Genomic DNA, 261,946 nt, shown 5'->3' with positions numbered 1-261,946 from the left:
CACACACACACGCATTAAACCTCTCATATTGCTCCTTAAGGAGGTACAGCTTTGGGTATGCCCACAGTCACCCAGGGATGACTTTGCTCTCTTCCTCTCTTTTCCCTGACCATACCTAGCAGTTAAACTAATTGCTGGCTAATTGCCCTATTTTTTTCACCAATATCCTGGGGCACAAAGTGCTCTACAAACTAATCCAATCAAATTGTGCCTTTTTGAAAGGAATAGTTTCTGAAGTCGGTGTTTGCTATTTTTTCTGACTCCAAGAGGACTCCTCCCTGCTGTCCCATTCCTCAGTCCTCTCTCACAAACTAGCCAGCCTTCAGTGTGGTCTGTCTCTTCATTAAATCCATGAATCTCTTTCCAATTGCGTTTCACCACCACCTCCAGTGTTCAGGCCCTTAGGCTTGAACTTCTACACGCTCTGTTACAAATGAAGTCAGCTCCTTGGGGAAGAGATTAGGAGCTATCTGTTTAATGCCTGCTTCTCTCCCTAGGCAAAATTTCTGAGCCAGAGTTCTGGAGCTGGGGCTGGGAACAATGGCAAGCTTCTCTCTGAGCGACACCCCTGCTATAGGAGCTGAGTACGCAGTGAAGTGGAGGGGAGGCAGCAGCCTGAGATCCTCTCATCTTGCCTTTCCTGGCATGGAGCCCTCACTTCGAAGCTGTGGCAAGGACTACTGGGCCCCAGTCTTCTCAGCGTGCTGTGCCTAAGGCCCTGGATTGCTCTTAATTCACATAATAGCCCCTGCTTCCCAAGTTAGCATTACGTCATTAATACATCATTGACACAGCGGTACCATAGACAGCCACACATGTTCCTTTATTAACAGAATATCTCAGTTCATTCTTTTTCTGCCTATTGATGAGGGCTCGGTGAGTCAAGGAGTTGAAAGAAAGATTTCTTGGACTCTCAAGGTCTGGCAGTAGTGCTCCTTTATTCAGAGAATAGCATGGAATAGCCTGGGGACAGGACCCATGGGCAGTAAGAGCTGCTATGTGTTGAGGGTTAGAGTTAAACTTATAGGGCATAGGCATGTGAGTTATTTCTTTACAAGACAAAGGAAAGATCATGGAAAAAATCATTAAAATGATATCAGTGCAGGTGGGGTCTGGTTATCGAGGGGTCCTGTAACTTTAGGTAAGAATCAGATCGGATTAAGTCAGGATGTCCTATGCTTCCTGGAGGATGGTATAGATCAGTATGCAGGACAGGACGCCTTGGACTTCTCTCCCTGGGCAGTCTTGATCCTCATCACCTACTGCCATCAGGATGTCCACATTTATAAATTTTTCCCTCCTAACAATCAAAAATTCTTCAGTTAAGTTGGGAGAAGTTGGCCTTCCTGCCTCTTTCCTTTGGAAAGTATGAAATAATCGTAACTTCACTGACATGCAGGACTCTTTCTTACCAGAATGAAGGATCACCTTCCTCCAAGGCTGTATTTTGCTTATCCATTCTTGGAAGGCAGGACTTTCTGAGATTTAGTATAATCAAAACAATTTAACATTTTGAAGGGTAGCAGAATATGCCACCCCAAAATATGCCTCTTTGGCATAGGGATTATTTTGAACTGATCATTTTTAAGAAACTGCAGACACAGGAGAAGCTCTGAAAACAGAAGAGAAATTACCCTTTTGTAAGAGAAATCTACATTTATAAAGGAAATTTACATTAGAAAGAGTCCCGTGCCAGGAAGAGAGCTTTTACTAGACATCACTTTTTCACGTGGGAGACTTATCTGCATGGCAGGCAAGCTTTGCTTTCCAAACATGTCCTTTTCTCCACTTCCCTTGAGTTGCCTCCCTGTCTTTGAAGCCCCAGACTCCTAGGCCTTTCCTTAGCCCGGAATGGTACATAAGCCTCAATCCCCTGCCTGCCTTTTGAGTCTCACATCTTTGAGGGGCTCCTGTAAGTAAATAATTAAAATTAATGGGTTTTTTCCTGTTAATCTATCTCCTTTCTCCAGGCGACTAAACTTAGGCTCACCCTCAGCCTGAGCCAGTATTCAGCCCCTCATAAGAACAAACTGGCCTCAGGGTAAATAAAATATTCTCTGATCTTCTACTTGAACGTGCCACCCACTCACCCCATTTCCCCACGCCAGGTTCTTTCTAGCTTTGTTTACTCTTCTCTTTTTGCCTAACTCTCAAGTTGCTTGCAGACCTTGTGGTCAAAGTCTTCTCCCTATTGTGACAATCTCCCTTCCCCATTTGCAATAGTCCCTTTCCCTCCCTTGCAATAATCCTTTTGAATACAGTCTCTCCTTCACTAAATCCAGATTTGATTTTTATTCCTGTCTCATGGGTAATCTCTCTTGGTAGTGCCTACCTTGTGACATCCTGAACCTAAGGGTTTTATATTTTATGGTTAGCCTTGTGTTAATGCTCAGGATAAAGTAATGAAATACCACATGGAGCACAGGCTTGCTGTCCCATTTGAGGTCGTCATAGACTAGCTGGCCTCCAGCCAACCCATCAGACACACGAGAGAGTCCAAGTGAGACCTGAAGAACTTCCCAGTGGAGCTCACTGGAAACTGCCAAACTTAGAGTCGTGAGCTCAATAAGTAGCGTTGTTTTAAGCCTCTAAGTTTATGAGTATTTGTTATGCAACAGTAGGTTGATGATACAGCAACTGAACACATGAACGAAAGAATGAACACAAGTGAATGAACAAATGAATAAATAATGCCCATCTGGAGATTGTGTTCCTTCTCAGGCAGAAAGAAGGTAAACAAGGATTTTCAAGTAAGATTGCTACTGGGGCTTCTGGTCTAAGATGATATATAGTATACGAGCTGACAAGGATGAAAATAGGAATTTTTGAAACTTCAGTGGCTATGGGGGTGTTTGGATGTGTATCAACTGTATCACTCACCAAAACTGTGGAGTCACGATACTAAGAGGGTATTAGTGAGTTTTCTGTGAGTCACGCATTCACCCTAGACTAGCAAATATCTTCATGATGTCGTGAAAAGTCAAAATCACATGGCAAGTTGGATTAGTCTTTAAAGTATCTATATGGGCACAGATGTTAGCTCAGGGTCAGTCTTCATCATAAAAAAAGAGGAGGATTGGCAGCAGTTAGCTCAGGGCTAATCTTCCTCAAAAAAATTAAAAAACAAAAAATAAAGTATCTTTAAAATATGAGAGCATCTTAAGGAAACATTCATTTAGTAAAAATTTATGAAACTTACCCTCTATATTCTAGGCTCTTTTCTAGATGCTGGGAATAGACCAGAAAAGATGTAGTCATTGCAATCAGGAATCTGACAGTCTAGTTGAAAGATACCAACAATCATAACGCTAAGTGCAATGACAGCAGTAAGGAATTTATTGCCTATGTAACTAAGTATTTGGGGTTAGTGCTGATATCAGGTATGACTAGAATCAGGGTTGAAATGATGTGGCCAGAAGTTCATTTCTCTCCATTTATTAACTCTGCTTTCCTCTATGTTGGTTTCATTCTCAGATTCCACCTAGTAGCAAGATGGTACCAACATGGTGGCAACGGTTTCAGTCCCATCACCTCTTTGGCTTTAGATCCAAAGAAGAAAAAACAAGCCTTCCTCCCAGATCTCCCAGTAAAAGCTCCTCTTTCTTGAGTAATCTGTCTATTCCTGAACCAATCATTTTGGTTGGAGGGGTGGGGAAGACACTAAGAACGTGACTCATTGATTAGTTTAAATCTGGATTATTTGTTAAACTGGCTGGAGTTTTGGAGTTTGGGCTCTCTCCAGAACCACATGGACTGAAAATGAGAAAGGGCACAGATCCCCACATATCACCAGAAGTCGGGCAAATAGACGGTGGTATTCAAAACACAATCATTGAGAGGAGGATTGGCAGCAGATGTTAGCTCAGGGATAATCTTCCTAAAAAAAAAAAAAAACCACAATCACTGTGGATTATAGAGGGCCTAGGATTTGTCATTCGTATTCACTGCAGAAATTTACCCAGTTTTTGGTTTGACTTTTTATGTTGGCGTTTGTCTTTTGACATGTGGGAGTTAAATTTTTGTTGTTCTTGTTAAATATATCCATTTTTTTCTCATTGATTATTTCAGGACTTTTAGCCAAATTCCCCATAATTCTTACCATACCTTTGATTATGCTTTTTTTTTCTCATGAGAAAAAATGGAAATGAACAGTGAGTCTTCATATTATTCTCCAGAAAATCCCACCAAGTACCCCATTAAAACAAAGGGAAAGTATAATTTTGCACAGTTTCTATGAATAAAATCTCTATTGTAACAGCCTCGTTTTAAAGGTTTACTGTTACAAATGGCTCCTGGCCACCTGTATCAGTCTGCCAAGGCTGCTGTAACAAAATGCCACAGACTGGGGGGTTTAAACAACAGAAATTTACTTTCTCACAGTTCTGGAGGCTGGAAATCTGAGACCAAGGTGCCGGCAGGGTTGATTTCTCCTGCGACCTCTCTCCCTGTCTTGCAGATGGCCACCTCCTTGCTGTGTCCACACACAGCCTCTCCCTGTGCATGCCCCTGGTGTCTCTCTGTGTTCGAATTTCCTCCTCCTATAAGGACACCGTCAGATTGGATTAGAGCCCACCCTAAAGGCTCACTTTAGCTTAATCAACTCTTTAAAGACCCTATCTCCACATGAAGTCACGTTCTGAGGGTCTAGGACTTAGGGTTTCAACATATGAATTTGAGGGGATATAATTTAGCCCATAACACTACTTTTCTGACCCCATTTCTTCTCTCTCTCTCCCTCCTGACGTGCTGCTCCCTGCTTCCCCCTGACACTGGCTTTCTGGCTTCAAATACTGTGCATTCCCCCTACTCAGGGCCTTTGCACATGCCATGACAATCTCTGCCTAGAATTTATACTCTTTTGCTGTTCCCTTGGCCCACTTCCTCTCTTCATTTAAGTCTCTGCTCAAATATTAGTCTCAGAGATGGTTTTGACCAACTTAATCAAAATGGAATTTCCATCAGTCAACTTTGTTTCATAGAACTTATCTACTGACTTAAATGTTAATTAATTTATTTCTGAGCACATAAAGCACATAAAGAAGACAGCTTAACTACCATATCTCCAGAACTCAAGACAGTGGTTGACATATGGCAAGTGTCCAAAAAATGTTTGTTGAATGAATGAATGTTAATCCTGAGGAATAGAGAGAGACTCGCCCACTGCACCTTCTACAAATGAGTAAGCAATTCATGATTGGATATTAACTGCTAATCATATCTGTCTCAGGAACTAAAATTTACTAAAAAAGAACCAAGTGGAAATATTCGGTAGGAAAAGTATAATAATTGATAGGATAATAGCAGACGGATGCAGCCATAAAACAAATTAGTGAGATAAGACAGAGGAACTCTAGAGCCAGCCCTGATGGTCTAATGGTTAAAATTCGGTGCTCTCACCTCTTTGGCAGCTCAGGTTCATTTCCTGGTCATGGAACCACATCACCCATCTGTCAGTAGCCATGCTGTGGTGGCAGCTCACATAGAAGAACTAGAAGGACTTACAACTGGGATATACAACCATGCACTGGTGCTTTGGGGAGGAAAAAGAGATAGAGGAACTCTATTAGAAGAAGAAGAATATAGATATAAAAATTATATATATAATAAATAAATATATAAAATAAATATAAAAGGGAAGCTAGAAGTAGGGAGGATAGAAATAAAAATGCCAAATCCAATGAATTGAAATCTCAGAAGGAAAGAAAAAAGAAGAGATATATGATGAAATATATGATGATTAATTTCCCAGAATTAAAGAAAGATAAAATAACTCAGATTGAAAAGGCCCAGAGGCTGGCCCCGTGGCCGAGTGGTTAAGTTCGTGTGCTCTGCTGCAGGTGGCCCAGTGTTTCGTTGGTTCGAATCCTGGGCACGGACATGGCACTGCTCATTAAACCACGCTGAGGAAGCGTCCCACATGCCACAACTAGAAGGACCCACAACGAAGAATATACAACTATGTACCGGGGGGCTTTGGGGAGAAAAAGGAAAAAATAAAATCACAAAAAAAAAAAAGAAAAGAAAAGGCCCAGGGGCTGGCCTCCTGGCATAGTGGTTAAGTTCATGCACTCTGCCTCAGCAGCCCAGGGTTTGTGGGTTTGGATGCTGGGCGCAGATCTACACACCACTCATCAAGCCATGTCGTGGTGGTGACCCACATATAAAGTGGAGGAAGACTGGCACAGATGTTAGCTCAGGGCTAATCTTCCTCAGTAAAAAAAAAAAAGAAAGAAAGAAAAGAAAAGTCCCGTAGAGTGGTAAGTAAAAGAGACAAGAAAACAGGATCTGATCTCAAGTTTAAATACTAAAAGAGGGTGAGGGATAGAGGCGGGGAATGACACACACACAAGCAGTTTTACCCCCAAATCTGCATCCTTATTCACTATGACCTAAAGGCAACAACATACTTAGAATGTCGTGAAAAATGTTACATTAGGCTCAATATGAAAGCTCAAAAATATGAGCTGTTATTTGATAATTACTATTTTATATTGAAAACTTCAATTTACCTGAAATGTATTTTTTGCATGGTGTGAAGTAGGAATTTAGTTTATAATCTTTCTAAGTGGACAATTTTCCTAGCACTATTTGTTGAATAATGATAATAACATCCCTTTGTCTAATATTTATACATCTTACTTTTATTTTTCAGTGTTTGCTAGGAATTTGAAGAGTGTGTTGAAATTCTTGTGAATTAGCTAGAGTAATTTGCTCTAATTGCTGCAACACACCCTCACATTTCAGCACCCCTTCCCAGCTCTGTGTGGGCTTTGGGAGTGATTCCCTAGCTCCTTTGGTGGTTCTTTCCCCAGCCTCAGGCAGGTTCCTCACACGCGTGCACTCAGCTGAATTAGGACTCAGCTGAAGAATTGAGGAAGGTGCTCTTCAGATCGCTAGAGCTCTCTCTCTGTACAGCTCTTCCCTCTCTGCAACTCTGCCCTGAAAACTCTCACCACTGGATTCTCCACCACTTCTCAGACTCCCACTTCTCTTTCCTCAACGGAGAGAGACCACCTGGCACTGCCTTGGTCTCCCCTCCCTGCAGTGCGACTGGCAGAGGTTCTTCAGGCAGTAAGCTGGGGCAATTATAGGGCTCTCCTCGTTTCTTTCCCCTTTCTCAGGGGTCACTGATCCATGCTACCTGATATCCAATATCTAAAAGCATTGTTTCATATAGAGTGTCTGTTTTTTCAGTTGTTTCATGTGGGAGGATAAATTTGGTCCATGCTACTCCATAGTGGATCAGAAGCGGAAGTCCTCTGGATTCCTTTTGTTAGGTTGTAAGTTGGAGTTTATTCTTAAGCAATCTTCTTTTCAGAATTTGTAGAGTATTAAATTGGGCTCCCTAGAAGTAGAGGCTGAGGTGGGAATTCTTATGAAACTGATTTAATGAGAGTTTGCTCTTAGGAGATGGAGAGCGAAGGAAGCAGGATAGGGCAGGGCAAGAAAACCAGGCAGGGATGAGGTCTCAGCTGGAGACTAATTTCAGTTTAGTCCTTCAGGGAGCCCAGGAGCACCAACTACACTGCAATCCTCCAGAGAAGAAGGCAGCTGCAGGCCATTAGCAGCCAAGAGACAGGCTGGGCGCCCTGCTGGTGGGAGGAGTCTGGGTTAGGCACCCTCAGTATCTACTACAGGAAGTAATGCATTTCAAGTACTTTTTTTTTTTTGAGGGAGATTAGCCCTGAGCTAACTACTGACAATCCTCCTCTTTTTGCTGAGGAAGACTGGCCCTGAGCTAACAACCGTGCCCATCTTCATCTACTTTACACATGGGATACCTACCACAGCATGGCTTTTGCCAAGCAGTGCCATGTCTGCACCCAGGATCTGAACCAGCAAACCCCGGGCCACTGAGAAGCAAAACGTGGGAACTTAACTGCTGTGCCACGGGGCCGGCACCTCAAATACTTTTTTTTGGTTGTTTTTTTTTTGTTTTTTTTTTTTCCTTCTTGAGGAAGATTAGCCCTGAGCTAACTACTGCCAATCATCCTCTTTTTGCTGAGGAAGACTGGCCCTGAGCTAACATCCATGCCCATCTTCCTCTACTTTATATGTGGGACGCCTACCACGCATGGCGTGCCAAGCAGTGCCATGTCCACACCTGAGATCCGAATCGGTGAACCCTGGGCTGTGGAAGCAGAATATGTGCACTTTACTGCTGTGCCACCAGGCCGGCCCCTCAAATACTTTAATGTATAAAAAAATCTTTATTGTCCCCTCACACGTGACTGCTAATTTGACTGGTTTTAAAACTTTAGGCTCAAAATAGTTTTCCCTCAAAACTTTGAAGGCATTTTTTTCTATTAGCATTTAGTGCTGCTTATAAATACATCTGTCTTAGCTTGGGCCACCATAACAAATTTCCGTAAACTGAGTGGCTTAAACAGCAAACATTTATTTCTCACTGGGCTGGGAAGTCCAAGATCCAGGTGCTGGCAGATTTGGTGTCTGGTAAGAGCCTGCTTCCTGCTTTGTAGATGGCTGTCTTCTCCTTGTCTCCTTACATGGCAGAGAGCAAAGAGAGAGGCAGTGAGTGAGGTCTTGTGTCTCTTCTTATAAGGGCACTGATGCCATTTTTATGACGGCTCCACCCTCATGACCTAATCAACTCCCAAAGGTCTACCTCCTAATACCATCACATGGCGGGGTAGGATTTAACGCGTAAATTTGGGTGGGTGGGGGGACACAGAAGCATTGGTCCATAACAACATCCAATGCTAATCTGATTCTCATTATTTTTTTCTTTCTTTTTCAAAGTTTGGCACCTGAGCTAACATCTTTGCCAATCTTTTTTTTTTCTTCTTCTTCCCAAAGCCCCTCAGTATAGTTGTGCATTCTAGTTATTGGTCCTTCTGGTTGTACTATATGGGATGCTGCCTCAGCTTGGCCCAATGAGTGGTGCCACATCCACGCCCAGGATTGAACCGGTGAAACCCTAGGCTGCAGAAGCAGAGAGTGCAAACACTCTGAGTGGTTAACCACTCAGACACCAGGCCAGCCCTCATGATTCTCATTATTTTTAAGTAGTAGTATTTTTCCTCTAAATTGGGAATGATTTAATATTTTCTTTTTATCCCTGATGATTTGAAATTTCACTGGCAAAATATTTTTTCATATTCCTGCTTGGCACTTATTGAGTTGTCTGAACTTACCAGCAAGTTTTTATTCTGGTCTGGAAATTTTTCTTCTAACATTTCTTTGTCTATTTTTTCCTTTAAATTATCCTGAATCTATTCCTCAAACCTCTGAAAATATATTTCATTTTTTTATTTCCATGTAATGTTTAAAATTAATAGGCTTTATTATTTAGAGCAGTTTTAGGTTTACCGAAATATTGATTGCGGAGTACATAGAACTTCCATATCTCCCTTTCCTGCCAACAGTTTTCCCGTTTATAAACATACTGCATTAGTGTGGTACATTTATTAAAAGTGATGAATGGAATATTGATACATTATTATAAACTAAAGCCTGTAGTTTACATTAGGGCTCAATCTTACTGTTGTACATTTTTATGGGTTTTGATATAGGTATAATGTCATGTATCTACCATTACAGTATCATTCATAATAGTTTCACTGCCCTAAAAATCCCCTATGCTTTACCTCTTTATCCCTCCTTCCCTCTTCCCTGAATCCCTGGAAATCACTGATATGCTTATTGTCTCCATATTTTGTCTTTTCCAAAATTTCTTGTAGTTGGAATTATACACTATGTAAACTTTTCAGACTTGCTTCTTTCACATAGCTAAAATGCTATCCTTTTAGGATGCATGAATGTGGGAGCAAGCATATAAGCTGGGCACTCCCATAAATGCCAAAGGAAGGAGGGTTTCATTTTAGTAGTAATTTTCTTTTGAGTATTTCAGTGCTGGGTGAAGATTGAATTTCCGTCTTCCTCTCTCTCTCCAATACTCCCAAGTCCATTATGTGAGTTCAGTGTTATCTCAGGATTTGTCTGGCTTCTTTCTCTCCATATCCTCTACCCATATCAGGATCTCTACTTATCTAGATGATTCACTTTCTTTAGGGAGCTCTTCAGTCTTTAGCCTAGGGCAAATACTATTACTGCTAGCCTTCTTAGGTATAGCTGAAAGGGGAAGGGCTTAATCACAGAGCCCTTGGTTTTGATCTGATAAAGGTGGGTCAGTGTCCATCATCGTTGGCATGTATTAGCTCTAGAATTATGCAAGTAGGAGAGGAGTGAGGGACCAAAGGAACCATAACTGATTTAAGGAGCCATTTGTAGTTTCGCTGTACTAGCCTTGGTACTCAGACCAACTGTTCCACAGGTAGTCTTTGAATTAATTAGCATAATTAATGCTTGAAGGCCTCATCATGCTTCGGGCTCTTTTAGGAAAAAAGGCTTGTTGCTCTCCAGTAACTTTTCTTCTTAATATGCTTTGGGCTATGGTCTTGTCTGCTCCAGATTCTTCATTAGTCTGTTACAATCTACTATATATAGTATACCATATTATATATACTATTATATATATACTAGCTTACTAATATATATACTATTATATATCTAGCATACCAATATATTATATATATATACTATATCCTGTTACTGTTATATAATATATATATTAGTCTATGACTATGCTATACATAGTTTACACACACATATTCATATAGATAGAAATATACATATATGTGTATATTTGAGAAACTCCCACACTTTTCTTGTTCACTGTTGGTCTTCCATCATGTTTGGACTTATTCTTTTAAAGATGTTATTTCTTTACTTTTCAAGGTATTTTCAGAAAGTGAAGAGGTGAAATATGTGATCTCAGTCTGCCATCTTGAACCAGGAATCACAAGGAGTTTTGTTTTTGTTTTTCTCCCCAAAGCCCCAGTACATAGTTGTATATCCTAGTTGTAAGTCATTCTACTTCTTCTATGTGGGACGCCACCACAGCATGGCTTGATGAGTGGTGCATAGGTTCGTGCCCAGGATCAGAACTGGTGAACCCTGGGATGCTGAAGCAGAGCACATGATCTTAACCACTTGGCCACGGGGCCAGCCCTTGTTTTTTCTGTGAGGAAGATTCACTCTGAGGTGACATCCATTGCCAAACTTCCTCTTTTTTTTTTTTTTTTGGCTTGAGGAAGATTAGCTCTGAGCTAACATCTCTGCCAGTCTTCCTTATTTTGTATGTGGGGTGTGCTTGGTAAGTGGTGTAGGTTTGTGCTCAGGATCTGAACCTGTGATCCCCGGCCACTGAAATGGAGTGTGCCAGACTTAACCACCATGCCATGATGGGGTGGCCCCATCATAAGGAGTTTTTCACTTCTGTCATGAGTTCTAGTTCTGGATTCATTTACAGAGTAGAATAGGAGGGATAAATGACATGCTGGCTCAACAAACCAGAATTTCAAAGTTCCCCAGACTTTTTTGTCTCAGGTGAAAGAATCTCTTACAACATAAAAATACACTAAGCATAAAAAAAAAATGGGAAGAAAATTTCCAACAAGGAAACAGAACCATTGTTCTCCCATGATATACAGAGAAATGCTCAGTAATGATGCCCAGAGATGCAGACCTAAATTTAGCTGTCAATGTAAATCTACACGGATATGTTATCAATTTATTCAATATTTGATAAGTGTACTGAAAGAAGGGCAATTGATCTACCTTAATGTCAGAGGGTGAGAGGATCCATACAAAAGGAACACATTTTGTCAGTATTTTGTTTCTCTAAAAGGACCATCTAGAGCCAGCCCTGATGGTCTAGTGGTTCAAGTTTGGTGCTCTCACCACTTGGGCGGCTGGGCTTGTTCCTCAGTTGTGGAACCTCTGCACCCATCTGTCAGTTGCCATGCTGTGGCAGCGGCTCATGTAGAAGAACTAGATGGATTTACAACTAGGACATACAACCATGAACTGGGGCTTTGGGGAGAAAAAAAAAGAGGAAGATTGGCAACAGATGTTAGCTCAGGGGGAATCCCTCCCTGCAGAAACAAACAAACAAACAAACCATCCAAGGGCATCATTATCTTATTAAGTGGGTCTTTGGAAGAGGCAAATTCTTACTGGTGTGGATAGGCCAGGAAGTACTTCATATTATTCATATCACCTAATCAACCAACTAGGATTCACTGAGAATATGTGCTCTATAACTGCACATGGTAGGTAGATTCAAGCCCTGTCAAAGAGGTCCATCCGCTAATCCCTGGAACCTGTCAATAGGTTAATGTTACCAGGCAAAAGAGATTCCACAGATGGAATTTGTTGACTTTAAAATAGGTAGACCAGCCTGGATTATTTGGATGGGTCCAAGGTAATCATACAGGCCCTTAAAAAGGAGGAGGAAGGCAGAAGAGTCAGTCAGAGAGATGCAATGTGAGGACTTGATCACTGTTGCTGGCGATGGAGAGAAGGGGCCATGAGCCAAGGAATGTAGGTGGCTTCTGGGAGCCGAGACTAGCCTGAGCTGACAGCCAGTAAGGACGCAGAACAGCAGCCCCACGACCACATGGAGTTCAATTCTGCCAACAACCTGAACCAGCCTGGCGGCAGTGTGTCCCCCAGAGCCTCCAGGATATACAGCAGCCCTGCTGACACCTTGACTTCAGTCTTGTGAGACTCAGCCAGGGAAACCAGTGAGCCTAAGTCCTGTTGTTTCAAGCTGCTAAATTTATGTTAATTTGTTATGGCAAAAATAGAAGAGTAATACACGCTATTGAAACTGCAGTGGATACCACTTCTGAATTCGATTTCCAGTATGGAATTCAGCTTGTGGTTTCTTTGGAGGTGTTATTAACCTCAATTATATCTTGGTACAAACGAAGTGTTTGAGAGTGATGTGGTATTGTCCAGTAAAGCAAGAATGAAGAATGGTGTATGACACTCAATGTTTATTTGTGACTTGGGTTTAACTGACTCAATATTTGCTCTTGTATCAGTTGAACTATTGTCAAACAGAGATCACCCAGATTTGGCAACCCTCAGTTGTTGACTGTAGGGTGGAGTGCCAGGATTTTGGCTAGCAGCTTTACTGCGTTGACCTAATTTTTCCAAACTGTAGATGAGATAATACCAGTTTCTATTATCTCACAATAAATTGATACATGCAAATGTGGCTGATGAACTGGTTTAATGGTAGATGCCCAGGGTTCTGTGTGGGAGGACTCGATGGGGTGAGTAAAGTAAATTAAGAATAAAATGGGGCCAGCCTGGTGGCGCAACGGTTAAGTTCCCACATTCCACTTCTCGGTGGCCCGTGGTTTGCTGGTTCAGATTCCAGGTGTGGACATGGCACCGCTTGGCAAAAGCCATGCTGTGGTAGGTGTCCCACATACAAAGCAGAGGAAGATGGGCATGGATGTTAGCTCAGGGCCAATCTTCCTCAGCAAAAAGAGGAGGATTGGCAGTAGTTAGCTCAGGGCTAATCTTCCTCAAAAAAAAAAAACAAACAAAAAAACAGAAGAATTACTATACGTCTCAGAGAATAAGAGGAAACATATTGTCAGAAGGAATACTTATTTTACTTGACATCATCTTCAAAGGTTAAGAATAGGCTCCCAAACTAACTTCTCTTCCAATCTGATATATATCTAATTATAATGATTATATCCAAATACTCCTCATCCTTCATTCTAGATAGTTTATAAAAGCTCACAATTTAGTCCTGCTTTAGCACTCTCAGTTTCTTACTGAATTCAGTGGGTGATAGGGGTGGGTATTGGAGGAGATATCATAGCATGATTTGCCAGCAACTACATCTGAATACCCAGGGTCCTGGGCAGAAAGAAATATCACTCACAACATAGGAAGGAATCTGGATGCAAATTACTGTGTACTGTGTTGGGGCCCAGGGGCAGGCCACCCCAAAATATCCCACAATGGCATATTGATTATTTTGAATTAAAGTTACTTCAGAAGCAAAAAAGACATTCTGAGCCTCCTGTCTCTGTTCCCCTGAAAGTAGGAAGTAAATCTCCCATGTGAGGGATGCTCTCCCTGCATCCTTATCACCAGAGCTGGGGATTCAGGGCAGAGAAGTCTGCAGAAACAACCCTGCTAATTTACTACCTAAACTATGCTTCAATTCCCCACTAATTATGTACCCTAAACCTGAGTTTCTTTGTCCTGTCATTCCTGGCAAATTTATTGTTTTTTGGTGTAAAAGATGTGTATACTGCCTGCTTTGTTCACTCGTCGAGCATCTTTTCATGATTCTCCCATGTGCACACGTAAGTAAAATGGGTTTTTCTCCTATTAATCTGGTCTCGTGTCAATTTTATTATTAGTCCAGGCATCAGAACACAAGAAGGGTAGAAGGGGGATTTCCCCCTCCCCAACAACTGTTTTCAACATTTCTTGATTCTAGCTAGAAACACTTTCCAAAATCACTTAGTTAGGCCACATTACATGCACGGGTGGTCAAATCCGCAGAGAGAAAGACTTGCAACGTTATCTGCCTCAGTTTCCATGTGAGGCGTTTTTTTTTTCTTTTGCCCTTTAACATTACCTGGTCTCCACCTCATGATGACACCAATTATTCTGATTTTGGAGAATTCATTAGACTTCATTTTGTTTTGGTTTACGATCTTCAAGTGGATCTAAACCTATTCATCTATTCATAAAATAGGTACACATTCACCATATATAAAATGAGTAAATGCTGTTTTTTCCCAATGTTGCTCTTTTTGTTTTAAGCTGACTGACCCTATTCAGTAACTTGCATTCACATTCACACAGCTCTACACATAATCCTTCATTGTTACACTTCTCATTGGCCTAGGCCGTATTTTACAACTACCTACACCCAAAGTGCCAGCAGTAGCTTGCAAAAGTGCTTTGAGAAAGGAAATTAACTTCTTTTAATATGATGACCGACTTATCAAGGTATTAGGTGCTATTAGTTTACCTTTCCTCAAAAACGCTTGTAATTTTATATAGGAAGACTCGGAGAGGAATGAAAGCTCATGACGCAATTCTAGCAATGAAAACAGTGTGCTAGGCACTTTCAGAAAAGAGACTGCCCTCAGATAATAACTCTAAGAAATTATAGTTGTCTATAGGTAACTGTCTACCTCTGGTTTTAACATATAAATTGGAGCTTTTCATTTTACCAGTAGATTATGGATTATTTTCTGCTAGGTACATTATGATGCTATTGGGTTACAGAAACTTTCCTATATCTTTTCTGTCCTCTCACACTGACATAAAAATTTTCCTTTTTTCTTCTCAATTTAGCTTTTTAATACCATGTTTATTTCACCTCTCATTTTTTTTAAAGGGCAATCATATTAAATTAAAAAAAAATTAACAGGAAGCTATTATTCACTCGGAGATGTGGTTAGACAGCAGACAGGGCTAACAGGTAGCAAACCTTCAGGTGAGCTGGGCAGAGAAAGCTTTTTTGGGAGGATCTCTTTGGGAGATTGGTTACCAAAGGACAAGGCTAGCTGGAGATGGAAGCCAGCAGTCTTATTTCCCTAAAATAGTATATTTGGATAAGACAACTTAGACATGTCTGGGAAACTCAATCCTCTTGGTAATTCCATTCCAGCTTAACTCCATTAGACTTGACTTTAGTAGCAGTGTTTTGTAGACGACTTTGGGTTTTGTCTTGTCATTGTTGTCATTCACAGGATTAATATACTTAACAACACGATGGGATTCTTTTAATTATTAGGGCTTAGTGTTCATTTTACATTTACTTTCATTTTTCATTAACGTTTTCTTCTGTTCTATTTGCTACTTCTCCTGAGCTGTCTGACTTCCTTTGTGTGCATTTTGTCATGCTTCCTCTTTTCTCTTCTGCTTTCCCAGAGAATCTTGCCAGTAGATACTGAGAAGTCTAGTTGCCATCCATCACCCTACACATGTGCCCCTTTAGCCCTTTCACCCTCCCTCTCCCCCCTTCCCCTCTGGTAATCATCAATCCTTCTTTGTATCTATGTGTTTCTAAGCTCAGGGTTCCTCTCCTAGAGGGAAATCTGAGCATCTGGCCCTCGTGGCCCCATGGGAATTGGGGCTTGGTGAACTGGCCCATGAAAATGATGATACTCCAGCCAATACTATTGCTATGAATAATAAAGTCCTTTGTTTCTGGAAAAAAAAACAAAAGCAAAAAACTAATAAGGATCGTGTACTTTCAGAATAGTCTTTATACATTTATCTGGTATAAAAGGGCAATTCCATCGTATCACACCCGCTCAGTTTCCTTTTGTGAATTTAGATTTCACTGAAGATAGGTTCCAAAGAGGTAATACTAAACTCTGATGATTTTTTTCTTAGGAGACTTCTCAGCTGGGGTCATATCACTTTCTGTCTCCTGAATAAGCTACTTGGAAGGAAGAGACTATTTTACATATTTCTCTTACACTCCCTACACTGTCCATCACAGTGTTTCTCAAATGTTAGTCACCTGCATCGAATTCACCTAGGTGCTGGTAAGAATGCATATTCATAGGCCCTAGCCCAGGCCCAGAGTCAGAATCTCTGGAGGAAGAGCTCAGAAACATGCAGTTCTATTTCTCTCATGTGTTGAACTTTCTCCTGTGCTGGATATGCTTACTCGAATGTATTTTCATCCCACACTCACTCAACCCTTCCAAAACTAAACCATCCACTGGCCGTCTCCAATTCTGTCATCATGCTATTATTCCTGGAGTTATCTTTGGAGTCATTTCTCTTTGTGTTTCATCATTTTTACTTAATTAACAAATTGGCCTTTGTGCTAAGCACTGGGAAAGATGGTGATGAACAAGACAGACATGGGTCATGCCCTCAAGGACTATAAAGATTCTTGTACCAAGAGTAGTTTAATCTTGGTATTTCAAATAGCAGCAGGGTCACCCATGGTTGACAGGTTTCATTGGAGTTTCCAGACTAGACAGAGTAGGAAGAACCTGGCCACCCACTTCCCAAAAAATTGGCCCTGAAAACTATGAATAGCAGCAGAGCATTGTCTGATACAGTGCTAGAAGGTGAGAGGATGGTGCAAAAAGACGGGGCAGGGTTCCACTCTGCTGTACACAGGGTCGCTAGGAGTTGGAATCCACTCAACAGCACTAATAACAAAAGTTAATCCTATAGATTCTTTTGCATTTTTCTCACAATACTCCCTTACTTTCCTTGTCAGCACCCTAATCTAGAATCTCATCACTTACGCCTGGACTGCTATAATTTTTTCCTAATTAGTCTCTTTGCTCCTAATCTCCCACCTCTTCTGAAAGATTAATGTGCTGAAAACTTAATCTTTAAAACAACACTTTGAATATATTTTACCTCCACATAATGCCTTCATTGTTTCCAACTGCATATACGCTATCTCCCAAAGTGGATTCAAGGCTCTTTACAATCTGGCCCCCAAATGAATTCTGACTGAATAAACTCTTTTACCCCTATCAAACAGGTATCTGAACTTGATGCAAGCATTTTTACCTACTTGTTTTCTGGGCTCATGACTTTAATTACACTTTCTGATTGATCAAGCCATACTTTTCACTTAAGGCCTTTTTCTGCACCAACAAGGCTGGCCCTCAGCACTTGCTCTTGCTTCAGTTCCTATGGTGACTCTCCGCTTTACTCATTAAGCATTCAGCATGTCCTCCTTGGTAACATCACTTACCTTTTTATGTATTTTTCTACTTCTTCCATTATTCCGTAAGCTTCCTGAATGTGGGAGCAACGTTTTCTAAACTTCCTTACCTCTTCCTTGTCTAGTCCAAGTCTATGTGTAGTAAATGTTCAATAAATATTATTTATGCATTCTTTCATCAAAAAATTATTGAATGCCCACTGAGAACCAATACATGGAGCTTACAACTTACTTGGAAAGATAGACTTTAAGCAAATAATTAAAATAAAAATGCACTCAACTGCTTTATTTGTCAGTCAAGAGATATTTAATAAGCACCTATCACAGGTCAGGTACTGTTACATGCTGGGACTACAAAGCGGGAGCTGAAAGACTAGTAGAGGAGAATCACATATAAATTCCTAAAATACAGTGTTATAAGTGCAAATAAAACATCCTAGGGGCACAAATGAGGGTGCAACTATCTCTGCCAACGAGTCAGTAAGGCTTCACATTTCAGTGTGGTCTTGAAAATGAATGTGAACAAGGGGTTGGACAACGTAACATTCACACAAGGAGGGAGGTTCTGGGAAATCTGAGAAGCCCATTCCTGTGTCATTATTCTGAGCAGAAACCTGAGCTGGGAATACAAGGGTGAGCAGCCGAGGCGGAAGTGAGGAAGAAGGCAGCCTTATGGCCTTTCACTGCCCAGGTGAGCGGCTAGGTCTTGGCCCTGGGCTGGCCCCGGCCCCTCATGGCTAGCCCTTCCTAGGGAGAGGCCCTAGTTGCCCCTACAGTCTTCAATACTCAGGCCAGAATTAAATCTGGGATTCTTCCTTCTAAGAATCATAGAAATGACATAGTTGGAAAGGATACCGAAAATCACCCAGTTCGGTTGTTTCTAATTTACACGCCCCAGAATCCTAGGGATTCTCACAATGGCTAATGAAAATAAATCTGTAATCAATTTTCAATATTCCAAAGAGCCTACCAGAAATTGCACATTTTGCAGCGGTATTAACTGCCAAGTTTCCTTGTTTTGTGCTAGAACTATATCAGATCCATATTAAACCGAGGTTCTGACGGAGCCTTGTTCTACATTAACTTTTCTCATTATTGTTATACTTAACTTGGTAAGTAAATTTTCAAAATACAAGAGTGAGATCAAGGTAGAACCCATAAATCGGTAACATTTGCTACAATGTCTGCAATTCACAAAGAACTGTTCACTGACTTCATTTATTCCTCACAAGAACGTGCAATGTCTTAAAAAGCAGTGCGCGACTCCTTGACTCTCAGCCCAGTGCTCTTTTCAACTGCTCGCAGCTTCCAGGTTCTTCCTGTGTGTCCCAGTTTACCGAGCCTTCAATTCCCGAGTCGCAAGCACCTGTCGCGCCGCGCCGCGCCCTCTCCACTGGTCACACTGCCGGTCCCTCTGGTGACAGCGACCGCTCCCTCTCCACGTTCAGGAATGCGGCTCGCCCCCGCGCATGCCTGGTGCAGCCACTCCGCGCCGCGGCCGCTCCTCTCCGCCTGAAGGGGGACACTGGGTAACCTGCGAGGGTCGACGCCAGGGCGCGCGTGCGCAGTCGCTTTCTGGGCGCTCCCCAACCTCCGCCTCCTTCGTCCAAACCGTTCCGCCACCTCTACCATTCATCCGTCTTCCGCAGCCCTTTCACCCATTAAGGCGGCCTGCCCCCTGGTACGTCACGAACGAAAACAGGTCCCGGCGAGGGCGGCCGTCGTTGCTAGGCCGCCGCCGCCGCCGAGGGCGCGTCGTGCGTGGCCGAGCGCCGCCCGGGCCGCGGCTGAAGTTGTATCCCGCGCCGCTCCCGCCCCTTCCGCCGCTCGCGCGCGCGCACGGCCGGCCCACGGCGCGCTCGGGTTGGCTGCGGCAGGGGCCGCGGCGGCGGCGGCGGCGTCGGAGCGGTAGTGGTTTCTACTCCGCTTTATTAGTTTCCTCCGCCCCCTCCCGTCGGACGCTGTTGTGTGGTTGCCTTGAAAAAAAAATCAACTTTATTGTTCCTCAGCCCCACCTCCCGGCGGCGCGCCTCCTCAGGATGCATTGAGGCTGTGGCGGGGGAGGCGGCGGCGGCTGGCGGTCGCGGTCCCTCTCCTCCGAGCGCCCGGCCGGAGGGGAGGGAGTCACGATGTCTGGGAGCCGCCAGGCCGGGTCGGGCTCCGCCGGGACCAGCCCTGGCTCCTCGGCGGCCTCCTCGGTGACTTCCGCCTCCTCGTCCTTATCCTCCTCCCCGTCGCCGCCTTCCGTGGCGGCCTCGGCGGCGGCGCTGGGGTCCGGCGGGGCGGCGCAGGCCGCGGGCTCGGGCGGCCTCGGGGGCCCGGCGCGGCCTGTGTTGGTGGCGGCCGCCGTTTCTGGCAGCGGCAGCGGCGGCGGCGGCGGCGGCGGGGCGGTGTCGGCGGGCCTGTCCCGGCTCAGCTGCGCGGCCAGGCCCAGCGCCGGCGTCGGAGGGAGCAGCTCCAGCCTGGGCAGCGGCAGCAGGAAGCGCCCTCTGCTCGCCCCGCTCTGCAACGGGCTCATCAACTCCTACGAGGACAAAAGCAACGACTTCGTCTGGTGGGTTGAGGGCACCCCCTCCCCCTTGCGGAATTCTGAGCTGCTGCGGGGCGGGCTGCGGGGCGCGGCGGAGGGTGGTCTGGGGGTGCCTGGGCGGCGTCCGCAGGGTTCGAGCGTTCGCGGAGACCTGCGGGCGGGGGTCGATGGGGTGAGACGCGGGGATGTTGGAGTCCCGAGGCAGGGTGGGGGTACCTAAGAGGTAAGTGCTAGCGAGGAGGGCATGAAGGCAACAATATTAGATGAGTGAGGCGAGATGGAGGGTCAAGTAAATGTGCATAGAAGAAAGTTGGGCAAGGAGATTGGGCCTTGAATCTTCTGGCGAATTAGGCACCTATCGGTCCGGATTGCTTGTTGAAGTGAATTAAACTTGTAAAGGGAGAGAATTAAGCTTCCTGGGATGTTGAGCGACGGAGTGGTCGGTCAGAATTTGCTTCTTGAAAGTATGGTAGCTGGTGCTCTAAGCATGGGTATAGGTGTTTTAAGGAGAAGTAGTATTTAATGTAAGTAGCCGTCGTGTGTATGTATAAATACCTCCTCCCACTTCAAAGGGTGGGCCACTTTGAAGACTGCTGCTGAGGCTACTGCAGTCAAGAAAATCTGTTCACAAAAAATTCCACTTCTCAAGTGGATGTCTTGAAAGAGGGAACCACATTTGTTATTATCCATGTGTCGGCTGTAGCTACTACACTTGTATGACACATGAGCGTATACTGGAACTTCTGAGAAACTAGGTATTAGGCATTTTGTCATCATATTTGGCATCTTGAATGACACACACTAATATTCAGTGATGATATTTGGTGTGGAGGGGTTATCCGTAGTATGTGAAAGACGGAGTTGATTGTCTGCTGAGAGTGTTTGCGGATTCTCATTGTGTTTTGTATCCAAAACCCAGTCCAAGTAGTAGAATTCTGAGAAAGGAATTGCTTTTAGCTGAGTGAGAACTGGTAGGGTTTTGTGCTTTTCCTCTGGAGGAAATTGTTGATAGACTTAGAATATTAGTGATGTAGGAAGTTGGCTTGCACTGTCATAGGGGAAGTTGATTCACTTCAGGGTTGAAGATCGGAGTTGGTGTCATTAACTATGATAGGGCCAGAAGTTGGAGCTATAGGAAGGTTATTCATTAGACTTAGAGTGTCTGGTTCTTGCTGTAAAAATGTCTTTGTTTATATTTTTACTTTTATCTTAAATTATTTTGGATTCAAAATTAATTCATTTTTTAGTGAAACTGCATTATAATGGTGATTGTTGTTTGTAAATAATTTAAGCAGCTTTTGGTTGGGTCTAAGAGGTTTTGTGCTCATGTTCAGTAGAGAGTGCCTTATGGTAAAGTAGAAGCTAATGAAACAGTGAGGGTTTGAAGAATTTGTCATTTTAGCCGCCGTTTGCTTTTCAATTTTTAGTGGGCTAAAAGAAAATAAATATGCCAGCATCCATCTAGGTAAAGTAAAATAGTGTGAAAGATGTAAGAAATAAGGGAATCAGTCATTCGTTCAACAGATATTTATTTGATGCTCACTGTCTGCCAGGCATCACATGAGTTTTGTCGTGTTTACTGTAGGCCATACTATAGGGAATTGGAGAGGGACATTGAAGTATAAGCAGCTGACACATTTTTTTTTTAAGGGTAAGATTATTAAAATTTTTATTTGTTTGTCACCTAATTTTAAAAAATTTCAATCTAGTTTCTGAGTCCTAATCATGTTGTTTAGATTATTTTGTTTTCCTTTATATTCTAATGTGGAACTGTCCAATGAGAGTCTTCAGTTAAAAATTCTGAATATTTCACTTTTTTAAGAGTCTTCTTAGACCATTATTTCTTTTTCTGGTTAGGTTGAACATTCAGAAGAATTCATGAGTAGGTATCTATTTTCCCGACTCTCAAGCTGGATTTGATTTGGCCAAGTTTTGGGGTAGGAAGATGTGGATTAGGCAAGGCCCAAGGGATCCTTTTCATTTCTAATTGGCTCTGGGTGGTTGGTCTGGTCTTGTATGCTTCAAGGTCAAACTGTGAACCAATCCAAATTACTCTGTGTGTTTACATCTAAATGAGGCTGAAGTTTGAATAATGATAATGGCCTTATTCATCACATTTTAAAGATATGTTTATACTTCACATTTTATTTTATCCTTAGAGTAATTCTGTGTGAGGTTGTATAGAACTTCACTTTTCATATAGTACTAATATAATTGTATTCCCATTAAGGTAGAGAGAAGTTAAATAATTCTGTTTCAGATTGCATAGTTAAGTGGCAAAATGAGAACTCAAGATCTCCAGTTCTCAACTTAGTTCTCTCTTTGTATGGAATTCGAAAATTTCAGATCTGTAAGTTCAAGTACATGTATTTAGCCTAGTGGTTCTTAAATGTGGTAGATTTGAGGGGCACAGCAGTTTCATAATTACGTGAGATGTGTTATCCCTAACCACTCCCTCCCCCTGCCTGTCTGCCTACCCAGGTTCCCAAGAGGACAGATCAGACTTGGAGGCTGGAGGGGGCAGTGTAGTTTGCGAAAGCTCCCCTGGTGATAAGGATGTGTCGTCCTCTTCTCCTCTTTGAGAACAGTTGACTTAAAGTCAGATTCCTAACTTTCAGTCACACACATTGGCTTCTCTTGACTTATATCGTATTTGAAAGTAAGTTTATATTTAATTGCAGGATCGATTGACATTTTAGGGATTTGTAGTTTCCCTTTAATATTTCTTTCATACAAAGGATTGAAAGTATTGGCAAGTTGTAGGTAATTCTAACAGTTTTATGGATAGGGAATCTATAGTACAGGAGGAGTAGTATTTAGCTTGAAATTGGATAAATCTTTGACATTCAGAGGAAGTCTTTGTTACTTTGGTTTTTCAGATTTTTCTTACATGATCCATTTAACTAAACTATGAGTCTAGCCTGTATTTGGAGGATGACTTCTTTCATTTATTCTACCACATCACTACTGCCTCTGTGTTAGCTTTTCCAACTACCTTTTCCTTTTACAGACCTTTTCTGGTAATAAACCAGCATTACTTAGTTGATCATATTCCATCTAAGAATTGTTATTGATTAAAGTAACTTACAACCTTGAACCTTGTTGCTCACTTTTTCTCCTTGCATATGTATGTTGTTCTTGATGGTGATTTCTTTCTGTTTTAAATAATTATTTTAGCCTGCAACTCTTTTCCTCAAAGCTTCTGTAGCTTGGGAGGAAAGGCTTTGACAGTGGAATTAGTCTTCTCTTTCCTGTTAAAATTTGTATTATACAAAATAAAATGCTTCTTAAATTCTTGATTTGTTTTACATGTGATGTCTCCTCATCTTTGCCCTCCACCTTGCTTGTTCTTTGCCCTCTGTCTTTCTTCATATATATATATATATATATATATGTATTTATATATATATATATATGTATTTATATATATATATATATATTTATATGTACCAGCTTCTATTTGTATAGGTCCCTACCATCTCAAATAATATTTTCATTGAGAGTAACATATTTTCTCTTCATATCCTCATATATAAGTTAATTGTCCTTTTGTTTTTTTATAATTAAGTTTCATGAACTGATTTTGTCTCTGTTTCTAATAGGTGGTCTGATTTCTGTTCATTGTATTTCTGGCATTACCTTTAGGAATCCACCCTTCTCTCTTCCTAGTCTGTGTGGTTTAGGGTGGATATTCTTCTTCCCCACATTCAGAGCTGGAACACATGATACAGGCCCAGGTAATCTAGTGCATTGGAATTCTCTGGCCTGAGTATTAGTTCAAGGATTGACATTTGGCTCAAGTAGAGATAATGAGGCAAAGTGGGTTTAGTAAAAATTTTGTTGTTAGTGCTCTTGAATCGATTCTGACTCCTAGCGACCCTGTGTACCACAGAGTGGAACCCTGCCTGGTCTCACCTTCTGGCACTGTGTCAGACAATGCTTCGCTGCTATTCATAGGGTTTTCATGGCCAGTTTTTTTGGAAGTGTATGACCAGGTCTTCTTCCTAGTCTGTCTGAGTCTGGAAGCTCCACTGAAACCTGCCCACCATAGGTGACCCTGCTGGTATTTGAAATACTAGTGGCATATCTTTCAGCATCACAGCAACATGCAGCCACCACAGTATGACAGTTAACAGACTGGGTGGTGTGATTCCCTGATCGCAAAACAAACTTGTGCTGCAGCAGTGAGAGTGCTGAATCTTAACCACTAGACTGCTGGGGCTGGCTTTAGTAAAAATTATAATTATTTTGGGGGCTTTTTTAGATACTTGAAACTCAAAGTTCATAAATGACAAGTTCACTCTAAAGTGAAGATTGAATATGCTGTATTAACAATGGGTTTGGCACACATACTCATAATAATATGTGCTCCAATATAAGCTGTTATTTTTTGCCAGGCATTGTTCTAAGAGTTTAGCATTACTTATTCAGTCTTCACAACAACTTTGATACAGATACTTTTATAATTCCCATTTTATAGATGAGGAAATGAGGGTCAGAGAGGTCATGTAACTTGTCTCAGTTCATACAGTTAATGATGATCCTATCAGTGTTTATATCCAGAGATTCTGAATCAGAGCTCAAGTTATTAACCTTTATATTACCTTGACTTTATTCAGAGGCTGGAAATTTTGTTTAAAATCAGCTTTATTATTATTCTTTCTTTTTGCTGGGGAAGATTTGCCTTGAGCTACCATCTGTGCCTGTCTTCCTCTTATTTTTTTTAGTATGTGGGCCAGCCGCACAGCATGGCTGCTAACAGAGCAGTGGGTCCACACCCACGAACTGAACCTGGGCCACCAAAATGGAGTGAGATGAACTTAACCACTAGGCCACTGGGGCTGGTCCTAAAATTGACTTTATTAAGAAATACTTTGGGGCCGGCCCGGTGGCACCGCGGTTAAGTGGGAATGTTCTGCTTTGGTGGCCCAGCGTTCGCCGGTTTGGATCCCAACTGCGGACATGGCACTGCTTGGCAAGCCATGCTGTGGTAGGTATCCCATGTATAAAGTAGAGGAAGATGGGCATGAATGTTAGCTCAGGGCCAGTCTTCCTCAGCAAAAAGAGGAGAATTGGTGGCAGATGTTAGCTAAGGACTAATCTTCTTCAAAAAAAGAAGTTACCAGTTTTAAGTGTATATAGTTCAATGAGTTATGACAAATGAATACATCTGTGTAACCACCACCCTAATCAAGATATAGAACATTTCCATCACCTTAGAATGTTTACTTGGGGCAACACTGCGTTCTGTCTTCTACCCTCACACCTGACACCTGGCAACCACTGATGGTTTTCTATCACTATAGTTTTCCCTTTTCTAGGATTTTGTATTAATAGTATTCAGTATGTAGTGTTTTGTGTCTGCTTGCTTTCTTTTGGCATAATGTTTTTGAGATTCAGTAATGTTGAATGTATCATTAATGTTTTCTTTTAATCACTGGGTCGTATTCCATTATATGGATATAACATGACTTGTTTATATCTTTGTGGGTTAAAGATATTTTAGTTTCTTTGTTTCTAGTTTTTGGCACTTGTGGAGAAAGCTGTTGTAAACATTCACATTCAGGTTTCTGTGTGGACATGTCTTCACATCTCTTGGGTAAATATCTAGGATTGTATTGCTGGATTGTATGCCAAGTATATGTTTAACTTTATAAGAAACTGCAAAACTGTTTCCTAAAGTGGCTGTATCATTTTGTAGTTCTACCAGTGATGTTTAAGAGTTCCAGTTCTACATCCTTGACAATGTGTGGTGTTTTCAGTCTTTCAAATTTTAGTCATTCTAGTGGATGTGTTGTAGTATCTCATTGTTATAACTTGCATTACCTAAATGACTGATGATGTTGGGTGTATTTTCATGTGCTTATTTTCCATTTGTGTATCTTTTATAAGGTGTCTGTTCTATCTTTCTGCCCATTTTTCTCTTTTTTGTCTTGAGTGGGAAGGGTTCTTTATATATTCTAGGTATAAGTCTTTGGTCATTCCTATGTATTGTGATATTTTCTCCAAGTCTGTTGCTTATCTTTTTTTTTCTTTTGTTTTCTGAGGAAGATTAGCCCTGAACTAACATCTGCTGCCAATCCTCCTCTTCTTGCTGAGGAAGACTGGCCCTGAGCTAACATCCATGCCCATCTTCCTCTACTTTATATGTGGGACGCCTACCACAGCATGGTGTGCCAAGCGGTGCTGTGTCCGCACCTGGGATCCAAACCAGTGAACCCCGGGCCGCCGAGAAGCAGAACGTGTGCACTTAACCACTGTGCCACCAGGCCGGCACCTTATTTTCTTAACAGTATCTTTTGAAGTGCAAAATTTTAAAGTTTAAGTTGAGTTTATTGATTGTTTCTTTTATGGTTTATAGCTTTTATATTCTATATAAGAAATTGTTGTCTAACATGAAGTCACAAAAGATTTTCTTGTATATTTTCTTCTAGAAGCTTTATAGTTGTCTTGTGGTTAGGTATATGATCATTTCATGTTGGTTTTTATGTGCTGTGTGTGGTAAGGGTTGAAGATTTTCCCTTCCACTATGGATACCCAGTTATTGTAGCACCCATTTGTTGAAAGACCATCTTTGTTGATTGAATTTTCTTGAACTTTTCTCAAAAATTAGCCATTTATATGAGTTTATTTCTGTAGTCTTTATTCTGTTCCATTGATCTATATGTTTATCCTTATGCCAATACCACACTGTCTTGATTACTGTATCATTATAGTAAGTCTTGAAATCAGATAGTGTAATTTTGTTCCTCTATTTCAAAGTCATTTTGATTATTTAGATCCTTTGTATTTCCACATAGATTTTAGACTTAGCTTACCAATTGCTTCAAAAAAGCATGCTAGGATTTTCATTTGGCTTACTTTGAATCTATGACTCAACTTGGGAAGATTTGACATCTTAACAATATTGAATCTTTGAATCATGAACATGGTATATTTGTCCAATTATTTAGGTCTTAAATTTTTTTTTTTTAAATAGCTTTGCTGAGATATAATTTACATCCATACAATTCAGTCATTTATTTATTTACTTTATTTTTTTTAAGATTTTATTTTTTTCCTTTTTCTCCCCAAAGCCCCCCAGTACATAGTTGTATATTCTTCGTTGTGGGTCCTTCTAGTTGTGGCATGTGGGACGCTGCCTCAGCGTGGTTTGATGAGCAGTGCCATGTCTGTGCCCAGGGTTCGAACCAACGAAACTCTGGGCTGCCTGCAGTGGAGCACGCGAACTTAACCACTCGGCCACGGGACCAGCCCCAGGTCTTTAATTTCTCTTAGCAATGTTTTATAGTTTTCAGTGTTTGGATCTTGCACAAATTTTGTTAAACTTATCTTTAAGTATTTTATGTTTTTGATGCTGTTATTAAAGTTATTTTAATTTCAGTTTTTACTTGTTGCTAATATATAGAAATAAAATTTATTTTTGTATATTAACTTTGTATTCTGTGAATAGTTAAATTCACTTTTTAGTTCTACTAGTTTTTTGGTAGAACCAGTGGGACTTTCTTTCTTTTTTTTTTTTTTGAGGAAGATTAGCCCTGAGCTAACATCTGCCGCCAGTCTTCCTCTTTTTGCTGAGGAAGATTGGCCCTGAGCTAACATCTGTGCCCATCTTCTTCTACTTTATATGTAGGATGGCTGCCACAGCATGGCTTGACAAGCGGTGCGTAGGTCCTCACCTGGGATCCGAACCAGCGAACCTCAGGCCGCCGAAGCAGAGAGTGCAAACTTAACTGCCGCGCTGCTGGGCTGGCCCCTCACTGGGACTTTCTGGGAAGATAATCATATCATCTGCAAATCAAGACAGTTTTACATCTTTCCTTACAATTTGTATGCCCTATTTGCTAATTTTTTTTAAAGTGATTTTTTGCATTTTTGTTTATGAGTGATACTGGGCTATGGTTGTCTTGTTTTATATATATATATCTATATATTATAGGTGTATATATAACATATATAATATATAAATATATTATATATATATATATATATTTGGTTTTGGTATCAGGGTATATGAGTTTGCTAGGGCTGCCATAACATAATAACAGACTGGGTACCTTAAACAACAGATTTATTTTCTCACAGTTTTGGAGGCTAGGAGTCCAAGATCAAGGTGTCAGCAGGTTTGGAATCCTCTGAGGCCTCTCTCCTTGGCTTATAGATGGCCACCTTCTTGATGTATCTTGACATGAGCACCCCTGGGTCTGTGTGTTGTCTGTGTCCTGCTGTCCTCTTCTAAGGACACCAGTCATATTGGATTAGGGCCTACCCATATGACCTCATTTTACCTTAATTACCTCTTTAAGGCCCAATCTTGAAATACAGTCACATTCTGAGGTACTGGGGCTTGGGATTTCAACGTTTGAATTTTGGGGGAACACAATTCAGCCAATCACAGAGTAATGCTGGACTTCTGAAAGGAGATGAGAAATCCTCTGTTCTCCCTTCTCTTCTCTTATGTTTTCTGAAAGAGTTTGTACAGAATTGGTATGTTTCTTAAGTCTTGGGTTGAATTTACCAGTGAAGCCACAGTTTTTGTGGGAAGGTTTTTATTTACTACGTCAGTATCTCTTTAATAGATAAAGGGTTATGTAGGTTCTTTATTTCTTGCATGAACTTTGAGAATTTGTGTGCTAAGGGATTTATCCATTTAACCGAAGTTATTGAACTTATTGGTATAAAGTTTATAATATTTCCTTATGCTTTTAATGTTTATGGTATTTGAAGGGATGTCCCTTCTTTCATTCCTGATACTGGTAATTTGTTTTTTGTCCTTTTTTTCCCCTTGAACAGTTTAGCTAGAGGATTACCAGATTTGTTAATCTTTTAAAGTAACTGGCTTTGGTATTGCTGATTTTCTATATAGATTGTCCATTTTCTGTTTCACTGATTTTTGGTTTTATTTTTTTTATTTTTTTATTTTTATTTTATTTTTCGAGGAAGATTAGCCCTGAGCTAACTACCGCCAGTCTTCCTCTTTTTTTTTTTTTTGCTCAGGATGCCTGGCCCTGACCTAACATCCGTGCCCATCTTCTTCTAATTTATATGTGGGACACCAACCACAGCACGGTGTGCCAAGCAGTGCCATGTCTGCACCCGGGATCTGAACTGGCACACCCCGGGCCGGTGAGAAGCAGAACATGCACACTTAACCACTGTGCCACCGGGCTGGCCCCTGGTTTTATTTTTTATTATTTCTTTCCTTCTGCTTTGTTTCCTCTTTTTTTGGTTTCTGAATATTGAAGCTTAGATTATTGATTTTTTGCCTTCTATCTAAGAAAAACATTTAATCCTATCAATTTCCCTTTCTCATCCTTGCATTAGTTGTATCTTTTAATTTTCATTCAGTTCAAAGTACTTTGTCACTTCCATTGTGATTTCTTATTCGAACCATGGGTTATTTAGAAATATATTGTTTAATTTTTAAATGAGAATTTTCTGGATATCATTCTGTTATTGATTTCTAATGTAATTCACCTTTGTTCAGAGAATATGATTTGTATGAATTTAGTTAAATTTATTGATAACTTGTTTCATGGTCCACTGTAAGCTTTATCATGGTTAATGTTCCATATGCACTTGAAAAAAATGAGTATTGTGCTCTGTGTAGGCTGATCTGTTCTATAAATCTCAAATAGTCAAGTTGGTCGATGTTTTGTTTAAGTTCTCTAGTACCCCTGTTGATTTTCTATATACTTGTCCTATCCATTACTGAAGGAGAAGTGTTAAATCTTTAACCATTCCAACTATAATTGTGGGTTTGGCTTTGTCTCCGTTTAATTCTGTCAGCCTTTGCTTCATGTATTTTGAAGCTATTTTAGTAGGGCACACACATTTATAGTTGGTGAATTGATCCCTTTATCATTTTGAAACGACTCTCTTTTTTTTTTTTTTGTTTCCCTGTGCTGAGGAACATTCTCCCTGAGCTAACATCTGTTCCAGTCTTCCTCTATTTTGTATGTGGGTCGCTGCCACAGCATGGCTGCAGATGAGTGGTGTAGGTTTGCGCCCAGGAACTGAACCCGGGCTGCTGAAGTGAAGCGTGCTGAGCTTAACCACTAGGCCATGGGGCTGGCCCTGAGACATCCTTCTTCATTCCTGGTAATACTTGTTCTGAAACCCATTTAGTCTGATGTTAATATAGCTCCCCAGCTTTCTTTTCATCAGTGTTTCCATGGCTTTTTTTTTGTCCTTCACTACTTCGATATCTGATTTAATATTTAAAGTAGATTTCTTGTGGATAGTATATGGTTGAGTCTTCCTTTTTTATTTAATGTGACAGCTTGCCTTTTAATTGGGTTAGATTGTTTACCTTTTAACATAATTATGATGTGCTTGGTTTTATGTGTATATTTTACTTGCTCTTTATTTTCTATTTGTCCCCTTAATTCCTTTTCTCCTTCTTTTCTTGCCTTCTTTTGGATTAGTTGGATACTTTTAGGATTTCCATTTTATTTCCACAATTGACTTAGTAGTCATAGTTGTGTGTGGGGTGTGCGTGGTGTGTGTGTGTGTTTGGGGGAGGTGCTTGCTCTAGAATTTACAGTATTCGTTTTTAACTTTTCACCTTCTACCTTCAAATAGTGTTACATCATTTCATATACAGTGTAAAAATTTTGCAGCAGTATGCTTCCATTCTGTAGGATTCATTCTGTTGCTCCCTCATGGCCTGAAGTGTAAGTTCTTTATTCCTTTTTTTAAAGAAAATTGAGATAAAATTCATACCATAAAATTCACCATTTTAACCACTTAAGGTGTACAATTCAGTGGTCTTTAGTACATTCGCAGTGTTTTGCAATCATCACAGCTGTCTAGTTCCAGAGCATTTTCATCACACCAAAAGGAAACCCTATATCTGTTAAGCAGTCACTCTCCTCTGCTTCCCTTGGCAACCACTAATTTGCTTTCTGTCTCTATTGATTTGCCTGTTCTGAACATATCATGTAAGTGGAATCATACAGTATGAGATCTTTTGTGTCTAGCTTCTTTTACTTAGCATAGTGCTTCTAAGGTTCATCCATCTTAGAGTGTGTATCATTTTTTATGGCTGAATAATATTCCATTATAGTGATAGACCACATTTCTTTTATCCATTTATCACTTGATGGACATTTGGGTTGCTTCCACTTTTTATTTATTATGAGTAATGTTCTTGTGATCATTAGTATAAAAGTTTTCTTGGAACCTGATGTTTTCCAGGCTCTGTGCTGTTTACCTAGGAGTGTAACTGCTAAAGTCATATGGTAATTCTGTGTAAAATGTTCTGAGGAACTGCCAAGCTGTTTTCCACAGAGGCTGCATCATTTTATATTCCCACCAGAACTGCAGGGATTTCAGTTTCTCCAGATCCTCACCAATATGTATCATTTTTCTTTTTTTTGATTGTACCCAATGTAGTGGGTGTCAAGTGGTATCTCATTGTGGTTTTGATTTGTACTCCCCTATTGTCTAGTGATGTTGAGCATCTTTTTATGGGCTTATTATTGGTCATTCTTTTATTACTTTTTAAAGGTTGTGCTTTGGTCTTCAATAATTAACTTGGGTCAGTCAACAGTATATTTCTTGGTAGTCAAAGTAAAGTAGAGAGAAAACTTGTGGTCTAGATTTTCACTGTTTGGTTGAATACATTTTCTGTAGAGGTATATGTTATGTATAGTGTTTGGGTTTTCAGTTCAAGAATAGGAGACTAATTTAATTGGTCTATATTTTAAATTCAGTACTGTATTTATAAAATGAGACTTTACTAAAACAATTTTTTAAAAAGTTACTGTAAAAAATCCAAATAAGGATACAAGAGACACATTTTGCATGTAGTTTGGGGATTTCTTTCACCCCTGGATAATGGGATGGGGATACTGTCTAATGGAACATGTTGGATATGGTACCTCCCCTGTCCATGCTTCCTTATATTAGAAATTTCTGTTTCTGTAACCCTTCCTGCGTAGGCAACTATGTCTTTCTTCTGTGTGAATTTGATGTCATCCACAAATGATTGGCCTGTGACGGGTGCTTTTCTGAAATGTGACTAAAATATAGCAATTACATCTTGTTGGAATTGACTTGAAAAGATATTTTGGGCCAATCATATTGTCTGTTAGGAATTTGAAATAAAAAAAGAAACACCTACATTGGCCTGTTTTATTTTATGTTTTTAAAGGTTGGCCCTGAGCTAACATCTGTTGCCAGTCTTTTTTTTCCTTCTTCTTCTCTCCAAAGTCCCCCAGTACTTAGTTGTATATTCTAGTTGTGGGTCCTTCTGCTTCTGCTGTGTGGGGCGCTGCCTCAGCATGGCTTGATGAGCTGTGCTAGGTCCGCGCCCAGGATCTGAACTGACGAAACCCTGGGCCGTCAAAGCAGAGTACATGAACTTAACCACTTGGCCATGGGGCTGGCCCCTAGAATTGGCCTGTTTTAATTAAAGTTCCTGATGTAGTGGTGGTGCTGCAAGGGCTATATAGTGCAAGCTGATATCCTTGAAAAGTGGAAAAAGAAGCTGTCAGTCACATTAATCGTAGATCACTTGTGAAGATCTGTGTTCTGTATTCCTGGGCTGAGTTCTCTGGATTCACCTTGAATCCAACACCCTAGGTCCTATGAGGCCTGGTCCTGGTGTTTGCTATGAGATAATTCTAAGTGCTCCATCTGTCTTAGAACTACACAAGCCTAATTAAAATTCTTCTCCAACTTGAAGCCTTTGCTGGTGGTTAGAACTGATGCTCTGTTTGAGTAAGAGCCTTGGAAGTGTGTGAATGGAATAAGGTCCAGGAAGAGACTGAGAGTGTATTGGGGTGATTTTCATGCTTAGAGGAACCAGTATTGACACTTGTTGGCTATATTTGGTTCCCTGATCCAATCTGTTTTTTGTTTGTGCATATCAGAGATTGACTCCCCTGCTTATCTTTTCATGTGTATTAGTTGTTCTATTAATCATGATGTCTTTTCTTTACTAGCCCATTGTTGTCTCATCTTTCTTAAAGCTCTGCCCTGAAGCTAGCATATAGCTATTTTGAATTCTCCCCCATTTTAAAGATTTCATTATTAAATTATAGAGTCTAAAAAGTTTGCCTTCTGTTCCTTTTCTTCATCTTTCCTGTCCTTACTCAGAGAACCTGTGACGTAAGACAGTGTTAAACATGGGTGCTAATGGAGATAGGTTAGGGAGGAATCTCTTTACAAAATACAAATAAATTTAATCTCTACCTTTGGAAAAAGAGAGGTTTAAGTTTTTCAGGGCTTTTTATCATACCAAATGAAACTAGGAAGGAGTCAAATGATGGGACAGAGGCTGGAACCTGACTGCTGCCTGTGAAAAAGTGTTCTGGGGATCTATAGTTATAGGTGTAGGTATAAAAAAGGATTTGAGGTTTATTTTTTCCTTTTTTATTCATTTCCTTGTCTTCCAGTCCTGAATCCAGTTGGGGCCAGTTGAGAATGGAGGATGGCTTGAGGATGGTTGTATTACCACTGGTGTAAGAGGAAGGAGGAAGCTAAAGAAATTTTAAGTTTTGGACATTTTGAGAGGAAGGAAGAAACATTCCTGTGACTACTGTCTTTCGTTGAGTGTCTTTAATTCTTGAAGGATGTATATAAATTTCAGCATATTCAAAATAATTTTTTCCAAGGTCTTCTATACATTGATAGTGATTTTAATTTTCACAGTCACAATGATGCGTATTATTTGTTTCCTTTATCTTCTGAGATCATAGCATGGGGGAAAGGACACTGAACTTGGAATTAAAAGCCCTGAGATTTAACTTTGGGCAAATGAATGATTGACTTGGAGTCTATTTCTTCACTTATAAATTGAAATATAGTAATATTCCATCGTAGGATTGTGAGGCTTAGACTATATAATACATGTATAAAGAAACTGTAAATTATGAAATCACTGAAAAGAATCAGGTGATAGTTGCTAGGGTTTGGCATTTGGCACCAAAAAAGAAAGTGGTTCTTTGGTTTTGTTTAGGTAAGATGTAAGCCCTCCTTGTTTTCCTAGGTGATTCTAGATTGTTCCTGGCTCTGATTATCTTGGTAATATTATGTTTTTTAGTACTTAACCTTTGAAAGATTGTGTACTTGGTTGGTTAGAACCACTACTGCTATGAGACAGTTGCCGCATTTTGTGAAAGCTTAATGGAGTTAGTGTCAGTACCAAAGTATACATTGATTGAACAATGTGTTTATTGTTTTTGTTAGAAAGTTCTGAGATTATACTTTGTATCATTTAATAAGTTTGGATGCTGCTTTTGAAGCAGGTGATGCATATAAAATTGAGGGAGATTACAAATAGGGCCCTGATTAAAAATGTAAACTGAGAGTCAAACTGATTATGATATGACCTTTGCTTAACTGAGATGATGTGCCTTATAAATACAAAATAGTAGAATTTTAAAAATAATTTTCTGTATCTGTTCTGCAATGTTGGCTTTTAAATGCACTTAAATGACATAGTTAACTCTTCGGCAAGCTTAAGGTTGTGAAGTATAATATCTGCCCTTAGTTTTGATGATTAGTATTGAAATGTCTTCTTAAAAGATTTAATTGAACAACATTATTTCATTTTGTTTATTTTTTTTAAGTTTTTTTTTTTTTCCTTTTTCTCCCAAAGCTCCCTGGTACATAGTTGTGTTTAGTTGTAGGTCCTTTCAGTTGTGGCATGTGGGACACCGCCTCAGTTTGGCCTCATAAGCAGTGCCATGTCTCTGCCCAGGATTTGAACCGGCGAAACCCTGGGCTGCCGAAGCGTAGGGCGCAAATTTAACCACTCAGCCACAGGGCTGGCCCTATGAAGAACATTATTTTAATAAAACAATGACAAGAGGCAAAAGTTCAAAATAATCACTACTGATAATGTTTTGAATAGTACCCGTGTGGTCAGTTTTGTGGTGTATTTGAAGTTCTTTGGTTGGGGTTGCAAAATCAGTTGCCTAAATTGGCCATCGTATTTTCTCTTAAATCAGTATCCATTATGTTTATTTGCTCTTGTGTTCTTTCTTTTTCTTCTATTTAGAATACTTTCCTGAGTTCTTTCACTTCTCTTTTCAGATAATTCTTTCTTCCTAACACCTGGTTTCTGAGGTTTTCTGGTGAAGAATTTTCTTTTTTTCCAAATGCTTTTATCATTTTCTTTATTCTTTTCAGTCCACTTTAAAATATTAGATTATAATTTCTATTAATTGCTGTTTTCCTGTCCTGTTTTCAGTGTTTCTAGGGACGGTATTATGCTCCTTATTCGAACGTGAACTTTTTCTGTTGCTAATGTTTTAGAATGATTAAGCATGGAAAATATATATTTTATATTTATGTTCATTGTTACCATTTTTAGAGCTCTTTATTTCTTTATGTAGATTTTCTGTCTGGTTTCATATTCCTTCTGTAAGCAGAACTTATATTAATATATCTTGTAGTGAAGGTCTGTGTGCAATGAATTTTCTCTGTTTATGTTTGTTTAAAAATGGAATTATTTTGCCTTCATTTTTGAAAGGTATTTTCTGGGGGTATAAATTTCTGAGTTGAAAGTTTTTCCTTTCAGTATTTTAAAGAAGTCACTCCATTGTCTTTTTGGCTGTCATCGTTTCTGATGAAAAGTCTGTTATAATTCTTATCTTTGTTCCTCTTTATGTGATGTCTTTTTGTCTACAACTGCCTTCAAGATTATCTCCTTATCTTTGGTTTTCTCTTTATCTTTGCAGTTTAAATGCAATGTATGTGTCAGGATTTAAAAATTACTTTTCCTCTGTGTGGGGTTTTCTGAGCTTCTTGGATCTGTGGTATTATGTCTTTAAAAAAAATGTTGGGGCTGGCCCAGTGACGTAGTGGTTAAGTGCGTATGTTCCGATTCTCGGCAGCCCGGGGTTTGCTGGTTTAGATCCCGGGTGCGGACATGGCACCGCTTGGCAAAAAGCCATGCTGTGGTAGGCGTCCCACATATAAAGTAGAGGAAGATGGACACGGATGTTAGCTAAGGGCCAGTCTTCCTCAGCAAAAAGAGGAGGATTGGCAGCAATTAGCTCAGGGCTAATGTTTCTCCAAAAAAAATAAAATGTCAGCCACTGTCTCTTCACATACTTCTTCTGATTTGTTCTCTCTGTCTTCTCTATGACTTTGATTACACATATGTTAGACCATTTGATATTGTCTCACAGTTCTTGGATGCTGTATTTTGTTTTTTCTTTTTCTCTTTGTGTTTTACTTTGGATAGTGTTGGTTGACCTATCTTCAGATTTGCTGGTTTTTTTTTGGGGGGGGGGGCGATTAGCCTTGAGCTAACATCTGCTACCAATCCTCCCCTTTTTTTTGCTGGGGAAGACTGGCCCTGAGCTAACATCCATGCCCATCTTCCTCTACTTTATATGTGGGATGCCTGCCACAGCATGGTTTGACAGTTGGTGCCATGTCTGCAGCCGGGATCTGAACTGGCGAATCCCGGGCCGCCGAAGCGGAACATGCGAACTTAACTGCTGCCCCACTGGGCTGGCCCCAGATTCACTGCTTCTTAATTTGTGTTTCATGTATTGATGAACCCATGAAAATAATGCTTTGTCTCTAATGTTGTTTTTTTTAAATTTCTAACAATTACATTTTACTTTCTGTAGAGTTCCAGTTGGTTCTTTGTAGATCTTCCATTTTCCTCCTCAGTATGTTCGTTTTCCTTTAAATCACTGAGCTTATTTGTAATATATGTTTTGAAGTCCTTTTCTTCTAATTCCATTATTTATGTCTTTGTTTCTATTAACTGGTTTTTATTCTATACATGGGTTACATTTTTCTGCTGTTTTACTTGTCTAGTAATTTTTTTATTGGATAATAGACATTGTAAACTTTCCATTATTGAGTTCTGGATTTTGTTTTTTTCTTTATAATGTGTTGGACTTTGTTCCGGCAGAAAGTTAAGTTTCTTACAGATTAGTTTTATCCTTTTGAGGATTTTTTAAAAAAAAATTTAAGTTAATTTTTTTTCGAGGGTGGATTATGAGGAGCCATTTTTCTAGAACTAGTTTAGTTTCACTACTAATGACTCTTTTGGGGGGTCTCTATATTGAATGCCCTGCATTTTATATCCCCCTTGACATTTTTTTTTAAACTGATCTTGTGGAGTTTTACCCTGAATGTGTGTGACTAGTATTCAGCAACAGGCTTGAGGAGAACACTGTGTAGCTTTCTAGAATTCTTTCTCCTTGTAGCTCTTTCTTCTCTGGTGTTCGAACCTTTGAATTCTTTTCGTTTTAGCCTTCCTGAATTAGTGAGATTGTGGTGCTGTGTTTGTATTCTTCCTCTTCGGGCCTGTGAACTTTTCTGTGAAGGCAGAAATCTGGGTCTGTCCAGTGTTCACTTCGTTTGTTTCACTCCTCTGAAAGATCTCAGTACTGTGCTGCCTAGTGTCCAGTGTCTGAAAGCAATTGTTTCATGTATTTTTCCTCCCAGTTTTCTAAGTGTATATGGTAAGAGGGTAAGTCTGATTGCAGTTAGATTTTTACCTTGAGTGCAGAGTGAGCTAATCATGTTTTGCATCATCCCTTGGCCTATCCAAGGCTCGTTTCTTACTTTGTTTTACTTTGTCATATTTCTTTGGTCCTAAATTGAACTTTTTTCTTTTGTGCTTTGACATATCTGAAAGTTGGGTTATATGTTATAGATGATGGAATTTTAATATATGTAAATGCATATATACATGTGTATGTATTTATGTATATATATGTGGCTGTGTATGCATGTGTGTGTGTGTGTGTGTAGCCAAGAAAAACATCCACATCTATCAAGAGGGATCATGTATGAGGATACTTGCAACAAGCCAGATACCCATTGTGATAGCAGGGAATTAGAGGCAGGCTTAATGCTCATAATTACAAGGACAGAGAAGTAAAATGTACTTGGATATATACTATAAAACACCATGCATGGGGGCCGGCCCTGTGGCCGAGTGGTTAAGGCTAGATGGCAGTTGGATGTAGCTGTCATTTCGTGCAGATGTATGAGCCTAGAAAATGCCCACCTCAAAACTTGATATAGGTTTCAGCAGATTGAAAGAAAGTTTCTGAGATAGTTGTGAATTACTCTTTTATTTCCTATGAACTTAATGTATGTATGTGGGAGGTAGGAGTGGAGGAGATTCTCGGATGTGGTGAATTGGACATGTTTAGCAACATTCCTAAAGTTAGACTCAGATGAAGGTTAACTGGCTAAATGTCAGCCTGGCCTAAGAATCTAGTACCAATAGCTTTTAGTTCTATTATTGATTCTCTTAATAAATGCTGCCTCACCAAAGTAATGGATAGTATTGTGTGGAAAAATCTGGATGTTAGTGATGAAGTAAAAAACAGATTCAGAAAAGTTAGATGGTGAAGAATGAAAATTTGTTGGAAAACTCTTATTTATGTGTGTGTGTATTTTTTTCACAAGAGTGATATAAAACTTGTCTAAAAGAACTTTTTAGAGAAGCATAAAGTAAAATTCCGAACTGATAAGAAAGTACTATCGTAATTTAATGAACAGAGTTGTTTGTTTTTTAGTAGTATATAATGGTACATCTTATTATTGATATTCTTTTTTTTTTTTGAGGAAGATTAGCCATGAGCTAACTGCTGCCAATCCTCCTCTTGTTGCTGAGGAAGACTGGCCCTGAGCTAACTTCTGTGCCCATCTTCCCCTACTTTATACGTGGTGTGCCTGCCACAGCACAGCATGCCAAGCAGTGCCATGTCCCCACCCGGGATCCGAACCAGCAAACGCAGGCCTCTAAAGTGGAACATGCACACTTAACCGCTGCGCCACCGGGCCAGCCCCTGTTGATGACATTCTTATTGAATAAGGGATTGTATTCCTTCCCCTACTTCATTTCTTATTGCCCTGACTTCTTCTCTTGGTTTTCTATTGTGATTATATATGTCTTTGAATATATGTATCCTTGTGAAATACATATTTTTCCATGTTTTAAGTTTATATGAATTGCATTGTGGCATACGTCTCATTTTCATGTCTGTTTTCACTTGATAAAACATCTAGCCATGTTGCTCCAGGTACCTTTGGTTCATTCCTTCTGACTGTTGCATGATGTTTTTTTCCTCTGCTTTTTTTTTTTTCCCTCCCCAAATCCCCTCAGTACATAGTTGTGTATTTTAATTGTGGGTCCTTCTAGTTGTGGCATGTGGGACGCCACCTCAGCATGGCCTGAGGAGCAGTGCCATGTCCGTGCCCAGGATCCTTAACCACTCGGCCCTGGGGCGGGCCCCCATGCATGGTGTTTTATAGTATATATCCAAGTACATTTTACTTCTCTGTCCTTGTAATTATGAGCATTAAGCCTGCCTCTAATTCCCTGCTGTCACAATGGGTATCTGGCTTGTTGCAAGTATCCTCATACATGATCTCTCTTTATAGATGTGGATGTTTTTCTTGGCTACACACACACGCGCACCCACGCATACACAGCCACATATATATACATAAATACATACACATGTATATATGCATTTACATATATGTATACAGACTTACTACACACATGTATACTCAGGAATATGTAGATGTATTTAGCTGTACCTATTTACATATAATCTCAAAAGTAAGATTACTGGGTCATAAGTATATGAATACTTAGTGTAGGTTGCTTGCTAGAATATCTCTGCATGGACATTCTTGTTTCTCTATATCCTCCCTAATATACTTGGAATTCCAATTTTCTAATAATTTAGTGAGGATAAAGTTATTTTATTGTCTTAATGTGCATTGTTTGATTACTAGTGATTTGGAACATGCGTATACTTGAAAGGCAGTGTGTTTTCCTCTTCTATGAATTAGGAATTGACATTCTCTCCCTTTTTTTCCTATTGGATTTTGTGTGTTGAATGTTGGTTTACAAGAAATGCTGGTATTATGGTGGTGCCAGAGACATGAACAGTACCAGGGGGTGACTTAATCCATACGTGATTTCTTCCCCCTTTTTGATGATGCCTCTGTATTGGGGGATCCATAAAAAGTTTTTGGGGTTTGTAAACATTTTGAGGGATTATATAAAATTTCAGGTATATATATAATGTTTGGCCTGGCTGCCAATTCATATACTTGCTATGCCTGTGCTTTTGGTTGGGTCTTCTAGCTCGTCTTCCTTGAATGCTGTTGATTGGCAGAGTGGACGGGGTTCTAAATGAATTGTTTGCAGTTTTTCCCAAAACTTGCTCTGGGTATGTGCTTGTTTATCAAAATTAGGGAGAGTTAGGGGTGTTTTGTTAGGACCTCCTCTGTATTTCCTATGATAATCTTCCCTTTTTTGGGAAGGGTAGTGGTCATGAGTCCTTATATTCCTCTATTCTGTTCTACCCATTTCTGATAGGAATTCCTTGAAGTTTTTAGCTTGGGTAGATACCACTCTTCCCAAGTTTCTGTCACTGATACAGTTTTTTTCATATTCTCTTTTTGTGTATTCTACCATTTATTGCATATTATAAACCAGGAATTGTACTGAGTACTTCATAGATATTTTGTTAATCAATACAGTGATCCTATGATATAAATACCATCTCAGTTAGACAAATGAGGAAGCAGGATAACTACTTGCCCAAAGTCAGAAAGCTGTAGGTGGCATAGCTAGGATAAATTTCAGTTGAATTCCATTTTTGCTGAAACTCTTGACCTTAACTCTGGTTAAAAAGCTAGCTTTTGGTGAAAAGAATGGCGATTCTCTTCTCTAATGCACGTGTTGCTCAGAAGTCATTATGTAAAAGCTGGTGGTTTAAACTGATCTGATAGTAATTTTTAGGTATTGCATGCAACTTTTAGTATTAGTGGAACATATTATATGACATATGTGGTAGTCTTGCTCGCTCTTTTTCCTTTTGTAATTTTATATTATTTTAAAATTTTATTTGTTTTTTATTGTGGTAATATTGGTTTATAATGTTATGTAAATTTCAGGTGTATGTCATTATATATTTCAGTTTCTGTGTTGATTACATCATATTCACCACCCAAATAATAATTACAATCCATCAGCATACACGTGTGCCCAATCACCCCTTTCACCTTCCTTCCTCCCCCCTTCCCCTCTGGTGATCACCAATTCAATCTCTATCATCTGTTTGTTTGTTGTTTTTTATCTTCTATTTATGAGTGAGATCATACGGTATTTGACTTTGTCCCTCGAATTTACTTTGCTTAGCATAATACCCTCAACATCCACCCATGTTGTCACAAACGGGCCAGATTTCATCCTTTTTTATGGCTGAGTAGTAGTCCATTGTGTATATATACCACATCTTCTTTATCCATTTGTGCCCTGGTGAACACCTAGGGTGCTTCCAAGTCTTGGATATTGTGAATAATGCTGCAGTGAACATAAGGGTGCATATATTTTTACACATTTGTGTTTTCATGTTCTTTGGAAAAATACCTAACAGTAGAATAGCTGGATCATATGGTAGTTCTATTCTTAATTTTTTGAAGAATCTCCATACTGTTTTCCATAGTGGCTACACTAGTTTACACTCCCACCAGCAGTGCAGAGAGTTCCCTTTTCTCCACATCCTCTCCAACACTTGTTATGTCCTGTCTTGTTAATTAGAGCCATTCTGACAGGTGTGAGGTGATACTGTAGTTTTGATTTGCATTTCCATGGTAATTATGATGTTGAATATCTTTTCACGTGCCTGTTGACCATCTGTATATCTTCTTTGGGGAAGTGTCTGTTCAGATCTTTTGCCCATGTTTTAATTGGGTTGTTAGTTTTTTTGTTGTTGAGATATATGAGTTCTTTATATATTTTGGATATTAAACCCTAATCAGTTATATGATTTGCAGATATCTTCTCCCAATTGTTAGGTTCTCTTTTTGTTTTGTTTTTGATTTCCCTTGCTATGCAGAAGCTTTTTAGTTTGATATAGTCCCATTTGTTTATTCTTTTCTGTTGTTTCCCTTTCCTGGTCAGACATGATACTTGAAAATATGCTGCTAAGACTAGTGTCAAAGAGCATACTGCCTATGTTTTCTTTTAGAAGTTTAGTGGTCTTACGTTTAAGTCTTTAGTCTGTTTTGAGTTACTTTTTGTGTATGGTGTAAGATAATGGGCTACTTTCATTCTTTTACATGTGGCTGTCCAGTTTTCCCAACACCATTTATTGAAGAGACTTTCCTTTCTCAATTGTATGTTCTTGACTCCCTTGTTGAAAATTAGCTGTCCATTGATGTATGGGTTTACTTCTGGGCTCTCAATTCTGTTCCATTGATCTGTGTGTCTGTTTTTGTGCCAGTACCATGCTGTTTTGGTTACTATAGCTTTGTAGTATATTTTGAAATCAAGGAGTATGATACCTCCAGCTTTGTTCTTTTTTCTCAGGATTCTTTTGGCTATTCGGGGTCTTTTGTTGTTTCATGTAAATTTTGGAATTCTTTGTTCTATTTCTGTGAAAAATGTTGTTGGAACTTTGGTAGGGATTGCATTGAATCTGTAGATTCCTTTAGTAAGTATGGATATTTCAACTATGTTAATTCTTCCAATCCAAGAGCATGGAATATCTTTCTGTTTCTTTGTGTCTCCTATTTCTTTGCACAATGTTTTATAGTTTTCAGTGTGCAGGTCCTTCACCTCTTTGGTTGAGTTTATTCCTAGGTATTTTATTCTTTTTGTTGCAATTGTAAATGGGATTGTATTCTTAATTTCTCTTTCTGCTACTTCGTTGTTAGTGTATAGAAACACAACTGGTTTTTGTATGTTGATTTTGTACCCTGCAACTTTACTATAGTTGTTGATTATTTCTATTAGTTGTCTGATGGATTCTTTAGTTTTCTATGTATAAAATTATGTTATCTGCAAACAGCAAGAGTCTCACTTCCTCATTTCCTATTTGGATTCCTTTTATTCCTTTTTCTTGCCTAATTGCTCTGGCCAAACCGTCCAGTACAATGTTGAATAAGAGTGGTGAGAATGGGCACCCTTGTCTTCTTTCTATTCTCAGAGGGATGGCATTCATTTTTTGCCCATTGAGTATGACGTTGGCTGTGGGTTTGTCATTTATGGCCTTTATTATGTTGAGGTACTGTCCTTCTATACCAATTTTTAAAAGAATTTTTATCATAAATGGATGTTGGATCCTGTCAAATGCTGTCTCTGCATTTATTGAGATGATCGTGTGATTTTTATTCCTCGTTTTGTTAAATGCTGTCTCTGCATTTATTGAGATGATCGTGTGATTTTTATTCCTCGTTTTGTTAATGTGGTGTATCGCATTGATTGATTTGTGGATGTTGAACCAACCCTGTGTCCCTGGTATATATCCCACTTGATCATGGAGTGTATGATCCTTTTGATATATTGCTGTATTCGGGTTGCCAATATTTTGTTGAGGAGTTTTGTATCTCTGTTCATCAGCGATTTTGGCCTATAGTTTTCCTTTTTGCATTGTCCTTCTCGGGCTTTGGTATCAGGGTGATATTGGTCTCGTAGAATGTGTTAGAAAAGTGTTCCATCTTCCCCAATTTTTTTGGAATAGTTTGAGAAGCATAGGTATTAAATCTTCTTTGAATGTTTGGCAGAATTCTCCAGGGAGGCCGTCTGGTCCTGGACTTTTATTTTTTGGGAGGTTTTTAATTACTGTCTCGATTTCTTTACTTGTTATCTATTTCTTCTTCATTCAGCTTTGGGAGTTTGTAAGTGTCTAAGAATTTATCCACTTCTTGTAGATAGTCCAGTTTGTTAACATATAGCTTTTCATAGTATTCTGTTAGAATCTTTTGTTTTTCTGTGGTAGCCATTGTAATTTCTCCTCTTTCATTTCTGATTTTATTTATTTGAACTTTTTCTCTTTCTTCATGAGTCTGGGTAAGGGTTTGTCAGTTTTGTTTATCTTCTCAAAGAAACAGCTGTTTGTTTCACTGATCCTTTTTACTGTCGTTTTTGTTTCAGTTTCATTGAAGCTGATTTTTATTATTTCACTCCTCCTGCTGACTTTGTTCTTCTTTTTCTCATTCTGTTAGGTGTAGTTTGAGAATGCTTATTTGGGATTTTCTTGTTTGTAGGCCTGCGTTGTGATGAAGTTCCCTCTTAGGACCACTTTTGCTGTTTCCCATATGAGTTGGTATGGTATGTTTTCATTTTCATTTGTCTCCAGATATTTTTTGGTTTCTCCTTTAATTTCTTCAATGATCTGTTGGTTGTTCCGTAGCATGTTTTTGTTTTTTTGAGGAAGATTAGTCCTGAGCTAACTGCTGCCAATCCTCCTCTTTTTGCTGAGGAAGACTGGCCCTGAGCTAACATCCATGCCCATGTTCCTCTACTTTATATGTGGGACGCCTACCACAGCATGGCTTTTGCCAAGCGGTGCCATGTCCACACCCAGGATCCGAACCAGTGAATCCTGGGCCGCCGAGAAGTGGAATGTGCAAATGTAGCCGCTGCGCTACCGGGCTTGCCCCTCAGTAGCATGTTTAGTCTCCACATCTTTGTCTCTTTCTTAGCTTTTTTCTTGTAGTTAATTTCTAGTTTCATAGCATTGTGGTCGGAAAAGATGCTTGTTATTATTTCAATCTTGTTAAATTTATTGAGGCTTACCTTGTTTCCCAGCATATCGTCTATCCTTGAGTATGTTTCATGCATACTTGAGAAGAATGTGTACTCTGTTTTTGGATGGAGTGTTCTGTATATATCTATTAAGTCCATCTGGTCTAGTTTTCATTTAATTCCGCTGTTTCCTTATTGGTTTTCTGTCTGGATGATCTGTCCATAGATGTAAGTGGTGTGTTGAGGTCCTGTACTATTATTGTATCATTGTTAATAATTGTAAATAACTCCTTTTAGGTTTGTTAATAGTTACTTTATGTACTTTGGTGCTTCTGTGTGGGGTGCATAGATATTTATATAAGTGTTATGTCTCCTTGGTGGAGTGTCCCTTTTATCATTATATACTGCTCTTTTTCTCTTTTTACCTGTTTTATCTTGAAGTCTACTTTGTCTGATATAAGTATGGCAACACCTGCTTTCTTTTGTTTGCCATTAGCTTGGAGTATTGTCTTCTATCCCTCCACTCTGTGCCTCTGTTTGTGTTTAGAGCTGAGGTGTGTTTCCTGGAGGCAACTTTCCTGGAGCTTTTCTCTCCATTTTGCTTCTCTTCTTCCTCTTGACTACCTATAATCCTTATGTTGCATTTCCTAACTGAATTGGATCTTTCTTGGAGAATTTCTTCATTTCTTTTTAGTCTTAGTTCATCCTCCTCATCTGTCTGAAGCATTTCTGTATTTCTGTCCTCAGTATTGCGGATGCATTCCTCCATAATATCAGCTTTATTGTTCAGGGAATCCATATTCTTGTTTATCTCTCATTGTGTTTTTCATCTCCACTATTTCTGATTGGCTCTTCTTTATAGTTTCAGTTGGTTTTGTGAAGCAGCTCCTGAAGTTTATTGAACTTCTATCTGTATGTTCTTGCAACTTGTTGAGTTTTTTTATGGTAGCTATTTTGAATTCTCTGTCACTTAGATTATAGATATCTGTGTCTTTAGGATTAATTTATGGGTAATTGTCATTTTCTTTCTCTTCTGGAGATTTAATATAGTTTTTCATTCTGCTAAACATCTTGGATTTGTGCTTCCACATTGTGGTAGTATTTGATTGCTGCTTCCACCTCCCGCCACTGGGTGGGGGTCAAGAGCTGCATATTCTGAACCTGCCACAATCCGTGGCACAGCTCCCAGCTGCAGAAATGGGTTACCAGGCTAGGGGGAGGGGCACTTTCTTTTCCCTGTCCAATCTTGGGGACTTTTTGCTCTGCCCTCACTATCTGCTCTCCTGGAGCATTAGCTTGATGAAGACTCCCTTGCAATAGCTAGTGACCTCTGTGTAGGGCTTTCTTTCCCCTGGGCTGTGAGGGACCTCAGAGGGCAGTGATGTTCCCACGGAGGGCTGTCCGCCTCCCTTCTTTCCTCTCGAAGCTATGTGCAGTCTCTTGGTTGCTGTCCTTCAGGAGGAAGAGAAGATTTCTCTTACCTCATTCCACATTCTCAGTTGGGGGGGTGCTCTTGGACCTCTGCCTTCTGATGTATGGCTGCATGGGTCTGTCAGACATCTTTTGTGTTGTGTGGATGTCCCCTGTTGGAATGTGAATGTCCTTTTTCTTGTATCTTATAGGGGAGAATTTATGGGGAGAGCTCACTCCTCTATGATGCTCACATTACTCTGTTCAGTAGCATCTTGTTTAATCTCCACATTTTAGTGGCCTTTCCCATTTTCTTCCTGAGGTCGATTTCTAGTTTCATACTGTTGTGGTCAGAAAAGATGCTTAGTATTATTTCATTCTTCTTAAATTTATTGAGACTTGTTTTGTGGCCTAATATGTGATCTGTCCTGGAGAATGTTCCATGTGAGTTTGAAAAAAAAGGCATATTCTGCAGTTTTTGGATGGAGTGTTTTGTATATATCTACGCAGTCTATCTGGTCTAATGTATCATTTAAGGCCAATGTTTCCTTATTGATCTTCTGTTTGGATGATCTATCCATTGGTGTAAGTAAGGTGTTAAAGTCTCCTACTATTATCATATGCTGTTTGTTTTTCCTTTTATGTCTGTTTATGATTGCTTTGTATATTTAGGTGCTCTAATGTTGGGTGCATAGATATTTACGAGTGTTATAGCCTCTTGTTGGACTGTTCCTTTTATCATTATGTAGTACCTTTCTTTCTCTCCTACTACAACTTTTGTTTCAAAAAATGTCATTTAGTCTGATATAAGTATTGCTACCCTCGCTTTGTTTTCTTTGCCGTTTGCATGGAATATCTTTTTCCATCACTTACTTTCAGTTTTTGAGCATCTTTAGGTCTGAAGTGTGTCTCTTGTGTCCAGCATATGGATGCGTTTTTGTTTCTTTTACACTCGTCCACCCTATGCCTTTTGACTGGAGATTTATTTCATTTTTTTCTGATAATTTTCTTATACCTATTTGTGGTCTGCTCCATTTTTTTTTTCTTTTGAGGATGACTAGCCCTGAGCTAACATCTGCTGCCAATCCTCCTCTTTTTGCTGAAGAAGACTGTCCCTGAGCTAACATCCGTGCCCATATTCCTCTATTTTTCGTGTGGGACACCAACTACAGCATGGCTTGCCAAGTGGTGCCGTGTCCACACCCGGGATCTGAACCGGTGAATCCAGATCCACTGAAGCAGAGTGTGCACACTTAACCACTGCACCACTGGGCTGGCCCCTATGGTGTTTTCTTTTCCACTTAAATACGTCCCTTTAGCATTTCTTGTGAGGCTGGTTTCTTGGTGATAAACTCCTTTAGTTTTTTCTGTTCTGGGAAACTTTTGATCTCTCCTTCCCTTCTGAGTGGTAGCCTTGCTGGGTAGAGTATTTTCGGCTGTAGATTTTTTTCCTTTCAGCACTTTAGATATATCATACCACTCCCTTCCAGCCTGTGAGGTTTCTACTGAGAAGTCAGCTGATAGCCTTACTGGGTTTCCTTTGTGTGTAACTTGTTGCCTTTCTCTTGTGGCTTTTAGGATTTTCTGTTTATCTTTAATTCTTGACATTTTAATTAAAATGTTTCTTGGTGTGAACTTCTGGGTTTATCTTGTTTGGTGCTCTCTTGCTTCCTGTACATGGATGATGTTCTCTTCCTTAAGTTAAGAACGTTTTCAGCTGTTATTTCTTCAAACAGATTCTCTGTCCCTTTGTTCTCTCTTTTCCTGAACACCAATAATATCAGTGTTAGCATGCTTGATGTTGTCCCAGAGGCCCTTAGACTGTACTTGTACTTTTTAATCCTTTTTTCTTCTATCTGTTCAGTTTTGGTGATTTTCTCTAGTTTTTCCTCCAGCTCACTGGTCTGTTCTTCTGTATCATCGGCTCTGCTATTGAGTTCCTCTAGTGAATTTTCCATTTCCAGTATTATATTCTTCACTTCTGATTTGTTCTTTCTTATGTTTGCCAATTCTTTTTTGATGTTCTCACAGAGTTCATCCATTCTTCTCCCAAGATCAGTGAGCACCCTCATGACTATTGGCTTATACTGTTTTTCAGGTAGATTGTTTATCTCTTTGTTTTGCTTATTTCTTTTTTCGTGTTTTGTCCTGTTCCTTTACTTGGAATGTATTCCTTTGCCTCCTCATTTTGCCTCTTTCTCTGTACTTATATCTATGTATTGGGTAGATCAGCTATGTATCCCAATCTTGGAGAGGTGGCCTTATGTAAGGGATGTCTTATGAGGCCCAGCAGTGTTCTTCCCTCTCGTCACCAGTTCCAAATGTTCCAGGAGTGTCCCTGTGTTGGCTGTGTGTATATTTCTGTTGTGGCAGGGTTGCTCTTGCTGCAGGTGCCTGGGGAGGCTAGGCTGTCCCCTTGGCTGGCTGTTTGTAATGCTCAGCTGCATGTGGCTGCTGTGAACCAGTTGCTTTATCGGGTATGGGAAGCCCCAGCACTTTTGGCCTCATTGCACATTTCTGTTGCATTTTTTCTGTTACGTAAGTAAGTCTTCAACGTGGCTGGTTGCTAGGCTCAGGGGCTTAGAGTTGGTGTAGGCCCCAGGCCTGTAAGGCTGTGGTTAGCTCTCTCAGGATTGCAGCTGTGTGGGGCTGGCGTCAGGCACAGGACCACCCAGTTGTTTCAGGCTTTGGGAGGTCAGGCCAATCCCCTGTGTGACTCTTTGAGTAGTACAAGTCTGCTGTAGCTGACAAGCCCCACTGCCCACAGCACCAGACACCCTGTCAACCTAGTCCTACCCCCTGCCTGCGCCCTGACCCAGACCCAGACGTTTCACTGCAGAAGCCCCACACACTCCACCAATGCAGGCCCTCTCCTTCCCCACAGAATCTTCTGCCCTGCAGAGGTTCCAGGTACCCCACCTCTTTGGGCACACAAGTTGCCCCTTCGCTTGCAGTTGGTTGGGGCTAGTCCCTAGGGTGGGCTCCCAGCCCTAGCTGAACTGGATTAAATCAGTGCTCTAGTAGGTGGGGTAGACCCTTGGGCTGACAGGTCAGGGGAAGAACTCCAATTGCATCTGCCAGTATCTGTGACAGCAAGCCCATACTAGGTCAGAGTGATTGCTGCTGCTAATGTCTCAGTCCCTTGAGAGGTCTCACCTCTTACCAAGATGCACCCAAAGCCTGTCAAGTGAGTCTCTGTTTACCAAAGGACTGTGTGTCTTTCTTTTTGGTGATTTTAGGTTACTTTCTGAAATTGCTGAATTTGCTTGTGGGCCCTTTAAGAGCAGGCTTTTCTTTCCTCTTATGTCTGATAGGTTTTCTGGGAGCATTCCCTGTTGTAGTTAATAACTAGCAAGGCCAGATATAATGACAGTCTTCTTTGTTGTGCTGAGTCCAGAAGCTGCTTATTGTGGTAATGCTCCCCAGCTCAGGTCCCGCACTCCTCCAGAGAGGGCTGTGTACCTTAAGATTGCTTCCAGCTGGCTGTGAAGCACCATGGCTTGAAGGTACCTTTTTTCTCTCCAGAAGGGAATTTTTGCCTCTTTCACCTCAGTCAGCACTGTCCTTTGTTGTCAGCGTTTTTATTAGCCAGTTTTCATTTCTCTTTCCAGGGGTAATTGTCCCAAGAATTGTTGTAAACTTCTCATGTCCGTGGGAGGAGGTGAGTTCAGAGTGTGCTTACACTGCCATCTTGAGACCGTCCTCCCTTTTTTAAAGAGAAACTAATAGTGATAGAGCTCTATTTGAAATAAACTTACTGTCAGTTCTACTTTTGAAGTCAAAATCCCTGATTCATTTTTGTCTCATAACCAACATCTGATTCATAGCAAACCAAAGCTGTACCTTCAAATCATATCTATAATCTGATGATTATCACCAACCCAACTGCTACCACCCTAATTTAATCCAACAACATTTCTCACCTGGGTTATTATATAATAGCTTCTATCTTTACCTTGTTTTTTGTTTCCTTTTAGTTTCTTCTTTTAGTCTCCTTTCAACATATAAGGTAGAATGATCTGGTTCACTACTTTATGAAATCATGTCACTTCTCTGTTCCAAATCCTTCAATGAGTGCCCGTTTTATTCACTGTAAAAGTCAAAGTCCTTAACATGATTTTAAAGGGTTTTTTTGATATGGCCCCTTAATATATCTGTGGCCTCGTCTTCTACTATTTTCCCACTTGCTTATCCTCCTTTATATTGACCACCTTGCTAATCTTTGAACACTGCAGATATACTCCTACCTCAGGACCTTTGTACTTGCTCTTACTGCTGAGTTGCTGTTCCCCCAGATTTCTGTGTAGAACATTTCCCTACTACCTTGAAGTAGTTACTCAACTGTCTTCTCATTGAGGCTTCTCTGACTTCCCTGTCTAACCCAATCCAACACTTCTTATCTCCCTTCCCTGCTTAATTTTTTCCCCTTCTCCTTTATCACTATCCAACCTTACTATATAATGTCTTTCTTATTTGTCTTGTATTGTCTGTCTTTTCACTAGATTCTAGAAGCATGAAGGGGTTTTTGTTTGTTTTATTCACTTTTCTGTCCTTGGTGTCTAGAACAGTGTCTTGTGTGTAGTCAGTACCTAGTATATGATTTGTTGAATGTATGAATGTTTAAAGAAATTTTCTGAGAGACTATTGATAAGTACTCACAGTTGATTCATTCTGGGTGCTAGGGTCAACCCTAAAATGTCATTGGTGGCTCTGAACTGAGAGATCAGTCAGTTTAGACATTTTGCATCTTGCTTCTAAGCTTCATTTAATGCAGCGTAAAACAGAGATGCGATGGTATTGTTATTAAACTGATAAACATATTTACTCTGGAAACAGAAAGATCTCTTTCCCCAAATCTTAAAAATGCTTTATTTGAGGTAGCGTTTAAAAGGTTGGTGTGTTGGGGCCAGTCCCGTGGCTGAGTGGTTGGGTTCGCGTGCTCCGCTTCGGCGGCCCAGGGTTTCACCAGTTCGGATCCTGGGCGCAGACATGGCACCGCTCAATGAGCCATGCTGGAGTGGTGTCCTGCACCCCACAACTGGAGGGACCTACAACTAAAGAAGTACAACTCGGTACTGGGGGGCTTTGGGGAGAAAAAGAAAAAGAAAATCTTTAAAAGGTTGTTGTGTTAACAGAAGACTTTTTGTGGAAGACAATTTGGATGTTTGCTGTTGTCCATGTAAAAATTAAGTTTCAGAAATTAATCAGTATTGGTACTTCAGAGTTTCGTCCAAGGAGTTTTTTTAAATCAAAATAATATATGTAGTAATTAAGATTGTGTGGTATTGGCAAAACAATAGACAGATCAGTATTACACAATAGAGAGCCCAGAAATAGACCTACATAGATATAGTCAACTGATCTTTGACAAAGGAGCAAAAGTGATGGAGAGAGGATAATCTTTTCAACAAATGGTGCTGGAACAATTGGACACCCCCATGCAACAAAATGAATCTAGACACAGACCTTATACTGTTCACCAAAATTAACTCAAAGTGTATCACATACCTAAATGTAAAATGCAAAACTATGCACACTCCTAGAAGATAACTTAGGGAAAATCTAGATAACCTTCAGTTTGGTAATGACTTTTTAGAAATTTACTCAAAATGTATCACACACCAAAATGTAAAATGCAAAACTATAAAACTCCTAGAAGGTAGCATAGGGGAAATCTAAATAACCTTGAGTTTGGTAATGACTTTTTACATATAACACTGCTGGCCTGATATTTGAAAGGATCAATAAACAGAACTTCTTTAAAATTAAAAATTTCTACTCTTCATGAGACACTGTCAAGAGAATAAGATAAGCCACAGATTTGGAGAAAATATTTGCAAAAGGTGTATCTCATAAAGGAATTTTATCTAAAACATACCAAGAACTCTTAAAACTCAACAATAAGAAAACAACCCAATTAAAAAAACGGACAAAATACCTCAACAGACACCTTACCAAAGAAAATATACAGATAGCAAATGTGCATGTGATAAGATGCTGCATATCATATGTCATCAGGGAAATGCACATCACTGTATACCTATTAGAAAGGCTAAAATCAAGATCACTGACAACACCAAATGCTAAGGAGGATGTGGAGCAACAGGAGCTCTCTTTTTGTTGGTTGGGATGAATAATGGTACAGCCACTTTGGAAGACAGTTTAGTGGTTTCTGTAAAAGTTAAACCTACTCTTACCATACCATTCAGTGATTGCACTCCTTGGTATTTACCCAAAGGAGTTGAAAACTTCTGTCCACACAAAAACCTGCACATGGATGTTCGTATCAGCTTTGTTCACACTTTACAAATACTGGAAGCACCCAAGTTGTCCTTTAGTAGATAAGTGGATACATAAACTGTGGTACATCCAGACAATGGAATACAATTCAATACTAAAAACAAATGAGCTATCAAGCCATGAAAAGACATGGAGGAACCTTAAATGCATATTACTAAGTGGAAGAAGCCAATCTGAAAAGCTTATGTATTATATGAGCCCAACTATATGACTTTTAGGAAAAGACAAAACTGTGGAAACCAGAAAAGATCAGTAGTTGTGAATAAGGGGAGAGAGATGAATAGGCAGAGCACATAGGATTCTTAGGGTAGTGAAAATAATCTGAATGATATTATAAAGATAGATGTGTGTCATTATACATTTCTTCAAACCCATAGAACGTACAACACCAAGAGTGAACCCTAAGGTAAACTACGGACTTTGGGTGATTATGATGTGTCAATGTGGGTTCATCCTTGGTTAAAAAAAGTGTACCATTCTGGTGAGTGATGTTGATAATAGGGGAGGCTGTGCACGTGTCGGGGCAGGGGATATATGGGAAATCTCTGTACTTTCTTTTCAATTTTGTTGTAACCCTAAAACTGCTCTAGATAAAGAGAGTGTTAAAAAAGGGGGAGTGCCTAATAAATGTTGCTCCACTCAGGGTTCTGAGCCTTAAGATATCTGCCTGGGCACCCAGTGTCCAACTGTGCTTGTGAAATAAAATCTGTCCATCCCAGATCTGCTCTTCGTCATCGTTCAGCCGCAGAGGAGCTTGCACAGCTCATCCACATGCAGGAGGCAGCCTGAGAGCTTCCTCCTTAACACCATCAAGCAGGAGCAAGATGGACTTTGTTTCAGAAGAAAAATTACTGAATCCCCACGTTTAGGAGACTTCTCTTCTCAGTCTAGCAGAGTGAAGGCTAGCAAAACCAACACAGTCTAAGCCTACACACTATACGTGGCGAAGCTGAGCTTGTGCTACGTTAAGCTTTTATAACTTTTTTTTTTGTTGTTTTTTTGTTTTTTTTGGAGGAAGATTAGCCCTGAGCTAACTACTGCCAGTCCTCCTCTTTTTGCTGAGGAAGCCTGGCTCTGAGCTAACATCCGTGCCCATCTTCCTCTAGTTTATACGTGGGACACCTACCACAGCATGGCTGCCAAGCAGTGCCATGTCCGCACCCGGGATCCGAACCAGCGAACCCCGGGCCGCCGAGAAGCGGAACGTGCGAACTTAACCGCTGCGCCACCGGGCCGGCCCCAGATTTTATAACTTTTTTATAGCCTCACATTCTAAGATGGTATTTATGCCCAGGAAGTTTTTCTTGAAGGAGTGGGTGAATTTTCATTTACAGTTTGTGTCGTGTATCGCCAATAAAGAGTTGATTTGTATGCCAGTAACAGAAAACTTGATAAATACTGACTTAAGCAAGTGAGGATTTACTTTTCTCATGTAATGTGAAGTCCAGAGATAGGCAGTCCATGGCTGATGCAACTGCTCAAAGGATGTCATCATCAAAAGCTATCTTCCTAGCTTATGGTTTTTGTCTTTATGGTCACAAGATGGCTGTTGTATCTCTGGAGACTTCAGTTTTTGGAAGGAAGAAGAGGGAAAGATAAAGGGAAGTCTCTTTTTACGAGGTTTTGCATTTTTCTGGTAGACAGTGCCCTCTCAGAGATTGCTCACTACATTTTGTTGGCCAGAACTGTCATAGTTGGTATGACTTGGTATTTAACTTACAGTATCTGGAAGTAGTATAGAGTAGTGGTTAAGAGCATGGACCTGAGGGACCAGCCCGGTGGCATAGCAGTTAAGTTCGTGTGTTCTGCTTTGGTCGCCCTGGGTTCACTGGTTCGGATCCCGGGCGCGGACCTATGCGCTGCTTATCAAGCCATGTGACAGGTGTCTCACATGTAACGTAGAGGTTGATGGGCACAGATGTCAGCTCAGGGCCAGTTTTCCTCAGCAAAACGAAAAGGATTGGCAGCAGATGTTAGCTGAGGGCTAATCTTCCTCAAAAACATGATAAACTCATTTTTTAAAAACAAGAATGTGGACCTGAGTTTGAAAATTGGCTGTGTTATTTCCTAGCGATGTAATTTTAATACCTCTTGTGCTTCAATTTCTCAACTATAAAATGGGTCTAGTAATAGGTACCTACCAACACTTTGTTGTTGAAAGGATTAAATGAGTTAATATTTGTTAGTGCTATTTTAAGTATTAGCTATTATTACCATTTTCATTATCTAGAACTATTGAAATTAGAATTGTAAATTTATCACACAAGAAATTAATTTTCTTTGATATAGGAAATAAAAGAAAGCATTTAGATTAGCAGATCTGGGCAGGTGCTTTTGAGTGCAAGGATGATTGAAGAAGATGGTAGAACTTTCTTAGGGACTCTCCTGATTGCCTTGTACTATTAAAAATTATGGGTGAGGGGGCCGGCCCAGTGGCACAGCAATTAAGTGTACACGTTCCTCTTCGGCGGCCCAGGGTTCCCTGGTTCGGATCCTGGGTGCAGACATGGCACCGCTTGGCAGGCCATGCTGTGGTAGGCGTCTCACATATAAAGTGGAGGAAGATGGGCATGGATGTTAACTCAGGGCCAGTCTTCCTCAGCAAAAAGAGGAGGATTGGCTGCAGTTAGCTCAGGGCTAATCTTCCTCAAAAAAAAAATTATGAGTGAGTTAAAGTATTAGGGCCATTTTAACTTATCCATTTAATTCATCTTAGAGCTTGATGGGCCTTACATCTTGAACAGATTGGCATTTTACTAGCAATCCTCTAATGTTCATTCAGCTCAATAGAAATTCCATCTCTCATTGATAGAATGTTTGAAGACTTAGCTATGTATTGAAACATAATTTTGTTGGTGGTGTTATTGGCCTTTTTCAGTTTGTAATTACTTTACTTAAAAAAAATGTATCAATTTTTTTCTATTTTCTTTTTAGCCCTATCTGCTTTGATATGATTGAGGAAGCATACATGACGAAATGTGGCCACAGCTTTTGGTAAGATGACTTTGTTTTAGCGAAATTGTCTTTTGGCAGTTTTTAACTTGTGTGTAAATGGAGCCTGTAAGAAGTTAGTTTTTTAAGTAATTTTGGTCATCTTTTAATCATATTATTTCTTTGACATATCCTTACAGGTTCAGCAGCTCAAGGCAGTTAGCACATGGTTGGTGCATAATTTCTGTGAAATACTTAGATTTACCATTGGCTTTACAGATGGATTTTAAAATTTTCGCGTTTGTTAATTGTTAAAGAGCTTTGACTGCTGTTTTAGAAAATTGAGGGGTTGCTGGGCCATCAGGACAAAGCACGTAGTCCCTGCGAAGCACTGTTAACTCACTTGTGGGGCTAGATGTGAGGCCCAGTAAAGCAGGCTAGAAAGTCATTGGGAAAGGATATAGAGGATTAAAGATTGTGTGTTCTCTTCTTTAACACATTCTCAGTTATATGTCACATTAATCTGTATATTATAAAGGTGTTTTAGTTGTGGTAAAATACACATAACGTAAAATTTACCATCTTAACCATTTTTACCATCTTAACCATTTTTAATTTAGGTAGTGTTAAGTATGTTCACATTGTTGTGCAATCAATCTCCAGAACTTTTTCATTTTACAAAACAAACTCTATATCCATTAGACAACAGCTCTCCATTTTCTCCTCCCCGAAGTCAGTCATCATTCTACTTTCTGTTTCTGTGAATTTGACTACTCTGGATAACCTCATATAGGTGGAATCAAATGGTGTATGTCATTTTGTGACTGGCTTATTTCACTTAACATAATGTCCTCCAGATTTATCCACGTTGTAGCATGTGTCAAAATCTCTTTCCTGGGGCCGGCCCCATGGCAGAGTGCTTAAGTTCGCGTGGCTCTGCTTCAGCAGCCCAGGGTTTCACAGGTTCAGATCCTGGGCGCTGACATGGCACCGCTCATCAGGCCATGCTGAGGTGGTGTCCCACATAGCACAACCAGAAGGACCTACAACTAAAAATATATACAACTATGTATTGGGGGGGCTCTGGGGAGAAGAAGGAAAAATAAAATCTTAAAAAAAATTTTCTTTCCTTTTTAAGGCTAAATAATATTCCCTTGCGTGTATGTATTTTGTCCATTCATCGGTTGATGGACACTTGTGTTGCTTTTACCTCTTAACTATTGTTAATGGTGCTGCTTTGAACATTGGTATATAAATAAATCTTCTTGAGACCTTGCTTTCAGTTCTTTTTTTTTTGAGGAAGATTAGCCCTGAGCTAACATCTGCTGCCAATCCTCCTCTTTTTTGCTGAGGAAGACTGGCCCTGAGCTAACATCCGTGCCCATCTTCCTCTACTTTATATGTGGGATGCTTTCCACAGCATGGCATGCAAGCGGTGCCATGTCCACAGCCGGGATCCGAACCGGGGAACCCCGGGCCGCTGAAGCAGGACGTGCACACTTAAGCACTGCGCCACCAGGCTGGCCCCGTTTTCAGTTCTTTTGGCTGTATATCCAGAAGCAGAATTGCTGGATCAAGTGGTAATTCTCTGTTTAACGTTTTGAGGAACCTCCATACTGTTTTCCATGGCTGCAGTTACTATCTTACATTCCCACCAACAGTGCACAAGGGTTCTTATTTTTCTAAATCCTCGCCAACACTTATTTTCTGTTTTATTTTTAATAGTAGCCATCCTAATGAGTAAGTAATCTGTCTATGTTTAATTCTTTTTGTTTGTTCATTTACTTATTTTTTGATTGAGATGGTATATTCTGCTTGCAATCAATCATCTTCATAAATTATTGTTGGTATATTATTTTAATCTTAGTATTTCTATTGTGTTCTAATAGTCCTTATATTCTAATTCTTGTTGGAGTAAGACCCATAATTTTATACAGAAGTTGAATAGTTGAAGATGCTGTCTAGTAGGTTGATATCCATTAATTAGGAAGAGTACTAGGTGTTAATCAGCAGTCTGTAAGTACTTTAGTTTGATTTGGAGCGTGATGCTTCATTGATAGGTATATCCAATCTGCTAGTCATTTAAAAAAGAAGTTTAGATTAAAAATAGCTTTCTTAGCTTGCATCATCTATGTTCTTTATTAAAATAAAAGTTATTAAAGTGATAAGAGCGGTATGTATACTCTTGGCTGCAAAAGCAACTTTTATTGTAACAGAAAGATGTAGTGTGAAATGTAAATGTCTTCCTTCCCTTAGCCTTTCTTGTCCACCTCCTCAAAGGTTCTTACTGGTGAGGAATGATTGTGTATTCCTTTAGAATCTTTCTGCTGGTGTTTTAAAAAAGGCCATCTTGCCTGGTATATCATTGCATTGAGATTATTACGGTTCATGAATCACTTTCTGCTGTGTATTGCTACTGAAACTTCGGTCATGTGGGTCTTTGTTTTAGGCTGTTGCGTGCATGCTCTTGTTCTTTTCAGGCTGATTGTTTAGCAGTAGTGTTCTCTTTGGTCCTTAATTGATCCAGCACCTTAGCATTCCGTAGGAAACCATGTACTTCTCTTAGACACTTTGGATTTTGATCACTCTGAAAAATTGAGTGATTTAGAGTAGGTTTTCTCAACCTTGGTGGTATTGACATATTAGACCACATAATTCTTTGTTGTAGGTGACTATCCTGGATGTTGTAGATTGTTTAGCAGTTTCTCTTGCCTCTACCCAGGAGCAACTCCTCTCCTCCCAATTGTGACAACCAAAAATTTCTCCAGGTATTGCCAGGTATCCCTTAGGGGACAAAATTGCCCTCAGTTGAGAACTACGATATAGATACAGAGCTAAAAGAGCAAGCTCTTGAAGTTGGTAGACTAGAATTCTAGTTCTGGTTCTAAAACTTTACCTTGTCTGGTCACTCAACCTCTCCTGCTGCTGCACTTTACCCTGTCCTCCCATCCTCTTCCTGCTGCTTCATCTCCTTTTCTTTCACAGATTCAGAGGTGTTGAAATGTGAAACATTATAAAGTGAGGTTTTAATTTTTCCTAACTGCCTCTAACTTATATATTCTAACATATATTCACTGTGGCATTTAAAAAAGGCACTGAAGAGTCTATGTTATGAAGTGTGATAAATTACTGATTGGCTTTACAACTAGACAGGCCTGGCCTTTTCAGTGAGTCCTATAATCTTAATGATATGTCTTCAGGTCATTGTTGGAAAGCCACATTGATTTCTTAAATACTTTTTTTTTCTTCAAATAAAAATAGTTTAAGCTTAGATCGTTGTTACAATTCATGTTATCATGTTACACCCGAGGTGAATTTGTTTTCAAATACCTACCAGAGAGCAGATTTTGGTAGGATAGGGACTGTAATGTTCGCAGGAGCTAATAAACCTGGAGGCTGGCAGTCCCATTGTCAGGCTTGCTAAACTGAGAAAGCATTTTTGCACTTTTATTTAAAGCAAAAGCTCATAATTATTTACCCTATCCTAACATGTGAAGCCTCTGGAATTTCATTCATTAACAATAGCCTGTTGAATCAACTCTTTGCTAATTTGTACCCTGGCTGATAATCTGGAGCCAAACAGTATACCACTTCGAAGCTCCATCCAAATTATCAACACAATCAAATTGGACCACATCAACTGTTTATCCTTTGTCCCACTTATAAATGGTGAGTCTTTTCTGATAACAAGTTAGAGACAATATAGCAGGAACTTCTTTTACTTTATTCATTCCCATTTGGCAGTCAGCCTGCTATTGGCTGTAGTCTAACTGAAACTTAATGAGATAGCAAAAAATCTAGCTTCTGTATCATATAGAGAGAAGGTTTGCTCTTTTCTTTTTGCCCCTTTGCTGCCTCCAGCTTGTCCCCTGCTCTTTGCTTCTCAGACCTCATGTTTACCAAGCCCTGATTTACTATTTAGCTTTAATTATAAATTAATTCTAATTAACAGGGTCCCTCAGCATTGTCGTCTCCCAGCATACCTGTGAGCATATGTGACACCCAGCATATCAGCCTGGGTGTCAGCTTGCTTTTTGGGACTTTTGGCTAAATCCATCATCTTGCACTTTGCTATTAGTCTTTATAGCTGTTTATTATATGTGACCACTGGTATTGATTTGTCCTTGCTGTTCTTATTATGATCCCTTCTTTTTTTGAGAATTTTCTGGTTATTTACAGTTTTCTGTCTATATATACTCATCCCTGTTTGCACAGACAGAAGAAGATATTTCTGTTTTGTAGGCGAGTATATACTTAATAGAAGAAACAGAGCAGCCATATACATCTGTAGAGAAATGTTCATATTTTCTTATAGTTATACACTTAGTAGAGGACACAGGCACACGTTTATGTCAGCACACTCTGGTACTGAATAATTTTTTTAAGATTTGCAGTGTGATTAGCTATTGAAAACTTCTCAAGTGGACCCAAGATATATATCCCTCTTAGCTCTTTATGCCCTCCTATTTTGGTCACTAGTGTAGGCGCTTATCCTTCTTTTGGAATCCAAAGCATGGTGTCTGGGCTGGTGTTGGTCACGTAGATTAGATGAATGAGAAGAGTTAATGCGGTAAGGAATGTCAAGATTTTCCAATAGCATTTTATATGACCCAGAGGGCAGCAGAAGTATGTTTCTTTTTTGCTTATATCTGTTTTTTTCCACGCATTCAGCATTTATTGAGTTCGAACACTGTAGCAGAATATTGTGTTGGACGTTGAGGGTACAGAGATGAGTAAAACAAATACATCTCTGCTTTTAGTGAGCAAGTAGAAGAGGGGCTGACAGTCATGTGTACAGAAAAGTACAAAATACGAGAGTTACTGTTTCTCAAACTGGGGTAGGTCCACCCTGGGGTGGTAGTGAGGTAGTAGATGCTTTAAGATAAACTTGATGCATCTTGTTGTCACTTTAGTTTTACTCAGCAGAGTGTAATTTGATAGGTTTTAATTTTATAGTATAGATTGATGGATATTATCAAGTGCATTGCAGAAAGTCACTCGAACTTTTGTTGCTGAGGGCAGTTCCTTTTGGCTACGTCCCAGAGTATTTTTTCTGCTAGGAAAGGATGATGTGGAAGTAGGCCTACTGACAAAGGATATGATTAGGATGCTGAAGAAAGGAGAGGATGATGTCCTACTAGATTCTGCGATAACTTCTTATATTGACCAACTTTTTCTCTGGCTGAACAACTTAGCTTGTTCTTATTGTCATATTATTTGCTCATTTTCCAACTACCATTTCTTTACAAAGTCAGTTGCTGAAATTTGAAATGTCCTTCTTCTGTTTATATGTCAACCTGTCTCCCATCTTTAATAACCTTTCCAAATTCTCTCCTTCATGACTTGCTTTAGTTGGACTTGCAGATTTTTTTAAGGGTTAAATCTTGTCATGTGGGAATATTTTCTGGTATTAACTCATTTCCTTTTTTTGTAAGCAGACTATAAATGTTTCCATGTTTGGGCTCTTAATCTGTTGTATTTGCATATCTACTTTATGCTTCTCCCTTGCAATAAAAATGAAAACAAAAACATTTAGTCTGTTATTTCCTCCATTGAAATTTTCGTGTAGGAAATTTCCTGTCAGATATGGAGCTTGTCTTCTGGTAATATCGTGATCCTAGCATTGTCGTAGTTGCAAGAGGTGATGATACTGTTTCTGGAACACTGTGCAAGTCATTTGTTCAATATATATTTGAGTATTATGTGCTAGGCATTTACTCTGATCTTTAGGCCCCTATGCTATGCTAAAGACCACTGCTACATTGATTCTCTATAATGTCCTCCTTTTTGCTTATCTTAAAAAGTGACAAATGTGAGATGAGATAGTAGTTGGTAACCAGAACAGAGAAACTTGGTGGACTTAGGTTTTGTTTTGATAAGGTGGAGGGAAGTGGGAAGATATAAAAATCAGCTTCAGTTTATAAAGCAAAGTAAATTTGTTATAATTTGGATACAGAATGAAAGAGGTGCCATCTTTTTAGAAATCATCTTTATAAATCCCCCTTGTAATTTCTTAGAAATAATTCTTTTTCTGATTGTTGGGGGCAATACATGTTTACTATAGAAACTTAACAGACATGTACAAAAAAATAGTTTCCCATAATTATGTGACTTAAAGACATATACTGTTAATATTATGGTGAATATCTTTTTTGTTTTATTTTAAATGTACACATACATAACTTTTTAAGGCAGAAATGGCAATATGCTGTATCCACTGTGTTAGAGATTGTCATTTTTATTCAGTAATAGTGATATAGTGATTTTTTTCGTAATGTCAATTTGATATTTCTCTGTGGTTTAGTTGAACAATGTTTAAAAAGTTTTTTATTGTAAGACACAATTGGAAAAAGTCAAACATTACAGAAATATATAAGAAAAATTTCTTGCAATCATATTTCTCCAGCTATAGCTATTAATAGTTATTACATTATTTTTTATGACAGATAGTGATGTTGTAATATGATTTTTTTTGGCTGTTTACATTGCATTGGATTGATGTTTATTTAGTCAATTTCCTAGTGTTTTGGTTGCTTCTAATTTATGTTGTATTTATAGATAACATTGAATTGAACACCTTTCTACATATGTATCTCTGCTTATTTCCTTAGGTTAAATTCCTAGAATTAAAATCACTGTGTAAAAGGGGATGCACAGACTTAAGGTTTTCTGTTTAACTTGCCTTCTAGAAAAGTTGTGGCAGTTAACGTTTCCTGCAGCAGTGCATCAGATTGTTCATATTCACACGTATGCTCCTGAACTCTGGCAGTGTTTTCTTTCCTTTTTCTATTCTGATTGGTAAAAACTAGTATATAGTTTTAAGTCAATTTTTCCTCTTAGTGAAAGTGATGATTTTCTCATGCTTATTGACTAATTTTTGTCCTGTTAATTTTTCTGTTTTTCTCTTAGTTTCTTTTTTTATTTGAATAAGCTCTTTTTTTCTGTTAAGGATATCAACACTCCAAGAACAAGAATAGTCTGTTTGCTTAACTAAATCATAGGCATTTACTTTTCTTGGTGCTATTATATACTATTTTAATTGCATAAACTTAAAAGTACTTTCAAAAAAATTTTAATTAATTAACTTTTTAGATTTTTAAAAAATTTTTTCCTTTTTCTCCCCAAAGCCGCCTGGTACATAGTTGTGTATTTTTAGTTGTGGGTCCTTCTAGTTGCGTCATGTGGGATGCCGCCTCAGCATGGCTTGATGAGTGGTGCCATGTCCACGCCCAGGATTTGAACCGGTGAAACCCTGGGCCCACGAAGCAGAGCTTGTGAACTTAACCACTCGGCCATGGGGCCAGCCCCTAAAAATTTTGTATTGAGTAGACTTGCTGTTCAAGTTTGTTTTTAAGTAACTTTTGTATACTATTATCTAATAAATGCCCGTTGTATCTTCTTTATGATGTAAAAATATTAAGCTAAAATAAATTTGATAATTGTTAGATTACTTATGTTTAAAATGAAGAATAGAAGACTAATAGGCATTATTTTGTGACCAGCTTATTAATCTTTCACTGATTTAATCAAACTTATTTTATTTTTTTCTCTGCTGATAGCTACAAGTGTATTCATCAGAGTTTGGAGGATAATAATAGATGTCCCAAGTGTAACTATGTTGTGGATAATATTGACCATCTGTATCCTAATTTCTTGGGTGAGTCTTTGGAATGATTTTTAATTTTTTTAAATATTCTATCCCCAAAAGTGTATGCTGTCACTAATTTTTTCAGAAAACATAGCTTTGAGGTAAGCAAGTCTCTTTCTCCTCCCCACCAGGGTGCTTTTCTTAATCGTCCTTGGGTTGTGACATAGATCTCATACCTTATGTTGTTAGTATCATATCATTATTTTTAAGGTGCATAAAAAAAGTTGACAACACAACTCTTAGATTCTTACACAGATGGCTGGACAGAATATGAGGCCGAAGGAGAGTGCTAGAGGTCTAGAATATTTCTTTATACAGTGTTGTACATTCCTGCTGTTTCTGCCTCTGGGTCAGAAGTGAGAAGCAATGGAGGAAAGAGTTAATGGAGAGGGAGAAGGGGGGAAAAACCTTGGGTATGAGGATTCCTGGAAAGGGGAAGGAGAGTCTGTGACCTAGGGATGCTATTGAAATGTTAGAACGAGGTAAGGAAGACATGGATATAGAACTATTCAGAGAGGATTGGTAACTGGAGAAGAGACACGCAAATGGGGAATCTTTAAGGTAAATGATTGGAAGTAATATGTAGTCAGAGACCAATTGTGAGTATCTAAAAGTTCTACAAGTTGAAAAGCCTAAGATACTGTGGGAAATTTTTAGTCTGATTTTTTAGGAATGAAGATTAATTTTCCAAAGATTAATTTTCAGATATGGGGGTAGTTGTGAAGTAGGGCAGTGTTGAATATGTATATCAAAAAAGTTAATTCCTCATTCTAAAGAATAACATACTCAGAGTTAGGGTGTGATGTCTATTTGTATATTAGATCTGACCTGCCAGAGCTTCTCTTGCAATTTGATTTTGCTTAGCTCAAATGGTGGTTTATAATAAATCATGAATTTGAAACTTTTCAGCTTTCCTTTTTACCTCTGCTCTAAAATTACATTAGCTACAATCCTTTTACCTCTTTCACTCTTCACTTCAATCCAGTATCTTTTCATGAAGGGAAATCAGATTGCCTAGCAGAAAGGAACTCTGAAGGAAACATTTTGAAGATTTTCTATTGGAATACCAAGTTCTTCTAGGTAGATAAAGTTTTATGGCCATCTTGGAGAGGGAACTTAGGAAAAGAAGAAATATTGAGTGATACGCTACTCTGCAGGATTGGACTTCATGGGCTGGGTTAGGTAAAAGGGAAGCCAAAGCCCTGCAAAGCAGAATCCTTTGTCAGTGTTTGTACCTGAACTTGCAAACCTGGATTCACTGATGCTGCTGTGTGGCCTCTGGAATTATTTTTCTGTCAGTTGTCGTAACTTTAGAAAACTGCTTCTTCTTTTGGAATAGTTAAATACAGAAAGCAACCTAATGTTTTGAAGATTTTGGTATTTACTAAATTTTTCAGGTGATATTCCTTAATGAGTCCATAAGTTAGAAATTCTACTATATGAATTTCTAATTAGTGAGAGAAGGAGAGCACTATAACTAGTATGGAAGGAATTTAAAAATATAGTACTATTTAAGTTGGAAAGTGATTTCATATATTATATATTCTGAAATATATATATCTAGTGAATAAGGAAGTCACAATTACTAATTTTCTAAGCTAGAAATTATCTTTTTGGTGATCTCGTCTTTAACCTTCTCTTTTCATGGATAAAAATTAATGTTTTGAGTAATTGGAGTGTAAGTATTTTATGCCGTTATTTGAAGCCTTTTAATTATAGTGCAGCTTCCAATATGATTATATATGTCAGCCCATGGAAATAACATTTCATCCTGATGTATCTATTTTTGTTTTTCTGCCTGTCACACATTCCAGTCTTTGCCTTTGTACAGTGATGGTCAAATCCTAGGTTTCCACAGTAGGAAGACAGGGATTATGTCTCCAGTGCACTCAGGATGCCACTGGGATCTCTTTCTTTCTTTCTTTTTAATAGATTGGTACCTGAGCTAAAATCTGTTGCCAATCTTATTTTTTTCCCTTCTTCTCCCCAAAACCCCCCAGTACATAGTTGTATATTCTAGTTGCAGGTGCTTCTAGTTGTGCTATGTGGGATGCCACCTCAGCATGGCCTGATGAGTGGTGCTAGATCCACACCCAGGATCCAAACCGACGAAACCCTGGACAGCTGAAGTGGAACATGTGAACTTAACCACTTGGCCAGGGGGCCTGCCCCAGCACCCTTCACTTTTAATGCTGTACATTTATCTGAGTCATGGGTAGAGGACTGGGCTACACATTTTCTATAGCAGTGGTCTTCAAATCTTTTTGCTTGGGTTACCCGTATAAAAATTCTGAAAAATGATGTACTTCCTTATACATTGATGCCACATTTTAAATTAGCATCCAGAATTTTTCCTTATAAGATTAAGTGATTGTAAAGGATGTAATTTTAGGAGTATTGTAAATATGGTTATTTAAAAATAAAACTTTTAGAGTCTGGCCCCATGGTCTGGTGCTTTAAGTTCTGCGTGCTCTGCTTTGATGGCCCTGATTTGTGACTTCAGATCTTGGTGCGGACCTACTCCACTCATCAGCCATACAGTGGAGGCATCCCACGTGCAAAACAGAGGAAGATTGACACAGCTGTTAGCTCAGGGCTAATCTTCCTCAAGCAAATAAAAGAGAGGAAGATTGGCAATGGATCTTAGCTCAGGGCAAATTTTCCTCACCAATAAAAATAAAATAAAAATAAAATAAAATAAAATAAAATGCATTTAAAGGGGCTGGCCCCGTGGCCAAGTGGTTTAAGTTTGCGTGCTCCACTGCAGGCGGCCCAGTGTTTCATTGGTTCGAATCCTGGGCGTGGACATGGCAGTGCTCATCAAGCCATGCTGAGGCAGCGTCCCACATGCTACAACTAGAAGGACCTACAGCGAAGAATATACAACTGTGTACTGGGAGGCTTTGGGGAGAAAAAGGAAAAAAATAAAATCTTTAAAAAATAAATGCATTTAAAAATAAAACTTTTTGGGGCCAACCTGTGGGCCGAGTGGCTAAGTTCGTGTGCTCTGCTTTGGCGGCCTAGGGTTTCACCTGTTTGAATCCTCGGTGCAGACCTATCACCACTCATCAGGCCATGCAGAGGCGGCATCCCACCGCCCTCATCCCCCTGCAGTTCTCTCCCCGACTCCTGCCAAGGCTTGCTCTCTAGCTCTCCCTATCCCTTTATGGCATGAGACCTCTCTCCAGCTGCCTCTGTCTCTCTCTAGGAGTCTCTTTTCTAGCTTTCTCTTTATATAATATTTGTAAATTGAAATAAAAATCTCCCTAATGAATGACCCTCTTACTCTTTAATGTAAAGGACAGCATGCATGCAGAGTCTAAAATCTGTGTTTTAAAAAAAGTACCTAATGCATGTAACATCCTTACTACTGCCAGGCATTGTCTTATGTGCTTGACATATGTTAAGTCATTTAATTCTCAGCCCTATGAGTTGAGTACTCTTGTTGTCATCCTCCTTCGTCAGGCGAAGAAACTAAGGCACAGAGAAGTTGAGTAATTTGCATAAAGTTATACAGCCAGTAAGTGGCGGAATTGGGATTAGGTCCTAAGCAGTCTAACTCAAGAGTATGTGTTTTTACTATACTATCCTGCATTTAAAAAGACAGTTACTAGAATGGAATCTTTAGCAGTAAAAATGCATTGTTTGTTCTTAGTACTATGGCTGTTATAAGGATCTAGAGAATTATAATTATGGATATGGAATATCTTTCAGATTCAGTGGTATAAGAGATTTCTCAGAATGCAGTGTGGTATACACATGTATAAAGTGTTACAATTATTTGTGACAATTTTTATGTAAATAGTTAATTCGGTGACTGAAACATTAAACTCTTATTCACATACTCCTCTTTATTCCCGCTATGTTATTTCAAGCTCTTTTCCTTTATCTTTCCCAGATTATAGTAATAACTTTGCTTATGAGATACGTACCAGGCTTTTCAGAATCAGGCTCTGTTTCCAGCCCTAGTTCTTAGCCCCTCTTAATCATTAACAAAATCACTGACCCTGTATTTCAGTCAGGTTGATTTTAAAACATCTTATCTCTTGCTGTTTTATGACTTAACGCCCCCCCCCCCCCGCCCCCCCATCTGAATTATTTTCCGCTTCTCTTTCTGTTTAGTGAATCTATATGCCTGTTATGGTCCAATTCTAATGTCACCTTCTATGCGAAGCTTGCTCGTTAACATTTTGATAACAACACAAAGGTCTTGTGTTTCTTGTAAATCTATTTCAGTGATGTTACTGATTATCATGTTACGTTACTACTGTATCATATGTATTTGTCTTCCTACTCTGAGTTGCTTGAGTCTTGGATTGAGCCTTTCTTAGTTTGAGTCTTGTCTTTGAAGCTTAGATCCCTAGTGTGGGCATGGTACCTCTCTGGTTTGTTTGCAAATATTTATGGTTGGATTGTGATATATAGTGGAAAATATTAAATAGTTGGGTTTGTCCCAACTCTGTCTTGTGTTATATGTCACCACAAGTAAGTTCCTTCATGTCTAAAGTGGGGAGAATAATCCGTACCATAATGTTTATAAACTAAAGTGCCTACCTACCCTAGTGCTCGTTTCCCTTTTCTTTATCAGGTTTTTTTTTTTTTTTTTTTTTTTGGTATCATTTGGCTATTAAAGACAAAAATCCAATTAAAAGTGGCTTAAACATTAAGGAAACTGTATTGAATCACACAAAAAGAATTTCTACAACTAGTTAATTCATTGGTTCAGTGATACTGAACAACTTCAGCAAGTTCTTTCCATCTTTCTGTTCCTCCATCCTCAGGATATGCATTGGTGCTTTGGCTAGCTACCCTCAAGCTTGCAAAGTGGCTCTAATCACTTCCAGATATCATCCGTTACTGAAGGCATAGAAGAAAGTTGTTTTCCTCCTATCCTCTTCTTTCTGAAAGACAGCACACCTCTCATTGATCAAAACTAGGTCACAGGGGCTAGCCCCGTGGTGCAGCTGTTAAGTACGCATGTTCTGCTTCGGCGGCCCGGGGTTCACCAGTTCGGGTCCTGGGTGCGGACATGGTACTGCTTGGCAAGCCATGCTGTGGTAGGCGTCCCATATATAAAGTAGAGGAAGATGGGCACGGATGTGAGCTCAGGGCCAGACTTCCTCAGCAAAAAGAGGAGGATTGGCGGCAGATGTTAGCTCAGGGCTGATCTTCCTCAAAAGAAAAAAAAAACTTAAACCCCATGTCAATCACTGGCAAAGGTATGAATGACAAGATTGGCTTAGGTTAGTCGAGAATTATACTGTGGGACTTGGGAGGGATCTAACCTCTCTGAAAGTATGTGGCAATCTGACACTTGGATGAAAAAAATCATATTGTTGTTAAAACAAAAGGGTAGGATGGTTTTTGAATAGCTAACTGACAGTGTCTGCCATGATACTTATAGAAAAGTCACAAGCAAAAAGAAGAACTAAAAATCTTTAGTGCCTACCTCATAGAATCTACCAGTTACCATGTAAAGCATGGAACAGTCTTACACAGTGAAGGATTCTCTCTCTCCAAGTGCCAGTAGTGTCGTCATCGAGACGTGTAAGAGAAAGTACAGATTCTGAAGAACTCTCCTCCTGTAGTAATGGTAGTAGTAATAATAGCAGTTGTAGTGGTAATAACTGTGGCAGAACTGTTTCTAATTTGAAATAAAAGAAAAACCTAGCATTTTCTGCTTAGCATCTTTTAACTTTTGGGCTTTTTAAAGTTAAAATAGAATCCATCGATATAGAACAGTTAGGTGATACATTTAACAAAAATTCAAATTATGTGTGCTTTTTGTTTTGTTTCTCTTTTCAGTGAATGAGCTCATTCTCAAACAGAAACAAAGATTTGAGGAAAAGAGGTTCAAATTGGACCACTCAGTGAGTAGCACCGTATGTTTCAACTCTTATTACTATTCTTAATAAATTTCAATTTATTGTTTTTATTGGTTTACTATTAGATATTAAAGTTTAGTATATTATTCATTTTTTAAAAAAGATTTGTTTAAGATTGTTCTGTTCAATAAAGAACTTTCTTAACTGCATTGTCTAAAATTTGCTCTGGTGATCATCTTCTGAAAGGTCTGCTGGGATCACACTGAGTCAGAGTTGGCTTGTAGTACATGACATTTGAAGGATTATATGGCAGGATAAAACCATGGGTGGTAATTTGGAGAAACTCTTGAAAGATTCTGGATTTAAGAGGATTAGCCCCAAATTATTGAGCAAGTGAGCTTAAATTAATACCTTAATTTATAATAAATAATAATAATAAATTCATAAATCCAGGCATTTATTTTCAAGGGAATTATACCTTCTGAGATGCTGACTTGACATTTGTCTTTCATGTCTGTTATCTAAATTCATTTAAGGGAGAAACGTTGTTCAAATTATAATTAGAAGGCAGTGGGCAGCCACTAGCTGGGAAGGAGTAGGTTGCAACATTATAGTATATTATTGATATCTGTGTAATAAACATTTTTGGAAATAGTTAAACATTTGGTTTAGACTTTCTAAAACAATCTTTTTAGGAAGTTGATTTCTTTTCTTCCTTTTTAGAATGGCCATAGGTGGCAAATACTTCAGGATTTGTTGGGAACTGACCAAGATAACCTTGATTTGGCCAATGTCAACCTCATGTTGGAGTTACTAGTGCAGAAGAAGAAACAACTGGAAGCAGTAAGTGGCTGCTGCACTTTAAAAAATTTTGTTTTAAGTGTTGCTCTTCGCTGCATTGGAAAATATCTAGAAATGTTTAAAAATTATAGGGTAGTGCTGCTCAATCCATGCAGTTTTATTCAGCAAGAAACATCTGCAAGGTATCACTTCTAACAGATTCCCCTTTTTCAAGTAAAAGAAAGAATAAATTCCTTATATTATAATATAACTTACTTGCAGTGGCCAGTTTGTATTAAAAGCTGAGTCTTAAGAAAGATCATGAGAAAGTACAGTTTCATTTTAATAGGAAGCAATTTTATTCGTCATTTTTCTTCTAATGAATATCTTCCTTGCCAAATCTTCCCTCTTCACATATGAAGTTTGGAGGAGAAAATAGAGATGATTGTTATCTATATAAAATCCTTCCAGCAGGTGTCCATTGGCAGCAGCAGTAGTCTATAGCTTAACTAAGGGCATTTAGAAAGATGGGAACTAGAACTAAATATATCCTTTTTCATGTGATGAAATGTAAATCTGCATTTATTCCATGTAAATAAATGTAAAAATGCAAAATGTAAATTTGCATGTATTAGTCAAGAATTGAATATGATTCATTATAAGCAGCACACACCCTAGCATAAGCAAATACCTACCCTGACCTAACTAAACAAAAAGGTAGTATTTATTGACAGGAGAAGGGAGTGAGTAGCTCACACTCATAAAAAGGAAGAGCTTAACAACCAGCTGTTGGGAAGATTGGAACCATGGCTTCTCTGGAGACTATAAGGAAATGAGATCAGGCACTTGAATGTTGTTGGGAGTCTTTCTTTTGTGCTTGTTGTATCAATTTCTTTAGGACAGGTCTGGTTTTCTTTTTGCAGATTTTTATCACATGGTGGATAGTGTGCTTATTTGCACTTCCTCATTTATTTTTATGTTTTTTGATAAAAGAAGAAAAGGAGTTTTTCTTTTCAAATTTAGTTTAACAAATTCTGTGGCTAGATTCTGGTTAACATAGCTTGCATCTGGATCTCACCTAATAGAATGGGAATCGTTTAGAAGGAGAAAGGAGTAGCTGAGGGTGAGCTGACCAAAATGAGTCTCCCATGCTGTGTCTTTTTGGGGGGCAGAGTTGAGGGAAATTCTCCTTTGTTTTTTTTTGGGGGGGGTTATCTTTTATTTTTTCTTTTAGTTTTGTTGAGATGTAATTGACATACAGCATATGTCAAGGTGTACAGGATAATGACTTGACATTCATATATTGGGAAATGATTACTGCAACAAGTTTAGTTAACATCCGTTATCTCATACAGATATAAAACGAAAAAGAAAAAATATGTTTTTTTCCTTGTCACGAGAACTTTTAGGATTTTTTAGCAGCTTTTAAATATATCATCCATAGTGTTAACTATAGTCATCATATTGTACATTACATCCTCAGTACTTATTTATAATTGGAAGTTTGTACCTTTTGACCACCTTCATCCAATTCCCTCATCCCCTGCTTTTGGTATCCACAAATCTGATCTCTTGTCTACGAGTTTGGTTTCTTTTTTAAAGTTTTTATTTCTCCTTTTTCTCCCTGAAGCCCCCCAGTACATAGTTGTATATTTTTAGTTTTGCGTCCTTCTAGTTGTGCTATGTGGGATGCCGCCTCAGCATGGCCTGATGAGCAGTGCCATGTCAGCGCCCAGGATCCGAACTGGTGAAACCCCATGCCGCCAAAGCGGAGTGCACGAACCTAACCACTCGGCCGTAGGGCTGGCTCCTGAGTTTGGTTTTTTTTGGTTATTTTTTAAGATTCCCTATATAGGTGAGATCATACAGCACTTTTCTTTCTTCGTCTGACTTATTTCACTTAGCATAATGCCCTCAAGGTCCATCCATATTGTTGCAAATGGCAAGATTTCCTTCTTTTTTGTGTCTGAATAGTATTCCATTGTATATATACCACATATTTATGCATTCATGCATTGATGGACACTTAGATTGTTTCCGTGTCTTAGCTATTATAAATAATGCTGTAGTGAACAAGGGAATGCAGATATCTCCTCAACATAGTGATTTGTTTTCCTTTGGAAATATACCCGGAAATGAGATTGCTGGATCATATGATTGTTCTATTTTTAATTTTTTGGGGAACCTCCATATTGTTTTCCGTAGTGGCTATACCAGTTTATATTTCCACCAAGAGTACACAAAGGTTCCCTTTTCTCTACCTCCTCACAAGCATTTATCATCTCTTGTTGTTTTGATAATAGCCATCCTAACAGGTGTGAGGGGATATCTCATGGTTTGAATACGCATTTCCCTAATGATTTGTGATGTTGAGCACCTTTTCATGTACCTGTTGGCCATCTGAATATCTTCTTTGGAAAAATGTTTATACAGGTCCTTTGCCCATTTTTAAATTGAATTTTTTTCTTTTTTGCTATTGAGTTATATGAATTCTTTATTTTTTTTGGATATTAACGTCCTATCAGATATATGATCTGATATTTTCTCCCATTCTGTAGGCTGCCTTTTTATTTTGTTGGTGGTTGCCTTTCCTGTGCAGAGCTTTTTAGTTTTATGTAATCCGACTTGTTTATTTTTTCTTTTGTTGCTTATGCTTTAGGTGTCATGTCCCAGAAGTCATTGCCAAGACTCTCCTATGGTTTTAAACATAGTTTTTTATTAGCATCTACCATGTGCTAGGTATTATGTTAAGGGCTGTAGAAAAGACAGACAGGGTTCTGCTTTGCGTGTGTGTTGGGGATGGGATGAGGAGATAAACTAAATCAATTAAGTAAATATTTTCACATAGTGATAAATGATATAAAGAAACTTCTCTCTGATGGATTGAACATATGCAGTTACCTTGTTCCTATAAAGCTATGAAAATGAGAGTGAAGAGATTTTAAGAAGGCAAAAGAATGGGACAAGAGACAATGGCAGCAGCATTTTGTAAGCTATAAAGCAGATGGATGAAAAGTAGTCGATTAGGAGATCTGAGAAGGCTGAATACTGAGCCAGCAGTGGGGGAATAGCTAAGAACCAATCCTGTTTGTATTGTGGAACAAAGGCCTTGGAATTGAGAGCATTAGGTACCTCATGTAGTAAGGGCTGAAAACATGTTGATTGATTGAGAATCAGATTAAGAAGCAATTGGAATCTCTGATCCTTTCCTATACAACTCACAGCAAATGATTCTCCGTTTTCTACCTTAGAACGCTAGAATTTTTTCCCCCTGGTGGTGGTAAAAGAGGTTCTCTGGACTATTGCACGACAGGCACACTTCAACATGGGGGTACCATACTGAAGATAGATAAGCTTACATGTCGAAGGTGAGAACTGTTAACTTTCTTCCCACCTTTTGATTTGCCAACATTAATTTTTGCTTGCTTTTTGGCTTTTTGTCTTAGATTGAAGAAATACACGTATCTTAGTTTTAGACCACAGATCCTTTTCTATTTTTTGAAGAGGAACCCAGTTCGGAATCAAAGTTCCTATCACAGGTTTTATAGCTTTCTTTCATTATTGTTTTCCTGTTTAACTTTGTATTATTATTTAACTTGAATATTTCCAACATACAGAAAAATACAGAAAATGAGACTCTTGAAATACCTCATCTCAGTTTTAATAAATATTTACAGTTTGCCATATATGTCTTAGATCTGATTTTTTGAGAATTAAATTTTTTTATACTTAAAGCCCTCTCATCTCATTCCATTCTCCCAGAATGACCAACATATGAAATTGGCAAGGATCCTTCTCAAGTGTCTATATGCTTTCTTCATATATTTGTATCTACAACTATATAAAATGTTGTATAGCAGTTGTATAATTTAGAAGTTTATATAAAGAGTTTCCTACTGTAGTTATCCTTTTGACATATGCCTCTTTACTTTTTGAGGTTCATCTTGATAAATATATAGCTAGTTTATTTATTTTAACTTCTCCATAGTAATCCATTGCATGAACATATCTAGTTCCCTTTTGATGGACATCTAGGTTCTTCCCAGTTCTTAGCTATTATTGTCAGTACTCCATTTAATATTGTTATACATGTCTCCTTGTGCTGAAATATATACACTTAGTGATTTAAGGAGTGGAATTGCTGTTCATAGGGTTTGCATGCACATTTTAACCTTACTAAATATTGCCAAATTGCTCATCTGTGGGTTTGTACTGTGTCAGTTCTTGGTATTTTTTCTTTTTTAGTTTCTGCCAATCTGATGGTTGTCAGATGCTTGTGTGTGTGTTTGTTTTGCATTTCTGTGTTTACTAGTGAAGTTGAGAATTTCATTTGTTTGGCTCTCTTGGTTTCTTATTGGTGAATTACCTATCCATATCCTAAACCTATTTCCTTACTAGATTATTTGTCTTTTTTCTTACTGATTTGTAAGACGGGGTATGTGTGTGTGTGTGTGTGTGTGTGTGTGTGTGTGTGTATTTTGGATATTGCTACTTTGCCAAATATATACTTCAGTAATTGAATTCTGGTTGAATTGCATTGTGGTTAGACAACATGATTTATGTGATTTTAGATTGAATACTTTTCATGATTCCATTTTATTTGCATTGTTGGCTTATCAAATAGAACTTTTTGTTCTGTTCTTTAGTGGTTTCTTTCAGGTTTTTAATACAATTGTTATTACATTGTACCTTCAAGTAATATTGTCCCACTTCATCTGTATTATAAGAACCTTACAACAATATGCTTCCATTTCCTCTCTCCTGACCTTTGTACCATTTTTTGGTCACATATTTTATTTCTAAATATCTTATTAACCCCAAAATAAATGTTACTAATTTTGGTTTAAACAGTAAATTATGTTTTATGGAGATTTTTTAAAAGTCTTATATGTACCCATATATGTACTATTTCTGGCGCGCTTGTTTTGTTTTCCATTCATTCTTTTGCATTGTGTCAGTAATTTTCCTTCTGCCTAAAATACTTTTCTTTGGGGCAAATCTGTTGGTGATGAGTTCTTTCAGCTTCTATGCCTAATAAAATCTTTATTTTGCTTTTGTGTTTGAAAGGTACTTCCAAATAAGTACAGAATTCTAGAATTACTTTTTTCCCCCAGTATTTTAAAAATGTCTCTCCATTGTCTTCTGTCTTGCATTGTTTCAGATGAGAAGACTGCTGTCATTCTTATCTCTTGTCCTTGGAATGAAATGTGTTTCTTCCAGTTTAAAATGTTCTTTTGATGTTTTTAAGCATTTTGATTTTGATGTGCCTTGCTATAGTTACCCCCGCTACCACTTATTTCTTGTTCTCGGGGTTCTTTGAGATTCTTGATCTGTGGGTTTGTAGTTTCCATCAGATTTGGAAAAGTTTTAGTCATTATTTCTTCAGATATTTTTCTGTCCCCTCTTCTACTTTGGCGATTCCAATTACACATCTGTTAGGCCAGCTGAAGTTATTCCACAGCTCGCTGATAAACATCTGTATTCATTTCTATTTTGTCTTTTTTCTTTATCTACTTCATTTTGGATAGTTTCTGTTTCTATTTTCATGTACACTAATCTTTTCTGTTGTTCATGTCTCTCCTTAACATGCTTATGCTTTTCTCTAACTTCTAGAGCATATATGTACTTATAATAACTCTTCATTGTTTTTGGTTACTAATTTTCTATCATTTTTATATCTATTTTCATTGATTGATTTTTCCCCTTATGGGATGTATTTCTTTCTTATTTGCATGCTTATTAATTTTTTGATTGGATGCTGGAAATTGTAAATTTTACCTTGTTTAGTGCTGGGTATTTTTGTATTCTTTTACACATTCTTGAGCTTTGTTCTGGCATGTAGTTAAGTTACTTGGAAAAAGTTTGATTCTTTCAAAACTTGTCTTTGAGTTTGTTAGATTGGGCTCAGAGCAGATTTTTGGCTAGGCTAATTTTGCTCCACTGCTGAGGCAACCTTTTTGAGTATTCTACTGATGCCTGTGTCTTTCAAGGTTTTTCCACTCTGGCTCCTGGGAAAATGTACTATTTCTGGTCTTTTTTCTCAAAACCATGGTTTCCTATAACTGGCCTCTTGTTTTGTTGTTTAAGGTAGGAGTGTGAATTCTTTCTTACTGCATTTTAGTGAGATTTGTAAGTTCAGTTTTTATACTTTTGGCCCTTTGAAATTCATTGTGATTTTCTTTATGGCTCAGTATATGGTGTATATTGTTGAATGCTCACTTGCATTTGAAAACTGCGTGTTATTTGTTGTGGTGCTTTATAAATGTTGATTATATAGAGTTTGTTATTATTATTCAGACCTTTTTTTTCCCTGCTTGTTCTACCAGTTACTGATAGGAGTGTGTTAAAAATATGGTTTTGATTGTCTGTTTTTCATTGTTTTCTGTGATTTTTGCTTCATGGATTTTAAAGTTCATTATTAGGTGTATACATGTTTAAGATTGTTATGTCTTCTGGATGAATCATCTCCTTTATCATTATGAAATGTATATGTTTATCACTGGAAATATTCCTTGTCCTGAAGTCTGCTTCTATATTTTCTGTTGTTAATATAGCGTCAGTAGCTTACTTAAGATTAGAGTTTCTATTGTATATCTTCCTTCATCCTTTTACTTTAATTCTTTCACTGTCCTCATGTTTTAAAAAAGTGTCTGAAGAGTATGTAGTTGGTTTTTTTAAAAAACACAATCTAATAAGCTCATTTAATTCAAATGCTTAAGTTTATTTAAATGTAATATAATTATTGATGTAGAATAGGGGATACCAGCATTCATTCCCCTTTCAAAAACAATTAGATAGCTATTTATGAATGAAGATAGCTCTAGGGAGCAAGATGTGAGTCCTGGTAAGACAGACAAACAGCAACACAGCAGAGCAAAAAAAAGGAGAATAACCACACTGAAGGGATTGCTGGAGAGACTGGTTTAGCAGAAACGTCTGAAGATGGCTAGGATCAGAAGGCAAGGGTGGGAGCTACTTCTGTCAGCCAGTGGACTTTTGCTGTCATGGTCTCTAGCGGCCTGCTCTGTGGAAGACCCTGGCAGTCTTTGTCGCTGAGGGCCTCAGGAGCACCTGCAACAGCTGTGGACTCCCCACAGTTTTCACATCAAATTTTAGATGCTTAGTGTATTTTTATTTGGTGTGTTCCACATTTAAAAAATGATACACCTCATAGTTCATGAGAAGGGAAAAGCAATATTGCAAGCACACCCTTTTATTTCACTTCTCATTTGGGTATGACTATTTTTGCTATTCTTTTTTTTCCTGTTTCTTCTTTTTTGTCTTCTGTGTGATGGGCGTTGAGGTATATCGCATCAGAGTTGAGGTCTACCACTTTGGTATTTGTTTCTATTTTTCCATATATTCTTTATTCCTTGTTCCTCATTTCTTGCCTTTTTTTAGACGTCATTGACTTTTCAGGATTCCATCTTAGTATTCCATTTTGTTTTCTCTGTTTTTGATGTACTTCTTTTTATTGTGTTTCTAGTGGTTTCTCTAAAGATTACAAAATGCCTCTCTTACTTTTCAGAGTCAACCTTGAGTTTGTAGTATGCCACTTCAAGGACAATGTATTCACAGTCAACATTGAATATATACCATTTTATGAAAATGTAAAACTTTAAAATAATTCTACTTAACCAAGCTGATGTGATTTGTGATCTAGACTGTTATAAACCCCACTAGACATAGTTATTTTTGCTTTGAACACTTAATAGTCTTTTGAAGATGTGATGCAAAAATGAAAACCCCTTTTTATACTCAAATATTTACCCTTTCAGGTATCTTCATCTTTTCTTTTAAATCCCTTTTGTCTGTATAACTGTCTGTACTATTTCTTGTAGTGCTGATAGAAGTCTAGTTTTTTTTTCTCTTAATACTTTAAATATATATTTTCATTGTCTTCTTGCTTCTTTGTTTCTGATGAAATTAGCAGTCATTCTTACTGTTCTTCCCCTAAGGATAGTATATCCTTTTTCTCTTTAGCAGCTTTTAAGATCCTCTTTTTGACGTTGGTTTTCAGTAGTTTGATTTTGATATTCTTCGGTTTCATTTTAAAAATATTTATCCTGCTTGTGTTTCACGGAACAAGAGGATCTATTCTTTGAAGATTGTGAGCTCTTATTTATTCAGCTCTGTGCTCTCTCTCCTTTCCTCTAGGATTCTAGTCATTTGTTATAATGTTTTATATTATCCCACATATTTCTGATGCTCTGTTCTTATTTTTAATTTTTTTCTCTCTGTAGATCGGTTTAAACAATTTATATTGAACTGTCTTTGAGTTCATTATTCCTTTCCTCCACTCTGTCCAGTCTGCTCCTAAAACCATCCAATGTCTTTTTATTTTTATTTTTTTACTTCTTCAGACTTTGTACTTCATTTCTGGGATTTACATTTTGTTCTTTCAGTTTCTTTTCTATAATTCTCCATTTTTTTCACTTGTTCTCTTTTCCTGTTAATTCTTTAATGCTTTATAGTAATATTTTAAAGTTCTTTTTGCTCATTCCAGCATGTGAGTCATCTGTGAATTTCATTCTTTTGCTTGTTTTTTCTCTTGAGTTTTCTACTTCTTTCCATGTTTTGTAATTTTTTAATTGTATCTTATACATTCTGTATTCAAGAGTGGTATAGAGACTAAAGTAGTTAATGCTTTCTTCCTAAAAGTTCTTGCCTTTTCCTTTGCCATGAGCAAGGTTAAGAGACTGATCTCTTTGGTCTAGTCAGGAATTTAGTTGAGTTGGAGCTCAGTTGTTGCTTGAGTTAGTTTCAGTTCATTGACTTTAAAGAATAGTATTTTTTTTTACTTTATCTGTATTTTTATTGTTAACTGTGGGAGCAGTGTTTTACATTTTAATCTGGAGAGGATTGGTCACTAATGTTTTTTAACTTAAATCTTTTGTACTATGAACATGTTGTCTCTATGATACCAGCTCATCCAAATTTTAGTCACTCATTCTGTGAACTATTTATAATGTCACTCTTTGTAAATATTCCTCTTGTGCTTTGAAGCACGTTTTCTGAAATTGTTTCATTTATTGTTCTTTTCATTTAATTTGTTAATTGGGTGTTTACATCTTCTATTTAAAACTTTTCTATTAAAAATTTTTCAAAGTAAAAACCTATTCAGTGTAGAGAGAGGTATATTAATTTACTAATATGATCATGGATTTTTAAATTTTCCTTCTAGAGCTGTCAGTTTTTGGTTCATAGCCTAAATTGTGTTCAATGCAAAGAATTGGCAACTACCTGAGTTATAAAAAAGATTTGTTATCTAGTTTTTATTTAGAGTAATTCGCTTTTTAAAACAGCAGTACAGTTTTGCGTCGCTTAACAATGGGAATATGTTCTGAGAAATGTGTTGTTAGGCCATTTTGTTGTTGTGTGAACCTTATAGAGTGTACTTAGACAAACCTAGATGGTATAGCCTACTACACACCTAGGCTATGTGATACTAATCTTAGGGGCCTGTCATTGACTGAAATGTCATTATGTGGTGCATGACTATTTTATGTTATGTTATTTTATTGTTCCAGAGACTTTCATACCCCAAGGCCATGTATCAAGGTAAATTTCTGGATGGGTAAAAGATATGCCTTTCCTTCCCCTCCTTTTTAAACCCCTTTAAAGAACGAAAAGAGAAATTTTGAAAGAACATATTGGAATTGAGAACTGGAGTGATGTCTGGTGAGCAGATCAATTTTAGAAAAGATAAATATTGAAGGTTGAGGATTTGTGAATTATTTCCCTTTAAATCTTGTGTCCATATATACTTTGGAAGATCTACTTGCATTCTCAGGTGTATTGGTACCCCGATTTGAATGCTTTGGTAGTCACTCATACTACCAGAAATAATATTCGTTAGAATTTTTTTGACAGTAGATTTAAGGAAAAAAAATATAGAGAAAAATAATCACCTAAATAACATTTGCAAAGGATATGACAAAATGATTCTTGTTTTTGACATGTCATCTGCTTATTTTATAGATAGGGAATCTGAAGGCAAGTAGGGGAAGCACTCATACAGTTTTACAGTGTTTTTGTGTTAGATTCCTAGAACTCTTCTACTTCCTGTCACATCTGGAAAGTACCCACCCCTTCTCCCCCTCTTGCTTTTCCTTTCCCTTAAAAAAAAATCCAAGTAATAAATACTCCTAATTTACAAAATCAAATGATACGACAAGATTCATAGAAAAAATCAGCAGTCCTCAGTTCCATTACTCCCTATCCCTTATCTTAACTCCCTAGGAGCAATCTGTTCAACTTTTAATTGTTTTTATTTACTTCTATACTGCTAAATAACATGTCTATTTTGTGCTACTTGGGAAGTCTTATGGAAGGAAACACTTCTTCCCTCAAAATGCCACTTGCCCTTGTGTTGAGCAACTACTATAGAGTTAACTGTACTTGGGAGGATGAACTGGTGGCAGGTAAACTCATAAGGGCCAACATTCATTTATAGTGAAGTTTATGAAGCTGAGTTAGAGTAGCTGTGTTTTGATAGGTCTGAGCAGTGCATTTTCAGCCAGTTGGAAAGTTCTCTCAAATGCCAAATATCAGAAGGATACTAAACCATGGAGTTGGAACAAGAAGATTTAATTTTACAATTCACATGTTTAATTGTTCTGGGCTCAAATCAAGCAGTTGATTCATTTTCATAGTAGGGATAATCTTATCTGATCTTTAGTATAAAAAATTAATTGCAGAAAAGAATAGGAAAATATAGGAAAAAACCAATGTGTTACTGAAGATTTGAAGCATATTCCATTTCAGAGGGCAGGCATGCTCCCTTTTAGGTAATAGACTGGGAACCAAAGGGGACAAATGTGACAGAACTTGCTGTATTAGAAAGAGCACTGAGAGTGGAGAATAAGATTCTAAATATTTTTTTTTTCTTTCCCCTAAATATGTTTCTTTTCACTCTTTCTCTTACTCCAGTTTCCTCATCTGAAAATGAGATAATTGGGATAAATGATCGTTATACTTTTGTGGAAGCTTTGACAATTGTAAGAAATGTTTAGAAAATCAACTTCTTGGACTTGTATTTTTTTTTTTTAAAGATTTTATTTTTTTCCTTTTTCTCCCCAAAGTTCCCCGGTACATAGTTGTATATTCTTCGTTGTGGGTCCTTCTAGCTGTGGCATGTGGGACGCCGCCTCAGTGTGGTTTGATGAGCAGTGCCATGTCCGCGCCCAGGATTCGAACCAACGAAACGCTGGGCCGCCTGCAGCGGAGAGTGCGAACTTAACCACTGGGCCACGGGGCCAGCCCCCTGGACTTGTATTTTTAGTAGTGGGTTAGATGACTTTAGGGGATTACCTTCATGTTCAGTTTCTGAGACAGTTCTAACAATTTTATATGGCTAGACTTATTTTGATACAATTGGCTATACTCTTCCCATTTTTAAGTGTTCTCTTTTTACTCCACTTTTTATTTTATATGATTTTTTCATATTTACATATGAAATGATAGTTTTATAAATTTGCCATCTATCTCCTTTCTTGAAGTTATTCCTTTAAAGATTTAAGTTGTAGAAGCAGGTGCCATTAATGAATTCCTCGTGTACTTAGTTGGTCCCAGTTTTCCTTTGACCTAGAGGCTTTGGGGAGCTTTTCCCCTTCCCTTCTGTAAATCTGTTGCATTCTCACCCTATTAACATATCCTAGTTGATAGACTGAAATGAAGTATTCAAACTTAACTATTTTGAAGGTAGTTTGCACAATTCCTTTGCAAATGAGCTGTTATTTATTAACAGTTTTGGCTGTACACGTTCCTCTTATATAAATATGTGGTCTTTGCTCTCTAACCAAATAATCTGTAGACAGTTATAGATAATCAGTGTAAAGAAGTCCTAAGAAAGATGCAGAGGATTCTGGGATACTTTGTTATCATTGTTGGGACTCAGGGCCCCTGTGAGTTTGTTCTTTGTGAAAGTTTAACTTCTCAGGAATGTGTCTGACCTCCAATCCAGTTTGTTATGCAGGAAAAAATTTCACTTTTAAAGCTTTATGATACTGTGTTTTACAAATTTTTTCAGTTGTGAAACATTAATTCAGTTGAGTTTGTTAATTGGAATATCCTAATGTGATTGTCACTTCATTTGTCCTCCCTTGTCTGTTTGTCTTGACTGAAACATTTCATTGATCTATTTTGCCTTTTATCCTTGAAAATGCAAAGATTCCCTCCCTCTCCCCAAAGAGGGTAGACTCTAGGAGTGTTGATTAAGCGGCCATACTTTTGTGTAGTATGTGTAATATCTTAGTGATTCTTCAAATGTTGATGGACTGATTCTTACCATCTGGGGACTTGTTAAACATATGGATTCCTGGAGTCTTCTCTAGAGTAAGAGAATCAGATAATATCTGTTCCAGTGTCATTTTAACAAATGCCTCAGATAATTCTGTTGCATAGCCTGGTAAATGAAAATTTTATTAATCTCATTTATTTTTGTTTGTTTTGGAAGTACTCCACTGGGCTTTTTTATTCATCCTTCTCAACTATATGTTAAAAAATAGAGTTATATTTATTCATAACCATCTCCTATTGTTATTCCATTTTTATGTTTGGTATTTTTTTACATGTATTTATCAGATTCATCTGGAATTTCTTGGTTCTTTTTGTAAAATTTAACAGTAAAAGATACATATTTGTAATTTTATTTTTTGATACCCAGAAAATGTCAAGTTTATAGTTATCATTTATCTCTTATCTCATTATTTCAGTTACCAATTTGGGTTATTTACCTCTCCCTCCACTTAATTATATTAAAATTTTTGTTTTTATATGTTTCTATATGACTGAAATCTTCTATAGAAATATATTAATTCTCACATCTGTGTAAGTAGGTAATAACTAGAAATAGTAAATTTGACTTCTGAAATGTGTGGATTTCTTCACTTTTATTATGCTTCTTATTCCCCTGCCAATGAAATTCTTGTGGGGAAAGTGATATTAGTCTCTAGGAACTATGTTAGTTTCACTATGATTTTTGGTTTTGATGTCTTACTAGTTTGATTGGAGAAGAGAAGGCTAGGACAGGTAACAGAATTGCCATTTCCCATAAATAGTTTATTCAGCATGGTAGATGAGGAATGTAATTTGAAACACTTGTTTCTTAAAATTAGTTTTAGTTAGTTTTGGGGAAAATGCCTTTTAAAAACGCCAATTTAGTAAATGGGAAAACTGATTAAATAGCAGTATAGACTGACTTAAATCGATGTATAACATTGCTTCATACTGGTTATACTGTGGTGTTAAAGAAAACTTTGAACTCGTAGTTATATTTTTAAAAGAACAATTATAATTTTCTATTATAGGAATCACATGCAGCCCAACTACAGATCCTTATGGAATTCCTCAAGGTTGCAAGAAGAAATAAGAGAGAGGTATATTATTTTGTGTCTTTTACATAATGTTTCATTTAATATTGTTGACTAGTCCCATTTCCCCCCTACTTTTGTAAAGGCATTTCATGCTAAAAAATTTATTTAAATATTTAAAAAGCATTTAAGTTTCCAGGAGTTTTTCTTAAGCTTTGTTATTTTAACCTCTTTTACCTTTACAACTTGATACTTTAAAAATCCACGTTTGGAGATGTGCTGAAAAGTTTTGTATAAGATTGAATACAATGGCTTACCTCAAAGCTGTGAAGAAGAAAACAGGATTATCAAATGACAGCTTACTCCTCGCCCTGAAAAGAAAAGTTAGGAAAATGTGCCTAATAAAGCCTTAAGTAGAGAGGGTTGCAGTCTTTCTCATGGTAAAAATGCACGCTGGGGGAGAAAACATGTGAAAACATAGCTACCTATTTAGAATCTGGAAAGTGTAAGCATGCAGGATAGCCAAAAGATAATTTTTATTAACAATTTTATAACCAGAATGTTCTAATTTTACATTTATAAAATTCGTCGGTCATTTCGCACTTGTACAAAATATGGGAAAATCAAAGGCAAAATTCTGTGCTCTGGGTAGCATCCTAAAATAGCTTTAAAAACTTTTATATTTAAATTCCTAATGTGTCGCTTCTCTTATATTTTTACTTTGAGTTGTCTAATTAGGATACTTTCCACTCATTAAAAAAAATATAAATAACCGTCTATTATGTGCTAGGTTCTAGGCTATCTTTATTAGTTGAGAAAATAAAACGAGTTTTTATTTTGATGAAATACTTTCAATGCATTGACAGATCCTTACGTTATCTTAGTTTGATATTTCCCTTTTTTCTGATTGTTCATGATGTCAATTTTTTTTCTTGATTCAGGTTTGGTTTTTCTGTTTTATGCTAGTGTTGATAATTAAATATTCTTTACATGGTTTATGACTGTATTTTTCCTATCCTTAACTTTTGCTTACAGTTGTGCTTTTAATATGTCTATTAAAAACGTTATCTTCATTATAAATTTAAGACTTATTCCTTTTTTTTCTTTTTGAGTGGGTGCTTCTTAAACTTCGGTGTGCATGAGAATCACTTGAGGGGCTTGTTAGAATCCAGGTTCTGATTAAGAAGTGTGTGTTGGAGCCTGATAATCTGCATTTCTAGCAAGTTCAAGGTGATGATGCTCTTGGTCCTTGGACCACACTTTGAGTAACAAAGTTGGAAATTTTATAATGTATGGAAATAAAATTATTAATTCAATATGTAGGCTCAACATTTTTTGCTGTAGAAAATTCTTTGGAAAAGTGGTAATTTTTTATATTCCATACATACTCCTCCCACCTTTTAAAACAGAGTGTAAAATTGTTTCGCAGTAGTTTTGCATGTTTCTTTCTGCTTTAGACTTTGAAAACATTGGGAGTGAGACTTAAAACATAGGAAATTACTTAATAGTGAATGAGTAAATGAATCAATTAAATGAACATTCCAAACATGAGGATATCCGAGGGTTAAATGTAATGCCTGGTCGTTATCTGTGTCCTGAATTATTTAAGATTTTCCTTAGCCCCTGAGGTTTTTCAGTGTTTCTTTAGGGGTCTATTAATGCTTGTAATAAATTGTTAGATTTGAAATTGTCTCAGGTAATAAGGATACAGCACATAACTGTAAAAAAACCCCAGAAAACTGTGAACGTTCTGAGAGTTTTACCCTACTAGCAAGTTAGCCTGCCACAGTTTCACAGATGCTGGAGATAAGGACTTTTATTACTCATGTCACATCTGGCAGCATCAGCTTCATATTTGCATCAGTTCCACCTGACCTCCAAGGGGCGATGTAGAGATGGGCCCAGGTGGATTCTGCACATACTGTAGATTTATGTTACAGCTGTGGAACCCTGAGCTTAGGAAATTCCAATCTTTTAAGAGAATCTGCTAGCAAACCTGTCCAGTCTTTGCCCTGCAGGGAGACACTATATATATTATACTGATCAGAAAGTAAATATGCCCTCTGTCCTGGAGGAAGTCAACACAAACATTCTTGAAAAGATAATTTGGAAGAAAAACTATCACAAGATGTGCAGAAATGGGAGAGATTAGTGGAAAATTGTTTCCCAACAAGATCCTTACCTTGTGATCCTAATTTGTCCTCTTTCTGATGTGGTGGCTGGTGGCCTTCAGTAACACCTTCTATCATATTTGCCTTTGATCACATAGCTCTTAATATGAGTGTTTCCATTTTTGTTATTAAACATTTGGGTTAATTATGCTGTAGAGTTTTTCAGTTTGACTCTAGTTTGAATCTAATATGATTCTTGTGAATGATTGATTTTTTCCCCCTTAGAGGTAGTTTATCCAAGAAATATACTAGTTCCAAGTATTCTGGATATTGGTGCCTCTTATGTGCACTAGTTATATTGTCATTAATACATTTTGGTTTTCTTGTTTTTAATGTATCCATGATTGAGTGATTTTGAGTATTTCAGATTTAATTACAGAAGGGACTTTGAGGAGCTAGGTTAATAAAGTTTTGAAAATTTGAAAATCTGAAGCTAAGTTAACAGATTTTTAAAAATTTACCTATTATTTTGATTAAATTTCATAAATTTCTCCATAATTGGAGTTGGGTACAGTAGTGATTTGTAATTGTAATAAACTTTAGTCTAGAAAGTATAGTTGACACATATCTCATGATTTAGTGCAGACAGAATGGAGTGGTTATATTTTCTTCTTGCATACATTATAAAGCATATTTGCATGTTTAATCCTCAAAATGAGTATAGTTGTTAAAGGTCTTATCTCCCGCAGTATAATTTGTACTTGAACTTATTCAAGCAAAATATAGACTGACCAGGAGGGAAACTACTACTTTGGAATTTATTTTCCTAAGATTAACATTCAGACTTTGAAAATTAACTTTATGATTTCATACGTAACTTTTAATTGGGATTGTGATGAGTCTTGGTTTAGACATTGATATATACCAATCAAAGAAGTTAAACTGCTTTTCAGATTTAACATACTACTTATTTACATCAGTGTCACATCTCACTGCTATTCAGGGCTATTAGAATCCTACATTTAATTTTCGTTTTTTATTTTTTTCCTACTGACTTTCTTTTGAATATTATGAACAGGAATGTGCAAGGCACATAGAAGATATTTGCATAAATTATTTATTGCTGTGTAGCAGATTTCCTCAAATTTAATGGCTTAAAACATCAAACATTTGCTATCTTGGGTCAGGAATATTGGTGCAGCACACCTGAGTGCCTTGGTTCAAGGTGTATCGCCAAGCTACACTTGAGGTGTTGGCTAGGGCAGCAGTTATCTCAAGGTTCAACTGGGATAGGAAGCCTTCCAAGTTCACTTGCGAGCTGTTGGAAAGGGACCAATTTCTTGCCTCATGGGCTTCTCCTTAAGATAACTTCCTATGTGGCACAATGGCTTCCCTTAGAGAGGGCAAGTGAGAAAGTAAGAGAGGGTTTTGAAGACAGCAATCACATACCTGTTGTAACTTAATTTTGGAAGTGACATCCCAACACATGTGCTGCTTTCTCTTTCTTAGAAATAAATCATTAGGTCCAGCCTGCACAAAGAGAGGGAATCACACAAGGATGTGAATACTAAGAGGTGAGGATCTTTGGAGGCTATCTTAAAGCCTGCCTACCACAGCATTTAATGAATGTGTATATTTAAATGAACACGTTATTCTTTCTTCCTGGTCAGATTAAACAAAAGGGCTTTGGATTCCATATAAAAACCAGTCTCATCTGTGTAAATTTGTACCAGTATTTGAATAATTACTTTATATTTCGTTTGATTTAATTTTAAAGTATACTCCTGGATATTTGTGGTACCTGTTTAATTTACTGTAATAGGGCAGTTTTGATGAGTCTTGGTTTCATTTGGAATTTTAATGAATTGAATTTTGCAATGTTTTTGTGTGAGATAAAACACAGAAAAGTCCATTGAACTAATTTACAGTTTAAAGAATCACAGTAGAGTGGCTGACCACGTAACCACCGTCCTTACTAAACAATAGATGATTGCTAGGACCCCCGCATCTCCCTGCTGACCCTTTCCAGATTATAGCCTTCTCCCTTGCCTATTAGGTAGTCAGTATTCTGGTATGTATGGTAATCACTTCCTTGTTTTTCTCTATTGTTTTAATGCCCAAGTATTTGTAAGTTTTTCTTTTTTTGAACCTATATAAATGCACTTCTGCAGTACGTAGTGGTGTTGTCTTCTTTGGCTCAGTGTTAAGATTCATTGATGTTGTATATGGCTGTAGTTGAATCATTGTTGTTGTTGTATGGTATTCTATGAAATAAGTATAACCCACTTTTGTTGTTGATGGACTTTTTAGATTTTTTCAGTTTTCGGCTTTTCGCAAACAATGCTACTATACATGTATCCAGGTATATATTAGTATATATATCTATATGGTATGTATGTAGAAGTGGAATTGATGAGTCATAGGATATGTATATCTTTAAATTTAATAGATAAAGCCACACTGTTTTCCGAAGTAGTTGTGTTAGTTACTCTTCCTACAGGCATTCTGTGAGTGCATGTTCCTCTTGCACTGTATTCTTGCTGGTACTTGGCATCGATAGACATTTTCTGGTTTAGCTGATCTTGGGGTGTATATGCTCTCTGTGGTTTTAATTTACATTTCCGTGATGACTAGTGAGATTGAGCACCTGCTACTATGTTTATTGGCCATTTGGATTCTTATGTATGTGTGAAGTACTTGCTTAAGACTTTTTGCATCTTTTCTATTTAGTTGATTTTCTTAATGGTTTGTTGTTTATATAATCTAGATAAAAATTCTTAGTTCTGTCTGTCTCTGTCTTTCTCTCTCTCTATTGCAAGTGTTTTCCCTCTCTAATTGGGCTGCTTTTTTCATTATCTTGATGTCACTTGATGAGTAGAAGTTTCTGTCTTTAATAGAATGAAATTTATTAATCTTTCCTGTTATGATTAGAGCCTTTTTGTGTCAGGTAAAGAATTCTCCACCAGAGGTCATGAAGACATTTTGCTATATTATCTGCTTGAAGCTTTATTCTTTTATCTTTCATATTCTATAATCTATTTGGTATTTTATTATTGTGTATAATGTGAGGGATAAGGAACTTTGATATCCAGTTGTTCAAGCATCCTTAATTTAAAAGTCCATCCTTTCCCCATTGCTCTGAAGTACCACTTTTGTCATCTATCATGTGAGCACATAGGTATGAGTCTGTTTCTTACGCTCTCTTTCTATTCCACTGGTCTATTTGTCTATCTTTTTGGCAGTACCACACTGTATTAAATATAGAACTTTAAGTTACTGTTCTTCCTTAGGAAAGTCTCAGCTATTCATGGCTTTTTGTATTTCAGTCTAAATTTTAGAACCAGCTGGTACATTTCCATGGTAAACCTGCTGTGATTTTTATTGGAATTACTTTGACTCAGTACATCAATTTGGGAGACTGTCTTTACAATATTGAGTCTTCTAACCCATGAACATGGTATTTCTCTCTCTATATTTAGGTTCTTAAGGATGTTCTTCAAAATTTTGGTATTTTTTAGTGTATTTGTTCTTATACATCTGTACTTCAGAGTTGTTCTTAAGTCTTCAATCATTTTTTGTGCTATTGTAAATGATGTCTATATCTTTAATTTCAGTTTGTTGCTGGTATATAGAAATACAGTTGATTTTTACATATACTTTTTTTTTCATATCCAGCAACCTTATTAAACTCTCTTTAATTCTAATAATTTGTAGATATTTTTTCCTGTGTACACATCATCATCTGCAAGTAATAACAGTTTAGTTTCTTTCTTTATGATCTTTATATCTTTTATTTATTTTTCTTGTCTTACTCTGCTGGCTAGGACATCCGGTACAATGATGAATAGAAGTGGTGATAGCGGGGCATCCTAGTCTTGGTGCTGATCTCAAAGCGAAAGCTTTCGGCGTGTCACCATTTAGGTATGATGTTTTTTGTAGGTTTTTTGTAGGTACTTTTTATTATTCAAGGAAATAAATTTCTATTCTCAGATTCCTAAGAGGACTTTTTTCTTTAGTCGGGAATGTGAGTTGAGTATTCTCCAAAATTTTTGTGCATCTGAGATGATACGAATTTTTCATTCTGTTAATGTGAATAATTACGTTTGTTTAACATTAAAAAGTCAGTCAACTTTGCACTTAGGGTGACCAACTGTTCTGATTTGCCCAGGAATAACCTAGTCTTATCACTGCACAGTCAGCATTCTAGGAAACCCCACTAGTACAGTTGCTTGCCCTACTTGCATGCCTTATGTAAACTAAACTTGGTCATCATGTATATCCTCTTCTATATTATTTGCTTTGCTGATACTCTGTTTAGAATTTTTGCATCTGTGTTCATTAGTGAAACTGTTTTATAATTTTTTTTCTTATCCCAACCTTGTTCAGTTTTGCTGTAAAGATTGTTTTATCAGATGAGTTGGGGAATGTCCCATCTTTTTCCCTTTTCTGGGAGCATTTGTGTTGTCTAGGAAGGATGTCTTTGGTGAATATTTAAATATCTTACTGGAGAAGCTATCTGTACCTGTTGTTTGTTTGCAGAAAGTTTTAAACTATTGATTCACTTACTTCAATAGTTATATCCTTATTCAGGTTTTTGTTTTAGATATCACTTTTGATATGTCTACTTCTTCTAGACATTGTCTGTTTCATCTAAATTTTCAAATTTATTGGTATAATATTTAATTTTTAATGCCCCCAGAATTTTTAGTGATATCTTTTATTCCTGACTCTTCTTATTGGTGCTGTGCCTTTTTTTCTTGATCAGTTCTTGCCAGGGATGTATCAATTTTATGAGTCTTATTTAAAAACCAACTTTTGGCTTTGTTTATGTTCTCTACTTTATTTTTGTTTTCTATTTTAATAATTTATACTCTGTATAATTTCTGTCCTTCACCTTTCTTTGGTTTTAATTTGTTAACTCGGATGTACATATTACTGTGCAAACTGTTTTTTCTAATATAGGCATTTAAGGCTGTAATTTTTCTTTTAGCTGCATCTAATGATTTTGGTACGGTATTTTGTTTGTTATTTATTAGTTCAAAATAGTTTCTAATTTTCCTTACAGTTTTTCTTAGGCCTGTGGGTTATTTAGAATTGAACTACTTGGACATGGGTATTTTCATGTCTTTATGTTATGGATTTCTGCTATGGTTGCATTATTATTAGAAAATACTTTTTGGTTTTATTCTTTTGAGTATGATATTTGTACTATCACCTGGTAGTTAGTTAAATTTTGAAATGTTCATGCTTGAAAAAGTGTTTTCTGCAGTGGTGTGGTGCAGTGTAAAGTTGGTTAAATGTACGGTGAGAATTTTCTGCATCCTTGGTGAGTCTTTGTTTCCTTGTTATATCAATTACTGAGTCATTATGTTTGAAGCATTGAAGGAAGTTGAGGGAAGTTTGCCTTCCTTCAAGGGGAAGGAAGGCAATATACATGGAGATGGAAATGCAAATGGGCCAGCTATAGACTATGTGACCTGAGAGATACATTTTACATTACATTACAGTTATCTTATGGTATTAGCTCCTTCCTGGAACAGGCCCTTCTATTTTAAATTCTTTTAGGCAGTTAGGGAGGAGGACAAGCTTTTTTCAGTCTTTTATTCTTGAAAATAATCAAGCCAAAGAGGCACATTTTGGGGTGGCCAATTGTGATCCCCCACATAGGACATTAGAGTTTAATATTTTTGGGATATCAGGTGGTATTAGAATTTTTTTCTGGCATTTCAAGTTCAAAAGTGGAATGAAAATTATTAATTTGATGTTAATTATGTATTATGTGTCACACAAGTGATATTGGCTATCTCTGGATGTTGATATTACAGATGATTACGTTTATCTTTCCCTTTTTTTTTGTTTTTGGTGAGGAAGATTTGTCTGAGCCAACATCCATTGCCAGTCTTTGTCGTCTTTTTCTTTTTGCTTGAGGAAGATTTGTCTGAGCCAACATCCATTGCCAGTCGTTGTCGTCTTTTTCTTTTTGCTTGAGGAAGATTAGCCCTGAGCTAACATCTGTGCCAGTCTTCCCCTATCTTTTGTATGTGGGACCCACCAAAGCATGGCCGACGAGTGCAGTACGTCTGCGCCCCAGATCTGAACTTACGAACCCAGGCCGCCAAAGCAGAACATGTGTAACTTTAACCACTTGGCCATGGGGCTGCCCCTCATCTTTCTTTTTAAGTGTATTTTTTTAAAGCAGTCATACTAAAGATCTGTCAGCATTTGTTTAAATAAGGATTTCAAGAGTGAAGATTTTATTTATTTATTTTTTTTTAAGGAAGATTAGCCCTGAGCTAACTGCTGCCAATCCTCCTCTTTTTGCTGAGGAAGACTGGCCCTGAGCTAACATCCATGCCCATCTTCCTCTACTTTATATGTGGGCCACCTACCACAGCATGGGGTGCCAAGCGGTGCCACGTCTGCACCCGGGATCTGAACTGGTGAACCCCGGTCTGCTGAAGTGGAACGTGCACACCTAAGCGCTGCGCCACCGGGCTGGCCCCCAAGAGTGAAGCATTGTTTTTTTTTTTTTAAAGATTTTGTTTTTTCCTTTTTCTCCCCAAAGCCCCCCAGTACATAGTTGTGTATTCTTCGTTGTGGGTTCTTCTAGTTGTGGCATGTGGGACGCTGCCTCAGCGTGGTCTGATGAGCAGTGCCATGTCCGCGCCCAGGATTCGAACTAACGAAACACTGGGCCGCCTGCTGCGGAGCGCGCGAACTTAACCACTCGGCCACGGGGCCAGCCCCCCAAGAGTGAAGCATTTTAAGTAATTAAATGAAAAAGGTTAAGGGATGACCATGGGATGCTTTGCTAAATTAGAGGTTGAGATTACTGGAGTTGAAAATGTGTGTGAACCAAAAGACAAAAGGCTTCAGTGTTGGTGGGAAGCAATTAGGATGTTTATCAATGGCTGAGATCAGTAAAGAGAGACGTGGCTGCTTGGATTGAGCCAGACCAGAGTGGTTCTTATGTGAGAGTGGAAGACTAATGATTAGAAATGGTCATGGAATACAGTACAAGTGGTCAGTTCCCACCTAGTCCTGAGAAGCCTGGTGCATGAGAGAATTTTGACCAGCTTTTATTTGAAAGCGTTCCAAGACAGACTGTCTTTGAGGAAGAGCAGGGTTTCAGTGTTAAGGTTAGGAGTACCGTGAAAAGTGTTCAGGTGTAGGAAAGATTTCTGTGATAGTGTGCTCTCCCCTTCTTGATAGTTAATGCAGGGCTTGCTCCATCTTCCTTTGCCAATCTCTTAAACATTGGCATTCCCTACTCTCCAGGTTTTTTTCCTTATCTCTTCTGACTATACTGGTTGGTATTGGGTATTTTCATTCATTATCATAGCTTCAAATTTGTTATTTCCCTTTCTCATAGCTGTTATGCCTTTGTACATATTATTATTTATCCTGCTTATTCTGTCTTTCCCTACTGTTTTCCACCTGGCACAATTCTATTAGTCCTTCAAGGCTCAACCTTTCATTTAGTTTCAGATCTAATTTCAGTTATCCAGTTGCCTCTGCTATCCTGCTGAGTTTTCCATCTAGGTTAGGAGCAATCTATGTTCCCTAAATTCTGTGTGCAGACCATCATCCTAATGCTTACTGTGATATTTCAACCGTTGGCTTACTTGTTTTGCGTTTCCCCTAAACTGAGTTCCTTGAGGGCAAGGGCTATAGTTTTCTAGATCCTATTTTCAGTATTTTGCAAAATGCTTAGGATTGCTAAGTATTTGAATTAGTAAATTATTAATTGTATTATCTACTTTGCATGTATTCCCACAGAAGAGAAGATGCTGATGTTAATAAATCTTAAAAGTCTATTATCCTTACCAGTCATTAAAGAAATGAAAGTTAAATAATGAGGTACTGCTTTCAAGAAGTAGTATAGCTTAGGTGGTTAACAGCATGACTTCTGGAGCAAGAAGGCTGCTTTGATTTGAACTCAAGTTCTGCCACTTACATGCTCAATGATCTTGGGCAAGTCATTTAATCTTTCTGTGCTTCATTTTCCTAATGTTTAATTGACCTGTTTCACATCTGATGATAAGTATTACATAAGTATTCATTATTGTTTTACATTTTAAAAATTGGTTCAATATATTTGGGTTAGATTAAGGTAGTCTTATGTATGCTGGTGATAGAAATTTAACTTTGTATAGTGTTTCTGAAAAGCAGTTTTGTTTTATATAGTGAAGAGTTTCTAACTCTATTTCTTTTGATCGAATAATTTCATTTTTAATAATCTCTTAATAAAATTTGAAGTACAGACTCATATGTTCCAGAATTACTTATAATAGTTTGCAAACAACTTAAATCTCTATTGAAAGGGGAATGGTTAAATATATTATTGAATATGATTCCACAATAAAAATGTTTGCATTTTAATGGCATGGGAAAAGGTTATGATGTAGCAGATATCAAAGAGAAAACATTATCTTAAATATGTTTTTAAAAATGCTTAAGAAGGAAGTGTTAAGATCCTAACCCGTGATTGCTTTTGAGTGGTGGGATTTAACGTCTGTGAGACTAATTTTTATTTTTAAAATGGGATGAACAACTGACATGCTGACATTAATTGCTGACAGTTAAATGAGGTAATTTGAAAGACAAGTTCTTTGGGTGTCTTGTATGTTTATTAGGTCACCTTGTAATTATTGTTCGTCTTTCATATGTTTATTGTGAAGTCGATCCTTGTATTAAAGAAGGACAATATTGTATTTTCTTAAATATTAAGTCTCTACATTTATATTTTAACATGGGGACTTCCAACTCTTTTTGTGTGCAGGTTTTCATCCCTACAATTTGTCAATAGTGCCCAGTTTCCTAGAAATCATTTTCCAAATGTAAAGTTATTTTATGATCCTGGTGATGCCAGTGTGGTTTGGTTTAAGCTTTTTCTTTTTCTTTTATCTACAGCAGCTGGAACAAATCCAGAAGGAGCTAAGTGTCTTGGAAGAGGATATTAAAAGAGTGGAAGTAAGATATCAGGAATTTCTCATCTGTACCAGTTTTTCAATTTCATGAAATTGTCACTTTTCCTTTAAATTGCTACATTATATTTATGGGATTGGTCTTTTTATGTAGAAAGTGACAGATGTTACTTTGGTTTTAATTGAGAGTACATTTTTGTAGAAAAAGCTATCCGAACAGTTTCTTAATGATAAAATGCATTCTAAATTTGTTTTCACAGTGTTTTATTGCCATAATTATTCTTAGGTAGATTGAAAAAAAAAATCATTCAGTTTTCTTGGTGTGCTTTCATATTAACTTAAATCAACTCCCACAAAACCCTCAATTATTACTATAAAAGTGATGTGTCACAATGTTGTTGTTTTATTAAGTAGATAAGTGTTTACATATCTTCTGTGCAGTCCTAGGTGCTAAGGTTAATTTAAAAGGAAATATGAGAATACATTACTAATTAGCTAGGAATTTATAATATAATATAGTTTACTTATAGAAATCCATTGGAGAATCTTTGAGAGGCTCATAGGCTACTGTGGTGGGAGGTTATTGTCTTCAGCTATATTTAATTTATGTTTTTTTTAAATTATTCACGTTATAATTTTCTTTTGCTGATAACATAGAACATGTTAAATGGTCCTGAGTTTAATATTCAGTGGAAATTCAGTATCCCATGTGGCATTCCTGACTTGTTACTGCCATGTTTATGCCCCTTACTGGGCTGTGTGATTGAGCTGAGCTTGGGTTAGTCAGAATCATTCTGCTTGATTATGTATCTTTAGTGACGTTTAAAATTTTGCTGTTTTTTCATTAATCAAAATGTAGAACATAAAAAAGAGGCCAGGTTGTTAGTATGATTCAGAGGCATAATTTATGCAATAATGGTTGATTAGGTGGCCTTTTTCTCTAGGTTAATGATCAAAAGTTAGAATTTAAGTCATTATTAAATAAAGCTAATATTTGAATCAAGATGAAATGTTACTTTTCTTACTATTTGCAGAGGGTGTTTTTTTTGTTCATTTGTTTGTTTGTTTTAAGATTTTATTTTTCTCCTTTTTTCTCCCCAAAGCCCCCCGGTACATAGTTGTGTATTTCGTTGTGGGTCCTTCTAGTTGTGGCATGTGGAATGCTGCCTCAGCGTGGTCTGATGAGCAGTGCCATGTCCGTGCCCAGGATTCGAACCAACGAAACACTGGGCCGCCTGCAGCGGAGCGCGTGAACTTAACCACTCGGCCACGGGGCCAGCCCCTGCAGAGGGTATTTTTAAAGCAGAGACTGGCCTATCCTGTTGTTCTGTACTTTAGAGAATTGAACCTAATGATTCAGTAACCATACTGTCATATTTATCTTAATATTTATTAGTAGGTTCTTACCTGGATTAGTGATTAGCTAGTTCACTGTTCTCATAGTGTACTGTACATCTCATTTAAAATACTTATGTTTGTCTTTTTCTGTGTTGGTGGCTTTATTAGTGATGAAAAAATTTATTAAAGAGTTTTTTCTTTTTTTTTTTTTGTTTTTTTAAAGATTTTATTTTTTTCCTTTTTCTCCCCAAAGCCCCCCCCCCGGTACATAGTTGTGTATTCTTCGTTGTGGGTTCTTCTAGTTCTGGCATGTGGGACGCTGCCTCAGCGTGGTCTGATGAGCAGTGCCATGTCCGCACCCAGGATTCGAACTAACGAAACACTGGGCCGCCTACAGCAGAGCGCACGAACTTAACCACTCGGCCATGGGGCCAGCCCCTAAAGAGTTTTTTCTTTTAAAGATTTTATTTTTCCTTTTTCTCCCTAAAGCCCCCTGGTACATAGTTGTATATTTTTAGCTGTGGGTCCTTCTAGTTGTGACATGTGGGATGCCGCCTCAGCATGGCCTGACGAGTGGTGCCATGTCTGCGCCCAGGATCCGAACCAGCAAAACCCTGGGCTGCCACAGCGGAGTGCGCGAACTTAACCACTCAGCCATGGGGCTGGCCCCATTAAAGAGTTTTTAGTTCTTTAAGAATATGTACCATAGAAAAGACTTATCTCTAAACTTTTTCGATATCCTTTTGTACTCTGGAGAAGAAGCCTTAAGGAATTTGGATGTTGAGACAAAAAAGGACTGATAAAAATCTGGGACTGGAAAGGAATATAATATCATATCTCATCTTGACTTATGTGTCTTCTGTTTGGAGTACCTACTATAACTCAAAAAATTGTGTTTTCAGGAAATGAGTGGCTTATACTCTCCTGTCAGTGAGGATAGCACAGTGCCTCAATTTGAAGCTCCTTCTCCATCACACAGGTACAAAGCTCCAAACTTGTAATTGCTTATGATTTGTGTTACAAAGTACACTTAAGGTACTAGTCCTTAGTACCTTAGTAGGGAGCCTTTTCCATGTAATGTACAAAACCCCTAAGAAATTACTTTTGATCATGATCTAGAAATAAGATTCACATAGCCCGTCTGTTTTCTTAATGCTTTAATTTTCATGCCAGAAACAGTCATTGAGTAGAATATTGTAATATTGTGAATTCACTGTTGGATTAAAAGTTTGTTGGATTTCTTGAAATAATGATAGCTTTAAATATCTCATGAATTAAAATCAGATGACATTAAAAATCTATACTTTGAGAACATGAAATGGTAATATTAGGGAAAAATTTGTTCAAGTAAAACCTTGGGTTTTTCCCATAATTTGTTGAATTTTCTTGGGCAGATTGCTTTCCCAGATTTAAAATGAGGGCATCAGATAGATCTGTTAGTTGAGATCTCCCTGGTGTCTTCTTGTGACTCCCTGTTAGTAATTTAATTAAGTCTTCCCTTCTCTCTGCTGTGTTAGAGCAGGGATTACATTTGTCTTGCTCACAACTGTTTGCTGAGGTTTTAGAGTAGTAGTAGTGACTGACCTCATTCAGTAAGTATTTGTGAAATAGAGTGAATGTCTGTGGTCTCTTCTAAAGTTCTATTTGATGAAATATGTACTACCTAAAATTTGAATTTGAACTTTTTTGCTTGAATTCTTCAAAGAAAGAGCAGTTTTGTTTTTAATTTGCTAATCTATTTAGGATAATGGTCCAGTGGAAACTTTTCAAACAAATAGTTTTAGGATAATGTGGATTATCAGGCTGTCTAATGCCAGTACAAGAGATTACAGCACCCTCAGAACCTGTGTCAGTTCAGAAAAGCAGCTGTGGATCTAGTTTGGTAGCATATGTGGGGAAAGGAGCGATGGGGGATGTTCTAGTTCAAGAGCAGTCTTGGGATGTTTGATATTTTTCCCATTAACCATTTTATGGAGAATTCTCGTGAGTTCTAGTGATTCTGGGGTCACGTTAGCTGTGTAATTCAGCTTGTTTTCCTCCATATTTTCTTTTAACACACTTGGGAATGACTCACTCTCAGGGATGTGGTTATCTCTGAGTTTAACATTTACTTCCTGATATACGTGGGATCTTTGTCACTGGAATATTTATTATGTGAATGCATGCAGGCAAGCGAAAGTTGTCATCTCACAAGATATTTGCTAATAAACTGATAATTCCCATTGTCATATCCCTCTCTGTTTAGTAGTAGCATTTCTATCTACTGTGTCCAAGTTTTTTTTTTTTTTTTTTTTTTTAGGTTGGCACCTGAGCTAACATCTGTTGCCAAACTTCTTTTTTTTTCCCCCTCCTCTTCTTCTCTCCAAAGCCCCCCAGTACATAGTCGTATATTCTAGTTGTGAGTGCCTGTGGTTGTGCTATGTGGGACACTGCCTCAGCATGGCTTGACGAGCAGTGCCATGTGCGCACCCAGGATCTCAGCACCTGAAATCCTGGGCCGCTGAAGCGGAGCACGTGACTGTAACCACTTCGGGGCCGGCCCCCTGTGTCCAAGTTTTTGTTATTCAGTTTCTCACTGATGGCTTGTGTTAACATGTGACAGTATAGTATTATATCCATTTAACTGGCTCTGTTTATTGAATGCCTCTGATGTGTTTGGCACTGTTGTAGCTGTTGAATCCAGCTGGCAAAGTCCATGACCTTAGAGAGTCCCTTTTCAGGGAGTGTATTTGTGGAGGTTGGGGGAGATATTAAATAAGTAAATATATAATATAGTAGTAGTACATAACATGAAAATAGTACCTTAGGAAGAAAAAATAGGCATACTAGGGGTTTAGTTTGGATAGTCAGGCATCTCCAAGGATGTGACATTTAAGCTGATATATGAACGAAGTGAAGTGTAAATATAACAGAAAGTCATGGGAGAGTTTTAAGCAGGGTCTGATTTAGATTTTAAAATGTTTACTGAGGTTCCCATGTGAAGGATAGAAGAGACTATCCATGTTCCTCCCAGTCCCCTGCTGTTGAAGCCAGGAGGAAAGTTGGGAAGCATTGCAACAGTCCAGAAGAGAGGAGATGATGGCTTGGATTAGGATTTTATTGGCGGAAGAGACCAGAAGTGGTTGTATTGTAAGATAAAGTAGCAGATCTTGTAAAAGATTTAGGATTTCATGAAGTGTATGAAAACGTTGTTGGAGAATTGTTGGAATTTTATGTAAAGCTATCATCCAGTGATTTTCTGGCAGATAGATTGGCTGACAGTTGAAGGGAAAATAGGCAAACATGGTATTTTTTTCAAAAGAGTGCTTTTGTGTTTTCTTAAATAATTTGAATGTCACTTGAGGTTTGAGAGATATACTTGGGAAAAATGACGTAGCCCTTAAATACTGCTGACAAATGACCCTTAAGATTAAGATGTGAAATTAAAGGTGCTAGGAAGAATGTTATGTTATACTGTCCGTATTTGATTTTTCTTTATTTTTAAGAAGTATGTGGTTGCAATTATAATAACTTTTCTCCCCCACAATTATTAGCTTCATTATTTAAATTTCAGACAGTTTGTTTGTATTCCTGACGGTAACATTTTGGTCTCTCGCTCTCTCTTTTTTTTTTTTTTTTTTTTTGAGGAAGATTAGCCCTGAGCTAACATCTGTTGCCAATCCTCCTCTTTTTGCTGAGAAAGACTGGCCCTGAGCTAACATCTGTCCCCATCTTCCTCTACTTTATCTGTGGGACACCTACCATAGCATGGCGTGCCAAGCAGTGCCATGTCCATACCCGGGATCTGAACTGGCGAACCCCGGGCCGCTGAAGCAGAACGCGCACACTTAACCGCTGCGCCACTGGGCCGGCCCTGGTCTCTCTTTTAAACAGGTTTACTTTAAAAAGCCTTTTTGTAGATTCATGTATTTTTTTCTGTAATGAGGACTTTCTTTATATGCCAGGTCATTGAATCCCTTACCCAGATTCTGGGTTTATGATTAGATTGTGTATTTAAATGAAAAGAAAAACAAAGGCAAGCAACGGTATTCTTGCCTTCCTCGACTTCGTCTTCCATCTACTTTGATGAGCTGTAATTATCATATCTTGTTTGTTCTCTTCCTGCTGCCTTGTTTAGACCCTCAATATCACATGCAGTCTAGCAGTGATTTTTTAGCTGTCCTACAGTGTGTTGCCAGAAGTCTGATCATGTTTCTTTCCTGCTTAAAATCTTTCCATGGCTTTCCATTGCTTGTTAATTGGTTTAGATCTGACTTTTTGCATGACCTTCCATATTCACCTGTACCTTGCCTACTATTTTTGTGCTTTAGAATTAAATTTAACTCCCAAAACAGGATGTTAGGGCACCTTTGCTTAAGCTGTTCCTTTTGCCTGGAAACTTCTGGATTCATCTCTGAAGTAGCTTCTCCCCAAGGTTAGGTGTTTACAACATATCTTAAGAAATCTCTGCTATTCCTGCATTGAGGACTGCTTTTTTCTTTTAAAGATTTTATTTTTCGTTTTTCTCCCAAAGCCCCCCAGGACATAGTTGTGTATTTTTAGTTGTGGGTCCTTCCAGTTGTGGCATGTGGGACGCTGCCTCAGCATGGCTTGACGAGCCGTGCCATGTCCGTGCCCAGGATCCGAACCGGTGAAACCCTGGGCCACCAAAGCAGAGCATGTGAACCCAACTACTCGGCCATGGGGCTGGCCCCGCATTGAGGACTTTTGAATATAAATGATGTTTTGCTGTACTTTAATGAAGTTTATCTATGGTGTGGGAGAAGTCATTAAACCAGTTGATTATTTTATTGTTGAGAGTACAAGGGTTATTTGCCTTAACTCTGACCCTGTGCAAAGGAGTTGATGCCATAGGTGATGGAGGATACTGAAGAGTCATGGAAGTCAACATAAACCAGACAAAAAGAAACACAAACACAGAAAACAAACTTCCTTGGCAATAATGTAGAGGGAACTTTCATACATCTGTAACTTCTCATTGAATTGATAAGTAATAGAAATATAGCAAGTTATGAAAACCATTTTTGAAACAGTACAATTTCCTTTATTTAGAATATTTGAATAATTTGTTCTTCAGCCACTCATCCAGTTTGTAGAGTGTGTCAGGCATGTGTAAAACACTCTTTTAGGCACTGCGGATACAGCTGTGACTATGACAGACCCTAGAGTCCTGCTGTCATGGCTACATAGCCTTAGGATGGAAAATAAGTTATGCTGATAAATTAATTATTCTGCTTAAAATATGGTATAAGTAGACTTTCTGATTCCAAGAATTAAAATCATCAAAATACGTTTAACTCTAAAACCTTTAGTAATTATATTTGATTAGTAGGCATTTCAGGATTTTTAAAAAAACACCTTCGGGTTCTTGTTACAAACTATAATTGTCACTGCTTGATGATGATATTAACATCTATTCCAATTCTGAGATCTGAGATGTGACTAGGCCAAATTTCAGTGCGCTTGAGTCTCAACCAAGACTTTTGTTTGAAATGCGAATTTTTGAACCCTATCCTCAAATCTGATCATTAGGATTGGAGGTGGTCTCGTGATTCAAATGCAGCCCTGGGGGATCATACTTTAAAAATATGTAAACACTGATTTGGTAGATAGTGCATATGCCTGTATTACTGACACTTTTTTTTCTTTTTTTTTTGTGAGGAAGATTGACCCTGAGCTAACATCTGTTGCCAATCTTCCTCTTTTTGCTTGAGGAAGATTGTTGCCAAGCTAACATCTATGGCAACCTCCTTCTATTTTATGTGAGATGCTGCCACAGTGTGGTTTGATGAGTGGTGCTAGGCCCGGGCCTGGGTCTGAACCTGCAAACCCAGTGCTGCTGCAGTGGAGTGTGCAAACTTAACCACTACACCACTGGGCCTGCCCCATACTGACATGTTTTTAAATAAATCTCTATATCAGATATCATCAGATATACTTATTTTCTTTCTCATAAGAGAAAGCTCAAATATTCAGCACTAGAGTTTTATAACTATCTTTAGCTTCTTTTATCTTTTGGGGAGAAAAGGGTAAAGATTTCTATTTATTTTACTCTACTCTGTAAAATAACATATCCTTCTGTAATGTCTGAAAAACACCTCAACTCAAGTTTCTTGGCTTGGGAGAGCCGGAAAAGTTAAAATTAAGTCTCTAGGAAGAAAGCAAATTATTGGTATTTAGCAGCCATTCTCTGTTGATTCCTTTCATCTACTGTGATTAGATTCTCTTGCTTACGGCTTTTTACCCCTTCAGGTTAGAGTCATATGGGAAACTTTTCACTCCTTTGGTTATTATAGGTGTACCTTGATTCTGGGAGGTCAGGGATGGGAGAGACTGGGAATCGCAAAGCTATTTAGATTAGTAACCCTGGCTGAGATAGAAGGATAACTGAATATGAGTGTAAAACTTCATGGCTGTTACCATTTTCCATTTCTGCTAATTACTGTCTCTTGCCTACCCAAGTCCCAGCATATTATGCCCATTCGCCAGACCTTCTACCTTTGAATCTTTTGGTATTGTTTTTGGAATATTTCGTCTATTTTCTTTGCTTTTAAAGCCTTTTCCTGAGGCTATTTCAGATAACTGGGTTTTTGTAACACTGAGATTTATAGCAACTATATCATCCGAAATTAAAAGCTTCTCCTCTGTGAATTATAACTAAATTGTAGTCTGTTCCCACTCCTTGGAAAGTGATAGTAGAATGTACAATAGTCAGATACAGCACTTTGCCTAACTAACTGGGACTGTGACTAGTTTTGTTGGAAGCAGATCAGTCTTGTCAGTCTTATTCTTTTGAGTTCATTCTTTTCTGTTTTTGAAATTCTGCCAAGCAAGTTATTCAATTCTAAAGGCAGTAAAGTGGTAGATTCAGACTTGTTCCATCTTTCAGAAATTTCCATATTTGCTTTTTACATCTGCCAACACTAAGTTTCTCCCTTAGGAAACTCTTCTTACAAAGAAAACTTTAAAATGAGTTGCCCTTTTGCTTTTTTTTTTTTTTTTCCTACTTTAGGTATATTATGGAATTGCAGACATTTTAAAAGGCAGAATAAATATTAAGTTCATACAGTCCCCCATGCACTTATGTAGTCACAACCGTTCCTAACCATGTACAATAAAAAGGGGACAAAAGATGTCGTGGAACATTTTTTTTGGAGTTCTGAAATACGCTGATATCTTCTGTTCTTTGAAGAATAAATTGAATCTCTGTCTTTTTCCTGGAGACCATAGATACGCCCTCTGGAGCCCAATATTTTTATTATTGGACTAATCTTGCATTCCTCAAGTAAATCCAAACTGGTATGATGTATAGATTCCCATAACTTTTTTGGAAATCTTTGGTGGCCGAAGTGTTTTAGAATGTGATGTTCTCTCTACCCTCCCGCTCCCATCCCCACTTTTAGAAAGGTAATGCAGTCCATATGCCATACATTATTTAATACTGATGAAGGAGTGACAGTTCCACATCATCAAGCACGTTGATAATTCAACTTTGAAGCGTGAATGTTCATAGTTAGTGAGATAAATGGTATCAGAGTTTTTCAGGTCAGGTTCTACCTTCTAATAGGTTACAAAAAAAGTATTTGATTGTCAGAGTTTTGGGTTTTAAGAATTGAGGTCTTATGTAATCTTTTTGAGCCCAATATTTTTAAAAGCCAAATTATATATTGCTGAAAAGGCCATTGTAATCACCAATGTTTATTTATACAAATTTTGTTGTATAAAATTTGTCGTGAAATATCTTACTGAAATTCTTTCAAATACGAGTAGTAGTACTGTTTGTTTCTAAAGAGTCTGACATTGTATAAGAAAAGATTCTGTTAATTTTCAATTGGATTTTGCATCAAAATCAGGAAATTATTACTGTTCTAGAGGAGAATTGTGTTCGTTTGCAGAAGTTGTAACTGTCAGAATAACACAGCATTTGTGCATTAGGTAATGTTTTGTAATTATACATATTATCTCACGTAACCCGCAGGACAAATGCCATGTACTAGGTTTTTTTATCCTTTTCATCTTAGAGATGAGGAAATTGAGTCATAGAGATGCGGTAATTTGCCCAGCATCACACAGTTAGTGGCATAACTGGTACTCTGACACAGACATCCTTACTCTGGAGCCTCTTAGGAAGTGAAAGAGTTTTGGAAATCATCACAGAGTTGAGAATAAAACCTTGAAAAGAAGATAAATAGAAACTTTCAGTTCCAAAATTACAGGGCAGTGCTTCTTCAAGAAGAGAAAACATGTCACTTTGGCAGTCTTACGTGAGGATTCTGGAATTATGCTGCCTGGGTTTAACTGTCACCTCCACAACTCATTAGCACTTTGACCTTAGGCGAGTTTACTAACTTCTGTGCACCTCAGTTTTCTCATTTATAAAATAAGGATAATAATACCTGTCTTGACTGATGAAATGTGATAGTACATTTAAAGAAATGAGAATAATGCCTGTCACATAGTAAGCACTCCGTAGACGTTAGCTGCTGCTGTTTTTGCTGTTGGTAGATAGAGTGATCACATTGATTTTGTATGATTTGTTTGAATAGTTGTGTCAAGTGTTGAAGGGTATGTAGAATTAGAAAGGAAAAAATGAACCCAAAGACTGATTTCTAGTATCTCTTGAGGTGTTTCCAAATTGAGACCACAAGAATTTTGGTTCTTTAGTAAATGGGATTTACCTTTAATTTGACACTGAGTGCTTCAATTCTTATATAAACAATAACACAATATATTCTGTAGCAGAGAAAAAGCTCTGTGTTAGGGAACTGATAGAAAAGCATTATTTTGAGAAAAGTCATTTAGCTCTGATCTGTTTGTAATACTCAGGATTATTGCCTTGGTGGAAAGGGAGTAAAATAGTGACAAACTTTACTATTTTAAAAAATTAAAACCATGTTTGGTTTTAATCATTATTAAAATTTATAAGCCAGATGATTTTCAGGTTACGTGTTGCTTAGTATGTTTTATTTTGGGAAACTGGTTAAATTTTATGTAGAATACATAAGAGAGGAACAGTTTTTGGCTAAAGCCCCATATAGTGTGTTAAAATTAGAAGTTTATTTTTTCTGTCTTAAGTTTATACTAATGAAAAACAAATCAATGACAGCCGTTAGTCTAATTTCATGTGTGTACACAGCATTTTTTTTTTTTTTTGGTTATTCACTTCACTTATTTATTTAAAAAAACCTTATATTTATTTTCTGTATGTTAAGCCTTAAATGATCTCAATATGCTTTATTTTGCTGATATATTAAAAATTTCTGTGTAATTTAGCTAATGTTGTGTCTATTTATAATTTAAATATGAATAATCCTTTTTCAAATAAAAGTCCAATATAAAACTAGTCACCTATTATTTTTACCAAGAATGAACCACTGTTTTCTCTCTTACCTACCTATTTATTATAGATATAGCTTATATGCACAATTGACTTAAGTCTGTCTTTTAATTACAAAGTATATCTTTGCTCTTGGAAGCAAATAATTTAAGTGAGAGTAGTTGTGTGACATCTAGTTGCTTAACTGTGAATTTCCTTTGCAACTTGGATTAACAGCTGTATAGTTTTCATTTATGTTTTAAGGTAAGCTTCTTGTCACCAGCAAGAACATTAAGAATTTTTTTGTCGTCTTATTTTTCCCCATCTTGATTAAAGTGTATTTTTCCTAACTCAGTTTTAGTTACTACCTTGAAATTTTCCTCTTGCACTGGCCATTTTTTTTTATGTCTTTATTCAGTTTCTATAACTTTGTTGACATTTATTTGAGATAATTGATGATTCTCTTTCATATTTATAGGTTGCTATTTTTTTACTTTTCTCCTTAAGTTATGTCTGTGGAATGAGTTGGACTAATCCAGGGTTTCCCCACTCATCAGTTAGACAACATGATGTGCCTAGTGTGGTGGTTCACTGTAGACTCCTGAACCTGACTACATGGGTTTGAATCCTAACTCTGCTGTTTGCTAACTTTGGCCAAATAGATAATCTCTCAGTGCTTGAGTTTCCTCACTTGAGAAATGGGAGTGATGATGGTATCTACTTTAGAGTTATGAGGTTTAAATTATTTCAGCCAGTGCCTAGTGCATAGTAAATGCTTAAATGGTATTACTGTTGTTATTGTTGTTGTTACCATCTGGTGATTGTGGCTAAATCATTGTTAAGAAGTAGTATAGCATCAGAATCAAGAGGACCCAGCCCAGTCAGTGCTTTCTACTATTCTCTTCTAAACCTGTTACGTTACACACACACATAAAAAAACAGAATTAAAGGGTTTATTTTTCATATTTCTGTGCATTAATAAATTTTTCTTAGTGAATAAGATTAAGATCTAATGTAAAATAAATTTCAAACTTTGTAGTCATTATCGATAAAATACCATTTAAAACCTGTAATTTCAGTATCTTCAACAAATTGATGAGTATTTTTTTTAACATATATTTGAAATGTAGTGTTATCTCGCTATACACACTGATATATTCATATCATTGTTCAGGCTTACAGCCAAAGAAATCTGAATTAGAACACCATAAAAAAATCCTATCTAGAAATGGCTGTGTTCTGTTGACCTCTATGTGCAGCTACATAATTTTATTAATGTTTATACAAATGGTAGGGGATTGGATTTCCTTAGTAAAAGGAACACAGATTCTGAATGCCTGGCATGTCTTCATTTTCTTCATTCCTATTACTCCCTGGGTGGAGTATACTGAAAATACCGTGTGATCTTGTCATACCAGTGCATGATTTTGTGCAGGGAAGGTGAGCATTGGTTATACTTCATTGGAAGAAACCCATTACAGGATTATGTTCATTCTTTAATTTGTAGTGTAGTGCTTTGAAGGCTCTTTTTTGTATAACTGAGTCTTAGTATAGGAACAGTTAAGAACACGAGTTGAGACCTATTAATAGGTGTTGCTTTTTCTTTTAAGACTACTGTGAGAACAGTTCCATTTGATTTATTGTATTTTTGAAAACAAGAAGTTGTATGTTATTGACTGATTTTATTAGTAGAGGGTAAAATTTATTGAATGTTTACTCTTATGTGGCATTGTACTGAGAACTTAATACTTTGATTAAAATCTCATACATCTCTGAAGTGTCTTTCTCATTTAATAAATGGAGAACCTAGAGGCTGACTAAGATTAATAACTTGCCCAGAGTTATTTAGCTGCTAAGGGATGAAATTCAGATGCGCTCTGTGCTCTTAAGAGTGCCTCTCATGTTACAACCTTCAAGGTTATTTGAGTACTAAACAGTGATTTTGTGTATTTGTGAAGAGAGAACCGTTTTAATCAGTACGCTCAATTGCTTAAATTTCATTAGGGTAGACAAGAATATAAACATTTTTATAGTAGAGATAGGGAAGAAGAATTTTAAAAATGTAAACTTAGTTTAGCATGGTTGATATATATATATATTATGCCGTTTTCCGGGATTAATAGACCTCATAGGGTAATTTATTTTGTTTAAAGATGGGAAGGAGATAGGTGTGATGAAGTGATAAGATAGAAATGGTAAGATAGAACTAATAGGAAGAAAAAGGTAGTCGGGAATTCTAGAGGTTTTTCTAGAGTTAGGTGGGAGAATGTATAGAGGATATAACCAAATAAAAAGAATCTGTGCAGAATGCAGATTATGTTTGATCAGGCCAGAGAGAACTAGTATGTAAGTTTTGGGTTATGAAAGAAAGATTATTGGTATTTTATCATTTATTCCATTCCTTTGATAGTTTTCTTTCATATGAAATGATTATCATACATTTTGGAGCTAGAAGGGACTTTAGATAATCTAGAGAAGGCTAGTCCCCACATATCTCACTTTGCAGAGAAGGAAATGGAATGATTATAAGGTACTTGTCCAAGGCACATAGCTCTTTAGTGGCAAAGCATGTTGTGTTAACCATAGCTTTTGATTGCATGATTGTGCTCTTTTCCCAATACTCTGTCTTCTTTTCCTTAAATAGAGTTTCAAACAACTTATTAAACTTTCTGAAAACAAAATTGAAGCAAATACATCTATGTATACACCTGTCTTGTGATTATTCTCTATTGACATTCTTTCATGGTGTAAATATTTAAATTGGGGGGGGTGAAGGGGTAAATTGTTTAAATATTTGCTGATTTTTTTGTTTATGAGTTGTGCATTTATTTGATGTCTGATGAAATTATTGGCAGTAAATATTTTCTCTGCTTAGAAATGAGAAATACTGGACTTATATGTGATATGTTTCAGATGTACTTTTTCTGTTGCTATTATAAAATGTAAATACTGAAATCACATTTTTCTCTCTTCATTTTACAGTAGTATTATTGACTCTACAGAATACAGCCAACCTCCAGGTTTCAGTGGCAGTTCTCAGGTAAATGATCTATTTAACAGTATGTTTTAGTGGTACCATGAATATAATCACCAGAGCTGTAAGGTCATAGATTCATGAACTGGAATGTCTTGTCTAAAGACAGCTGTTTGGAATGCTGTAGCATTGATTAGGACTCGAATAGCTCTGGTGCATGATCAGCTATTTATTTGCTCATCAGTGGTGAGTTAAAGTTTTGTTTAATAGACTGGTAACATCAGACCTCAAGAAGAAAGAAGTACTGTAAGAGGAAATTCTGAATAATCGACATTGTTTCTGTCAGGGATAAAGTTATAATCTATTGATGAACTACCCGTCATTATGTTGAAATGCTAAGCTTTTTTGTGGAAAGTAAACTATGGGCTTGAGTAAAATAGACTCTAGCTTCACGTCTCTTCTAATTAATTGTTTGATTATTTTGACTTTTACTTTCTTTATCTGTGACTTGGAGGTGCTGATGTTTGTCAAATCTAATTTTGATGCTGGACATTTTTTTTTAACGTTTCATATTGAAATAATTTCAAACTTAGAGAAAAATTACAAGAATGATAAAAAGAATTCCTTTAAATCCTTTATCCAGATTGTCAAATGTTAACATTTGACCACATTTGCTTTATCCTTCTCCTCTGTCTCTCTTTTACACATGTACACATAAAATTTTTTTTCTGGATTGTTTGAGTAAGGTACAGACATAATCTTCCTTTACTTCTAAATACTTCAGTGTGTATTTCCTTAAAAACAAGGATGTTGTCTTTATGTAATCATAATATAATTTTAAAATTCAATAAGTTAACATTGATACAGTACTGTTATCTAATTCCTATATCTCATTCAGATTTTATAAATTGTCCTAATACTATGTTTTATAATAAAAGAAAAAAAATGAAGCATTTTTAATGCATGTTCATTTGTATATTCACTTTATATGATAGTGCAGTTATTTTTATCAAAGTGAAAAGAGAATTCTTTTGTATCGTACAGCTTTTGTTTATGTTTTTCTTTTCCCACAACTTAGATGACAACCTCTATTAGTTTTGCGGTTAGTTTCGGTAACTACTGTGCATGTCCTGTGTTATCTTCATATCCAAGCATGTATTTGGCCTATTCTTTTTTTATAGTAAGTTCATAGATTGGTTTGTGTCTATTTCTGACCAGCCATGAAAACACCAGATTTGGGTGTCTTTATAAGACATGAGGGGACATATCAGGAGAAATTTTAAAGCATTAAATTGAAACATACCTTAAGAACTTGAGAGGGAAAAACAGTCTCTGAATCTGGAAACAGGCTTGACATTCACAGCTGGGCCTTGATGTTCTCCCTTTGAACGTAATCTGACAGATCATAAACATCAGACATGGCCACTCTGTGACTGTGATGAAGTGAAGCAGTAAACAGGATCACTTCATAAACTTGTCTAAACACATACAAAAATAAAGTCATTGTGCAAGCCACAAAAAATACCAAACACACCTTTATCCTGGGTGATATGAGCAATTACTGCTTCTTTACTAATTACAACTTTAGTCTCACTATGATCCTCTGTCCTTCTAGGTAAGATTTATTAGGATACTCAGTCACAGAATTATCCCCTCTTCTTGATGGTATTCAATCCAGAGCAAAGCCTTCCTTCATTGAACCCTCCCCCAGATCACTTCACATGAGCCAGAATCCTATAAATTGTTTCCAACTTCTCTTACTGAGACACCTCTCTCTCGCCTTAGTGTGCTGTGTTCTTCCTTGCAATGAGCAATAAATAAGACCTGTTCAACTACAGATGTGTTTCTATTGGTCTTTGGCTGCAGGGCATTGATAAACTCTACAAAGAGGAACGAGAAAAGGTTTTCTACTGTTGCCATTTATATAGCATTGATTTAGAATTTCTAGCAAATTTCATGAGCTAAAAAGAATAGGAGTTGAATCTAGTTGAAAAAGAAAAACAATCAGAATAGTGGGTTTTTAAAAAAATTTTTAATTTTTAGATCAGCACTTACTATTATCATGTAATAGAGGAGACTTCTGGTTTGAGGTAGTACTCTGAGCCATGTGTTAATCTCTCTCCAACCTCCAACCACAAGAAATCCCATTGACACATTGCTGTCCTCCCACTGAAAACTTAAAAGAATTTATAGAAGGTATAAAAATACTTAGGAAGGCATCCTAACATGTGCGTCACCGTATGCAGAGTAAAAGCTTGCATAACGGTTAAATAGTGTGGGGTCTCCCCGAAGACTCCAGGCGTAGCAGCTGCTGAAGGGCAGGGAGGTTGTTGAGGAGGAAATCCTACTAGTATTTCCAGGATAGAGCTGACATGACAGATTGCACTGAAGACCTTCCCCTTCATTTCTAGTTGTACTTTTTAGAAGAGACAGACTAAAAAGGATTGAAAATAGGGGCCGGCCTGGTGGCACAGTGGTTAAGTGCCCACGTTCCGATTTGGCGGCCCAGAGTTCGCCGGTTTGGATCCCGGGTACGGACATGGCACCGCTTGGCATGCCATGCTGTGGCAGGTGGCCCATATATAAAGTAGATGAAGATGGGCACAGATGTTAGCTCAGGGCCAGTTTTCCTCAGCAAAAAGAGGAGGATTGGCATCAGATGTTAGGTCACGGCTGATCTTCCTCAAAAAAAAAAAAAAAGAGGATTGAAAATAGAGGTATAGTTGAGGATAAGCCCAACAAATATATGAATGCTAAAGAATATAGGCAAAACTAAAACAAATAAACAACAACAACAAAAAGACAAGTGCAAACAAAAGTAAAACTCAAAAAAGCATGAGACAGATACAGTTTTTCACATAAATAAAAGGTATAGTCCCCTTAAAGAAGTAGTAATTTGTGTGACATTATATAAAGCATTAGAATTTATATAAAGAAAAAGTTGTTAGAAATTTGAAAAAATTGATTAAAACTCAAACATGGTGAGAGATTTTAAAGTATTGCTCAAGGAATTAAAGTAGTATTAATAGTAGTTATGTAACATTTATTTCGTACTTCCAATTCGTGGGCACTGCTCAAAGTATTTTACATGTATTAACTAATTTAATTCTCAGAATTTCCCTATAAGTACTATTACTATTATTTTCTATTTCATTGAGGAGGAAACTGGGGCACAGAGAAGTTAAGGAGGTTGCCCAAGGTATTATAAGTAGTAAGAAGAGGGAGCTGAGATTTTTAACCCAGGCGTTATGGCTTCAGAGCATATACTGTTGAAGACTTGTGTATTCAACCAACAGTTTTTTTTAAGTACCTACTATTTACCAGGTACTTTTACAGGCTCTGGGGATATATTATTGAACAAAAACAAAATAGGCCCAAATCCCTGCTGTAATCAAGCTTCTAGTCTAGTTGGAGAGATACTAACAGTAATAAAAATAGATTACATTTCAACAAAGAGGAAGTGAGAGAGCAAGCCATGTGAATATCTCTGGGAAGAAGTTCTAGGCAGAGAGATAACAAGTAAATAAGCCCTTAGGTAGGAGCATGCCTGACATAGTCCAGAAGTCCACTGTGGCTGGAGAGGAGTGAGCAAGGAGGAGAAAAGGAGAAATGAGGTAAAAAACATTACAGAGACCAATTAGTGCATGACTTTCTTAGGCCGTTATAAAGACTTTGGGTTTTTCTTTGAGTGAAATCAGTTAAACTTGGTTTAATAGGTAACTGTCTCACTTTAGACTGCATCAAAGGATACACATTATTGATAGCAGTCTTGGAATATTAAGAAAAAGGGATTGATTCTAAAACAGGATAAATTATATCGTCTACATTCTCTAAATCAGAACCCCGAATAAACAAGTATTTAGACAGAGATGGACAGACAGATAATGTAGGAGAGAGTAAACTAAAGACTCCTCTGAATACCTTTGTGTCACAGTAGTTCTAGATGCTGCTACAGACAATTCAAAAAATAATGCTAGTGAAAATATTACAGATCAAAATTTATGAAATGTCAGAATTGTCCTTAAAAATTTATAGCATTAAATGGTTTTACTTTTAGATATGAATGAAAATCAATGAACTAGGCATTTAACTCAGGAAGCTGGGAGAAACTTAAGATGGTAAATATAGAGAGATGGAAAAAGAGCCCATATAAAATGTTTCCGTATACAATTGAAATTGACTATTATAATACGGAGTAGATTAAAATAATTTAGACAGTGCTGATGTATACTACTAAAAATCATGGTCTTAATGAAATGTATAATTTTCAAGAAAAATAAAAAATATTAAAATAGATTAAAGCAGTTGTAGAATAATTCAAATAGACTAATAACTATAGCTGTTAATTTAATGTGATTCCAATAAAAAAATCTCAAGAGTATTTTTTAACAGTGTGCAGAGAAATGTGACCAACTGACTTTTTAAAGTTCATTGGTAGAGTGAATGATTCAGAGGTATAATAATACGAGGTCATTTAGCCAATAAGTTATTAAAGTGTATTCTAAGACTACTGTAAAAAAAAGAGTACAATGAAAATTTAAAAACCACTGAAAGGTAGTTAAGAGTTTATCCTGTGGTAAAGGTGGTCATGCAGATCAGTTGTGAAAGGGAAGATTAAGTAAATGGTGGTGTGATAGCGAGGAAACCATTTGCAGGAAATTTAGCTTTCTGTTTTATCTCTTACTGTAAGAGTCCAGATCAACTAGATAATGATTTAAATAAAAATAGAACTCTGGAAATTAAGAAAGAAGCCTATATATAAGAATGCACCATAAGCAAAATTTTAAACCCAATTTGGGAAAAGTCTAGTAAATATAGGTAAATAGCTTAATTGCTTCAAAATAAAAAAAACTTTATATCAATTTCATCTTTTTGATGAAAGCTCCAAATGGGGTAAAATAAAATGGATGAAGAACACTTTTAAAAAGGTGAAAATTCAAATGACCAGATCACATATGAAATAATACTCAACTTCCCAAATAATAAAAGCAAAACATGAAGTAATGTGAGCTACCAAAAAAATCACCTAGTAGATATAGCTAAAGATGTTTCAAAATGGGAAAGACTCTTACTTATTGTATGCGTGTGCATTTGATTGTACCTTTTGAGGGCAGGGTGAGGGAGTGGGTAGGAGGGAAAAGGAGGAGAGAGAGAAAGTTGATAGTCTTCCAGAAAGATACTTGGCAATATATATGTATGACAAATGCTAAAAATGTGTGATTTTGTCGTTATACACATAGGGATTTATTACAAGAATTGATTCAAAGTACTATGTCAAGATTATATGCCAGTATTATTTATATAAGCAAAACTTCTGGAAAAATAAATATGCCCAATCATAATAGAATAACTACAGAAACTGTGGTACAGCTATAGGTTGTATTATTTTACTATCCCTAAAAATAATGTTTAAAGTTGAAATTGAATTGAAAAAAATGGTAACAATATAATGTAAGTGAAGCCAGAAACAATTATTTTATATCTCTGCATTTTTATAATTGTTGATTTTGCTTTAGAATTTTTGTATAACCTTAGTACAATTAGCAATATACTAATATAATATTATTATGTGAGATAACTTGTTTAAATTTCAGCAGTTTTGCCACTAATGTTCTTTTATAGCAAAAGAAAAAAATTTCGTTGTCTGGTACTAAGGTATAATCACTTGTTGCATTTAGTTGTCATGTTTCTTTAATGTCGTCTAAATTGTTATAGGTCCTCAGTCTTGCATTTTTGAAGAGTATAAACTGTTTATTTTGTAGAATGTCCCTCAGTTTGAGTTTGATGTTTCCTCGGACTAGATTCAGATTATCCATTTTTTTTTCAAGAATACTACAGATGTGATACTGTGTCCTTCTTTGTTAGTCATTTCTGGACACATGCTATCTGCAATATCATATTGGTGATGTTAACTCTGATCACTTAAGGTGATGCCTGCCAGATTTCTCCACTGTAAAGTTACCATTTTCTTTCTTTTGAACATTTGTCAGTAAATCTTACTTGAAATAATTATTAATATGGTTGTTGCGCAAATGATTCTTATTTTTTTTTGAGGAAGATTAGCCCTGAGCTAACATCCACCCCCGGTCTTCCTCTCTTTGCTGAGGAAGATTGGCCCTGAGCTAATATCTGTGCATATCTTCCTCTGTTTTATATGTGGCATGCCTACCACAGCACAGCTTGATAAGTGGCGTGTAGCTCCGTGCCCAGTATCCAAACCAGGGAACCCTGGGCGACCAAACCATAGTGTGCCATCTTACTGCTATGCCACTGGACTGGCCCCGCAAATGATAATTTTTTAATTCCTTATTTCTTCCACATTTATTAGTTAGCATTTCTACTGTAAGGAAGACCTTTCCCTCCTCTTTGTTTGTTTATATCATTAGGGAATCATGGATTCTTAATTTATTCTGTTAGTCATTTTGAAAGTCAAATTGTCCCATATTTGACTATTCGGAACTCCTTCAAGCTGATTTCTATATGTTCTTTTGATATGTTCTATCATTCTTTAAGTACTTTCTTACATTCTTAGACAAGATATTCCAGCATCACCTTATACTTATCTTGCCTCAGTCCTGGAATCAGCCATGTATCCAAGAAGCCCTGTTTTCTTTTAATGGAGAATAGTATTTAAAAACCAAGATTTGGGTTTTAAGTGTGTGCTCATTGTTCCTAGTGTGTCATTGCCTGTAGCCCTATTCAGTGGACAGAGCTAGGAAACATACGTATAATATGCATATTTAAGATGCCTTAATTACATATTAATCACCTTAAGTGTTTGATTAATGAAAAGACTCACAGGAATCAAACAATTTACACTTCTGGAACAGCTTGATCACATTCAATGGATACAATACAGCCAAGCTGAAGAAGGATGCTTATTGAAAGGGGTATGGACAGTTCAAGAAACAGTCTTCTTTGTCCTTCTACCACCAGGTCACAGAGGAATTGTTTTGTCTCCAGGTTTAGAACCACTACTGGCTTGCATCTCAAACACCTCAGTAATAGGAAATCTAGAGTTGACTTGTGGTCAGGATCTCTTATTTTAAGCTAGTCACATAGGCATTGCATTCCACTTATGTGACAAGCCTTTACAGCCTCCACAGTAACCAGGTACAGTTTATAAATTCAACTATTATTACTAAACATTGCTGACAGACTGATAGGTTCTGCTTCAAAACAACTCGCTGACCTGTGGTTACACAATATCATTTACCTTTAGTTAATACATTCCATAGTGTAGGCAAGAGTCAATAGCTCTGGAGATAACCATGTGGGCAATCCGGACTAGCTGAGATTAGTCCATGCTGTTCAGTGTATCATACATAATATTTATATAATCACATATATTTATAACATGTCTATATATATTTCTGTATCTTCATAAAAGCTGTGAGTTCATACTGATGATCTCCAATTAAAGATCACCATCACAGGATTCATTCCAGCTTTTTTTTTTCTTTTTTTCCTTTTTCTCCCCAAAGCCCCCTGGTACATAGTTGTATATTTTTAGTTGTGGCATGTGGGATGCTGCCTCAGCATGGCTTGATGAATGGTGCCATGTCTGCGCCCAGGATCCGAACCGGTGAAAGCCTGGGCTGCCGCAGCGGAGTGCGCAAACGTAACCACTCTGACACGGGGCTGGCCCCTCATTCTAACTTTTCACCTTTCCATATTTGTTGTTTTCTTTTCTGACAGAAACTTAGCTTTTTTTTTTTTTTTTTGAGGAAGATTAGTCCTGAACTAATATCTGCTGCCAATCCTTCTCTTTTTGCTGAGGAAGACTGGCCCTGAGCTAACATCTGTGCCAGTCTTCCTGTACTTGATATGTGGGATGCCTACCACAGCATGGCCTGCCAAGCAATGCCATGTCCGCACCCAGGATCCGAACCCAAGAACCCTGGGGTGCCGAAGCGGAATGTGTGCACTTAACTGCTGTGCCACTGGGCTGGCCCACTAGCTTTCTTTATTAAAATGCATTTTATTTATCATCATAGTCTTAGAATATATATATGTAAAGTGGTATGGGAATTGCTAACAAAACAAATCTAACTGGAGGTGAATATTTATTTAAATTCTTTTTGTATTTAGCCTGAGAGACTATGTAGTGAAAATGTGTTGAGAGGTTACTTGGATTTGATTGATAATTTTCCTTTAGTATTAATTATGATATTTCTTTGAAATATAGTTAAGTTCATTTGCTTCTGTTTGTGTTCCACCCATCCGCATCCATATACATTGTTTTTTTGAATATAAAAATATTAACCTATTCTAAAGTTATACAAAAGTCATATTCAATAAATACCACCCATCCAGCCCTTTAACCAATTCCCGTACCCCCATCTTTTTCCACCACATTCCTACTTACTCCTGTAGGTAACCAGTTTCATTAGTTTAGGTTTACAGATATACATGCATCTTCGCTTATTTTTCCTTTTTTATATAAAGGGTAGCTTTTTAGTGATTCTCTTCTGCAATTTGCTTTTTTTGTTTGTTTGTTTAACAATTTATCGTGAAAACAAATCCATAGAGAAGTTATAGAAATCCTCCTCATTATTTTTTACAGTTGCCTAGGCGTCCTTTATGTGGTTGTGCTGTAATTTATTTAATCAGTTTGTTACATAAAGGCAGTTAGGTAGTTTCTGTTATTTTGAAATTACAAACAGTGCTGCAGTGATTAATTTGGGCATATATATTTTCATATTATTGGAGGTGTATTTTCAGTATAAATTCCTGGCAGTGGTATTGCTGAGTTAAAGGTATAGATGGATGGATAGATGGATGGATGGATGGACAGACAGACAGACATTGATATTCCCAAATCCTCTCCTTTTCCCAAGTGTTGTACCAATTGGTGTTTTCACCAGTATATGAATGTGCTTGTTTTCCTAGAGCCTTTCTCTTAGTCTCTCTAATAGAATGAGTTGCACTTAAAAATTTTTGTCAATCTGTTAGGTGAGAAAAGAATCTCAGAATGGTTTTGTGTTTCTGTAATTATGAGTGAGATTCAACATCTTTTCAAATGATTACTGGTGTATTAATATACTTATTAGTGAATTATATCTGCATATTTCTGGCTTTTTTTTATATGAGGTTTTTGATCTGTGTTGTTCAATTTTTAAGGTTTTTCTGTATATTAGGAATATTAGGCCTTTATTGGTCATCTCTGTTGCCTGTATCTTTTTCGAGTTCGGTTTTTTTTAATTATTCAAAAGTTTTTTATTTTTACTTAGTTAAAGTTTTACTACATCTGGGTTTTGAGTCTCAGTTCAAATGTCTGCTTATAAGTAGGATGTAGGGAAATTTACTATGCTTTCTTAAAATACTTGTATTTCATCTTTTACATTTGCATTCCTATTCTTTTTGGAGTTTATTGTTGTGAATGTTTTCAAGTGTGGATCTAATTTTACCTTCATCCAAATGGCTAGTCCCTCCTTAAAAAGTCTATCTTTGATTGAGTGCCTTGATGTAGGCTTTTCGTATCAAAAATTCTGTATATATATGAATTTATTTCTGGATTTTCTCTTCTATCTGCTGGTGTATTTGTCTCTTCGTGTATCATCACTATCACTTCTTTTTATTTATAGAGGCTTTGTGGTATGTTTTAATGTTTGATAAGGCTCATTCCCCAAGCCCCCAATTTTTCTTTTTCAGGGTTTTGCAGAACATCCCTTCCTGTCTACTTTTTTCACATGAGCTTTAGTATCAACTTATCTAGCTCCATAAAAAAGCTTCCTGGTGTTTTTATTGGGACTGCCTTTAACTTAAAAAGTACTTTGGGGGGAATTGATATATTTATGATACTGACTGAGTTTAGGTTTTGCTCATTTCTTCATAAGTTTATTCCTAGGTATCTTTTAGAGTTGTAAAAATTAATAAAAACTTTAAGACAGTTGAGTCACATGCAGTTATGAGAAATAATACAGAGAGATCCCATGTACCTTTTACCCGCTTACCCCAGTGGCAACATATTAACAATATTGAGCTTTCCAGGCTGTGAATATGGTATATCTTTCCATTTATTTTGCTCTTGTAAAAATTTCTCCTGTCAGCGTTTATAGTTTTTAATATAAAGGTCTTGCATGCCTTTTGGTAAATTAATTTCTAATTCTTTTTTGATGCTATTATTGATACAGTTTTTGTTTTCTACTTTGTCTGTTGCAAATATGTAAACAATTGATTTTTGTATATTAACCTTGTTTCTTGTCAGCTTGCTGAGTTTACTTATTCATTCTAGTAGTTTTGTAGATTTCTCAGGAATTTCTATGCAAAAATCATGTGATCTGCAAATAAACATTTTACCTATTTTTTTTCTAATTTCTATATATCCTCTTCTCCTTTCTCCCTTTTCTCCTCTTTTTCCCCATGCTCCCCCTTCCTCCTCCCTCCTTTCTCCCCTTCCCTTCCCCTTTCCTCCTTACTCTTCAACTAATACAATATCAGCTCTACATTTTGGTGGATGCCCTTTATCAGGTTGAGGACATTTCCTTCTAATCCTAATTTGTTGAGAATTTTTCACATGAATGGATGTTGAATTTTGTCAGATGTTTTTTCTACATCTTTTGAAGTTATTATATAGTTACTCTCCTTTACTCTGCCCATTTGGTGAATTCCATTAATTTTCTAATAAGAAAGCAACCTTCCATTCTTGGACTAATCTCCGTTTGGTCATGACGAGTTGTTCTTTTTATGTGTTGTTAGATTTTATTAACTAATATTTTCTTGTGGGTATTTGTGTTCATGAATGCTCTTATTCCCCACCCCAATTCCCCTAAAGTCTTTGTTTGGTTTGGGTATTAGGGTTATGCTGGTCTCATAAGCAAGTTGGGAAATGTTTTCTGTTTCCTAAAAGAGTTTCTGTAAGGTCGATGTTATTTATTCCTTGAAGGATTCCCAAGTAAAACTATATGGGTCTGGATTTTTCTTTGTGGGAAAGCATTATAGAAGGAATTTGTTTTCTGTATTAGGCAGATATTGACATTCTCAATTTCAACTGTTGGCAAATTTGTTAAGTTTTCTTTTTCAAGGAAGTTGTCCATCATCTTTGTTATAGAAATTTTGTTCATATTTTCTGTTTAATGTCTCTAGGATCTGTTAGTGATATCTCTTCTTCCATTCCTGATATTGATTTATTTTTCTTTTTTCTTCAGCATTCTAAGGGTTTATCAGTTCCTTTCTCTTTTTAATAAATTTTCTTTGAAAGTTTTTTGTTTTTTTGTTTTACATTTTGTTTTCCCTTTATTATTTCATTTTACTTAGACTTAGCATATATTGTGCTCTCTTTAGCTAGAACCTTAGGTTGTTTATTTCAGATCTTTTCTAATATAAGCACTTAAAGCTATAATGTTCTCTTCTAAGCACTGCTTTAGTTGTAGCCCATGAATTTTGGAGGTTTTCTTTTCATCCTCCTTGAATTAGAAATATTATCTAATTTTTCACATTTATTTGTTCTTTGACTCATGGATTCTTTATAAATGTGTTTTAAGATATCCAAATGTTTGGGTTTATCCTGGATATCTTAGTGATTTCCAATTAAATTGAGCCGTGGTCAGAAAACACACATTTTAATCTTGTTAAATTTATTGAAATTCGTTTAAATTGCTATGGTTTGTGTTTGTGAACATACTGTGTACATAGAAAAATAATGTTTAATTTTCAGTTGTTTGGTTTATTGTTACATACATATGTATGAATTAGGTCAGAGGGATAGGTAGTTTGTTCATCATCTGTTTACTGTAGTACTATTAATTTCTGACAGGACGTTAAAATTTATAATCACTGAAGTGTCTTTTTCTTTAATTTTATTACTTTTACTTCATGCATTTTAAAGCTCTGTTTTTAAAGTTAGACACATTTATAATTGTTTTTTGTTGTTGATAAGAGAAACTTTTATCAAATTACCCTCTTTATCTTTGAAAATACTCTGTGTGTTAAAGTCTCTTCTATCTGGTATTAATATAGCCACTCTAGCTTTCTTATTTTATCTGCACAGTATATCTTTTTTTCATCTTAACGTTTATTTTAATTGTGGTTTACACTTAAAGTGTATTTCATTATATATGATTTTTTTTAATCCTTCTGATAATCTCTGCCTTTTAATTGTAATGTTTAATCCATGGACATTTAGTGTACTTATTGATATATTTGTACTTGTCTCTTATTTTATTATTTGTTTTCTCTCTGTCCCTTTTGTTTCTTTGTTCTCATGATCTCCTTATTTGCCTTCTTTTGTATTATTTGAATATGTTTTATAATTAAAATTTAATTTTACCTATTGACTTTTTAGCTATACTTCTTTGCATTATTTTTCAAACTATTCTCTTGGTTACAATTTATGTCCTTAACTTGTCCCAGCCTACTTACAGTTCATTTGCATCTCTTCACGTAAAGTGTAGAATCCCTGAGGTTTGTACATCCAATTACTTCCCACCCCTCGTATCCTTTATGCTCCAGTTTTTATATGTATTATATCTATGTAAAATGTAAATCCTAGAAGATAAGATATTTACTTTAATCAGTCATATGTGTTTTAAAGAAATTAAGATAAAAAAATAGTTCTTTTTATTTATCCGAATACTTGCCATTTCCCCTTCTATTATTTCTTCCTGAAGATTCATAGTTTCCTCTGGCGTCCTATGAGGGAAGCAGCTAATTTAGCTTGTGAATTAAGCAATCACACAAGTACTCTTTCTTACATTCTACTTTGGTACGTAAGTAAAGTGCTTTATGCATACTTTCCATTTCATAACAGAATAGTAAAAAGGTGTATACATAAGGGTCAAGATTTAATAAAACTTATTTTAATGGCTTTATTAAGAGTATCTTTAATCATGAGAAATAGAAAATTTGAGGAGACTGATTACTAGTTAGGAGATTGAATCAGTAACCAAGTATCGCCCAAAAAACATAAGTTCAGGACCAGACAGCTTCACTGGTGAATTCTACCAGATATTTAAAGAACAATTAGTATGAATCCTTCTCGAATCAAGAGTACCAACTCTTCCAAAAAATAAAAGAGGAGGGAGCATTGTTCTAAATTCATTTTATGAGGCCAGTGTTACCCTGATAGCAAGACCAGACAAGGACACCAGAAGAAAAAAGTTAATAGGCCAATATCTGATGAATGTGGATGCAAAAATCCTCAACAAAATATTAGCAAGCTGAATTCAACAGTGCATTAAAAGGATCATACCTGATAATCAAGTGGCATTTATTCCAGGGAAGCAAGGATGGTTCAGCCTTCGCAAATCCATCAATATGATATATACCACATTAACACAATGAAGGATAAGAATCATATGATCATCTTAGTAGATGTAGAAAAAGTGTTTGACAAAATTCAACATCCACTTACGATAAAAATTTTCAGTGAAGTGGTTATAGAGGGAACATAGCTCAATATAATAAAGGCCATATGTGACAGGCCCACAGCTAACATTATACTCAACAATGAAAAGCTGAAAGCTTTTCCTCTAAGATAAGAAAAAAGACAAGGATGTCTGCTCTCTCCACTTTTATTCAACATAATATTGGAAGTCCTAGCCGGAGCAGTTAGGCAAGAAAGAAATAAAGGGCATCCAAATTGGAAAGAAAGACGTAAAACACTCACTATTTGCAGATGACATGATAATACATATAGAATACTCTAATGACTCCACCAGAAAATTGTTAGAACTAATAAACAAATTGAGGAAATTTGCAGGATACAAAATATAGAAAAATCTGTTGCATTTCTATAGCAGTAATAAGTATCAGAGAAATTAAGAAAATCTCATTTACAGTTGCATCAAAAAGAAGAAAATAACTAGGGATAAATTTAATCAAGGAGGTGAAAGATATACACTGAAAACTATGACATTGTTGAAAGAAATTGAAGATGACAGACAAATGGAAAGATATTCTGTGGTCATGAATTGGAAGAATTAATATTGTTAAAATGTTCATACTACTAAAAGCAATCCTACCAGAATTCCAGTGGTATTTCTCACAGAAATAGAACAATCCTAAAATTTGTATGGACCACAAAAGAGCCCAAATAGTCAAAGCAATCTTGAGAAAGAAGAACAAAGCTAGAGGCATCATGCTCCCTGATTTCAAACTATATTACGAAGTGATAGTAATCAAGACAGCATGGTATTAGCATAAAAACAGACACACAGATCAATGGAACAGAATAGATAGCCCAGATTTAAACCCACACACATATACCGTCAATTAAAAAGGAGCCAAGAATATACAACAGAGAAAGGATAGTCTATTCAGTAAGTAATGTTGGGAAAACTGGACAGCCACATGCAAAAGAATGAAAATAGACCCACTATCTTACATCGTACACAGAAACTAACTCAAAATGGATTAAAGAACTTAAGACCTGAAACCTTGCACATGCCACAACTAGAAGGACCTGCAACTAAGATATACAACTATGTACGGGGGGGTTTGGGGAGATAAAGCAGGAGAAAAAAAAAAAAAAGATCTGAAACCTTAAAACTCCTAGAAGAAAACAGAGGTGGTAAACTTCTCATCTGTCTTGGTGATGATTTTTTTAATTTGACACTAAAAGCAAAGGGTGTTTGACACTAAAAGCAAAAATAAACAAGTGGGGCTGCATCAAACTAAAAAGCTTCTGCAAAGCAAAGGACCATCAACAAAATGAAAAGGCAGCCTATTAAATGGGAGAAAATTTTTGCAAATCATGTATGTGATAAGGGGTTGATATCCAAAATACATGATAAACTCATGTAACTTAATAGCAAAAAAAAAAAATAATCAGTTCAGGGGCTGGGCTGGTGGTGCAGTGGTTAAATTCATGTGCTCTGCTTCAGCATCCCGGGGTTTGCCAGTTTGCATCCTGGGTGCGAACTGGTGCACCGCTTATCAAGCCATGCTGTGACAGACGTGCCACATATAGAATAGAGGAAGGTGGGCAGAGATGTTAGCTCGGGGCCACTTTTCCTCAGCAAAAAGAGGAGGATTGGTGGTGGATCTTAGCTCAGGGCTAATATTACTTCCTTAAAAGATAAAAAGTAACCAGTGCAATTAAAAAATGGGCAAAGGCTCTGAATAGACATTTTTCCAAAGAAGACATACAAGCGGCCTACAGTTACATGAAAAGAAACTCAACATTACTAATCATCAGGGAAATGCAAATCAAAACCAAAATGAGATATCACCTCATACCTGTCAGAATGGCTATTAACAAAAAGACAGGAGATAAGTGTTGGTGAGGATGTGGAAAAAAGAGAACCCTTGTGCACTGTTGGTGGGAATGTAAATTGGTATGGCCACTATGGAAAACGGTATGTAGGTTCCTCAAAAAATTTAAAATAGAACTGTATGATCCAGCAATTCTACTTCTGGTTATTTGTCCAAAGTGAACAAAAACATTTAACTCATAAAGATAATACGCACCCCATGTTCATTGCTTCATTATTTACAATAGCCAAGACAGAGGAACAACCTAAGCGTCCACCAATGGATGAATGGATAAAGAAAATGTGAGCTACACACACACATACACAGGAATATTGCTCAGCAGTAAAAAAAAGAAATAAATCTTGGCGTTTGTGGCAACATGGATGGACCATGAGGTCATGAAGCTAAATGAAATAAGTTGGACAGAGAGAGACACATGATCTCACTTATGTGGAATTAAAGAAAAATGAAAAACCAACTCATAGATACAGATTGGTGGTTGCCAGAGGTATGGTGAAGTGGGCAAAATGGATGAAGGCATCAAAATATAAAAACTTTCATTCATAAAATAAATGTCATGGGAATGTAGTATACAGCATAGTGCCTATAGTTAATAATACTTTATTGCACATATGAAAGTTACTAAGAGAGGAGATCTTAAAAGTCTCATCACAAGAAAAAAAATTCTAACTGTGTGGTGACAGATGTTAACTAGAGTTATTTTTGTCCTCATTTAGCAATATATACAAATGTTGAACCATTATGTTGTACACCTAAAACTAAAGTTATATGTCAATCATACCTTCAGTTTAAAAAAAAGTTAAAAAAAAGAGTATCCTTGAGGGAAACTGACTTTTATAAAATGTATGTATGTATTTTTTTATTGTTATTATGAGTCATGGTGAAGAATATAGTGTTTACCAGTGTTGCTGGTGCCATTGCCTTGATTTGTGATGAGGCTAGCAGTTTTATACCGACATTTGCTTTTGTATCACAAGTACGTACATAAACACATTGAAAATAGCGTATTTTGTATCACAAGTACGTACATAAACACATTGAAAATAGCGTATAATGTCTTACTATATTTATGAACAAAGGTTTGACCTCACAGATATCCTGAGGGAGCCCTCAGAGACCCCCAAGGGCCTAAAGACCACTCTTGGGGGACTGTGCTTTGAGAACCACTGTTCTAAATTGTGTAGCTTTCTCTTCTTAAGCCATTCTTTAAATCTGTTTGTTTGAAAATATGCGTGTTTAACAGTTAATTTGTTTTATTATTTTCCACTTGGTCCTTGATCTTATAAAGATTACTTACTGTGTAAATAATAATTAAGTTTTCATTCTTCATTGTTTCACTTACAAAATTAGTTTGAGTAGAAGAGGTGTTTATATGTTGAAAAATTAGCAAATTTTGGTTAACCATTCAGAACACATTCAGCTTCGTTTACAGTAGGGCTCTCTTCTTAGTGGAATTCATGGGGAACTTTGCTATGGTAATACTTATTTCTTTCATTGTACAAACATTGATTTCATTCATCTTCTGAAGATCTCATTGGTTTTGTATTCTTGCCCATTAGTTTATATGAAGTATGTGAAGTGGAATATTCACTTTTGAGTGCTTCTTTTCTATTTTCACTTTAATTCTGTTTATTGGGAATCGGATTTTTGTTAAAAAATAAAGATTTTTCATAATTTCCAGGCTGACACTAAATGATCTTTCTGGATAATCATCAAGTCTAATTTGCTCTATTGTAGTATGCCTATTAACTTTTTACCATTATGTGAGAAGTGTTTTACTTTCTCATTGAGCAAATAAGGTATTTATGTGCTTTTGTTTTTGCTGTGGTGAAATTTATCTTTGAGTTTGGTAAGTGCAGCCATTTTTCTTTAGAGCTTATATAGATAAACACAAGGGATGAGCATTTCCTTTTGATTTCTAACTATATTTATATCCTACTTACGGGTTATAGAGCTCATCCTGAGCTTATGTTCAATCTGCTGATTGACCTTGTGTATTATCTGCAACGAGTTTGTATTCTCAAAACATTTATCCCCTCACTGTTAGCATATTTCTGTTCATTGTATTAATGTTGTTTGCGAACTTAATAAACATATATGACAGTGAGGCAAGTGATGCGTGTTTACCAACAATTATGAGACAGCCTAGTTTTGGATGAATTAAAAAGGAACTGCAGTGAATAAATAAATCCAAGAAAAGCTAAGAATAAATATTAGCAAAATAGTTATGAAGGTGTGTTTGTTGTAAAAACTGGAAGCCAAATCAAATGATGTTTTTGACTACTTCTCATTTGCTTTATGTCATATTCCTGATTTTTATTGTAATCATTCTCTTGTTTGACACTATTATGTTTTTTCTGTTTTTCCATTGAGCAGATCACTTTTTAAAAAATCTAGACTCTTCTGCTTAGAATTTATAAAAAGTATGTTGGTACATAAAAAGAAACATATTTATGAATATGTAAATTAGAAGCATAATTATAAATTATATATAATAAAAGAAACTTTATGAACCCAGCTCCTATGTTAATTACTAGAACATTAACTGTACTATTCAAGTTACCCACGTGCTCCTAACAAATTCCATCAGCCTGCCTCGTGTCCAGAGGTAATCACTTTTCTAATATTTGTGTTTATCAATGTGTTGACTTTTTAAAATAGTTTTACTGTACATATATGTACCCCTATGTTATTTGGTTTGGCTGTATTTGGACTTGATAAAAATGGTATCATAGAACATAGCTTTCTGAGACTTGTTTTTTCAAAGATTCATTCCTGATATCTATGGCTGTAGTTGATTTGTCTTCACTAATTTGTAAAATATTTCATTTTGTTGGTATGCCTCAATTTATCAATTGTCCAATCTATGTCCATTTGATGTATTTCTAGGGTTTCTGTTTTTACTGTTAAGGGCATCTTTGTACATGTATCCTGATGCACAGGTGCAAGAGTTTCCCTAGATTTTGTACCTGGGAGAGGAAGTGAGGGTCATTTGGTATACACATCAATGTTTTTTGTGTTTGGAGATAAAATCTCAGTTCTAGTACTTCTTTTGTAGGTATTTGTGCCCAAATAAGTATTGTCCACTTTCTCTTTCCCCTCCTTTGCACCATTATATTTTGTTTAACATCACCTTTCTGAGTCCGGTTTCCTGTATGGTTGTTTGTCTGTTATGTCTTCGGACATAGTCTTACTTTCTGGTGATCCAAGCACTGCTTTAAAATATTATTCTTACCTACCATCTGGTTTTATTTATCTTCTCAGGAGTTCACTTTAGAGTGTTTCATTCATAGTAGTACTTTAATATTTCTTAGTACATTTGCAATTGTGGTATAGTTATTGGTGAATTGGTGTCGTCTCAGGGTCTCATTGTATGTCTTATCTCTGTTTCTGTTTCTCTGCCTAAAGCACAATAGGTAACCATTTGAGGGAGAACTGTCTTATCCTTTCAGTTAACATGGTATAGGTAAAATTATGTATTTAGGATCATAAACTTGTTTTTTATGGGATTTATATGCCAATATATTTCAGGTTTGTTGTCTTAGTCCATAAATATCTGGTTTAATTATTCTGATCTTCTAATGTATATATCAAACTATTTAACCTATATAAAACTGCCGCTTATTTTAATAACTTAAGTACATATTCTGTACAATCAAGCACTATTCCTGTTATACAAACGGTACAAGGCTGCTATATAGGGATGATGAAAAAGCAATTAGTTTTCTTTTGATAAGTGTTTTCTAACAATTCTGCATATTAAAATTCTCTAAATTTTAGGATGACAGTTATAATGCATTCTATCTTCACTTAATTTGGAGAGTTGAAAGAGACTTTTCATTTCATTCTTGCAAAATTGGCCTTTAGAGCCTATTTTTCACTTTAAAATAAAAATTGGAAAATATGATCTAAGAACTTTGGGTTTTTACCATTTGCAATTATTTTAATATGAAGAACTTTTGAAATTAAATATGCAAGCATTTGGATATTCTGTGCAGAAAAAGAGTATGGTTTATTCTGAGTTATAAGTGTCTTTTCTTGTTATCACCTTAGACAAAGAAACAGCCTTGGTATAACAGCACATTAGCATCAAGACGAAAACGACTCACTGCTCATTTTGAAGACTTAGAGCAATGTTACTTTTCTACAAGGATGTCTCGTATCTCAGGTGCGTATTCAGGACTTCCTAAAATATCTCAAACTCGTATTTCAGATCCATTTCTAGCTTCTTATGGTGGATTTATGGAAAATCCTGTTCTTAAAGCAAAAGTATATATACATGTTTTTTCTGTTTTTAAAAAGTGATCTTTATTTTTTCAGAGCAATTTTGAGGGGAAAAATTGAGGGAAGGTACAGAGCATTCTCCTCTACACACACACAACTTCCCCCACAATCAACATTCTGCACCACCATGGTGCATTTGTTACAATCGATGAAACTAATGAGTCAATTTACACATCATTATCACCTGAAGTCCACAGTTTACCTTAGGGTTCACTCTTGGTTTTATACATTATATGGGTTTTGACAAATGTATACTGACAAATATCCACCACTGTAGTGTTATAGAGAATAGTTCCACTGCCTTGAAAATCCTCTGTGCTCCACCTGTTCATTTTTTCCCCCACCCCCTAACCTCTGGCAACCTGATCTTTTTAACTGTCTCCATAGTTTTGCCTTTTCCAGAGTGTTGTATATTTGGAATTATGCAGTACATAGCCTCTTGGGATTGGCCTCTTTACTTAGTAATACACATTTAAGTTTCATCCATGTATTTTTTTTTTTTTATATTAAGGTTATGATAGTTTACAACCTTGTGAAATTTCAGTTGTACATTATTGTTAGTCATGTTGTAGGGTACACCACTTCACCCTATGTGTTTGTGCCCGCCTCCCACCCCATCTTTCCCCTGGTAATCACTGATCAGTTCTCCTTGTCTATATGTTAACTTCCACCTATGAGTGGAGTCATACAGAGTTCGTCTTTCTCTGTCTGGCTTATTTCACTTAACATAATACCCTCAAGGTCCATCCATGTTGTTGTGAATGGGAAGATTTTGTCCTTTTTTATGGCTGAGTAGTATTCTATTGTATATATATACCATACCTTCTTTATCCAGTCATCGGTTGCTGGGAGCTTAGGTTGGTTCCACGTCTTGGCTATTGTAAATAATGCTGCGATGAACATAGGGGTGCATGGGACTTTTGGAATTGCTGATTTCAGGTTCTTAGGATAGATACCCAGTAGTGGGATGGCTGGGTCATAAGGTATTTCTATTTTTAACTTTTTGAGAAATCTCCATACTCAAAAGTATGTATTTTTGATGTAGTTGACCAGAGCAGTATGGAGGTTTTTAGAGGTCTTGGAGAACATTCCTTTCCCATAGCTATTTTTGTTCTCTTTCTCTGTTTGGAAATTTTAATCTTCATATAGTGTGCTACGTAAAGTTAAAAAAAAAATCAGCCATGAATATATAGCTAGCAAAAATAAGTTCCATTGAGTTGCCTCCAATTACTCAACATTTAATAAGTTCTAAGCTCTGTCCTCTGTGCTACGAATAAAAAGATGCAAGTATCAGTTCTTATTGCCAAGGAGTATTGTAAATTTTGTGGGGACAAGCAACAGGCAGATAATTCAATGTGGTATTATATTTTACATAGATATTATGGGAAGGGAGAAAAATATCCACTAATATAGCTGGGAGTGAAAAAGTCAGACAAGTTGAAAATGGGGAAATGTAAGGGAATGATCACTGTAGGGATTTCAGAGGAGTTGTATTTAATCAAGGCTAGTATATATTAACTTAAAAAGGTAAGTAGAAACGCGTTCAAAGTAGAGGAATTAACTTAATGCAAAGATGTCGACGTGATAGCATAGGATATTTTTATTGCAATAGAAAAGTAACGTAGTTCTGCCCCTCTTTGTTAGCTCTCTGATCTTTAGCCTTTCTTACTGTCTTTGCTCACCAATGAAGTAGGGATATTAATACCAACCCTACAGGTTTTGTTTTTAATGTTTATAGGTGATAGATATAAAATAAAATGCCTGGTATAAGTCGGGTGCTCAGTTAATGGATGTCATTAGTAATACACTTGCTCAAAATGAGGGCCACCAGTGGAAAAAAAGTCTAATATTTTATTTGTTGTTAAAAATTTGGCCTTGGTTTTCTCTTGAAGAGGCATGTTTCTATTGTAATCTACACATTGCTTAGATCCTTTGGATGAATTTGCCTGGGGCTTGGTGGTGGATACAATAATAAAAATATATTGGATTTACATAGCATTTTTTCTGTGAAGACTAGGAGGAAGCCAAACTTTGTTTACAAGTGTGTTTGAAGTTAACAATCAACAGTTTTTATACAAATGGAAAGCTTTCATTTTATTGCCTGAGAATCAAGTCTTTTATTGAGCCTGTGTAATACTCTATAAACTGCCATAGGAAGCTTTTAAGTTGATTGTCTGAGGCCTACATTCTGACTGATAGAGGATTCATGTTAACTCTTTCAGATGTTGTGTTGGTATGATGTTGAAATACAACCACAGATGAGTGGCAAACATTAAACAAAAAGAGAGATTGGAATAGGTTATTGTTATTAATAATTTTTTTGTTTTGGCTTGAGAAAGATTTGCCCTGAGCTAACGTCTGTGCCAATCTTCCTCTACTTTGTATGTGGGATGCCTCCACAGCATGGCTGACGGATGGAGTTAGGTCCGCACACAGGATCTGAACTTGCAAACCCAGGCCACTGAAGTGGAACATGCTGAGCTTTAACCACTTGGCCATGGGACCAGGCCCCTTGTTATTAATAATTTTTAAGTGGCTAGCACCATAGGCATGCTGTGAGATAGTAAAGGTAATCACAAACCAATTTAATTTATTTTGGGGCTGTAGCTTTACAGAAAGGTAGAATAATAAGTTAAAAGCAGGAGGAAGATTAGATTTTAATTTTTGTAGGCATGGCTATATTGTGCTTAAAGCGTGTTGTCTTTAGTTGTTAGGAATCTCAAGTTTAACTTTTCAAATTTGCATATCGTCCACACTAATTATATTGCTGAATATGAAGTTTCTCCTACTATCCTTGACTGTGAAGAGGAAATTTTACCTTCTGTGTGATGGGGTACCTAAGAGTTTCATTGTCCTTTTGTAAGTTTTCAAGTGAGACTCCACCTCCCTAACATCCTCAACTTTTATTTTCAACTATGAAAATAAGAGATGAAGATCAAGAAATTAATGCCTTGGACTCTTAATTGTAATTGAAAGAGAAGGTAAATTATAAAACATTAGAAGAGAGAAGAGATACCGGACACACTTTTACAAACTTATCTGTAATTAGAATAGGAGAGGTGATATGTCAGCAGGTATGTATGGATGTTGATCATAAACCAACCAAGCAAATAAAATCCTACTTTTTCATAACCAGATAAGTGAAATCTAATGCCTATACTTTCAGATACTGAAATAACTCTTTTTAGTGTTTTCTTTATAACTTCTGTTGCAGGTAGGTGTTAACGAGTGAGTATGAAGGCCAGAAGTTCAGCTACTCTAGAAAAGGATTATGGTCTTGAACAAAATGCACATTCTTGAATGCTTGTGAATTTTATGTACTTAGGAATTGATGTAAACATGTGAAAGAATAGATTAACATTAAAACAATTTTTAAATGAATAATGAAGTTACTGTCTTTCCAGTAAGTATTTATTATATTGAATAGCTCACTGTAATAGGATTATATATTAAAAATCTCAACTGTTACATTCAAACCACTTTGTAATACACTTGTTGGTTTTGCAATAACTCATGTTTTATTTATAGTTTTTTGAATTTCCTGAGAATAATTTTTGTGGAGCAGGAGCTTTATCTCAATAACATTATGATACTGCATGCTAATTGGGTTTGTTCCTTTGCTGGTTTTAAAATGGAAATACTACAAAATTGGACTATTTTAATATAGTTTGTTAGGTGAATCTGCTAAATTAGTGTTTAAATCTTTAAAATGTAAAATATCAGGGACAGAAGCTTCTTTAGTTTCCTCCTGTAATTGTTTTCCTTTGTAATATTTGTTAGAGAAATTTCTTCACGTCAACAATTATCTTTAAGATAACCTAATATCTCTGGACAAAATAAATTCTTTACTATGCTTTATATACTATAGTAACTCTTTTGACTTAATGATTCTTATATCTTAATTTCATTATGCCTGCTATAATTTTCAGAGGATATTTAAGAAGAGAAATCATGAAAATTTGCCTTGAAAAGGTTGTGTGTGTGTGTGAGCTTAGAAGAGGGAAGAAGGTATGAAAACACGATGTTGTAATAGGCTTATTTCAAATTTCAATCTTGGAAGCTAACTAAAGTAATTGTGTATTTTACTTTTAATTCTTTGGAAAGAAAAATACAAGTCCAAACTTAAAGCAGTTTCATAAAAAGAATGACTTTTTAATTTATGCTTTTACTGCAGGCCTGTTTCTAGATTGGAGAATAGATTAGGTGTATTCTCAGGTACTTTGTAAACGGATTTTGTGATTTAAATTCTACATAATTTATAGTTTACTGAATAGTTTACTGAAATGGCCTTTACTTAGAATATTTGTACAGTGTTCTATTGGATGGAATTATTGTTTTCCATATTCCACCAAGACATTTGAGTGAAACGGTTTTGTTTTTGAGAATTAATAATTCATACATTGCAATTTTCTACTCCCTTCTCATAATTGGATTTGAAACACTTCAAAGTATTATGTGAACAAATACTTCACCTTCTTCTTACTTAAAAACCAGTTATCTTTTATCTAAATTATGTTATTATAAATTGTGTTTTAACAGTAAGTAAACATTGTCATGAGGACGTATCTCTGTAAATATGTTCCCTCAAACTAATAGATACCCTGTCCATATATATACTCCTCTTTCCATCCTCACTTTCTCCATTGAAAAGAGATTTTTGTTTTAATAAATGATTTAATTTCTCTTCATCTGAGGTACTTTTTTTGCCTTTCCAAGGAATTATTGCTTAAAAAAGAAAGAGGGTGCCGGCCCCATGGCCTAGTGGTTAAGTTCAGCGTGCTCCACTTTGGTGACCTGCGTTTGGTTCCCAGGCATGGACCTACACGACCTGTCAGCAGCCACGCAGTGGAGGCGACCCACATGTAAAATAGAGGAAGATTGGCACAGATGTTAGCTCAAGGCTAATCTTCTTCAGCAAAAAAAAAAAAAAAAAGAGAGAAAGAAAACAGTTCACACTATGTTCTTATTGGTGTTGAAAGAGAATATCTTTCAAAGAACTACTAAAAAATTTTTATTAAGGCTAAAAGATCAGCTAATTACTGTGTGCTAGTCTTCTCTAAATACCTTTTAAGAATTGTGGTTTGTATTTAGAATATAATTTATAATCTGTGGATATTGCTCTTTGGCTTATGTTGCAGTTCAATTAATTTATTTTGTTTTCTTCTTACAGATGACAGTCGAACTGCAAGCCAGTTGGATGAATTTCAGGAATGCTTGTCCAAGTTTACTCGATATAATTCAGTACGACCTTTGGCTACATTGTCATATGCTAGTGATCTCTATAATGGTTCCAGCATAGTCTCTAGGTAAGTATTGAGCAGCACTCTTTACTATTTTCTTTTGCAATAGTATCTGGAGTTTAATTGAATTTGGGAAGCTGTTATAGTGTTATGCTTAAGAGCCTGTGTTCTGAAGTCACTCTGCCTGCCAGTTTTTAGTTCTGTGGCCTTAGGCAAGTTTCTGAATCTCTTTAGTCCTCAATTTCTTCATCTCTAAAATGGAATGATTAATAGTAACCACCTCATAGCATTGCAGTTTGTTTTCTTGTGACGTCTCTGTGTGGTTTTGATGACAGGGTATCATGAGTGACATCCCTCTTAAGTCTCCCTCCTCTTCAGTTTTCTGGAATAGTTTGTAAAGAATTGGTATTATTTCTTCCTTACATATTTTGTTGAATTCTCCAGTGAAGCAGTGCTGGCCTTGAGGTTTCTTTGAGGGAAGATTTTTCAATATAAATTCAATTTTTAAAAGAGATGTGGAGCTAATCAGTTTATACGTTTCTTCTTGACTGAGCATTATTTTTAGTTTGTGTTTTTCAAGAAATTTGTCTGTTTTATCTAGGTTGTTGAATTTATTAGCATACAAGTGTTCATAATATTCCTTTTAATATCTTTAGGTTCTGTAATGATGTTCCCTTTCTCATCCTTGATATTAGAGATTTGTTTTCCTTTATTTTTTTCCTTAATAGCCTGGCCTACAAGTTTATCAGTTTTATTTATCTTCTCAAAGACTGAACTCTTGGTTTATTGATATTCTGTATCATTTTGTTCTTTGTTTCATTGATTTCTATCAACTTTATTATTTCCTTTCTTTAGGTTTAACTTGCTCTTATCTTGCTAGTTTCTTTTTTTTTTAAATGCAGTTTTGTTTTGTTTTATTTTTTTGAGGAAGATTAACCTGAGCTAACATCTACCACCAATCCTCCTCTTTTTGCTGAGGAAGACTGGCCCTGAGCTAACATCCATGCCCATCTGCCTGTACTTTATATGTGGGACGCCTGCCACAGCATGGCTTGACAAGTGGTGTGCAAGTCTGCACCTGGTATCCAAACCTGGTACCCACCGTGCTACTGGGCTGGCTCCTGTTTTGTTTTTTTTTAAAGATCAGCCCTGAGCTAACATCTGTTGCTAATTTTGTTTTTATTCTCCCCAAAGCCCCCCAGTACATAGTTGTATATTCTAGTTGCAGGTTCCTTCTAGTTCTTCTATGTGGGATGCTGCCTCAGCATGGCTTGATGAGTAGTGCTAGGTTGGCACCCAGGGTCGGAACCAACAAAACCCTGGGTTGCTGAAGTGAAGTGCTCGAACTTGACCACTCAGCCATGGGGCCGGCCCCTCTAGCTTCTTAAGACAGAAACTGAAGTGATTGAGTTGAAACTTTTCTTCTTCTCTTTAAATTAATATAGTTAATTTGTGCTATAAACTTCCCTCCAAACACTGTATTTGCTGCATCCCACAAATTTTGATGTGATATCTTTTCTTTTTCCAAATTTTTTTTCATTGTGGTAAAATATCTGTAACATAAAATTTACTATCTCAACAAGTGTACTGTTTAATGGTATTAAATACATTCATAGTATTGTGCAGTTATCATTACCATCTCCTTAATGCTTGACATGTTGTAAAACTGAAACTCAGTGCCCAGTAAACAACTCTTCTTTTCCACCTCCCCCCAGTTCTGGCAACCACCCTTCTATTTTCTGTCTCTATGATTTAGACTACTGTAAGTATCTCATGTAAGTGGAATCATGCAATTTTTGTTTTTTTGGACTGGCTTATTTCACTTAGCTTAATATTGTCAGTGTTCATCCTTGTGTTATAGCATATGTCAGAATTTCCTTTCTTTTTAAGTCTGAATAACATTCCATCGTATGTACTTAGCACATTTTGCTTGTCTCTTTGTCCCTTGGTGGATACTGGGTTGCTTCCATGTTTCGTTTTGTTTCTTAATTAATATTTTCATTGGGATCACAGTGGCTTTATAACATGATATAAATTTCAGGTATACATCATTATCTTTCAACTTCTGTATACTACATCATGTTTGCTACTAAAAGTCTCGTTGCCATCTGTCACCATACAAATGTGCCCTTTTACTACTTTTGCCCTCCCCCCTACCCCTCCTCTCTGGTAATCACTGATCTGCTCTCTGTATCTGTGTGTTTGTCTGTCATTGTTGTTTAATCTTCCACATGTGAGTGAAATCATATGGTATTTGGCTTTCTCTGTCTTACTTAGCTTAGCATAATACACTCAGGGTCCATCCGTGTTGTCACAAATGGCAAGATTTCATCTTTTTTATGGCTGAGTAGTATTCCATTGTATATGCACACACCACATCTTTATCCATTTATCTGTTGATGGGCACTTAAGGTATTTCTAAGTCTTGGCTATTATGAATAATGTTGCAGTGGACATAGGGGTACATATGTCTTTTTGAGTTAGTATTTTCATTTTCTTTGGATAAATACCCAGAAGTGGAATAGCTGATCATATGGTAGTTCTATTTTTAATTTTTGAGGAATCTCTGTACTATTTTCCATAGTGGCTGCACCAGCAGTGTATGAGGGTTCCCTTTTCTCCACATCCTCTCCAACACTTATTATTTCTTGTCTTTCTAATAATAGCCATTCTGTTGGGTGTGAGGTGATATATCATTGTGGTTTTGATTTGCATTTCTCTAATAATTAGTGATATTGAACATCTTTTCATGTGTCTGTTGGCCATCTGTATGTCTTCTTTGGAGAAATATCTGTTCAGATCTTTTGCCCATTTTTTAATCAGGTTGTTTGTTTTTTTGTTGTTGAGTTGTATGAGTTCTTTATATATTTTGGATATTAACCCCTTGTTGGATATATGATTTGCGCATGTCTTCTCTCAGTCAATAGGGTGTCTTTTTGTTTTGTTGATGGTTTCCTCTGCCATGCAGGAGCTTTTTAGTTTTATGTGGTCCCATTTGTTTATTTTTTGTTTGTTTGTTTCCCTTGCCTGGGGAGAAATGATATTCAAAAAGATACTGCTAAGACCCATGTCAAAGAGTGTACTGCCTATGTTTTCTTCTAGGAATTTTATGGTTTTAGGTCTTACATTCAAGTCTTTAATCCATTTTAAGTTAAATTTTTTTTAAACATTTATTTTTTAAATTTTTTTTTTTTTCCTTTTTCTCCCCAAAGCCTCCCAGTACATAGTTGTATATTCTTAGTTGTGGGTCCTTCTAGTTGTGGCATATGGGACGCCGCCTCAGCGTGGCTCAATGAGCGGTGCCATGTCCACGCCCAGGATTCGAACCGACAAAACACTGGGCTGCCTGCAGCGGAGTGTGAGAACTTAACCACTTGGCCATGGGGCCGACCCCTCATTTTGAGTTAATTTTTGTGTATGGTGTAAGTTAGTAGTCTACTTTCCTTCTTTTGCATGTAGCTGTCCAATTTTTCCAAGTCTCTGAAGAGACTTTCCTTTCTCCATTATATGTTTTTGATTCCTTTGTTGAAAACTGTCTATAGAGGTGTGATTTTATTTCTGGGCTCTCAGTTCTTTTCCATTGATCTGAGTGTCTGTTTTTCTGCCAGTACTATATTGTTTTGGTTACTATACCTTCGTAGTATATTTTGAAATCAGGGAGTGTGATACCTCTGGCTTTGTTTTTTCCCCTAAGGATTGCTTTGGCTGTTTGAAGTCTTTTGTTTTTCCATGTTTTAGCTATTGTGAATAATGCTACTACGAACAAGGGTGTAAGAATATCTCTTCAAGACCTTGCTTTGAATTCTTTTGAGTATATAGCCTGAAATGGAATTGTTGGATCATATAGTAATTCTTTTTCAAATTTTTTGAGAAATCGCCATACTGTTTTCTACAGTGGCTATACCTCAACATTCCCACTAACAGTTCACAAGGGTTCCAGTTTCTCCACATCCTTGTCAGCACTTATTTCTAGTTTTTGATAGTAGCCACCCTAATGGGTGTGAGGTGTTATCTCTTAGATTTGGTTTGCATTTCCCTAATGATTAGTGATGTTGAGCGTCTTTTCATTGCTTATTGGCCATTTGTGTATCTTCTTTGGAGAAATGTTTATTCAAGTCCTTTGCCCATTTTCGAATTGAGTTTTTTTGTTGTTGAGTTTCAGGAGTTCTTTATATGTTCTGAATATTAATCCTTTATCAGACTTGTAAATATTTTCTCTCATTCTGTGGGTTGCCTTTTACTTTGTTCATGTTGTCTATTGATGCACAAAATTTAAAAATTTTCATGAAGTCTAATTTGTCTATTTTTTCTTTTGTTGCCTGGGCCTTTGGTGTCATGTCCAAGAAACCAACGCCAGATCCAAAGTCATAAAAAGAGTTTTATAGTTTTAGGCTTTAGATTTATATTTTTTGATCCATTTTGAATTACTTTTGGGGGGATCTGCTTTTAGGGAAAGGCTCCACCTTCATTCTTTTGCATGTGGATATCTAGTTTTCTCAGCACCACTTGTTGAAAAACCTGTCCTATCCCCATTGAATGCTCTTGGCATTCTTGTCAGAAATCATTTCACCATGGGCTGGCCCCGTGGCGTAGTGGTTAAGTTTGGCATACCCCACTTTAGCAGCCCAGGTTTGACCCCAGTCTTCAGCCATGCTGTGGTGGTGACCCACATGTAAAATGCGGGAAAACTGGCACAGATGTTAACTCAGGGCTAATCTTCCTCGGCAAAAAAAATTAAAAAAAAAATCATTTGATGGTAAATGCAAGGGTTTATTTGTGGGATTTCTCTTTTATTCCATTGGTCTGTATGTCTGTTTTTATGCCACTACTGCACTATTTAGATTACTGTAGCCTTGTAATTAGTTTTGAAATCAGGAAGTGTGAGTCCTTGAGCTCTGTTCTTTTATTTCAAGATTGTTTTGGCTTTTTTGGGTCCTTTGAAATTCCATGTGAGTTTTAGGATGCGTTTTTCTATTTTTGCAAAAAATGTCATTGATGTATTGATAGGAATTGCACTGAATATGTAGACTGCTTTGGGTAGTGTCGACATTTTAACAATGTTCAGTCTTCCAGTCATGAACATGGGAGTGTTTCATTTATTTATGTGTTCTTTAATTTCTTTCAGCAGTGTTTGTAGTTTTCATCGTGCAAGTCTTTCACCTCCTTGGTTAAGTTAATTCCTAAATATTTCTTTGATGCTGCTGTAAATGGAATTGTTTTCATAATTTTCAGATTGTTTGTTGTTATTATATTGAAGATATGATATCTTTTCATTTTCATTTAGTTCAAGAACTTGTTAATTTCAGATTTTATTTTTTTTTTTTGACCCATGGATTATTGAGACATATCTTATTAGTTTTCAAATACTAGGATTTTCTAGTAGTCTTTCTGCTATTAATTTATATTATTTTTTCTTTATTGTTTTGATGGCCATTCTTTAAACATTTTTAATCAGAATTTAAATTACATAAAAATAGAATGGGATAATAATCCTTTGTACAACCACCAGCTTTTCCTATCCTTGCTTCATTTATACTTTTCATTCTTAGTTCCTTTGCTTAAGTATTTTGAAGCAAAACCAAGATACTCTGTCATTTCACCCTTACATCCTTAAGAATCTTTGTGTCTTAAAATATGGACATTGTAAAATCACAGGGCTATGTCACATCTAACACAATTAGCCGTAATCCTTTGGTATCATCAAATTGCTACTCCATGTTCAGATTTCCTAGATAGGATGAAAAGCCTTAAAAGGAAGTTTTTGATGCAGATCAGAAATTTGGCAAGTTTTAACTTGTCCAATATTACTAAAACTATGTATGCTTTTCCCTTTGCATGAGTAAGATTTTTATTTATGTATATGAATATTGATCTTGAAATTTAAGCCGTTAGCTAAAGAAGCTATTGCAGTAAACCTTTTATTGTGCTCTAGCTGGTGGTTTAACTCAGTAGTGAATAAGACAAAAATCATACATTAGTTTATTTTTTATATATTTCCCTTTTTATGCACTAGAGTGATTAAAATGTGAAAATGCAGTAGATTATGGGGCTCATTTAACTAATTAATTAAATGAGTAATTTATTTAGCAAAAATTCATTAATTTCCTATTGTGTGCTGGACTTAGAGCATAACTGTGAATGAGCCCAATATGATGCTTGGATTCAAGAGAGTTCTCAGTCTTATCTCAATGCCTTTATAGAAGAAATAGAAGTTTTTGAAACAATTTAGTGTAGAGCAATACTGTAACACTATTACTTAAATTCTTAACTAATATAAGGAGGTATAATATATGCTTTAAAGACTTCAGAAATATAGCTTGAATGAAATGGCAGAAATGACTATGGATATTATTTGTAATATCAATCCAATATGTATACATTTACCTATAATTATGTGGCTCTACTCACCTAAAATGTAATGCAGATTAGAACTCTCTTGTAATATTGATTAATGTCCCTGAGCATTGTGAATTCATCCTGTATTGTATTTCCTTCTCCATTAAAAAATGACCAAAAATCCAAAAACAAAATAATAATTTCCTTCTTAATCTCATATTACAAAAGCAGGATTTCTAGTTGGAAAATGTAGGAATGGTTATATATCTTAGGTATTCAAAAAAGAGTAAGAGCCATTCTTTTTTCATCATTTTTGAAAGTCATTTTATCTTGATTTAATATAATTCTGTTTCTGTTTTTTTTAATGCTAATAAACCTTGATCATACACAGACATTTATATCAGAATGCCATGTGTTCTGAGGCAGAAGTGTTCTGTTGTAGGAAGATTTAAGCAAGATTTGAGTTTGGGAATATCAGTATTATTGAAGTGAGATTGATTATATTAGGATATTTCAATTAAAATAAAAATTTTAAAAGATACCTTTACTTGTGTCATCTTGCCTGTTAACATCCATTCTTTTCTCTTATTTACATTGAATTAACATTTCTGAAATAAAAATTTCCAATTTTCAAAGTTTATTAGGCAGGACCAATGAAGACTAGTAGGTAGCAAGAAGGGAAAATAGTATCCAAAGAAGTAAAGGGACTTTGAAACTTTCACAGCCCTGGTGAGTTTTCGCTTTTCCTAGTTTCTCACATTCAAACATATCATTGATAATGAATTCATTTTAAAGACTTAATTCTTCTCAAAATAGGAAATTTGATATATTTCTTTTGGAAAGAGAGATAAAGACATGTTAGAGATGACAAATAATGTTGAATTTGGTGTATTTTTTCATTATATTGTAGAAGAAATTATTCTTCCTGCAAAATTGCATAAAGTGCATCTAGTGGTGGTCATTTATTGCATTGAGAATCTCACTGAGAGAAAAAGCTCAACTAGAAAGTTTGCTTTAAAAATTTTTCTTCCTTTGCTTATGGATCACTTTGGGTTATTTAATACCATACTCATAAGCCCACAAGGTGGCAGCGTTTGTTTACTGTGACAATATCTAATAGACAGTAGACAAGGTATGAAAATTAGTGCCTTATACTGAAGTGCATTCTCACGAATACGACAGGGTCTTAGCTTAAATGGCAAGTGATGGGGAGAATAGAGAACTCTTCTTACACATAGCAATAATGTCACATTTTGCGTTTTTTCTTAAATTAGGTATTTAGTGACCACCATAGAGGAATGGTTGGAAACTTATTGAATACTTAGTAGCAATGGCCTTTTGAATCCTTGGTTTGAATTTTACATACCTAGATTGTTACGGTTAAAATTGTTATAGACTCCATCTGTAGTTTAGAGATTATTTTGACATTTTTGCTTATGTTTTCTCAAATTTTTGAAATAGAATTACATCAGGCCTTATTTAATTCATAAGGAAATGGTTATATATTGTGGCATTCGTTGCTGCTAGATCAGTCACTACACTGGTAATGTAGTATTTACTTTTTTCAGACACCATAGTAAATATTTTACATGACATTGTATTTCACTAACTCATACCTCTTTATATCAACCCTATGGAGTAAGGCATTGCTATTAATCCCATTCTACAGATGAGGAATTGAGGTAGAGAGACATTTTCTAACTTGTCCGAGATCAACACAATGCCAGTAAATGACAGAACTAAGATGTGAACTAAGACATTTTGACTCCTGAGTTCTGTTGATCTATTAGTCTCTTCAGGATCTGTTGAAACCTTGGGAAAAGTTTCAGAAAATACTTTACTTTTGAGACACCCAAAAGAATAAAAAGGTTAAATTCTTTTGAGATTCTGATACTTTGTCTCTCTTTTACTGTCTTGTTTAACTTGGCCTTAATAATGAACATTTTTTTCAGTTTTAATTTAATATAGATATGTTAAGATGCCACTTTTTGCTATAGTTTGAAACTGTTCAGATTAAACACATTTTTAAGCCACTTATACGGATTGTTTTTACTAAACTTAAATTTATAATGACAGTGCTGATCCAGATTTAGGGTAACTTTTTTTTTTTTTTTTAAGATTTTTATCTTTCCCTTTTCTCCCCAAAGCCCGCCGGTACATAGTTGTATATTTTTAGTTGTGGGTCCTTCTAGTTGTGGCATGTGGGATGCCACCTCAGCATGGCCTGACAAGTGGTGCCATGTCTGCGCCCAGGATCTGAACCGGCGAAACCCTGGTCTGCTGAAGTGGAGTGCGAGAACTTAACCACTCGCCATGGGGCCGAGTAACTTTCAATACATTTTTTTATTAATGTGCAGAATGCTATGAGTTTTTAATTTGTACTTAAAATCAGATCTCCAGGTAATTATTGATTTGTTTTCTAAGGAATAAGTATGATTTTTAAGACTGCTAACGTGCTTTCTCTTTTTGTCAGAAGGCATTTCTGTTATTGTCTTAGGAGTTCTTCGACCATCTGGGGTTGGTGGGAAATGTGAGCAGTGAGAGTGCAAAGGAAAGGCTTTCCTTTCACAATTTTGCCCAGAACCAATCTTTTAAAGCAGTAATTTTAACAACTGTGTTCTAGGCTTGAAGCTCCATCGGGAAAGGGATCTTATCTGTCTTATTTCCTGCTGCATCCCCATGTCAGGCACGTGGTAGGTGCTCAACAGTAAATATCTGTTGAATGAATGCATGAATGAATGCAAAGCTCTTTTGCCTGCTCTGGGGGAGTCTGGACCCATTAGGGCTCTAGCAGTTGTCCATCTTAACCAGCTTTTACATATTTGCTTGCTGATAGTATTCCTTTAAGAAAGCATTCCTAGGCTATAAAAGAAGTTTGTAAATCACCAACGGCATGTGACAGAAAAATTAATGCTAACAACTTAAAATAGAGAAGTCCAAGATTGTCAGCATGTGTTGATGAGTTTCCTACATCTGTGACAATCCAAGATATAGGTTAAAGATGAAACTCAATCTGAGCTTAAGGTTTACAAATTCCTACATCCTCTCGCTCCCCCATAGCCTCTATTCTAAAATTTTCCTGTTCTCATCTCAAATCCTCTTGTTTTTCCTGTTTATTTTCCCTTACCCGTTCTTGGGCTCAGACTTGTCAGTAGTACAGAGTGAAACCATAAACTCAAATCATTTTATGCTTACACCACAAAGAAAGCATTAATTAGGTTAGGATTTGAGGTTTTAGTAGACTTATAGAGGTATGTCAGAACATAATCAGAACATAAAATAGATGCCTACAACAAAGGTTTGGAATTAGAATGTTGCCTTTTATTCATGGTAAAATTACTTGTCTGGAAAGGAGTAGAGTTTGTTAATCTAATGGCTCTCTTCAAATAATCAAAGCAGAAGAGGAATTAGAATGGTTCTGTTTGGTATCCAAGAGATGAAAGTAGGTCTCATGGCTGGAAGCCACATTTTAAGGTTAATATAAGGAAGGTCTTTGTAGTCATCAATGTGGAGAAGTGGAATAGGTTTCATCAGGAGGCAGTTAGTTGCCATATGCTCTTATAACTTTTTAAAACTAAACTTTAGTTTTTTTGCCTAGAAAACCTTTCTGCAATTCTGAGATCAGTGATACAGTCACCTGTATTTGTCTAGAATATTTATTTTTGTTTTGATTTTTTAAATTGTACCTATTCATACCAAAAACTCTAAGTGCTGAGAGTACAAATAAGAATGATGTACAGATTAGCAAAGAGACAAACCTATAAGCCAATAGCTACAATAAAGTGTTGTAAGTGCTATAAAAGTATCTACTGGGTCCAGTGTAGAGAATGGATTTGAGAAAAGCCAGAGTGGAAGTAGGGAGATCTGATATATAGGTGGTTGTTGAAATTGTCCTGGCAGTGCATGATGTTGGCCTGTGGCTCATACTAGGGTGAGGTCAGTGAGGCTTGGCTGAAGAAGTATTTAAGAAATATTTAGTGACTAGGGTAGTCAAAACTTGATGATTGATGGATGTTGTGTTTAAAGGAGAGGAAGATAACTTCCAAGTTTTTGGCTTGAGTAGCTGGGCAGAAAAATAAGAGTGTCATTTACACAGATGGAGATACCTGAGAAAGAGCAGGTTTAAAGGCGATGAGGCATGGGAGAGATAACCAACTAGAGATTTTGTATAGGCTCTCTGAATGTATAGGGAAGAGGTCTGTGCATTTGGGAATTTGTAGAGTTGGTAATTGACACCACAGTTGTAGATTCATGGAGCTCCAACATTTAAAGGTCGGGGAGATGAGGAGGAACCAGTGGAGCAGACTGAGAAGGTTCTTAGATGAGAATGAAAACTAGGAGAGTGTTTTGTCACGCCAACCAGTGAGGAAAGGGGAGAGGATCTGCAGTTTAGATCATGGGCAGGAAGGACAGGAGGGTTCAAAGCCAGGCATGTTTGTAGATTTAGTGACAGAGAGATAAAGGAGTTTTTCTTGGAGTTTATGCTTTTTCCATGTCATCTCAGAGTGATGGGTAGAAAGGGTGGTTAGCGTTTATGTCTGACTTTAAAAGAAAGAAATATTAGATGATTGATTAAATTTATGGACCATGGGATTTAAACTGAATTCTGAAGGAAATAAGATAGGATAAGGCTGAGAAAGAGACTCGAAGTGATAGGATCAGCTGTATGGAAGTCAGGAATGAAGGGTTGCGGGGATAGTGAGCAAGCAAGGTGGAGCATTGTGGAGACTGTGGTCAGAGGTATTTGCGTCCTTGTCAGAGAATGCTTTTTCATTTTCGTACCTGTAGCACTGCGTAGATGACTCGATATCTAATGGTTACTCCTGTTTGTTGACTCAATTGGAGAATAAAGTGCAAGGTAGAAAGTAAATAATAAATGCTTGTGGGGATCTGATAAAATGCTGAGGGAGTTGACTAAAGAGGGAGGTCACTTTAGGCTGTGACTCAGGATCCTGGAGGTATTTGAAGTGGTTCTTCTAAGTTTTTTCTTCTAAATTTCTACGGTTTATTCTTTCTGTACTTGATTTTTAAGATAGGTAGTGGCATCAATATAGTTTCCTCTCTTTCTTCATTATGTCCATAACCATGCCTAAGTTTGTGGTGAAAGTAGTAATTGTTGTTAAAGGCTAGGCTGTCATTGTACTTGCTTAAGTTTAAGGGGAAGATAGAGCTTATTTTGCGCCTTCTCTGGATAAAATTTGTGGAAGGGAAATAAGAGGATATAATCATTCACACATATCATGTTATATAGACTACCTGTGTGGGAGAAGGCCTTTGTAAATCTTTACAGTAAAACTACTGATTGGGAATAGGGGCAAAGCAAAGCACTCTGAGTAAGGTCCCGTGTAGTTTAAAAAATTTTTATTTCTTTCAGCTATCTAGCCTAATTAAAAATAGTTTCAATTAATCCTGTTTAAGTGAGATAAAATGAGAACTTATTTGAAATTATTCTAACATTTTGTGTAGCACATTATAACTACTAAGTAAATGTTAGGCAAGATTTTTGTTGTTTCAGATTTGCTTTCATGCCCTTGGACAGTGGTTCTCAAACTTTAGTAGGGCCTCAGATACAGCTGGAGGGCTTGTTAAAACACAGATTGCTGGGCACTACTCCCAGACTTTCTGATTCAGTAGCCTCTGCTGGGGCCAATAATTTGCATTTCAAACAAATTTCCCAGGTGGTACTGATGCTGCTGGTCTGAGACCACACTTTGAGAACACTGTCTTAGGTTAAGAACTTTAAAAAGAAGAAATTTACTTCTGCTAGGAAATAGTTACAATTTTAATTCTTTAGGTAAAGATCATGATTACTTATGTTTTTAGATTTTATGAATCAAAGAAAATAAGTAAAAAGCCATTTAGTTTATAGAGTTTCCTAACCAGTAAGCTGTCATGTGTGCAATGAATGGGTTGCATATGTACCAAGATCTTTATTCTTTCTGTTCTTGGGGCATTTGGGTGGGACCTGGGTTGGGGAACCAGCTCATAGTCAACTGTCCTAAGGACAGAGGGCGTTAATCACGTTTAGCTAATTTGCATTGACTGCTGCGCAGTGATAGAGAAACTCTCTAAACTTGTTAGAGAACCCAGTACAAATAAAGTTATCTTTGTTTCTCTCAAAGTTGTTGTAGTCATTTTTGGTCAGTGAATTTCATAGTGAAAATTAAGATTGAGCTCTTTAATAATATAAAATGTTGATATTCCATGCTGATAATTAGCCTGCAAAGCTGAGTTCTTAAAAGGAAGCCTACTCTTATTCTCACTTTGACATAGAGATGAGCCATTGGGATGCTGTTAAAAAGGGCACACATTTTCGGGTGCTAAGAAATAAGTTTTGAAGCTTTTAAAATTTGAAAAAAATACATCCTTAAATTTAATCTCTTTATTCATTTTTTTAATACTATTGACTTAATTAGGGTATGTAGCAGGAGGAAAATTGTTTTCCTTGTACCCTTCTAAGTTCTTGTCTGGGACCTCTAGCAAAAGACAGATTAACGGGAGAAAAACGGAAGGTTATTAATATGTATATTTCATATGTACGTGGGAGAAACCCAAGGAAATGAGTAACTCGAAGAGGTGGCTTAGAACGCGGGCTTGTATCACATCTTCAACACAGAACAATAAATCTGTAGAGAAATGACAGGATAAAGGAAAGCAGTTTTGGGCTTCCAAGGTTGGCAAGCTGTGGGAAGGTAAATACACAGGAGGAAACTGGTGGAGTAAGGTTTGTATGTGGATTCCTCTGGTACCATCTCAGGGCTGATGAGAGTCTGGAGTGTCCAGTAAAGCAGAAGAAGGGAGAGGGTAGAGAGAGCTTTTCCTGCTTTTGCTGCTTAATTGCCTTCAGTTCAAAATAATTTATAAGTCAAAGAGGCATGTTTTGGGGTGATGTATTCTGATTTCCTTCAGATAAAAGCAAAGTCTCTGTCCATTTTATCACTAGTATGCTAGGACTTCACTTTGCTGCAACTTAGAAATAACTGTGATAGTAGTTTTTTACTATTATGAATAAAGCTGCTATGACTGTTCTCACACACGTCATTTTATATATTCATAGTCATATTTATTTCTTTTGGGTAAATACTTGGAGTTGAAATTGCTGTGTTGTAGGATTAGTTTGTGCTTAATATTTTAAGAAACTGTCAAACTGTTTTCCAAAATGGTTGTGTTATGTAACATTCCAGTCAGCAATGTAAGAGAGTTCCAATTGTCCCAAATCCTCAATAACTCTTAGCATTGTCAGTCTTTTTATTAATGAGTATGTAGTGGTCTTTCCTTGTTGTTTCACTATTGATTTCCCTTATAACTAATGGTGTTTAATGTGCTTATTGGCCATTTGTGTATCTTTTGTGAAGCATCTATTCAAAACTTTTGCCCGTTAGAAAAAAATCAGGTCCTGTTATCATTGAATAGTGAGAATTTTTTATATATTCTGGATACAAGTCCTTAGTCAAATATTTGTACTGATGGTATATTCTCCCAGTCTGTGGCTTGCCTTTTTATTAAGTGTCTTTCAAATAACGCAAGTATTAATTTTGATGAATTCCAATTTATCAATTTTTTAAAATGATTTAAGCTCTTTCTATTCTATAGAAATATTTGCCTGCCCCAAATTTTGAGGATTTTTCTCTTTTGTTTTCTTCTATAATTTTAATACTTTTAGCTTTTATATAAGTCTGTAATCGATTTCAAGTTAATTTTTGGTTATATTGTGAAGTAAAGGTTGAGGTTCACCCCCCCACCCCCCGAGTATGGATAGCCACTTGTTCGAAGTACCGTTTGTTTAAAAGGATGAACTTTTCCCATTGACGTTTTTGTTTAAATCAGTTGAACATGTATGTATGAATCTATTTCTTGACTCTATGTTCTGTTATATTGATCTTTGTCTGCACTTAGGCCAGTACCACACTCTCTTAATTATCGTAGTTTTATACTAAGCCATGAAATCAGGTACTATAAGACCTCCGACTTCATTATTCTTTTCCAGAGTTGTTTCAGCTACTGTAAATCCTTTGCATTTCTGTAGAAATTTTAGAGCAAGAGCTCTTTTTTCCCTGCTGTGATAGTTTGAAAGGATTTATCTAGTAAAAGTCACATTTTCTCTTGTAGATTTTTTTCAGTGGTTTTGTCTACTTGATCCTATAGCAAACGTGACATGGATTCCTGATTTGTTAAGTCTATCTGGCTGATATTTGGGGGGACACACTTTAATATATTTATGATGAAAGTTTTCCTAGACTGTAAGTTTTTCCAGGTTAGTCCTCTGCAGCATGGAATAGTTACATTATATCATAGTTCTGTTGTTTTCTGATGAAGCGTCACAGGAGTGACATTAAGGATTTAATATTTTAATTTAACTGGTTGTTTTGTAAATAGTACCAGAGGACACAAAACTGAAAAATTAGATGTATTTTCTACTTCAATTTCAAAAGTAAAGAATTGAAACTTTTGCTTCCCTGTGGATCGTCCACTTTTACTAAATACAAACACATTCCAAAGAGCACAAAATGTCATTGTAGTCTTGGGGACAAAATATACTTTGTTTTTCAACTCTTGTTTTTTTCCTCTTGTCGATGTTTTTATTCAATCTTTCTGTTAATCTTTTACTTTACAAATTATTATCAGTTTGCCGAAGTTCTCTCATAAACACCATCTATCCATAAAATACTGTTGTACTGTGCATAGAATAGGTGTTTTAGGACAGATGAAGGATCTACAACTAAGTTAATTTAAATGAGTATAAACTATAACTTGCTATAAACTTAAACGAGAAAAATTTAATAATCAGTCTGTTGATCTTAAAGGGCCTCGAGACATCTTTAATTTTAAGTGACAAGAAAGACGTTTTATCACGGTCGTAAACACTTGACATTTACGTTAGTGTTTCAGATTATAGTTTGTCAGTAGTTTATTTGTTCTAGCTATTCAGTAATAGCCAGAGGGAACAGAAGAATAAAATTTTTTTAAGTAGTTGTTTTAAAGCACGATCTTTCGGCTTTATGGGATTAAAAACAAAACCAGCCAGCTAATAAAAATAATCAAACAAAAATATACATAGACTTTAAATGTGGCTTCATTTTAGTGCCTGTGGAATAAAATCCAGTGTATCCATTGATTCAAGACGGTCAGTAAATTAAGACCTGCGGGCCAGTCCCACCCATTGCTTAATTTTGTACAGTCCACAGGATAAGAATTGTTTTTACATTTTTAAAATTTTGAAAAAATATAAAGAATAATTTTTGTGATGTGAAAATATATGAAATTCAAATTTCAAGGTCCATAAATAAAGTTTTATGGGAACATTGACACTATTCTGAAACAAAATTAATAGATATTGCAACTTCCCTATGTACACATTAAAAAAAATTATAGTGCCCTAATTCTAGTATAAAGGAAAATAATTTAAAAAATAAGATACATATTTTAATATGTAAATACTTTGGATATGACTGCATTAGACAATATAATGGAGTAGTCAGACACTTGAACTTACTTATGAGTTTGGAATGTTCAGTGAATATTAGAAATGCAAGGCTAGTTTGTCTTTATATGTGTAATGGAATTCATTTCTATACTCATAATTATTACTAGGTTTTTCATTTGCACAAGGATGAGAAGTTTAAATATCTTTGAAGTAAATTCTAAGACAGTCAATAGGATTGGAAGAGGGAAGAGGGAGGGCAAAATAACTTTGTCCTTTGCTCAGAATAGAGACTTAAGAGAGACCTTGAATCCTTTGTTTCATTCTATAGTAATTCATAAAGTCATAAAAATAGCCACTAGACAGGGGCTGGCCCCGTGGCCGAGCAGTTAAGTTCGTGTGCTCTGCTGCAGGCGGCCCAGTGTTTCATTGGTTTGAATCCTGGGCGCGGACATGACACTGCTCATCAAACCACGCTGAGGCAGCATCCCACATGCCACAACTAGAAGGACCCACAACAAAGAATATACAACTATGTACCGGGGGGCTTTGGGGAGAAAAAGGAAAAAAATAAAATCTTTGAAAGAAAAGAGAAAAAAAAAAAAATAGCCACTAGACAGAAATACTACAATTCTGATTTACGAGAAAAACATACAGAAAGCAGAAAAAAAATCAAATGGTCAAAGATATTTTAATTAAAAATGCAATTAAACTCATGGATTGGTAGAAGGAGTAACAAGGAGCAGTACTGGGTGGTATAAGTTACCTGAGATTGATTTTGAGCTGAGAGGCTTTAGTGAGGAGTCGGGGGAATGGGTGGAAGAAGCTGTTTTGGAAGGAGGACACTGACTTCATCTCTAGGCCTGCTTGAACATGGAATGTGGGAGGACTTCAGGGGAAGTAACATTTTCAGGGAACAGCTGGCTTTCAGTTAGATTAAGAAGGCAAACAGAACATTTAGAGAAGAAACTGAGATTGTTAATGGTGTTATCTGGATGGAGAGATGTTTAACTTTACTTGAGTATATTAAAATGCACATGATTTTTGACCTAGCACTTCTAGGTATATTTAAAGATATTCTTGCATATGAGAAAAATGACACACATAGAAAGCTTTTTATTTTATTGCAGCATTGTTTAACAGTGAAAAACCAGAAAGTAAATGTTCCTCATTAATAGGCTGGTTAAATAATTTATGATACATCCACATGTGAAAACTCTGTGCAACCACTGGGAAAAAATGAGGTAGCCCTAGTATCTACTAATAAGAAATGCTTGTCAGGATCCTGTTAGGTGGGGATGAGGGGAAACAAGGTGCAAATCAATATGTATGTAATCATCCCACATGCTTAATTTAAAAAAAAAGACTATGAGTGCATACATGCTTGTTTATGCGCAGGGTAGCTCTAGTAGGATGCAGGAACTGAAATTATTGGTTGCCTTTAGGGAGGGCAGTTGGGTGCTTATTTGGCAAGATTGGGAGAGAGACTTGCTTTTCTCTGTATACTTTTTGAACCGTTGGCTATATACATATGTTTTAAAAATAAAATAAGTTTTAAGAAAAGAGTCAAGCCAGGTTGTGACGGATCCTTTGTGATACTTGGAGTTTGGATTTCACATATTAGTAAATGAGGAGAATTATGTGAACACAGCTATGTTTTTGGAAATTTACCCTAATTCAGTCCTTCAAATGGATTAGAAAAGAGGAAAGTCAGGAGTAGCAGAATTGGTAAGGCAGCTATTGCAGTAGCCCAGTTTAGCAGTAGTGCAGGCCTAATTCATGGTTCCATGAATTTCTCAAATGTTGTGTTCTGGTTTTTTAACATCCTGGTTTTCCATCAGCTAGGTCAGTATTTGGCCAGTGACAGCTACGTTGGATATTTGATGACTGAGAATATTCATGCATCATCCATTTTCTTCCAGCAGGCCTCAGTAATCATAGAATCCTGAATTTCCATAGCATATTTTGTTCTTATTATTTGGCATTTGCTTGTATTGTCGATAATATTTCCCACTAATTATAAACCCTGTGAGGCTACCTTACTCTCTATCTCCCTATGTTTAATTTACTACACAGGTTAAATTATTATATGTCATTACTATCATATATATGATGTAGTATATATCATTATTCTGTGTTGCTATTCTTGTTTATTTTGCCTTTGTATGTGTTCTTTTTTTTTTTTTTTTAAAGATTTTATTTTTTCCTTTTTCTCCCCAAAACCCCCGGTACATAGTTGTATATTCTTCGTTGTGGGTTCTTCTAGTTGTGGTATGTGGGACGCCGCCTCAGCGTGGCTCGATGAGCAGCGCCATGTCCGTGCCCAGGATTCGAACCAATGAAACACTGGGCCGCCTGCAGCGGAGCACGCGAACTTAACCGCTCGGCCACGGGGCCAGCCCCTGTATGTGTTCTTTGAGGAGCAGTTCTTCTGTTCTCATTAAAATGGGAATTTTGCATAGTGATTGAGAGCACAGACTCTGGAACCAGACTGGGTGAATTTGAATTATCTAGTGAACCTGGGTAAATTACTTAACATTGATATACTTCAGTTTCCTTATCTATACAATGGAGATTTGAAGATTAAATATGTTTTATGTGAAGTGCTTAAAACAATACTTGATACATAGTGAGTAGGTATGTTATGGAAGTTTTAGCTATTATTAATGATTGATTGGGGAGAAAGTCAGTTGAATAACATGAATTCTTATTTACTTTGCTATGTTTGTGTTCTTTAAAGATCTGCCCATTTCTTTTCATTAAAATGGCTGATTTCTAAGCTCTTAAAGTTATAGTAGCCTCTGTCTCTTGAGGCACACTAACATCATGATGAATTAGACCTTTAACAACTGTGTTCACACTACGTTTTGTCTTGATAAATTGGATTCTAGTGTTCAGGGATATTAATCCACCATGTTTGTTATTACCTGTTTTATAATTGCAAAAAATATGGCAGACAGAGAGAACCTTGACACTTCCCTTCTTAGGATATTGATGTCTTTGCATTGCTTTGTGCCACATTGTGCTAGAGGTACATGTTAATCAGCTGTCGTGTGGTCTGTTGCCTTGATACTTAATCACTTGACTGATGGCCCTTTTGACAAAGAATATAGCCAGTTTCTGCAGCTGAATTATGTTTTACAGCTGTTTAAATAAATCACTTTTTAAAAACAGTTGAAATATTCCAAATGTGAAATAAAAATGCAGTTTCTTTCCATGTTTAAAATAATTTAATATTATTTTTCAAAGAGAATATTTTTACTTTAAAATTTAAAAAATTCTATGAAACTGAATTTACCATTGAAATGAATTTTCATAACCACTTGTTTTAAGAATTACTGGTGATGGTGGATAACAGAAATGAATTTTGTATAATAAGCAAGACTTATTACAATTCTTTTTTGAATTTAATTGCACAAGCAGGTATATTTCAATTCATTTATTTACCTTTTGTTTTTGTTTCAACCTAATTAGTCACTATTTAATTAGTATTTTTGATTATGTTATCAGATTTTGTAATTAAAGCAGCTCAAATATTGTATTGTGAAATAAGAGGCCATCCATTTTAGATTAGCTCTGAAAAGCTCTCTGTACCTGAAAACTGTCTTGCTCATTTGAGTTATTCCATGATCTGTTTCTAGAGTCTAATTACATTTATGTTTGGGAACAGATAGTAACTTTGTCAGAGATTGGGAACAAATAATTCATTGTTTGGAAGTACTTAAATCCTGAGTCTTAGTGATGTGGAAGTTGCATTTTTTTTAAAAAAGGCAGCTGTTTATCTTCCTTTCCCTTTTAGCCAAAATTTACTAGAAATAATACTGTTCTTTATGCTTTTTGTTCAGTATTTCTGTTAAGATCCTCTTGTTGTTAAACTATAAAGGACCTCAGTATCCGAGAATATTAAAAAAAGGCTACTATACAAGTTCTTGATATCTCAGTATATTAAGAAAAAAACATAACCAGAATGTAAGAAAATAATAGCAGTGAAGTCAAAACAAAAAGTTAATTTTTTAACGTTAGAGTTCAGAATGAGCTAATATAGCTAATTACTTTTGTTGATAAAAGGGAATAACAAGGTAGCAACAGAAGAAATAATAGACTTATTTACATCATCAAATCAATTCTTTTGACAGATAGCATTTTTATTTACATGTCAGTTTTCTCCCTGCAGTGTCTTTGGACTATTATTTTAATAAGTTAGTGTTTAAACTTCTTTTTTTAAATTAAAAACTAATTCTTTGGAAATGACATACTAACTTTTACTGGTACAACATTCCAATGCTGTTGACTCATTAGCCATGTATGTTTGTAGGTGCAGGGAGAGTCTTTAGGTATAATAAAACTGGTTCTCTCTTGAAGTCTCAGGCCCAGACCTTGTAAGGATAGGATTTCAGTTCTGATAACTTGTCTTTTGCCAGACACAGTAATACTTCTGCTTCAAGAGCATCAGCCTGTGGGTATAACTTTGAGTCAGGATAAATGAGTAGTTGCCATCGATATAGTTATGATGCATTAGAATCCACAGGGCAGATAATAGTAACTGAGACAGCAGTTCAGTTGAAGTTGTTGTACAAATAATCTGTTGTAGGCATAGTTATATTTTATTGGAGGGAACATTTTCTGCATTGTGCTATAGTCAATGACATTTAATGATATTCCTTTAAAAATTTTTATGAAATTATCAAAGGATTTAAAGCTGTAGTGAAAAGTGAACATCTCAACATGTGTTTTTATGGGAAATATTCTTAAAGTGTACTTATTTTCCTAATTCATCATCATCAGCTCAGTAAGTTTCTTACTAAATTATTAACTAATCATTAACAGTTCTATAAAAGGATATCACGGGTAATCCATGAAGAAAAGTATGTCATGTAGCATGTGTATGCATTTAGTGAATGCTTAAAATATGCAGAATACTAGCATATCATTTTTGCCACTTAGAAGCCAGCTAACTTTCAGCTAATTACTTCACCACTAATCCTCGGTTTTCTCATGTGTAAAATGTGGATAAAAATAATACCTGGGGCTGGCCCTGTGGCCGAGTGGTTAAGTTCACGCACTCCGCTGCAGGCGGCCCAGTGTTTCATTGGTTCGAATCCTGGGCGCGGACATGGCACTGCTCATCAAGCCACGCTGAGGCAGCATCCCACATGCCACAACTAGAAGGACCCACAACGAAGAGTATACAACTATGTACTGGGGGGCTTTGGGGATAAAAAGGAAAAAATAATAATAATACCTGTCTTATAGGGTTATTATGAGAATTAAATGAGTTAATATGTGCAGTCGTTATAGTTAGTGGTCAGTGAACGTTAACTATTACTATTATTATGTAATTAATTGTAGATCATTCAGAATTCTCATGTATTCTCCAGTCTTATGGCTGAACTTCTAAATAATGTATGTGATGATTCGTTTCACTCTTAATTCTATTAGGTCACTTTATTTCTTGCTGATTATACAACTTTGTTGAGTCTCCAAGTTAAGCTCTATAAAGGTGGATAAGGTCTTGTGCTTTGCTTTGATGTAGGTTATTTTGGAACTTGTATAAAAAGTCAGTAAGAGAGGGATGAATTCCCTGAGTCACTCTAAAAAAAGGGAGATTTTTAGTTTTTGTCTTATTTGTGGTATAAGGAGTCTGTATTGGGGGTTCATAAGTCAGAAAGATCATATTTGATTAGCAAGTTAGAAATGGATTTGGGAAAACATAATGATAATTTAATGATTCCATTTTATGTGTATTTTATTCCTTTGTCATCACCCCTTCCTTAATTGCTTCAGTAATTCAGCTTGTATACTAATTTATTTATTAAAATAATATTAAATACTGTGAAATTCTCTTATCCTCACAAAATGGTGGGAAGGGAAATACTTAGAATTTTTGAAAAGGTAATTTGGTAATTCTCTTCTGATGTATTTTTAGTATACCAAACCATTAAATCTTTCCTCTCTACTTTTACATTATAACTTTTTAGCCTTCACAATTGGTAAGTTGAAATATGTTTACTAAAGCTAAATTGAAAAACATGTCAAGTTTCTAGGAACAAAAGAACCATCTATAAGCAGAATTGCGTAGCTGTGCACATTTCACTACCATTTGTAGTTTGGTATGTCTTGATAATGACTTAATCTGAACATAGATAAAGCCTGGTACAATTTGAAGCATTTCAAGTAGATCTCTTATCTTTACAGACAGAATCATTTTAGAAACAGAAAAAATCAAGTTCTGAAGTGTTGTCATTGTAAACATCACAAGGATAGGTAAATAGTCTTATTGACCAAGTATCTGCTTTTTTCCTTAGTATTGAATTTGATCGGGATTGTGACTATTTTGCAATTGCTGGGGTTACAAAGAAGATTAAAGTCTATGAATATGGCACAGTCATTCAAGATGCAGTGGATATTCATTACCCTGAAAATGAAATGACCTGCAATTCCAAAATCAGGTACTTACATTATTTTCTTGGCATAATGCAGTGTATATATCACAGTTAGTATCTATAATTAGAATGAGTTTGTTATTTTACCTTTCCATGAGACTCCGTACTCATTCATGGTGAACAATTATAGTGTTCACTATAATTGCTTAGAGAGGATACATCAGAATATCTTTGTTATAGATAACTTGTTGCTTTTCCCCTGTGTGTCTTAGTAGTTATTGTTTTTCTATTTGCCAAGTGAAAGTCTTCTTTCTTTCAACTTAATCAAATAAAGATCTTTGTTGTAGATAGCTTTTCATGGGCTGTTGAATAAAGGATTACTGTAGCTTATGAGTAGTGTCTGAAAGTCAGAATTTTTCCCCTAGCATGCACATGTCTCCAAATATTATAGTTATTTATAGTTCTAAGAGTTATTTTCTCAAGAACATTCTTTTCATTGAGAAGATAATATTTAAGTTTCATGTATTAGGGGTTAGAGTTCATAATGAGTGCTCTTCAAACCTGGAATACTGTTAAAAATGCAGGCACTGGACCCTGCCTCTGATCTGCCACCTAAACCTCAGAGGAATCCTAGAATCTGCATCATTTAAATAAGTTCCTAAGCTATTCTCAAGTTTTGAGCACTGGCTTAAAAGGGAATGATATAAGGAAATCATCTTAATAAGACATTTATTTAGAACTTTGAACATTTCCCGAGTATTCATCCTTGTGCCTTTTTTGTCTGTATGAATGACATATATTGTGTGTGTGTGTGTGTGTGTGCGCTCATTTTAATAATGTTAATAATATAGCAGGTATTACAGTCTTTATATAATTTGTTACAGCTTTCCTTTCTGTTTCCTAATTCATCCATACAAACGGCAGACTGATAATTTGTGAGCCTGCTCATTCATCAGTGGTGATCATCATTGGGAAGCCGTTATAGTTTTTGTCATAAGTGGAAAGAATGCAACATGAGTATGACATAACTTCATTGAATTCTTATGTGGCAGGCTTTGTCCTAAGTGCTTTGTCTTTAGTAGGCCTATGAGAGAGTTACCGCTATTTCCCCATTTATGCACAAGGAAGCTGAAGCACAGAAAGGTTAGCTAACTTGCTTAAGGTTACACAGCTAATCTCTGGAGGAGCCAGGATTCAAGCAGAAGTAGAGTCTGTCCTCTTAACCGTTTCATGTTCCTCATTTATGTCATGGAGGCCATAATAGTAATATGTGTTGCATAGGATTATACTTTAAATAAATCCATGTAATGCACTCAGCACAATACTTTTCCAGCTAGGCCCATATCAAGAATTCAGAGTAAACGTTACTGTAATGAAAATGTAGATTAGAAAGTTTACCTTTTCTGTCTTGACACATGTAAAAATATGGCAGTACTTTATGGCACCTTGGAGTAAACAGATGAAGCTATTCAAGACTGGAAGCTGTGGGCTTGGGACTGAAAAGATCAGTATGTAAGCATGCCTAAAACCAATTTGGAGCACACCAACTGTGAAAGTGAGCTAAATTACCCAAAGCCACAGCTAGTAAGTGGCAGATCTGGAATTTGAACTCAGGTCTATCTAAATCCAAGATTTAGCTCTTAACTCTTCTATATAATTTCTCCCAGAAATTCTATTAAGTATATTTAAACATGCAAATGACTCTTCCAATCCCTGAAATTTAGTATGAATGCAAGTAGTAGAGAGCAAAAGACTTTATTGTGTTCATAAGCTTGTAAGTCGTCTAGGTTAATTGCTTTCTAAGTGGCTTCTTCCTTAATTTACATTAGCTTTACTTATATGCATGATTTGCATATGTGTCTCACCAAAAGCACACATTTTTAGATGTTGCATTCTCAATTTTGGAGCACTTGAGAATAGCTGAAACCATAAATGTTAAAAGTTTGATTTAACTGTTAAATGCTTTTAATTGGAATTTCAGTCATAAGCTTATACTAGTTAAGAGTTTTTTTGGATGTAAATACAATTCAAATTAATTTATTGGCTTCTATGATTCAGCATAACTGGATCCAGGGGCCTGAACAACCTGATTAAGTCTCTGTCATTCTGCCATAGCATGCTTTGTGCCCCCTTCGCCTCTATTTTCTTCACTCGTAGACATGCTCTCCTCATGTATCACAGATGGCCAGTGGTGGCTTTAGGCTCAGATCCATTTTCCAGCTAGTATTCAGATGAAAAGTGGTAAGGGTCATTACTTGGTATTTTCAATAGGAAAATCTGGGAATTATTTGGTACATTTCTTCCCAGATGTATTGTGGGCGGAATAATGATTGTGAACTCATTAGACCATTTTGAAAGCATTCTGATCTTTCTGAACACGTGCAGATTCTTTGTATTTTTTATTTACTTTTACATAAATAAGTAAGGCTTAACTATATTTTCCTCTTTCAGCTGTATCAGTTGGAGTAGTTACCATAAGAACCTGTTAGCCAGCAGTGATTATGAAGGCACCGTCATCCTATGGGATGGATTCACAGGACAGAGGTCAAAGGTCTATCAGGTAAGTAAGCCCACTAGTTATTTGTTTTAAGAATCTCTTTTACTTTTTTCCCTTAATAATTCTAGAGCTTCATGTGCTTTAGAATTACAAATTTAAAGTCAGTAGCGGGGCCGGCCCCATGGCCGAGTGGTTGAGTTTGCGAGCTCTGCTTGGGCAGCCCAGGATTTCGCTGGTTCGGATCCTGGGCACGGACATGGCACCGCTCATAAAACGATGCTGAAGCGGCATCCCACATGCCACAACTAGAAGGACCCACAACTAAAAATATACAACTATGTACCAGGGGATTTGGGGAGAAAAAGGAAAAATAGAATCTTTAAAGTCACTAGCATTTGTTTTGTTCCTACATAATACCAAATAATACTTTCTGAAGCGTCTCCTCAGACTTTTGCATTTGTAGAATGTATCAAATGAATTTCCAAAAGCAGTAATTTTAGGAAATGTATATATAAAAAGTTTGGGAACTGCTTTGCATCTCATTTATTTTCATAGCCTGTTGTTTCTCCCTTCCACCATAGCAATAAATTGGTATCCAGGGTTTTTTTTTTTTTGCTTTATTTATTTTAAGATCTATGTTCTGTTTGAGAATACTTTGTCTTTCTTCTACATCCAGGAGCATGAGAAGAGGTGTTGGAGTGTTGACTTTAATTTGATGGATCCTAAACTCTTGGCTTCAGGTTCTGATGATGCAAAAGGTACTATTTGAACACCATCCCGCTCCCCTGCCCACAACCTTAATTCCTTTTACTGGCAGAGATGCAGATATTTATTGAAACTCATAGCAGTCTTTTGTGATTACTGAATATTCCAACTAAAATCTAAGCACAAAAATCTATACCTCTTTTGGAGTGAAAGAAAAATGAATTTACTGCATCTTCATTATAATGTTTTCTGGATTCATGCCACATGATGACATTTTTATAACCAATTCTATTACATGTACCATCAAATGAACTTTTTTTGCTGAAATACTTAGATATCTCAGTATTCTGAATTATATTAAATTTCCAGTGTATATTAAAAGTTTTTTAGTGAAGTTTATCATGTTTCGGGGAAAAAATTCTACACCTCTTTCTGCCAATTTAATTGACCTCTCTCTTCTTTTATTTCTTGTACATCCATCTTTATAATTCATTCTTTTCTGTTATCCTCACTGTCTTCGTTTGGCCTGGTTCTTCCCACTATTGAATTTATAGAGAAAAGAAAGTGAAAAATGATTCTTAAAACAAATAACTAGTATCCTATTTAAGTGATAGACCTTTGACCTCTGTCCTGTGAATCTATCCCGTAGGATGAAAGTGCCTTCATAATCATTGCTGGCTAACAAATTCTTATTGTAACTACTCCAACTGATACAGCTGAAAGAAAGACGTCTTTTATCTTAGAGTTAGTAGCTTTAATTTCTTTGCTCTTTCCTTCATTTCTCCATGTAACTTCCAGACTGGTGGTTAGATAGGCAAGGGATAGCTCTGTTGTTGAAAACTATATTTCACAATGATACAGGATGCCCTGTTTTCTAAAAGGGAAATGAACATGACTGGACTGCCCCCCCCCCCCCGAAAGTTTTGAATCAAAAATTAGTAGGTTTTTTACTCACAGTATATATAGATTAGAATATAATCTTGATTATTTTAAGAAATTATCCTTAAGTTTCTAAATTATTTAGAGCATCATGTTCCAATTGATATTTGAATACAGTGTTTTACTAATTAATGTTAAACGTCCTTTTTCTTCATAATATACTAGGGATAGCCTTTGTTGAGTTGAATACTTGTGTTTTTGTACTGAAGGTTAACATTTGTTCAAAGGTGGTAACTGGTCAGAGTCTTCATCAGGAAAATAAAAGCCATTCTAAGCACTTTAAGTAGGAAGGGATTTTTCAAAAAGTTATTCGTTTTAAATTGTATTAAAATACACATAACATAAAATTAACCATTTTTAAATGTACTGTTCAGTGGCATTAAGTACATTCATATTGTGCAACCATCACCACCATCAATCCATAGAACGGTTTTCATATCACACAACTGAAACTCTATACTCAGTGAACAATAACTGCCCAATCCCCTTCCACCCAGCCCGTGGCAATCGTCTTTCTACTTTTGTCTCTATGAAATTGACTGCTCTTAACTACCTCGTTTGAGTGGAATCATAGAATATTTGTCCTTTTGTGTGTGGCTTATTTCACTTAGCATAATGTCTTCAAGGTTCATCCATATTATAGCATGTGTCAGAATTGCCTTCTTTTATAAGGCTGAATAATAATCTATTGTATGAATATATCACATTTTGTTTATCCATTCATTTGTTGATAGATACTTGAGTTGCTTCCACCTTTTGGCTTTTGTGAATAATGCTGCTATGAACATGAGTGAACAAATATCTCTTTATGTTCCTGCTTTCATTTCTTCTAGGTATATGCTCAGAAGTAGAATTGCTGGATCATGTGGTACTTATACATTTAATTTTTTTGAGGAACTACCATTCTGTTTCCCATAGCAGCTACATGACTTACATTCCATACCAGCAGTGCCCAACTATTCCTATTTCTCCATATCATTGCCAACGCCTATTTTCTTTTCTTTTGTTTTCTTTTTACTTAGATAATAACAATCTTCATGGGTATGAAGTGGTATCTTATTGTGGCTTTGCTTTACATTTTCCTAATGATAGCACTTTGAGCGTCTTTTCATGTGTTTTATTGGCCATTTCAATATCTTTGGAGAAATGTTTATTCCAATCCTGTGCCTGTTTTTTAATTGGATTTTTTTGTTTGTTTTTGAATTGTAGGAGTTCTCTGTATATTCTGGATATTAATCCCTTATCAGATACTTGATTTGTGGATAGTGTGCTTTGATGCATAAAATTTTTTCATATTGATGAAGTCCAAATTGTCTCTGTTTTTCTTTTGTTGCCTGTATGTTTGGTGTCATATCCAAGAAGTCTCTGCCAAATCAGTGTAACGAAGCTTTTGCCCTATGTTTTCTTCTAAGAGTTTTATAGTTTTAGCTCCTACGTTTCTGTCTCTGATCCATTTTGAGTTAACTTTTGTATATGGTGTAAAGGAAGGATCTGACTTCATTCTTTTACATGTGGATATCCAGTTTTCCCAGCACCACTTGTTGAAAAGATTCTCCTTTCTCCATGAAACGTCTTAGCACACTTGTCAAAAATCATTTGATCATATATGTGAGGATTTATTTCTGGACTCTATTCTCCTTCATTGTTCTGTATGTCTGTCTTTATGCTATTACCATACTGTTTTGATTATTGTAGCTTTGTTTTAAAATCAGGAAATTTTTCCTTTTCCAAGATTGTTTTGTCTATTTGGGATCTGTTGAGATTCCATAGGAATTTTAGGGTGGATTTTATTCTATTTCTGCAAAACACTTCATTGGGATTTTGATAGGGATTGCATCAAGTCTCACTGATTTAATTGATCTTCTTGAAGAACTAGCTTTTGATTTCTCTATTGATTTCCTGATTTTAATTTACTGGTTTTTTTGCTCTAATTTGTATTATTTCTTTTCTTCTGCTTACTTTAGATTTAGTCTAATTTCCTAAATTGGAAGGTTAGATTATTGATTTTAGATCTTTTTTCTTTGCTAATATATGTATTCAGTGCTGTAAATTTTCCTCTGAGTGCTGCATCCCACAAATATTTGTTGTATTTTCATTTTCTTTTACTTCAAAATATTTTTAAATTTCTTTTGAGATTTCTTATTTGAATAGAAATAAGACTTTTTAATGTATTATTTAGAAATGTGTTGTTTAGTCTCCAAATATTTTGGAATTTTCCAGCTACTTTTTTAAATTGCTTAAGGTGTCTTTTATGGCCCAGAATATAGTCTGTCTTGATGAATGACATGTGAGCTTGATAAGAATGTGTATTCTATTGTTAGATAAAGTAGTCTGTAGATATCAATTATATCCAGTTGATTGATGGTTCTTTGAGTTCAACTGTGTTCTTAGTGATTTTCTGCCTGCTGGATCTGTCTATTTTGGTAAAGGGGTGTATTTTTTAGATTCCACTTTGATCTATGTATTTCTTCTTCTTCGTCTTTTTTTTTTTTTTCAGTGAGGAAGATTGTCCCTGAGCTAATATTTATGCCAGTCTTCCTCTGTTTTGTTTGTGGGATGCCAGCACAGTGGTGTGTAGGTCTGTGCTCAGGATCCAAACCTGCAAACCCTGGGCTGCCCAAGTGGAGCATGCCAACTTAACCACTACACCACTGGGCTGGCCCCAATCTATGTGTTTCTTCTTTTACTATACCAAATTATCTTGATTTGTAGCTTTATAGTAAGTCTTGAAATCAAGTAGTATGAGTCCATCTTGTTCTTGAAAATGATTTTAGCTCTTTACTTCCTCTTCTTTTCTATATGCATTTTAGAATCAAGTTGTCAGTTCCTACAGAAAATCCTGCTGGAATTTTGATTGATTTGGTGTTAAATCTGTAGATCAGTTTGGGAAGAATGGATATCTTAATATATTGAGACTTATGAACATGGTTTGTCTCTCCATATTTAGGCCTTTTTCGATTTCTTTTATCATAGTTTTATGGTTTTCAGCATAGAGATCTTGCCCATTATTACAACTAAATAGTTTATGTTTTTAGTGCTATTGAAATGGTATTTAAAACATATTAGTGTCCATTCATTTTTTTTACTAGTTTATAGAAAAAACTGATTTTTTAAATATATATCGTGTTTCAGCAACCTTGCTAACGCCACTCTTTGCTTTTAAGAGATTATGTTTGGAAATTCCTTGGGCCAATCGTGTTAGCAAACAGAGACATTAATACTTTTTTATTTCCAATGTATGAGCCTTTCATTTCTTTTTCTTGCTTTATTGCACTTGAAAGAACTTTCAGGATGATGATTTATGGGAGTGCTGACAGTGAATATCCTTGCATTGTTCCTGATCTTAGCGAGCAAAGCTTGTAGTCCTTCCCCATTAATACAATGTTAGTTTGGTTTCTTTTTTTGAGGACGATTAGCCCTGAGCTAACTACTGCCAATCCTCCTCTTTTTGCTGAGGAAGACTGGCCCTGAGCTAACATCCATGCCCATCTTCCTCTACTTTATATGTGGGACGCCTACCACAGCATGGCTTTTGCCAAGTGGTGCCATGTGAACCCCCGGCTGCCGAGAACTGGAATGTGTGAAGTTAACAGCTGCGCCACCAGGCCAGCCCCCTAGATTTAGGTTTTTATTGGGCATATTTTATCAAGTTATGGAAATTTTCTTCTATTCCTATTTTGCTGAGAATTTTTATCACGAATGGATGTTAAATTTTGTTGTGCCTTTTCTGTGTCTGTTGAGATGATCATGTTTTTCTTCTTTTGTTTGTTAATATCGTGAACTATAATGATCTATTCTTAAATCTTGAGATAGCCTTACACTCATTCCCAGGATAAAACTCATCTTGGTCATGAGGTTTATCTTTTTGGTATTGCTAGATTTAATTTGCTAATTTTTTGTTTTTGGAGGATTTTTGCATCTGTGTTCATGAGGGGTATTGGCCTTCATTTTTCTGTTCTTGTAATGTCTTTTTGTGTTTTTCATATCGGGATAATGCTAACTTCATAAAGTGATTTTCCTCTTCTGTGTCGTGTCATCCCCCTCCCCCCCCCCCCCCAGCCCCTTGGGCGGACATGGTGGGAAGTAATTGTGTAGAATGTTATCATTTTGTTCTTAGATGTTTGGTAGAATTTGTCATTGAAACTTTGTGAACCTGGAGTTTCTTTGTTTGAAGGTTTTAACTAAGAATTTAATTTTTTTAGTAGATTTAGGACTATTCAAATCATCTGTTTTTTCTTGAGTGAGCTTTGGTAGTTTGTATCTTTCAGGAATTGATATTTTATGTCCGCTCATTTATTATTTATGTATTTGGGTCAGTGTGGCATTACGTTTGTTTATCTTATTCATCTTTTCAAATATCTAACTTGTATTTCATTGATTTTTCTCTGTTTTTTCTATTTTCAGTTTCATTGATGTTGTTCATTGATTTTTTTCCTTCTTTTTTTAGGCTTAATTTCTTCCTTTTTTTCTGGTTTGTTAAGGTTGAAGTTTATGTCATTGCTTTGAGCCTTTTATTTTTTCTAATATAAATATTTTCTGTTATGTGTTTTCCTTTAAGAACTATTTTAGCTGATCCTGCACATTTTCATTCAATTTAAAACTACATCCAATTCCCCTTGTGTTCTCCTGTTCAGCTAAGAATTATTTAAAGATGTGTTTCAACATTTCCCAACTTTCCTTAAGATTTTCAGAAATCTTACTGTTATATATAGCTTAATCCTTTTATAGTTAGAGAATATGTTTTATATATTGTTATTTCTTTTAAATTTGTTATGATTTGTCTTATGGTCCAGAATATGATCTACCTTGGTAAATATTCCGAGTGCGTTGAAAAGAATCTGTGTTTTGCTCTTTTATGGAGTGTTCTATAGGTGTCAATTAGATCAAGCTTGTTGATAGTGATTTTCTTGTTTTCTGTATCTTTACTGATTTTTCTTTTTGTCTTGTTTTATTGGTTATGAAACAAGAGTATTGAAATCTGGTTTTATTTCTCCTTTCAGTTATCTGGGGGCAAGGTTGTTTGTGTTGCTCATTTATTTTGAAGCTGTATTGTTAGGATCATAAACATTTAGAATTGTTATGTATTCTTGGCAAATTGACCCTTTTACCAGTATATAATGTCACTCTTCATCCCTATTAATATTCTTTCCTTTGAACTGCATTTTTAGATATTCTTCAAACCAATAATCTCTTTGTCTTCTTCTGTGAGATTCCAGTTGCATGAATGTTAGACCTTTTCGTTTGTCTTATAGGTCCCTGAGACTCTCTGTCCTTATCTTGTCAATATTTTTCCTCTTCTTCAGATTAAGTAATTTCTGTTGTTCTGTCTTCTAGTTCATTGACTCTTTTATCTGTCCATTTCCATTTTGCTATTGATTCATTCCATTGAATCTTTTATGTGAATTACTGTATTTTTTCCCTAAAATTTCCATTTGGCTCTTTTTTTTATAGTTTTTCTGTCTCTGCTGAGTACCTTTATCCTTTCATTAGTTTTAAATGTGTTTACCTTTACCCCATGGAGCATAGTTACAATAATTACTTTAAAATTTGTTTCATACTTCCAATATCTAGAGTTTAGGGTTGATTGTGTCTTCCTTTGAAAATTCTTCACACTGTCCTGGAGTTTTGTATGTTGAGTAATTTTGGGGTTGTGTCTTAGGCATTTTGGATATTATTTTGTAGGACTCTGAGTCCTGTTGACATTTTCTGGAGAGTGTTTTTTGTTTTTTTAAGCAGGTGATCAGTTGGTTTAGATTTTGGCTGTAAATTCTGTCTTGCCTTCTGTGGGTGCTAGTTCCATTGTCAGGTCAATTTTCAAAGCCTTTGCTGTGCTGCATTGGTTTGTTCAATGCATTTGCCAGTCAGAGGTTAATCTGGAAATTGGATGATCTTTTCAAATTTAGTGCAATGCACAAAGCCTTTGCTATACTATACTTTGTATCCATCTTACACACAACAGAGCTCGGAAATGACTGCAAGGTCTTAGGCCTGTTCATACACAGAATTATGGGATCTCCTTCTCCAGTGCTTTCTTTTCTAGGTTTCTCCCACACTCTTTGTCTCCTAGAGTCTGTTTCACTGAGGCTTTGTCAACAAAGTTGGGGTTTCTCTACAGATGAGCTACTGCTTTTTATGATCACAGAGATGGAGTTTCTCTCTGGGTATTAGCTTCTCATACTGCTGCAGCTCTGTGACTGAGGCCCACCCATGGGGAAAAGTTTAGAGAGGAAAAGGGCAAAATGGAAAAAATGAAGATTACTCCCAACCCTGTGGCTTGCAGGGACCCTTTTTGTCAGTCTTATGGCCAGAAACACAGGGAATTTTCCCAGTTTTTGCTGATCAAGGTCCTGACTTTAGCTTGCCGTGGGATGAAAAAAATGGTATTTTCAGCCTCATATTTGTCACTTCTTTTAAGTTTTGAATTTTCTCCCCAAAATGACCCTTTTTTCTTACTTTTCAGGTTTCTCTGGGTTGCTTTTTGTTTTTTCGATATTGTCTGGAGTAAACTCATAATGAGAGAGGTTGGCTGTGGTGGGCTTACTCTGTCTTGGTTGGTACTAAAAGCCTCAAATGCATTTAAGGCCATCTCAAAAGCATTATTTACTGCTACTTAAATACTTTTATCATTCCTTCACTCTCTGGTGATTTTACTTATAAAATAGTACCTTTGTGATAATTTTATAGTAAGAGAATATTTTAAATTCCTTTTAATGTATTTTATAGAAATATATTAAACATTTTGTATATTTTATATTTAATAAATTTTTAATGGAGTCATTTATTAATGGAAGTTATTATTTCATTGCAAAGTTAAAAACTTGAGTTCTTATATTTTTCCTATTCATGCTGTGTATTTTAAAAATAGTTTACTTTCAAATATATATGCACATATTTGCATGTTAAAGAAACATCAATATGTAGCAAGCTAATTAGAAAAGAATTGCATGAGGCATTTTATAAGCTCTTTTGGAGAAATATATTTTCCTTTTTAAATAACCTAACAATTGCTTGCAATAAGTAATCTTGCTTTTGAATTAGAGTAAGCACATTCTTGAAAAGTTTTTTCCTCCAAATATGAGTTTTAAGAAGTTAGGTTTTAAGACAGCAGAAGTTACAGGTTCTTATTCATTCCAGCTTTTCATAGTTGTGTAAGTTAATGTAAGAGTGAAGCATTTGAAATCTTGGTAAATTTTAAAGATTAATTGTAGTTAACTCATTCTGAATGAAATGCTTCCACTTCTTTTTTCATCAGAGGACTAAAAAGTGAACTGCAACATAAATAGCATTATGACAGCAGTTACTTTTCCTGTAATTTATAACTTTAGGCAGTTACCTTTCCTATAAGTTATAACTTTACTAAGTGTAATATCCCCTGGATCTAAGTGAAATTGAAAGGCTTTTGTTGGCCATTGTCCCAGATGGCCCCCAGTGATCTTTGTCTCCTGGTATTCCCACACTTGTGTAGTTCCTCTCCCTTCCTAGTGCTTTAGTCTGCATGACTGGTAGAATACTGCAGAAGTGAAGGTATGTCACTTCTGAAATTAGGTTATAAAAAGCACCACAGCCTCAGTCTTCATCGTTCTTTTTCCAGTCGCTTGGTTTGGGAGACATTAGCCGTATTGTCACAACCCCAGATGGTGTAGAACTGAATCCTCATGCTATGAACAATGTTGAATGAGCTTTGAAGTGGATCCTCCAGCTCGGCTTAACTGTGTGAGACCTCTGAACCTTCAGACTCTGAGCCAAAAGCACCCAGCTAATCTGCTTGGGGATTCCTGACCCTCAGAAACTGTGTGACATAGTAAATTTTGTGTTAAGTTGCTAAGTTTTGCTGTGCAACATAGCTAACTAAGACAACAAGGCCTGTTTCCTCTATTTAATCAAGTTTAAAAGGAAACTTATGTTTGATAATCAGTATTGTCAAAGTGCACATTTTTGTGTTTAATCTTTTGTACTTAGAGATTTATAAAATAGTGCAGATATCCCTCAGGTTTACGGTAGTTTTTGGTGAAACAACACTGTCTCTTTTTATTCATTCTGTTTTCTATAACATCTAAAGAGTAGTTCAGAAGTGGGTCCAGGAGTATGAGCTATCAGTCATACTCGTACTTGCATGTCCTCACTAAAGACAGGTTTTCTTACTGTGTCGTACTCCTGTGCCTGTTTTCTTTTTCTTTTACAATGAATTCATCTTAAGAAGCTTTGGTGCAAATAGACATGTGGTAGGCTCTCCCTGAAAAGCTCAGAAACACGTAAATCCTGCATATTGGAATTGATGCTGTTGTTATGATAGATATGCAGTGTGTTCTGTTTTTGGAAAAAATAATTTTGAACAAAAGAACTTAAGGACCGTTTAAGCCAAATTTTACAGATTAGTAGATAATAAACTTCACTCATCCTCTAGGGTAGTTGGATTTTTAAAAATTTGGTATTTTTTAATGGGACTTAAGATTCAGGTGCCACTTAAAAAAATCTTTTCTTTAGCTTTTGACATTAAAGAAATCAAACTTGTATAAAACAGTTGCCTTTTTTTTTTTTAAAGATTGGCACCTGAGCTGACATCTGTTACCAATCTTCTCTTTTTTTCTTCTTTCTTCTTCTTCCCAAAGCCCCCAGTACATAGTTGTATATTCCAGTTCTAAGTCCCTCTGGTTGTGCTATGTGGGATGCTGCCTCAGCGTGGCCTGATGTGCGGTGCCGTGTCCGAGCCCAGGATCCGAACTGGTGAAATCCCGGGCCGTTGAAGCGGAGCTCACGAACTTCACTTGGCCCCGGGACCTGCCCTAAAACACTTAGTTTGAAGTAACATTCATTTCCTACAGCCTGCTTAATAGTATTTAGAACAGGTTTGTTTTTATCTTTAGCCTCCTACATTGCAACACGATTTTCCTAGCAATATAGAACTATTTTGATGTTTTACTGAGTATCAAAAGAGACTATATATAAATAAATGAATTTTGTTTGATTTAATTGTTTTAGCTCTTCACCTTGAGGATCGTGTTTTCTTTTAAATTCACTTTTACTTTTTCTTATAAAAGGGAGTTTTCACAATAAGTGTTGAAATTATAATTTTTGAAGTTCAATGAAATTCTTACTATCATCCTTTTAAAGAGAAAATAACAATGGGTCTGTTCGTATTGATTTACATACTGTCTCCTTATTTTGAGGACCATCTCATTTATTTTTGTCTTGGACATTTTCTTCCAACGCTTTTATTAATTTCTTCTACACTTTCTCCAAAAGATTATACTCTTTTTACCTTTTGATCTGTGATGCCATCTTAGGATATTGAGTTGATTTTAATGTTATTTCATCATATCTATTGTATTAATTTCCTAGGGCTGCCGTAACAGAGTACCCCAAACTGGCTGGCTTTCACAACAGAAATTTATTCTCTCACAGTACTGGAGGCTAGAAACCCAGAATCAAAGTGTTGGTAGGGCCATCCTCCCTCTGAAGGCTCTAGGGAAGAATCCTTCCCAGCTTCTCATGGTTAATAGCAATTCTTGGTGTGCCCTGACATGTAGCTACATCCAATTTCTGCCTCTCTCAACACATGGCCTTCTTTACTCTGTGCCTCTATATTGAAGTCTCCCACTGCTTATATCAGTCGTTGGATTTAGGGCCGATCCTAATCCAGTATGACCTCACCTTAATTAGATTACATCTGCAAAGATCCTATTTCCAAATAAGATGACATTCATAGGTACCTGGGGTGAGGACTTCAGCATATCTTTTGGGAAGATGGTTTAACCCACAGCACTTGTTTAATTACCAATACCTTAATAAAGTGTATTATATTCTTTATGCAGTTTCCTTTTCTGTGTTGTGTATATTCACTGTATCTTTATAGTATTTTAAACCTTAGTTATACTTATAGCTCATACAATTATATTGAATTGTAATATCTTAAATATTGAAAATTATAATCATGGTGGTTACTGTTGTGATTTGTTGTTAAAATGTTTACGATTACTTCATTGAGAAAATTACTGTGAAGTGAAAAAAAGACCTGACTCACTTCTAATTTAACTGTCATTATGTTAGGTTCATTTTTATGCTTACTGATACTGAATTGTCATAAGACACTGATATAGAACCGTTGTTTGTGAAGGTTCTTAGTGATTAGTAGTGGGGTTATGGGAACAGTAAGGTGCTCCATGAATATTTATCATAGATTAACTTTGGCCTGCTAGGCTGTTCGACTACAGCTCTACCACTTGATATTCAAATCTGTGAATGCTGTGTTTGACATGCAGGCTTTTCATTACAGCTAACCATCTCATCTCAGAATTGTATATCTTAATTGCCTGAACAATTATATATTGATTGAAATAACATATGACTTTTATGGGAAAATAACATGAGACAAATCAAATACTGCTGTTTAGAACTCTTATTTTTTTATTTTAATAATGAGCGTATTATTTTTCTGTGGGAAGGCTAATAGATTCATCAGATTGTAAATAACTTTTATTAATGATTAATTTTTATTCAGAGATTACATATATTTAAGGAAATTCTCTATTATGAAATCCCATTCATAGAAGGTAAATTATCCCATTCACACAGAGAAAGTCTCTATTCCTATGAAGTATCGTTTCATAGAAGTGGTAGTTGTTGGAACCGTTTTCATTCCTATTTACAGGTTACTGTTTTAGTATTTGTAAAAAGATTCTAAAATTTTGCTATGCCTGCATCCCTAATATTGGTTTTCAACCCCAAATACACATTAGAATCACCCAGAGAGCTTTTAAAAAACACTAGTACCTGGGAGGCTGGCCAGGTGGTTTAAGTTCACGCACTTTGCTTCTGTGGCAGCCTGGGGTTCACAGATTCAGGTCCCAGGTGCGGACCTCGCACTGCTTGTCATGCCACACTGTGGCAGCATCCCACATAAAGTAGAAGAAGATTGGCACAGATGTTAGCTCAGTGACAATCTTCCTCAAGCAAAAAGAGGAAGATTGGTAACATACGTTAGCTCAGGGCCATTCTTCCTCACTCACGCAAAAATAAACATAAAACCACACCAATACCTTGACCCCATGTGAGTATTGTCCTGGATAGGACATTGGGACTGATGGAAAGATGGAAGGAAAATTTTTGTTGTTATTATTGTTAATATTTATTATTAATTCTAATGTGTAACCAGAATTGTAACCTATATCCTGAAACTTTATTGTATGTGTGTATTCTAGTGTCTACTAAGACATTTTTGTTTAGAAATGATATGGTTGCTCTGGTACCTTATAAGACAGCAGCTCACCTTTCTACTTCTGCTTTCACATCTGACCTGCTCTGATCAGTCAGCTTTCCACACCCTAATCATTACAGATCTCAGTCGATACCACCAGAATGGACTGAATATCAAATATTAAAACAAAATTTTAAAGTTTAGCTAACCAATTCCATAATCTATTACTTTAGACATACTTAAATCATGTAACCAAGTTCCTATGTAAAATTTTAAAATCATGGAATTCTTAATTGAAAGATAAAATAAGAACGTATCCCAAGTCTTTTAAATAACATTTTTATTCTGATATATATCATACAAATGAAAGTGTGTGTGTGTTTCTTAAAAGTGTCGTGTGTTAAATCATATAATCACCCTACTCCTACAAACACACATACAGAATTTAAATAATACTAAAGCACATGCACATATATCTCCAGATTGCTCTTTTTACCCCTGTCTTTTATGCCTTAGTTATAGGATCATGTTACCTCTCAGTATATGTTGATTATCTGTGGTGTTTTCTGACTTTAAAACTAAGCTCTCTTGGTTTCAATACATTGTTCTGTTCTTCATTTGTTCAGTTTAAACATTTTTGGTCCTAGTAACCAAAATGCTTTAGATTAGACAGCTGTCGCAATAAGCAAACTTTCTGTTTTACAGAAGCATTTGCTAATGTATTGTTTATTTCTTTTTGTTTTTGTTGTCCTTTACTCTTAGTGAAGCTGTGGTCTACCAACTTAGACAACTCAGTGGCAAGCATTGAGGCGAAGGCTAACGTGTGCTGTGTTAAATTCAGCCCCTCTTCCAGGTACCATTTGGCTTTCGGCTGTGCAGGTAAGAAGTGAAAGCAGATTTTCTTCTTTTGATGTTGATTGAATATCATGGTTAGGATAAAAGAGCATTTTAAAATGAATAGCTTGCTTTGTAGGTTTAAATTTTGTTTTCATCATTAAACTCTAAATTAGAAGTATATGTAGTATACCGTCGTTATTCATTTATTGTTGTGCCTTAATTTCAGTATTCTTCACCCATGTTTAATAAAACATAGAGATGAATTTGTTGAGTTTTTTTTGTTGTTATTCCTCTAAGTCTTTGCATGCATGAACTAATGTTTACTTACTCACAAACTTAGGTCATAATGATGTTTAAACAATTAAGCTATAGTGTATAGACACAGGAGTCTTTTTTTTTTTTCTTCTGCATTGTGAAATCTCTTTGATTCTTTTTTAGTTGATAGTCTCAGATTTTTTTTAAAAAAAGGTAAGCCAGCACCGTAACATGAGGACAATATCGCTTTTTACAAAGGAAAAGCACAATTTAAATCTTAATTTATCACTACATCTTTTCCTTATTTCAACTTATTGTTTATTTCATTTAGGTATTGACATAATTTCATGGTTAAATTTGAGGAGACTATAGACTAACATGTATATGTGGGTAGAATTCTTTTTTTATTAGCATATAGAATATTTTTTCATGGTTAAATGCTCTTTTATTCCATTTGAACCAACTACTCCCTTATTTAAATCCCTGTTTTGTCACTGACTAGAAATGTGAGCTTGTGCAAGTTGAATAACTTATCTTCTCAAGTTTCTTATCCTTAAAATAGAGATAGCCCTTTGGGACTCTTATGAGGATTATAAAAGAAAGAGGCTATGTGTAAAACTCTTATAATAATATGGTGCTCAATATTGTTTAGTTATGTTCATTATTAATATTTTATCATGCATTTAATTATAAATAGTGTATTGAGTTTTAGTGTTCTGTTTTATAAACACACTCACTAACTATTGGCCATCATTTATGAATAGAAGTTATTCTCAATATTTAATATGTACAAATGCCAGATATGAGCATCTTCAAAATTTCTCCTTCTTGGAAAAGGGGAACCTACTTAAAAAATGCTTCAGCTCTCTGGCAGGCAGTTTTGTCCCGCTATTTTAAATTTTCATATTTTCTTAGTTAATTTTTGCATTTTCTTTTCCATGTAAGCTTAACATTTATATTTTTCCAATTCTGGAAACATTCTTTTGGGATTCTCATCTGAATTATGTTATATGTATTTGTTAGTTTTGGAACCACTGACATCATTAAGATAGTATGTCTTGCCACACGATTACATGGGGTATCTCTCTGTTTGGATTATTTTCTGTCTTTTAATGAGATTTTATGGTTTACTTCATTTAGGTTGTAGGCCTTTCTGGTTAATTTTTTTCTCTATATAAGTTTTGTTACTATCTTAAAGAAAGTATTTTTTTTTCATTCCTTATTTTAGGTACTATTTGCTAAGAGTAGATAAAAGCTGTTGATATTTGGATATTTGTATTCTATCTACGCATGTTATACATTTTTCTTATTAAATCTGGTAGCTTTTTAGTAGAGTCTTTTGGGTTATTTATTTATACTTCATAATAGGCAAAAGTGATGGCTGTATTGTTTCTTTCCCAGAGATTTATTTCATTGTCTTCTTACAAGGCAATGTTATATGATATAGTGATAGTTACTTCCCCCATCTGTTTCATTTAGTTGAAAGGGCTTTAGACTTTTTCTGTTTAGGATATCTACTTTTGGAAAAGTCTTTACTAAATTCAAATCATTTATTTTGCTGTTTCCTAGGAGCAACTTCAGTATTTTAACAAGTGCCTTTTCAGCATCAGTTGATATAATCATGTGGTTTAATTTGTTGACATAATGAATTATGCTTATACATTTTTTGATACTGAATTATATTTATGTTTCTAGAATAAACATTGCTTGAGCATAAGTGGAATTCTTTTGATAAATTGCTGCATTTCATTGCTGGTATTTTTACATCTATATTCATAAATTGGTGTATAATTTTCTTTGTCTCTTTTTTAACCGTTTCTTAACATCAGTGTTTCATAATTTTCATTTATATGAGTCTTGAACTTCTCTTGTTAAATTTATTCCTAAGTATTTTATTACTTTTAGTTATATTGTACATAGAATTTTCTTAATTTTATTTTTTGATTGTTTGTTGCTAGTATATGGATATACATACAATCAGTTTTTGTATATTGGTCTTGCATCTTTGAGTCTTGCTACTGTTGTGTATTTTTTTCTTGTAGTTTTATTGTGGATTTCTACTTTTTTTAGGATCATATCATCTGTGAATTAAAACAATTTTGTTTCTTTATGAGATTAATGCCTTTTTGCTTTATTGCATGAGCTTAAAGGTCGTGTGCAATGTTGATTTGAAGTGGCAGAATGGACTTCCTTATCTTAGAGGGAAAGTATTCAGTCCTGCACAGCTAAGTGTTTTTTGTGTCTTTTGAAAAGCTGTGAGTTTTTTTGTAGATATCCTTGATCAGGTTAAATTTTCTTCTGTTCCTAGTTTGCTAAGAGTATTTATTATGAGTTAATGTTGGATTTTGTCAAATGCTTTTTCTGCTTCTGTTGAGATGATCTTGTGGTTTATGTCCTTTATTGTTGTAAAATGGGATATGGTATTGGTGTTGTTTTGTTTTGTTAATGTTAAACCAACCTCCCGTTCCTGGGAAAAATCTCTCTTGGCCATTGTGTAAAATCCTTTTTATATGTTGCTGGATTCAGTTTGCTAATATTTTAAGTGTTTTTGTGGATAGTTGTCTGTAGCTTTCTTTTCTTATGATGATGTTTTTTAGCTTTGATAGTGAAACTATTGGCCTCATAGAATGAGTTGGGAAGTGTTTCTTCCTTTGTTTATTGAATGAGTTTGTAAAGGACTGATAATATTTCTTCTTTGATTATTTGATAGAATTTATCAGTGAAACCATCTGGACTTGGACTTTGTGGGAAGATTTTAAATTCCTAATTCAATTTCTTTATTTCTTTTAAGTCTATTCAGATTTTCTATTTCTTCTTGAGGTCAGTCTTGGTACTTAATTGTTTTCTAGGAATTTGTAAACTTAATTTTCTTATTTGTTGGCGTAAAGGTGCTCATAACATTCTCTTATAACCCTTTTAATAACTGTAGTCTCCTTCTTTCATTCCTGACTGGTCATTTGTGTCTTCTCTCTTTTGTCTTCTTGGTCACCCTACTTAAATATTTTTCAATTTCTTCAAGGTGTACGGTGTGTGTGTGTGTGTGTGTGTAGCGGGTATGTGTGGGTGGAAGGTGCTTCAGACCAGAACGTCACATATTTCCACTGTTCTCAATGTTCTTACCCAAACTTACTTGTTGGAAGGGTTGAAGATCTGTAGGCTGAACTTCCTGGAATGACTCTTAACTCACGATAAATATATATATAGGCCAAGAGAGCTGTTATTTCTTTCTCATCCATTGAAACTATTGAGATCAAGAACTGTCGAGATTAAGAACATGATGCCATTGCTGTAATCAAGTGATCAGAAATCTTTCACCATTACTGCCACAACTAGAGACTGGAGACTGGAACATGACAGCAGAGAACCACCACACCTTTACGACAGTGCTTGCAACAGAAATATCCAAAGCAGATTGAGCACAAAATTTCTACCTTTCAAGTCTTACATAAGTGCATCCCATTGGTAGCGTCCAATTCACATCTAGAAGCATAACTGCAAGGGGATCTGGGCAATATTGTTTTTAACTTTCCATCTTCCATAGGCTGTAAATACTTTAAGGTGGTGGGAATGGGTGCTGAATGTCATTGGCCCTATCCAGCAAATGCGGTTTGATATGAGTTAAGAACTTACTTTTCCTGGCTTTGAAATAGGGGTTGGTATCAGAGCAAGACGTTAATGAAGCCGGTAGTCCTTACTTTATTCACTAACTTTAATTGTACCAATGGCTGATGTTGAGTCATCTTTATTTAGAATTGAAATGTTTCTTAGAACATAGACTGTTATCTAAATATTTCTCTTTAAACTGTAAAACATCACTCTCTCTTTAGCTGTAATGTTTATTTCACCACTGAGAGCAGTACAGTCATATTCTTGAGGTTGCTTGTTAAATATTATTTGTGATGATGAACTTGGCATTAGGAATGGGCTGTACATTGCTTTGGGGTTCCAGGGAATAGATAATTAATATGTGAGCTACCCGCCATCTACAGTCAGGCTCCCAGTCGCAAGGGTGCTGTGGGTCCTACATGGGTAGTGATGCATTGTGCTCACTCTAGACTTCCCGCCTGCCTTCGTTTGATTCATTTCTCTCTTTGTGCTTTTACTTTGTTATTTTGCTCTTTCACCTTTCACCATAATGTAGAAAGATGTCTGGTTTTTGTTACTGGAGTTTATAGCATAAAAAGTTTCTTGAATTGAACTAAAAATTTGCAAGCATTTCTTTTAAAATATCAAATCCTAAGTCATGGACCCCTTGAAAATAGGAGGCTGGGAATTTTAAAATACCTTTTCGAGGTTAATATTGAGAAAAAGGCTTTACATTTTATTTTAAACCATTTAAAATCTATTCTTAAGCCCTGAGATTATCTGAAGCCTGCTTTTACCAGAAGAGAGGATGATATTTTTAACATAAAAGTAAAGGTATTGTTTATTAATTATCTGTTACTTGATTACTACATGAAATTTTCTTATTAGTAGGAAAACAATTTTTCTCCAATATATCTTCTTTAAAGCCCGTTTGGGAGAACATTGTAGGGCTAAAGTAAATAAAACTCCTAGCAATTTGTGATTTTAGTAGAATATTAGAATTACTTGCATACTTACTCGAAGCATCTTGCAGTTTTTTAAACTGTAATGATTATGACAGATAGGAAATATGGGTACTCTTAAGGTATTCTCTAAAGTAATAACAGTTTTGGGGCTGGCCCTGTGGTTTAGTGGTTAAGTTCGTGCTTTGCTTCGGCACCCCGGGGTTTGCGGGTTCAGACCCTGGACACAGACCTAGCACCACTTGTCAAGCCACCCTGTGGTGACATCCCACATAAAGTAGAGGAAGACTGGCACAGATGTTGGCTCAATGACAATCTTTCTCAAGCAAAAAGAGGAAGATTGGCAACAGATGTTAGCAATAACAGTTTTTCCCCCAGAAAATAGTGATATAAATCAAAGGTAAAATTAGTATTATCTTGATTCAGGAATGGCATTTATGCTAATAACGTATTCACTGAGAAGCAATACTGTTCTTCCAACAAAGAAACAGGAATTCTGGAATATTCTTTTTAACTGTGTTATCTTTTTCTTGGTGACTTTTAAGGTATTACCATGAAAACTTTTTAAAGTTGACTGATGTTTTGGCAGTTGTAAGTGGAAATGGTTTAAGTGAACAGACATGATAATCTCTCTCAAATCTTTATTTATAAGGATTGAGACTTCATCAAAACTATTTTTGTTGTTTCCATTTTCAGTAGGTCACTAAAGTTTCAGGTTAGCTATATCATTCATGTTCCTTTCGATAAGCACCTACTGCTAGGATGAGTTATGTTTAAGGGAATTATTAGAATAAGCCCAATGCCAAAGTAAAGCAAGATGGCCATTATTTATTCAGATATTCACTCAGTAGGAGAAGGTTTTTAAATCCTGATGTATGTGATTTACTGAAAGAAAATGTGTTTTTCCTCATTGAGGTTTTAAAAAATTGAGTTCTAAGTATGACTGACTTGTAGATTATTGTAAATCTGTCATTTGAAATACTTGATTTTTGAAAAACCCATGTTAGAAAATTGAAATAACTTTTCTGAATTTAAACACTGATTTGATGTTTTCGCATTCTGTTTGCAAGGTTGGATTCTTTTTTAAAATGTACTAAACACCGTAGAGTGATGAATCAGGTAACTTACAGATTATTTTTTTGGTGAGAAAATTAAAATGAAGATATTGAGAAGAGGCTATATTTAAAAGGACTGCTGCAGAAAATATAAAATTTAACCACTAGTATCTGAGTTACAGATACTCATTAGACAGAGACTGTGGTTAATATATTATCTTAAAGGGCTTAATTGAATTAAATAAAATGTGACTATTTTTTTTCCCTCAGAGATTCTAGTTTAAGAGAGAATATATAGATTGCCATGTCAGTGTTACAAGCTAAGACCTCGAAAGCCTATATAAGCCAGCTTTCTTTCCTTTTAGTGATTATTATCTCATCTTTTTGTGACCTTCTGATGTATAACTTGTGATGTATAACAAGTTACACTTGTTAATATTTTAAGAGTCACTTCCTCTGCTGGTGGTTCTGAATTAATCTTAAGCTATATAAACCACGTTTTAGACTCTGCTAATTTTATTTTAATAACAGAGCCAATTTCATTGGTCTGTATGATTCAATATTAAGCTATTGTTGTAAGATGCTGAAAGATGTGTTTTAGATTTTAATATTTATAGTAAGTTGCATTAATGGTCTCAATTCTTCACCCCTCCCTGTGTCTATGTGCTTTGCCATGAAGCAGTGCTTTCCTGCTGTGGGAAACAACTGCACCCTTTGACTCTGGGCTTAGCGATGTGACTTGCTTTGGCCCAAGTGATGTTAGGTGTTTAAAATGTGCTTGCGCAAGTGGGCTTGCTTGCCCTTGCCCCTCTGCCATCACCATGAGGAGACCATGCTCAGGCTAGCTGCTGGTCCCAGGGGGAGGGAAAAAGACCACACTTGGAGCAGCACCTACTCTCCCCAGCCAAATCATTCAACCTCCAGTCACTAAAACAATCCCTGTTGAAATCAGTCAACCCCAAGCTGTCCCTCACATCAGTGAGAGTAAATGAAGGTTTTAAGCCACTCAATTTTGGAATAATTTATTACATAGCAATTTTGTGGCAATGGCTGATTAATTCACTGTTCTGTGAAATTTTGTGATATTGAATGAATAAAGGCAACTTCTCTATGTAATTATCAAGGCTCTAACTAATTATCTTCTGTTTATAAAAAATCATTCCATTTGGATTAACAGTGTACTTACAGCCAATATATCACCTTCACTTGTTTCCACTTGTTTGAAAACATAGAAAAAAATCTACATAAAATTACACTACTGCCTCTATAGACATGCTTTAAAAAATCTTCGCATATTGAGGCTGGCCCTGTGGCATAGTGGTTAAATTCGCTTGCTCCACTTCCATGCATGGGGTTCATGGGTTCAGATCCTGGGTGTGGCCCTGCGTACCACTTATCAACCAACACTGTGGTGATGTTCCACGTACAAAAAAATAGAAGAAGATTGCTACAGATGTTAGCTCAGCAACAGTCTTCCTTAAGCAAAAAAGAGGAGGATTGGAAATGGATGTTAGCTTAGGGCTAGTCTTCCTCACACACAAAAAAACTTCACGTATGGAAAGACATACTTAAATACTTGACATGTAATCTAAAGCAAAGATCTTCAAACCAGAGTAAGAAAACCTTGATTGAACACTGAAAATATTCAAGGCGTGTGTAGAAACTTATGGAGTTAAGAAAAATAATTTTTAGATCCTCAAATTTCATATGTAAGTTGATATGCCTGATAATGAAGCTTAAAGTGTCATCCCAGTTCTCCTTTTCCACTTCAACTTTTATAATAACTTTTCTCCTGTTTTACAAAGGAAAACATAACTCTCATCATCATGAATCTTAGTATGGTACCTTATTCCAGGTTGTGCAGACCTTAGGACTATCAAACAAAGGGATGATTCTAAATGTTGTTACTAGAGTAACTTCTTGTCATTCTTTGTCTTATAGATATTTCTATTGAATGAAACATGCCATTAGAAAAAGTATGTATACCATTTATAGCGCTTTTACTTTAGATATTTATTGAGTGAAACAGTGGAAGTGGGTGAAGTTTTTTCTTTAGAGGACTTCTTCCTTCTGAGTAGTATCAAAAAAATATATGCATTGTTTCTTTTTCTCAAGTCCCATGGGAGCAAAACAGAGAGCCCGTTAGCACCAAATATTGAGCGTGGATCTTCTTGACTTCTTGGTCAATAAACTTTACACCCTATTTATTCATTAATCTATCATAGAATCAGAATTCAGAAGTGAGGTGTTTGCAGGGATGCATATTAACACTTTTTTTTCAATTGAAAAAGATAATATGACCTTAAATCTAGTCGTTCTTTATATATAAATCGATGAGCTAAATCTGCCTTGGGAAGGTTTTGATAAAAAATGTATTTAAAACATGAAACAATATTAAAGCAAAAAGTAAAATAGTGCCTCCAAAATACTTTGTTGGCTAAGTTATATTAGAATGACAGTATTTTGTTTTTTTGCAACCTCTTTTGAAAATATGTTCATACAAGTATAATTAATACTGGTCTGTGGTCCATTATCTACGTTTTGAAAATCCAGAAAGCCCTGAATACCAGAAATTCATTGCTCATTTGAGGACATGAGCAGATCTAGAGTGGAGCTACTTATCTTTGTATATCCCACTTAGTATAATTGTTCATTGGGGCCGGCCCCGCACCTGAGAGGTTAAGTTTGAGTGCTCTGCTTTGGCGGCCCAGGGCTTCGCCAGTTCAGATCCTGGACACCAACCTGGCACCACTCATTAAGCCATGCTGGGGCAGCGAGCGTCCCATGTGGCAGAGCCAGAAGGATCTACAGCTGGAATTTGCAGCTATGTGCTGGGTGGCTTTGGGGAGAAGAAGAAGAAGAAGGAGAAAAAAAGACTGGTAACAGATGTTAGCTGAGGTGCCAATCCTTAAAAAAAAAATTGTTAAGTTTTCCAGCAAAACTACTAATATTTTTGATTACAAGGTGCTAACAAGCCTTCTTGGGAATGTTGCCTAATATAAAGCCTATTTCCTTTCAAAATCTGAAAAATTCAGAAATATGGAACTCATCTGCCCCAGGTGCTTGGGATGAGGGATTGTGGTCCTGGTACATTTGATTTGACTTTGGCAAAACCATTTCAGTACTTTGCAAAAATTGTGATTTTAATTACTCTTAATTACTAGGTAACAGGAAAGATTGGTTCCAATTCTTTTCATTTAGTAAAATTGAAGGATGGTCTAATCAAGATGGCAGATCATTAAAAGTATTTTTTGGTAATAGCTTACTATGTGATTTTGGGGATAAACTTGGGATTTAAAAAATCGAGTGACATTACTGTGAGAAAATTTTCCGTTTCTATGACTGTATTTATATAAATATAAAAATGATCAATGGGAATATAATTAATGCTGAACAATAAGAATGGAATTCTAAGAGTATGTAATAATTCGTTTACAGTTACCAGAATGAAGCTGGGACAAAGGGCAGAGGGAGAGGGGATGCCACAACCATCTTACGAAGACTTTTTCAGTAAAATACTGCTTGCTTAATAATTATCAAAATTTGTTGTATTTTTTTATCAGTTGTATATTACTAGTAATTTTAATGGTAACTCAAATGGAAAAAAATGTCTTGGTCACAGGAAATGAAATTAATGTTTGTATGTGTATACATATCTTTTTTTCAGAGGAGAGAATGCTAAATCAGACTATGAAAAGCATAAAATCAATTGGATAAATTTTATTTGCAAGGGGAATGAAGATACGAATTTAAGGAAAAGATTATGTAGCGTTTTCCATTATGAAAGAATAGCTTGTTCATATTTTTTTTGATGGATGATGTTGAACATCAGATCACTATGGTGTTTAGCTTTCATTAGATATACTTAATTCGTATTTTAAAATGTCACTATTTAAATATGTTACAAATGACAACTCTAGCAAATACATTATGAAAATTTTAAGGCATTGATTTAAAATTTATGAGGGCAGAATTTTTCAGTATTGTTTTATGTGAGATGTTACAAGCCTCTGAATCTGCCTGAAGTAAATTTAGGGGCAGATGAAGGTGGATAGTTGTAGGTGGTAGAGAGTCAATGAATGGTTATTAGTAGTCAAAAAGTAACTGCTAAATGTTTTAACTGACGGATTAGTCTTTAAGATTTTTTTTTTCTAATTTTTCCTTTTTCTCCCCAAAGCCCCCCAGTACATAGTTGCATATTTTTAGTTGTGGGTCCTTCCAATTGTGTCATGGGGGATGCCACCTCAGCATGGCTTGATGAGCGGTGCCATGTCCGTGCCCAGGATCCAAACTGGTGAAACCCTGTGCCGCCGAAGCGGAGTGCGCGAAACCAACCACTCGGCCACGGGGCCAGCCCCTGGATTAGTCTTTAAATGAATTATTGCACAGTGTTAAATGAAAAGATAAAATATTCTTGATTGTAAAGAAGTGTGTATTTTTATGACATAAATGAGGGAGTTTCAGTAAGATGTGAAGTTTTTTCATAGAGTCATACGTGCGTCTGAAAACCTAGACTCTACTATTATAGAGCCATTGTGGTTATAGAAAGAAGTTCACAATCTCAGAAACTTCTTTCTTTTATGTGCACGTGTTCACTCACGTTCTCTTTCTCTCTCTCTCAACTCCACTTCCTTCCTTTCCTTTCTCCTCTGTTCCTCCCTTTCTTTTTCTTTTCTCCTTCTTCTTGTTTTTCCTCTTCCCTCTTTCCTTTTTCCCTACTGTCCTTTTCCCCTTCTCTTTCTCACTCCCATACTCTTCCTTTCCTCTCACCTTTCTTACCTTTCTCCTTCCCTTCTTGTATCAGTCTCCCTCTTTCTCTTTCTGCCTCCCTGTCTTCCTCTTCTTTTTCCTCTCTGTTTTTCTCTAGTTCTACCTGCCACTCTGCCCTTACCAATGGTTCTCAAACCTATGTTTGGGTCTCTTCCCCATGGTCTTACACATAGGTTTCCTGATTTCTTTTCCTTGCTACCAATTCAGTCTTCAGTTCTTGTCAACTCTGCCTGTACAGTTCTTCTGTCATGCCAGAAAATTGAATAAACCCCTTTTTCTGATTACTAATCAAGTAACAATATCTGAGATTTTGCTGACAAAATATTGTTATTCTAGCAGCTTAGAATTGACTGCCTTGTATTTGTTCTTTTCCCCAATCATTTTATCAGACTTTATTTCTAACTGAATATATAGTGATACTGATGTCAAGGAGACAGCTGAGTGTGAGACTAAGGTTGCCTATATATATTAAAATTTCCTAGCCAGGATACTTAAAAGATGCTACTACAAAGTGAACAAGGAAAGATTGAACTGTTACTGTCATAGACTCATGTGAATGAGAAGGAACACTGCACCAGGCAGGATCAGTGTAGTTTTCTTGTAAGTATGCGGGAATTTACAATGTGTGTTCTGTAGATGTGACAAGAAATACTGTTGAAAGATATGCACATTGGTATATAGAAGGCCACCAGAAAATGTTACTCCCATCTTAAAAACAGAAAAAGCTGTATGAACTACAAAATTATAACTTTTCTTGATCCGTCAGAGAGCTGAGGTCATAAGGCATGGGAAGGAATGACAAGCCCTTACAAGGAAAGATGGGACACATGAACTGTTTCACCATTTGCAGACGACAAGAAGTAGTAGTAGCTGCCACAGAGGCTGGTAAGAAGAAATGAGCTAAAATTTAAATGCATCCTTAAAGGCCAAGTGTGGGCTGGCATATCAGTGTAGAATAACTGGAAGCCCGAAACACAAGAGGAGGCACTTTACTTGTAAACTGTTCTCCACGGCCCACCACTGGCTGCTGACAAGAATGAATGGGGCAGGGCAATAGCTTCCATCATTGGCATGCAGGAGTTCACAAAGTGTGATCGGTTACAGCTGAAAGACCAGCATAAAACATCACTCTTTTCCCTGGACCCTCTTTTCATATGGAGCAGACCTTTAAGCTAGTAGAAGAGGAGCAAGAAAACTTCTTGGGCCCAGGATCCTGTGTCAGTACAAAGCGGAGATCAACTATGACTGATGGAGTGGCCTGAAACTTTCTCTTGCCTTAGACCTGCCTCAGATGCTACGTAGAATTTGGCTGCCATGATGGTGAAGGGCTGGAATGCTAAAAAGGGCCTGTCCTGGAAGCTCAGGCCTATAGGGCATGCCTAAGACTTAGGATGGGCCAGAAGAACTGAGAACCCCTACTCCAAGCAGAATCCCAGCATCAAAAAAAACTAAGCAAGAGGCATTTCCCTCTGAGGGAGGAAAAGTAGCATAGAGAAAGACCTTCTCTCAGGCTCAGACATGGCAAGAATGGCTAAAAAGTAAGGGTAGAAAGGAATACTGAGAGAAATTTCTGTGCTCCATAACTACACTAAGCACGACATGATGATGGCTCCTTGCTGGAAAAATTTGAAGCCTGTGGTATATTCAACAGTGAACTTAACCAAAACCAAAATGCAGCTCAACGACTGACTAGATTGATTGATCCCCTCACAGTAATGGCCTGACAGAAAGGGGTGTGTGCATTTCCAGGCAAAAATACCATTTACCTCAATGTCTACTATTCTCTTCATGATCACTTACATTTAATAAAAAAGTATGTGGCACGCAAATAAAAGTGAGCATCCCATTGCCTGTAAGGAATCAATATATTTATAGATGACCCAGAAGTTGGGGTATGAGACAGAAATTTTTAAAAAACTGATTATATGTTAAAGGATCTGGTGGGAAAGGTAGACAACATGCTTGAAAAGATGAAGAGTTTTGGTTGAGAGATGGAAAATATTTTGAAAAACTAAAATGGAAATACTAGAAATAGAAATCTTGATATCAAAAATGAATTATTTGATGTGCTTATCAGCAGATTAAATATAAACTAAGAAAAAACTAAGTGAACTTGAAGGTAGGTCAACAGAAATTATCCCAAATGAAACACAAAAGAAGAGAGTGGGAGGAAAAAGCAGAATACAGTAGCCAAGAGTTATTGGGCAATATTAAACAATGAAACACATTTGTAATTGAAGTTGTAGAATGAGAGAAAAAGAAGAAATATTTGAAGAGATAAAGACCAAGAATTTTCCAAGAATGATGAAAGATAACAAACCACAGATAAAGGAGTTCATAGAATTTCAAATAGGATAAAAACTAAAACAGGCCAAAAATACCTAGTCTTATAATAGTTAAAGTACTGAGGGGCCGGCCTGGTGGCACAGCGATCAAGTGCGCACGTTCCACTTCAGCGGCCTGGGGTTTGCCAGTTCGGATCCCGGGTGCGGACATAGCACCACGTAGCAAGCCATGCTGTGGCAGGCGTCCCACATATAAAGTAGAGGAAGATGGGCACCGATGTTAGCTCAGGGCCAGTCTTCCTCGGAAAAAAGAGGAGGATTGGCAGATGTTAGCTCAGGGCTAATCTTCCTCAAAAAAAAAAAAAAAGAAAAAGAGAAATCTTGAAGGCAGTCAGAGTAAAAGAAATATTATGTACAGTGAAAGATAGAAATTATAACAGACTTATCATAAACTATACAAGCCAGAAATCAGTGGAGCCCCCACACAAAGGGGTGAAAAAAAAGTTTTAACCCAAAATTCTATATCCACCCAAAAAATCTTTTACAAAAGAAGACAGATTTTTTTTGGACAACCAAAAGCTGCATTTTAGTTAACTCAGACACTGTGATGAGTCTAAGATGTTAACCCTACTGATAGATGGCTGGAGGGATGGACAGATGGTTTGGTGGATGATGGATGAATGGATATAGAAAGATTGATCTATACCAGATCTAAATTGCAGAAAATAAAAAGTAAACCACCCACTTGATTTTGTATAACTCTAGAATACTGGATTCTGAATAAAAACATATTAGAAGGTACATGGAAAGGGAATGGCAATATTAGGAAGCGTGGTCATTCTGTAAGACCAGCAGTTAAGTGATACGCAAGTGTGCTCTGGATCTACAAATAGAATGCCGTGATACTGATAAGCATAAGCACATATACTCAGGGCATTTTGTACTCTCCACTTTAACTGTAGATCTGCTTATACAATGTGGAATATATATTTAAAGTTTTCTCATAGTCCCTAGAAGGAAAGCAAATAATATTTACTTACGGGAGCTTGATCATGTACCACTCTAAAAGAAAAAGCAACTTTTTTTTTCTTCCGCTATCCCACTAATCAGGGTATCTGGAATTCTTTTTATCAGGATTATATGATTCAGTTATTAACTTTACAAACACTTAGTTTTTTAATAAAACTTTATACTTATTACTATACATACAAAAATAAAAAAAATAATTCTCTCCTTCAAGGATGTCACAGTTTGTTAGATAAGATAGATAAATAAATAAATTATAAGACTGTGAAAAATCACATAAGAACAGTGTTTCTTTAATCTGAGGCACATATCAATCTTTTTTGAGAAACTGAAAAATTGTTCATGTCTGGGCCGTATCTGAAACCTACTGAATTAGAATCTTTAGAGAGGAGATAAAGCATTTGTATGTTCAAATTGCTCCTCAGGTCTTTTTCATGTCTACTCCTCTCTCTTCCCCTGGGACAAGAATAGCTATGCTAAAAATAATTACAGCTTCCTGAATTGGTAGAGCAAGAATTTGGAAATGTAGATTGGTGCTAAATGATGAAGTCCTTTCTATGTCCTTGTAAGAAGGATTGGTTTGTCTAATGAATGTAATTGCGTTAAAATATTGTTTCTTTTCTAATGGCATTGAGCAAAATGTAAGGACCAAGTGTGTCCAGTAAAAGGAAAAAAGCATTATTTTTCCACATGAACTGGGAATCATTATGGCTCTTTAAAAAATGGCATAAAGAAAGTCATGAAATAGGCTAAGCCCCAAATCTACATTTTGCATGTAAATTCTCCATTTTAGATTAGTTTTTCAATCATATACTTGCATGGAGTCTACCTAATGTATTCCTACTAAAGACTCTTAATACTTCTGAAACACTGGGTAAAATTCAGATTTGTACCATGGGTTGGATGAAAGTGCCTCTGGAAATGGAGGGACAGTTGTGAAATTCACCAGAAAATTAGTTACTTGACGTGAGTTGGGGGTTAATCAGTCTTTTGTTTTGAAACTAGCTTCAGATAGTTACACCAATAAAAGTAATTAGATACGCAAAAGGACGTTCTGGTCTTAACAATATGATTGCCCAGATAAACTGAAAATTGTCTGTCAAAAAACATTTGTATTTTAGATAAACATTATTTTAGATAAAATACATAAAATATTATTTTAGATGCATAGCTTATAAAGTATTGAAATCACAAAGGATCAGAAACAAGCAGAATATAGAAACCAGAGAAGTAAACGTGAGCTGAAGTTATGCTGCCTGGCCTCAGTAATCCAGGGACTTAGATATTGAGGAGTTAGTGGGAGGGGAGAGGGTGGTGTGGACTAGCAAGTGTCTACCTTGGGTGCTGTAATTGTCTGCCTATCTACATGGGGAAATTTAGATACTGTCTTAACCTGGGTTCTGAGTGGTGGATAGGAGTTGTTCCTGTGAGAATTCCAACCACTCTTTGCATGGTATAGGATACTTTTTCCCACTGCCCCTAGCACAGAGAAATAAATGAAAGAAAAAACCCTTAAGAATTGAATAAAATATGAGGAAAGAAATCTTGTGAACAACAATAAAATGGAAAAAATCGACTAATTTTGGGGTTTTAAAAAAGATGGAAATAAAAATCTGGACAATAATAATGTAACCTGGGTTTTGGAGGAGTATTGATGAAATGTAAAGCAATCTAGGTTTTTATTATCTCTGTAACAGTATTAATTAATTTTGTCCTTAATATATGCATTCTAAAATTTTTTTTTTTTTTTAAAGATTTTAGTTTTTCCTTTTTCTCCCCAAAGCCCTCCGGTACATAGTTGTATCTTCTTCGTTGTGGGTCCTTCTAGTTGTGGCATGTGGGATGCTGCCTCAGCGTGGTTTGATGAGCAGTGCCATGTCCGCGCCCAGGATTCGAACCAACGAAACACTGGGCCGCCTGCAGCGGAGCGCGCGAACTTAACCACTCGGCCACGGGGCCAGCCCCTATGCATTCTAAAATTTTAAGCATAATCATTAAAGAATAGAAATAGAATCTATACTGTACTTCCAAATCTGCAGTTGGAAGGAAAACTCAATCTATAGAAAGCAGGAAAGAAGGAAATGAAGAGCCATGGAAAAAGCAGAGTAAACAGCAAAAAGTAAGATGACTGAGAGTAAATTCAAATATTTCATTGATCTGATTACAGTAAATTTAAAGAGATTAAATTTACCAGTTCAAAGACCAAATCTCTCTGATTATTTTATTAAAAATGTAAAAATTTTCAGCTAAATGCTGTATGAAAGAGAGACCAATATTTAAAAGGCACAATAGGACTGAATAAAGGGATGAATGAAAATATATTATGAAATAAGAGAATTATTGAAGCTATATTCAATGAGAACAATTAGACTTTTAAGTATTAAAAAAAAATAGGGTTGGAATTACATCAGCGTTATGGCGGTGAGCTCTTTCCATAGACTCTCCCATCTAAGTTACAATGAAAAAGACATTCATAAATCAACAGAGGACGTTCACACAACACAAAGGATATCTGAGAGAACCACAGAGTCATAAGTCTGAAGATGGAGGTGCTGGACCCCCAGGAGGAAGTGGAAGGCAGTAGGGATCTCTCCTCTCCCTCCCTGACAGCAAGTGAGGGCATGGGATTGTGCATGGCTTTGAGAAAAGAGGAGGAAGTGGCAGCTCTCCATAGTAGTGCCTTTGCTTTCCAAGTACCCTCATAGCCTATGGGAAAGCCCCCCATACAGAGGAGGGTAAGCTGTTGCAGGGGTGTCTTCATCAAGACAGCACCATAGGAGAGCAGGTAGTGAGGGCAGAGTGAGAATGCCCCCAGGATTGCACATGTGAAAGAAAGCGCCCCTCCCTTTGCCTGATGCTCTCATTCAGCCAGTCGGCCAGAATGCTCACATGTGCTTTAGAAAAGCAGCAGCTGGAAACAAGGGAGCTGACAATCACAACCAGGTCCTATCAGCATAGATTCCAAATGACAGGCACAGACACAAGGGATGGCGGCAGGCTCAGAATACACAGCTCCTGACTACTCCCCACCCCAGTGGCCGCAGGTGTAATCTGCTACCAGATACTATCATTATGTGAGGGCACAAGTCATGCCATCAAACAGTATGAAGAAATATATTAATACTCTAGACAAGAAGGAAAATGACTAGCACCCAGAAATCAATCCTGAAGCACAGAAATTTGTAATCTAGATGACAGAGAATTCAAACTAGCTATCATAAAAAAGCCTCCAGGAATCACAAGAAAATTCAGATAACACAGTTCAATAAAATCAGGAACAAAATTAATGAACAGAGGAAATTCTTCACAAAAGAGATTGAAACTGTAAAGAAAAAGCAATCAAATTTTGGAGATGAAAACACAATGGATGAGATAAGAAAAATCTAGACTCTCTGAATAAAAGAGCTGACACTATGTAGGACAGAATTAGCAATCTAGAGGACACAAATATGTAAATGCTTCAGGTGGAGAAGGAGAGAGAACTGTTCTAAGGCTAAAAAGAAATGAAGAAATTCTTAGGGAAATATCTGACTCAATTAGGAAATACAACGTAAGGATTAAATATATTCCAGAGGGAGAAGAGACAGAGAATGGAACAGAAAGCTTCTTCAAAAAAATAATAGCTGAGAACTTCCTAAACTTTTAGAAGGAGCTGGAAATACAAGTAAAAGATGCTAATACAACTCCTCATTACATCAATGTATAAAGACCTTCTCCAAGACATATAGTAGTAGAACCAGCAAAAGTCAGTGACAAAGGAAAAATATTAAGGGCAGCAAGACAGAAGAAAATAAGGAACCCCTATTAGGCTTTCAGCAGATTTCTCAGCAGAAACCTTACAGGCTAGCAGAGAGTGGAATAATATATTCAAAATTCTGAAAGACAAAAACTTTTAGCCAAGAATACTCTCTACAGCAACAGTATTCTTCAGATATGATGGAGAAATAAAAACTTTCCCAGATAATCAAAAGCTAAGGGAGTTCATCACCACAAGACCCCTCTACAAGAAATGATTAAGAAGGCCCTCATACCTGAAAAAAAAAAGCAACCTTGAGCAAGGAGATAAACAGACAAAATCAGAAAATTGCAGCTCTCTATCAGAACAGGTTAGAAAACACTTCACTATAACATTAAAGATAAAGGGAAGGAAAACATCAAAAATATCTATAATCTTGTCATTTTAACGACAAACTCACAAGGTGGAATAAGTTGTGACAACAAAAACTTAGAAGTGGAAGAGGAAAGGGATGGAACCTGCTTAGACTAAGGAAATAAGAGGCTATCAGAAAATAGACTGTCTCATCTATGAGATTTTTTATACAAACCTCATGGTAACAACTAAACAAATAATCAGAACAGAGACACAAATGATAAATAAAGAGAAAACTGAGAATGCAATCATAGAGAACTACCAGACTGAATTGGTATTCTGAAATACGTGGGATAAGAAACAAGGGAAATACAGAACAACCCGAAACAAGTGATAAAATGGCAGGAATAAGCCCTCAAATGTCAGTCATCACCTGAAATGCAAATGGATTGAATTCTCCATTCAAAAGACACAGAGTGGTGGGATGGATTAAAAAACAAGACCCAGGAATATGCTGCCTCCAGGAAATACATCTCAGCTCTAAAGGCAAACACAGGCTCAGAGTGAAGGGATGGAAGATAATACTGCAAGCTAATGGCAAACAAACGTAAGTGGATGTTGCCATACTTATGTCAGAGAAAGTAGACTTCAAGATAAAACAGGCAATGAGAGACAAAGAGGGGCAGGATATGATGATAAAAGGGACAATCCACCAAGGAGACGTAACACTTACAAATATCTATGCACCTAACACAGGAGCACCAAAGTATATGAAGAAACTATTAACAAGCCTAAAAGGAGATATTAACAACACAATAATAGTGGGGGATCTCAACACCCCACTTACATCAATGGATAGGTCATCCAGACAGAAAGTCAACAAGGAAATAGTGGAATTAAACAAAAAACTAGACCAGATGGACTTAATAGACACATGTAGAACATTCCATCCCAAAACAGCAGAATACACATTCTTCTCAAATGCACATGGAACATTCTCAAGGACAGACCATTGTTGGGAAACAAGGCAAGCCTCAATAGATTTAAGCTTGAAATCATATCTAGAATCTTTTCCAACCATAATGCTATGAAACTAGAAAACAACTACAAGAAACAAGCTGGGAAAGTGACGGATAACGTGGAGAGCAAAAAACATGCCACTGCACAACCAATGGATCATTGAAGAAATTAAAGGAGAAATTTGAACAACAAAGCTAACAAGTATATAGCAGACAAAAATCTGTCAAGTAGGCACATTCATATTCTTTTCAATCACACATAGATTATTTATGTAAAATTATTTTTTATTCTGTTCTTCTTTTCAAAGAAAATCAAGCATCGATTCCTATCCTTGTTTATCAGACTTGATTCCAAATGTTTTGCCAGTTTCCCAGAATAAATCTTTGCTTGAGGATATTCACAGAAAGCGTCCCTGCTGTGGCAGTGTTCCATTTACTCTTTTTCAGTTCTTTCCTGCCACCATCACTTTTGATAACCAGTTTCCAGGTTTTTAAAATAAATCTATAGACTTATAACTTTTACATGCCTTACATGGGTTTTTAAATTTTCACTTAATGCCTTTCTAGTAATGAAAATTAAATTTTAAGTATCTCTAATGTTCATTAGTCATTACTTAGCGTTATTTTCATTGACTCCTTAAAGCATAATTGTGTGAAGAGAGATTGAAGTAAAGCAGATGAGTAAACTTTGAAGGAAATTAATTCTCACAAAAGAAATGTTTACTATGTTCACAAACTGTTGCAGCTGCTTAGTTTGGTGATGTAAACTTAACAGCCAGGCCACAATGAGGAACTAATTTTGCGCTACGTTGTGACTATGTATTTCAGTGCTTTTATTTCTCTCTAGTGTGGGCATGCTAGGTTTTACATTTCTAAAAGCTACTAAGATTTGGAAGATATTGCCTCTAGATTTAGATTTGTTATGTTTGAACAATATTATAAAATTCCAATTCTAACCTTTTTTTAATATCACCTACTAAATAGAAGAGGAAAATAAATCCTTAAATTTCCCTGGTAACCAGCACATATTTTATTGTATAGAAAGTGATTCCTGAGCAGACAAAACTGTGAGACCAGGAATTTTTCCTCTCAGCTGGTGCTTATTTAATATCTTAAAAGCCACTGTGAATATTTTAGATAGTGTGGTTTATGTGTGTCTCTGATCTTTTTTTACAGTAATGTTATAACTGTGTTTACCACAAGTAATTTGTTGTGTATACTTTCAGATAAATTCATATAGCAAACAAATTTTAAAACGTTTTTCTACATTTGATATGTATTTTTCTGCATCTCCCAATGATGTCATTGTTTAGCCACTAATGTCTGTGTGTGGAATATTGTACTGGGTCCTATTAGTGAGTATGAAGATTTCAGCACTATTCTCCATGTTGGCAGTCTAATCGAAAGACAGCACTGGGGAAACTGTTTTAGGGCAACACATTTTCTTCCGTCAGAGATCATTGAGTCAAGAAATCATGAACATATATATACAGGTAGACGTTATTGGAAACAAATAGGTGTTATTGATGTGTTGAATTGGAATGTTTTTCATTTTGGTGGTAGTAGTGATTTGTAAAAGTTTTTATGTGCTCATGAGTTTTGGAATTAAACATTAAAAATTCATTAATATACTCTCTCTGCAAAGTAAGGCAAATAAAGAATAGTTTTTCATATTGATCAATACAATTATTTGTTTTCAAATTCGATTTCTTTAGATTCCTTAAGAGATGGCAGCTGGAAATAAAGACCAGGTGGATAGGAAAAGAAGAGGCGTAGTAAAAAGGGCTCCTGTTTGTTCTTGGGCTGTAACTGGAGCAGCTCTACTTTAGTGTGTTTTATATCCTGGTGTGGTTCCAAATAAGTCAGGCAAGGGAGGACTTTGTTATAAATGTTTCTGCTTTCTCTTCACTGAGATTTCATTTTTTAATTTTGGGAAAATGTACATGACCGAGATTTTTATCTTTCTTTTTTTAAGAAGGTTTACGGTAACATTCAGAAGAAAATAAAGAGATTTCCCATATACCTCCTGCCCCTACACATGCATAGCCTCCCTCCTTATCAACATCCCCCATCCAGAGTGGTACTTTTTTTAAAATTGATGAACCTGCATGGACACCATATCACCTGAAGTCCATAGTTTGCCTTAAGTTTCACTCTTGGTGTTGTCCATTCTGTGGATTTGAACAAATGTATAATGACATTTATCCATCATTATAGTACCTTACAGAGTATTTTCACGGCTCTAAAAATCTTCTGTGTTCCACTTTGAGAACCTGATCTAGCTCCTGGAAAGAAATCTGACAAAATTGTGGAGGACTCCTGTGACTGGGTCCCCCTGGTGTTTTTCACTCTCTGACTTGTCCACGCTGAGCCTCCAGTAATTCATCAGTTGCAGTTCAGATTTTTCCCATGGCAATTTTTCCTCATGAAAAATCCTCATGGATCTCTGCTCTGATAAGCTGTGGCTCCCTGTATTTGCCTGTCTTTCTCTCCAATCTTTGGACAGAGGTTTGATCTGGGCCCTCACCTCTCATTTGGATCCCAGAAGAGTTGTTGATTTTTTAGTCTGTTCACCTTTTAGTTGTTGTTAGGATAGAGTGTCACCTTACAAGCTCTTTACATGTGGAACTCGAGACTGTTTTCATTTGTTTTTGACTGGTGATGATTTGATGATTGCAGTTCCATCTAATGTACAGGTCAGTAACTGCTGCTTCTGTGACACTAGAGGACTATCACAATTGCTTTTATATCTTTTGCAGATTGGTAAGGATTAGAGGAGTGATTCATAAAGTAAAGAGTATACAGCAGTGCACTAAAGTTAGTACATCTTTCTAAGGTTTTAGTAGGCTGGAACCCAGGGCTCATTGTATACAGTAAAAATAAGCAGTGACAATCTCTGATTCTTTCTCAAAAGATGAACAAAGATTTAACAATGAAATTTAGAGCAGATGTTGAAAGGAAATGCTTACCAAGTATTCCATATGCACTTGTGTTATGTGACGTATACTTGCTTAATCTTTCTGTTCCCAAATAAGCTTTCTCTCAGATCTCTAAGGAGGTGTATTAGGATACCAACAAAGACTTAAAGGAAGTAAAAAATCATATAATTACTTTTAAATTAATAATGATAGTTATATGAAGTAAATATCAGTAACCAGTGGACCTGTGTGTTTTTAAATACTCAGAAGTTATTTTCCCTGGCTAAGGAAAACTTTATAAGGATTTCTCCAACTTACTTTCTTACCGCAAATCCATCATGGTGATATCCAAAAGCTAGGACGTTGAGAACTTTTATAAGCCTTCTGGGAAGCCTGAAAATAGAGTTCAGGATTTCTGAAATTCAGTTTGATCTCTGACTGGCCCTATTGTATATGGATTAAGACTACTTCTTTGTCTTCTTGCTTTTTAGAACATAGTCTAGAATGGCTGTGTCATAAATTCTACTTAAAAACTTTGACATATCGGTTACAGTTCTTTTAGTCTACTTTAATAAAGATAACAAACTCTTCATTAAACATTAACTTCAATAACTTACTCCTACATCTGTTCCATACATATTTTTTTTAGTGTCTCTACAGGAAAATTATTCATTGTGGAAATTGTTCTGTATTAGCATTCCTCTTAATGGTTGTGTTAAGTAGCATAGTTTGGCCCAAAGGTTGAAAGAAACAGATTCTCTTTACATTGACAAGGCCGTGGGGGCATTTAATTAAGCAGTCAAATTTAACATCATCTTTGGAACAAACGTTATATGCTTCCTGATGTGATACAAGAAGGACCATCACCTTTACAGTATTCTTGTCAAAAATATTTAACATGAACATAATAACGAGAAAATATTCAGACAAATTCAGACTTGCAGAACATTCTGCAAAATAACTATCTCATATACTTCAAGAATAACAGTATTATTAAATTGTTATATAAAACAACAGAGACATGGAAACTAAATACAGTGAGTGACCCTTGAGCAAAACTAAGTAAATAAATACCTAGTCAGGATATTTTTCAAACAATTGAGATATTTGAATATAGAATGCATATTAAATTATATTATTAAGCCAATATTAATTTCTGCTGTGTGATGTAATGGTGTTGTGGAGAGTCTTCTTGTTATTAGGAGATAGTTGCTGACATTTTTATGGGTAAAATGTTCTGGTGTTTGACACTTACTTACAAATGGTTCAGGGGGAAAAAAAGAGCGAGTCTGTCTGTAGACAGGGTGATAAAGCAAATATGGTAACATTTTTGCAATTTTTCTAGATTGAAAGGTGCAAAGATGTTCATTGTACTGTTCTTGCAACTTTTCTATAGGTTTAAAATTTTTCAAAGTAAAACAGAAGGGGGAAAAGAAAAGAAATGGAAATGAGATCGTATACCAAATCCTCAAATTATTAAGAATATTAAAAAAATGACGGTGGCATTTCAGAAAGACTTTCCATTTATAAAGGAAGGAAAATTATTGAAGACCTTCCCTTCCACTGACCTAAACTATTTTTATCGTAACGTTACTAAAATATATGTACAAATATAAAACTGTAGGTCACCTTTGTATGTTCATAGCTCTTAAGAGAATATCAAATCAAACTCTAATTAAAGAAAAAAATATAAAATCCCAAAAGATGAAAATAACAACATGATGACATAATAACAATAATATGATGGATTAGTATATATTTTGCTGAAAATGAAACACCACTTCACATAGTAAGCTGGTTCTGAGTTCTGCATTGCAATTTCTTTTGAGATTGCCATGTCTATAGAAACATCTGTGATTTGATACTCAGTCTCCACACTACTTTTCTCATTTCAGCTACTGTCAAATCTTTTTGTATTGCACAATGATATAATTCAACATTTACTTGTATCCCTACATCTTTTACATATTACATCCCCTTTTGTGTTTTTTTCAGACTGAGCATAAGGTAGTATATTATTATAGTGTACTATGCTATTTTTATAATATCAAATTATTTTCAGCTTAGAAAATAACTTGGGAAATTAAAGACTTATTTTGTGAAAATGTTTTTCAGCTGTGAATTATTACAGGAGAGAAGTTTAATCTTTGTAACTAATAAATTTAACATGACCACAGCAGTTGAAACAGGATTTTTTTTTCCATTTGTACCTCCACAGTATAGGCTGAGTGATGTCATTTGATGTGATCACTTAATACAATTGTAATAGTAAACATAAAATGAAATGTGGAAATACTCTTCTGTATAAGCAACAAAAATACTAACAAATTTATAAAAATGAACCAACTCTGTGATATGGAAGCCTTAAAAGCCAGCAGCCTTGTAGTCACCACTGGGAAAATACTGGTTTTGGAGTATCTCAAAAAGCCCCATTTCAGGGCCAGCCCTTGGCATAGTGGCTAAGTTCAGTGCTGTCTGCTTCAGTGGCCCAGGTTCACTGGTTCTGATCCCAGGCTTGGACCTACACCACTCATCAGCCATGCTGTGGTGGCAACCCACATACGAAATAGAGGAATACTGGTACAGATGTTAGCTTAGGGCTAATCTTCCCCAGCAAAAAAAGAAAAAAAGGCCCCATTTCCAAATCATTGTTGCTATTCGACCTGACTCACAGCTTGCTGGAAAAAGCCCCATTCACAGGATGTTATTTCTGTTTCATCTGCCTCAGAGTCTCCATAGGAAAAGACCTGTACCCCGGGTATTGTTGAAAACAATCAGATGCAGTATCACAGCTGTCTAAGGCTAGGATACCAGTTGGGGCAAACAAGAGCTCAGTCAGAAATTTAAAAGGAAGATCTGGGCAACAAACAACCATAGGGACTTTGAAAAAGATCTCACATGTTCCTGGGGTGTAGAATGCTTTGTGCATGCCCAAGCCAGTGTACCTATCCAGGAAAACTCCATTCGCTTAGGTCTGGCTGACCCTGAGGCTCTGTTAGCAAGAGGAAGGCGAAGTCAGGTTAATAATTTGTCCAAGCTTTGAATTCATGCCCTAACACACGCACATCCCCTTGGCAAAGGATAGAAGACATACTGGCTCAAAGCAGTTAAGTAAATCTTGTGACTAAGTGATACTAACCCAGGAGCAATGTTGACTCAGCTAGGTTAAAAAACTAAAAACAAAAATTAAAAAAAACTTATCAGAGACGTCAGTGGTTTTATACAGCAAGGATTATAGACTCTACAGAATTAATTCTGGAAAAGTCACTAAACAAATAAATGGCAACAGTGCCACCAACCACAAAAAGTCTGGCCACAACAAACCAGGGAGAGGAAGGTAGGAACTGATTCTGGAGTTACTACATTATATTATCTAAATGTCTAGTTTTTCACAAAATAATTATGACATACACAAAGAAGCAGGAAACATTCTGTCAATAGAAACTGCAGAATTTCTATTTTTTAATCTTTTTTTTTTTTTTTCCCCCACTGAGGAAGATTCACCCTCAGTTAACATCTGTGCCAGTCTCCCTCTATTTTTTAGTATGTGGGCACAGCATGGCCACTAACAGAATGGTGTAGCTCCTTGGCTGGAAACAGAACCCAGGCCACTAAAGCGTAGTGTGCTGAACTTAACCACTAGGCCACCAGGGGTGGCCCTCTAGTTTTTTTAAAATACTCTCTATGTGTTGAGACATATTTGTCATAGTTTTCTTTAATTCCTTAATTCTGTTTTAATTCATTGAATCTGATAGCTCTTGAGCAAATTTGAGCTGGCAGAAGATTCAGTGAACTTTGAGATAGATCAATAGTGATTATCCAGTCTAAGTAATAGAAAGAAAAATGAACAGAGCCTTAGAAAGCTGTGAGACACCATTAAGCATATCAACATATATAGACACCCAGAAGATAAGGGGAGAGAGAAAGGGATAGAAAAATATTTGAAGAAGTAATGGCCAAAGTTTTCTGAAATTGGATGGAAAACGTCAGTTTACGGTATCCAAGAAGCTTAAGGATCTCAGTGTAGGAGGAACTCAAAGTAGGATAACCTCAAAGAGGTGCACCCCTAGACACATCATATTTAAACTGTTTACAGCCAAAGGCAGGGACAGAACCTTGGAATACAGTGAGAGAAAAGCAACTCAGCACATAAAAGGGATCCTCAATAAAACTGGCAACTTAGGTCTTATTAGAAACCAGTAAGGCTAGAAGGCAGTGAGGTATGTTTAAAATGCTGAAAGCAAGATTCTCAAGGAAGATTTTCATATGTAGCAAAACTACCCATCAAAAATGAAGACATTCTCCGATAAATATAAACTGAGCAAGTTCTTTTCCAGCAGACCTGCCCTACAAGAAATACTAAAGGCAGTCATTCAGGCTGAGAAAGAAAGGATACTAGATAGTAATGCAAATCCACACAAAGTAAGAAAGAGCACTGGGTAAAGATAATTATATCGGTATAATAAAAGATAGTTTAAATGTATTTTTTAAATAACTCGTAACTGATTTAAAAGACAACTGAGTAAAACAGGAATTATAAAATTGTGTTCATAGGCCTATAACATAAAAAGATGCAATAAATGTGGCCATAATAGCACAAAGGATGGGGTGAGAAGGAAAGGAGAAGAACTATATTGGAGCAAAATTCCTACATAGTATTAAATTAGATAATCTGATGTGGATTATTTTAAAGTCCCATACTAATTATAATCCCCAGGAAAACTACTATGGAAATAACTTCTAAAAATATATAGTAAAAAGACAGCAAGAAAGGCACTAAAGTATTACCCTAGAGAATATCTAACACAAGGCAATATGAGGGACTAGCCTGGTGGTGTAGTGGTTAAGTTTGTGTGCTCCACTTCAGTGGCATGGGGTTCCTGAGTTCAGATCCCGGACACGGACCTCCATACCGCTCATCACGCCATGCTGTGGCAGCATCCCACATACAAAATGGAGGAAGTTTAGCACAGATTTTAGCTCAGCGACATTCTCCCTCAAGCAAAAAGAGGAAGATTGGCAATGGATGTTAGCTTAGGGCCAGACTTCCTCACCAAAAAAAACAGCAATAATATAAAAACAAAAAAGATGTAACAGAAGCAAATAGCACAATTGCAGGTGTAAATCCTATCATATAAATCATTATACTAAGTGTAAGTGGATTAAACACTCCAAAATGCAGAGATTGGCAGAATGGGTCAAAAAACAAGATGCAATTATATACTCACAATAAAAGATGCACTTTAGATTCAAAGACAGAGATAGATTGAAAGTAAAAGGATGGAGGAAGATATGCCATGCCAATAGTAACCAAGAAAAAGCTAGACTGACTGTATTTAAATCAAACAAAATAGACTTTAAGTAAAATTAGTGCTAGAAACAGAGAAAGTCCTTGTATAATGATAAAAAGCTCACTTTATCAGCAAGATATGATGACTGTAAATATATATACACTTAAAAACAAACTATTTTGAAATACATGAAACTATTATAGAATTGAAGGGAGAAATAGGCAATTTAAAAAGTAGTTGGAGACTTAAGTACTCTACTCTTAATAGATAGAACGACTAGACAGAAAATCAGCAAAGATATAGAAGACTTGAATAACATTATCAACTTGACCTAAGAGACGTCGCTCACTGCACCCGACAACAGCAGAATACACATTCAAGCAGACTTGGACTATTCTTTGGAATAGACCATGTTTCAGGTCATATAACAAGTCTTAACAAATTTAACAGGATTGAAATTATAAAGATCATTTTCTCTGACTAAAATGGAATTAAATTAGAAATCATCAACAATAGTTAATTTGGGACATCCACAAATATTTGGAAATAAAGCAGCACATTTCTAAAAAACCCATCCGTCAAAGAAGAAATTACAAGGGAAATTAGTAAGTATTTTGAAGTGAGTGAAAATGAAAACACATCATATTGAAATCTGTGCTAGCAGCTGAAGCAGTACTTGGAAGAAATGTGTAGTTTTAAATGCCTATATTAAAAAAGAAGAAAGATCTCAGTAATCCAAGTTCTCACCATAAAAATGTAGAGAAAGATATAGCAAACCAAAGATAAGCAGAATGAAGGAAATGTGAGTGATTAGAGTGGAAATGAAGGAAATAGCAAACAGAAAAATGATAGAGAAAATCAGTAAAAGCAAAAGTTGGCTCTTTGAAACGATCATCAAAATTGGAAAATCTTTAGGTAGACTTACCAAGAAAAAAGAGAGAAGACACAGATCGCTAAACTTAAGAATCAAAGAGGGGACCTTACCACTGACCTTTCAGATATTAAAAGGGTTAAAGGAAAATACTATGAAAAACTCTGCAAACTTATTCAGTAACATAGATGAAATAAAAAAATTCCTAGAAAATCACGAATTACCTAAACTGACTCAGAAGAAATAGAAAATTTGAATAGACCTATGAAAAGTAAAGAAATTGAGTTAGTAACTAATAATCTACTACAAAGAAAAGCTAAGGCCTAGATGGTTTCACTGGTGAATTTTATCAAATGTTTAAAGAAAAAGTAATTCCAGTATTTCACAAATTCTTCCCTGAAGGAGTTCTAAAACCAAAAGCCAAAGATGTCTCATGAATAGGAAAACACAGACCAGTATTCTTCAAGAATATAGCTACAGATGTTCTCAACAAAATAGTAGCAAACCAAATCCAATGGCATATTTAAAAGATTATACACTGTGACATTGTGGGATTTATCCAAGAAGTGCCAGATGTGTTTAACATCCCAAAATCAGTTAATGTAATTAATAGAATAAAGGACCAAAACCACATAGTTACCTCAATAAAAATAGAAAAGGCATTTAACTAAACCTACACCCATAAAAACTGTTAACAAACAAATAGCAGGAAACTTCCTCAACCTGAGAAAGGGTTTTTATGAAAAACTAGCAGTGAACATCCTACTTAGTAGTTAGTTAAAGGCTGAATGTTTTTTCCTTGCAATTAGGAACAAGAGAAGGATGTTCACTTTTGCCTCTTCAGTACAGCATAGTACCGGAGGTTCTAGCTAATGTAGTAGCTAGGGAAGGCAAGGAAATAAAAGACATCTAGATTTGAAAGGAAACATTAAACTCTTTGTTTGCAGGTAACATCATCTCATATGTAGAAAATTTTAAGGAATCTTAAAAGATAAAAATATTAGAACTAATAAAAGTATTCACCAGGGCAGTAGAATAAAACATCAATATAAAAAAAATCAGCTGTTTTTCTATACATGAACAATGAACAATCCAAAAATAAAAGAATATGATTCTATTCAGAATACCATCAAAAGGAATAAAATACTTAAGGAGTAAATTTAATAATATAATTACAAGACTTGTCCACTGAATATTACAAAAGTTTGCTGAGGGAAATTAAAAGAAGATGTAAGTAAATGCAGAGACATTCTGTGTTCATACATTGCCTGGTATTAACCAGCCAGTGTTTTTAAGATGGCAGTGTTCCTGAAATTGATCTAATGATTCAGCTCAATTCCTGTAAAAATTCCAGCAGACTTTTTGTAGGAAATGGTAAGCTGATCCTAAAATTTATGTGGAAATGCAAACAAACAGGAATTGCCAAAAACGGTTTTGAAAGGGAGCAAAGTTTGAGGACTTCCTCTTTGCAATTTGAAAATTATAAAGCCACTGTTATCAAGACATTTTTGTACGGGCAGAAGGGTAGACATGTGTAGATCAGTTGATTAGAATTAAGAATCCAGAAGTACATCCTTGCTTATAGTCAATTCATTTTTGACAAAGGTGCCGAAGCAGTTCATTAGGAAAAAGTAATCTGTTCTCAAATGATGCTGGGACAAGTGGATACATATCCATCTACATGCAAAAAGATGAACTAGACCTTATACTTCACATTGTACACAAAAATTAACGTCAAGTTTATCACAGACGTAAGTGTAAGAAATAACACTTTTGGAAAAAAATAGGAGAAAAATCTTTAAGCCCTTGGATTAGAAAGAGTTTTCTTATCTGTAACACTGAAAGCATGGCCTATGAAAGAAAAAAGAAGATAGATTGGACCTTATCAAAATTCAAAACTTCTCTGCTTCAAAATACACTGTTAAGAAAATAGAAGACAAGCAACAGAATGGTTGAAAATATTTGCAAAACATGCATCTGTATCAAATGTGTGTCCAAAATTTTCAAATATTCATGTAAGGAAACTGGAACCATCATGTATTGCTGGTGGAAATGTACAATGAGACAGTCAGCAGTTTGTCAGTTTCTTTAAAAGTTCAACACAAAATTATTACATGACCTAGAAATTACACTTGTTAGGTATCTACCTAAAACCTGAATACATGTTCACACAGAGGCTTGAGTGTGGTTGTTCCATAGCACCATTACTCATGATAATCAAAAAATGGAAACAAATATCCATCAACTGATGAGTGGTTAGACAAAATGGGGTATACCCATACAATGGATACTATTTAGTGATAAAAAGAAATGAACTGCTGACACGTTAAAACATAGGTGAACTTCAAAAAACATTATGCAAAGGGTAAGAAGCCATCCATAGAAACCTTGTATTGTATGATTCCGTTTATATTAAGTGTGCAGAAAAGGCAAATTTATAGAGAGAGAGAGATATAGTGGTTGCCCAGGACAGTTTGTGTAAATGGCGATGAGGGATCTTACTGGAATGAGAAAAATTTCTAAAACCAGTTTATTGTGATGGTTGCACCAGTGGGTAAATTTAGTAAAATTCATTGAATTGTATACTTACGGTGAGTGGCTTTTATTATATGTTATATGTGTCTCAAGAAAGTGTTTTTTAAAAAGCAAATGTGGGAAATAAAATTCTATAGCATTTTTAGCCAGAAGCCCAAAATATTTGTATTACCTTTTTTATAAAGCCGTCAAATGTAAGGATACTTTTTTAAATTTCCAGTTACTTTGAACCCTTACTACTCTGTTTCTAGAGCCAGGATCACAGGAAATATCAGTGGAACTCCCTTTCAGACTGACATTGACCTATGTGTATATACTTTTTTATGCAACTATGTCTTCCTGGATTCAAAACAGAAAACCCAGTGTATCTTCCTTATCTTTGAAAATGAGTCATAGCCCTTCGCTTTCTGGCTGTTATAGGTTTGACCTTGTCTGTGAAACATTTGATGAAAATCACCAGAACCAGTTAATATTAGCTTTGCTTTTCATTTCTTTGTTCACTACATTTTTCGTGTTTTGTTTTGTTTTAGATCACTGTGTCCACTACTATGATCTTCGTAACACTAAGCAGCCAATCATGGTGTTCAAAGGACACCGAAAAGCAGTCTCCTATGCAAAGTTTGTGAGTGGGGAGGAAATCGTCTCTGCGTGAGTATCACTCTCTTCAGAGGTTGAGCATAAGACAGATCTCTGTCATCATCAGTTACCGTTGGTAATGTCACCATGGATATACATCTAAAGAGTAACACTATGGTGTATGCACTTTTTCTTAGTAGATTTTTATAACTTGTCTAATTAAAATACATGTATATTCTGGTCTCTATTGCTCACTTTTGTATGTTATTTATGAAAAAATCCTGATGATACCAGTATTTAATGTAGCTCCCTTAAACATTTGAACTCCACATTGGATTTCAGCCCTGCTTCTCCTTAAGAAGAGAGAAACAACATAGTTGATGCAATATGAGAGTAGTGTGTTATTTATTAAAGTCTACTAGTGTGTTATTGTATATGTATCTGCATTGGAGTACAGTAGTAGTATTTTTGGTTATAAGTAATATTTGGTTGACTTTTTAAAAGTCCATGTTACTCGATTTCCCTGTGATTTCGTGGTGACTTTTAAATATGTTTTGAAGAGAACTTTCTAAGTATGGCTGCTAGTACCCAACAACTATCCTTTGAGAAGCCTTCTGAACTGGAGAATCATAGTATAGACTTTTAGTTGTCTTTTATTTTGTTTGAAAGTAATAAGATGTCAACTAGGTAATAAATCTCAATTGCCAAAATATTATTGACAAAGTTCTTCTACTAACAGAGGCAGTCCCTTCTTTCTTTTATCCATTTCATAGTTCTCTTTATTTTATATAACCGTAGTAAATACTCATTCTTAATTTCTCTCTTTTTTATATCTATTACTTCTTCTCAAGTTTAATGATACACTATTTTTTTTTTTCACTTAGTTTCTAATCTCTCTTAGGAGATTATTAATGCCACTGCCTTGTACTTGGTATCTCCTACCACATCCATACTGATTGCTCTAGATAAGAATTTGGTAACTTGAATTGAATTACGAAAAAAGGAAAAAAATAAAGTGGAAACTGAGCTTTCCAAGGGGAGGTAATATAGATAATTAATTCACAAATCTAAATTACGTGGTAACCAGTCAAAAGTATTCCATCTTTAGGAGTAATAATGGCCAGTAAATAATTAAAGTTTCATTCAGATTCAAATATGGATGATGGATTGTATGGCAAAAATATTTTTCTTCAATTTCAGATTTATAAATGTTGAATCAATTAGTTTGATTTCAACTAATTGTGGTATATGTATACTTAATTGTATAAATTGGAAATCTTAGTTGACCTTATTAATGTGGATATATTCTTTGTATTTTCACCAATCTTTTTTCCTTCTTAGTTTTTATGAATCATGATGGTTTTTCTCTTGGACATACTTGGAGTTTAGAAGTATTTAGAATCCACAAATATATTTGGAAATACTAAAAAGTAATATTAAAATATACACATATTGCTAAAACCCTGAACTGTTGGCCAGTAAAAAAATACATACATATATTTTACATACATATATACCATAAAATACATGTAATGGGATAGTCAATGTAATATTGTTGAGCAAAAAATAAATTTAAAACAACCTAAATGTCTAAGAAATGAGAAGAAATAGGGAAGTATTTAAAGAGTTTAGAGTTTGGCCTCTGAAATAAGACAGTTTCAGTTTTGGCTCTGCTATTTACTAGCTGTGGTATCTTAAAAATGTCCTTAACCTTCTGAATTTCAGTTTCCTCATTTCTAAAATGGAGCTAATTATAGTACTTATGTTGTGAATCTTTAAATAAAATAATGTATATAAAGCATTTATCATAGTGCCCTATTCTTTGAATGTAACAGTAAGAGAAAATATTTATTGCATAGTCATTAATGAAGATATAGAAACAAGGGTCGGCCCGGTGGCACAGTGGTTAAGTTTGCACGATCCGCTTTGGTGGCCCGGGGTTCACTGGTTCAAATCCTGGGTGCAGACGTGGTACCACTTGGCAAGCCATGCTGTGGTAGGTGTCCCACGTATAAAGTAGAGGAAGATGGGCATGGATGTTAGCTCAGGGCCAGTCTTCCTCAGCAAAAAAGAGGAGGATTGGCAGCAGATGTTAGCGCAGGGCTAATCTTCCTCAAAAAAAAGGAAAAAATATAGAACATTTATTTTACAGAAGAAAATGTAAAACAAATTGTCGAATGAGGGAGAAACAATTTACAAAATAATATGTATGGTATGATCCAATTTTTGTAACAAGAAGTCAGAAAAAACCAACAGCATGGTGTTTTATTCATGTCCTAAGACTGTCTCTGTATGATAGGATTACCAGTAATTTTTATATTCAATTATTTTTTGTTAAATAACTGCATTTGCTTATTATTTCAGTAAGATAAACTACTTCATATAGACCATTTACCATTCATAGTATTCCACCCCATAGGTTAAATAGTTTATGTTCAGAATACCAATACAATTCAGCAGTTGAAAAGTAAATGAAATCAAGTGGACCAATTGTATCCCTGAAATTAAGTACAGCTCCCATAGAGCTCTTTTGTTGTTTGATGATGGTGTTGATGACTGGTGTTTATAAGCACTTCCTACATGCCCAGGTACTATTGAAAGTGTTTTAAATGAATTAATTTAATTTTCACAATATTTTATAGGATTCATCTAATTCTATAAGGTAATTATTTTTCACATTTAACTCATGAAAAAACAGACCAGAGAGGTTGTATAACTTTCCCAAGGTCAAAAACAAATTAATGGCATATTGAACATTCTAACCCAGACAGTCTAGCTCTAGAGTCTGCATTCTTAATCCGCAACTGGATTACCTGTACTACTAGTACTGATGAGTTTCATGCCTCGAAATCTTAAATGCATTCTAACTTTTTGTGTTTGCCTCAGCTCAACAGACAGCCAACTAAAGCTGTGGAATGTAGGGAAACCATACTGTCTACGTTCCTTCAAGGGTCACATCAATGAAAAAAACTTTGTAGGCCTCGCTTCCAATGGAGATTATATAGCTTGTGGTAAGTGAAACCTGGAACTTTTTAGCTGGTGACTGTCACTGAAATTGCCTTCAATGGAAATAGAGTACACGCCAAGTCACGAAGTGGTTTGTACATTCAGAAGGTGGCGTATAGACTCAATGCCTCAGCACTTTGGATTTTTCTTAGGTTTTACTGGAAGAAGTGTCGCTCTTTCCCTTCTTTACTGAGCAACAAGCCCTGACAACAGGAAATAGCATAAAATTGTTAAATATGTTTTGTACTTTTTCTCCATTTTAACATAATTTCTATAGATATTAGGTAGAAGACAGACAATATTAATTTCTGCTAATATCCTAATTTTGGAGACATTGTTTGTCTTCTTCATTTCTTCTATTTCATATTTCTTAGGCTTGATATTCATTTTCCCCTATATAGTGTTCTTTTCATTAAGCAGTCTGTTTGCATAGTCTTGATATGTTATTCTAGGGCTTTTATTGTTGATAATTTATACAAATTTAAATCTGAAGTAGAAAAATTAAATTTGATACTGTTCAAATGCTCTAATATATCTAATGCTGAATATACGAACTGTCCTCAGTACTTTGAAGTGACTTAGTCTTTGGTCAATAAAGTTGACTCTCTCCACACGTGCATGAACCTAAACCCTGCCAAAGCAAATCTCTGTCACATTTATCCCAGTTTGATAGACTGCTCAAAAACACAGGTTTTTAGACCACTCATCTAGTAGAGTAATGCCTTTATTGAAAAATGGGAAATAAGTTTTGTAGCTTATTAAAATTTGCCTTTGTTAGTGGTATAACTTTCTTTTTCCTCTTTAGATAGAAATCTTTCTAAATGTATTTTAAGATTCATGATATAATAACAAATTCTAGACCCCTGCCATAAGTGATTTTTATATAGTAATTTCAGCCTTAGAGTTATCAATATTGTTATATCATTTAACAATGATTATTTCTTTAGATAAATAAAGTCTTTTTTCTGTGAATCCTTTTTTCACATGATTCCCAAGAAACCCTATGCTCTGGTCTTTCATATTTAACCATAAAAGATTATGTCTTTGAGCTTAAACACCAAATAATAATTACCTTATGAATGTGATTTCCTAATTCTGAGTTCTCTCATTCTAAAAACTTATGTTTTTCTTTAATTTTTTTTAGGAAGCGAGAACAACTCTCTTTACCTGTACTATAAAGGACTTTCTAAGACTTTGCTAACTTTTAAGTTTGATACGGTCAAAAGTGTTCTGGACAAAGACCGAAAAGAAGATGATACAAATGAATTTGTTAGTGCCGTGTGTTGGAGGGCACTGCCAGATGGGGTGAGTTTTTATATCAGTGTTTTCACTTTGGTGTCTCCTATAATGCTTATGTTTATATATACGGGTGAATTTTTTTAAGCTTAAAATATGAATTGATGTGTGCTTTCTCTTGTGCGTAGTATTGCATCACCCAAGGAAACAGGCGTTTTAGCTAGTAATTGAAACATCACTAATGAAACAATGTTGTGCTGACATGTCTCTCCCATATGCAACCATAGCATCTTGTACAAACCTCTGTTACACCATTATCACATTGTATCTTTATATTTTTCCTGTAAGACTGGAAATTTCTCCAGAGTACTCACTGTGTCTCATTTTCTTTAGTGATCAATTTATGCTCAGTAAACGTTCAGCTGAATTTGATACTGTATTAGGAATAAGAAAATTTGATGTAGGTAAAGGAGAGTGGCTTATAGGTACACCTAATTAAAGGCCATTTCAAGGCAGAATTGGTCTCGACAAAATATATTTATACAAGAATATTTAAACACATTTAATTTCTTAACAAGAAAGTTGCACTTCTAGGTAGCCAAAAAAAGTTTCCTCCAACTTGTCACTTACTCTTACATTTTTAAGTATAAGCTTTCTCATAATTGTTTTATTATCTTGATTTTTATAAACATCAGTCATTCATTAATGTCATATTTTTTTAAGTAGTTTTTTAAGTGCTAACTTGGGGTTAGTTTTAATTTTGACACAAAAAATTCTTACTTGATGCCTACTTTAAGATATCTGAGTTCTAAGTACAGTTTAACTTTAATTAGATATATTTCATTGCTATCTTGTTTAAAGTTCTGTTACTCAACTTTTAGTTTTGGTAATGGCAGAGTAGGTGATTTAGACCACCCCTCCCTCTAAGTGGAACTAAAAAACTTGGACCAAATGTATGTACTTTACAAAACCAAACCAAAACTGTCTGAAGGCATTGGAAAGTAAACAAGATAGGAAAGAATTACCAGCCCAGGAGTGTGACCCTGGCTTTTCCCCTGGGAGCATTTGCCAGTTTTGGTGGCATGGCTGAAAGCACTTACGGTGCCTCACAGGGGCACACGATTGCAGTCTAGTGCTCACTACTGTGTGAGGGAGCTCACTGTGGTTTAGGTTCCCAAAGAGCTATAGTCTAGGATCCACCAGTAGAAGATAAGCCCTCATAGCACTTGCAGCTCAACTTCAAATCACATCAGCCGTGACATTAAATTGAGGTAATCCAGGATTGCTAGTGTCCACAGGATACAAAATTAAATCCTCTCTGAAAGAAGATATTCTAAAAAAGATCATCTAAGGACTTCCTTTATTTTTTCAAAATTGTAAATACAGTAACTAGGGCACCATAAAAAATAAACAGGCATGGGAAAAGCCAAGCCAGCATGAATAGACCCAGCATAAGCAATGAACAATAGAAACAAAATCACAGTGAGTCTGGATATTAGAGTTATCAGACATAGCTTGAAGATAACCATGCTGGCAAGTGAAAGACAAGATGGAAAATTTCAACTGGGAACTAAGAACTATTTTAAAAATGAAAGTCCAAGAGCTGAAAAAATATCATTACCAAAATTAAGAACTTGGTGGATTGGTTGAATGGCAGATAAGACACAGTTGAAAAGAGAATTATTGAACTTGTAGGTAAGTTAGAAGAAAATATACAGAAGGAAGCATGGAGAGACAAAAATTATGAAAAAAATACAGAAAAGAGATAGAAGATGGGTTAAGAAAGTTAAACATATTCAATAGGAGGCCTAAAAGGGGAGAAGAAAAATAATGTAGCTGAAGCAAATGTTAGCATTATTGTTGAGAACTTTACAAAATTGATGAAAGACATCAAGGCAGAGATTCAGTAAGCTGTTGCACCCTAGAGAATAAATGACTTGAAATCTGCAATGTGAGTGAAGATTTAATATCCGACCTGGATTTAGGAGACTTAGAATTTTATGTGCCAGAGGAGACAAAAAACAAAATAAGTAATTATATGAGAAGCTGACAAGTGCTTTGGAGAAAAACAAAGCAGGAAGGTGGGATGGGGAGTGTTGGAGTAGGGGGTTGTAGTTCTCAGTTGGTGGTGACAAAATGCCTACCTGAGTAGCTAAATTAGAGGAAAGACTAGAAGGAGATGAAGCCGTAATCCATGTTTAAATGTAGGAGGAGAGTATTCCGGGTGGAATAAATAATTCAGAGGCCTTGTGATTAGTAAGACTGTGATTAGTGTTCAAGGAATGAAAAGGCGGCCAGTGCTGCAGCACTGGAGTGAGCTAGGTGGAGAGTAGTAGATGATTTTAGAGCAGTGAAGAAGAACCATGTCAGTAAAACATTGTTTACCATTATTAGGACTTTGGCTTTTATTGGGAGTGAGTTGAAAGCCATTGTGAGATTTTGAGCAAAGTAGTGATATAATCTGACTTAAATTTTTTTGAGAAGATCGGCTTGGCTGTTTTGTAGAATACAGACCAGGTAAGATAAAATAGTGGTACACCGGTGAGAAGTAGTCAGATCCTGTTCACGTTTTGAAAGAACCAGTAGAATTGCCGATACATTCCATGTGGAGAGTAAATGAGAAAAGTCTAGGATGACACCAAAGTTTTTTCCCCAAGCAACTTTAAGAGTGGAGTTGCCGTTAATTCAGATGAAGACCAGCAGAGGCAGCTGTCTTAGGGGAGAAGACCAAGAGTTGACTTTTAGACTGGCTAAGTTTGAGACTTACTAAAAATGCCACATGGAGATGTCAGGTTTGGAATTCATAGGAGACTTGTGAACTTCTAAAGTTTGAGATGTTTCCTGCCATCCATGTGGACATGCTAAGTTTGGCATTCACAGCAGATTGTAGGGCCAAAGATACAAATTTGGTAGCTGTTGGCATATGGTATTTAAGCCAAGAAACTGGATAGGATCTCTCCAAAGGAGTGTAATTAGAGATTACAAATATTATGAGTACCTTGCTTGAGGGCACTTCTTTGTTCAGTGATTGAGGCAGTGAGGAGGAATCAACAAAAAGACTGAGAAGGAGTGGTTATCAATAGTAGGAAAACTGGTGCCTGGGAAGCCAAGTGAAGAAAGGTTTTCAAGGAGGAGGAACTGTTCAGTTTTGTCAAATGCTACTAATACAAGTAATGAGCAAAAAAATGAAAGGAGTGATAAGACAAAAGCTTGATTCGAGTGGTTTTAAGAAAGAAAGGGAAGGGAGAAATTGGAGATGGTGAAGTATGGAGAACTGTTTTGGGGACTAATAAAATAGTACCGTGTTTACTCTCATCTAGATTACTTTTGTAAGATTTGAGATCAGTAACTGTCTCTAGAAAAGCCAAACATTTCATTGTCTTTCTGTTTTTTATTTCTATCCTATCTAATTTTAATCACAAGAACGAGATCAATTTAAGGACACTTACAAAATAGCTTAACTTTGAAAGTTTTTGGACAAATGTAAGTGGTATATCAATTTACTCTATGAATTAACAGAAAACATAAAACTCCTCAATTAATAATATAAAAAATTGCATATGCCTTTATGTTATCATTTATGGCAGTGATTTAGTCATAGAGGGAATGAAAAATTAACAATGAGTGGTAGAGGGAGAAACACAAATACAAATAGATTCTTTTAGGGCAGTATCTCAATGTTATAAAAATTTAGGCTATTTTCCTGCAGATTCACTTTTTGTCTAGCCTTGATTTTTCTTATAACTTAGATACGCATATTTCTTTTTGGCCACTTCTAGCTAAAAATGAACCAGTAATCTCAAGCCCTGTTTTGAACAATCACCCAGGATCATATGTAATTTCTAACTTTATTTCTACGATCTTAGTATAAACTGGAAGGAGTGTTATACACCGCCCTTTTTTAAGATGTTGCTCAATTTCACTGTAGCTTCCACCCTCCTACTTTGTTCCACAGTGCTGTGGAGGTTAACTGCACGCTGCTCTCCCACCTGCACATTTGCCATGTGGTCTACTTTTGCTTTAAGGTTTCCCATTTTTTTCTTTTATTTACTCCTGTTAAAGACAGAGAATATTTCTAATACTGTTTCTTTTAATCTGAGAGATAGTACTTTGTCTTTTGTCTCTTTCTTCCAAATATTTTCCCTCTGTCTAAAAACGCTTTTATTCAGTCACCTTAGGGTTTGGTGACAGATTCTTCTGTCCTTTGTTCCTTAGCTTTGTCTTGCCAAGGTCGTGGCTCTAGCATTTCTACACTAAAATGCTGCAACCTCTTGTACTTAATTTTCAAAGGAGTCGCCCGAGCAGAGCCTGTGGAACTTCAGCCACTCGGCCGTGTGAGAATTCTCTTTTTTAAAAGAAATTCTTGCTTGAAAGGGGAATACCATGCAACTGAGATATTATCTTATAAGCATAGTCCTCTGGCAATTTGATGTTAGTAATTTAAGTCTATTCTGCTGTCTCCCACATTCCACATCCACCTTGAGAGTAATACTACTAAGCTAAGGTAAATTTTGGACAATATTCTTTATTTCTGTTGTATCTTTTTTTTTTATTATTATCATTGCTTTATTCAGACACTGGAGTTAGGTAAAGATTATATATGTTCTGTATCTGTGCATCCTTCTGTGTTATGACTCTTATCTGAAACTGTTGGAATGAAATATAAACTAATTCAAGAATGCAAATGACTATTTCTGTTCTTAAGTGACCATGTGTGTGTAAAGGGACACTATATTTTTGTTGGATGCAGATCCTGAGTCCATAGTAACTCCCACTGAGGCTGCAGGTACCATCAACCTTATCTCTGAACCACATCATACATAATTATCTAGTCTTGGATCACCAATTCAAATGTGTTTTAATGGTAAAAGGCAATACTTGTAAAGGACACTTAAAACTCCCTTAACTCTTCACAAGTGACCGAAAAAAGGGTCTCTAGCCTCAGAAAAAAACTTTGGTTATTAAGGGTGGATATTTTCTCTTGTGGCTTGAAACACCAGGAAACATATTAAGTTTTTGTAGCTTTAGACTGAAGGATGTCAGGATAACGATTTCCTAATTTCTCTTCCGTGAAACCAGATCCAACAAAACTTGACTTGGGAATCCGTCAACTGTTATCACCCATACTATACAAAGTTATAACCATTTTAGGCGAGAGGGTCTTCTTCAATCATATAGTGAAATATGTTCTTTCTGTTCTTATTTCTAATGAATAAAACTTTATGTAATGAAATGCTTATTCTAAAGTGTTTTTTAACTAGATCTTTGTATTCTTAAGCAGATCTTCTTTTCTTTACCTAAATCTCTCATGATTCCTATCCATTAAAAATATTTGCTGAATGAGTTAATATACTGCCTTGTACTGTTATTTGTGTTTATGTCTCATATCTCCTGCTAACCTGCAAACTCCTTGAAAAAAAGGCATCATCATATATTGAGTAAGAGCACAGACTGTGGAGCCAGGTTCAAATCAGGTTCCTACTTATCAGCTCTGTGACCTTGCTCAAGTTCCTTAACCTGTACTGTGCTTCAGTTTCCTCCTCTATAAGGTGCTGATGATAATAGTAAGCTACTTCTTAGAGTTATTATAAAGTTAAAATAAGTTAATTTACGTAAAGCGTTACGATTAGTTTTTGGCAAATAGTAAGAGCTGTGTTTTCTATTAGCATTATTCATGTTTTAATTACCCTTAACACTAAGCAAAATATTTTCACATAATGTGTAATTAATATATAATTTTTGTAATGAATGATACAGTCCTTCACGCATGACTATTACCTTGTTTTTTGCATAATTAATTAAATATTAATTTTTGAAATGAAAGAAATATTGGAGTAGAGGTGGGAGATACTTCTAATATCTAATAGATGCACTTAAAACTCAGTGGTAGATCAAGATTACATTAATTTAAGAAAACTAGTTTTCCTGACATGAACATTCATGGCTACCTATATGATTATTTCTTAATTACCATTTGCCCCTTGGGATATAACCTCCAGGCTTTTGCCTATTTTCAAAAGCAACAGTTTTAAAGTGCGTGCAGCTATAGGGAAATTGATATTTATTGTTGGCTTAATATTTTTCTTAGATTTATAGCCTGTTCCTCCTTCCCTTTCTCCATTGCATTAGCACTATTTCACAGTTCAGTCTTCTCTCAAAAAGACTTATCTGTTTTTCCAGTGTATATATGTTTTTTTCTAAGAGATAAGCATCCCTCTCTGACTTACTAAACGCTGTGTATAAAGCATCAGGTTGTACCAAACTAGGAAAGTTAAAGCAATGTGAACAGCCAGTCTGCTTCTGTGAAAGTGCAGAAGGCATCCATACTACGATGTCTTTATACCAGTGGTTCTCAAACCTGACTGATCATCAGAATCACCTTGAGATCTTTCCAAAGAAAATAACAAACAGTTCTATTCTTAGACCCATGAATCCATCTTTTCAGGGAGAAAGGGAGAAAGGTAGAGATTTGTAATTTGAAAAGTTCCCTAGGTCTCCTTGGAAAATTATATAAACAATAAAGTTTGGAAACAGATGATTCAGTTACCGCTGGAAAGAGATTTGTTAAAAAATGTTTCTTTTGCATCTGCTAAAGAGGGAATAATTGTAATTATGAATACCTAATGTCTGTTAGATTTTGCTACCTTACCGCCCTCAGGAAGAAACGCAAACAAAAATATAAGATGTGGTCTTTTTTCCTTTAATTATATTAACTTTCCACGCTTATAAGCTATTTCTTATCCTGAATTCTTCAGTCAAGACTAGGAAGACAACATAGGACTTTCTTTTTCTTTTCTTCTCTCCTTTCTTCATTTCTGTTTCTCTTTTTCCTTTTATCTTTCCTTTCCTTTCTTCTTTCCTCTAGCCCGATGGTTTATAACACTTTAGAAAATTTTCCTGACTGGAAGAGGGCCAATCTGAATGAACTCTTGTCTATCTTGGGCGTGGAAGGAAAGAAGATTCTGAGCATGGACCCTGACTTCCAGGAAGACTGTGGCTCCCATCTCCTCCTAAGGGCCCCACTGTTCCCTTACTGTCCAGACTAGAGTGGGGTGGGAAGTAGAAGAGAGAGGAGACAAGAAGGTAGTGTGATACTGAAGCAAACCTATAATTTATTCTCCAAGGAAATTACATTGTGCAAATATTCTTTAACCTTAATATCCACTACTCTATGGACAGCGTCTGTGAAAACATTTGTTGCATTAGATATTTTGTGGTGAGTATTATAATGAAATCGACAAAATATGATTTAGTGGGTCTGCTAGTCGACATTTAAAATATTTTTTTATTGTCATTTTTATATGTACTGTAATGGAATTTGACCAATATTAAAATGGCTCTTATAATTTTTTTCTCATTAAATACTTTTTTGTTTGTTTTTCTTTTTTGAGGAAAATTAGCCCTCAGCTAACTACTGCCAGTCCTCCTCTTTTTGCTGAGGAAGCCTGGCTCTGAGCTAACATCCGTGCCCATCTTCCTCTAGTTTATACGTGGGACGCCTACCACAGCATGGCTGCCAAGCAGTGCCATGTCCGCACCCGGGATCCGAACCAGCGAACCCCGGGCCGCCGAGAAGCGGAACGTGCGAACTTAACCGCTGCACCACCGGGCCGGCCCCTAATTAAATACTTTTTTAAAAATAGTGTCTATCCGTCTGAAGTAAGCCAATTTTGAAGCATAGAATTGACACAAATCTTTAAGCTACTTGGTTTTTGGGTTTTTTTGTTTTGCATTTTGCAAGGGAAAAAAGAAATAATGTGGGAATGCATTCTGAAGTACGCTGTTAACCTGTAAATAATTTTAATTATTACGCCATCATGCTTAAACTTGTCCAAAATATTTTGAGATCGGAAGGTATTTAACTTTGGTTTCTAAATGTTTCTCTTTTGATAGTTCATACCAAATTACCATAATAGTAGTAGGAAGAAAGAGAATGAATATTAAATATCATTTCCTTAACTTAGAAGTTAATAACTTAAAAGTTTATTTCCTTAACTTAAAAGTTTCCTTAACTTCACGTTTACTTGAATTGGTTTCATATGCCAAATTGTATGTTTGGGAAAAAATGATTGTTCTTTTCTAATTGAATAGAAATATATTTAACAGTTACTTAAAGCAGAATTAGCCAAGGAGAGCAGCTGTTTAAGAGAAAAGTGTTTCCTCCTAATTCAAACTTGCATCCCATCTGGGGAAAAGAAATATCTTTTGGTCTTTTATTTCACAGTGCCGCATTAATCCCTCTTGTTCTCATGACACTCTCCTATATTGATGTGATCGTTATGGGAGTTTGTGCCTTTCATATCTCTTAACTCCATCAATTCTTAAATCCCATTAAATGCAGCATTTTTCCAAATAAAGCTATCAGAAATTGGCATTGACTGTTCTCAGGAGGTAGAAGAGTTATTACTGCTGAACATAGGAATAATTAGGTTAAAGAAAAGTCAGTCTGTTATAATTGCTGTAAAGAAGCCATTTAATTTTGTGCCTGTTTAAATTAGTCTTTTTTACTATAAGTAAGATTACCTTGGACGAAAATATAGATTATTTGTTATAACTGTGATAGCCAACCAAAAGATGAAGATGAAGGCAGAAAATAAATCATTTGGTTTAAATGACAAAGTGTTTACACATTGTTGAAATTAAATAGGCAGTTGGTCTTGCTTCTATTTGTCTTCAAGATCTTTGGCTCTCGAATGAAATTAGGAAGCTTTGGGGATAGATTGTGTAGAAAGTAAATATGAGTTCAAGATTCAGTTCCTTTTTGTTGATTTGTTGTTTTAAATTCTAAGTATCTAGAGTTGAGGCTTTATGAATCACCAAGCATAGTTTTGTGAGATGTTTTCCAGAGAATGGGATAAAATTGGAGGAGTTGGCTTTGTTTTTTGGGGTTTTTTTTGATGAGGAAGATTGTCCCTGAGCTAACATCTATTACCAGTCCTCCTCTTTTTGCTTGAGAAAGATTGTCTCTGAGCTAACATCTGTGCCAGTCTTCTATTTTGTATGTAGGATGCTGCCACAGCATGGCTTGATGAGCAATGTGTAGGTCCACACCTGGGATCAGAACCTGCAAACCCTGGGCTGCCAAAGCGGAGCATGCGAACTTAACCGCTACACCACTGGACTGGCCCCTGGCTTTGTTTTTAGCGTGTTTTTATTTCTTACAACATTCCAAATATTGGTTTATTTTAGGAGACCCAAGAGTTTATCTTTTTATTTTAAAATTGCTAAGAATGATTATATCTCTCAAAAAAAGTCCTCATAGCTCCCAAAGTAGTAAATAATAAATAAGAAATGAAACTAATAAATAAGGAATGAAATATTTCATTTCATGCTAGACATCTAAATACCTTTGTCTAGTTTGAAATATGGAACTGAGTGTATTTAATCCTTATTTTTAGCAGCCAAGAGTCATTTGTTTCCTAAGTCATACTCCCGTGCTCTTTCTTATCATCTTTTACTAACTAGCCAAATCTGTAATTCACATGATAATCCTTGATGTCTGTACTAATGGAAGATTATAGTGGTTCAGATTAATCCAAGGTGTCAACTAACAAGGATGGATAATTGATGTAGAGACTTATTTGAGTATTTACATTTCAATTTTATCTTATGTTCTGAAAAGAATAAAAGGAGGTTTCTGCCTCTCCCAATTAGTAAGTTAACCTTGCAACTTCAAAGTTCAGTAGGAGTCCCTGTTTGTAAGGAGTATTTTCATTTCCTTAAAGTTTTCTGTTTTATAAAGGGTTAAAGATCTTTTCATTCTAAAACTTTCACATTTTGCAGGCAGGATTTTTAAGATGTGACAACTTTGTTTTCCTTTACTAATAGAAAGGGTGAATTATTGATAGCAAAACAAATTCTGGGATCCCTCATGGGGATCTCACTGGTCTTATTGATAGAGAAAGCCCAGTCACCCTTGTAGACTTTACGTTCTCCATCGGACTACTCACTATTTTTAAAAACAAGTGTTCAGTCATCCTATAATGGAAGAGTAGAATGAAGAGAACCACTTAATTGTGACCAGTGTGTGATTGTTCTCTATACATTAAGTGCATGCTTTTACTTATTTCTCTTTTTTCCTTTTCATTCTGTCCTTTCCAAATCATTATGTTAGGGATATGGAGAAAAAGATCACTTCTCAAGGGTAACAACTGGTGGGTTTTTTTGTTTTTTGGCTTCTGGTTTTTTGTTAGTCTTTATTTAAATGTCTTATTAACTCTAAACTCATCCGTTTGATATGACTAATGTGGGGAAAAGGTTTTGTTTTCTTTCTGGTAATATTAGTAAATTGTTTGAAGGTATATTTTTTCTGTCGAATGAGATTTATGAAAAAAGTGTTACTTTTAAGCTTTTGTATATCTGTGTTTTTCAGGTATGAGAATTTGCATCAACCTGAATTGTTAAGGGTGAAACTATTGGCTATGAATAGGTGGGAATAAACCCTTAGGAAGAGATTTTCCCACCTGGTTTAGGTGCCATGTTTCTTACCAAGTGATAAGTGGCAATTACTTTTTTAAACAAGCATGAGGTTTTGCGTCTTTGTATGAATATTTGCATTTGAATTATTATGCAGTTTCCTCTTATGCTTGCTAACATATACAAGTTGCATATCAGAAGAGTCAAAACAAATAAAAATAACTACAAGCTTCCTTCTCAGTCTGTCCTAACATATAAAGTAATGCCTGACTAAGTAGAAACTTATTATCTTAGCATTTGGATCCTCTAAATCCAGTTATATCTTATTCAGGAAACCTAATGACCTTTTTTATCCCTTCGTCATCTGTGCTTCAGAGTGTTATAGTTTTCTCCACTAATAAAGAACTTTTAGAAAATAGAGCAGGGAAAATCGACCTGTAATTCTACTACCTCACCCAAAGCACAGTTAATGTTTTGGTGTTGCCCTTCCAGTCTTCAGCCAATATTTTTTAAATAGTTTTACGATATAGATATATTTTGTATCTAGCTTTTTACATCCATCACTACATCTAAGCATTTCTCACCTTATCATAATAGTAGTAGAAAGTGTCAATGCAAATAATCCATAAGCAATCTGTAAGTCAAAATTGGGGTGAGTTTATTATGAGCCAGATCTGAGGACTAGCCCAGGGTCTTCCTTCCCCAAGGAAGGAAGGGCACCAAAGAAGTGGAGTGTACAGAGTGGTTATATACGGTCTTGGAACAAAAAGTATACATCACATATGATAGGGAGTCTAGTCTAGGGAGAGTTGCTTATCCTTAAGGAAATACCAATGTGTGGGAAGTTTCATCTTTATGTTAAGGGCATTTATTTTTGTCTTTGGGACATAGCAAATGCTTAAAGCAGATATACAATGCATCCATGGTCAGGCCCTTTTAGAAAAACAAGGTCAGACCAAATTAGTTTTATACCAAATGGCTTCCTCATATACTCCACTATTTCCTGTTGCTGCCATTTGTTTATCAAAAGCATTTATATATATTATCAATTACTATTTGTTGTTACTAAACATTTAGGCTGCTGCTGCTTTTTTCTCAGTTCTAAATTTGTAATATTTTGGGGCCTATTTTTTTTCTCTCTTATCTTGCAATATTGTTTGGAATACAAAATCCCATAAGTGGGTGAAACAGCTGGATCAAAATATTCAGATTTTTTTAGCTTTTGATATCCATTATTATGTCGATTTCCCAAAACAGACATTTTTTAATTGCTTTTTCTCCCCAAATCCGCCCAGTACATAGTTGTATATTCTAGTTGTGGCTCAAAAGACATATTTTTTAAACTTCCGTTTCTCTTACCCATGCCAGCACTGGTTGTTGGAGAGAGGGAGATGAAGGTGAGATAAAGAGAGAATTTGTGGCAATCTATTTATATTTTCATGTAGCTCAGACTTTGAGAGCTGATCTCTGGGTATAAACCTCAGTTCTGTCACTCTGTGACACCTTGGGAAAATTCCTTATCTTCTCTGAGTCTACTTACTCATTTTCGAAGTGGATTAATAACTAGTCTTTAAATACCTCAAAGTGGTGTTTGGAAATAAGTGAGATTATGTATATGAAAAACTTGTGCATAGTAAGTTTTCAATAAATGGTAGCTGCTACTAATAATAAATTAATGTGTAAAAATCAGGAAATTAACATTGGAGCATCAATTTGCGTTCATTATCTTACTTAGTATTTTGCATAAGTTATCCTAATCTATTCCATGTATTTCTAGGCAGAAGGAACAGCATGTGCAAAAGCTTGAGACTATGAAAGTGTACCATGTGTTTGGAGGCTGCTAGGAGATGAAGCGGGAAGTGGTAGATTAGGAAAAGTGATTTTTAAGGAGCGTTCTAGACTGTTTTAAGGACCTTGAACTTTATCTGTGCAAAAATAAAGGCCTTTAAGAAGTGTGATTTACCTCAAGTTTTGATTCATGGTTTTAGTTTAATTTAAAAAAGAAAAAACAAAGATAGTGCTAGCTGAAGTGCCTATGGTAGGCTAAAACAGAAAGACACTGGTGATGGGGTTTTACTTTGGCCCAAGTATTTAGGAGATGTGTTTGAGGTTAAATTGACAGGATCCATTGTTTCATTAGAGGGATGACTCCTCTAGGTTTATAGCAGTTAGTTAGCGTTTTTCATTTTAGGTCAGTCACTTAACATGTCTGAGTTTCATTTCCCTCTTTAATTTGAAGGAGTTGTATACTTGATTTCTGTTGCCCAGTGGCCGTTTGTAAGACCAGCTATGCTTATAGTAAGATCATATTGTTTATAGGTAGATAGCTAACAAATCAAACCTCGTTTTACCCCATGCATGACAAACTCACCAAAACATTGACTGTCTGAGAAACTCTTAGGTTTGCTTTAGTTCTGTCTTGATTGAGCTCCTAAAACTCGCTTAAAAATGGAATAGCTGCTCCGAATTCTAGGATGTCGCTTAACCAAAGAAAAGAACTCTTCTGCCACTTGAACATAACCCACCTCAGGACAGAAACTTTCTTGATGTTGAGAAGATGGGGCAAAAAGTTTCCTAAAGACAACTTTCTAAGAAAAATTGAATTTTCTTTGACTAGTTTTAGAAATCCTTATTGAGCAAATTGCAACACCTTCCAAGGACTATTGCTCTACATATGAATATTTTACAAATAATAGTGGTAAGAAAAATAATTTGTTTTTAAAAATCTCTCTAAAATGTCGTGAACTTCCTTTGTTCCCATGTTCTTTACCAGTTCCCCTTTAATGTAATGTTTCTGTTACTGTAATTACTGCATTATTTTTTGTTTTAATTTTGGCATCTTCACGTTGTCGGTAAGTCTTTGGATAGACTCTTACTGCCACAGGTTAATAGAAAGTTATTGTCTTTGAGTTTATATCGCATCTTAATAACACCTGCATCTGTCCTGTTCCTCTGATGAAGAGCTTCTGTTCTAATCACTTAATATTTTAAAAGATTATTATGAGATGAAAAAACAATAGACTGACGCTCTTTTCCTTTCTAACATTGTTCTGAAGTTTTGATTGTACAGTTGAACCTAGTGTAAAATGAAAGCATTGATACAGAGGCAATCACGTTTTCTAACTATGTAACTGGTCTTTAAATATTCACATGAGTTAGCACCCTTCTCACTGCTCTGTTAATACTGAAATCGGGAAAGGAATAGAATGGATGGTAATGCTAACACTTCAGACTAGTGCTGAGTTAGTTGATGTGATTGACTAGTGTTCTAGAACTAAGCCTTTTTTTTAAAGCTCCTTATTAAATCAAATGTCTATATTAGTTAGATTACCAGTTACCAGTTATCATGTTTGATTACTCTATGGTCCTTTGGGGCTCTTCAGTTCCTCTAGTACAAAATTCTTAACTTAGAATTCATGGAACTTAGCTCAGAAGGATCTCCAGGGCATTCTTAGACCCACTAAAAGCATATGAAAAAGTTTGTCATGTCCACATCATTTTTCTAGAAAGACAGGTTATTGCTTTTATTAGATTCTTAAAGGGGATCAAAACATTGATAATTAAAAATCAGTGCTAAAAAATGTAATCTGGCAAGTTGACTTGACAGCTGTGAATTAAGTTGTACTAGCAATACCAATTACTAAAAATTATAATTGTTAGTTTTCTACCCTCGCTTTGAAATTTACATTAATTTTTGTATAGCTTGGCAGACTTAAAATGAAACAAAGAAAAAGTCACAGAATAATTGTATAGAAGCTCTTTATTTTAATTCTTTCATTCTTTTGCTCTACCTCTTGCAGTCTAAAAATAGATTTGTGTATCTATCATGCTATGAGAGAGAAAGAGAGAATGTATGTGTGTGTGTGTGTGTGTGTGTGTGTGTGTGTGACCTTAAGCAAATCACTTTGCCTCTGTTTGTTTCCTCATGTTTTATAAAAGGAAGTAACATCAGATTTACTGCCTCACAAAGTTGTTTTAAAACTCAAATGAGTTTTTGGCTGTGAACAAAACGTTTTAACACATATAACATCAGGTTAAGGCAGGATACATCTGTCACATGTAGAACAGACCAGTTGTAGTGAAGAATTTCACATTAATTTGTTAATACATTGTTAAGAAAAAATAACTCCATAAAAATTGCTAATAATTTTGTGCATAATCTCACAAATGAAAAGCAAGAACAGGTAAATAAGATTATAAAACATCTTTTTCCTCATCTAAGAGTATGAAATCTGTTTATGGAAAGAAGTTTTGGCTGGGCTTGTGTATCTCAGATAGCTGTATTTAAAGGTATATTTTCTGGGATTATGCCAAGAGTTATTAATATATCTTCGAATAAATATAAAACATGTCTAAATCTTAACATGAACTTTATAGGGAGAATTGTTTAGCGTAAAATATCCCAAATTTGAAATAAAAGGAGTGCATCCATAATTGTGTACTGTTTCAGTTTGTTGATTTATTAGTATGCCTCATGGTAGATTCTGAGAGTATTTATAGGGAATGTAAAAAAGAATGTGACAAAATTTTCATGTTGTATAGGTAAAAAATGACAAAAAAGGATGTTTATTATATATTTGTTACTCTTTTTTTTTATATTTACTAGTTTTATAAGTGAAAAATTGTTTATTGTACAAATATTTGTCTTACTACTCTGCATTATCACATGAGTTTTTGATGTAATAATCTTGAAAACAGATGATCCTTACTTGGGAAGCTTAATAGGTGAGTTGTTAAGAAAATACAGTAATTACACATTTTGCATGAGCAGTTATACAGTACACATCATTTTTCAGTAAGATTCTTTTTTCTGTTTTTAGTGCATAAGATTCAGTTTTTGTCCCTCTCAAAACAAGTAGGAAGACACAGTTTCACTTCACCGTTTGTTAATGATTTTTACCTCATTGTAAAAGCTACCTATAAAAATTTAAAAATCTTCATTCTAAATTGTTTTAAATTTGGAAGACATGTTTACTGTGTAGACTGTGAGTTAATAACTGGTACAACATCGTTTAGGATCTAGTGTTTTCTGCCTCATATCGTCCTAAAGTGATGGATACGTAGTATTTCAGAGTATCTAACAAACTTTGTATTTTTTATGCATTCCTCTGCCTATTGCCACCACTCCTAAAAAAGTGTGTTTAAAAGGAACATGTACATAAGACTTAAACTGACCATCTAATTTTTAACTTTCATTCAGTTCAAAATATTTTTAAAATTTCCCTTGACATTTTCTGTTTGACCTTTGGGTTATTTGGAAGTGTGTCGTTTAATATCCAGATTTTGGAATTCTTCAGATATCTTCATTTTATTAATTTCTGGTTTGATTTTGTCGTGGTCTGAGAAATATATTATATGGTTTCTATTCTTTTAAGTTTAAAGTTAGTTTCATGGTTCCAGGTGCGGTCTATCTTGGTCAGTGTTCCATGTGCACTTGAGAAGGATCTGTCTTATGCTTTTATTCAGTAGACTATTTTGTACATGTCAATTAGGTGAACTTAGTTGATAGTGTTTTGCAATTTTTCTATGTTCTTGCTAATTTTCTGTCTCGTTCTATCAGTTATTTAGTAGGGATATTAAAATCTCCATCTATTAATTGTTCAGTTCTCTATTTCTCCTTTTAATCCTGTCAGTTTTTGTTTTATGTATTTTTGTGCTCTGTTGCATATATAATTGTTATAGCTTCCTTATATGTGTTAACTCTTTTGTCATTGTGAAATGTTCCTTTTTGTCTATTATAACATTTTTGGTCACAAGGTTTATTTTGTCAGACATTAATATGGCGATTCCAGCGTTCTTATGGTTACTGTTTGTATGGTATAATGTCTTTATGCCTTTCAATTTCAACCTCTTAATATTTTTTAATGTAAGGTGTATCTCTAATGGATGGCATATACTTGAATGTTTCTTTTTTATCGAGTCTTACAATCTTTGCCTTTCGATTGGCGTGTTTTGACCATTCACTTTTAATGTAAATATTGATCTGATTTCATTTGCATTTGCCATTTTGGTCTTTATTTTCTAAATGTGCCCTTTTTGTTTCTCTGTTTATATTTGAGTGCTTTGTTGTATACTTTTCAATATGCCTTTCTTATTTCAGTGTTGTGTTTTTTTTTTTTTACTATTTATTTTTGTAATGGTTGCTCTAGGAATTACAGTGTGCATCTTAACTTATCATACTTTACTTCAGATTAATACTAATATAATCCCGTAAAATATAAAACTCTGATCCAATATAGCTACCTTCCCTTCTGCCACTTTTGTGCTGTAATTATCATATTCCCTTACAGGGATTTTCTCCCAACTTCCTGCATCAGTTATTGAGAGGGATATTGAAGACTCCATCTGTAATTGTGAATTTTCTATTTCTCCTTTTAGATCTATCAGTTTTTGCAAAAGTATTTCAATGCACTATTGTTAGGTGCGTACATTCAGGATTGCCATGCCTTCTTGGGGGAAATAACCCCTTTATCATAAGGTAACGTCCTTCTTTATCCCTGAAAATATTCCTGTTCTTAACTCTGCTTTCTCTGAAATTATTATAGCTACCAGCTTTCTTTTGTTTAGTATTTGCATGATACAACTTTCTCCATCCTTTTACTTTCAATTTATCTACATATTTATCTTTAAAGCAGATTTCTTAGGGCCAGCCCAGTGGCACAGCGGTTAGGTTCATGTGTTCTGCTTCGATGGCCCAGGGTTCACCGGTTCGGATCCGGGGCATGGACCTACACACTGCTTATCAAGCCATGCTGTAGCAGGTGTCCCACATATAAAGTAGTGCAAGATGGGCACAGATGTTAGCTCAGGGCCAATCTTCCTCAGCAAAAGAGGAGGATTGGCAGCAGATGTTAGCTCAGGGCTAAGCTTCCTCAAAAAAAATAAGTAAAGTGGATTTCATCTAGATAGGTATAGTTTGGGTCTTGCTCTTTTACCCAATTGATGATTTTTGCCTTTTAACTAGTGTATGATTATTGATATGTTTTTATTAAAATCTACCATTTTCCTGCCTCCTACCTATTTTTTTCATTTATTTAGTTTTTTTTTTCCACTTTTTCTTCCTTCTCTGGACCTAATTAAATATTCTTTGTGATAACTTTTTATTACTTTAGGAACTTATTAAATATACCTTTCTTTAAAATTTATTTTGGTGATGTCTTGAAGTTTACAGTATACATTTTAAAACAACCTGAGTCTGTCTTCAAATAATATTATACACTACTTCAAAGGTAGTATAAGACCTTATAACAGTGTATTTCCAATTCCTTCACATTATCCTTTGTGCTGTTCTTGTCATGTATTTTACTTTTACACATGTCGTAAACAGAATACGTTACTATTTTTTATAGTATCATTTCGTGCAATTAAAAATAAAAGAGTAAATGTTATTTTACCTTAATTTTATTTCCAGTTTTCATCATTTATTTGCATAAATCCAGATTTCTGGCCCACATCGTATTCACTTTATATGTGGGATGCCTACCACAGCATGGCATGCCATGCAGTGCCACGTCCGCACCCAGGATCCAAACTGGTGAACCCTGGGCCATTGAAGCAGAACGTGTGCACTTAACCACTGCACCACTGGGCCGGCCCCTGTTTTTTTTTTTTAAAGATTGGCAGCTAAGCTAACATCTGTTGTCAATCTTCCTTTTTTTTCCTTTTTCTTCTTCTCCCCAAAGTCCCCCAATACCTAGTTGTTTATTCTAGTTGTAGGTCCTTCTGGCTCTGCTATGTGGGACGCCACCTCAGCATGGCTTGATGAGTGGTGCTAGATCTGTGCCCAGGATCCAAACCAGTGAAACCCTGGGCTGCCAAAGCAGAGCGCACGAACTTAACTACTCGGCCACGGGACCGGCCCCTTGAAGTGTGGGTTTTAATGGTGCTTGTCCTGCTTGGTGTTCTAAGTCCCACTTGGACATGGGTTTTGTCTCTGTCATTAATTTTGGAAAATTCTTGGTTATTATTTCTTCTGCTTCATTCTCACTTCCAGAATTCCAATTATTATGTGTATGTTAGCCTGCTTAATATTGTCCCACAGCTCTTGGTTAATCTGTTCTGTTCTGTTTTGTTTTATTTTTTGTTTTTTACTCTTATTTCCCTTTGTGTTTTAGTTTGGGTGATTTCTATTGCCCTATCTTCAGGTTCACTTATTCTTTCCTCAGCTCTGTCAAGTCTACTGATCATATCATTAAAGGCATTGTTCACCCTGTTACTGTATTTTTTATTGTTAGCATTTCTATTTGATTCCTTCTCATAGTTTAAATCTTTCTGCTGAAATTACTTATCTGATAGTATATTTTTTCCTACCTTTTTCATTAGACTCTTTAACACATTAATCATAATTATTTTATTTCAAATAGTCCCATCATCTGTGTCATACCTGAGTCTGGTTTGATGATTGCTTTGACTTTTCAGACTGTTTTTTTCCCTGAATGCTTTGTAATCTTTGGTTGAAAACCAGACATATTGTATGGGACATTTGATAGTGAGGTAAATATTTTTCATGCTTGGAGATAAACATGCTTTTCGTTCTGCCAGACTTTCAATGTGGGGTTTGTGTTAATTTAGTCATGATTGTTGTTTTGGAGTTTGTTGTTGTTGTGATTATCCTCAGTACACTGCAAGTTTCCATTTTTCCTATTAATGCTTTGTGTCTAGAATGTGGCCTCCTTTGGTAGAGGAATGCTCTCGCTGTGCTCTGTCTGTTGGGTCTCAGTCCTCCCCTCACTGTCTCCCAGCAGGCGTCTGTCTCTCGCAGCAGGCCTTCCCGTATTCCTTTGGTTTCCTCAGTGCTTGTTAGGTGGTGAGGGCGGTTGTGGGAGGAGAGGTTCTCTGATGTTCTGATTAATCCTCAGGCTGAGTCAGATACTGTGAACCTATTTCTTGGGGGTGTGGGCTTCCCAATTATTTCTGCCCTTCTTCCAATTGTAATGCTGGATCTGGCATATGGTGCTGCTCCTTGACCAAGAGTAAAGCTTTTTTGTTTCCTGTTCCTCTCTCCCAGCTGCAGTAGGTTTCTACCAGTGCCCTCAGGCTATAATTTTTTGCCCCTCCCTGTCTCCTACAGACTAATCCTTTTGTTGCGTAGGGAACATAGTAGAGTGGCTCTGGGTGATGTTTAGGGAACGGTTGCTGTTTCCTTCCTCCAGCTAACACCACATGAGAAGTTTGCTCAAGATTCTCTCCAGTCTTTCTTGATGGGGTTCATGGAGGAACAGTTTGCAAAAGGGTGCTACTTCCCTACCCCCAATTTTTAGGACTGCAGGGGCCTCACAGTCTCATGCTAGCCATCCTGTAGCATTTTGTTAAACTTGAGCTTAATCTTTCTATTGGCTTATCCAGCTGTTTCTGTGTCAGGTAAGCAAATACTCTGGTATTGTCTCTCCCTACAGGTACCAGTTTCTCCTGATTTTATGTTGTTTTACCAGTGATTCAGTTCTTTAATACGTTCAAGAAATGTCATTAATTTATAGTTTTCCAGCTTTTTTCTTATTGTAAGCCTAGGAGCATTGTTCTTTCCAGCTTGTTCAGTTCTCTACTTTTTAACATTTGTATTACTTCTGCAGATATAAATATAAGGGTTTTTTAATAGTCACTTTTAATTATCTTAGACTTACTTTTTGCTGTTTAAATTTGTGTGTTGTTAGCATATTTCAGAACTGTGTTAATAGTAAATAATATTTCATTTCTTATAATATTTTTGGGATGATTAGCCTTTTTTGAAGTATGGCTTATAATATGTATCCATCTGTGACCAACGCCTCCCAGCCCCGCCGCTAGACTGAACATATATCATTCAGTATAGTGACAAAAGTAATCTCAATTACAAAAGATAATTAAGTCTCTGAATTGTTAGTAGCAATGAAATCATCTACTTGAAATTTGTTTTCTAGCCTTCATACAAATTTAGCCAAGGGCACGAATTTTTAAAATATGGAGGAAATATTTAGGCTATCCAGAAGTTTTGATATGACGTGATCTTAACCATTAAGAACTTTTTAATTTTTTAGTCTCAAATAAGGAATGTTTCTATAAAAATTTGCCAGACTTCTTATATGCAACTGACAGATATGAAGATATATTTATGCCAATTTGGCATTCTACTTATGAACCCAGAGGATTGCTGTAGAAATTCAAACAATATAGACTATTGCTGTGTTTTATTATAACTTGTAAAATGTTGAGGTAGTTTAGTTTTATTAAGCATAGCCCTATTCTTTAGCATTCTGTACATTTAAAATCAAATTTATTTAAGTACGAAGTTTTCACCATTAAAGACTGGAATCTTATCAATGTAAAATCAATTTTGGTATGTATCTAAGAATAAATCTGATCATTTTCTTTTTAATATGTCTTGAATTCATCATTTTTTCCTACCCCTGCTACTCTGCCACTTAGTACAAGTTTAGACTTTCATCATTCCCTGCCATTACTTCTTAATAGTGCTAGGCTCTTTTATCTGCACTTGCACTGTTAAAATCCTTCAGTGGTGTCTTGATGGCCACAGAATAAAATCTAAGCTTCTTTATGTGATATTTAATGCCCCCTCTCACGTCCCTTCTTCAGGCCGTCACCTACCTCTTCAGCATGATCACCTCCCACTTGCATAGGCCCTTTTTACACTCCAGCAACATTGAACTACTGATAGATCCTCAAACACCCTATGTTGGTTTCTCGTCGTTGTTGTTTAACCTTTGACCTTGCTGCTCACTGTGCCCAGATATCCTTTCCTGCACTTCTCTTTGTTACATATTGTAATTCCATTAGACTGGAAGCCCTTTAAGTACAGTGCTGAGTTTTGTAGCCACAAAAATAGTAAAGTGTTCATTGGGTAGATAACTACCGTTAGATTGATCTAGTCTTACCTTTTGCCCTTCATAGAAGTGATTTATGTATCTGATGGGGTATCCTTCACACTTTTTCAGTACTTCTGGTGATAGGGAGCTCCTGTTTCACCAGGAAGCCCATTCTATTTTTCTATAACTCTAAATCTTACAAAGTTGTCCCATAAAAACAGCTTTTATCTCTTCTTCCCATCACCTAATAAACAGTAAATGTTAAAAAAATGTGTAATGTTCAAGAACTTATGGCTCCACGTACAGTAAAAGTCAACATTTTCTGAATTAATTTTCATCGTGTTAACCGACTGTTTACCTCAGTTTTACTTTTATCCTTTGGGGGTATAATGTCACTTGAAAATGTAGGCGAAGAGTTCAAAACTGCATTTTGTGAGGTTGTACTGATTTCATGTATATGGACTAGTTTAAAATATGAGAAGGGGAGGATGAGAGTAAAGAGAAGAATAGGACATTTACTAGTGTATGTAAACTACACTAGTACAGTAACAGCCCAGTTCTCAGCTTCTCGTTCTATTTCATTTTAAATTCTCATAGATTTCCATTTGTGAAGTTAACTTTTATACTAAATTTCTGTGAACCGTTTGTGTAATTCAAGTTCCAGTATTAAATTTAATATCTTTTTTAACCAAATAAATTTATATAGATTTGTAAAAGCATTACAAATAAGCTTTACATGTATAATTATTCTCACTAAACTCAAAAACTTACTTAGGTTAAAAATTCCTATTTATCTTGGTATTCACTTTGCCTTGCATGAGACCTGGTAAATTGGCACACAATTTTTTTTAAAAAATGAATAAGTAAATCTTTCCTCTCCACTCCCTCTCACCAGCCCCATGACCAAAAGCAGAAAAACGCACATTTCTCCTTTCTCTGAGTTCAACATTTATAGACAGGTTCCAATATCTATACTAGTTTTTTTCAAAGTATGGTTTACTGATCATCTACTTTGAAGTTACTAATTCCCTGAGATATGTATTAAAAATGCAAATTTCTAAACCTCAGATTTAATAAGTTAGAGTTTTGAGGGTGGGACTCAGGAACCAACATTTTGTTATTGTTGTTTTTTCTTTATGGTATGCATAGTTCTCTTTTTTCATTTTACTAAATAGCCTATAATTACATGGGAGAAGCAAAGATTCTATCCCTGATACATCCTGTCTTGATCCCACCTGTGAGAATTTGTAGAGCTCCAACAGTGTTTCCATCTGGGACGAAAAAGAAGTATTTCCAAAGTGTTTCCAACAATAGCTGCTACAGACTTGTTCTTCCTTTCATGGGAGTAATTAGGTACCGTCTCAAGACCTTCTAAGAGCCACATAAGGAGGCTCTCCAAGATCTTTTTTGAAGTTCGTCACTTTGGAAGATGTAAAGACCAACTCCAAGGGAAAGATTGGATAATAGGCTGGAGCTTGTTGATCTCCTCAACAGCAAAAATAAAGGCTAGAACATTCTTGTAGTGCTTGTAGTACATCAGGATCTTAAAGCTGGAGTCAAAGATCTGTCTCCCAGAAGGCAGCACGTCCTGATGTTTCATCAGCCAAATTTGACCAAATGTTTACCAATTTATTATAAAGGATACAACTCAGGAATAAGCAAATAGAAAAGATGCATAAGGAAAGGTATTGGTGGGGATGGTGGTGTGGGGCTTCCATGCCCTCTCTGGGCAAGCCACCTTCCCATCACTTTAATGTGTTCGCCAACCCGAAAGCTCCAGAACCTCCATTTTTAACACCGTTCCCATGGGATTCCTGTGTAATAAAGTGCTATAAAATACCAGTTTTAGAAATTTCTTCTTCTATTTGTTTTCTAAGGATTTGTTGAATTAACAAAATAAATTTTATCTAACTAAATTTTCAAAGACCCTAAATGACCATAGAAAGAAGTGAGGTTAATTTAAATCAGACAGTGAGCTCTTTGGGAATTTATTGTGTACAACCAAAAGAAATTTATTATAACATGCTATTCCTTTGATTTTTTTTCTTTCAACCTTTGACATATTAACATCCTTGTTTTCTTTTGGCTTTGTCATTCTTCAAAGTCATTTAAGCCTAAAACTCCCACATTATTATTGTTGCATCTCTTTGTATCTTCCCTGTAATTATTCATCAAATAACAATAATAGTTTCTTTGAAATATCTCCTATATTTGTCTCTTTTCATTCATTTGTACTTTTCATCTCCTCATTCTTGTTCCTTCCTCCACCCCACCCTGCCGTAGGTTAAACACCTTTATATCCCCTTCAGTCTACCTTTGTACACTGCTACCACATGTCCTTAATCAGTACACAGAGAATTCAGATAGAGTCAGACCTTGCTTATTAAATTGACCCCTAGGTCATTCAGAAAAGTTTCTTTCAAACTCAGTATTTATATGTCACTACAACTTGTATATTTGACCATCATTAAAAATTAGGGGAAAATTTGATAAATATATTACTGAACTTGTCAATTATTTTATCTGTTTCACTTCAAATACCTTTATCTAATTTAAAAATTGTATTTTACTCTCACTGTTAAATATGATCCTTAAGAAAATCCAATTCCAAGTATAGAAAAAAATACAATAGTAGAAATGATCCAAAAGTAGCTCAGATTTCAAATTTTGTAGTAATTAATTAGGAAATCAGCCTTTAAAATAAATATAGATTAATCATAGTGTAATTTTTAAAGGTCACTCCTCTCTCTACTCCGTTAATTATTCCTCTTTCCTCATGTGTTTGATCTTAGGCATCATATCTAAACTATCACCTGTGTTCTAGATTTTCAAGAATCTGGCATAATGCTCCTTGTCCAACCTTCTTCCTATTTTCTGACACAAAACATCTATGAAGAAAGTTTCTGAATTGTTCTGTACTGTTCCTATTCTTAACTCTGAACTTGTGGTCCTGTTTGTTCCTCATATATTTCTATCTTATCCTTTCTCTCCTACTTATCTGAATCTGTCATCCTTTCTCAACCCAATCCCTACTTTTCTATTCCTCTCTTAACCATTTTATCTCCTTGATTTCTGGTTTCTCATGGCTACTGATGCATCTATAGAAAGTACTCTACCAGCTGCCATTAAAGTATATTCTTCTCTAATTGTACTTCTTTAGTGTTGCCCCAGTTGTATTCCTTGCTTCTACAATACTTTGAGAGTAGAAAATATCAAGAGCAGCTGCCATAATAAGATCTAATTAGTTTTCTAGAAAAGAATTAGAGATAAGTTAAAATTTAAGTCCACTTAACTTGGAGAGCCTACTTTACGTTTTTAATCTAGTTCGTAAGATCATAACTCTGGTGACTAGAATGATAGAATAGTATAGTCATACTTGAGACAACAACCCTTTAATTTTAAAGAAATTTAGGTTATAGTATTTTAATACGAATAACTGCCACTTATTTGTTTGCTGCCTGTAATATGTCAGTTCCTTTTTGGTTGGATACTTTACTGTGTTTTCCTTGAGTCTTCATAAAAATTCTATGAAGTACCTAAGATTATCTGTTTTATAGTTGAAGAAATTGAGTGTCTGAGAGGGTTAAAGAGTACTATGGCAGAACCAAAATTGCAGGGCTTCATGTTGTAAATTCATTGTTGTTTGTACCTTGTTACATGCTATCCCTAAAATAGTGCAGAACTCCTGAAACAGCTTTGCCAGAATATTCTGGAGGAATCTTGCAAATGGTGCCTTTGGAAATACACAGTGTCATGCTCAGAGGTCCACCTCAATATTAATCAGCAATACAGTCATTTTTCCCTGTCAGAGATGCCATTGCAAGCATCCAAGGTCTTAGAGGTATTGACATGGGAGGGAAGTTGTAGGTGTCTGGAGGATATATTTGAGTGCTGTGTGGCAAGGAAAATTACATTGACTAGGGCTGCTTGGTAAGAAGAGAGAAGACTTTGGAAAGCATTGAGAATGAAGGAAAGGTGGTGAATGTATGTGATATTTTTGAGTATCTCAATCCTTCCCTTGTACATGTTCATTACAACCTTTTCTCCCTGAAAAGATCACTTTGACCTTGTATTCTAAATGTGCCTTTTTAATGGTTCTTTTTCTGTTATCTGGATCCTGGGTTTTTTCTTTTAATAGTTTATTTGAATGCATTAAAGTGTATTTAAATGAGAATTTGATGCAGACAGGAAGTTGGGATAGAAAAGACTGGATAACAAAAGCCTTCTTAATAATGAAGCACAACAAAAATGGAACCTGCAGGAACTAACCATGTGGACAAATGAAAAAATGTCTTTTGTCTACAAATTGCAGTGATCCTACATAAACATGGAGGTCTCTGTCTGGCTTAGGACAGATGGCTAAGTCTGATCGTTCCCCTCCATACAACCTTTAAAACCAACGCTCAAAGTCCCGCTCTCCTTGCCATCTTGTTTAATATCTCTGCTGATTAAGTGTACTGGATTTATTAATAGACAAACAAGTGAGGTTACTTCTACATCCATCTTAACTGGTTTTTGAGGTTTCTTACGGTTTTTGAAAATAGGTTATTGTTTGTTTGTTTGATTAAAGGACCCACAGCCAGGAAGTGAAATGAATACAGAAATATTATTTTTCTGAGGGGCTACATTAGCTTAATTAATCCAGGGTTATGAGAAAGGTTAATCAATATTTTAGTTATAAAGAAGCTAATCAGAGGTACCTCCCATGAAATTTTTCTCATTAAGAATTGGTTTGTCATTAAGAAAGTGATTTTTCCAAAATACAGTTTATGTAATCTTATAAGTCTGTAACCAAATTTCAGAAATGATCATTTCCAGGGAAGAGCTGGCTACTAACTATTAACTTCTTGGTACTAAATTTGAAATCTTAGTTTTTCATGGTGTATGTTCTGCTGTAAGTTGAGGGAGTGGCACGGAGCAGGGGAGGGAGCTGCAGTGGCATTTCTAATGCACTGAGGTGTGGTAACAGCACCAGAGTGCCAAGAAATGTAGTATTTTCCTTGTGCTCTTAAATCCTTTATAGTGCGCCCATCTTTTTGAGTCTGTTGGCTGCCATGTTCTTCTGTTTCTTCTTCCGTGTAACTGCACGTGTGTCCTCACCCTTTGCTGCCATATCGTATGTGCCCCTTAAAACTATGTTCTCCACAAACTCTAGTCAATGTAGTAGATGAGGCTGGCTTCTACTCAGACCAGATGTGTGACTATAGGAATCCAGTGATCCTCATATATAACAAATCAAAGCTGATTATGTTAATTAAAGGTGAACTTAAATTTGAATTTAAATTTGAATATGAGTTATTTTGTACACTGCACCAATACCGTTAGTTGCACATCCTTCTTTGCTGTTTGAGCTTTTCTGGAAGGTCAGACTTTGATCCTCACAATATAAATTTTAAATCCCATTATAATATAAGAAGGATATTTACTATGTCTACCTATATTATTATACTTAAAAATTGGGTGGAACTATATTTTTATGGCCAAGGATATGCTAAAATCAGGGACAATCAGGTATGTAATGGTAGAGTTGTACTAGTTTTTTATGATAGGTTGATGCCTGTGCCTATTGTTAAATATTTTTAATATCCACCCCTGAGAACAGCTGGTATTGTGTGTGCTCTAATTGTGAACACAAGTTCCTTTGGATACCAAATCAAAAGATTAATTCTTTTTTTTTTTTTAAGATTTTATTTTTCCCTTTTCTCCCCAAAGCTCCTCGGTACACAGTTGTATATTTTTAGTTGTGGGTCCTTCTAGCTGTGGCATGTGGGACGCCACCTCAGCATGGCTTGATGAGTGGTGGCATGTCCGCACCCAGGATCCGAACCAGCAAAACCCTGGGCCGCCAAAGCGGAGGGCAAGAACTTAACCACTCGGCCACAGGGCCAGCCCCCAAAAAAGATTAATTCTTAACAGAAAAAAAAGTTTGGGGCAGGGAGAAAACATGAGGTTCTGGTGATTCTGGTGGAGGTGAATCTTCTTCCTTTTCCTTCCTCTGTGTGTGTGTATGTGTGTGTGTGTGTGTGTTGGTCTACACACATGTATCATTCTAAACTGATACTTAGACATGATTTCTGACTACTTTGAAGTCTGAGTTGTTGACGTATTAAGTTAGCCTTTAGAAATGGTAAAATTTCTTAGAAGAAGCTCTACAAAGAAAATTGTACTTGCTAGACCAATCTATATGTGTACATGGCTATTTTCCCAGAGAGAGAAGCAGTTTATACCAAAATATTTTTAACGAATGCTAATGTTCATATTTATTTGGTAGAGACAGATTCCAATGGTAAAATTATTGGGCTGATATATTTTGTTTATATTCATGATCATATTAAGCTCTTTTTTTAGATAACATTTGAATTTTATATGTGCTCGTGTCTTCTGTTCAGTTTATACTACCCCTTTTAAAATCTCGTCATAAGGTATAGGAAGTGTCCAACACTTAGAGCACCATGAGTTTGCCATAAAAAAATCTGGTCCACCTTGTCTTAGAATGATTATAAAAAATCTTCAGTATGGAATGTTTCCATTATTTATTCAGAAAAATCTATTTATAAAGCTTAAGAATTTTGGAATTGAAAATATGTCAAGCTACCAAATCTGGAAGTCCTTTTGATTAGTAGTATAGTTCATTTCCTTCTATTAGGTAAGTTAGTTAAGAGCTGGTATTTGTTTGAATGAATCAAAAAAATTGAAGTATATGAAGATAATATGATATTTTATTGAAATAATGACCCATTATTCTATTAATCATAGATTGTGACTATATCATTCTATTGATATTGATCTTTATAGTTTAGGATTAGAAAGGGATTTGGCATTCCTAAGCAAGGATACCAGTGGGGAGGAAAGAGAAGATTTGGGTTTAACTGGATGATCTTGAAACTGTTCCCTTGTGATAAAGAAACTCCTATCTCCCAGATCTTAGATTGGGATTTTGGGGGAAGGTAGTGGCCTGGCAAGCCTTATATACTGACTGTAGAACGTTCTCTCTCTCCTTGGTTCTGTGGCCCAGCCCTTTCCTCTAATGACATCCCTTGAAATCATACTTAAAGGGAAATATAATAGACAAAATTCTGCATGCAAGAAGGCTTTTAAGAATCTAGGTATGTAAGATTTGAAATGTAATATCTATATATAATGTATGAGAGCCAAGACTCCCCTGTCCATATCAAATGCTCACCTAAGACCCCTTCCTCCTTCTGTTCTGATTTTGAATATTCATGTCGGCGCAAGGCACGTGACAAGCTTACTGAATCGATATGCTGCAAATCAACGACTGGTGTATTGCATCAGTCTTCACAAGTGGATTTGTAGCTTTGCTGTTCCATAGGTGTGGCTTTGAACAAATTAAGTCTCTCTAAGACCATGTTTTCTCTTTGTAAATTGAGGATAAAAATAGTATTTTCCTCAATAGGTTACTGTGTGGATTTAGTGAAATAATTTGTATAAAGTCCTTAGCACAGTAACTAGCCATAGTGCTCAACAAATGGTTATGTGATGATGATAGAAGTTTGTTTTTTTTTTTTTTACTATCTCTGTAAGATAGTAAAATGAGACAATGGTAAAATGAGAATATTAGGTCACAAAGTTGTTTATTATCTGTCTTACAAGTACAGTTCAAACAACTAATTCGCTCAAGCTTAGATCCTTTGTAGAATGCAGGGAGAACTAATTGTAACATTTTAGTTTAAAGAGTAAGACCTCTTATTGATAGGTTGTGATTTTGTATTCATTCTTTCTTAGACATGTTTACCTATATTTTTACCAAGTCAGTTCTGAAAAACCACATGCTGAAAGAAAGGTCAAGGACAAAAACTGTTGGGTTTACAAACGGCATTTATTTAAAACCTTTAAAGATCATCTTGGGGGCTGACCCCGTGGCCGAGTGGTTAAGTTCATGCACTCCACTTTGGCGGCCCAGAGTTTCTCTGGTTTGGATCCTGGCACCGCTTATCAGGCCATGCTGAAGCCATGCTGAGGCAATATCCCACATAGCACAACCAGAGGCATTTACAATTAGAATATACAGCTGTGTACTGGGGGGCTTTGAGGAGAAGAAGAAGAAAAAAAAAGAACATTGGCAACAGATGTTAGCTCAACTGTCAATCTTAAAAAAAAAAAAGATCATCTTGGAACCTATGTTTGAATAGCTTTGTGTGGGCTCTCACATACTACCCACATCAGCATAGATTTGTGTCTATATTAAGGTAAATGAACACTCTGGTCAAATTGGGGGACTCTCCTGATGAATCAAATCCAGACAAAAATGAAATGCTTGTAACTCCAAGATCCAGAAAGAATAGAAGCTTGATCAAAGAAGAAAATCTATTATAAAGTGGTTTTAATAGAAGAATGATTATGCATATCAAGAAAGCCACTATGGCTCAATAAGTTAAACGACAAAAATGCCAGCACTTCAATTATTTTCTCTCTTTTATATTTAAATCAGAGGGTACTGTGGGGAAGTATATGAAGACTTTGGGATGGTTTGAAGGAAGTAAGAAGGAGTGGAGAAATTGGACAGTTGAATAGTATCGCTTAACAGAGCATTGATGGAAGAAAAACTGTTAAGAATCTCTGCATATTATATTTGCATCTCATCTCAAGGGAGAGGAAGAGGATGTTCATAAGGCAACTGTATATATATCATGCATAAACAGAAAAGCTGAAAGGGCAAATTCATTTGAAAGTGTTCTGAGGCTGCAGGATCCTGAGTGAAAATCAGATTTGACTGTACACAGAGTCTGTGAACTCCCACGTAAGGAAAAAAGCCATTGTGATTTTCAGTCGTTGTGTTGCATTTTGAATACAAGTATTACCACCCTTCCACCTCACCCCAAAGAGAGAAAACATGAGGCAAAAGCCCTACTTCTAGGTCTGTAATCTTGATATGAAAAGAGCCTAAAGTATTTGTGGTCTTTTATTTGCAGTGACACTCCAGTCATCACTCCAAATTAGCACTCTCTTCTGGCAATGAGAAAGCAAGATAAGTGTTCATAAAAAAGAGAATAACCAAATAAGACAAGAGACTCTATGGAGAGCATGTTAAGGAATAAACAGATATAATGTAGATCGTGAGCTGTTCTTGTTTGAAGCCTGGTTACCTCAAATTTTTATATACTTCTTCCTTTATATTTATTTGAGGAAGAATATTAAATTCAGCCATCTTCCTCACTGTTCTGTGTCCTCTGGGGGAGTTGTATTTACAAATACTATATGTTGTACTTAGTGATTTACCATTTTCATTGTCCCAAGTCCTTGTCTAAAGAGTTAAGAGGATATACAGTTTTAACTTGGCAGACACTTTAAGAAGAAAAGCAAGTGCTTATAGCACAAACTGTTGAAGACAGAGCACTTTTTTACCAGCTATCTCAACTGTAGCTCTTGCTTTTAGAGGACAAATGTGAATAGTATTTCAGTGTACTTTACATTTGCCATGTTACTAATAGAGTGTTCTACCACTTGAAGGGGCGATTTGATCTTCAAGATCATACGTGTAGGCTCACTCCACCTCCCATCCCCACATTAAAATTTTCAAGGCACTTAATTCCTTCCTTAGTTCTACAACACAGACCATAAGTTTGTTTTGGGAGAGGAAATGTTTCTGAATTTTCTGAGATCCTTCTTTGGCAAGGTTCTGCTTTTAAACATCTAAGTTTAGATGGGGGGCGGGGGAGGGATGTCGTTCATAGCTTCTGTCTTGAGTAGTGTTCTGATTAAGAGTACTGGAGTCAGGTTGCCAGGTTTGCTTCCTGTTGCCACTGAATATTAGCTCTGACGCTTTGGGCAAGTTACCAACTTTTCTGTGCCTCAATTTCTTCTATGAATTCAGAATACTAGTATGTTCTGCATAATATTGTGGAATAAAATTAGAAAATATATGGAAAGTATTGAGATAGGTGGGAAACTCAAGGTAAATGATCAATCAATAAATAATAAATGTTGCTGTCATCATCTTCTACATTTTATACACAAATCCACGTAGCTGGACAATTGGACTTGTTTTTAATTTGTCAGATATTAATTTTGCAATATGCAAAATATATTCTCTGCATTTAGGTGATTTACAACCTAGTAAACATAAGCATTTATAAACAAATAACTATGGTATAACCCTGAATGAAAGAAATCCTTATAAGAGAATTACCCCTGAAAGTATTGACCCTAGAGATCAGAGATTACTTCTAATTTGGAAAATTATGGAAGGCTTTTTGAAAATATCGGCTTTTGTGCTGAGTTTCATAAAGACATAAAGAGTTTCAGAAGGCTTAAGACAGAGGGAGAGGACATGTCTGGACAGAAGACCATAAACCAGCTTCTGTTTAGTACCAACCAGGCATTATATACTAAGTACTATCTTAATTCAATATCATCACCATAAATCTTTTAAGATAGGTACTCTTGACCTCTGTTTACGGGTGAAATTGAGGGTCAGAGAGGTTAACTGATTTACCCAAGATAGCACAAGTAAATAAGGAGTAGTAGAGATGGAATTTGAATCTAGGTCTAAATGGCTCTAAAACCCACATCCTTGGCTACACTGCCTTCAGCTAGAGAACAGTATGAACAAAGGTGTAGGTGAGGGAAACGGCAATAGATGTTTAGGAAACTTCTAAGAGAATAGTCTAAGAAGGTGGGGTAGAAATCTCTTGGGGAATGAGGCTGGAGAGGTACCACATTATATAGTCTTGAATGCCATACCAAAAAAAAGTGTGGGCTTTCTTTTGTATGCATTAGTAAGCTCCTAAAGCCCGCGGTACGGGGGATGAGACAATCACATGAGAACATTTTCTTTTTTTTTTATAAAGATTTTATTTTTTTCCTTTTTCTCCCCAAAGCCCCCCAGTACATAGTTGTATATTCTTAGTTGTGGGTCCTTCTAGTTGTGGCATGTGGGACGCTGCCTCAACGTGGCTTGCTGAGCGTTACCATGTCCCCGCCCAGGATTCGAACCAATGAAACACTGGACTGCCTGCAGTGGAGTATACAAACTTAACCACTTGGCCACGGGGCCGGCCCCAGAACATTTTCATAGCATCTGCAGAGTACATTGTAATGAGAGGAGATTGAAAGTAGAGTCCAGTTAGGTAGATTATTAAATAACTTAATCAGTATTTTTTCTGTATTCAGTTTCCTTTTAAAAATGTTAAAGTCAACCTCACATATTACAAATATGTTTAAAGGTATTTCAGTATAATCACTTCAAAAAAGCAACTTTTGCACCTTGTTTGAGGATACAGTTATTTTCTCCCCCCTATTAGCATACAACCTGAAAATCTTTTTTGCTTTCTCCAAGAATTTCACTTGCTTAACTTAATACATGTGAATTGAAGAGCTTTGTTAAGGGATAGGATTAAAGAAGATGACTCTAGGTGCTTGAGGGATGGGGATGAGGGGGTGAGACATCACTGAGGCAATAGAATACCAGTGGAAAAATTAGTTCTGTCTTTTCCTTGCCACTGACTCCTTGTTATCCATAAATAAAACCCTAACTCTGGTCTGGGAGAATTAGTTTGCATATTTGCCCCAACCTGTTGTTCTCATCTCATCAGCTGATACACAAGCTGATTAACAATTTCTCATCATCCCAAAACACCATTTTTTTCCAAACTCATTGCATTTTCATGACCTTGTGTCTTTGCCTAAAAGATCTTCCGTCCTTTCTCTTGAGGAATTTCCACTGTTATTCTTCCATGTTCCATTTGTGGCCTTGTCTATGAAGCCTTTCTTGTCTCTCCTAGGTAGAGGATCACTTCCCTTTTTGCTTCCGCAGTTCCCCCTTTGAACTTTCTATTTCTTATAATAATATAGTAGTTTTCTGTTTAAAAATCTGTTTCCCCTGCTAGTCTATAATCTCAAGACCAGACATCATATCTTACTCATCTTTAGAACTCCAGTACCCAGCACAGTGTCTGGCATATAATATCTACCCTAATGATGATAAATGGATGTATAATGACAAGTGAATAAAATGGCATGAAATTAATAAACTTTATGCTGAATCCACTATTGTATCATGAACGTGCTATGATAATGGACATTTATTCTCTCTGTGGAAGTAATTTGGAGAGTTACCTTATCACCTTGGAGATCAGGGAAAGATTTTTCCAGAAGCTTCCATCAAAGCCAAGTTCTAAAGGCTGAGTTAGCTTCAGGGACTTGTGGAAAGGCCCTTTACACTACAGATTTGACCATTAGGTAGAGTTGCTTTTGATGTCACCAATACCATTTAATTCCCAAATTCAGTAACCTGTTATTACTAGGCAATTTTTTCATCTTCTCATGATTTTTGACCATTTTGGCTACTTCCTCTTTCTTAAACTCTTCTTTTAGCCTCAGCTAGAATCAACTTTCCCTCATTTAAAAAGGATCACTTATAAAATACATACTGTATGCCTGATATTTCCATACGTATCTTGTTTGATCACAACAACAACAACTCTATTAACTCAGATTTCTTCCCTTCATTTCCCACTTTCCTTCCCTTCCCCTCCCATTAGCTCTATTAGCTCAGTTTTATGTTATGGTTGAGGAGACTGAGATTCAGAGAGGTTAAGTAACTTGTCCATGATGACATAGTTTGGGAATGTTAGAGCTTGGAACTCAAGTGTTTCTGACTCCAGTGACTGTTTATTCCACTACGCCACTCTGTCTATATTTTGTTACATGGTTTGTTAATTTGATTTTAGGGAGATAGATTGTCTGGTATAGTCTGGCCCATTTTATCCTGAAGGCCACTTGCTCACATGTGTGGGGAAACAGAATTGAACTCTCTCAAGTTGGTTTTTCTGTAAGAGAAGCCCAGAGCCTCTCTTAGGTGATCATGGGGCTTCAAATTGAGTATAAAATATGACTTGTCACTTTAACAAGGATGAGATCCCAAGTTGAAAGTGGGTTCCTTGTTGCCTGAAACTCAAGATAAGGAGAGAATAGAATCACCAGCTAAAAGTTCATGATTCTTTACATCTTGAGAAAGCCCTGAAGGTATGCTTGGTCTACCATACAATTGAAGTTCACAGTAATGATGCTAGTTTATCTGGGAAGATTTCGCATTTGATCATAGTCATTGCTTCAGGGACTCAGAACAGCCGGGTGACAGTTACTCACTTTTCCCCCCTTTTTGGTACTGTTTAAATTTTTACCACATGTATGTATTACATATTCATACGATATTTTTTTAATTGAGGTCATAATAGTTTATAACTGTGAAATTTAAGTTGTACATTATTATTTGTCAATCACCATATATATGTGCCCCTTAACCCCTTATGCCCACCCCCTGACCCCCTTCTCCTCTGGTAACCACTAATCTGTTCCGTTTGTCCGTGTGTTAGTTTACCTTCCACATATGAATGAAATCATATGTGTTTGTCTTTCTCTGTCTGGTTTATTTCGCTTAACATAATGCCCTCAAGATCCATCCATGTTGTTGCAAATGGGGCTATTTTGTCTTTTTTATAGCTGAGTAGTATTCCACAGGGGGCACTTGGGTAGCTTCCATGTCTGTCTTGGCTATTGTGAATAATGCTGCATTGAACACAGGGGTGTATAAGTCTCTTTGAATTGTTGATTTCAAGTTCTTTGGATAAATACCCGTTAGTGGAATAGCTGGGTTGTATAGTATTTCTATTTTTAATTTTTTGAAAACTCTCCATACTGTTTTCCATAGTGGCTACATCAGCTGGCACTCCCACCAGCAATGTATGAGGGTTCCCTTTTCTCCACATCGTCTCAACATTTGTTGTTTTTTTGTCTTGGTAATTATAGCCATTCTAACAGGTGTAAGGTGATATCTCACTGTAGTTTTGATTTGCATCTCCCTAATGGTTAGTGATGTTGAACATCTTTTCATATGTCTGTTGGCCATCTGTATATCTTCTTTGGAAAAATGTCTATTCAGATCCTCTGGCCATTGTTTGATTGGTTTGTCTTTTTGTTGTTGAGTTGTATGAGTTCTTTTTGTATTTTGGAGATAACCCCTTATCAGATATATGATTTGCAAATATTTTCTCCCAGTTGGTGGATTGTCTTTTCATTTTGTTCCTGGTTTCCTTTGTGTTGCAGAAGCTCTTAAGTCTGGTGAAGTCCCATTTGTTTATTTTTTCTTTTAGTTCTCTTGCTGAGTAGACATTGGATTCAAAAAGATCCTCCTAAGATTGATGTCCAAGAGTGTACTGCCTATATTTTCTTATAGGAGTTTTATCATTTCACATCTTACCCTCAAGTCTTTGATCCATTTTGAGTTAACTTTTTGTATATGGTGAAAGGGAATGGTCTACTTTCATTGTTTTGCATGTGGCTGTCCAGTTTCCCCAACACCGTTTGTTGAAGAGACTTCCCTTTCTCCATTGTATGTTCTTACATACAATGATTAGCTGATTAGCTGTTCATAGATGTGTGGTGTTATTTCTGGGCTTTCAGTTCTGTTCGGTTGATCTGTGTGCCTGTTTTTGTACCAGTACCATGCTGCTTTGATTACTATAGCTTTGTAGTATATTTTGAAGTCAGAGATTGTGATGCCTCCAGCTTTGTTCTTTTATTTCAGGATTGCTTTAGCTATTTGAGGTCTTTTGTTGCCCCATATGAATTTTAGATTCTTTGTTCTGTTTCCGTGAAGAACGTCATTGGGATTCTGATTGGGATGGCACTGAATCTGTAGATTGCTTTAGGTAGTATAGACATTTTTACCATGTTTATCATTCAATCCACGAGCGTGGAATATCATTCCATTTCTTTATGTCATCATCGATTTCTTTCAGTGATGTCTTAGAGTTTTCATTGTATAGGTCTTTCATCTCCTTACTTAAATTTATTCCAAGATATTTATTCTTTTTGTTGCAATTGTAAATGGAATTGTATTCTTGAGTTCTCTTTCTGTTAGTTCATTATTAGAGTATAGAGATGCAACTGATTTTTGTAAGTTGATTTTGTTCCCTGCAGCTTGGCTGTAGTTGTTGATTATTTCTAATAGTTTTCCAAAGAGTTCTTTCAGATTTTCTCTATATAAAATTATGTCTTCTGCAAATTCTGAGAGTTTCACTTCTTCATTGCCTTTTTGATACCTTTTATTTCTTTTTCTTGCCTAATCGCTCTGGCCGAAACCTCCAGTACTATGTTGAAATAAGAGTGGTGAGAGTGGGCACCCTTGACTTGTTCCTGCTCTTGGAGGGATGGCTTTCAGTTTTTCCCCATTGAGTATGATTTTGGCTGTAGGTTTGTCATATATGGCCTTTATTATGTTGAGGTACTTCTGTACCCATTTTATTGAGAGTTTTTATCATAAATGGATGTTGGACCTTGTCAAATGCTTTCTCTGCATCTATTGATATTATCATGTGGTTTTTATTCCTCATTTTGTTAATGTGATGTATCACGTTGGTTGCTTTGTGGATGTTGAACCATCCCTGCATGCCTAGTATAAATCCTACTTGATCATGGTATATGATCTTTTTAATGTATTGCTGTATTTGGGTTGCCAGTATTTGGTTGAGGATTTTTGCATCTGTGTTCATCAGTGATATTGACCTGTAATTTTCCTGCTTTGTCTTGTCCTTGTCTGGCTTTGGGATCAGGGTGACGTTGGCCTCATAGAATGTGTTAGGAAGTGTTCCATCTTTGTCAATTTTTTGGAAGAGTTTGAGAAGGATAGGTATTAAATCTTCTTTGAGTGTTTTGTAGAATTCTTCAGAGAAGCTATCTGGTCCTGGACTTTTATTTGTGGGAGTTTTTGGTTACTGTTTCAATCTCTTTCCTTGTGTTTGGTCTATTCAGATTCTCTATTTCTTCTTGTTTCAATTTTGGAAGGTAGTATGAGTCTAAGAATTCATCCATTTATTCTAGATTGTCCAATTTGTTGGCATATAGTTTTTCTTACTGTTCTCTTATAATACTTTGTATTTCTGTGGTATCCATTGTAATTTTTCATCTTTCATTTTTAACTTTATTTATTTGTACCTTTTCTCTTTTTCTTAGTGAGTCTGGCTAAGGGATTGTCAATTTTGTTTATCTTCTCAAAGAACCATCTCTTAGTTTCATTGACCCTTTTTACTGTACTTTTGGTTTCAATTTCATGTATTTCTGGTCTAGTTTTTATTTTCCTCCTTCTGCTGACTTTGGGCTTTGTTTGTTTTTCTAATTCTGTTAGGTGTGGTTTAAGATTGCTTATTTGAGATTTTTCTTGTTTGTTAAGGTGGGCAAGTATTGCTATGAATTTCCCTCTTAGGATTGCTTTTGCTGCATCCCATAGGAGTTTGTATGGTATATTTTCATTTCTATTTGTCTCCAGATATTATTTATTTCTCCTTTACTTTCTTCAATGATTCATTGGTTGTTCAGTGGCTTGTTATTTAGTCTCCACATACTTACGACTTTCCCAGCTTCTTTTTTGTAGTTGATTTCTAATTTCATAGCATTATGGTCAGAAAAGATGCTTGATATGATTTCACTCTTGTTAAATTTATTGAGGCTTGCCTTTTTTCCCCAACATATGGTCTGTCTTTGAGAATGTTCTGTATGTACTTGAGAAGAATGTGTATTCTTCTGACTTTTGATGGAATATTCTATGTATATCTATTAAGTCCATCTGGTCCAGTTTTTCATTTAATTCCACTGTTTCCTTGTTGACTTTCTGTCTGGATGATCTATCCATTGATGTAAGTGGGATGTTCAGATCCCCTACTATTATTGTGTTGCTGCTAATTTCTCCTTTTAGGTCTGTTAATAGTTGCTTTATGTACTTTGGTGCACCTGAGTTAGGTGCATATATATTTATAAGTGTTATATCCTCTTGGTGGAGTGTCCCTTTTATCATTATATACTGCCTTTCTTAGTCTCTCATTGCCTGTTTTATCTTGAAGTCTAGTTGGTCTAGTGTAAGTATGGCAACACCTGCTTTCTTTTGTTTGTCGTTGGCTTGGAGTACCATCTTTGATCCCTTCACTCTGAGCCTGTGTTTGTCTTTAGAGCTGAGATGTGTTTCCTGGAGGCAGTATGTTGTTGGGTCTTATATTTTAATCCATCTTGCCACTTTGTGTCTTTTGATTGGAGAATTCAGTCCATTTACATTTCAGGTAATTATTGATATATGAGGGCTTAATAGTGCCATTTTATCACTTGTTTTCCAGTTTTTCTGTATTTCCCTTGTTTCTTCTCCCAGGTATTTCTGATTGCCAATGCAGTTTGGTGGTTCTCTGTGATGGTATTCTCAGTTTTCTGTTTATTTATCATTTGTTGTCTGTGTTCTGATTTTTTTGGTTAGTAGTTACCATGAGATTTGTATAAAAGATATCATAAATGAGATAGTCCATTTTCTGATAGCCTCTCATTTCCTTAATCTAAGTAGGTTCTATCCCTCCCCTCTTCCCTGTCTAAGTTATACTTGTCACAACTTATTCCTTTTTGTGTTGTTAGTTGGTGGTTAAAATAAAGTAATTATAGTTATTTTTGATGTTTTCCTTCCCTTTCTCTTTAGTGTTGTAAGTAAATGTTTGCTAATTTGTTCTGATAGAGAGCTGCAATTTTCTGATTTTGTCTGTCTGTTTATCTCCTTGCTCAAGGCTTTGTAAACCCTTTCTCCTTTTTTTCAATATGAGGAAGGACCTTCTCGAGTCTTTCTTTTAGGGGGGGTCTTGTGGTGATGAACTCCCTCAGCTTTTGTTTATTTGGGAAAATTTTTATTTCTCCATCATATCTGATGAATATTTTTGCTAGACAGAGTGTTATTGGCTGAAAGTTTTTCTCTTTCAGAAATTTGAGTGTATTATTCCACTCTCTCCTAGCCTGTAAGGTTTCTTCTGAGAAATCCACTGAAAGGCTAACAGGGGTTCCTTTGTAAGTTATTTTCTTCTACCTTGCTGCCCTTAATATATTTTATTCATCATTGACTTTTCCAGTTTTACTAATATATGCCTTGGAGACGATCTTTTTACATTTATGTAATTAGGATTTCTCTTAGTTTCATTTACCTATAGTTCCAGCTTCTTCCCCAAATTTGGGAAGTTCTCAGCTATTATTTCTTTGAACAAGTCCTCATCTCCTTTCTCCCTGTCTTCTCCTTCTGCAATACCTATAATTCTTATGTTACATTTCCTAATTGAGTCGGATATTTCTCGGAGAATTTCTTCATTTCTTTTTAGTCTCATTTCCCTCTCCTCCTCCATCTGAAGCATTTGTATATTTTTGTCCTCCAGATTGCTTATTCTGTCCTCCATAATGTCAGCTCTGTTATTCAGGGAGTCCAGGTCTTTTTTTAATCTCATCCATTGTGTTTTCATCTCCAACATCTCTGATTCCTTTTTCTTTATAGTTTCAATCTCTTTTGTGAAGAATTCCCTTTATTCATTAATTTTGCTCCTGATTTTATTGAAGTGTCTGAGTTTTCTTGTAACTTGAGTTTTTTTTTTTATGATAGCTATTTTGAATTCTCTGCTGTTTAGATTTTAAGTTTTTGTGCCTTCAGGATTGATTTCTGGGTACTTCAGGATTTTCCTTCTGGTCTGGAGTGTTAATATACCTCTTTGTGCTATTTGCTATGGTGGACTTGTGCCATTGAGTAGTGGTAGTATCTGGTCTCAGATTGCGTCTGCTGCCATTCAGGGAGGGTGGCAGGAGCTATGTCTTCTGAGCCTGCTGCAATCCCTGGCAGCTGTGTCTGTCTTTCGAACCTGTGCTGATAGTGCCATCTGTGTTTGCCCACTGGCTGTTGTTGCCTCAGGCAGGAGGGGAGGGGTGCTTTCTTTTGTGTGTCTGTTCCTGGGCGTTCCTGCTCTGCATCTGCTGTCTGCTCTCCTGGGCTGCTCTGCTTGGTGAAGACATTCATGCAGAGGCTGCCCTTCCTCACCCTGCTCAGAGTCTTGTGCCGCCTGCCACTCTCAGTCCCATGCCCTAGATTGCTGCCATTTGGGGAGCAAGAGGAGATCCCCTTAGTTCCTTCCAGTGGGTCCAGTCCCTCCACCTTCAGATGTATGGCTTTGTGGGTCTCTCAGACGTTTATTTCATTGTGTGAATGTCCTCTGTTGGTTTATAAATGTTCTTTTCATTGTATTTTGGGTAGGGAGTCGCTGGGAAGAGCTCACTGTGCCATGATGCTTATAATTTTTTTTAAGAGAGAAAGAAAGGTGTGACAACAATCCCTAAGGAATGGTGCATTATTGTTCCCATTTTTTAATCCAGCAGTCTTGCTACACTCTCTTTTTAATTTTGATTATCCATTTCTACACTCTTTGATTTTTTATATATACAATAATATGATCAACAAACAATGAAAGCTTAATCTCTACCTTTCCAATTTTTATTTCTTTATATCTTTTATTTGTTTTGCCTTATTCCAATGGCCAGGACCTCTAGTATAAAGTTGAATAGACGTGATGGTATCTGTCATCCTTCTCTTGTTACATAGGGAAAACTTTCAAATATGTCACCCTTATGTGCAATGTCTGCTCTAGGATTTTTGTAGATACACTTATAAGATAGTTTCTTTCCATTTTCCGCTTGCTAAGAGTTCTTACCTTATTATTGCTTTCTTTTCTATTTATTGAGGATAATGTAATATTTCTCTTTTAAATATTGATGTGATAACATTTTTATATCTAGTATTAATCCAATCTTACATGATTGGAATAAGTGCAATTTGGTCAAGATATAATATCCTTATATATTGTTAAAATTTTGTTGTTACTATGTTTTGGGTAGGATTTTTAAATATATTTTCCTGAATAACATTGGCTTGTAGTCTTCCTTTTTTGCCTTGCCCTTGCCACATTTTGATTTCATAGTTATGTTAGCTTCATAAAACAAGTTAAGGCATGATCCTTTCTTTTATATGGAAAAATTTGTCTAAGATTAGAATTACTCCTTTCTTGAATATTTGGTTGAACTTGTAGGTAAAGTCGTGTAAGCCTGAGGTAGAAAAAATTTTTGACAGTTGATTCTTTTTTTCAATGCCTGTAGGATGATTCATGTTTCTTATGTCTTCTTGATCGATTTTGGTAAGTTTTTTATAGGAATTTTTCCACTTGGTTTAAATATTCAAATTCATTAACGTAAAATCTTTTTTTGTTTCCATTTTTTCTGTAAAATTATTCAATATTCTTATTCTGAGAGAAGTAGAAGTCAGTTTAATACAAACTTAACATTTGGAAAAAGAAACTAAGGAAAGGGGTATATTCTGAGTTTATTTAATAGGTTTATATTACTTCTGGTTAAGAAAAATGTTGTTTATCATCATGGGTACCAAGGCTTACACATAAAACCATCCTTATTTTATGGGAGCCTCTGGTCCATGAACTTGATATATCTGTCAATTTATTTAGATTTTATTTAATATCTCTCAGCATTGTTTTAGAATTTTCAGTGTGCAGGTCTTACTTATATTTTAGGTTTGTCTCTAATTGGTTCATGTTTTTGCTGCTATTATAAATGATTGTTTAAAAAATTCCGTTTGCTAATTATTCGTTCCTGACTTATAGAAATATATTGTCTTTGATATAGTGACTTTGTATCTGACAACCCTGCTAGCTCCATTTATTCTAGTAGCTTTTTTTAAGATTTGTTAAGATTTTCAACTTAAGCAATCATGTCATTTACAAATAAATACAATTTTACTTTTCATTTCTGATCTGTATGCTTTTTCTTTCTTTTCCTTGACTGTTGCACTGGGTACGACCTCTAATAACAGCCTTAAATAGAAGTGGTGAAAGCAAGCATCCTCCCCTTGCTCCTAGTCTGAGAAGAAAGAGTTCAACATTTCACTGTTAAGTATAACATTAGCTGGAAGTTTTTCATAGGTGTTCCTTATCACCTCGAGGAAATTTCTCTCTCTTCTTAGTTTGCTGAGAGTTTTTATTATGAATAGGTATTGAATTCTATCCGTTGCATTTTCTGTGTTGATTGTGATTACATGATTTTTCTCTTCTTTTCTGCTAAGGCGGTGAATTGCATTCATTATTTTTTCTTTAATCTGGATAAATTCCATTTGGGCATGATGCATTATTCTTTTTCAATATCACTGAAATCTGTTACTGGTATTTTGTTGAGTTTTGACATCTGTTTATGAAGGCAATTAGTCTGTAATTTTTTAAATAATGTCTTTCTCTAGCTTTGTTTGACTTATAAACTGCATTTGGAAGTGTTCCTTCTCTATTTTCTGACTTACTTTCTTCTGTCATCTTTAGGAATTTGCATCTTTCATACAATTTATTCATTATCTGTCAATTTTATTAGCATAAAGTTGTTTATATTAGTTCTCTATCTTTTTAATATCCGTTGATGTCTAGTGATATCCCCTCATTCATTCTGATATTGTTAATGTATACTTTCTCTCTGTTTTTGTGGAGATATATCAATTTTGTTTCAAGAATTAGTTTGGTTTTCGTGTTTTTATTTTTTTTATTTCTACTCTTTATTACTACCATGTTTATACTTATGCCGTGTGTACTTTGCTTTATTCCTAGCATCTTAAGCTGAAAGTTATTGCATCATTGATGTTAAACCTTTTTGCTTCACTAATATAAGCATTTAGAGATATAATTTTCTATCTAAACACTGTTATAGCTGCATTATACAAATTTTAATATGTTTTCACTATCTTTTAGTTCAGTATAGTTTCTCATTTCCCTGTGAGTTCTTATTTGAGCCCTGGGTTATTTAAGAGTGTGTTTTTTAGTTTCCAAATATTTGGGGATTTTTCCAGGTGTCTTGTTGTTGTTTTCTACTTTGCTTCTGTTTGGTCAGAAAACATACTTGTATAATTTCAGTCTTTAAATCTATTGAAGTTTGTTTAATGGTCTGGCACATGCTTCTCTTGCTGAATAGTTCAGATGTCCTTGAAAATAATGCATATTTTTGCCCCTTAAGTAATATGTTATGTAAATATTAATTTGCTTAATTTGTTTTTGATAGTATTATTCAAGTCTTTTATATCTTTATTGATTTTCTGTCTACTTAACTTTGGGACTTATCTGTTCCATTCAGTTCTGTCAGTATTTGCTTCGTGTATTTTGATGCTCTGATTTAGATAAATATGCATTTAGGATTTTTTTAAAAAATAAGTTGACCCTTATTTAATTATAAAATGTCTCTCTTTATCCCTGGTCATATTCCCTGTCCTGAAGTCTACTTTTTCTATATTAGTAGAGCCATCCCAGCTTTCTTAAGATTAATGTTTGCATGATATATTTTTCTTCTCCTTTTACGTCTTTTTTTTTCAGTGGGTATTTCGTGTGGATATCATAGAGTTGGTCTCGCTCTTTTAGGAAGTCTTATATCTCTGCCTTTCAATTATAGTATTTAGACCACTTACATTTACTTTTCAATATTGTTGGGTATTTGTGTGTCATCTTGCTATCTGTCCTGTCTGTTCTATGTCCCCATGTTCCTCATTCTATTTCTTTTTTTTTTTTGAGTATTTTTAGAATTCACTTTAATCTCCTTTACTAGCTTACTAGCTATACTATTTCTTTTACTTTTCTAGTAGTTTCTCTAAAGTTTATAATATTCATGTTTAACTTATCACAATCTGCCTTCAGATTACACCACTTTGTGTGTTATGGAAGAACCTTACAATAACAGACTTCTCTCTTCTCCTTTTATGCTGTGTACTTCTGCTATCATACATGTTACTTCTGTGTTAGAATAATCATAATACATTGTTATTATTTCTACTTTAAATAGAAAATTATTAAGAAAATAAAAACCAAGGAAGTAAATATCTTTTATATTTATACACATATTGATCATTTCCAGCACTCTTCATCCTTTTGTTTAGATCTGAGTTTTCATGTGGTATAAGAACTTCCTTTAACAATTTCTTACAGCACAGATCTGCTGCTATCTCAGCTTTAGTTTACCTGAAAATATCTTTATTTTTGAATAATATTTCTAGATTGACAATTTTCTTTTTTCTTCGTCTTAAAGATATCGTCTTACTGGCTTGCATTGCTTCTGATGACAAATTGGTAGTCTTGTTCCTCTCTATATAATGTGTGTCTTTGTCCTCTGGCAGTTTCAAGATTTTCTCTTTCTTACTCTTTTTTGTGCAGTTTATAATGTGCCTTGATGTGGTCTTTCATTTTTTTTTTTTCCTGCTTGGATATTAAGCTTCTTAGATTTGTGGGTTTATAGTTTTCATGTTTGGAAAACCTTTAGCCTTATATCATCATATAATTTTTCTGTGTCTTCTCCTCCATTTGGGATTCCAGTTACAAAGTTTTAGATTGCATGTTGTCCTGTTGGTCACTAAAATGCGAATCTTTTTCTTTTTCCTTCCCAGCTTTGTTCGCCTCTGCTTCAATTTGGATTCTTTTTGCCAGTGTTGGCAAATTTGTTGGTGCTTTATTTATTGGTGTCTCTTCTGTTGTTATGCCCATCCAGTAAATTTTTCATTTCAGATAGTATATATTTTTCATGTGGAAAAATTCCATTTGGTTTTTATAATGACGTCTTCCATTTCTTTTCTCATTAAGTTTATTGTTTCCTTTACGTACTTGAACATAATTATACTTGCTTTAAAAGTCCTCATTTGCTACTTCCATTGTCTCTTGTCATTTCTGGGTCTGTTTCTATTCATTGATTTTGTTTGTTTGTTTTCCTGGTTATAGGTCATGCTTTTTGCCTCTTGACTGCTGTATATTGTGAATGCTTCATTGTTGAATGTCTGGATTTTGTTGAATTTTTTAAAGAGTATTGAAGTTTGTTTTGGCGAAAAGTTAAGTTTTTGGAGATAAGCTTGATTCTTTTGACTCTTGTTTTTAAGCTTTATCAGGGTGACTCTGAAGTAGCAGTAAGCTTTTTCTTAAAGGACCACATTGCAAATATTTGAGGCTTTGTAGGCCATGATATCTCTGTTGCAGCTCCTCAGCTCTGCTACCGTAGTATAAGAGCAGCCTTAGACAATATGTAAACAAGTGACTGTGGCTGTGTTCCAGTAAGACTGAAATACGAAATACAAGCAGTGGGCTGGATTTGGTCCAGAGACTACAGTTTGCCCATCCATGGTCTACAGAAGCATTTACTTAAGGCTAGTTTAGCCCTACTAGTAAAGCATGGCCCTTCTGGGGACTCTGCTAAATGCCCTGAGTATTCATTGAGGTCTCTTGACTCTGGCTGGTCAAATTCAGACAACTCCTAACCCTGTGTGAACTCTGGCGTTGGTTAATGTTATAGATTCTCAATAGTTGTAGTTTCTCTGTTCATTGTCATTTTCCTGGCCTTCTGTAGTTTCACCGTATGCATGTGCAGTTTATTATTCTGACATGCAGTCAAGAGGACCTCTGTGCAGATTCCTGGAGCTCTACTTCACGTAGCTTTCTCCTCTATGGTGCTTTGCCCTACAGATTCCAGCTGCCCTACAGATACCCTGAACTTCCATCTCTGTCTCCGCAACTTAGTGAGTCCGCTGTGGTCTGCTTAGATTCCTGTGCTCTATTTGGATTCCCCTTCTTACTGTGGGGTCCAGAAATTCCCTTCAAGCAGAAAGCCAGGGTGATTATAGGACTCACCTCATTTGTTTCTCTTCTCCTAGGGATCACAGTTCTGCACTGCCCGTTGTCCAATGTTATCTTATATATTTTGTTCAGTTTTCTAGTCGTTTATAGTAAGAGAGCAAGCCATTCCATTTATTCTGTCATGGCAAGAACTGAAAGTTTGTTTTTTTACATATTTATATCTATAGTAAAACTAACTCACATTTGAAATCAATTATACCTATATCTAGGAATAAATACCCCAATTGCAAACTAAGTGAATAATTGTTATTTCTCAACTTGCTCAGGATTTTAATGTATTAGCTATATAGGCACTTTTATAAGCAAGCTAGCAAAGAGAAAACTGTTCCAGTGGGTGCTCGTTTTGTTTCAATATAAGTTAGTATTATTACTAGCTTTATAAGCAAGTTGGTGTATGTTTGTGTATGTATCTTCTATTTCTTTAAAAGACTTGCTGCTAGTTTTTCCATTGTCGTTACTTAATCTCTTTATATTAAGAAGATAATAACAGGTACATTATTACCTAAACCTTGAGAGAGTTTTGCAGCAAAACTGCCGGTCTCCAAGAAAGAGGGAGAAAATAATGAGAATTAGTGGCTGGGGTTTTTATTTTATTTATTCATTTGTTTATTTATCTTAAGGAAGATTAGCCCTGAGCTAACATCTGCCTCCAGTCCTCCTCTTTTTTGCTGAGGAAAACTGGCCCTGAGCTAGCATCCATGCCCATCTTCCTCTACTTTATATGTGGGATGCCTGCCACAGCATGGCTTGCCAAGCGCCACCATGTCCGCACCGGGGATCCGAACCAGTGAACCCCAGGCCACCAAAGTGGAATGTGCGAACTGAACTGCTGCGCCACTGGGCCGGTCCCTGGCATTTTTATTTTGTTTGGCAAGTACAAACAACCCATTGACAGGCCAGTCCAGTGGTATAGTGGTTAAGTGTGCACATTCCACTTGGTGGCCTGGGATTCACGGGTTTGGATGCCATGATGAGTAGACATACACACTATGCATCAAGCCATGCTGTGGCAGTGTCCCACATACAAAATAGTGGAGGATTAGCACAGATCTTACCGGAGGACCATTCTTCCTCAAAGAGGAAGCTTAACTACAGATGTTAGCTCAGGGCCAATCTTCCTCACCAAAAAACAAACAAACCAACAAAAACACCCCATTGAACCAGAACTTATTTACATTAGAGCTCTGGCAGACTGCAGTTACAGCTAAGAATTACCAGTTATTCAAAATGTAAACAAGAATCACTCAAAACCTGCAGTAATAATCTTATACTGTAACTTCTCTACCTCCATGCTGAAGTAAAATACCTGGTTTTATTTTTCTGCAAAAATTATTTTATCTTAAGCCAATATCTGGCTATCTGAAAGACAGTTTAATCCTAAATCTCTTTTTTATAAATAAGTTCATGGTCTTTGGAGGGAGGGGCATACTGAGATGTGAAGCTATTATTTTTATTTCGTTGTTTGTCAATTTGAATAGTTTTTGAGTGTTTCTAAGAATTCTTAGGAGAGTCTGTCCACCTGTATGTTAGTCCCAAAAGACAATTCCAACTGGGCAGTCACTTCCTCTGTTGGCTTATTAATAATGAGATATTTGTTTGTCTCCACAGGTAAAGGTCTTTAGAGTTAACCTTCCAGTAACATCTAATATGGCATCACCTATTAATGCCACAGTAGTCCTGAGGTCACAAAATGACATTGTTTGTTCACATTAGATAGTTATCAGATGTCTTCCTTCTTGGATTTAGTGTAGTAACTGCACAGGCTTCAAACCCCTCTTATGTAGTGATTTAACTAGATTAGGTTCTCTTATTTATATTGAGCCTAATCTTTGTTATTGTATGGTAGTATACCACACTTTTCCAAGCTTTCCTTCTGCCAAGAATTAGAATTTTGAATTATGTAATATGTGATCTCTCTAACAGGCAGAAGTGGATTCCCCCCACCCTAGTCTGAGTCCTCATCTCCACCAGGTTTCTCTGCCTTCCTCCTTTGTATTCAAAGGTAACTAGAACCAAAATGGCAGAAAGAGAGAGGTTTGGGCTATAAATTTTTCATCATCCTGACGTTGTATTCTCATAGCAGAAGGAGCAGTTTCTGGTGACTGCAGCATCTAATGATAGTGGCAGTAGCTTTCTTAGAGTCTGTAGTCTTTCCTCAAGCAGGAACTAGATTGATCCGTGCTATTTGTAGCTGCATTTCTGGATAGTGTTCACAGAAGAATCGTTTCTGGGTTCTCTGGTGGCAGTTGTGATATCACAGAGGTTGTTTAAAGTTCTTGCTAGAAAGAAATCCGTATTACACCACACAGTGCCTCATTCTGTTGTTTTCTGAGGCAGCATAGGAATTCTGCCTCTTGACCAGCCGAGTGACTTATTACCCTAAGGATACCCAAAACTCACTCCAACCACTTTCTGAACTCAGGTCACTCAAAGAGTAGATAAATCTCAAATTTATCTTTCTGCCCCGTCATCCCACCCAACCCTCCACCCCCCGTGGAATCATTAATTCTATGCACATTCAGTCCTAGAAGTAGCCCATAATTTCCTCAAAGTGAATTTTGAAACTAATTCTAATAGAGAATACTATATTACCCATGGTACTATTTTCAAGAATACGTGTGCCGATTTAAAGGAAAACCTCAGCTAGGAAAATAGTGTAGGGGAGGAAAAAATTTCCTAACCCTCTTGAGTTCCCTGGCTAGATCTGAAAATTAAACTGACAGAGACAAATTAACAGGAGAAAAGCATGCAAATTTATTTAATGTAAGTTTTACGTGACATGGGAGCCTTTAAGGAAATGACGACCCAAAGAAACAGACCTGTGTATTTTACGCTAGGTTTGATGAAGAGTGGACAGTCATGTAGAAATGTGACAGGGCAGGCAGTATGAGGTAATTGTTGTAAGCCAGGGGAGACCTAGCAAGGCCTGTTTGGATTCTTCTTGGATCCCTTTGTCTCTGGCAATAAGGATGCTCCTTTACTCTGCGTATAGGGAGGGCACCTCTCACAGGAGGGTTTTATAACCTGACTCAGGGGAAAATGGTGAGAGGGGTGGGAGGTCAGAGAGCCCTTCCTGCTTCTGCCATTTTCTCAAATTCCTTCTGCTTAAAATAGTATGCTAAGGTGCCATATTTTAGGATCGTGTGACCTGAACGCCGTCATCAGCATTTCCCATGCCCACCCTCAGAAAAACGTGTCTTTATTCCTTCTTGATACAACTATGTCCATTGATGCTGTCACTACTGACTACATCCAAGGAATATTCTGATCCGAAAAGTGGGGGGGGATGGTAGAAAAAGTTATTTATTTCCTCTTAGACCACTAGCAACAAGATGAACGTTTTTCAAAAGTACCCTTAACGGGAATCAAAGGGAAAGTTAAAAAATAGAAATTTATAAGTTTGCAGAGCACAGATTTCTTATATCAAAGAAACTGCAGTTTACCTCAGATTGACTGAAGTCGCTTTCCAAGCATACTCATTAAGAGTTTTCTTCATCACTTTGCCATGAAGCCTGTAGGATATTCGGGCAGGTCCTGTCCTTCGTTGAGGTTTGACCACTTCATCTGTTTCTCATAGCTATTATTTGGACTTAGTCTTTCCATCAGCCATGTGGCCCTGTGGCAGTTTTGAGTCCGTTTACCTCCTTTTAGCTGCCTACTCTGAAAAGCAAAAAGACTTCTGTCTACTTCCATGTATCAGAGCTCTATTGGACTCTGTTTCCTGCAGAAGGCATGTCCTAACTCTGCCTACTTAATGAGATTCTCTCTGGGAAACTCAGTCATGTCTGTTCCTTTTCCCACCCTTCCTACTTTCCAGAGAAATCGTTTTTTTCCTAAGGCTTAGCATATAAAAAATACATTACCGTGTGCATTCTATTTCAAGTAATCATCGAGGTTACTAATACTGAGTGATAGAATAATTAAAAAGAAAGATAGCCTTCCTTCTCCCAGATGAATATTTACATTTTTTTGTTTTCTTAATACCAAATAGCTATCCATAGAGATTTATGCCAAAGATGTTGGCAGCATTTACATCAATTACTGGTGTTTTATGGGAGAAAGTGAATGAAGGGGGAGGTTTGTGTGGAAAGGATTGTGCACTTTATTTTTCTCAAGTTATTCTTATTTATATTTTATTTCAGTCTTTGTTTCTCTTGACTTTCCTTCTCTTGGGAATCTGTTTATTTTTCTTTACATTTAAAAGTTTTCTACTCTGCTTCCAACTTTATTTTTTTGTTAAAATTTAATCATCAAAATATAGAATTTTGTGTTTAAAATTCACAGTTAAAAACATGCTGAAGTTGGTTCTCCACTTTAGATACTGTTGGTGTCTTAAAGTGAAGAAAGAAGAACAAAGCGGAAATCATTCTCTTATACTGCCCTCCAGGAAATCCTTCTCTGTACTTTAAAAGTTCTTGTTCTTTTCTAGGAGTCCAATGTGCTGATTGCTGCTAACAGTCAGGGTACAATTAAGGTAAGCTATTTTATCCATCTCTATTTTAAACTCAGATCCATTTTTAGACTATAACCATAACATGGAAATATAGAGTTATACTGGGCCTTAGTGGTCATTCCAGATCATGGGTCTCTGTCTGCTTGGAAATGGCTTTGATTGAAGGGAAAAGAATAGGTAGCTTGCAGCTCTGGAGAAGATGACAGTACTTGTTAGAGGTTATGTGAATGCTGAATGGATTGATAGGTGGTCAGAATGAAAATCAGAGGAAGACTCTTAAGCATTCACTGTGGGCCAAGCACCGTTTAGCTTCTCTTATGCCAGTGCAGCTGCCCCACAGGGCGTTCAGTGCACAAGGTCCAAGACGTAGCTGGAGATGCTTAGACGTTCACCAGATTTAAAAATCTCTCACTCTTCTTTTACTCTCCTCTTCCACATGTTTCTCTTCCTTCTCTTCCCTGACAAGTAAGTTTTTCCTCAGTTGCCAAGGGTAGAAAAGATATTTCGGTGATCAATTGAAAATTGATTTATCTTGTGATCATGCCATTTGTGTAATCTGCAAACTTACATGTCTCTTGGTACACAGTCTCAGTCACAAATTCATACATTGTTTTCCATATACGTTTTTTTCTAGTTAGGAGCTCCCAAGAGAGTAGAAATTTTGTTTAATTTGTACCATTGGATATTTATCACTTGGGCACGATACATTGGATAAATAAATCCAGAGCTAAGCAGTGAACTTTTTAAACAAAACACCATTTTGGAGGAGGTTTAGTACATGGGTTTGATAAGGACTTATTCTGTGACTACCAGTTCTTTCCACACATTCTCTGCTGATATAGGAATATCAGGACTTTTTTTTTTTTTTTTTTTTTTTAATATTTATCTATTTCCCCTGCCACTTAGCATTGATTTTGCCGTGGCTTCCCTTCCACTCATCCTGAGTAGAGAATGACCCAGCACCCAAGGGAGCAAATCCAAGCCTAACATATTGTCCATCAGAGATGAAATAAGCAAGCTCAAAGCAGAAGAACTGCACTGTTAGCCAGTCAAAGTAGTATACGTGGTGCACTGCTTTGTGTGCAGCTAGTTTCTCTATTTGGAAAGCCTGATTAGAGAGACATGGGCAACTTAAATGAGAGCCAGGCTTTTGAACTGTGATCAGCATTATGTTCTAGAAGACTCAGGCAAGATGGTAGAAGATCTTAGAATCTCTGTTTTAAGTGGCTCTCTACTGTCTCTAAAGTCTCTCTCTCTCTTACTCTCATGGCAAGGCATATATTGAAAAAGCTGCACCTTATTCTTCAACAAGTTTGGCCTTTGTGGCTATTGGGATTGCTAACATATCTGCAGAAGCTCAAAGCTACAGATGCACTTATAGAATCTCAGTGACAAATCTTACGATTTTGCTCAACAGCATTGACCTCTTATTTTGGTAGCCTGTTTGCCAAATATAAAGACAAAAAGCATTATGGAAACACAAGTGTAAGTCATGCCTTAGCAGAGGAGGAGGGGAGAAGTTCCTCCTTTAATTCCTTGCCACCTAGAATTGCAGTCTCCATGCAACATAGTCCTTTTTGACAGTGTCTCATAATTGTCTGCGTGTTCTATGTACATTCTTAGCCATTTCTTCTAATCTTTTTATAACTGATGATTGCTGCTTCTTATTTATAGTTTTAGCAATATCACAACTTTCTTGTGGGACAAGATACTACTTTAATAACTAACAAAATATCTTGACACCGGATGATTGACTAGAAAATGAATGAATCAATAGGAAAAGGCAAGATTTCAGATCCTGTAAACCTTGATCACTATAAACTGTTTATCAATGGAAGAAATAAATAGATTAAAATCCTAAACAGCAGTACTTAAAATTTTCTTAAGAACATGGAAAGATAACATATATCTCAAAAATGTTATTCCATGCTATGCATCAGCCAGTTCATTTATCCATTTGTTTTGTATAGTTTACTTTGAAGGCTCCCTAGTTAACTTGTAAATAACTAATCTGAAAGAGTTCGTGCGGCTGTTGAATTGGAAGTAAGAAAGGATTAATGTCTTATCCCTTCAAATTCTTTGGCATTTTAGCAGTTGAGAAAAGTTATTTGGTTCTCCGTTTATAGTATACTAAAGATTCATTAAACTCTTTCTATATTTTAAAACTATTTTATTGAACTGATCCTTTTTTTCTCCCATTAGGTGCTGGAGTTGGTATAAAGTGTTTACTCAAGTTAAATTGTACTTGATCCTGCTGAAATACATCTGCAGTTGACAATGAGAGAAGACAGAGACTGTCGTGTGATGTTTCTCCCCAAAGTCCTCATGGGTTTTGGATTTGTTTTGAGTATTTTTTCTTTTCCTTTTTTTTCCCCTCTGTGACCTTTGGGACATTGGGAATACCCAGTGAACTCTCCACCATCAATGTAACTCCACAGACTTTGCTGCTGTTGGTGGTGTGGTTATCTAATTTTTGTGATAGGGAAACAAATTCTTTTGAATAAAATAATAAAAAATAATAAAAGTTTATTGAGCCACGGTTGAGCTGGAAAAGTTTTGTCAAATGTGGCAAGAGAGAATTTTTTCAAGAAGTAGCACACATGAGCTATAGAATTAATGTATCAGTGAATAATCTGTAAGGTTTATACTTCTCAACCTCTTTGGAATTATGCATATCAACATAAACAAAATATAAAGTGTATGGACTTCTTCCAGTGAATTTAATGTTTACAGTAGGTGAGAAGATTGATAACTTTACCTTATGAATTCCTTACTTCATTCTCTGACCAGATTTATATCATCAGCCAGTGCCATACTCCTCAGTCCCTCTGGATCTGGCCAAGGATCTAAAATTTTGACCTTGAGACCAGTTCAGACAGAAAGGGAATGTCAGTCTGTGACGGCTATCTCTTTCTTTGCCTTTGAAATGTAATTTATATGTACCATAAGCCCTAAATACAGACAAACCAACTTATTTTATAAAATCATAGCTATCAGATGGTCATAGTTATTGGTATCATCCTGGGCTGAACAGTGAGTTAGAGCAGGGGTCAACAAGCTTTTTCTGTAAAGGGCCAGAGAGTAAATTTTTTTCTGCTTTTTCTCCCCAACCCACCCCCCCAGCACATAGTTGTATATTTTAGTTGTGGGTCCTTCTAGTTGTGGCATGCGGGACGCCGCCTCAACATGGCCTGATGAGCAATGTCATGTCGGCACCCAGGATGTGAACTGGTGAAACCCTTGGCCACCAAAGCGGAGTGCACGGACTTAACCACTCGACCACGGGGCCAGCCCTAAGAGAGTAAATATTTTAGTCTTTGCAGGTCATGTGGTCTCTGCCACAAGCACTCAACTCTGCCACTGTAGCAGGAAAGCAGCCACAGGCAGTATGCAAACATGGGCATAGCTGTGAAACAGGCAGAAGGGTGGCTTTGGCCCACAGGTCATAGTTTGCAAGCCCCTGACTTAGAGAAAAAGAAGTTGAAGCCCTATTAGCCAAATTTCTAAGCCATATGATCTCTTAGACTGCCTAATTAATTTTCTAAGTTGTTTTCAATCTGTAAAAGGAGAGAAGTTAATAGTTGGAGTAGCAGGTCAAGCCAAAGTAATGTGAAGCTTTCTGTTTGAGCCATTTTAAAAGTCTGGGCACTTTTTAAAAAAGATATAAGCAGATTTATACTCCACACATATTTTATAAAAACAGACACTTGGAGAAACTTGGTATGAATAACTATATAAATGATAAGGGTAATCAGAATATCCCACTGTATCCTTCTGCTCAAAATTATGGAAACCTACTACAGGTCCACATTTCATTATCTGAAACCCTTGGGCCAAATACATTTTGGAATATAGAACTTTTTCAGTTGTAGATTTGTAATAGAGTACATAGTATACTATGTATTATGCAACACTCTCCAACAGAGTCTGGAACAATACTCTATTATCAAACACATTAATATTTCTGCAGTAAAATGTATGAATTTTCATATTATATGGGATTAATAAAGGCTAAAAATAGTCTTGCATCAGTTCAGGTCAGTTTTTACCACCAAATGAGCTTGCCTCAAACTTATGTGAAATTTTTCAGTTTTCAGAGCTTTAAGATAATTATATCTTACTAACCTCTGGGACTGAAGATCCTGATAAACTTTTGGACTCAATTCTGAGAGGAAAGGTCACTGTCATTCAAAAGTTACCCATGTCATCAACCAGAATATTAGTTGGGCTTCATTTTCAAGATTAATTTATGACCTTTTGCAAAAATGTAGAAAGAATATTCAAATGTAGATTCTTCACTTAAAGAACTTCATTTAGGCAGATGTGTCTAGAAAATCATCAAAATAGGAAGCAGAGAGTTAATGCCTCTCTGAATGAATCTAAATAGAAGCAGATTATTATGGTTTTTAATTTGGTCTGACTTGTTTTATGTTTTATTTCAAGGTGTCAGCATTGTTAGGGTCATGTTAATTTCCATGTTTGGAAGGATGCAATAAAGTACCTTTGGTTATCAAAGGGACAGGCTTTTTAATAAATTATTATTTTAAGAAGGCAGTGCTTTATTTAAATTTGTATTTTAAATAACTTTTTCTTGTAAATAGTGAGGAACAGTTTTTAAATTTAAGTTAATCTTTGCAGGATGTCAACATCAAACTAATTTTACTATTCCTTGGAAAAATAACAATAATTAAGTAAAGCTTAAAGATAATGTACAATTTAACACCAAAAACACTTCTAACTCAAGAAGAATATGGGTTTTTATGTTTCAATCTAATCTTGATTTCAGTATATTTGTAGGGGTTTCTTAGAGTTGCCTTTGTTCTTAGGCACACAACTCATGCATAAGAAACATTAAAGATTAAAGAACTTTGTAAAGTTCTTCTAAGAAGATTGAGCTACTAGACATCAAAAAGATTATGGGACTGAGCTACACTCGAGAAAGGTGAGCATGGCTGGACCTTGGTACCCAAGGAAGAGACGAGAATGGGATGAGTTCAAAGAGTTGGAGGAGCCTAATAGATATTTGGAGACTTCTAGGGCATGGTTGAGAATTTGAATTTTGTTATAAAAGCAGTTAAAAGGAAGGGTTAAATGGAATAGGATGATCTCATTTATGGTGAATGGATAGATGAGGGCAAGAGTACAATTAGGAAGGTGCAATTGGAAAGGTGATCTCATTTCTCATCATAAATGAGAAAAATGTCAGATAAATCCCTTTTGAAGGACATCCTACTGAATACCTGACCAGTGCTCACAACTGTCAAGGTCATCACAACAAGGACAGTGAGGAACTGCCACAGCCCTGAGGAGCCTAAAGAGACGTGCCTAACTGTAACGTGGCACCCTGGACGGGCTCCTGAGACAGAAAAGGACGGTACAGAAAACTCAGGACATCTGAATGAAGTGTGGACTTCAGTCCATGTTAATGTATCAGTATTGATTCATTATTGTAACAAACGTACCATACTAAAGATGTTAATAGAGGAAACTGAGTGTAGGATATATAGGAACTCTTGCTTTCTTTTCAACTTTTCTGTAAATCAAAAAAAAAAAAGCTGTTCTAAAATTAAAAGTTTATCAAAAAGAAGGTATGGGGATAAATCCAGTGTATACCAAACAAAGTGCAAGACAGTAGTATGAGTGAAACCTGGAGAAGTACAGAGAAAAAATCACAATGACCTGTTCCAGCTGTTGTATTTTTAAAACGTAGAGGAAAACATGGAGTTTACAGGAGATTTAAGTTACAGTCTCAACTTTGGCACTAAGAAATTGTATAGTTTTCAAAAGAGAGTA

At 36.1% G+C, this 261,946-nt stretch overlaps 1 protein-coding gene and 1 non-coding gene across 12 annotated transcripts; both read left to right on the top strand.

The window, feature by feature from the left end:
* The first annotated feature begins 19,292 nt into the window (after window positions 1-19,292).
* Window positions 19,293-258,695, top strand: COP1 (COP1 E3 ubiquitin ligase). Of its 11 annotated transcripts, none has more exons than XM_070591352.1 (21): window positions 19,933-20,114; window positions 44,097-44,160; window positions 55,222-55,281; window positions 62,778-62,875; window positions 68,672-68,736; window positions 69,415-69,534; window positions 82,782-82,850; window positions 93,809-93,868; window positions 96,063-96,139; window positions 107,459-107,516; window positions 126,720-126,834; window positions 132,121-132,256; window positions 154,253-154,396; window positions 156,782-156,890; window positions 157,504-157,585; window positions 170,428-170,544; window positions 201,695-201,812; window positions 204,627-204,751; window positions 205,891-206,051; window positions 256,130-256,174; window positions 258,356-258,695. In XM_070591352.1, the coding sequence occupies exons 3-21, from the start codon at window positions 55,238-55,240 to the stop codon at window positions 258,371-258,373; spliced, it is 1,761 nt and encodes a 586-aa protein (XP_070447453.1). In that variant the 5' UTR covers window positions 19,933-20,114; window positions 44,097-44,160; window positions 55,222-55,237; the 3' UTR covers window positions 258,374-258,695. The 11 variants fall into 11 exon arrangements, with proteins under 11 accessions (XP_070447447.1, XP_070447446.1, XP_070447449.1 ...); XM_070591349.1 differs by lacking the exon at window positions 19,933-20,114 and adding an exon at window positions 20,219-20,313 and having other exon boundaries at window positions 44,097-44,155; window positions 68,672-68,748; XM_070591350.1 differs by lacking the exon at window positions 19,933-20,114 and adding an exon at window positions 20,239-20,313 and having other exon boundaries at window positions 68,672-68,748.
* On the top strand, window positions 231,445-231,585 carry LOC139079027 (small Cajal body-specific RNA 3). The gene has a single exon (XR_011532289.1). It is a non-coding gene; the product is annotated as a small Cajal body-specific RNA 3 (non-coding RNA).
* Window positions 258,696-261,946: the final 3,251 nt, after the last annotated feature.

Source organism: Equus przewalskii, chromosome 23 (assembly GCF_037783145.1).
Source record: "Equus przewalskii isolate Varuska chromosome 23, EquPr2, whole genome shotgun sequence".
NCBI lineage: Eukaryota > Metazoa > Chordata > Mammalia > Perissodactyla > Equidae > Equus > Equus przewalskii.
Note: the sequence above shows the minus strand (reverse complement) of the source record. Positions and strands in the feature narration are given on the sequence as shown.

What these genes read in the sequence shown, in the direction of transcription:
- COP1 (XM_070591345.1), top strand. Translation starts at nt 19,690, where the DNA reads ATGTCTGGGAGCCGCCAGGCCGGGTCGGGCTCCGCCGGGACCAGCCCT. An exon ending in AAATGTGGCCACAGCTTTTG is followed by an intron (nt 55,282 to 62,777) that starts GTAAGATGACTT and finishes CTCTGCTGATAG; the next exon opens with CTACAAGTGTATTCATCAGA. An exon ending in AAGGATGTCTCGTATCTCAG is followed by an intron (nt 126,835 to 132,120) that starts GTGCGTATTCAG and finishes TTCTTCTTACAG; the next exon opens with ATGACAGTCGAACTGCAAGC.